At 38.6% G+C, this 243,793-nt stretch overlaps 1 protein-coding gene across 1 annotated transcript; it reads right to left on the bottom strand.

Moving 5' to 3' along the window:
• Positions 1 to 11,639: 11,639 nt before the first annotated feature.
• Positions 11,640 to 171,935, bottom strand: LOC136864027 (uncharacterized). The gene is made up of 4 exons (XM_067140542.2): positions 171,831 to 171,935; positions 123,387 to 123,589; positions 82,879 to 83,324; positions 11,640 to 11,804 (listed from the first exon to the last, which is right to left on the bottom strand). The coding sequence occupies exons 2-4, from the start codon at positions 123,574 to 123,576 to the stop codon at positions 11,640 to 11,642; spliced, it is 801 nt and encodes a 266-aa protein (XP_066996643.1). The 5' UTR covers positions 123,577 to 123,589; positions 171,831 to 171,935.
• Between the last annotated feature and the right edge of the window lie 71,858 nt (positions 171,936 to 243,793).

Raw genomic sequence — 243,793 nt, 5'->3', positions numbered from 1 at the left:
AAGTTCTTACAAGATCTGAAGCAAGAGAAAGAAATTGTGAAGATCGCAGAAGGAATAGGCATTACCTGGCACTTCATCCCTCCATCTGCACGTTACAAATGGACACAAGAGCATCCTAATCTACGTCCTGGTGATCTTGTTTTCATCAAGGATGACAACCTGCCTCCTCTTCAATGGAGAAGAGGATTGGTGGAAAAGGTCCATCTCGGAGATGACGGTCTCGCCAGAGTAGCTACTGTCAACACCACTTCTGGTGCCATGATGCGTCCTATCAACAAGTTGTGTGTATTGCCAGAAACGAACTGGGAATGATCATCAAACTACAGTTTGCTTGAACATTATCAACGTATTGTTATAAAAATTGTGTTTGCCCTATTTTTGACTAGTGCATTTCTGTGTGCATATGTTCCATTTTATTATTTTTCTGCAAAAGGCCAATACCTTTTGGTGGGCCAGTATGTTAGGTAAATTTATTCCCTATAGTAGTCTTTGTCTTGTAGGTTGGCAGCTGTATAAAATGTGTACAGTCTCCGAAAACCTTAAAAAGTAGTTAGTGGGACGTAAAACAAATAACATTATTATTTATTATTAAAATGTGTACATTATTAAAAATACAAGATGTCGGAAAGCTTAGTTCACATTCATTATAATCTCTTCGTATTGAATAGGTGGATATTAAAAAAAAAAACGTGTAAAATACTTTGTATTTACCCCCACCAAGCCGTTCAACTTATCACGCCCCTGTTCTCCCTCCAATACATACAACTCCTCTCCAAGCACCAATCACAGGCCCACAGCCCCGCCTTCTCAGGTCCACTCCCCTCCACCAAGACGTCACACGTACAACACGAGGAGTAAGACGTTAGTGACAGCCAGTGCTTCAAAAACCTCTTAGCAATAAGTTAACAGCCCATCAACATTAAAGGTAAGCTTTAACTCCACATCCTCCAACACATTCAGTCTTTCTCTTTCCATGTCGTTATTTCACTCAACTAATTAAGGACTTATCCTTCCTTTCAGGTTTTCACATACGTAAAACAGCTCAACATTAATCACATAGCACAACGTTTTGACTGTCACCCATTCAACTACTAATAAAACGACATCCCATACTCCAGCAACTGAAACACACCGTTTAAACTTCAAAATATTAGTCAAATGGAAGATATTAACGAAACTTCAACCGCCCTCATTCAAGCCATTAGTTCAACTGTTCTAACATAGGCTCATTTTAAGTCAAATATCAACTGTTGTTAACATGCACTAGGCACTCCGTCTCATAGAGAGTGTCCAACGGAGTTGAATAGCCCATGGATACTTCAGCGAACTAACTTATTTGGGTCTAAAATATAATCACTCAACTTACGACATCTAGGTTGAATAACGACGTAATGCAACACTTTCACATTGAGCTGTTTATAAATCACATACAAACTTTCACATCTTGATGCTAATTCCATTAGACTACATCATGAACGTAATATAAAGATCAAATTTAAGTGAAATTAGCATGAATTTGGAATGCTTTTCCACATCATTTCACATGTAAAATACGTGTATAGTGTTTGTAATTGTATGTATTCTGTATTCATTCCCAATATTTGTATATACATTTTAAACTGTCTTCGAACTGGAGCATCGCATAAGATTTTAAACTATCACTATTGTCATTTATTAAACATATGACAGCCTTGTTTAAGTGAAAATTCACAAGTATGTGCAACATATTTTTAATCAATTTGATATTTTGTTAATGATAAGATATTGTAAAGTTTTATAATGTATTCAATTATGCAACATGTTTTACAATTTTCTAACCAGACGTCTGGTAGAACTTTGAGGTATTGATGTGACTGATGATGCCCCACAATAGGGGCGAAACATGTCTCAACTACTTTAATGATGTTTAACTAACACGTTAGTTAACTCTTGTACTGTATTGAATAGGTTGAAGTTAAAATAAATTTCTTACATTTATTAGTGTGGTTCAAACCCACTATCTGCCGAATGCAAGCTAATAGCTACATGACTCAAACTGCGCAGCCACTTGCTTGGTTTCATACATTTTCATGTCTGTGAATGGCACATTGAAACATTTTTATAATCACTCACCAAATCATGAGGGATATGTGGAAAAAAGTATGATCAGTATTAAACCAAATTATGAGAAGTATCCATAATTGTCACCCACCTAAATAGTGGCCACTGCAGTACAGTCTCAGCTTTAAAAATGTAACATTCTCAATTCTGAAAAATACACAATATGCTATGAATGTGTCACCAAAGTGAACAGAGAGCACTTTTTAATACCACAGGAAAATAATCTAAACAGAGCATTTTGGAAAGAAGCACAAATCAGTATGTATTTTCATTTGCTTAAAGATAGTATCAACATTCAAATCATTTAATGAAACAAACAGATGAATCAAATTTGAAGATTTCAACATAAAAATTCATTTTTAACAATCCGAGTAAATGGGAAAAATACTGGAAATACATTTGCAGGTGTAAAATACAAATTAAGTAATTCACTTATAGTGATCCAGAAAGATGTTAACCTTCCCCTGCCCATATTTAAATGCATGTTATCCTTAGAAAGAAATGAATTCTTTTTAGCTATCATCCTGAAAGTACAGACATTTATTTAAAAAAAAATATGTTGTACAAAAATATACTAATGCATACCATGGAAGCTGAGTGCCTCCCGTCCATAGTGTAGAAAAGCATATTTGTACTTCATCGTAAACCAACTATCAGCAGATAGGTGAATATAGCTGACTATTTCTAGCATGTGCACTATGTAGAGACCATAGATATTAGTTTCCTTCTTTTAAAACGTACGCAGGCTCAATTAGAAACACACAAGGCAGTATGGGCAGAAAGCGCTCAGCTTCCATGGTAATATTACGCTATGGGTGGGAGAGGGTTAAGCAACACAAAGTGTACAAAGAGGTTCAGACAAAATAACATCTGCTAACAGGTTATAATACAGTAACTTTTGCCTAAAACAGAATTTCATAAACAAACTGATCATGAAAAATCTATGCAAACATTTTCCTTCAAGTTATTTTCAAGTATATACAAGATATTTAATTATATAGTAGCAGTCATATATTCTGGAAATTTAATGCTGCACAACATAAGGATATAATTAATTACCTCTTTGTTCTTGGCTTTTGTGCTTAAAAAACACACAATAAAGAGGTCTTTATGAATTTAGCATTATACATTGTCACAGGAGTCATCTTATCAAAAAGTCAAGGTGGCTTTAAAACAAAACACATTGTCACAGGAGTCATCTTATCAAAAAGTCAAGGTGGCTTTAAAACAAAACAGTTCCGCATCGGAAAGTCGTGATATTCAGAAACAAGACTTCCAATTCTGGAGAACCACATGGCTCTGGTGAGTAAAGGTGACCAAGTACAGAAATAACCACTCTGTTCCACTCAGTGGTGAGGTTACAAATAGTAGAAGATTTCTTACGCTCCTCCTAGGGCTTTCATGGCCTGTACAATGACGGCTTTGCTCTGTTCCCTTATGAAATAGATTTTTTATTTCAAGTAGTATGACACCTACTGCAGTTCAGTCTGACACCTTCATCTTGAGATACTGAGTTTCTAATAGTAGGCTGTGGGTCTAGTGCACAACATGAGAAGCACTAATTGTTGAAAAAGTTGAATGTAGTCATTTATACATCTTGCTTTGAACTGTGAGTTTCAAACTAATAGAACCCGATTCTAGATTAAAATAAATGCAGGAAGTTATAATCTACTTTCCAGCGAAAGTACAATAATGAACATATGTAAACTGCTCGTAAGATATCATACTATTATGCTCTACACTAGAGTGACCCAAAGTTAAATATAAGTGTAAAAGACCATCCATCAAATTCTCAGGTTAATTGTTTTTTGGAAGAATGGCAACCAAAAGGATACATGAGTGTAAATTTACTTTGGCAACAGATGACATAATAAATTGGTATCAACTGATAAATCACACCAACTGAATTCATCTTCCATGCCACATTTTAAGTTTGTGTAATGAATGGAATTATTGCAATTGTTGCTATAATATAAATACTATGAAGATTCATCTCACTCATCTCATCTCACTTCATACCTGACCCCGTAGAGAAACAAGACAAGGGTTGAATACACAATAATTTCTTTCATAATAACCATTTGGCTTATACTTAAGATACATGTCATGTGCAGTTTCAATCAAATAAAATGTAAGATATTCTCCTTTCAAAGCTTTTCTAGCAAGCAAATTACTCTGCAAGCCATATGAAGAAGGCATGGGGATAGATGCTTGTATCATCATTTGATAGTGACATCACTGTATCTTTGAAACTACAGGACTAAGGTACACAGACAACACTATTAATCTTAGCATCACTTATTCATCACAGACTACTTTCGTACTTTGTCAAAGAGTACTCCTTCAAGGGCTAATAATCACACTACTTTGCCTCTTAAAACAAAAACAACAATCACCTCCACCACCACTACTCCTTTTTGGAACAAAAATAGCAATCTCTAGTAATGAAATAAACATACATTATTACAACAAAATTCTACCCAATTGAGCCATATTTATTGAACTGATGAGTTATAATCTTAACAGCTTGATAATACTTAGAAAAGGCTGTAGGGAATAACTTCTTTTAATCTTTTCATTGATGTGAGCCTCGATTGAGGCTAAAACAATTTGTGCTGTCGGTGCTGTGCACTGCAGAAGCACAAGAAGAACGTGCCCTCCATGCTATAAAAGCCGCTATAGTGGCTTGCGGCCCCTTCCACTTTGCTTGCTGTAAACCACAAAAGAGGTGTTAAGTTGTCACATCTATCAGTGTAAATAATAATCTGCTACCTTGTTTGATATGTCATAGGACTCACATCTCCAGTATTCACCACTCTTTTCACCCTTGGTTATGCGAATGTTGACTGTCTGCATGTGTGAAAGAGAGAGAGAGAGTGTGCGTGTTCCACATATGAAATGAATGGACATGTTTGTACATATTAATATACTTGTATATTAATTAATTTGGAGAGTTATTGAGGGCTGAAGAAAATTCAGTTTGCTGTTGCCCAATTCTGGGCAAAGATTATGTCATTTTCTTCCCTTAGTGATGGAATTGCCGACCCCGGGGTGTAGAGGTAGCGTGCCTGCCTCTTACCCGGAGGCCCCGGGTTCGATTCCCAGCCAGGTCAGGGATTTGTACCTGGACCTGAGGGCTGGTTTGAGGTCAACTCAGCCTACGTGATTAGAATTGAGGAGCTATCTGATGGTGAGACAGTGGCCCCGGTCTAGAAAGCCAAGAATAATGGCCGAGAAGATTCGTTGTGCTGACCACACAACACCTTGTAATCTGCAGGCCTTCAGGCTGAGCAGCAGTCGCTTAGTAGGCCAAGGCCCTTCAAGGGCTGTAGTGCCATGGGGTTTGGGTTTTAATGATGGAATTAATTGTTCTTTTATAATACATATTCCATTATTTTATACAATTATGTCATGCTAAGATTTGTAGAGCTTCTGATTCAAGTAAATAAAATTATAATTAATTGTAAAAACATGCATAATTATCATACACAACATAAAATTAACATATCTTTTTCTGCATGTTTCTCTTCAAAATTTGCCACTTCTACAAAGAAACTATGTTCTAGTGAAAGAAACTATATTCTAGTGACATGAAAATTCATCGGACAGTGGTACATGATTAAGGATGCATGAAAAAGTTTTCTGCACAGCACCTCCTTCTCTTGCTCTACTTTTGTGCAAGCAGTAAGTTCCCGAATTCACAGCACCACTAATTACAACACCTGGCTTACTTGTCACCAGTGAAAAGGTTAAAGTACTGTATTCATTATCTAAGGTGAAAGAGATGAGTATGTTAATGCACTTGTCCAAAGAAAGGGGGATTCAGTTTGAAGTCCTGAGGAGAGTTTTGTTTTAGAACTTTAAAACTTGTTGGAGTAAAGCTCTGATGATTTTAAAAGAAATCAGCTACTAAATTAAAAATTTCTTCTCTCTCTCTCCTACTGATCACCAGAAATTATAGTAGAGTCAACCCCCTATTATCACCACCTGATATACTAACATCTCCAGTTATTGCTGCCAATGAGCATGTTGTATGGATTGATAAAAAATAAGACAAAAGAAAAATCTATACAAAACAAGTGAAAAAAAAGAGAGTGGAAATGTAATGGCAGGCCCAGAGGAGATAAAGAATAGGTGGGAAAATTACTTCAATAAACCCCTGAATATGAGAAATGATGCAGAGGTAGAAATGGCTGTTAAACAAATGAAAACAGAAAAAGCAGCAGGGATGGATGAAATGATACATACAGCAGGACCTATTAGTCTACATCACTTATTAAGGCTGCTACGGTGTATAGGGAGGAAAAATTATCTGATGATTGGTGTAAGTGTGTAATAATACCAGTATTTAAGAAAGGTGATAAGAAGGTATGTGACAGTTATAGAGGAATTACACTGTTGTCACAAGTAGCCAAAATATATGAAAGAATAACAGAAAGGAGGATGAGAGGAATGGTGGAAAGAAATTTAGAAGAAGAGCAGTATGGCTTTCGACAGGACAGGTCTACGATAGACCCTATATTTATCACAGGTAATAAATTTCATATTATTCTGTATTGAAGAGCAATATAATGTGAAACAAAAGCTAAAGGTTTCCACCTATTCAATACTATTTATTGTAACCTTAAAAAAGTTACATATATTTGATGAAACTGGTTTTGGTCTTACTAGAGACCATCATCAGTCAAAATCAATAAAGTTAAGGCAAGACATGAATTAGAGATAAAATTTATGAAGCAAGCATGTGTTACTGATATTTAGTGCAAGTCAAGTAAAGATTTGGATGTTAAACATTCATCGCGATCACACATCTTGTGTAAGTTCTCAGTTTTCTTCCGATTTAAAGAATGCACTTCACAGAAGACCAGGTGAAACATTTAAAATACTAGCACTTGAAGAACCTTCTTGAATTCAGTTCAACTGAACTGGTTGTTGAATGCTTCAAATATTTGGGAAGCAAAATAATGCAAGATGCAAGGTTGGATAAGGAGATCAGCAGAAGCATACAAGTGGGAAATACATTCTACCAGAATGTAAGGAACTTGGTGTGGAACAGAGAAGTTCCTATGAAATGTAAAGAGATAATGTACAAGATGTACTATACCCCTATATTAATATATGCATCAGACACTTGGACATTGACAGCAAGAGATGAGAGTAAAATTCAGGCTAGTGAGATGAAGTTCCTGAGGAGTATGGTAGGGAAGATAAGGAGAGGCAGAGTAAGAAATGTTGAGTTCAGAAAAGAAAGAGGGGTAGAAAAACTGCATGATAGAATGGAGAAGAATAAAGTGAGATGATATGGACATGTTATGAGGATGGAGGAGGGAGGGATACCAAAAAAAGTGTTGGAGGCTAACAAGGGGAGGTCATGATGTCCACTTCACAAATTTTGTTCAAATTTTGTAGGTTGGTAGTACTACATCACAAAAACACACTTGCAAAGTAGCAGTGCGGAACTCTAAAAAATTTTCAAAAAAAGCGATTTTGAAAATGTCAAAAAAAGCTAAGAGAGGTTTAGCATGCCAGGTACCATCAAGCGAGACAGTGTGGCACGGTGGTCGAGTGGTTAAGGTTCTCCACTTTAGTTATGAAGATGGCGAATTTGAGTCTCACTGCTACCAGCTCTTTACCCCACTCTTCCCTCTTTTTTTTTTTTTTTCATCTATTAAAATTTTATTTTGTTCTCTTACTGTTAAAATAGATTTAAACATTTTCTTTCCCAGTAATTCGGCTTCTTCTTTAATCTCTACAGAGTCACCAGGATCCAGTTATCAATTTATATAAAGAAGGTGCTCGACGTAAGCCATGGCCCTTTTCAATTGTTTATTTATTGCTTGCACTTTGCGTAGCTTCACATTCAAAAACACTTTCATTCAAACGTAATTCAACATGTGATATCTAAATGCCGATTGAACTTATGATAATCACGTCTGGTTACATGCACACAATGCAGTCAGACAGTGACTAACTGCTACTCTCATTCACAACACAAGGAAAAAGGAGATCAGGAAATGTCAGGAAAAAAGTTGAAACGAGCGTGACTCAAACTCGCCATCTTCGTAACTGAAGTGGAGAACCTTAACCAATCAACCTATGCACCACAGTCTCTCGCTTGATGGTATCTGGCATGCTAAAGCTCTCGTAGCTTTTCTCAACATTTCCAAAATCGCTTTTCTCGGAAATGTTTGAGAATTCCGCGCTACTACTTTGCCAGTGTGTTTTTGTGATGTAGTACTAACAACCTACAAAATTTGAACAAAATCGGTGATGCAGACATCGTGACCTCCCCTTGTAAGATAGAGGGATAGAGGTCAAGAGGGAGGAGGCCCAGAACAAGATGGGTAGACTCTGTCAAGAACAGTATAAGAAAAAGATTACTCAAATGGAAGACAATTACTGAAGAAGAGTGGAGGAAGGAGAGGCAATGGTGAAGTACCATCAATACACAGACCTGTCCTTGTTTAGTCAAAGCTACAGCAGCTTATATACCTAATATCGTTCAATACAGGTTAGAGTTTAGTTTTACACATTTTACAGTTACATGGAGATGATTATCATCATCATCATCATCATCATCATCATCATCATCATCATCATACCATACACCTTTATCATAGACTGATATGTTCACCAGCATTGTCTGCAAGCCTCTGTGAATTTACTAAACACCTCCACAATCCTCTATTTCTAACCAGCTCTGTGGTCTCATCTAGTTCCGTACCTCTTATCTCTAAATCATAAGCAAATGAGTCTAACCATCGTAATCGTGGTCTCCTTTTACTTCTCTTACCCTACATGACAAGTCCATTATTAGCAGCAGCAGTAGTAGTAGCAGTAGTAATAATAATAATAGTAGTAGTAGTAGTAGTAGTAGCAGCAGCAGCAGCAGCAACAGCAGCAGTAGTAGTAGAAGTAATTACAGTTAGTGTTTTTATGCCCCACTAATTACTTTTATGGTTTTTGGACATACTGATGTGCTGGAATTTTGAATTTTGTTCCTTTATGTGCTAATAAATCCATCAACATAAGGCTCGCACATTTGAGCACCTTTAAATACCACTGGACTGAACTGGGATTAAACCCACCAAAAACCCAGTGTTCTACTGCTTGAACCATTCAGTCTGTCTTCTTCATCAATAGCATGAATCATTTTTTAAAAGACATGAGATAGCATAGTGGAATTCAGTGTCACAATCTTGCACTCCAGCTCCTTGGAACTTAACATGAAGTCCAGCAAGTATAGTATGGAAATCAGTTTTTCCAAGACTAACGAGGTTAGCAAGAAACCTCATAAAGTTGCCCACGTACTAGGAAATATGAAATTCAAGCAGGTGGATCATTTCAAGTAGTTAGGATGTGATTCCTACAGGAGTACAGCAAAATGAACAATGGAACCAAAGTGTAGGAAGGTGAAAGCTGCATCTTCACATGTGAGATCAATGTCATTTGTTTTAAGAAGGAAGAATGTTTGCAGATCAAAGAGTACATCTATAACTAATACCTTTTACCTTCATTACCATACTCAGCACAAATTAGGTAAAATTTAATTCATGTTATTAAAATAAATGTTTAAATTTATTGATTAGTGAATTGGGTTGCAGTGAGAATCGAGGTCAAGTTTGCTGTGTGAGAGTAAAGCTAGAAAAGGAGGACTCTGGATACCTAGAAGTAAAACATCTTGTGTGCAACTGTGACCTCTGATTTGCAACTCGCTAGTATGTCGTGAAGTGTTGTGTGTTATTGGTGCTACTTTACAGTGTAAAAAACCAACCCAAATCCCATGGCGCAACAGCCCCGAAGGGTCTTGGCCTACTAAGTGACCGCTGCTCAGCCCAAAGGCCTGCAGACTATGAGGTGTCATGTGGGCAGCACGACAAATCCTCTCGGCCGCTATTCTTGGCTTGCTAGACCGAGGCCCCCATCTCACTATCAGATAGCTCCTCAATTGTAATATCGTAGGCTGAATGAACCTAGAACCAGCCCTCAGATCCAGGTAAAAATCCATGACCTGGCCAGGAATCAAACTCGGAGCCTCCAGGTAAGAGGCAGGCACACTACCCCTACACTGTGGGACAGGCGCAGTGTCATAAGATTAACAGTAAAGGCAATATCAATGAACCAACTACAGGTCTTAGAAAAGTGGAAGTATTGCAGAATGCTCAAATCCCTTGGGTAGACTGTATCGCCATTGAGGAGATATTACATAAAATAAATTTCATTGTAAAGTCCGTATTGTCGTACGCATTCTTCCCTTTCTTTCATTCTTATATCATAAGATACAAAAAACAATTACAATTACAATAATTCTTATTCTAGGGCCATCCACTGTATTTCTACATACGTCATACGATCAGATATTCCACCTAAGTTTTAATAAGAAATGTCAACTTTGAACCAATTAGACGATCTTTATATCATCTCTCTGGATTTCTTACACAGGCTCGTCGATCATCTTTTTTCTACTAGAAATAACATTGTGCACCTAATTATCAGCTTTTACCGACGGACCTGAATACTGCATGTCAACAGCACCCTCAAGAAGAATTTTAATACCAAGTAGTACTGTATCATCTCATGTGTGTAATTTTAAGTTTGTTCATCAACAACTTTTGAATGTTTGTGCTCGGAACAATCTAGAACAGCCTCACTATTTTAACTGACGTATTTGGCAACCCGATTTATTTCAATGTGTTATTCTGCCCTTGTCTTTTTTTTGGTGCTTTTTCTTGAATATTTTATGGCTGATGATATCTACAAGTTAGACGAAACATGTCCCGTCATATTTTAAATAATGTTGTTTAAATAATTAGACAATAAACTTTTGGTATTGTAAAGGTGGAATATTGACTTAACGTTAAAGTATTGAGGAGATACTCATTCAAAAAATCATGCAAAGTTTTAAACCTCACAAAATGCAGGAAGGGAGCCTATTTTGGTTGTATCTTATGGAATAAGAAATACAATCTGATACAAATGATCACAGAGAGCGAGACAGAAGGGAAATGTAGTCATGAGTGGTAAAGATTGTCCTGGGTGTGGGAACCTCCAACCACTGGTTTAACATCCACAAGAAAGTTAATGAAATGAAAGAAGCAAGAGTGATAGCTAGTCACCTTCGATGTGAAAAACAGCATTTGAAAGACAACAATTTTATAAAACTATTAAACAAAATCATAAGAGAAGGAGCACTGGAGATAAGCATACATATTGATAATCTATCATTCCACTTAAAAACTTCAAATGTTAAGATTATAATTTCAAATTAATATGGCATTTAAAAATAATCAATATTGGAGGAAAAATCTCCACTGTTAACACTCCATTATTATATACTCTTTGGCATTCATAATACATCAATAGTCTCACCCAACATATAATATTGTCAACTATGGAACTTTAAAAAAAAAGTTGAGTGGTTCATGCAAAATTTATGCTGATATAGCAGCCACTGCTATGCTGCATTGTATAAACTTTTCCAGGTTTATATTCACAATTATTACTGCACATACGAGAATAGATGGCTGAACATGTTACTACTAAAGTTGGGAACAGATAAGGAAACCAACTGCAATAAAAATCAGTATCAAAATCAATTCCTTAGCCAACTCCTTATCTACAACTCTCATTCTACTTCTCACCTCAAGAAGGGGTAGAACTACATGGAGCAGGTCAGGCACCATTAGACCCAAATCTCGCACCACCTGAAAGCATATTCAGTGTAAAAAATTATTCTTGTTTATATGTTTACAGTTGACAACAAATAAAATGAGTACAAAATCAATTTATGTTCCATTCATTGTTTCAAGCCACCAGAAAGAACATTTTCAATAACATCTTAAATACTACAGTATTATTCAAAATTAAGCAAATTCTTGTTTGTGTTTCACCTGCCTACTTGATGATACAGAAAGTATGTCAATGGATAACAGTACATGATAGAATACTTTACCACATCAGTACACAGACACCTCATCTTTCCTGACTTTATAGTTAGTGCACTGTGCTTGTAATCACAAGAACTAGCAGTCCAATGCTACCTTTCAGAACAAACTTTTGTTTGTGGTAAAAAAATTTAGCACAGAAAATGACTGCTATAGATCTTTGAGACAAGTATCCAGTCCAGAAACAATTCCTGTTCATATATGTTACATTGGACCACTCTTTCATTAGCTGGTTATTGACAAATGATGTAGGGTGGGCCACAAAAGAGTAGCCTGCACCCAGTAATAGTATGACAAGATGAACGAGCAAGTGGATTATTTTATTTACTTATGCACAAGTTATAACAGATGCTAAAAGTGGTCCCCAATCATGTCTATACTCCTTTGGGCATTCTGGAGCAAGTTGGCTGATACTGCTTGCAGCTCTTCAAGAGTGATGCTGCAGATAGTGTTTGTATTGTTTCTCTTGATCCTATTCAGCGTATCTGAAGTGTAGGCGTATGCATCCTACTTTAAATTTCCAGACAGATAAAACCTGTGTGAGAAAAAGTCGGGGGCACATGATATCCATAACCTCTTGCTCACAAATCGCTTCTCTGAAAACAGTTCATGAACCCATGCTAGTAATGTGTGGAATGTTGTCATATCTAGTTGGAAATAGCAGTACATTATTTTTTCTGGTGTTAGTTGGTCGTAAACATTTTCAAAGATGTCTGGGTAAACCATGGTATTTCACAGTCAATTCAAAGAAAATTAGGCCTATTATTCATGTTCCTGCCACCATCCACCAAACACCAATTTTCTGGTCATGAAGTGGTGTTTCATGAGTCAAGTGCCAAGTTTATAATCGTGCTACTTTACAGTATCAAACGACTGACACTAAAGGCAATGTCAATGAACCAGCTTCACGTCATTTGAAAAGTGGATGTTCAAGTATGGTACCTTCTTGTTGTTTGAGTCATCAGTTTATGGACTGGTTTGATGTAGCTTGCATGCCACCCTATCCTATGCTAACCTTTTCATTTCTACGTAACTGCTGCACCTACATCTGCTCTAATTTGCTTGTCATATTCATACCTTGGTCTTCCACTACCACTCTTACCAGCTACACATCCCCCCAAAACCAACTGTACAAGTCCTGGGTGTCTTAAGATGTGTCCTATCATTCTATCTCCTCTTCTCATCAAATTTAGCCAAACTGATCTCCTCTCACCAATTCGATTCAGTATCTCTTCATTCGTCATTTGATCTATCCATCCCACCTTCAGCATTCTTCTGTAACACCACACTTCAAAAGCTTATATTCTCTTTCTGAGCTAGTTATCATCCATATGTCACTTCCATACATTGCCACACTCCAGAGGAAAGTCTTCAAAAGCATCTAATTCCTATATCAATGTTCAAAGTGAACAAATTTCTTTTCTTAAGAAAGGCCTTCTTTGCTTGTGCTAGTCTGCATTTTATGTCCTCCTTACTTATACCATCGTCAGTTATTTCACTACCCAAGTAACAATATTCATCTACTTCCTTTAAGACTTCATTTCCTAATTTAATATTTCCTGCATTACCATACTTTCTTCAACTGCACAACATTAATTTTGTTTTGGACTTATTTATTTTCATCTTGTACTCCTTCCCCAAGACTGTCCATACCATTCAGCAATTTCTCCAGATCCTCTGCAGTTTCAGATAAAATAACATCATCAGCATTTTTCAGGGTTATGATTTTCTCTCCTTGGATTGTGATTCCCTTCCCGAATTCCTCTTTGATATCCTTTACTGCCTGTTCTATATAAACAATGAAATGGAAAGGGGACAAACTGCAACCTTCTCTCTCTCCTTTCTGGATTGCTGCTTTTTTTTCAAAGCCCTTAATTCTTATCACTGTGGACTAACTTTTATACAGATTGCAGATAATTCTTTGTTCTCGGTATCTGATCCCGATCACCTTCAAAATTTCAAATAGCTTGGTCCGATCAACATTATCAAATGCCTTTTGAAGATCTACGAATGCAATGTATGTGGACTTGTCCTTCTTAATTTGATCCTCTAAGATCAGATGTAAAGTCAGGATTGCTTCACATGTTCCTACATTTCTTCTGAAACAAATTGATCTTCTCCCAACTCAGTTTCAACTTGTCTTTCCATTCTTCCATAAATAATATGTGTTAAAATTCTGTAGGCATGAGATACTAAAATAATGGTGTGGTAGTTTTCACACTTGTCAACACTGGCCTTTTTGGGAATAGGTGTAATGACATTCTGCCAAAAATCGGATGGCACTTCTCCCGTCTCATATATATTACTAAATGGAAGACCCTCGATATGTTGATTTCTCTTAAGGCAATCAATAATTCAGAGGGAATGTCATTAATTCCAGATGCCTAGTTCCTATTTAGGTCTCTCAAAGCTCTGTCAAATTCTGACCTCAAAATTCGGTCTTTCATTTTATCAGGATCAACAACCTCTTCTGGTTCCATATCATCTCTGTCTTTACCTTGATACAACTGTTGGATATATTCCTGTCAACTTTCTGCCTTGTCTTCTTCCCCTAGAAGTGGTTTTCCATCTAATCTTTTAATATTCATACACCTAGTTTTCCTTTCTACAAAGATTTCCTTGATTTTCCTGTATGGAGCATCTACCTTTCCTAGGACTATACAACCTTCAACATCCTTGCATTTCTCCTTCAGCCATTCTTCCTTAGCAGTCCTGCACTTTCCATCCACTTTATTCCTTAATCACCCATATTCTTTTCTGCCCTCTTAATTTTTTTCATTCTTGTACTTTCATCGTTTATCAGTCAGGTCTAGTATCTCCTGAGTTATCCATTGATTCTTAGTTGATCTTTCCTTTGTTCCTAACATTTCTTCAGCAGCTCTTGATCTCATTCTTCACAACTTAACATTGTTTTATGTGCATGAAACACCAATTTCAGAAGATATAGTACTCTTCAGTAAACTGTAACTACAGATCCTGGTATTTGTTTCTCCGTATTCAGTGTGTGCTTGGCAAAATTTTACAGTTAACCTCAAAGGTTAACTTAAAACATTGCTGTTTAACCCAACATGGCCACCTCTAGTGACAGAGGTCAGCAAAATACAACAAACCCACAGAATAATGAGAACACTACCACCACTGATATAGATATTCAAGTTCCAAGTAACACAATGAACACACAGAATAATGTAAAAAAACTCCAATTCCGATCATATCAGACAAGAATCATCAAGTAACCCAACGAATACTGAAACTGTTTCTTCCTCAAAGTCAACCTATTCTGCAAAAATACAGACTTACTCTATGAAAGAACAAGCAATTATTATTGAATCCCATGATCGAATTAGTATCAGAGATTATGTAATAGCAATAGGAAAACCAATAAACCTTAATAACATTAGATTTGTATCACGTATATCAAATGGAAGAATATGTATTTTTCTCTCTAGTGAGACATGTTGAAGAACTAACTACTATGCACTCAAGGATATTTATAAATAACATTTCTTTAGAAATAAGGCCCCTTCTTACAAGAAACAAGAGGGTCACAATATCAAATGTTTGTCCTGTAATCCCAAATTATGTAATTGAAGAGGAAACAAGAAACAAGAGGATCGCAATATCAAATGTTTGTCCTGTAATCCTAAATTATGTAACTTAAGAGGAGCTACAAAAATCAGGCATTATGCTAATGTCAAAGATTTCTCCAATTAGAGCTGGATTATCAATTCCTGGATTCTCACACATACTCAGTTTTTGAAGATAAATGTACATTCAAGCTGAGGACTTGTGATAAGTTACCTGAGACTTTACAAGTTGAATAGGATGGAACAAATTATTATTGGATATACTTGTCTTCGGACTCACCCCACCTGTTTTCTATGCAAAACCGAGGGACATTTAACTAGACAATGTCCTAAAACTGATCCAGTAACTAGTAATAAATCTTCACTTGACCACGACAATCTTCCAGTTAGTAAGACTGATATCTCTGATACCCTCCAAACAGCAGTGAAACAAGAAAACCAGAAACTAGGCCTCAAAACAAAATTAACTCTGTTCCCCCACAAGCTGCAGCTGTTTCTTTTGATGATGATGATGATGATTATGATTATGATGATGTTGCTTATTGTTTAAAGGGGCCTAACATCTAAGGTCATCAGCCCCAGGTGTTTCTCAGCTACTCACTTTGGAAATAGCCTGTCAACCATTATTAAGCCAAACTCAAGTTCCATCCTCTCCAGTTGAAATTTCCAATGAGCTCACTCCATCTCCACCTTTAAACATTTCTCAGAATCTCGCAGAAATGCAACCCCACAGATCTAAAAGGCAAATATCACTAGCCAGAAGCGAAACAACCAATATAAATATCCTAGATACTGGCGAACCTAACCTGGCTACTGAATCTGCTACCCAGGAACAGGTGAACTATAGGTCCATTCGTCCTGTTAAGAAATCAAAGACAGAAATGAAAAACATAGCGGTAAGTGATATGTTCAAGTCAATTAAGCAAATTATGGATATTGAACTGAACTTCTTCCCCCTCAGTTACTTACAACTTCAAAGCTTCTTCAAAAACATTGTTGGGGTTACAGATATAACTATTGCATACAACTATATCCAAGACCTGGAGGGTCTAGCAAATGCACTTCAGAAGCTGAATCCTTACTATAATGACAAAGCCTTCAAAAACAGAAACACTTGAATAGTTAAAATGCTGCTAAAGGTCATTGGAAAAGATAGAGATGTGACAAATGACACTTCAATGACAGATTACACCAGTGATGCCTCCCTTCTAATGGCAACAGCAATAACACAGCTTTTCTTCATCTTAATGGTGTCTACAATACTTCAGTGGAACATTAACGGTTTTCGACTGCAGCTTGAGTATTCACAACTCCTAATTAGTAAATGCCAACGTGAAGTAATTTGTCTACAAGAAACAAACTTTCAAGATAACTTCATTTCCAATTTAAAACAGTTCAATGTACATCATAAAAATATAATTAATGCATGTCAGGCAAGTGGCAGAGTAGCAATTTACATGAAATCTAACCTCTATCAACAAGAAGTACCTTTAACCACCGATTTGGAAGATGTAGCAGTTGTAGTAAATTTACCATCAACCGTCTGTATTTGTAATGTCTATATTCCAAACAGGTATGATTTTCACAGTGATAGTTTGAGAAATCTAATATCCCAGTTACCTAAACCCTTCATATTGATGGGTGATTTGAACAGTAACAACAACTTGTGGGGCTCATATACGAATACAAGGGAAAGAGCAATAGAAATGTTACTGGATGAATTCGACGTGACGTTATTAAACTCGATGGGGCCTACTTACTACGACCTAGCTCATGGGACATACAGCAGTATAGACCTAACCATTTGCACACCTGACATATCTCATCTATTCAACTGGTTTGTTTATTCTACTCTGTATGGAAGTGACCATTTTCCTATTGTAATTAGTCATGGCAATTCTTCACCTAATTCTCAAACTTACCAAACAAAATGGAATATGGAAAAAGCTAATTGGCAAATGTTTTGAATGGTACAATATTACCAAGTGAATTCTCCAATAAGCATATTAATAACATAGTCCATGATTTCACAGAAGTAATAATCCAATCTGCAGATTCCGCTATCCCCAAAGAAACGATAGACTCTTCGAAAAAATGGCAACCTGGTGGAATATATCTTGCAAAGAGGCTATAAAAAATAAGAATCCTGCCTTTTATATTTACAACAGAAAGCCCACTCCTGAAAATAAATTATCAGAATATAGAGCAATAGCTTGCAAAGAAATTAAACAAAGTAAAACAAACTCTTGGCTGACATTTCTTTCCTCATTAACTGTCAAAACTCCACAAAAAAATCATGTGGGATAAAATTTAAAAAAACCATCCTAAAGTGGGCTAAGGACACAGGTTTCACGTTTTCAAAAACCAAAACCAAATGTATATTGTTCTCTAAAAGCAAACCTACAACTATGATAGTCCGCTCTCCAGTTCTTGGCTGCTAGGATTTTCAAATCAATCGATCACTTGAATGGTTGTGCATGCGAGACAGTGATTCATCTTTATGTCTGTTAGAAAAGATATAAGGGTTCATGTGTGACACTGATGACCGATCTTTGTAGGACTCCATTATCGATGGCAACTTCCTTTGATAAAATTTCATTTGCTCTGACTTGGATTCATTGATTCTGAAGAAAATTAAAAATGAAGAATTACTTGATTCAAGAACTGGAAAAAATCCAAAGAACTGACAATGTAAACATTGCTGGAATTACAATAGCAAAACGCCATTGGTCAGGAAATACCTTTGTGTTCCACATATGGTTGAATATTGCAAGCAGGTAATTTACTGCATTGAGTGGAAGCTGTTTAAAAACTCTCACCCTCACCAGGATTACTTGATTCAAGAACTGGAAAAAATCCAAAGAACTGACATTGGAAACAATGCTATTTATTGCTACCAGGAATAATGTGACACTGATGACTGATCCTTGAGGGACCCTATTATTGATGGCAACTTCCTTTGATAAAATGCCATTTGCTCTGACTTTGATTCGTCGATCCTGAAGAAAATTAAAAATGAAGTGCAACATGTGTCATAAGCTTTTCCAATATCTAAACAGACTGCAATGAGGAGCTGTTTGTTGAGGAACGCGTCCGAGATTTCGAAACAAATGATTCACCACCTGCAGTCAGAAAAAACAACTGAACCTATCATATGCTTTCATGATAGCAGCCATGAATGATTCACACATGAAACCTTATGTCTTTTCTAACAGAAATAAAGATAAATTCACTGTCTCACATGCACAACCATTGCCTTTCCATCTCAGGGTATCTAAATGCCTTAAAGATCAGACTAATAAATTTGTTTGTCAACAATTATTCAATGAGATTTGCAGCAGACACCCAAAGCACAGTCTAATTTATACCAATGGATCAAAGTGCAACAAAAGAAATGGTTGTGCCATAATATAACCTGATCACAGCATGCTCTTTAAACTGCCTGACTTCTACACTAACTTTTCTAATGAACTCTTTGCACTTAAACAAGTTATGTTAGATTCTACAAATAAACTATTCCAATTCATTTATAATTTGTTCTGACTCCAAAAGTGCATTAACTTCAATTAGAAACTCTTCATTGACCCACGTTCTCACAAAGGAAATTCAGTTCTTGTTTCAAAAAATCAAGAACGTAGAAAAACATGTTACCATAATGTGGATGCCTTCACACAGTGGAATCCAAGGTAATGAGTCTGCTGATCAGGCTGCGAAAGAAGCTACGAGATATCCACTGAGTGACCCAACAATACCTATAGTGCATAGCAACATGATCACACGTGTTAACATTTTTTATGCCAACAATGGAAGATGGACTGGCTGGCCACACCAAAAAGCAAACTCCGTGAAATAACATCCAGTTCCGTAATATGGTGCCAAGTTAAGAACAGCAGGCAAGATCAGGTTTAACGATTGAAGATAGCACACTCAAAGCTACTCCACAGTTATTTTCTAAGAAAAGAGCAACATCCCATCTGCAATGTATGTAACTCACCACTGACAATCAAGCATATAATTACTGAATGTCAACTGTACAATCAATGGCAAAAGGACCACAGTATTCCAAATCAGCTCCAAAAGGCATTGAACTCTCCTTCACTACGCTGCCAAATTATCAAATTTTTTAAAGATTCTTGTTTATATCACCAAATGTCTATATATAGATTATTTTTTCACAGGCTGTATGTTCAATGTTTGTTTATGTAAAATCTTATTTTTTTTTTACTTTTTACATTTAATGTAAGTGGAGATATGACCAACGAGTTAAATACAAAAAATAAAAAAACTTTTAACATATCTGGGGCAGAATCAATTGCCACAAACTTTACATCGTCATGGTCAGTTTCTAAGGTGTTCCACTGATGATTGCTTGCGAACACATTTTGCTGTTTGTGCCTTCTAGAAATGCACATTTTAACAAAAATACACTCATGTTCATAAAATCCAGAACACCTTGAAAGACTAGAGATAGGAAGTTCACATTCACAGAACAGGTGCATTTGTACGTTCTGAAAAATGATTAGCATTTGAACCATATCGGCCCTCAGGTTCAAGGCCCATATCGATATCTCGGCGCACCACCACCAACTGGTAAAATGTACCTGAAGCTCTTGTTGTTGCTATAAATGGAAGGTAATGGACCAGTGTGAATTTAGCAGAAGTGCAGGATGCCTCGCAGATGTATGCAAGAACTGTACCGTCAAAATGAGTCAGTTTGAAAGAGGGTGCATTATTGGCATAAGAGAATGTGATGCATCCATCCAGGAAATTGCTGCTTGTGTGGGACGAAGTGTGTCAGCAGTGCAACGGGTGTGTACACAATGGTTCACAGCAGGCCGTAGAACACTACAAGATGGGTATGGTCGCACCACCCAGACCACCCCTCGAGAAGATCGACACCTCATCCGAATGGCATTGCAGGACAGATCTGCATCCTCCTCGGCTCTGGCGCAACACTGAAACAGTGTAACACATCGTACACTATCAGGAGTGACAGTCCGTCACCGTTTATTATGGTCTGGGTTACTGATGCGTCGTCCATTTCTCCGCTTACCTTTGACTAATGTGCATAAACATGCTAGACTGCAATGGTGAATGGACACTGAGGTCAGGAATGGCAGAAGATAAGTGTTTTCAAACGAATCAAAGTTCTGTTTGTTTGAAAATGATGGCCGCATTTTGGTTCACCGCAGCGAGGGGGGAGAGGCATCACATTGACTGCATTAGTACAAAACATACAATGCCAACTCAAGGCCTTATGGTGTGGGGTGCTATTGGGTACAACCACAAATCACAGTTGGTGTGTGTCCAGGGGCACTGTGATCAGTTTGACCGACGTGAATGACATCCTGCGACCCGTAGCCATACCCTTTCTGCACGACACCCCAGAGGCCATATTTAAATGCGCAACCACATGTTGCTGCATGAACACATGTCTTCTTCTTGTCACAGGATGTCAGACTGTTGCCCTGACTGCCCGATCACCGGACTTGTCGCCAATCGAAAATGTGTGGGACATGGTGAAATCATGGGTGTGGTGCTGTGACCTAATGCCAGCCACCAAAGATGAACTGTGGAACCAGGTGAATTCAGCATGGATGGCTATATCCTAGGATACCATTCACGCCTTATACGCACCAATGCCATCACACATGGAACAAGTTATCAGTGCTCATGGAGGACCCAGTGCCTACCAGGCAACAGGACACATGCTGAACCTAGGTGACTGAAATGCTAATCGTTTTTGCAGAACATACTAATGAGCATGTCGTGTGAATATGAACTTGAACTTCCTATCTCTAGTCTTTCAAGATGTTCTGTTTTATATGAACATGAGTGTACTTCCTGTTCAGATACTTGTACTGTGCGAGTTTTAATTAGATTCCAAACACAGTCGTTAACTCTGTCACAGATTAATACTAAATCTATTTCTCCTTCCAAAGACTGTTTTATATTGGCTAGTATTTTGTTTTTTCAGAGTGGGATATGCTGTTTCCTTAGATGGTTGGATATAGAAAGTTCTACGGATAAAAAAAGGTCAGAAAAGAAAACAGAAAATCATAGGTCAGGCAGCCTCAACTCAATGCCCTATGATATCGTAACGGAGTTGATATTCTGGAGTGGGCAATGTGCTGACGACAAGGTAAGCAGTGCAGGCCCATTGTATTTAGGATAATTGCAATACCTGTCAATCAGGAACAATAACTTATAGAATAAAGAGTCTGAAAAGTTATTGCCTAAAATATATACTGAAATATCTCCTGAAATGAAGTATCTTTCAACTAGCAATAAATGTAAACTTAAAACTAAGGACATTCTTGTTTCAGTCCAACTTAATCTATAAAATTTTCTGTTAGTTACTAAATAAAAACACGTAATCATTTTTTTGGTCATGTTAGGCTATACGTAATTCAGTTTCTTTCAATTTTGTTCTAGTGTTTTATTTAGATTATTATGAGTATTATTGCAATAGTTTTTATTTTAAATTCCATTGTATCTTACTGATTTCTCGCACATCTTGAAAGTTTTACAATTTTATCACTTGCATATTATGCTTATGTCCAATGTGACCTTTCATTGGGGCCTTTCATGAATGAATGAATGAATATATATATAATAAGAGTATTGTCTGTACATTACTCAGAATTTTAAAAAATGGTATTTCTGTATCGGTCGTGTCCATTGTAAGAAGGAAATGCTATTTTTAATTTTCTGTCATCTCTGTCTGTCAGTCTGTACCTGTCTGTACGTACATGCATCACAAAATAAATGGCAGAACAGAATTTAATGAAAATCAGTATGTAAAGTCAGGGAATAAGGCACTATACTTTGGCCCCGTTTATTCAATCTCAGTTAAAAGAACAATAACATGCTGTTTGTTAACATAACATTAAAAATTTAGCAGCATGTTAAGATTCTTGCGTTCATCCAAACATTTCCTGGGAATTGTTAGCTAACACGGTGTTAACTCTCACAAGTCACGATTAGTGAGAATCTACAAGGCAGTGGCAGAACCAAACAGTTTGTGAACGCGCGTCGATGTGCTTTTTTTTGTTTTTGTTCCTTTATTTTAAAAATTTCGGCTTTTGGTCTTAACGACCATGTTCAAACAAGGAATGGTGAAATGTGCAGAAGATACATTTGGTAGAGTATCAGGGAAAAAGGAGGAAAAGGAGACACCCTGGTGGAATAACAAAGTAATGGATGCAGTGAAAAAGAATAAGCATGGAGGAGCTGGATATGAGGCAGAAATACAGAGAGTATGCAGAAGTATCATGAAGCAAAGAAAGCATGTCAGAAGACTGTACAGGAAGAAGAACAGAAGTGCCAGGTAAACTTCACAGAAACCTTGCAAGAGGATGTTAAAGGAAGTAGGAAAATGTTGTATGGATTGGTGAACAGCAAATTAAACAGGAGAGAAGATACAAAATTTGTAAGAACAGATACAGAACAAATTTTGACATAAAGGATATTCTCCAGTAATGGGAGGAGTATTTTGCTAAATAACTTAATATCAAATTCATAGAACTGGAGGAAGAGGGTGAACATAAAGAAGAAAAGGTGGAAGAAAACAAAAATGAAGATATAGCAATGTTGGAAATAGAAAGAGCTACTGTGAATAAAAAGTTTAAAAGAGGCAAAGCATGTGTGGAAGATGTGGCTACAGAGGTGATAAAGGCAGCAGGACCAGTAGGGTTACAATGGATATATAGATTATTTCAAATGATGTCGAAAAAAAAGAAAAAAAAGAAAGAAAAAAAAAAAGAAAAAAAAGAAATGTCAGAAGAATGGAGAAAGGGTCTGATAATCCCAGTACTCAAGAAGGGTGATAAGAAAGAATGTAGCAACTATAGGGGAATCATCCTCATTTTACATGTAGCAAAGATCTTTGAGAGAACATTAGAGTGAAGACTGAAGATGAATAAAGAAAGTACAAATGATCAAAGCCATGTATGTAAAGTAAGTAGTGTAAAGACTAAGATATGGCAGACAGACTGGTTCAATGTAGAAACACAACTTTGACAAGAAAATGTATTATCCTCTCTATGCTTCATCACAGTCATGGATGAAATCAAAAAGAGTGTACAACAAAAAATGGGAAGCGAAGAGACAAAGGCCTCACTCTTTGCAGATGACCTAGTAATATGGGGAGGAGATGAAATGGAAGTACAAGAACAAATTACTGTGTGGAAGCGGGAGATAGAGGAATATGAAGTGAAGTGTGAAGAAGAGCAAGACAGTAGTGATGATGGGAGGTAATACAGAAGGAAGAGGGAATATTGTAAATGGACGACAATCAGAAATTGTGAAAAGCTTCAAATATTTGTGGAATATACTTGCAGAGATAGGAAAATAAATGAAAAAATTGGAAAGAGATTCAACAAGCCAATGGGTTTTACCAATGTGCAAGAGGTATAGTGTGGAACTGGGATGTCCCAGAGAAATGCAAGAAAATTCTGTACTCAATGTATTTATTACACACCAATTTTGATATACATGGTGGGCACATGGACAACAACAAAACATGATGAAAGCAGAATCCAAGCAGCCTAGGTGAAATTCTTTAGAGGATTAATTGGGAAGGCACGAAGGTCGAGAAAGAAGTGGATGGATATGGTGAAGGGGAGTGAGTGGTGGAGAGAGAAAAAATAGTGGAGGTCCTTGATTTCCAACCCAGAAGACTAGAAACAGGAAATGTAAAAGTTGATTAAAAAAAAGGAAATATGTCCATTTAGGGGTGATACATAAAATTCAATCAGTAATGATTTTTAACTTACCCCTTGAAAACTAAACTGACATGTTTTTCCTCAATAAGAACTCCAAAACCCCAAAATAAGATCCATTATATTTACTCAAGGTGGGTAGGTTTGAAATTAACATACTGTATATTAGAGGCATATAAAATCAACATATTGCAAACAAAATAGGTATTTTCAGTATGAACCAAAATAATTATTTTTATTATTGCTATTATGCTATTATGGTTGTGGCATCATACACAATCATTAACCTGGCTCAAGGGAGATACGGTCATCTTCCCTATTCTTCACTTGAGTAATTCTTGTTTGGCGCATCCACATTGCGGGGGGTGGGTATCCTCCACACCAGTAGGCTGGTGTGAAGGAGAGCTAAGTTCAAGCAGGGACCCAGTCTCACAGGGTATAACATGGAACCCATGCCCAGGGTTGCGGGTGAAGAACTTAACAGCATCTTAGGGAAAGAAGAAGACTTTCGGAATGGTGAAGAGAAAATTAGAAAAGGGAAATTAGAAAATTAGAAGAGGAAACAACTGCCTTGTGGAGAAGAGGGATCTTGAAAGGCTAAGAGAGTAAACCCCACAAGAAAATCTTAATATGCAATAGGCTTAGCTGGTCAGCAGATGAGTAAATTTGTATTTGCTTTCAACTATAATACAAGCCTCGGATGGAAGTTTAAAAATGGAAATGGAATTGACAAGTCTCTGACTACAGTTGCACAGTATGATGGTAATGCTGATATTCGTGCAAGTGTTAGATCAGAGAACAAAACCCGATTTAGAACAGTAAATATTTTAACAATGACTGAGAAGGAAAATGAATTGATTCACCTAATGGAGAGATGAAAACTTAACATCCTGGAATTAAGTGAAGTAAAATGGAAAGGGAAAGGAATGAAGAAACTAAGAAAGGGGTACACCTTGTATTGGATGGGTAACAGTAAAGAGAAAAGAAATGGAGTAGGATTTGTAGTGAATCAGAATGTTGAACCAACAGCTGAAGTTGAGTATGTAAATGAAAGAATTATAATAATGCACATACATGTAAAAAAGGAACTACTGAAGATAATACAGGTGTATACTCCACAGACAGGATGTAGCATGGAAGAAAAAGAAGAGTTCCTCAATGATCAGGAAACACATATTGTTGGAGATGGGATCATGATAATGGGAGATCTGAATGCTCATATGGGAACTGATAGAATAGGATATGAGAACGTTCTGGGCCCATATGGGTATGGCCATAGAAATGAAGATGGATAGAAACTGTTGGACTTTTGTATCAGAAATAACCTGATAATAAGGAATACGTAGTTTATGAAGAGGAATAGCCATAAGATCAGCCGATATAGTTGGGATGGACAGTATAGAACACTCATCGATTTTATAATAACAGACCAAGAATGGGGAAGATACGTCATGAATATGAAGATAACCTCCAGTGAAAGTATGGAAGGTGCTCATAGATTAAAGTAATTGTGGAATTAAAACAAGTAAAAATCCCTAAAATTGTACTGAAGAAGAAACCAACGATCAGGATTTGGGAATTGGAGGAGGCGGATAAAAGAATGGCTTTCCAAGATTGTATAAAGATGACGTTGCCTAACACAGAAATACGAAGTGGAGAAGAAGAGTGGGACAATTTAAGACAGACATTTGTGGAAACAGCAATTGAGGTATGCGGGAAAACAAAAGCAAAGGTTTAAGGGAAAGGAGACACGGTGGTGGACAGACAAAATTTAAAAAAAATAAAAAAAAATAGAAAGGAACAAGGTGAAGAATGAAATGGATAAGGAAAAGCAAAAAATGTATCAGAGGGATGAGAATAAGATAGAAAGGTTACATGTGGAATACAAAAGATTGAAATTAAAAGTAAAGAGGAGTATCAACAAAGAAAAGTTGAAATGTTGGGGAGAGTTTACCAACAAAATTGAGCAAGATAGTCGAGGAAATCAGAAACGATTATACAGAGTAATAAAATCGAAAAGAATAAATCAAGAAAAAATCAGGCATTAGAGAGAGAAGATGGATCCATAGTACATGACGAAAAGGATCTTCAGAAGGTGATGTCGAAGTATTTCGAAAACTTTATAATGAGGATGACTGCTCGTTGGAAGAAGGATATAAGAAAATGGAAATAATAGATGGATAAAAAGAAGAGAACCCGATAATATAGTTGAAACTTGAAAGGGCAGTGAAAGCAATACCAAAGGTAAAGAAAGTGGAAAAGACAAATTCAATGCTGATACGATTAAGGCAGCAGGAAGCATTGGACTAAAATGGCTATACAGAGCCCTCAATGCCATATGGAAGGATGAAAGGATACCTGAAGATTGGCAAAAAGGAAGCATTGTACCACTGTTCAAAAAAAGAAAGAGGAAGAAATGTGAAAATTATAGAGGTACAACCCGATTATCACATGGGCTAAAAACAATGGAGAAAGTTATAGACAAAAGACTGAGGGATATAACAGAAACACAGTTAGAGGAAGAATAATATGGCTTTAGACCGAATAGATCAACAATAGATATGATATTTACAGTGTGAATGAAAACGGAAAAACATCTGGAAAGAAACAAGGAAATCATATTCGTATTTTTCGATTTGGAAAAAGCTTATGATACCGTTAAGAGAAAACTTGTATGAGAATGCCCACTGAAAAGAAATGTACCAAAATAATTAATTAACAAGATAAAAATGTTGTATCATGAGAGTAAAAGCAGTGTACAAGTGGGGAGCGGGTGACTCTGAAACATCTTATACAAAAAAAGGTCTCGAGCAAGGGAGTGCACTGTCGCCATTATTGTTTATCATATTGATGGATGAAATCATAAAACATGTAAAACAGAGTATCAGTAGTGATGAAGTGAATGCTTTTGTATTTGCAGATGATGTGGTGATTTGGGGAAAGGGAGGAAAGGAAGTACAAAGGAGACTGGTTATTTGGAATGAAAATCTGAAGGAGTTTGGAATGGTAATTAGTAAAAAGAAAACTGTAGTCATGCACTGTGGAAAAAAGAAAAAGAGAAGCCAAGTCAACATAGAGAATGGTTAGAGAATGTAGAACAGTTTACATATCTGGGTAGCATTATTAATGGAAGTAATGAAATCAACCCTGAAATTAATAACAGACTAAGTAAAGGTACAACATTTTATCATCAAGTCAGAGAGCTTTTATGGAATGACAAAGTACCCAAGAGAACGAAATTAACATTATATAAACAGTATTTCATACCGATTGTAACATACGGACTGGAAACGCTGGTAACTAATAAGAGACAAGATAGTAAGACCCAAGCAGTAGAAATGAAATTTTTAAGAACATCGGTTAAAAAAGACAAGAAGAGATAGATTTCAAAGTTTTAAAATCAGAGAAGAGCTAAATATAGAACCGTTGGTACAGAACATACAGAAAGCAAGACTGTGATGGTTTGGACATGTAAAAAGAATGGGAAAGGAACGGGTAGCAAGAAGGGAATTGGAAAGAGAAGCTAAAGGAAAGAGACCAGTTGGAAGACCGAGAAGAAGGTGGACAGATCAGATTTGGAAGGACATTAGAGAAGCTGGGTTGGATGTGGTGGAAGTAATGGAGCAGGAAAAGTGGAAGGACAGAAAGGAGTGGAGGAGGCTTGTTAACCACACCCGGGTGACTGGAGTGGGACAATGCTGCTGCTGCTGCTGATGATGATAACTATTATACAAATTATATTTAACTCATTGGCATACCTTACCGTCTGCCAGGTGGCCGCGCATACATACACAGACGCCTGGCAGGCTGTCTACTGAAAGGTAAGCTTTCTCACGGCTGATTTGATGCGTCGTTCTAGCTACCTCCTTACCGGCCTTGACAATCGAGTCCACGCACTGTAATCAGAGTAGTCTCATAGCTCGACACGTGGTGGTGGTGATCTAAGTTTTATAATACCAATATAAATGGTCTGGACATTATATATTTTCCAGCTAACTCATTCCTGGTTGCCAGCGTTTCGCCCCCCGTGTGCTAGGTTGGGCTCGTCAGTTGGTACCTAGCACACCTACCAAGATGCATGGCTAGGGCATACCTTGAAGGCCACGGCATAGGCTACTTGAAGCCACCGGCAGTGCCAATGCACTATGAGAGACTGTCTCACTACCAAAAATTGATGCCTGCTCGGCCATCAGATGATATAGATGTTGATTCCTATAGGGAATCTAAAATATTTGTTCCATACAGAAAAGATCTTGACTTTGATTGCCAATTTATAGTAATTTAGAGGTATGGAGAATGTTACATAGGTTAATACTGTTAAAATGATTAATCCTAAAGGTTACTTTCATTGATATTTTCCAAAATAATGTCATGAAATGAAGCTGCGGAGAGATGGAGTAGTCTAGCTGACGTTCTGATACTGACTATTGTACCATTCTATTTAATTGCGAGAATGGATATTTAACGCAGTAAAAATATTGCGCAGTAGGACGCCGCTTGTGAGGGCGTGATGCTATACAGAGCGCGGCAATCGAGAAGGTAATTCCCCAGGCAGAGTGTGGTTGTGTACGAGTGAGAAAGAGTATATGTGGAAGAGAGAAAGATAGATAAGATTTTGTTATGGGAAGTCCCAGCGCCAACCTAACAGAATTTTAAGCGAGAGCAGACAGGGTCACCACACTACGGGAATCAAGCCCTAATTTGTATAATTGAAGGTTTCTCAGGAAAATAAAAAGATGGAAATAATTGCCAGAATTTTACGAAGCCATAGATACCTCAAGGTTTATTAATATATAATGAGATCAATAAACGCGCAGCAAGCAGAACCACCGTGGAAAGATCTGTAGTGGCCGCATTCCAGACTCAAGTTGTTTCTTGGTGGATCCCCGGGCGTCCTTTGGTATGTTGCCTCCTATAAGAGCTGAGAGTTATGGAAAGGGGCATCCAGTCGATGATCATATTGCTGCCAGTACGCGTCGCGCGTCTGCCTAGATTGCGCCAGAAACCTTTTGTTCAGAACAATGACAGTCAGTAGTTATTGCAGTGCGGCAACTTTGATCCAGTGAATCGGTGATCTACAGAGTTACAGGTGGTAGATTCATAGATGTGACAATGTTCAGATACCTATCAGTGAGGTCGCATGTGGCTAATTGTATCGACAACAAAGGAACGCCGTACTTATAGACTCCGATAAATAGTGGTAGGGGCGAAGCTCCCGAGGTGCTGAGGAAGTGTGGACAATAGGCTAAGGAGGTCTGTATCCATCCTCTGATAGACTTGTGAATCCGAATTATGCGGGCATGAAAACACAATAACTGAGTAGATAGTTTCTAGGGCTGAAAATATTTTATGGCATAGTGCACAAGTTAGAGAGTATTCAGTTATACAAGAATTGAGGACAAGGAGTTGTGATATTGCGAAGTGTTAGAGCTGTATGCTAACTCAACATAAACGAAAGTCCAGAATGATGTGTTGTGTTTAAAGTGAACATTTCATTGTAGTAAGAGGTCGAGACATATTCCGAGGGAAGTGAGATGTAAGAACCTCTGAACGTGGCTTCGAAGACGCTACCTTGAATGAGGCATCCCTTAAGAAGACGACAGCACCATGAACCAGCGGGACGGGGAGACCGGACTCCAAGAATTGACCCTGGACGAGACCTCCACCATGATGGGCTAAATCACTATAGCCTACCCGGAGGGGGAGAAGAGAAGGTCACCGTAACGAGATAAGTGGACCATGATTTTCTAGACATGTAATAGAATTAGGCAGTCACGCAGAGATTGTAGAATTAAACTTGTAAATATTAATATAGGATTTGATTGTGGCCCATCAGGCTGCATATTACGATTGTTTTTGATATATCTAAAGGGTAAGGGTAGATAGATTTTTTTTTAATGTAAAGCAGACAATGATGTAATTTTGTTAACGCGGCAAGAGGTAGTGTGCCTAGTTGATACGTATTGTTTGAGTACGATAGACCGGATATTTTCCTTTGGGTCGGTCGTTAAATACATTTTCCTTGTAGGATTAGGATCACTATGTGTAATTCCCATTATATCCCAGGGGGAAGGGCAGACATACCTGCGTAATGTAAGACATGCATGCTGATGGTATTTATTTAGATACGTGGCTCTATTTACGTGCCTTAGACGGGAGTAAACTATAGCGGAGGCACAGGTTTTAACGCTATTCGACTCTGTGCTACTCTGCCAAACGTTGGGTTTGAACCTCTGACCCCCAAGGTTACTGTTGACGTGCCGCATATTGACGGTGATGGTTTGATGTGATAGTATGGTAGAACACTTTATGTGATTCAACTGCGACCCGTGAGGGTGGTTAATTGAAGTCAGGTGCGTAATGTGAGATGTGTCTTTCCTCACTTATTTTGTGGCCGTTTGCTGCTATGAGTAGAAGCTTGTCCCTTTGTGAAAGAATGTAGGGTAAGAGGTCTAATGGTAGTTTGTTTACAAGATTTTTTTGATGTAGGGGGAGGCTCCAGACCAGACTGCGGGTCAATGTTCGCCTGCTCTGTGTTGGTGTGAGCTCGGCCATTTTTAAATCGCTCTGGAAGTAGGTCATTCTCTTTTGGCAGAGAAGCATTTTGCAACACAGTGCGTCATTTATTTTAACCATTTTTCCTCCTTTTCCTTTCTTGTTTGATTCGCATTCTTAGGGTTGCGTATTTTACTAATGTAATCTTGGCACTATGCAACTGTTATGATTGCCCTGTTGACACAAAGTTCTGCTTGGTGGACGTGGGTTCACGTCCAGGTAAATATGTAATATAGGGCGGTAGAGTAGGTTATCTGAGGTTACTTTTATACTTATTGCGCTGCTATTTTTGTGTATATAAATACCCCGATATGGGAGGAAACTTTCATAATAGCGCTAATTTCTGCAGATATCCTGAATTCTACCATCATGTCATTTTTATGCCGTAGGCATAGTGATGCTGTTTCCATGTGGGGGACACGTCCATTCTTTCCTGGTTCACAGATCGACAAACCTCAGCATTCACAATTAAGTATTTATTTATTTTCCACCTAGTCGATACAATGATTGCTTAAGGCAATTTTTAATGGTCAAAAGTGGTACATGTTTCGTATATTATCAACATCTTCAGCCACATAACACTGTTTAGATGAAAAATATATAAAATTGACAAAGTAATGCTTTAGAGGAAGTGTCCTTAAAATTAACATAAGATTGACAAGATTAAAACAAACAAATAACTCAAGAGAAAATACATAAATTATTTCTACAATAGAAAGCAGTCGTCAAGGAAACACTTGTACAATATTCCATAGAGAAATTGTCCTAATAAATATTCTTTTCTTAATAATTCATGAAAAAAGATCAATTTATAAATTAAAAATTATACAATTTATAAGTAATTATCGAAATGAAGAAATCCTGATATCACAGTGCCGCACTGCAATGTTCGCCTGCTCTGTGTTGGTGTGAGCTCGGCCATTTTTAAATCGCTCTGGAAGTAGGTCATTCTCTTTTGGCAGAGAAGCACTGCCGCACTGTGATATCAGGATTTCTTCATTTTGATAATTACTTATAAATTGTATAATTTTTAATTTATAAATTGATCTTTTTTCATGAATTATTAAGAAAAGAATATTTATTAGGACAATTTCTCTATGGAATATTGTACAAGTGTTTCCTTGATGACTGCTTTCTATTGTAGAAATAATTTATGTATTTTCTCTTGAGTTATTTGTTTGTTTTAATCTTGTCAATCTTATGCTAATTTTAAGGACACTTCCTCTAAAGCATTACTTTGTCAATTTTATATATTTTTCATCTAAACAGTGTTATGTGGCTGAAGATGTTGATAATATACGAAACATGTACCACTTTTGACCATTAAAAATTGCCTTAAGCAATCATTGTATCGACTAGGTGGAAAATAAATAAATACTTAATTGTGAATCTATTGAAGTGCGATACGGACCATGAAGCTGATTTTATGTAAACCTCAGCATAACGTCATCATCCAGATTGTATTTTCTTTGTTTTCTTTTAAACTGTAGATGTGAGCCTTTGGGGCATTTATTTGGGCACTCGAGGTGCAATCATTGTAAATAATTTGAGTTGTGAATACAAACTTATGCTCAAAAATTCTGATCACAGCGAAAGTGTTCCTCATTTCGTAGTTTAATATTATTATATGAGTTCCCCATGATCCACTCGTCATAAGAACCCAGTTGTCGACCACTTCTGCCAACTGCAGCTGAGCTGGTGCCCGTATGTAAGAACAGGTGAGCAGGTAGGTATGATCCTGCAGTGTCGATGTGCCCTGTAGGGTACACTATTATTGCCGATTTATCTTAATTTAGGGAAAGAAGGAGTATGTTACATTGACTAATACTGTAAAAATTATTACTGTCAGATTTTTTATTATTTTTTTATTATGAACACTCGCTTTAATTACAAACGAACCAAGAGGCCTATTGCAATGCGAGTTATACCAGTATTTTCCTTGTTTATCTACATTAGTGTATATAAGACACATTGTTTTCAACATTCATTAAATATTTTTTATTTGTGGTTGTAATAAATATTGCCCAGGTTTTGGCTTCTTCTCTAGGAAGCGCTCACTTAGGAATATATACAAGGAAAACTACTTGTCTGATGGTAATGAAATGTTTATAACCACATGTATTTGTAGTGTAATACTCAAGTTACAATTTTTTCCAACCACCCTGGAAAAAGTTCTTATCATTTTTCTTAAGCAACTCTTTCTCAGCCCAGGATAAACATACAGCAGCAAACTTGGACTTGTTTTGAAGCACTCAGTCATGGTGATCAGAAACTACAACAACTGTAACCGTACAGTATGGTAATGAATTTATGAAGAGTAATATTGAAGGGAGGCTTTGTGTACGCCGGACCGTGCAATTAACAGCAGGCCAAGTGGTGAAATCAGGTGCAGTGTTGCTGCATTCAGTAGTAATCACGCGCACAACGAACACAGCTTTTCGTTTACTTCTTTCAAACTTTAATTTTATTTTGTCTTATAAATTCCACTTCCCATCACCTTTTCTCATAAGGACTTTGGACCTTCGATGGCAGGTTTAAAAATGGTTGACTTCCTAATTTAGAAATATCACACTGTACAATTTTTACATGACTTATTTTCGTTATTATTTACATATATTTACAATATTTAATTCTATCAATTTTCTTCGTCTGAAAAATCACTGTGTTCCGATGAATCGGTGCTGCTGTCATTCATGTTGATTTTCACTGGCTCAAAAAAAAAGGACATTTTCAGACAGTCCATCTTTTTCCCAGTAGTGGTCTTCAATTTTCTTAGCATGTTTAATACATTGTTTCCAGAGTTCAGGGGTCATGGTATGTAAAGCTTCTCGGCATAAAGCATTAATTGCTTCCATACCCCTGCCATTTTCTAATGTGTTAGCCATAGTTGTTTTTTGCTATTTTCCCTTTTACGTAAGCCCAAATGAGCTTGATTGAATTAAGCTCGCAATGGGCCCCTGGTAACCGAACAAGCTGTACATCTGGTGGAAGTCATTTAGTCAGTTGTTCCAGCTTCTTTACTGGTGTTTGAAAATGAGACCTGGCAAGGACAATAAGCTCTGATTTAGTTAATTTGTTATAATATAATCGTCAACTCCAGGTGGTAGTGAAATATTCTTTGATGTTATCCAAGATTTAATTTCAGGTTTCAGTCATGACATGTTCGGGTTTTTAGATGAAGGATCGATCATCACATGATATGGAGCTTGATCTATAATGACAGCCGACATTTGCGGCAATAAACTCAGGACTTTCGTGAATCATTCTTCATAATGAGTCCAGTTCATCTCATTGTGGTAATCACCACTTCCTTTCTTGCCAATAAAACAAAGTTCTGCACCGTCAAGAAATCCTTCTTCACTTCCGATGTGTAAAATTATGATGCGTTTCCCAACTCTAGACAGTGTTTTGAACCCTTCACGCCATCCATAAATTTGCTGAATGTACCCTCGGTACAGATTATAGTTGTCAAAGTTGTTTTCTAAAGCTTCAACCACGTTTTCTTGCCACCCGTATTACATAGTATGGTTCTGTTCGCACCAGGTCTCATCTGTAAAGAAGATCTTGTAGCCCTGTGCTTTTAAGTCTCTAACTCCTCTAAGGGTCGTATTCATGAATGAGACTTTGAGACTTAGAAAGGCGGTAAGTCGCCATTTCCATTTCATAATCGCTACTTGGAGGTAAGTAAACTTAGATGGCGACTTTACTTTCAAGTCGCCGATGTTCTGTACTTAAGTAGACTCTGAGATCAGAAAAATAATAAAATGGCAGATATTGATGGTGTACTTAATTTTGTAGATCAAATTAAAGAGATCCTGGAAATTATTCAGTACGTTATGCCTAATCCTTGGCGTATTATAAGAGATGCACGGAACCCAATTGAAATTTATACAGAAAATGAGTTCAGAAAACAACATATAGATTCGACAAACGTGCAGTATTAGATGTACTAACAATGTCTGAAGACGAATTACAGAAGTCTATATATATAAAATAACTTGGACTGACTGACTGACTGACTGACTGATTCATCATCGCCGAGCCAAAACTACTGGACATAAAGAAATTAAATTTTGGGGATACATTCCTATTAACATGTAGGTGCTCGCTAAGAGAGGATTTTTGGATATTCCGTTGCTAAAGGGGTGAAAATGGGGGGGAATTTTTCAAATTAGGATATCTATATCTCAAAAAATTTAAGGTTTACAGACGTATGAATTGGTATTTGGAATCTCCTTTAAAAATAAACACTTTTTTTCGTTTTTTTTTCCTTTTCGGGAAGTTCACTTAAGGCGGGAGAGGGGTGGAAAGAAGTGAAAAAGAAAAAGTTGAATTATTCTTATGAGTATACATTTGTCTCAAAAACTGAAGGTGTTACAGATGTACAGGCATGAAAACTGGTATTTGGAATCTCCTTTAAAAATAATGAAACACATATTATTTTCTTCGGGAAATCCAGTTAAGGGGCTGAAAAAATTGGAAAAGCAGGTGTTTTTAAAATGAGTTCCAGTATATCTACATTATATGTCAAAAACTTAACATGTTAGAAACAAGAAACTTGGTATTTGGAAAGTCCTTTAAAAATACAGGAACCAGTACCTTTTTGTTTTCGGAGAAGGCATTAATAGGGGGTGAAAAGAAGTGAAAAATAGTTTAATTATTTTTCATGAGGATACTTACTGTATATCTTAGAAACTGAAGATGTTACAGACGTGAAAATTGGTATTTGGAATCTCCTTTAAAAATAAGGAAACATGTATTTTTGTTTTCGGAAAATACACTTAGATGGGGTGAGGGTGGGGGAAGGACTGGTCAAGGGGTTGAATTCTTTTTTTATGGCTTACTTATGTATATCTCTAAAACTGAAGAAGTTACAGATGTGGGAATGGGTATTTGGAATCTCCTTTTGGCTATTTGTTTTACGTCGCTTCGACACAGATAGGTCTTATGGCGAAGATGGGATAGGAAATGCCTATGAATGGGAAGGATGCGGCCCTGGCCTTAATTAACGTACAGCCCCAGCATTTGTCTGGTGTCAAAATAGGAAACCATAGAAAATCATCTTCAGGGCTGCCGGCAGTGGGGTTCGAACCCACTGTCTCCCGGATGCAGGTTCACAGCTGCGCGTCCCTATCCGCACGGCCAACTCGCCCGGTAGGAATCTCCTTTAAAAATAAAGAAACATGTATTTATTTTTTCGACTTGAGAGAAGACTGTTTCTCACATGTACAGTTGGGTGAGTTTTTTGACTTTAGGAATTTTCAGACATTGTCTTAGTACAATGGCGAGGAACGATTACTGCGATTAAATTACGAAATCCACGCGAGCGAAGCCATGGGTAATTGCTAGTATATGAATAATCGAAGATCACCCATACCTCCAATAATACAGTTGCTAATTTCGGTAAGATTTTTTTTTCTTTTTTTGCTATTTGCTTTACGTCACATCGACACACATAAGTCTTATGGCGACGATGGGATAGGAAAGACCAAGGAATGGGAAAGAGGCGGCCGTGGCCTTAATTAAGGTACAGTCCCATCATTTGCCTGGTATGAAAATGGGAAACCACGGAAAACCATCTTCTGGACTGCCGACAGTGGAGTTCGAACCCACTATCTCCTGGATGCAAGTTCACAACCACGCGCCCCAACCGCACAGACAACTCGCCTGGTTGTTAGGATATTATGCTACAGGTAGGAGTAAAATTGTTACTATAGCACAACGTTTTTGCACTTTCTACTCATCATATTATCTAGTTAGGTTAAGGAATGATCAGTATAGATTAATGCATTCTTATGGTAAATACAATAGCCTTTCACACTTCCATAGTTTTCAGGTAACTTCCAAATTGATACCGCTGATTTACGAGGAGTAAGCCAGCCCTCAGTATGTAGAATAATGAGGAGAATATTGATCCTAACTGCCCGAAAGAGACCAGAGTTTGTTTCGTTCACAAACGAAGCTGAATGTCGAAATAATGCGCGACGTGTATATGAAAGATCCCGATTCCCTGGAGTGGTTGGAGCTATTGATTGCACCCATGTACCAATAATAAGTCCAGGTGGCAACCATGCTGAGGTTTTCCATAATAGGAAAGGAACTTTTAGTTTCAGTTGTCAGGGCACAGTCAACCACGAGATGAAGTTTATTGATTTCGTTTTCAACTATACCTTTCTTCTCTTTCACTAGTTCTAGTAACAGCTCGCTTTCATAGTTGTTGAAGGCTGGCAATTTTTTCTTTCCAACCATCGTCGAGAAATAAAAATTAACAGTATTAACTGGCTTGGATTGAGTTTAGGAGTCCAGTGCGATCTATAATGCAGGAAGCAGCTGAATTTCTTCTTCTTCTTCTACTCCTTTATTAAGAAAAAACTTCATATGTAATTCTTCACATCGTAACTTACGAAAGTCTACTTACGCCAGAGTCTACTTTGTAAAAGTTGTGTCTATGAAACAGACTTCCACGAAACTCAACTAAGCGAACTTACGTAAGTCGAAGTCAAAGTCTTGTTCATGAATACGACCCTAAGGTAGGTATGTTGAGATGCAGCAACTGTCACAGATTCCATTAGCGCTGGTTTCTTGTTTACTTTTTTTAATCGGAATCCCAAGCTTTGAACTACTTTCAAAAGAGTAGAAATTGACATATCAGGAAAATCCGGCATATTTTCTAACAGTTTCATGCGGAGGCTTTTAATTGTGGAAAATATCTTATTCATATAAAAATCATGTATATTTTATCAAATCAAATCAAAATCTCTTTATTTGCAAATGAGGTGTCTACCTCGGTGGCAAATGGTACACTAAAATACATTATTGTCAAGCACTAAATTTTAAATTAACAAGAGAAGAAGAAAATTTTCCTACAATACAATATTATACAAAATACACTAACAATTTTTTCTATTAAACACACAGCTCATCCTTAATAAATTTATATTCTTTACAAAATTCTACTTATAATATCTCCTGTACTTACAAACATAGTCAACTCATATACAGTATGTGGAATTACTTCAAATAATACTATACAACTGGTATAAGATTAAAATTTACATTGCATTTATTTACTTACTTATTTTTTACCCATTTTGGAACCTAAGTAGCATAACGACCTGCTGCGTCTTAACCAGAGCCCCTTTTGCCACCATTTTTCAGAGTTCCTGAAGGGCCTTCACAGCTACCGTAGCGGTCCCAGGGCCCTCAAAGTCCCCACAGTACTTCACCCCTACAGGCAGTCCCCTACTTTGGATGTCCAAACTCCTTAGACCAGGGAATGGAATTAATTTATTCACACACATTTTTTATTTACATTAACCTGCACTGGTCGAATGCCCTCTTAACATTTCATTTATTTTCTCTGTTGCTGTTTATTCTCTTCTTGAATATCTGTACAGATTTTGGAAAAGGATCAAACACTACCCCTGGTAAACTGTTCCACTCCTTCACACCCTTCCCAATGAATGAAAATTTACCCCAATCGCTTCTGCTAAAATTCCTTCTAATTTTGTACTTGTGGTCAGTTCTGCCGATATAATTATTTTCCAACTGAAGCCTCTCACGGATTTCTCCCCATGCTTCTTCTCCTGTATAGGCTCTATATAATCCTGTAAGTCTAGTTTTCTCCCTTCTCTTACTTAAATTTTCCCACCCAAGTTCCTCTAACATTCCTGATACACTACTTTTTCTCCTGAAATCCCCTGTTACAAATCTTGCTGCTTTCCTCTGCACACTATCTATTTCTTTTATAAGGTATTCTTGGTGAGGATCCCAAACACTGTTTGCATATTCCAATAATGGACAAACCATACTTAAGTAACTTTTTTCTTTTAATTCTTTGTTGCATCCTTTAAGTAGCCTCATTATGACATGTAACGATCTGTATGCTTTCCTAACAATGTCATCAACATGACCCTTCCCGTGCAAATTACTTTCAAATCTCACACCTAAGTATTTACACTTACCATCTTTTGGGATAACTACCTCATCCAAAGTATATTCAAATTCAGTTTTAAAGCTCCTGTTTGTAAATGTTGTAACAGTTGATTTGCTTCCATTAACCTACATATTATTTTCCTCAACCCATTGTTGGATACTCCCAAGGTCCCTTTGTAATTCTGAACAATCCTCAATGTTATTTATTTCCCTATAAACAATTATGTCATCTGCATACAATCTTATTTTTGATGTTAAATTGTTCCCTAAATCATATGCGTATATTAAGAAAAGTAACGGACCGATTATACTACCCTGTGCGATTCCCTTCCAAACTTTCTCTTCCCGTGGTATATTATTTCCTACTTTGACTTTCTGAACCCTTGAATTAAGAAATGTTTTTATCCTTACGTCCAATCCTATTCCCTCCAATTTCTTTAATAATATTCCATGTTCCACTCTATCAAAGGCTTTGGAAAGATCTATGGCTATGCAATCTAAATGGCCTCCTGAATCCAACTGATCTGATATGTCCTGCTGAAATCCCACTAGTTGTGCCTCACAAGAAAATTTCTTTCTAAATCCATATTGGCTCCTCATGAACCAATTTTTATCATCACATATCCCTCTAATGTACTTTGCTATTAAACTCTCCAGTATTTTACATACTATACTGGTCAGGCTGATTGGTCTGTAGTTCTCTGGTTTCCTTTTATCACCCTTTATTTGTAAATTGGTATTATTATAGATTCCTTCTATTCCTTTGGTATTACACTATTATTTATGACATAGTCAAAGAGAAATTTTAAGTAAGGCACTATGTACCATCCCACTGTCTATAATAACTCCCCAGTAATTTGATCACTTCCTGCTGCTTTTCCTTGCTGAAGCAGTTGGATTTCTCTGAAAATATCGTCATTTGTGAATGAGAAGCTTCTTGTTTCCCTATGTGTCTCTCCCTCTCTATCTTCTGTTACGGTTTCCAACTCCTGACAATCTTCCATTGAATGAATTCCCTACTAAATAGGTTTGCTTTCTCAGTACCTGTTAAATAGTGTTCACCCCCTTCTCCCACCATTGTAGGAATTTGGGTTCCTTTTCCTTTTTGATTCCTAATATATGAATACAGCTTTTTCCATTTCCCTTTGTGGTCATTACCGTCTTGAAGTATGCCATTCATATAATTCTCTTTTGCTTCCTTTTTCACTCTATTCAGTTTCCTCATTAGCTGATTTCTAGTTTCTCTATTCTCCCTACCCTCTTTGATTTTCCTGTTTACTATTCTACATTTTCGTTTTAAATTTTCTTATTTCCCTTGTATAATAAACAGGGTCTGAGGTAATTTTACCTTTCTTAACAGGTACAAATCTCTTCTCTCCTTACCAAATGATTCCTTTAAATTTAGCCCAAAGTGTATCCACATTACTCCCTTCACTTATCCAACAACCGAATTGTGATTTAAGGTAAGTCCCAAATTCATCAACTTTAGTTTTTCTGTACAATTTCTTGTCTTGTGTGACCCTCTTATTAAGCATTTTTGGTATGAGTCCTACGTCCATTATTTCAGCCTTATGGTCACATATTCTTTCAATTACCTCAGTTTTATCAACAATTTCCCATGGTTTAACCAAGAATACATCTAGCAAGTTATTGAGACAAGTCGGTTCTTGTACTACTTGTGTAAATCCTCCCTCCCAAATTAACTTATTTGCCAGTTTCTGTTCATGGGCTTCACTTGCAGCTCCATTCCATTCAACTTCAGGCAAGTGAAGATCTCCCCCGATTATTACCCCATATCATTATTATTGTTTTTATGAGTATAATCTATTATTTTCTCCAATATTTCCATGTCTCTTTCCTCTCTTCCAGGTCTATATGTTCCTATAATTCCCACCTCCTTCATATTATCACAAGCTAATTGTACCCATAATATTTCATCCCTTTCATCGGTAAACCATTCATGAGAACAATAAGTTTCCTTCACCAGAATAAACAGCCCCCCCCTCCCTTTTTATCTCCTCGGTCTCTACGATAGACTGTATACCCTTCTGGAAATACTTCTCTATTACCCACCCCTTCTCTCAACCACGATTCCACTCCTATCACCACATCAGTCTTATAAGATTCCATCAATGTACCGAATTTTAATTGTTTATTTACTACACTCTGACAGTTTACCAAGAGCAATCTCAGACCCCCTTCCTCCCTAAAACTTGACTGTTGTGATTGGGTAACATTTGACTCATGAGTTGAGAACTTTCCTGGAACCCAGATCCTTGTACATAGATCTTGATATAAGGATCTGGATTTTCTGGCAAGTTTCCCTGTAAGTGCCAGTTTAGTGGTATGGGTTTTCTGAAGTGCAGATTAGTTTCCAGATCTCTGTTGATAATTGTAGCAATTTGTCTACAGAGAGTTGCTTTTCCATTACCATTCAGATGTAACCCATGCCTAGTGAACATTTGCCTGCCAAGACCTAAAGTATCTACTACATAGACATTTCTAAAACCCTTACATAATATCTTGATTTTTATGTTTACATCATGTACAGCTTTGTTCACACATGAGTCCTCTAAAAGGTCATATCTGGGTGGCACATTAACTACAATTACTTTTGAATCAGGTAGTTTGGAAATCATACCTCCGAGGGTCGTAATTAGTTCCTCACCTTCATTTGCAGCAATGTCATTCGTACCACTCGTAATCACCACATAATTGTCCTACTCTAACACAGGATCACAACTTCAGAGGACATCTTCAGTTTTGGCACCTGATTTTATTAGTCCTAAAACCTCAGTTTCTGGATTCTGCAGCTCATCCTTGATACCTTCTGCCATACCCTGCCCTTGACTGTCTGCGTAGAGATGAATTTTTGGCGATCTTGACTTTCAGTTGGTTTTCTTCTTCTGTAGGTTACCTCTACTGGATTTAAAATTATTCGGAAAACTTGATGTGTCTTCTTCTGGAACTTGTTGCAGTGACTGAAATCTATTTTGGCACTGCGAATAGTTTTTTCCCGGTTTTAATTTGTACGTAGTTTCTCCCATATGTTTAACGTTAGGCCTAAAATGGCTATGCGTCACTTCCGTCCATGGCGATCTTTCTTCTCCAATGTCTTCTTTATCTTCCAGTTTCTTTATTCTGTCCTTTAAGCTTTCATTTTCAAGTTTCAGTGCACATAAGTCTTCTTGTAGCACTCCTAAAATCTTAAGTATGGTTTCGTTAGTCCCTCTTTCTTGTTGTTCTGCCTCACTATCAGTTTGTTTACACTCGGGGCACAGCCACACACTTTCTTCAATATCAGTCCTATTTACAACATTTGCACAACGAAAATGGTACCATTCATCACACTTATGACACAGAATCCCTTTTTAACTACTCTTCTGGATTTGCCACATTTTTCAATGCATCTTACACCATTATCCACTACGGATATCGAAGACTCACACACAGTAGTCGTCATCTTTGTCTTTCGTATTGTACCCAAAGCAAAATCATCGAGATGGATTTTCGGACACCTTGGTCTCACACACTGCTTCTTTCTTGACCTGGATGATGTATTTCTATCATTCTCCTTTGAAGCGGCTCCTACTCTCTTCACTGATGACAGCGATAATCCAAGACAATCTGCCACCTTCTGGTACACAAAGAACCTCTTGTTCCCTACTTTTTCCCCCTCACATTGAAAGAAACAAATAGCACTCAAAATCATTGCAAGCTCACCCTCTGATAACGGCGATCTCGGAGGCGTTTTGAAGTGACGTGGCCAATATGCAGAACATCTGACAACTGGAAATAGCTTGCGAACAAACCAAGGTCATGGGCATTCCATTTCACAACTGCCCAGGGCGAGTGTACACGATAACACTGTGCCCGATTTCACTACCCAGCCTGCCGTTAACCGAACGGTCCAGCGTACACAAAACTTTCCTTTATAAATTCAGTACCACACTGTATGGTTACAGTTGTTGTAGTTTCTGATAACCATGACTGAGTGCTTCAAAACAAGCCCAAGTTTGCTGTTGTACGTTTACCCTGGGCTGAGAAAGAGTTGCTTTAGAAAAATGATAAGAACTTTTTTCAGGGTGGTTGGAAAAAATTGTAACTTGAGCATTACACTACAAATACGTGTAGTTATAACATATAAAAATTTCATTACCATCAGACAAGTAATTTTCCTTGTATATATTCCTAAGTGAGCGCTTCCTAGAGAAGAAGCCAAAACGCGGGCAATATTTGTTACAACCACAAATAAAAAAATATTTAATGAACCTCGAAACAATGTGTCTTATATACGCTAATGTAGAATTAAACAAGGAAAATATTGCAACAGGCCTATTGGTTCGTTCGTAATCAAAGCCTAAACTCGAGTGTCCATAATAAAAAATCCAACAGTAACCCTAAGGGCTACTTTCATTAATATTTGCCAAAATAACACCATGAAATGAAACTACAGAGAGATGGAGTAGTCCAACTGACGTTCCTTAACTGTGTGGAATAACAGTAATCACTTTTATTATCCATAACATTTAGTTACATAGCAGAACTTACCACAATACTTTTGTCTTCTGATGTTAATCTTGAGATTAAGAGTCATTGTTCAATTAGAGTTTTAAAATTCTTCAAGTGCTGCTGTCAGGAAGGGGGCTGGACAAAACACAAAAGTCTTACTTTTTTCAATATTTGGTGTATGGATACCATAAATATTTTGACTCAAACATGTTTAAATTTAAATTTCAATATATATATAGTTTCAGATTACATTTCATTCATACATTGCACTAGAATATTAAATACCGAGCGAGTTGGCTGTGCAGTTAGGGGCACGCAGCTGTGAGCCTGCATACGGGGGATACTGGGTTCGAACCCTACTGTCGGCATCCCTGAAGAGGGTTTTCCATGATTTCCCATTTTCACACCAGGCTGTACCTTAATTACCTTAATTAAGGCCACGGCCAATTCCTTCCCACTCCTAGCCCTTTCCTATCCCACCGTCGCCATAAGACCTATCTGTGTCGATGAGACGTAATACAAATAGAAAAAAAGAAGAAGAATTTTAAATAAAAATTCAGTGAGAGAAAAGTATTTTGAGTAAATACATTGTAAACTGTTCACTTCACAGGTAACAGTTCAAGCGCTAGCCTTACTGTCATAACAGTAATGGTTCCTACTTGTCAGTGTTTAAATGTTAAAGTTAAGATTATCTTGGATAAAAATGTGTTGTGTTGCTGTCATGTGGCAAATATGACTCTGCCTGAAGGAATATTCAAAGAAAAAAAATTTAGTGGTAATAAATACCCGATTAGTGTGATTAGTTGCCACCCCCATAGGCCCGGGTTCGAGTCCCGGCTCTGCCACGAAATTTGAGAAGTAGTATGAGGGCTGGAACAGAGTCCCCTCAGCCTTGGAAGGTCAGCTGAGTAGAGGGGGGGTCGATTCCCACCTCAGCCATACTCAAAGTGGTTTTCCATAGTTTCCCACTTCTCCTCCAGGCAAATGCGAGGATGGTACCTAACTTAAGGACACGGCCACTTCCTTCCCTCTTCATTGTCTACCCTTCCAATCTTCCCATCCCCAACACAAGGCCCCTGTTCAGCATAGCAGTTGTGGCCACCTGGGTGAGGTACTGGTCATCCTTTCCAGTTTCATCCCCCGACCCGAAGTCTCACACTCCAGGACACTGCCCTTGAGGTGAAAGTGGTCCCTTGCTGAATCCAAGGGAAAAACCAACCCTGCAGGGGTAAAAAAAAAAGAAAGAATATAAATACCCTAAATAGAAACGGAAAACTAAAATGAAAGTGCTAACTGCTTTGAGCCACTCCATAGTTTTGTCCCAGTCTACAGAGAATTCATGAAATGATAGTGTCCCTTTGCTCTTTTTTCCTGTTTGAAGTACAAAAAAGCATACAGCAATACATATTCGAATATTTCCAAACACAGTTAAAGAAAAGCAAATCATTACACAATTAAAAAAACAAATTAACGCATAAATTAAAATTCTTGTTTAGGATGAAGTTACGGCAAGAAATCACTTTGAGCCACTCATTACATTTGTTCTTGTTTGCAGAAAATTTCTGTTCGAAGTACCAAAAGGTGCACAATAATATCACATATTCCAAGATTTGTAAACACAATTCAAAAATCAAATCACCACACTACACAATCAAAAATAAACTGATTAGCGCATAACTATCAGTTCTCAATATCAAATCAACAAACACCTCATTGCGAACACAGCTTCCTGTCAGTGACTTAGGAGCGTTCCAGCGGCATTATGGTGAAACTTTCCAATTACAGCTTTATAATGGGCTTCACAAGCAATTGTCAAGGCCGGTATAAGGAGTGCAGCGAGGTATCCAGTCAGCCGTGGCTTTCTGCAACTAGTTCAAGCTTTCTATCCATAGATGGCATGACATGCAGTATACCATCTGTAAGCTGAGAATCCGCTCTCTCTCTCTCTTGAAGTTGGAATGAATCTCAAAGATTGCATCACTCAGTAGGCAATCACTCTCCAAGTAGGGTGATTACCCGCTTGATAATCAGCAGAAATGGCCGGCCCTAGTAAACATTGTATTACAAGGAATAAAATCAAACGTATAGTATGGGATAGTCAGAGTGAATTAGGCAGCGATATAGTTTTAGAAAATTATACAATTTTATTTACTAGCAGTGAAAGTTATAGCAGCATAACAAAAAATTCACGTTGAGTGATGATGCATTTGAAGGTGATGATAATAATGAAGTCCATCCTGCCTACAAAAACACAAAGGAGGATGGCTGGGAATGGAGTAAAACAGGTGATAAACCTTCCAAATATGGTTTTATATGAAATTCTGGAATAAAATCAATCATAAACGGAACCCTCCCTCCAGATCCCTCCCCTCTAGACATTTCTCAGCACATGGTTCACAACTCTTTATGGGATGAGATAGCTACTGAAAAAAACGGTTTTGCTGATCACTTATTCACAGAAAAAATCCCAACTCACTCTGTATGAGTTCACTGGGCACATTTCACAAGGTTTATAACCCCAAAGCAGGCCGTGACTGTGTTGAAAGCAAGACCAGCAAGAAAAGTGCAGTGAGATACGACTGTGAAAAGTATTGGTGGTTTTGCATTTCCCGGAGTGTTTTAGGGTGTTTCACACCATTAAAATATTTCAAATTGTTCCTCTGGGTGCTGCACTTCATCACATCAAACAATGGTATGATTAAAATTCAGTATGTTGCGAATTACATCTATAAATCTTAGTGTGTAAAACTGTATCTTTCGCACGAAAAAATGGTATGTACATTAAATTTAGGATGTTAATGGGTTAAAGTATATTAAATAAATAAATAAATAAATAAATAAATAAATAAATAAATAAATAAATAAATAAATAAATAAATAAATAAATAAATAAATAAATAAATAAATAATAAATTAATTAACAAATAAATAAATAAACAAGTAAATAAATAAATAAATAAATAAATAAATAAATAAATAAATAAATAAATAAATAAATAAATAATTTTCATTATTAACAATTCACCATCCTGACCTCTTATTTAACTTTATAATTATCATACTTTTATTCTTACAATTATACCAATCTATATTTTGTTCTTAACATTAAGAGGAAAATGCAACTGAATACAGGCCCTAGTTGTATGAGTTTCTAAATGGGATATAAAATTATCTTTGGGGTTGCACGTTAAAAGGGGGTGGGGGGGGGAGATCTTTCTTCTGCAGTTTATGATTATTATTATTATTCTTATAAGGAAAACTGAATCTTGGTTCGGCACGTAAAATGGTGATGACGACTGTTTGAACACCCTATAGCAGGCCTGGCTACGGTATATCATTCTCAGGTCTCGTTGATGCCAGAAGGAACCCTTGTTTCTGGTGTTCAGGAGAACATCAAAGAGCATGGGAATGACACCAGAAAGAACCCTCGGTTCAGGTGTTCTTGCAAGTGCCAGTGTTATGGCAACTGGCAGATGACGTGAGAATATTCCACCCTCATCTAAAAAGACATGAATGCTGCCCTTGCAAAATTCCGCATGTCACTGGTCGATTGGTTCCCTGGTTTTGAAAGGATGCCACATGCAAAATGGGGGGGGGGTTTATATCCGAAGATGGGAGTTAGCATCTCACATTCAGATCTTGGTTCTCTGTCAAGGCGCACATGTCATTCCGAGCTTTCGCTCCACCCAGGGAGTTCCAGACAAGGTAACGAGATAATGTAAGTTGTATTTTCTTTAACATGTCTTAACTTAAACTTTTCACTTGCAGGAATTTTACAGGACAGTCTTGCATCTTCGATGATTTAATTTAATTTAATTTAATTTAATTTAATTTAATTGAAAAAAGTGCTTTTCAGTGCTATGAAGCATTTTTGTTTGGAGTAGGCAAACGTCCCATATAAATTGTAATATTAAAATAATTTTTTTGTAAATTTCAGTGCTTGCTTGTTTCTTGTGGAATGGGACTAGCCCAATACAATAAGGGAATCTTCAGTTCCAAAATAGATTTTGTAATTGGATATGCTGCCTTCTCACAGTATTATGTGGAAGTAATTGCATGGTCATATTTTTAGAATCCCCTTGATGTCTGTTAGCTTACTTGTTTTTTTCTAATTTGATAATGTAGGTAGGTATAGTAGTATCTAAACATGAGTTTAGTTAATGCTTACTTACATGTATGCATAATAGCTTTTTTTTTTAACCAGGTAAGTTGTTGATGAGATGCTGCGCAATGAAGGCCATATGTCCTACAACTTCATTCATATCGCTCATTTTTTCAATGCTATCAAATTATTATGGTCTGTGGCAAAGCTGTATTATAACAAACCAGTGGCTTCAAGACCAGGTCATGGATTGGATGGAGCTAGAGCTGTATGGAAAGAATCTCTTGATCAGGTGGTCCAAGTGGAAATGTTATTTTTTGGATACAAGCAAGTGGACTTTATCATAACTTGTCAGATTGTGATACTTAAGATATATCCTACAGGTTACAGCAGAGATATGGAGAAATGAAGTGAAACATGAAGATTGTGAAGTTCTCCAATAATGAGGTGAGAGGGGGTCCTGAAATGGAAGAACTTGCCATTAAACATGGAAGCAGTGAATCAGAAGAAGAAGAAGAAGAAGAAGAACAGAAGAAACAGAGGAGTTATCTGCACCCTTGCAAGAGCCATTCCGTGAAGTTAAGGGTATTCCAACATTGCTGGGAATTAATACATTTTTTACTGCCCTATCCTTTCTGATATAAAAATTTACACTTGAAAATTATAGGGAAATGAGCTACCTTTTTGCTGGTACTGCGGTCTAGGTGTAGCAAGCCTGGCTCTTACCAGGAGGATCTGGGCTCAATTCCCAAGCATGTTGGCGATTTTAACCTGGATGTGGGGGGAAGTTGTACGTCCAGGCAGCCTATGGGGGAACAACTGAGGAACCATCGAATGGTGAGATATTGGCCCTAGTCTAGAAGGTCAAAAATAAAGGCCGAGAGTCTGTGTGCTGACTACATGCCACCTCATAATCTGAAGGCCTTGAGGCTGAGCAGTGGTCACTTGGAAGACAAAAACCCTACAAAGTCTTACATGGTAAGGCACAAAGCCCTAACAAGAGTTCCAAAAACATTTTCCAAAAAACTGTGTTTGTTGGCTATTAGACTCTAAAACATGCATAGATGGATACTGCCATCACGAAAAATAAGAGTTCTTACTCAAAGTTTATGCTCAAGAGCATGAGCTTTTATTAGGTGTATGTTCTAGCCCAAGTAGTATGTACTTCCATTCGGTAAGAATTAACTTTCTTCATCAACTTTAGGTACAATTTTCAAATAAGATATTACTTTTATTATTTTTATGCAAGGTAATAACATTATTACCTGAAACGAAGACTTACATTGGTATCCAAATATTTATTGTACCTTATTAAAGTGGGCTCTTAAAAAGAAAATACTTTTCCCCTCAAGGAATTGGTTGTGGTTCTTGCCATGCAACTGATATTTTTTGGGAAAATTATACTTTTTTAGTAATTATTTATTGTAGCTATTGCTCTAGCTCTTATGGTCCCCAGACGAAACTTTACCTCAAAACTGAAAAATGTAATTTTTGGTAAAACACACCCTTCAGAGATTTAAAATTTCTAAGCTCCATATTCATCATAATTCTTACTTTTATAGCCTTCTTTTTCTTATTTTCACCCGTTTTCTTCACTCTAGCATCCTTACATGTCTCTTGGGCATGAATTTCAACTCTTAATACTTGCTGTCTGTCCATGGCTAATAAACTTGTCTTCATATATGAACCTCCGTTAAACCTAGCTGCTCACATTACTTTAATCATATTGGATGTTCCATCATTGAAACAGATGACAGTATCCATCTATGCATGTTGTAGAGTCTAATAGCAAATAAACACAGTTTTTTGGAAAATGTTTTTGGAACTCTTGTTAGGATTTTGTGCCTTACCATGTAAGCACTTAAGAAGCAACTTAATGTCAGGTAGTTCATAGTAAACTGGTTTAATATCCTGGAGAACCTCATAGAGGAGGTTTGTGCCTGTACTGCTTTGCAGTGGTCATAGCTTTTTGGTACAAGACAAGCTATTCAATTTGAAATGTTAAATGAAAGGTGAGAGGAAGTGGTGTCATACTCCTGGCAACTAGCCAGCCAGTTATCACTGATACAGTTGCTCATCAGTATATGACATACGTGTCAATTGGGGAAGATACACTCCTTTAGTCATCCCACTACAACTAATAATCTACTCTAAGACTGTTCAAAATGTTGGTTTACGCTAAGCCATCTCCATAACATATATGCTTAGTTGTAGGGTACATTCTCAGGAAATTGGTGGTCAAAGCCTTGAAATTCTTGACAATTTCAAATACCTAAGTAGTGAATTAATGCAGATTATGAGTCTGGACATGGGGATTAGCAAGAGGGTGCAACAAGGTAAAGCATTCTACCAGGGTATAAGAAACCTTGTTTTAATAAGTACCTTTTTTTTTTGCTAGTTGTTTTACGTCGCACCAACACAGATAGGTCTTACGGCGACGATGGGACAGGAAAGGGCTAGGAGTGGGAAGGAAGCAGCCGTGGCTTTAATTAAGGTACAGCTCCAGCATTTGCCTGGTGTGAAAATGGGAAACCACGGAAAACCATTTTCAGGACTGCCGACAGTGGAGTTCGAACCTACTATCTCCCGAAAACTGGATAGTGGCCGCACTTAAGCGACTGCAGCTATCGAGCTCGGTTTAATAAGTACCAAGGAAATGTAAAGGATAATGTACAAAATATAGTCTGTACACCCATTGTAGACCAACAGATCCACCAGCCTTCATCATTTCCAAACTAATTTCATCCATTCCTTGTACCTTCCCCATTTTCATTTTACGGACTGCTAATTCCACCTCTGACATAATTATATCATCTTCTACTGTTGATTCATTACACCATATTACTACTGTCTCCTCTGCACAATTTCTCACATTAAGCAGTTTATCAAAATACTCCTTCCACCTTCTTTTTCTTTTTCTAGATTTATCAACTTTCAACCTTCCTCTTTCACCACCTTTGTAATAAACTCTTTGTTTCCTATCACTGTCCGCCTCCATAGCGCAACGGTTAGCACTATTAGCTGCCATTCTCGGGGGCCCGGGTTCAATCCTTGGTACTGCCAGAAATTTAAGAATGGTGGGAGGGCCTATATATGGTTAAAATGGTACATGCAGCTCACCGCCATCAGGGGTGTGCCTGAAAAGAGCTGCACCACCTCGGGATGAGGACACGAGTTTTAATTTTTTTCCTATTACTTCGTATAATTCCATACAGCATTATTTTACTGCCAGCTACATCTGTTTCCATTTTTTCTGTAAATTCTTCCCAACTTTTCTTCTTTTTTCTCCTACCAATTTCTTGCATTTTCTTTTATTGTCAAGATACTTCCCTTTCCTTTCCTCTTTTTTTGTTCTATGACATTCTTGCCATGCTTTCTTCTTTTCTCTTACTGCTTCTCTCACCTCAATGCACTATGGTGTTTCCTTATCTTTCACTCTCGTTGATGTTCTACCACAGGCAGTCTCTGCCCCACTTACAAATGCCCTTTTGAAGCTGGACCATTCAGGGCTATATATCACTCATTGGGCCAGTCCTGGAATACGGAGCAACCGTATGGGATCCATACCAAACAGGATTCATTAATGAACTTGAGATGGTACAGCAAAATGCTGCAAGATTCGTGCTTAATGATTTCAACCCTAGAAGTAGTGTGTCAAGTATGATAGTAAAGCTTGGGTGGGAGACACTGGGGACTAGAAGGAAACGAACATGGTTATGTGCCATGTACAATGCTTCCACACGAATAAGCCAGTTTGGGGAGAGTTGAACAGTCGACTAGAAAAGCCCTGTTACATAAGTACAAGGTGTACAATTTTTCTTCCGCAGTTTTGTCCCCAACATTGGAGGTTTTAATGAAACAGATTATTTACACATGTATCATTCAAAGTAGTGTCCATCGCTGGCCACGACTTTCTCCCATCTTTCGGGCAGTATTTGAATCCTGTGTCGAAAAAATTGTTCATCATTTGAAAAGATCCACGAATCGATCCAATTTGTGACTTCTTCATGAGATCGGAAGTGTCGGTCAGCCAGGCCATGCGCCATTGATCGAAACAGGTGATAATCAGAGGGTCTGGAGAATACAGCAGGTGGGGTATGACGTCCCATTTTAACATTCCCAGGTATGTTTTGACCTCTTTTGCAACGTGGGGTCGAGTGTTGTCGTGTTGCAAAATCACTTTATCGTGCCTCTTGCTGTATTGCGGCCGTTTGCCTTTCAATGCTCTGCTTAAACGCATTAATTGCGTTCGATAACGAGCACCTGTGATTGTTTCACCGGGTTTTAACACCTCATAGTACACGACTCCGAGCTGGTCCCATCAAATGCAGAGCATGATCTTAGAGCTGTGAATATTTGGTTTTGCCGTCGACGTTGAAGCATGGCCGGGATATCCCCATGATTTTTTGCATTTAGGGTTATCGTAATGAACCCATTTTTCGTCCCCGTTCAACGTCTCTTGGTTTCAACTCAAGCAGGACCCAAGTTCCTTCTTTCTGAATCATACCCACGGTCTTGAGACATTTTGAAATGGCTTGCTGTGTCAGTCCCACTGATCGTGCCAATTCTTCTTGAGTTTGATGCGAGTCTTCACTCAGCAATGTCTCCAATTCTGCATCTTCGAAAACTTTCTCTCTTCCACCACTATGCCAGTCTTCGACGTTAAAATCACTGTTCTTGAAGCGTTGAAACCACTCATGACACGTTTTTCCACTAATAGCGTCCTCACCATACGTACATGTGAGCATTCGATGAGACTCAGCTGCTGTTTTCTTCATACTGAAACACCTCCCGCAAATGCAGAGAATTTGGATCGTACACTGCCGTACTCAATCGAGAACAACTTTATGATGCAGCTCGACTAAGTTTGAATGGAGTTATGTTGACCGAGGTCCAAGCTAACTGCCTGACGTCTGCGATCTGTTTTGTTCGACCGCTACGTACCGTTGTCGCCATCCATCGGCAAACGATGGAAGCAAAGTTGTACACCTTGTAGGACAGATCATTAGTATAGAGTAAAAGGTAGATCGCAGAAAACTAACTATGGTAAATATTCGTTCATAAATCGGGGAATTGATGACTGGAATGCATTACCTGCGGCTGTCTTAGAGCCTTTTCCCAAAAATGTAAGATGCTTCAGCATTCTGTAAATTGTGAGTAAATTTCTATGTGATGGTGTTATATTTTAATGCACAGTAAATTCTAGTAGGTATAGAAAGACTCTTCCAGGGGCAAAAAAAAAAAAAAAAAAAATTAAATTTAAACATTTTTTTGGGGCGTTTTAGTTGTTTACAATGTAGAAGGCACAAATTTGTTTAAGAAATCAAAAAAATATGAAAAATAATCATTGTATAAGATATAAATGACTATGCTGCACCATGAAAGACAATGCCCACTTTTACAGAAATTGATGTTTGTGTGTATAACTTCTGAACTATTATAGATAGATTTCTGGACTCACTTCTGGTCTGCTCTCTTGAGCGCAGACTTCGTGCTGGTAACCATGATAACTTCTAGCATTGCTTGTTTATGTCATGAGTGGTTACTGAACATCGTCGTAATATTATATATATATTTTTTTTTTTGCTAGTTGCTTTACATCGCACCGACACAGATAGGTCTTATGGCGACGATGAGACAGAAAAGGGCTATGAGTGGGAAGGAAGCGGCCGTGGCCTTGATTAAGGCACAGCCCCAGCATTTGCCTGGAGTGAAAATGGGAAACCATGGAAAACCATCTTCAGGGCTGCCGATAGTGGGGTTCAAACCTACTATCTCCCGAATAATGGATACTGGCCGCACTTAAGCGACTGCAGCTATCGAGCTCGGTCGTAATATTATAATCATTGTGATTTTGCACTGACCTATTGAAGAATGAGTCATTTGAAAGCTTTTGGGAAGAGGAAGTATATGGGAAATCGCCACATACGTAAGCTTCCCGGTGTAAATAATGTTAGTTTATGTGAAATTAGTGCCCAGTTCTAATGTAGTGGAGGTTAATATTCAAAATGACATCGCCGTATGCTTGCCATTTAATGTGCCTGCATCTGAAATAGATATTCAATCTCCCCCAAGTTCGTCTAAACAAAAACTGTTGCATTGTCGGTCACTGTTTGAAGACTTGTGGGAATATGAAAATGAAAATATAAGTAATAAACGTAAACTTCAATCTGGCAATGTGACTGTTGACATTAAACTTATTTCTGTAGTTCTTGGTTCATGTGCCTGTTGTAAATACTGTGGTGCTGTTGGCTCTTAGTCACTGTTGGAAGAAGTGGATAAACATAAAGGCCTTGCATGTTCCTTAGTTATTGTGAGTTTTGATTGTGAAAAGGAAAGTTCTTTTCATTCTTCAAAATCCAGTGACAATTGTTATGATGTGAATGTAAGGTTCATATATGCCACGAGATGTATAGGTAAAAGGAATGCTGCTGAGAAGTCTGTGTGTGCTGTTATGAACTTACCAAAACCCCATGTAAAATTCCAAAAAATTGTTGAATATGTTTTACAAAGTATGAAATGTGCAGCAGAGGATAGCATGAGAGAAGCTGCAAAAGAAGCAGTAGAATGTACTGATGGGGACAAAAAAATATAGCTAGTGAAGTAGATGGAACATGGCACAAGAGGGAACACGCCTCTCTTCATGGTGTTGTTGTGGCTACATCTGTAGACACTGGAAAGATACTGGATGTGGAAATTCTTTCTAAACACTGCCATGTGTGTAAGAATAAGGGTGAACATCAACATGAAAACTGCGCAATAAATTTTGAGGGGAGCAGTGGTGGAATGGAAGCCGAAGGTGTAGTGCGAATATTTGGAAGATCCATTCAAATAAGAAGAGTAGTATACAAACAATATTTAGGAGATGGGGATAGTAAGGGGTACATGAAGGTGGTACAGAGTAGGCCGTAAAGAGATGAAGTTTCAATCAAAAAGCTGGAGTGCATAGGCCATGTCCAGAAACTCTTGGGTGCTCGTCTTTGTAAAGTGAAAAAAAAAGAACTTGTTGGGTAAAAGTTATCAGATGGGAGAGGTATTGGTGGTCCAAATAGGCTTACAGATGGTGTGATTGACCATCTGCAGAATTACTATGGCCAAGCCATTAGGAGTAATGTATCGAAACTACAAGAAATGAAAGCAGCAGTATGGGCTACTTACTTTCATGTTACATCAACAGATGAGAATACTGTGCATGGACTATGCCCTAAAGGAGATGTACAACAGGAAAGACCAAAATTATAAGCACCAAGGGTTACCTCATGCTGTAACTGAAACTATAAAGCCAGTATATAGGGATTTGGCACACCAAGATCTTTTAGAAAAGTGCCTGCATGGAAAAACACAGAATGCTAATGAAGCATTCAATCATGTTCTGTGGTTCAGAGTTCCAAAAACAGTGTTTGTTGGTAATACTACACTCGAGTTTGGACTATGTGATGCTGTTATATCATTCAACGATGCAAATATTTGTAGGGCTAAGGTGCTGCAGAAGTTGAACATCCTCCCAGGATACAACGCACTGAACATCCTAAAGGAGTTGGACGACATCCGAATAAAGAAAGCAGACCTCATGGTGGAAGAAATGAGCAAAAGGGCTAGAAGACTGATGAAAAACCTTAAGAAGACTAAGAAGGACACAAATGATGCAAATTATGGGGCAGAAATGTTCTAAGAATTGTCAGAAGTAACAAATTGTAATGAGAAACTTTAACCTCATTTTTCTCAGTTTAAAATATTTCACTACTTTGGTACCATTTATAAGAAAACTAATAAGGATAGGTCCATTAAATTTTGTTGCTGCATCAACATCATCCTACTGAACAGTGATAAGAAGGGATATTCCTTTAAATAACATATAAAATGAAATATAAATAGTTTTCGACATTATTTTGAAAAAAAAAAAGTATACCTTAAAAAATTCATAATGACAAAAGTATTTTGTTTCTGCCAATAATCCTTCTTATTACTGCAGATAATGTTCCAACCAGTAATCCCTCAAAAATTTTGATTTGCTAACCCAAACAGATTTGGAGTAAAGTGCACAAAAAATTTGAAGATTTAACGTGGGTGAGATAGGCAGGTCTTTCTTACTTTAAGGCATCTGAATTATTTAAGGTATGTATGAATTTGTATATGAACGTGCTGTATTTACAATGCTTTTTAAAAAATTTTTACAATTGGCTTTACGTCGCACCGACACAGATAGGTCTTATGGCGATGATGGGATAGGAAAGGTCTAGGAGTGGGAAGGAAGCGGCCGTGCCCTTAATCAAGGTACAGCCCCAGCATTTGTATTTACTATACTAAGATAATAGTAATTGGGCGGCTCAATCTACTGTAAGTCATAGTGTCAAATTTTGAAGTACTGAAGGTACGTGTGAATTTGTATATGGCGGTGTTGTAATGTTAAGCTAGTAGTAAGCTCAACATATAGTATTGTAAGCTGTAGTGTTGAGCACTGGAAATACTTAAGATGTATGTGAATTTGTATATGATGATGCTGGATTTAGAATGTTATAAACTAGTAGTATTTCTTGTAATATTTTCTTTCCGTGGAATTGATTGTTGTACTTTTGTTGTAGTTGTTGTTTTTTGTTTTTGTTATTATTGTTGTTTTACACTATAAATTGAGGATAGTTATGTCCACCTTTTCAATACAAAAACAATGTGACGTCATTAACACATCACAAATTTATTACCTTTCAAACATTGGGACCGGTTTCGGCACTATTTGTATGCCATCATCAGCCATAGGAAACTTAGTGACAAGGCCTAAGTACAATATTAACATAACTTACAACAAAACATATATATATATATAAAAAATGAACATATTCTTACAATGACTATTAAAATTTTTGGTGTACACCATAAAACCTTAGATTAAAATTGGTAGCATATTTTATGCGACATATTATGACTTTGTACAATTGTTTGATTAAAGTTAAAGCTTTTGTCAGTTTTTATAAATATTACAAAATGTTAATAGAGCATCCAGATAACACTTTCAATCTTTAAAAAACTTTTATATCTACTAGGCGTTAAAGATAATAGTGCATTTGTTTAGTCGATAATACTAAATTGACATGCATTAAAATGAAATCGCCTACTGTCAGATTGGAAAACAGTGACCTATTTGTACTAGGTATGGGGATAAGTTACATTATAAGTCTATAGTAATTCTATAACTTGCGTTAATATAGTTTGGTTATTTAATAACAAGTCGAATAAAATGATAAATTTGGCTGATATTTTAAACATTTAAAACATTAATTGTCCATTGTAGAGGTCCCTTTTTTCAGTGGAGATATATAGTGAGCAAAACAGTTCCTCTTAGAATTGATTGCAGGTTCACTCTATTTTAGGTGGATTTCGGACTGATTAAATTTCTTATTTCGTAATGTAATGTCGTTGAGCAATGTTCGTAATGTAATAATCCGTCTTCTATGCTAATCGACTAAACAAATGCACTATTATCTTTAACGCCTAGTAGATATAAAAGTTTTTTAAAGATTGAAAGTGTTATCTGGATGCTCTATTAACATTTTGTAATATTTATAAAAACTGACAAAAGCTTTAACTTTAATCAAACAATTGTACAAAGTCATAATATGTCGCATAAAATATGCTACCAATTTTAATCTAAGGTTTTATGGTGTACACCAAAAATTTTAATAGTCATTGTAAGAATATGTTTATTTTTTATATATATATATATGTTTTGTTGTAAGTTATGTTAATATTGTACTTAGGTCTTGTCACTAAGTTTCCTATGGCTGATGATGGCATACAAATAGTGCCGAAACCGGTCCCAATGTTTGAAAGGTAATAAATTTGTGATGTGTTAATGACGTCACATTGTTTTTGTATTGAAAAGGTGGACATAACTATCCTCAATTTATAGTGTAAATCCAGATTCAATACGGACCAAAATGAAGTTCTTAACTTTAAATTATTGTTGTTGTCGGGTAATTATGTTTTAACTTTACTTTATTATCACACTACTGTAAGTGATCATTGCCACTGGGATATTTCCCAATTGCGATGTATTTGTTAATATAATAATCTTCCATATTTCCTACTTCAGTAACTGGAATTTGTTGTTTCAGTCTCTCCAGAAATTCTTCCTGTACATTGTTATCTTTTAATTTCCACACTTTTATTTTACTCTCTCTTATCTTGTTTAATTTTTCCATTTTCCCCAATCTCAGTTTTCCAGTCACAACTCTATTTATTCATTTATATCGTGTCAGAAGCATACATAAGTTTAAAATTAAATATAAGGAAAAAACATAAAACATAATATAAATACTTCAATGACGAAGAGCCACATTAAACTATGTGAGCCCAAAACCTCGCAACATCAAGTGCATTTGGCTTCGCTTTAACCAGGTCTTCTGTTGTGCAGCTGAATGGGCATGAACTACATTGCAGCAAATGGACTGTGGTCTGCTCTTCTCCACATACACACAAGGTACTGTCCACTTCAAAACCCCATTTCTTCTGGTTTACCCTGCACCACGTAACACCAGAGCGCAGTCTATTCAGTGGTCTCCAATTCACCCAATCTGTGACATGGCCAGGAGGGAGTTCCTCTTTTGGGGTCATCTATTGACTGATCCTCGTATGCTGACTCCTGACGCGCCATTCTTGAATTCTTGCTTGCTGCGCTGTTCCTGCAAGTGTTCCGGTTACTCTCAAGAAGGTTTTCCTAGACTTAAACCGCTGGCGTGGTGGCTCATATCCAAACAGAGGGTGGGCTTCTGAAGTCAACAACTTTATCTTTTCTTTCTTGGCTGCCATTTCACGGTGGATATCGGAAGGTGCTATCCCTGCAAGGCAATACACTTTTTGCAAAGGTGTAGGTCTCAAACATCCAGTAATAATGCGGCAGGTTTCGTTGAGTGCTACATCAACTGCTCTGGCATGGCAAGATTTGTACCACACCGGGCATGCGTATTCAGCTGCAGAATAGCAGAGCGAAAGGGCAGATGTCCTCACTGTGTCTGGTTGTGCTCCCCAAGATGTTCCAGTTAGCTTCCGCACAATATTGTTTCTAGCTGCCACTTTCTGCTTGATGTTCAAACAATGTTTTCTGTACGATCCAGAGTGACTCCGAGGTACTTCGGGGTAGGTATGTGTTGTAATGGTATGCCTTGCCAAGTGACCTTCAGAGTTCGGGAAGCTTCTCTGTTGTTTAGATGGAAAACACAGGTTTGTGTCTTAGTTGAGTTTGGTGTTAGTTGATTCTTCTTGTAATAGCATATTCCAGTGCAGCGTATGGCACCTTTTCTCGCAAGGACATTAGTCTGTGCAGCTGAGTGCCCCCCGCCATGGTGGGATACACACAATGGTACTAATCACAGGCAACACCCAGACCCATGATATTCCTCACATAAGGGTACTACTCCTAGGTAATGTACATCCATGGTGTTCCTCACATGGTGGTACTACAGTAATTGCAAGTAACGTCGACCCATGGTGTTCCTCACATAATGGTGCTAATCACAAGTAGTCTCATGGTTCTAATTTCATCATCCCTTGATTGCCCCTTTTAGTCACCTCTTATGACAGGCAGAGGATACTGTAGGTGTATTCTTTGTCCATATCCCCTACCCACATCAGGGACCATGTTCTACTTTTCAGTGAATTTATGTGTCATCCCCTACATAAAGACTTCACAAGCCCTCCAAAGGTAGGGCTCCTCTGCCCAAAGCCATTGGTCGCCACCTTTGGGTGTCAAGTGTGATAATGCCTGCTTAATCCTTCACCAAAGAGTTGCAGATAGTACTGTCTACTGTCACATACAGTAGAAGGATGACCCTGACCTGACATCCACTGCTGTTTATTATGTTTGTTTTTCATACCGCCCCACTTTGTAATTCTGTGACCATGGAAATAAATTATTCTTCTTTTTTTATGACCGCATAGGATCACTTCATTATTTACAAGTTTCATTTTCCGTATTGATTGGAATCAATGTATAGACAAGAAAAGTGTTCCACCGATCAATACTTATTTATTGTAAATGGATTTTACACTAGTACCGGTTTCGGCCTTTCATGGCCATCATCAGCTAGTACATAATTATAATACAGCCATTAGACAAAATCACAAAGATGTTATGTTAGATCATCCGGATGTCTAATGGGGAATGGAAATAAAATATATTGCAGTAGTGTGAGGTTAAAATATCTGTGATCAAAGGTGGTGGTGAAAGTTACGATAAATTAAAACCTACTGAGTGTACATTGGACATGAGTACATTAAACACATTAAAACATATAGGCCACAGTATAAAACACTTAAAAAATTTAAACACATTAAAATATGGTAGATATATATATATATGTTAAAACGCTTATAAAATTTGAGTTCGTATTGCATGGATTTCATTCTTCAATCTTCTTTGTAGTTCTTGTGCTTCTGTGTCATGTTGATTTAGTTGTATACGGTGATCTTCGAGTAGCTGATGATGGCCATGAAAGGCCGAAACCGGTACTAGTATAAAATCTATTTACAAATAAATAAGTATTGATCGGTGGAACACTTTTCTTGTCTATACATAGGATCACTTTAGTTGGTCCATCGTTCAGGTCTCTTTGAAGGGATTGTTCGGGTTCTGTGGTCCTCCCAGTACTTCTTCAGATGCTCCGATTTTCGAGCCCTTTACTCAGTTGAAAATATGCGTGTTGTTGGTTTGTTTCGTGTAAGGGTAAAGCGGAGGTTTGTATTCTTGAGTTTTGTATTTAATTTTATCTTATTTGTGGTGTCTTCTGTTGTAAGGCCTATTTCCTTCAGATCCTCTCTTACTTCTCTGATCCATTTACATCCTGTTGTGTATACAGAATTGTGTATATAGGAATTCCAGGTTAGGTAGTGTACACATTGTGAGTAAGTTTGTAATAAATTGCATAGTTCTTAACGTTACCTAGAAACACGACCGGGAAGTCACCAAACGTCTTTTTTTTTAATATGAAGACTGGGTTAGGGAATTTTCATTGTAATGGTAGACCCTCTTGCCTACCATAACTCACAATCAAGTTGGGTAATTTTCATTATAATGGTAGACTCTCGCTCTCCACCTGCCTTTTTACATCTTCAGAAAGACTGCATTAGTGGTTTTCCCAACTGAATTCAACATAGGTCATTACAATGACACCAGTAGGAATGTCATATTTGAAAGCAATGCTGTCATATGAAATACTCAATCAAATGAAAAACTACGCATTTTCTCATTTTTAACGAACAGTAGTACGCTGCCGATCTAACAGTCCAAAGTTCCATTGCTGGAATGACCAGGCCGCAGACAGACGTGAGCCGTGAACACACTTTTATTTTTGGGGAGGGGAGAGGGTGCAAAGAATGAAGAGTCCCAGTGCAAAAACTATGCCCTTTTACCCTCTGTTTCCTAGGCGTACCCGATGAGTTGAAAAATCTCAATTCACTACACTGGCAGGGAAAACTTATCTGACTTGAAGGCAAATTTTTCCTCGAAGCCAAAGGAGAAACCCCCTCTTGGCTGCTAATTTGGAATAAAATGAATGTAGAATTTAACGAAAGTGAAGAAGAAGCAGTTTTTCTTAAGAAACAGCTCATTTCAGTGTTGAATTTTGAGTTATTTAGTGAATTTGTGGTGCTATAATTTGGATAGGCTGAAATTGTAATTCTAGACCAGGTCATAAGCGAACCTCTGCCATTATTCCATTAAATGTGCACACTGATCGATTCAATCAGCGCATCAGAGTAGGGATCGAATAGCTGGAATACTATGATGAACCAGGGTGTTACGAACCAGCAGTATCAGGAAACGTATGAACCAGAGGAAAGATATGCTAGAGAAGAAAGTTATCTAACTCCCCTGCTATTTCCCGCCAATATTCAAGCAGGCTGTTATACTCGGTACGTGGCAGTAATCCCATCTATTGGAGATGACTGGCACCATAAGAGACAAAGAACATCACAACCAACAAACAATGGTCAACATAATGTTATTGTTGATCACTTTTATGAGCTTTTGATATTAAAGGCCATCACATTTAGTTTTCTTCTGACTCTCAAATATCACTCTTATCATAGTCAGTACGGGAAAACTGTATAAAGCATAAATGATCGGAAATTGTATTCTCTATAAATTCTATTATATAGTACTTTCCGATAGGACCAATAATGTAGGTATTTAAGAATTAAATTATAGGCGCCTTTCCCTAAACTACCATTTCATCCAGGGTGAATAACATTGTTTATAGCTTAGACTGTATTTTCTTATTACCTGACTCTACATATCGATTTTCCCTAAATTCTGTTTACCCATTTTCTCGTGGCTCAGCGTTAATGTGGACTTAGCAACAAAAATACAAATTCATGAATATCTCTGTTATCATAGCCAGTACAGTAAAAATGTATAGGACATAAATGACCAGAAATTGAATTCTATATAGCTTTAGTTATGTTGTATTTATTGACAGGACCACTAATAACATAAATATTTGAGAAATACATTTTAGGCTTTCCCCTAAACTACCATTTTGCTCGGCATGAATAAAATGTTTTATAGCCTAAATTGTAGTGGCTCATTTCCTGACTTTATATACCAATTTTCATTAAATTCTCTTCCTCCGTTTTCTTGTGATGCATGTACATACATACATACATACATACATACATACATACATACATACATACATACATACATACTGGGTACATATGGATACAGATAAACAGATAGACAGACAGACAGACAGAAATTACGGAAAAGTAAAATGTGCATTTCCTTGTTACTGTGGACACGACCGATACAGAAATGCCATTCTTTTTAAATTCTGAGCAATGTACAGACAAAACTCTTATTTTATATATATAGATTATTATTATTATTATTATTATTTTATTATTATTATTATTATTACACATATTCCTTAAAATGTAAATAAACTAATATTTAATGTAATAAATTATGCTTATCTCTTTGTATTTATTTATTTAATCGTATATTGTTACTGCTCTGACAACATGCCTTCTTTATGATGTAAATATACAAGTATTCCTTCAAATAGATGTTTTTATACCTGCACCAATCCGACAAGGGAAGTATCTTTCATTACGGTAAATAACGTTCTTATGCATAATTGAAGAACTGCAGATCCATATACCGGTAAATGGGTTGACCTCTGGTTGAAGTCCAAACTGTGTCTAATTTGGAACAGTAAGTCCATGCGGTATTACGAATCACAAGAAACTAAGTAAATTGGCTATGCAGTTCGGTCACATCATTGTGAGCTTGCTTTCGGGGCATGGTGGAATCGAACCCCACAGTTGGCAGATCTGATTTTTTTTTTTTGGTGTGGTTTCTTCATTTTTACTCCAGGCTAATGCCGTAGCTGTATACTTATTAAGGCAACAATTGCTTCCTTCCAATCCATTCCAGTCCTAGCCCTCTCTCCTATCCCACTGTTGCCCTATGACCTGTCTTCAGTTGGTGCGATTTAAGCCAATAGCAAAAAAATATAAAATTCTGTTCATGATGTTTGATTTATTAGTGTCCTTGTACATTTCCCGGGATTCCCTAATGTGGTAAGCTTGAGATACAACCATCCTGCAAGCTGAGAATATGTTAAAAAATGCCCATCCCATACTGCCTATTGAAAGAAGAAGAAAACAATATCAAGCAAAAGGAAGGACAGATAGGTAAGTTGTTGAACCTTCGGAAATTGCAATAACTCATACAATTTAGATTTCTCTCTCATTTTGAGAATACAATTATAGTAAGGTGTCCATCAGAAAACAATATCAAGCAAAAGGAAGGACAGATAGGTAAGTTGTTGAACCTTCGGAAATTGCAATAACTCATACAATTTAGATTTCTCTCTCATTTTGAGAATACAATTATAGTAAGGTGTCCATCAAAATAAAGGCAGAAAATGTTTGAAATTACTTTAAGCGAGTGAAGGAGAGAGTTTATGACTAGCTCAAATGGTAGACTGCTGGCCACCTAAGCTCAGGTTGGCGGATTCGATCCTGGCACAGTCTGGCGGTATTTGAAGGTGCTAAAATATGCCAGCCTCATGTCTGTAGATTTACTGGTACATCAAAGAACTCTTGCAGGATGAAATTCCAGCACCTCAGTGTTTATGAAAACTGTATTTGTAGTTAGGCCTAGTGGGACGTTAAACCAATAACATCATTCTCAATTCGTCAGTGAGCTTGAAAGCTGAATTAATTTCTGTTCACGTAGCTTGGCTAAGCCTGAAGATATAACCAGCCTGCAAGCTGCAAATATGCACAAAAATCTTTCTCCTTTACTTCTTATTGGAGAGAGAAAAACATTCACAAAAAATAAAAGAAAGACATTAAGAAATGTCCAGAACTTTCAAAAATCACACTACAAATATTTATTAAATAAATTGTGTCGTTCAGGACATATCCCTCTTTTCAAGAACTATTATAGTAATGCATATATCAAAATAAAGTCAGAAATATGCAACATTAAATGAAGTGAGGGTGAGAGAGTGTGTTTATTCCCTTAATACCTCATTGAGCTTGAAAACTGAGTTAATTATGAATATCTTGATTTATTTCATCTCAACTTTTATCATTTACTTGGGTAAGGGAACCTCCAGTACTGATGTTTACAATGAGATTCATTTTTGTGGTTATGTCTGGTAATTTTAATATGTAACTAGTCGAGTCAGCAGCAGTGATGAGCCAAAAATAAAAGGGAATAAGGAAGCCATATCTGCTTTCTGGTGTACTCGCTTACATGGAGGGGAGCAAAGATGAAAGAAACGAATTGAAACAAATAGTGTTGAATCCAAGAAGTCGTGGGAAGATTTTGGTAATACCGGTAACCTAGAAAGGCTAGGACAAGCAGCAGGGAGACCTTTCTGGATAGTAGTAAAGAATATTAGAAAGGGAGGGAAAAAGGAAGTGAATAGTGTTTGAGTAAATCAGGTGAAATCATAACAGAACCCAAAGAATCCCTGGACAGGTAGAAGGAATATTTTGAAGATCTTCTCGACGTAAAAGGAAATCTTCCTGGTGACATCGCAAACAAGCAGGCTCATGGGGAGGAGGACAATGATGTTGGTGAAATTATGCCTGAGGAAATGGAAATTATGGTAAATAAACTCCATTGTCATAAAACAGCAAGAATAGATGAAATTGGAATGGTGAAATACAGTGGGGAAGGCAGGGATGAAATGGCTTTGTACAGTAATAAGATAAACATGGAGTGTTAGTAAAGTACTTTCTGATTGGATAAAAGCACTAATTGCGCCTATCTATAAGCAAGAGAGCAGAAGGGATTGCAACAACTATCGAGGTATCTCACTAATCAGTATACCAGGCAAGGTGTTCACTGGTATTTTGGAAGGAAGGGTGCGATCTGCAGCTGAAAGGAAGTTGGATGAAAATCAGTGTGGTTTCAGACCACAGAGGGGCTGTTAGGATCAGATTTTCAGTATGTGACAGGTAACTGAAAAATACTACGAGAGGAATAGACAGTTATATTTATGTTTCATAGATCCAGAGAAGGAATATGACAGAGTAGGGTAATGTCGGGAGATATCGGACAGTTTAACTGTGTAATGCATTTTATAAGTATCTATATTCTTATATAAACGTACTCACTAGAATATATTAAATCACAATTAAAAACATGGACAATATTAACAAATTATGATGTCATTACACTACCGTATGTGGTATCGGTCGGTCAATCCTTTTAACAAAAAGAGATTTTTCACACTCAAAATCTAAACAAATTAATGTTTAGCTATTCTGAAAATATCACACTTGTACAATAATGCTTCTTCTTCGAGATTTGCACAGTTTTCATGAGTCCAGACTCTACAAACACTACACTGAATCCAATCTTCATTGAAGCTCTCTCAGCAAATGATGCAATCAGTTTTTCCGTAATTTCCTGCATTGTCTTCAGTGAATGCAAGGATTCTTTTTGCATTTTTTGTGGACTTTTTGGTGACTTTGCCATTTCTCTTCTCTTGTGCAGACAAACGAGCTCGTTTCTCCTCCAGTTGGTGTTTATATGGGGTAGAAGTTAAGACTTTGCTCTGCTCATGACGTCGTTTCCTTGTATCTAATTTCTCTTTTGCAGTGCTGGGAAGGGGTCAGATTTTCTCCAGTAGCACCTTGGATGTAGAAGGCCTTATGTTGATCTCTTCAACTTTAAGTGGTGGGGATGGCTATACAACTGGTGATGCTACTTGTCTTGAAGCTGATGGAAAATCTTGATTTGAGGGTACAAGTGAAGTTTGAAGCAGTGGAGAAGAAGGTTCTACAATAGAAGCCAGTGGAGGTTCAGAAAATGATGATAAAAAATCCAGGTCTGTGACAATATTATTGAAATGGTCAGCCTGTACAAAATAACAAGGCGTGCTAATAATGGATGAGAAAGTATCCCAAAATGAAAATAGGTCTTAGGGATATTGCTGGACTTGTAAACTTTGCGTTGACGAGAGTGTGCCGAATGTAGCTTATCAAAACATTTGTCCGCTTGCTTCTTGTTGAAGCCTACTGCTCGCTACAAGCTGGTAGACTCAGCCATCCTCAAACTGAGGTCCTGATGCCTCTTCATAAAATCATAATAAAAGTCCTTTTCTGCCATCATTTTAGTTTTATTAAACCTATGTTCAACTCTCAATTCCTCAGCAAACTGATACACACGTTTTAAAAATTATGTTTTGTTGAGTGACATGAGCTGGCTGTCTAGGGTCTTGATATGCATGTACAGGTCATTTTCTTCTTCATCCACGTTCTCTGATAAGTCCCACTGTTTGCCGTGCACAATTTTATTGAAATCTCTTTACCAGAACCAAGAGCTTTAATTCTATCACCTAACATGCTTTTTGGAACAGAGAAATGTTGACTGGCCTCCCTAATACTCATTTTATTGCCCCTGACACTATTCACAGCTGATATCATATTGTCTTCTTCCCACTATCCTCATATCCTCCCCATGATTACCTATAACGAAGGATAGTACCATCAGTAACCTGGGCGGAACTGCAAACTATGATGTCCGATACCGCACGCCAGTTTCATGTCCGATATCACCCAAATGACTCCCTTAAGAAACAACAGGAAATGAACAAGAATGTTTGAAAAAGATATTGATTCTAAACCCACGATGTTACAGAGTAAGGAATTCTCTTCCTGCTAATGTAAAATCTGCACTGGCCAAAAATCACACAAAGAACAAAAATACACCACCACTCATAAACAACCTTGCCTCTTGACTGAATAGGATGTCCCCACCCTTCAAACATACAGGTGGACCTGTGAGTAACTAAACAGGTTCTGCCACATGCTGCTAACAAAGACATCTGTAATTGTCTGATACCAACTGCCGTCCGATACCTCCCAATCTTTCCATATCAAGGGAAAAGGTGTTCATCACCATACTGGGGGACTATTGGGATTAAGGGTATATTAAGGTTTTACATGGATCATCTACTGAAAGGTATTAAGTGGCAGGGAAGGATTCAGTTAGGTGAAAATGTGGTAAACAGTTTGGCCTATGCTGATGACTTGGTTTTAATGGCAGATTGTGCTGAAAGCCTACAGTCTAATAGCTTGGGAGTTGAAAATAGGTGCAATGAGTATGGCATGAAAATTAGCCTTTCCAAGACTAAACTGAAGTCGGTATGTAAGAAATCCAAGAGAATTCAATGTCAAATTGGGGATACAAAGAAGGAACAGGTAGATAATTTCAGGTATTTAGGATGTGTGTTCTCTCAGGATGGCGGTGTGCGATGGTAGATTGAATCAAGGTGCAGCAAAGCTAATGCAGTGAGTTTGCAGTTGCGATCAACAGTATTTTGTAAGAAGGAAGTCAGTTCCCGGACAAAACTATCTTTACATCGGTTTGTTTTCAGATCAACTTTGCTTTACGGGAGTGAAAGATGGGTGGACTCAGGATATCTTATTCATAAGTCAGAAGCAAGCCCAGCAAGAATGACTGCTGGCACAAACAGGTGGGAACAATGGCAGGACAGTACTCAGAATGAGAAGATAAATGATTAGTTTGGAATGAACTTGATGGATGAAGCTGTATGTATAAACCGGCTTTGGTGTGGGGTCATGTGAGGCAACTGGAGGAGGATATGTTACCTAGGAGAATTATGGACTCTGTTATGGAGGGAAAGAGAACTAGATGGAGACCAAGACAACAATGATTAGACTCAGTTTCTAATGATTTAAAGATAAATGGCATAAAACTAAACGACATCAAAGAATTAGTTACAAATAGAGGATCGTGGCAGTGGTTAGTAAATTCACAGAGGCTTGCAGACTGAATGCTGAAGGCCATAACAGTCTGTAATGAAGATGTATGCATATGTACTTGTTTAAAGTTGCACAAACACATTGACAGTTTTCAGCGGTGGCGGAAAGATGGGAAAGGGCTGGGGTAGGGAAGGTAGCGGCCGTGGCCTTAATTAAGGTACAGCCACAGCATTTACCTGGTGTGAAAGTAGTAATATATTTTAAATTCCATCACATTCTTTCTTACTATAATACACAAGCCGACACTGCACTCTAGTTACACATGTCTGTTACTGCAACACTCTAATAAACAACTGTGTCTCAATGCCTGCTCACTAATACAGAATGTACTGACCTCGCCCTCTGTCTATTTTTCTCGAGTTAAGGCTGCACGCCGTAGATCTTAAAAATCCAGATTTGAACATCACTGAATACTGACTACTGAGGATCATTGTCTACCTTTTCCAAAATGGTGTTTGCTTTGGGTAGCATCATGGTCTTGTCTTGAATGCTGTCTTTTCACCCTTAGCTTTCTTTTACTTACCTTATGAGAGTTCTATTATTGCCTGCTAATTTACTGTTGAGATTGTTTAATTAATGTTGTAAATCTTCCTAATTTTTAATACAGTATTTTTTCCTCCCTATGGATGCAGACCTTACTGAATGTGCAAATTACTGTAGAAGGTTACTTTTGCAAACATATAAACCAACACTTGTAAATTCTTTATGTTTACAGTGTACTTTGACAGCCATCGTTTGACCAGTCTTCACAACTGATTGTATAGTCAAGTAATTTATTTTACCTGAACCAGAATGCCATTATAAACACATCAATCATTTGTATTCATGATCAAAAGAAAAACAGAACTTTTAAAATAACATGAAGTGAATCCAAGACATCCCCAAGACAATAGTCTAAATAGTTCACTTGGCAAGAGGCCAAGGGCTAGAGTGTGGATGATATTTGTGGTAGATTACTTAGAAAAGATTCCTTTGTATCCCTCTAAGTACTGGAAAGGAACAAACAGGTGTCTCACTGGGCGAGTTGGCCATGCGGTTAGGGGCGTGCAACTGTGAACTTGCATCCGGGAGGAGTGGGTTTGAACCCCATTGTCAGCAGCTCTGAAGATGGTTTTCCATGGTTTCCCATCTTCAAACCAGGCAAATACTGGGGCTGTGCCCTAATTAAGGCCATGGCAGCTTCTTTCCCATTCCTAGGCCTTTCCTATCCCATTATTGCCATAATACCTATCTGTGTCGGTGTGACGTAAAGCAAATAGTAAATATTTTTTAAAAATTAAAAAAAAAACAGATCTAAACAAGTCATATGCAAAGAGATGGTTGTAAAAGACCAGGCATTGATGAGGAGAGAGCCTATCTATCTGAAGATGTGCAGATTGTCCCTATCCTTTTGTTTATCATGTTTGTTCTTGTTTCCTCTTGCTATTTTCCCTAAAGATGTAAGTATCCACACTACGAGGTTTCATTTCTCAAAAACCTGTGATCAAAAGCCTGAGAAACTTGTCATATCAAATATACAATTTTAATTTGATATATTATCTGTCTGTTCACATCCTCCTTCCTATTCAATGACTTAGCTGTTGAAAGAAGGGATCCCATAAGATTTTCTTTTGATATTTAAGCCTGCTGACAAGAAGTATACAAGTAAACTCCAGTTCCAGAGGACTATTCAGTGTTTTTTTGCTTAGCTAAAGGAATGGGGATTCTAAAAACGGTGACACTATCACAATTAACAGCATTGTATTATAAAATTACATTTTCCTTTACAATTATCACTATTTTTTGTACAGATATGGAATAGAAATTATAAAGTAACAACACTCTCCTGCCCACGTCAAAAAAGAAACCAAATAAAAAAAACTGGCATTAATATTAAGGCAAATCATTAAATAACAGGAATTGAATAATAACTAGCAACCCGTCGGAAGGACATCTGATTGCTTTCAAGTCTTGCAAAAGTGAAAAATGCAAGACCGTAATGGGACACATGGCCCAATACTTGGAAGATGATGATAATGATGATGGATAATAACTTTTTTAAAGGGAACCGGAAAAAGTTAAAGCCTTGATTTTAGACATAGGCACCCTTCTTTGCAATGCATTTGATCCAACTGTCTACAAGCTTGTGAATGCCCTAAAATAAAAAGCTATTTAGTGTGGCTTATGATCAATTTTTCATTGCCACCATTACCTTGTCATCATTTATAAACTTCTGACCCTGCAAATATTCTTTTGAAGATCCAAACAAGTGAAAGTTTGATGGTGCCAAGTCCAGACTCTATAGCAGATGTTTCAACATTTCAAATTTCAAATCACATAATTATTGTATCTCTTGTATGCGGAGCCCTATGGGGGCAAAACTCCTTTTCAGAGAAGTCTCAATCCTATTGATCACAGGGCAGGCTTCAACTTGCCCACCAACATGTCACTGTATTGAACACTAATCATGGTTTGAACCTTTTCCTGGAAGTGCAGCAATATAGGGCCATTGTTATACTAAAAGATAGCCAGCTTTACTTTACAACTGGGTGTATATGTTTTATTGATGCAGAAAAACATAATGATCCAAGGGTTCCTGATGTAATGTCTGCCACACAAGCTTGTGATCACCAGACATCTGCCAAGATACCCATCGATTGCACATTTTCCCACGGCCAAAGCCATCATGGATGATAATGAATGTAGACATGTGACTCGTGTTGAATTTTGCAGCAATTTCATCAACAATGACTCAATGTCATGAATTTGGTGGTCACTCTGCTATTTCACTGTCTCAGTTGTCACATAAACTGGTCTGCCACTCTAGTGTTCATCAGTGACATTTTGCCTTCCATTTCTATATCTTTTCACCCAATCATACATTCTGCCCTGACTTCAACAACTGTCTCCATACTGAACCTTTATTATGCTGTAGATTTTCAGAAGGTTTCACTCCCTCTGACCACAAAATTAATGCTTCATTACTCTTCTATTGTATAAGTTGACAGTGGAATGGCCATGTTGTACGAGTTACTATGGAGGCACACACTGCTCAATCGTCACAACATCTTTACGGTACACTGCTAAGGAAGCACTCTGTGTTCAGAAATACCATATTTTTTGTTCATATTTCACAATCTCCACAAAATTCAGAATAAAAATCCTATTATTTAATGACTTCCCCCCCTATAATGTAATAATTTTCATCTTAAAAGTTTTCTGAATATATGAAACTAGAAAGAAGCATTTAAGAATTTTACTGTAGAGTTTATGCTGCTCAAAATTGTATTCATGACAGAGGATTTCTCTAAAGATATGAAACAAAGTTGGTATGTTCAGTATTAGTGAGAATGTATGTGGACAAATAATGCAATGAAAAAGGTACTATAGTATGAAATGTGTAAATGATTTGAATGTCAACAATATAGCTGAGCCATGAGAGACCATTAGTTTTGCTATGGAATTTGTAAGGATAAGGGCATTCATTCACACACATTCAACATGCCTTAGAGAGAATATGCATGGCAAGGAAGATTGCTAATATTAACAGGTTTAGAAAACCCATTCATCATCACTACTGACAATACATGGGGTTTGAAATGAATCACACCTAAGGCTTGTATTAAAATAGCTGGCCATCGCCTGGCATACAGGATATAGAGTCATGACAATGGCATATTACTGGAAACAATATATACATCAGAATATACTAGCACATATATAAGGTATAATGGACTCACCTTCCTCACCTGCTTTCCGCAACCTACTGCAAAAACTAAACGACGGTGTTTGCCTCAGTATGTACTTCATTATGAACTGTATTCTTGCTATTCCCGCCCACAACTATGCCTTAAAACTTCTCTAACCTCGCATTTCACCTATGGAAAATTCCAGATCTATCTTGTGCTTGTGCTCAGCACTAGTCACCCAGCACATTTCTATCGATGTTTCCAATAACGCGATAACTCCCGATTCGCTTTCCATATGTCCTGCCTTCGGCTGATGCAGCCTTTTCAATCCTATATAAGCTGAGGCTCGAATATGGCTCATTGTTCATTCTCTGAGTGTGCCATAGAGCTTAATGTCACATCATCTGCCTGCTGCTAGGGTAGGACACTGTTCGATTCCTTTATTTCTACTTTCTTTGGGACTAGTCGCTACCAGGCCATTATGAATTCCTAAACTTTTCTACTTCTGTCAGCTTAGCATTTTCACACTCCCTTGTTTTTAAGGCATATTTTTCATCAAATGTTGACGGGATAGCACAATATTGCAGGATGTTCTCCAGCCAGTAAATTCTTTATTCATCAGTCATACCTTTGGAAGTTACAACATGTTTGTTTTGAACTGCATGCAGTTTTGGAGGAAAATCTGTTAATTAAAATAAACAAAATAAATATTTTTTTAAAAAATGGCAAAAGTATCAAATAATCCAGATTTACATTACTTAGGTTTTTTTTTTTTTTTTCTCAGCTTGATAAAGTCCATCTTGAGAATCAGAATATATTACAAATTTTCAGTGTATGCCGACACACATACATAACATGTCCAATCAAATCTTGAAGTTTCATTAATTTTAACACGTGCTCGCACCACGCTCCTGGCTTTACTTTTTGTTAACACTTTTAACTGTAGATGAGTATGTTCCCCATTTTTACACACTTGACATTGCAGTGGGGTCTCTAACCTTAAGAAAAACATGATCTAATGTGCAAAGGGGGGGGGACAACTGTACAATATATAACACACTGAGTGGTGAAACATCCTACAAAATATACATCTCAAGTCATGAGCAATCTCATGAGCACTACAAACAATGTGGATCGGAACCACACAAATCAAAAACATGTAAATGGTAATATATACATTCAAAGAAACAAAAACATGATATCATATTTTTCAGGGTTCACCAAGGAAAGCATGCGGCATTCACGCAACTTGCATCCACTCAAAGCCTCAACGAAAATAAAAGGAAACATAATTACACGTTAAGCAACACTTCCTATTCAACACAGGTTCCTGAAAAATAATTACATGACACCAAATCAATCAACTGGTGGACTTTACAATATCACGCACAAATCAACGTGGATTCCTGAAATGAAATTACATGACCCAAATTCATAAAAAATGACAGAGTAGACTTTACCTTTCAATACCTAATTCGACGTTGTATCCTGGAAGAGATTACATGACACAAATATTCCTCAGTGCTGTTATATCATAAAAGAAAATCCGAACAAAACATCGTGATATAAAACTCTCATCAACTACAACAACCGTAGAGACATGGACAGAAACAATAAAATCACGAAGTATAGGCCGCTCAAATAAAACTCTCCTCGGCAGACAAACATATCACCCTCGTCAGCACACGGCGGAATGACTCAAAGTGGAGATCCACGTCTACCAAAATAAAGCAGCAATACTAAAACCACAGCGTCCAACCCTGCTGCTCAACAGTCTACCCAAGACAAGTCACATAAACAAGAAAATGCAGGCCTTTCAAATGAGGAACGCGTCCTCTTCCTCAAAATCACACAAAATAATATCTCATGTCCTAAAGTTACATAAAACTGAAGAAAATGGAGGACGTCGTCTAACATTCGCTCGCATGAAAAGAAACAAGACCGTGCTGGTCACAAATCAAAGCACTCAGACTCAAAGTACACATGAATAACAAAGTGGCCAACTCTGTAATAAATATGATAAACTGAAACTAAGAAATTGCCACGTTGACAATCGATCATGTCTGAACATCGGAAAGTTACTGAAATATCTCAATCCTACATTGCGAGAAACTTGCATTGCTAATAACAATAATAAATTAATAATAATAAATTTTACAGAAATGTTATTCTAATATTCGGAACTCGAAATACGGAACAACGTTCCTGGAACTCATGAATCAATTACTAATTTACAACCTAGATATATAAAATAGTCGTGAAGATGACGCTAACAACTTCGTGGATCCACACTCCACCGTCTTACACACACTCATTCACACATCATGCAATAAATCCCAGAAAACGTGACGGCATGTTTCCGTACACTTTGAGCTCCCATTAATAATACTTTAATCTAGTCCTCCCTGACTTTAATTTGAATCCTTATTTACACTTACAGCTAAGCCCCGAGACGTACACTGCGTCTCAAACATCAAAGCAAACAAATCAAAATATTATATAAGGCTAAAATAAGAAGCTGACTCGTAAAGAAATGACGCTAACCACTCAGCTAAATAAATCAGAATAAAACGTAAGAAAGCAAGCTGCGACCTCATGCAAACGGTCCACATTTGTTACAATTATATTTACATTAACAAGCTTCCTATCATTTACTTTAAACAGGACGTAGTCCTTCCAAACAAAGCTACATCTACTGAAATTAAATAGCAAGTTAACCTATCCCCTTTTGCAACATTAAACACGTTCACACTCACATAATTACATTAAAACCCTGTACTCATCTGTTTTGTTGATTTATGGGCGCTCGTCCTCAGCAGACAGCCGACCCCATCTTGTTTTTAGCCAGTCATATCGATGATGATGCTGCCTTCAGGAAGGACTTGGATCAGTCCTTTTGTCTCCATCGAGGGGTAGAAAGGTGATGTCATATTTTCCGTTGATGCTTCTGCTCCCGGATGTCGTCTGAAACATCCCCTCGTTCACGGTGTAGAAAGTAGGTCAATATCAACCTGCCACTTATTAGAATACTACAGCCGGAAGGGGGGGTAAATTCCACTGACTGTGAAACCAGTTCCCAATCAGTCACGGAACCGTTCCTCTTATCTACTCCCGTAACTAGGTCAAATATCTCCCCTTTTATAAATGGCTGGACTGGAAATTGTAAAGTTTATGCCCTTGGAAAACTATTTACACAGGCAGGCTACTATGCATTTTGAAATGATTAAATGGAACTGTTCTCTCCCTTTGGTAATCGTAAGTTAAATGCCATTCTCCCAGTATTAGAAACTTGAGTATATCAAATGCAGACTGAGCGTCTTCAACAAAATCTTAGCAGTCCCCACACGATCACTGGCGTAAATAAAAACTTCTTCTTACGATGTTACCTGCACAGAATCTCGCCGAATAATAGGGGTAACTAACTGACGTGGTCATTGTTTTTATTAACTCGTCCTCGAAGACACCGTTGAACCCTCGATTGAGGCCACCTGCTCCCTAGACCAATGCCTAGCCATATTGACGGTAGTTCTATCGTTTCGTTGGCTCAACACATCGCGTACCTGACGCTTACTTCAAACATCTCTTATAGGTGACCCTAGCCTCTCGCCCGAGCATCCGAAATGTTGTCCGTTGGAATTCTATTGTTCCCTTGTTCGGCTTTGTGTACGTCATGTCGAAATTCCACCTTCCAAACTTAGCTGGTGAGCAAACAAACCAGAGTTCCACACTCCCTGCAGAAATTGCGACATGTGCTGTTGAATGTAGATGTTTCCTGCCAGTTACTAGTACTTAATAAAATGAAATATTCTCTGTAAATTTGAATAAATGACTGATTAATTAAATGAGCACTTCAATAAGGGCTCAATATCTTTGCATTATCTCCACTGGATGTGAACATGAGTTGGACGTCCCATTAGAACTTCAAGACATGATCGGCCAGTTCACTCCAAATATGACCATGATGTTCTTGTACATAAGTGCAAATTGTTATAAAAAAATTAATTTTTGAGAATAGTTTTAGGATAGCATCCACTCAGAGCTCTGACTTGGGTTTTAGAATTTATGGCTGATGATGCCTGCAATGACAGGTGAATGTACCATATGCTTAAACTTTAATATAATGATTGTATTATAGTCTCAAAGACTTTAAAAGTATTGAATAGGTGGTTTTCAATAAATTAGTTGTTAAACATTTTTTTATATATTGAATTTCAATACGGTCAAAATGAAAATAGTCACTTGTAAACATGGTAGTTTCCAAGCTATACGTGAGGATGGGTGTATAATATGATTTATATAATGTCATCTTTGCTTTTAATGGTACTTGTTTATCCCACAGCAGTTGTCTTACTTGCTGCCTTGCTAATTCGACTGTCCACCTTTTCATTTCTATGTAACTACTACATCCTACATCTATTCTAACCTGTTTGTCATATTCATATTTTGGTCTACTTCTGTTGTTTTTACTGCCTACACTTCCCTTAAAACCAACTGAACAAGTCCTGGGTGTCTTTAAGATGTGTCCTATTGTTCTCTCTTGTCTTCTGGTCAAATTTTGCCAAATTGTTCTCCTTTCACCAATTCAATTCAGTATATCTTCATTCGTGATTTGATCTACCCATCTCACCTTCAGAATTCTTCTGTAAAACCACATTTCAAAAGTTTGATTCCCTTTCTTTCATCCATGTTTTACTTCCATACAATGAAACGCCCAATGTTCAAAGTGAGCAAATTTCTTTTCTTAAGAAAGGCCTTCCTTGCTTGTACTAGTCTGCATTTTATGTCCTTACTTCCATAATCATTAGTTATTCTACTACCCAAGTAACAATATTCATCCACTTCCTTTAAGACTTCATTTCCTAATCTAATATTTCCTGTATCACTTGACTTCGTTCGACTGCACTCCATTACTTTTGTTCTGGATTTATATATTTTAATCTTGTACTCCTTCTTCAAGACTCTGTCCATACCATTCAGTGACAATCCTTTTTTTTTTTTTTTTTTTGCTAGTTGTTTTACGTCGCACCGACACAGATACGTCTTATGGCGACGATGGGACAGGAAAGGGCTAGGAGTGGGAAGAAAGCGGCCGTGGCCTTAATTAAGGTACAGCTCCAGCATTTGATTGGTGGGAAAATGGGAAACTACGGAAAACCATTTTCAGGGCTGCCGACAATGGGGTTCGAACCTACTATTGCCCGAATACTGTATACTGGCCACACTTACGCGACTGCAGCTATCGAGCTCGGTGACAATCCAATTTAAAATATACAATTTATGTACAGAGTTCAGAAAGTTTATATTTCTTTTGACAGACACATGCATATTCTGAATGATATGGAAAAAAATTGGATGGTTGGCAACATCTTGGTATGACACTAATACTGATGCCACGAGGCCATCATGCCCTCAAGTCATGTAAGGTAAAGGTGTGACATCTATATACTGTATATAGAATAAGAGTTTTGTCTGCACATTGCTCAGAATTTGAAACGAATGATAATTCTGTATCGGCCATGTCCACAGTAACAAGGAAATGCACTTATTACTTTTCCGTCATTTCTGTCTCTGTCTGTCTGTATGCATGTACGTACACGCATCACTAGTAAACGGCTGAAGATAATTTAATGAAAGTCGGTATGTAAAGTCGGGGGATAAGCCACTTCAATCTAGGCTATAAATCATTTTATTCACGCTGAGTTAAATGGTAGTTTAGGGGAAGGTCTGAAATTTAATTCTCAAATATTTGTATTATTAGTGGTCCTATTGATAAATACTACATAACGAAAGTTATATAGAATTAAATTTCTGATCATTTGTGTCTTATACATTTTTACCATACTGGCTATGATATTTGTATTTTTGTTGCTAAGTCCATATCAACTCTGAGTCACGAGAAAATGAGTTAACAGAATTTAATGAAAATCGTTATATAGAGTTGGGGAGTAAGAAACTACAGTCTAAGCTATAAACAATTTTATTCACCCTGGATGAAATTGTAGTTTAGGGGAAGGCACCTAAAATTTAATTTTTAAATACCTATGTTATTGGTCCTATCAAAAAGTACTACATAACCAAAGTTAGAGAGAATACAATTTCTGATCATTTATGTTTTATTCAATTTTACTGTACCGACTATAAGAGTTGTATATCAGTGTCGGAAGAAAACTAAAATATGCGAAGGCCTACAATATTGAAAGTGCATAACAATGATCAACAATAACATTACATTGACTACTGTTTGTTGTGATGTTCTTTGTCTCTTATGCTGCCACTCCACTCCAATAGATGGGATTACTGCTGCGTACCGAATATAACAGCCTGACTAAATATTGGTGGGAAATAGCTGATTTCCTGATACTGCTGGTACATAACATACTGGTTCATCATAGTATTCCAGCTATTCGATCCCTAGTCTGACACGCTATTTTGAATGAGCAGTGTGCACATTTAAGGTAGAGGCTCATTTAGTAGTAGTAGTAGAAGTAGTAGTAGTAGTATGACCTGGTCTAGAATTACAATTTAGGCCTATTCCAAATTATACCACCACAATTCACTAAATAACTCAAAATTCAACCCTGAAAAGCATTGTTTCTTAAGAAAAGCTTCTTCCTCTTCACTTTTATTAAATTCTACATTCATTTTATTCCAAATTAGCAGTGAAGAGGGGGTTTCTCCTCTGGCTTGGAGGAAAAATTTTCCTCCAAGTAAGATAGTTGTTTCCACCGCCAGTGTAGTGAATTGAGATTTTCTGATTCATCGGGTACTCCTAGGAAACAGATTAGTAAAAGGGCATAGATTTGCTCTGGGACTCTCCACTATTCGCGCCCACCGCCGAAAAAAGACAAGGAGTGTTCACGGATCACGGCTGTCTGCGGCCTGGTCATTCCAGCTCTGGAACTTTGGACTGTTAGCTAGGCAGCATAGTACTGTTCATTAAAAGTGAGAAAATGTGTGGTTTTTCATTTGATCGGGTATTTCATATGAAAGCAATGCTTTTAACTGCGCCATTACTATTGACGTCATTGTAATGACCTACGTTAATTTCAGTTGGGAAAACTACAAAGCGTCCTTCTGAGGATGTAAAAAGGCAGGTGGAGAGTGAGTGTCTGCCATTATGATGAAAACTCCCCAACCTGATTGTGACTGATGGCAGGCAAGCGGACCTACCGTTACAATGAAAATTCCCTAACCCAGTCTTCATATGAGGAAAAAACATTTGGTGATTTCCCCGTCATGTTTCTAGGGTAATTTTAAGATGCAATTTAATACAATCTTGCTCACAACGTGTACACTACCTAACCTAGAAATCCGTATACAATGTAGAATGTCGTAGCGAAGCATGAGTACATCAGCTAGCCTGTTATAAAGACACATGAGCTTGCAATATTAAATTTCTTTTGAAAAATATTAAAGGGATTAATCAACTAAATTTCTCTTGCAGTTAAAAACTTGCACAGAAGATGGACATTGAATCTGTAGAATTCATTGAAATTTTTGTCGAGAAGAGTTTAAGAGTTCAATTGGAATTTTGAAGATTTTTGAACTAACATTGCTTTATTCAATAATCCTTTAAATTTTGGTTTGAAATCACAGTCAGATTATTTGCAATTAGAACTTTGTAAACTTTACAGTAAACTATCACCAAATACTAAGTCACTGGAAATGACTTTTTGAAGACTACTACTGCTGGGATATCACACACCACTGCAAGCCTAGTCTGTCAAAATCTCTCCAGTTTTTGAAAATACTTTCATATTTAACAGATTTCACCCACACTTCATACACCTGTGTGTCACTGTTAATAACAGTACTACTGCAAACTTTCAAATTTAGCTGCACAGATGTTAGTCATGTTATCAATCCTGTTGCTGCTTTAGAGTGCTGTCAGTTTCTTTGTCAACCAATAGATTTCATTATTTTTCCTTAGTAATTGTTGGTGCTTCCGTGGGAAAAAGTTTTGTAAGCACATGTGCTTGTGTATCTCTTAAGTGATTCTTGATGGCTTTCATCTGATAGACTGTTTATTTTGACCCTATGTGATTTTTCCAGTGAAAACTTCCAACCCAGGATGAACCAAGAATTGAACCTCCTCTCTCCAGGCAGAAAACAAATAGCTCAGGCACTATGCTAATTATAACTGTTTTTTCTTTAGCATGCCTGCCTCCTACCAGCAAGCCCAAGGTTTGATATCTGGCCAGTCCATGTATTTTACTTCTGGAACGAAGGCTGGAACAGGGTCCAATCAGCATCATAAGACCAACTAAGGAGCTATCTGACACAAGAGGCAGTAAACTCGGTCAAGAAAGCCAAGCAATATGGCTGGGGATGATGTCACACTGTCACATGGCACACCAGTAAGTCCATCTCGCTGGGCAGCATTCATCCTGACAGGCCAGTGCCTTAATTGGATTGTTGCATCATGGAGGATTTTCAGTACTGGTGTGTTTGTTCTTGCTCTCAGAAGAATTCTACAATGATTTTTTTCTTTTTTTTTTGCTAGTTGCTTTACATCGCACCGACACAGATAGGTCTTATGGCGACCATGGGGCAGGGAAGGGTTAGGACTGGGGGAAGGAATCGGCCATGGCCTTAATTAAGGTACAGCCCCAGCATTTGCCTGGTGTGAAAATGGGAAACCACGGAAAACCATTTTCAGGGCTGCTGACAGTGGGGTTCGAACCTACTATCTCCCGAATACTGGATACTGACCGCACTTAAGCGATTGCAGCTATCAAGCTTGGTTACAATGATTTCATGGTGAATAAAAGAAAATGCCCTTATAAATACCTTTGTTTTGTTTCTTCGTTTTTCTTTTTGCAATTTGCTTTATATCGCATGGACACGGATAGGTCTTACGGTTACGATGCGATAGGAAAGGATGGGAATGGGAAGGAAGCAGCCGTGGCCTTAATAATAATAATAATAATAATAATAATAATAATAATAATAATAATAATAATAATAATAATAATAATAATAATAATAATAATAATCGTATGGCCTCAGCTACCGTTTGCAGACATTTCGATTTGACGCCATCTGGCTGTCTGCTCGTCAATTTCGACGTTCCGGTTTACTCTGTCTGCCATCTAGCGGACCTAGAGTAAACCGGATCTCTCTTGGGCGTCTATGGCTGAGATTTAATTAATTTTCTCGGGTAAATACCAAATGTATCACCAGAGATCTTTTACATGCCGACATCGTACGACATGGAGTGTCGAATGGACTTTCTTCCGCCCTTCAAAAATCCGACTACCTCTGCCGGGTTTAATATACAGCCTGGTGTGAAAATGGGAAACCATGGGAAACCATCTTTAGGGCTGTCAACAGTGGCTTCAGACCCACTATCTCCCAAATGCAAGCTCACAGCTGCGCGACCCTAACCGCACAGCCAACTCACTCAGTACTACCTTTGCTCCCAGGTGTTAACCTGGTACTCACTTTTGCTGCAGGCTGACTGAATCTCAGGGCCATGTGCCTCTCCAGAAGTGGAAATCTAGTTTCTACATTTTTCAGCCACCTGACTCGCAATCACTGAACCAAGCACTGTCTTGGATGAGCAGCCCCTACCTTTTGTTTATAGCTTATGTGTAATTTTATAATTCAATATACAGTATTTTTTATATACAGGGTTATTACAAATGATTGAAGCAATTTCATAAATTCACTGTTGCTCCATGAATTGACATATGATTACAAAACTCAACAGTCTTGGAGAAAAACTCAAGAAGTTTTGGTCTGTTGAAGTCACACTTCAGATTTCTGCCATGATAGCACAGCAACAGTGAGCAGTGCACAATGAGACAAGATGGTGACAGGAGCCAAAAAAGCATTTGTTGTGCTTGAAATGCACTCACATCAGTCTGTCATAACACCGCAACGACACTTCAGGATGAAGTACCACAAAGATCCACCAACTGCTAACTCCATTCGGCAATGGTATGTGCAGTTTAAAGCTTCAGGATGCCTCTGTAAGGGGAAATCAATGGGTCAGCCTGTAGTGACTGAAGAAACAGTTGATCACTTGCGGGCGTGTTTCACGCATAGCCCACAGAAGTCGACGGAGAGAGCTGTACATACCACAGCCGACCATTTGGAAAATCTTACGGACACGATTAAAGCAGAAGCCTTATCACTTACAATTGTTACAAGCCCTGACTCCTGATGACACAGTCAAACACCTTGAATTTTTGGCGTGGTTGCAACAGTGTATGGAAGAGGATGAGTTTAGTACGAAACTTGTCTTCAGTGATGAAGCAACATTTTTTGTTAATGGTGCAGTGAACAGACAAAATGTGCGAATCTGGGGGATAGAGAATCCTCATGCTATCGTGCAGCACATTTGAAAATTCACCGAAAGTTAATGTGTTTTGTGCAGTCTCACGGTTTAAAGTATACGGCCCCTTTTTCTTCTGCGAAAAATCCGTTACAGGACATGTGTATCTGGACATGCTGGAAAATTGGCTCATGCCGCAACTGGAGGACAGCGCGGACTTCATCTTCCAACAGGATGGTGCTCCACCCCACTTCCATGGTGATGTTCGTCAATTCCTAAACAGGAGATTGCCAAACCGATGGATCGGTCCTGGTGGAGCTGCTGATGAGCAATACATGTCACGGCCTCCACACTCTCCTGACCTAACCCCATACGATTTCTTTATGTGGGGTTACGTGAAAGACTCACTGTTTACACCTCCTCTCCCAACAAACCTGCCAAAACTGCGAGCTCACACCAAACATGCTTTTGAATCCATGCTGCGCCGAGTGTGAGCCGAACTTTATTATAGGCTTGATGTCTGCAGAATCACTAAAGGGATACATATCGAACATTTGTAAATGTCAAAAAAATAATACTTTTTGAGTTTTTCTATGCGTGTGCAAAGCCTTGTGACAATATGTCAAATAATAAAGTTATTGTAGACCTTGGGAATCGCTCAAATCATTTGTTATAACACTGTATAATAATAGAAAAAAATAAAGCTACCATCCTATAATATGAACTGAAACAAGTTAAGATTGTCAGATTGCACTCCTCAATTCTTCGACATTAACAACAGCTGATTTCTACTGATACTTTCTCTGTAAGAAAGTGCATATTTTAACAGGTATTAGGCAATTTATTAGAATACATCCAAAATACTTACCTACCTAGTATTCCAAATCACATAAATATCAATGCAAAAATTCCTTAAATATATAGGTAAATGTATTTTCTAAGTCCAAAATATAAGTTAGATCCTTGATGTGGTGTCACTTGAACGAAACAGGGTCTACCTAAACTTATTCCATTTCTTTCAATTATTGTGACCTCTTTGCAAAATTTGAGCAGCAATGTGGGAATAAATCAACAAACTCACAAACAATGAGATGAATTATTCACCTTCAGATTATTATTAAAATAAATACAGTAGAATTTTAAAAAGTATAATACTGAATATAACTAACCTGATGTACATGTCCAGCACCGCGAAAAACATTCATTACAAACTGATCCCAGCCTCCAGCTAGCACATGCAACAGTGCAATTCCTGAAATCCCTAAGGCCTTACGAGTTGAGATAAACTTCCGGGAATCAGCCAGTTGTAATACCAGTACTGTTGAGGCTAATTCAGTAATAGTGAAGAACATTTGGTGATTCCATTGGGAGTAGAAATCATCATTCCAGTAATTGATGTATGCCCACCAAGAATAATAATGAGCATAAATGGAAGACAAGAAAAGAGTGAGCATGGATAATCTCATGTGACGCTCGAGGAGCAGGTTTACCAAGTAGCGCACACATTCATATAATGAAATAATGCATATAACTGTTGTGACCCAGATCTTCATAGAATTCTTAGTGGCATTGAAGTACATATGCTTGTAGGAGGCAACTCCAGACTCATAAGTACCTGAAACACCAGATTGCAAAGGAAGTGGTTAGTTTTTGAACTCTAATAGGAAAGAAAAGGAAAGCTTGTAGGTTTATGTGACTGCTGATATTGGGATCATAGCCACAGGATCTTGTGTGTAATGTGAAATCCAAAACATAGAACATGACTTTTCATTTCAAAAATTCGAACCATGGCCACCTCTGTGAGAAGCCACTGATAATGACACTCGCCTATCACAGTTTCCAAATCTAACATGGATAATGCGAGAAAATGAAAAGAGAATAATTTCTTATCCTCGATCAATGAAACAACCACATGTCAACTTAGCTAGAATATACTCCAAAACAATACACAGGCATTATGCACAAGGGGTAATAATGCTGCCTTCTACTCAAGCACAGCTATATCAATAAAGCAGTATAATGGAAAGGGAAGTATGTATACACGCACGCACAGGGTCTCCCATACAAATTAGGACCTTCCAAGCAGCGCTTTTACTCTCCGATACATAAGCTGCAGTTTTGAAGGCGTGCTCATAGTTCTTGACCTTGCAAGCAGCGTGCGCGTGTTTGACCTCGCAAACATCAGTCGCCAGTCTGAATCTCAGCTATTAACATGCTGAGACAGTTATCATTGCAACACCATATTTTCATATGTAAAAGTTATTTTAACCTCATGGGTGGTTTCAACAAGATTCAGCCCCTGCTCTTACAGCAGAAGATTCCCTTCTTACAATCTCGGAAGTGTTTGCAGACGGAGTGCTCAGTGCTGGTCTATTTCCCCCTCGTTCTCCAGATCTAACAGTGTGTGATATTTAATTGTGGGGTAAATTGAAAGAAAAACTGTATCAAACAAATCCTCACACATTGGAGGAACTGAAAGAAAGCATTACGAATGAAATCAGAAACATTACAGTGGCAGAACTCACTCGTGTCAGCCAGAACTGTGGTTACAAGATACAATGCTTGTATAACCCAGGACGGACGACACTTTTAGCATCTTATAAGGTAAGATTTCATATAAGATTGTATACAAGCTTAAAGCAGGGTGGCCGTGTGCGACATAAGTTCGGCTGAGGCAACTGCCGTAGTGCAGAGTACAAACAATGTGCGTTCAGTCTTATGCCTGTTGCTCATGGTAAAATTTTCTGTCAATTTTATTGTACAATAATTTAATTTTATAAAATTTCTGTTGCTCACGGTCAAATTCAAGTTTTATAAAACCTTTGATAAAACTTTTCATAGAATAGGACATGTTCTATTCCGTAAAATTAATTTTACGAAACGAACCAATCAGCGAAGCTGACATCACAGTGATGCTGGCGCTACGTCGTGAGAAGATTGCGAAGCTCGATTGTAAACAAACACTTCTTTCTAAAACGGCAGGATCCGGGTGGACTAAGGAAGCTGTTAGTGTTTTACTGACGAATACCAGAAATATCCTTGTTTGTACGAAGTTAAAACGCCACTTTACCACAGCAGAAATGCAAGAAGAGAGGCAAAAAACACAATCGGCGAATTCCTATATGAATACTGATCTTCTAACCACAACTAATTTTCGACCAAGGACCTTCTTCTCTTCTTTTGATCCAATCCCGGGTCCAGCATTTCCTGGCATTTCTTTTCTTCCTTTTTACCACTGTACAACACATAATTGCAGCTAAAGCAGCAAGTTTTGCTTTGTTTGTTGGAGCCATACTCTCAAAAATATTGTAAGTTGAACAGCTGATTCTTGGTTTCAAAGTTTATCGATAGATGGCAGCACATACATATCTTAGTTCAGAAGTAAGATCATAGATGGCCATCCTGATGTTTCCACGGATTTTATAAAATTAATTGTACAACAAATTTTACGAAACATTTTACCGTGAGCAATAGGCATTAGCTTATATGGGAGACCCTCTACATAGTATACATACATACATACATACATACATACATACATACATACATACATACATACATACATACATACCGGCAAGAGGATGCGAGGGATAGACAAAAATGGATGATTGGAGCACCACTGTACCATGATACCAATGAGGAAACTCATTGTTGCAGCTGACTCCTGAAATGGGATAATATAAGAAGAAGAAGAAGATGATGATGATGAAGAAATGGGATAACATAAGATAAGAAAAAGATGAAGAAGAAGATGATGACGACGACGATGACGATGATGATGATGTAATGATATGGAAATAAAAGGAAATTGCACCTGATGTGACTGTATTGCAATGATTACAGTGTCAGATCAAATGGAACACTACTGGTCCTACATCAGCAAGATTTAGCACCCTCTCAGGCCTTGGTACCTTGAGCCAATTTGGTTCAGCAGGGAGTTATAGAGTAGCTGTAGCCTTTTCTGAAGCAAGGTGGCCCACAGCTCTTGTTACTAGCTCTCTAAATCCTGTAGATTGACTTTGAGTCTGAGCCAAGTACTAAGCTGATCGCATATGTTCTATTGGATACAGACTGGGAGACCTTGATGGTCAGAAGAGTACCTCAATGTGACACAGTTCATAGACATTTGAGCCATGTGTGAACGATATTTGTCATGTCGAAAGACTATACTAGCATGCTGTACATGAGGAGTAAACACATAGCGACAAAGGATAATAATACTTTATTAACAGAAATACCATTTTACATAACAGTAGAGACGTATAGACAAAGCACAGTAAAAAGAAAGTTCAATGGAGTATAAGTAGAAAAAATATGTACAGATATATACACAAGATATATTACAAGTAAGCACAGGAAAGTAATACAAAAGTAATACAAAACACAGTAAAAAGAAAGTTCAATGGAGTATAAGTAGAAAAATATGTACAGATATATACACAGGTTATATTACAAGTAAGCACAGGAAAGTAATAGTCAATTCTGGAGATTATGTAAGTGAGTTCTAAATTTTGACAATGAGCAGTTAAATATATCAATATCCACTTTGTTTAGAGATCTTGACATTCGTTCAATTGGCCCATTGAATGCATAGTTAGTTCTATGCCAATTTTTAGACAATGTATTCTTGAACCTTGTGTGTCTGTCTGGTACATGTACGTTAATTTTTGCAAGGAGTTGTGGACAATTCACCAAGGAATGAAGCAATTTAAAAATGAAGAGTGTATCCAATAATTCACGGCTTGTGACAGGCTATGAAGATTTAAGGACTGTTGTAGGGATGTATAATCAACATTATCATATGAGAATCCTGCTCTAAAAGAATACAGACGAAGAAATTTATGTTGTACTGAATCTAATCTATGGATAGAGGTCAGATGAGAAGGGTTCCAAACTGGTGAACAGTATTCTAGTATAGGGCGTACCATAGATACATACAGCAATCGATAGGTAGCTACGTTTGAAAATTCCCTAGAATATCTAGTAATGCAACCCAATCTTTGAAATGCTTTCTTACAAATATTTTCAATATGTTCATTAAATGATAGGTTATAATAGAATAAAACACCAAGGTCATTAACTTGTGAAACAGGAGTTAGAATGTTGTTATTACTAAATTTGAACGGAAATGATATTTTCTTCTTGTTTTTAAAAAACGATATTATTTTACATTTCTCATGATTAAGTTTCAACCCATTTTGATTACAGTACTTTTCCAGATGATGTAAGTCTTCCTGAAGTTTTAAACAATCAAGTGGACAATTAATTTGCATAAAATTTTTTGCATCGTCGGCAAACAAAAGCAATTTAGAATTCTTAAGTATATTTTTAATGTCATTTATGTAGAGAGTAAAAAGTAAGGGCGCAAGGTGAGACCCTTGAGGAACTCCACTGGTAACAATAATAGGCGCAGAAAAATGATTCCTTATTTTAACAATCTGCAGGCGATTTTTAAGATATGATTCAAACCATGAGAGGAGAGGCCCATTAATTCCATAGCCCGTTAGTTTTTGCAGCAAGATATCGTGATTGACAGTGTCAAAAGCTTTTGAGAAGTCTGTATAAATGCAGTCCACTTGGGAGTGGTTCTCTATTGCATCCAAGAGGAACTGACAGAATAAAAGAAGATTGCTACAGGTTGACCATCCTGAAAAGAATCCATGCTGCTCATCAATGATGATGTTTCTAAAGAGAGGTGTGATTTTGTCAAGAATTATTGAGTCAAATATTTTGGAAATATGAGAAGAAATTATAACTGGTCTATATTGTTTTATGTCAGTTTTATCACCATTTTTGAAAACTGGACTAACAAATCCTTTCTTCCATTCCACTGGAAAAACACCTTGGTTTAATGATAAGTTGAACAGATAAAAGAGTGCTTCACATAAAATAAATAAGCAGTACTTGAGCAGGTAAGTTGAAACACCATCAGGTCCTACAGTTTTCTTTAATTCCAGAGATATCAGTTTGTTGTAAATTTCTGCCTTACTAATGTTTATAACTGATAGATTGACAGAGAAAGGATAATCATATGACATACTACTACTATTCTGATAAGAAGAATAAACAGATGAAAAGTGGTTAGCAAAAAGATTGACAATATTTTCTCCAGTATCTGCTGTAACTTCATTAAGATGCATTGTTGAAGGAATATTATTACATGACCTTTTAGAACTTAGATATTGCCAGAATTTCTGTGGATTGGAAGTAATACTTCGTTCACAGTTGGAAACATACATTGTATAGCAAGATTTAGATTCACGCTTGCATTCATTTCTTAATTTCGAGAAATGCTGATAATCACTATTGAGACCTGATATTTTGTATCGCTTATGTGCTTTCTTCTTTTCAATAATCAGTGACTTCAATTTATGATTAAACCACTTTGGGAATTTGGGAGTCTTAAAATTCCGTATAGGGATGTAAAGTTCCATGCCATAATGTAGTACTGAATAGAAGGTTTCTACTGCTTTATCAATTGATACATTTTGAAACATTACCTTCCAGCTGAACTGTGACAGATAATAATTTAGTCCATTATAATCACCATTTAAAAAGTCAAAATAAAAACTATCAGCAGGCAAGGAATTGTATAGCTCATTTATAGGTAAAGAAATCTCTAAAGCTGGGTGGTGTCTATCGAGGGGGACAATGCTTTAATTACTAGACTTTACTTCAATGGAGCTGGAGTTACTGAAAATCAAATCAAGAAAGTGATTCAGAAAATTTGGGATAGCATTAAACTGATTTAAACAGAGATAAGAAAAAGTGTCTATAACTAAACTGGACTGCATAGTGTGATTACCTACTGACATAACGCCAGGAGATGTTTCTTCATTTACTATCCAATTGAGATGTGGTAGATTGTAGTCACCAACAATGAGCAATAAATGGTTGTCGAGATTTGACATAATTTTTTCAACAGCATTGCAATGATCGAAATATTTTTGGACAGGAGACTTTGGCGGAATGTATACAGCACCAATGATTAATTTTGTGGTGTTAAAAATTAGGGACACAAACAACTGTTCAACTGTGTTACTACACGGTATCAGAGTAGGTTTAAACCTCATGCTAATGCAGATCATTACCCCCCCATGGGATGCCTTCATACTCGTTAAAGAAGACCTATCACATCTGAAAATTGAATACGTTTCGAGTCCGAGTTCCACATCACTAATTTCATCATTTAAGTTTGTTTCGGTTAATACCATGAAGTCATAGTCAGCTAAACATGAAGAAATTTTAAGTTCAGTTAGTTTACTTCGAAGTCCATTTACATTCTGATAGTATCCTGTAAAGTGTTCAACTAACCTTTTTATTGAAGTCTTTGGTGCTTTCTTAGTATTGTGTATCTGACTTCTGTGAAATGATTCCCTATCTATATTTTGCATTATATTCCTGTTATAAGTTAAACTTTCTAAATCATTTTCTGTATCACTTAAGTTTTTGCCACTAGGATTAGCATCCCCCCTCATTTTTTTAATTAGTTTCCCGAGAGCATTCTACTAGATATTCTATTGAGAAGTTTACCAAACTTAGAGGTTCCTTTTCTGTTAAGGTATAGCCCATCTTTTCTAAAATCACTACCTCTAAGCCAGCTATTTGCATCGACAAAAAGGACATCTCCATTACGGCATAACCAGTCAAGAGTGGAGTTTACAGCATCTATATAGCGATAATCAACATCATGCCGATATAAAACGCCACTGAGACAAAGCTTTGCCGCTGGAAACCTCCTTTTTATCGCAGTAATAAAGGATGCCACTGACATACCACTGTGCTCTCCAGGTTCCCTGAATCACTACCAGAGGTGACCTAAAGTCATCCTCTATGGTTCTCCATACAATTATGACACGAGTAATACTGGTGTCTCTCTCCAGCACAATATCAATCACCTCAATTCAGTATCATCCAGCAATGTTAACCGACCATGTACCATAATACTCCTATTATGAAATGCAAAAATACCATAATTTGACTAACAGTATACAAATATCATCATATCTCTTCCATCTAAATAGAATATCCTCACCTAACCATGAAATGAGTTGTCAGTGGAGAGATGGCTTGGAATGACATTAGTAGACAAATAAGCTTGAATGGAGTTTTTAAAAGTATGAAAGATCATAATATGAAGAATAAGTTAGAATTCAAGAGGACAAATTGAGGCAATTAGGGACTGAAATAATTTACCAAGGGAGATGTTTGATAAATTGCCAACTTCCTTGAAATCATTTTAGAAAAGACTAGGTAAACAAGTGATAGGGAATCTGTAACCTGGGTGGCAGCCCTAAATGCAGATCAGTGGTGATTGACTGATTGATTGATTGATTGATTGATTGATTGATTGATTGACTGATTGATTGATAATAATCCATGCCTCCCGGTTAGAGCACTACTCCAAAGGTACCTGTCTCTGCTCTAGAATTAACAGCAGCCTGCACGAGACGGTGAACAGGCTGATGCCAGTCACTGAGACATGGTATGGGATGACACAGAATGTTTAGAGAGTTCAGTAACAGATTTTGGTTAGCAGATGCATAAATCATAGTGCTGTGTAAAGCTAAACTCACAATATGGTGATTCTCCCTTGGTGTGGTCTGTCTAGGTTGACCAGAACTTTTATGACATGAGAGTGTGCCTTCCAGCAACGGACCACTGTGACATCTGAATACCCACATGTCTGGCATTACATGATATGGACAACTTCGCCACATGAAGGCTCACAATACAGCCCCTATCAAACTCCATCAAGATCTAATATCTAATGCGTCTACTAGGCATACTCAGTACTTAGTGACCCTCCCTCACTGTGTTGACTGACTGACACTCCGCACATGCTTGTTAACATTATACCGCTATAACTGTGGTAGCACTGCTAATGCACACTGATGGTTGTTCTAGACATTTCCATTATTTCAACTCCAGTCATCTGCACGTTTGTCAAAGGCATGCATGGGTACCAAATTATGATAAAATTGGACCGCTTCACTTGGGAGGTTAACTTTTCTTTTTTGTCAGCGAGTAAATTTTCACTGTAGATTATTTTATGCATTCTCATTCCATCGAGAGAGTGAGAGAGAGAGAGAGAGAGAGAGAGAGAGAGAGAGAGAGAGAGAGAGTGTGTGCGCATGCGTGCATGCGTTTGTGTGTGTCCAACCACTGTCCCATTTCTCTACAGGGTCGGGTATGAAGTGAGATGAATCTTCTTAGTCAGTTCTTATGACTGGATGCCCTTCCTGGTGTCAACCTCATCAGAGGAGTTAACAAGATGAAATGAATGACGTGATAGATGATAATAGGAAGGGAGAGGGTGAAACATGGTGCCGGCACAAAGCCTACTCCTGTCGAGTAGCACCAAGGGGTCTGATCAAGGCTTAACATCTCCATCACCAGTGCCATGTGCCCTCACTCCATATGAACACTGCAGAGAGGTTTGGAATTGAATCCAGGCTTTTGGCAAGCAATCTAGTGATTAGAAATTGTGTACCACTACCTTTCCTACCCTGCTGGCCAACAGTGTGATGGAGAATTTTTTTTGACCAATGGGACCATACAGACTCGACACCTTAATGATCATGGCCACCAGCTGGGCTTCATTACATTCACAGTATTAATATAATATTTACTGGAGTCTTATAAAAGTCTACTGTAAACCACAGTGATTGATGTAAGAACTGAAAATGAAAATCCACAGCCTGTTTCCAGTCATTCCACAGGGTCAGGATTGGAATGAATGAAGCTCCCATCTAGCGGCGAGGATAGGAATCATGCCGGCTGCCGAAGCCTGTCTCACTCCTCTGGGGCAATGATAAATGACTGACAGACGAAATGTTAATGGAGAGTGTTGCTGGAATGAAAGATGACAGGGAAAATTGGAGTACCCGGAGAAAAACCTGTCCTGCCTCTGCTTTGTCCAGCTCAAATCTCACATGGAGTGACCAGGATTTGAACCACTGTGTCCAGCAGTGAGAGGCCAGTGCGCTGCCGCCCGAGCCACGGAGGCTCTAAGAATTAAGAAATATATTTCATGTAAATGATAAGACACCTACTTATCTTTATGAAAGCAACCATGTTTAAGAAGGGGATAAATTAAATTTAGATTACTTACATAGGGAAATGGATAACGATGATTAAGGGGTACTTCTACGATTTGCTTCAATTATAGCTAAATTGGGATGACAAGAAGAGGACAAGGACAAGAACACGGACACATTTGTATTAATTGTGTTACAAATAATATTAAATATCACAATGAAAATGAGATATGATCTATTCGAAACAAAGAATTCAGTGTAACACAAAAGAACAATGACATATTGAGTCTCGGGGTCTTCAAAAATATATTTAGGACATCCTGGTCGAATGTGGTTCCAACAATACATGCAAGGGAATATCTTACCAGTGTGTTCAGAGATAGATGCATTGGAAGAGGATCGCAAACGTTACCGGCACCTCTCAAATGGCCATCCTGAATATTGGGCTGTAGTGAAAGGTAACCAAGCAGTAATGATTTATATAAAACAACTGGGAGAAAATGACACTAGACAACAATTTTATCGGCTTACGCTGCCTGAACCGTTAAAGATATCTGCAAATTATGAGCATACAAATTGTAGAGTATGAAAAGAAAGACACATACTTATCTTTTTCTATCACAATAACAGTTTTTATGTTTTATAACATGTGTTAGGTACAGGAATAGCATTCCATAATTTGGAAACCAATGAACAGATTTTTAGGCGCATTCACTGTTGCTTAGAGGATATCCTGAAGAAGGTTTTCATGCATTATTTATTTAAACTTTCCTCATTTGAGGCCTGCCGCATGATAAAGTATAATATATAAACAATTATCTACTATAAAAAAATTAATAACATTCATAATACTAACCATAATTATTACAGGCTACAGAGATGATTCCTCAGAATAAAAATGGATCCTCTTAAGGATATGAGAGCAATTGAATTTAACAATTCCTTGTCCAAACCTTGGTTCATCCAAAACCACTGTAACAGTGTTAGCACCATTCCCCGTGCACCACTCATGTTAGTTTGTAAATGGCTTTCTTTTCAGCATCTACTTCCTCAGGCTGACCATTGTGTGATTCAAAACAAATGGTTCGGTCAATGATCACTCTGCTCTTGTATGATGGTTTGAAAGCAATCATGTCAGGTCCACGAATCTCTTCATAAAATAAGGAAGCGCTTTTTCCCTTATACCTTCCACCACCATACTCCAAACTTGATGGTGTCGACTATTAAGCAGAACTTCTTCATACGGACAGGCACCCAGAATTTGTGCACAAGTTTCGTGCTCTCTACTACAGCAGTGGCAGAGGGTATTGTTCTGGAATCTCCCTGGCAGGGAGCATACAGCAGAAACAAAGATGGCGGAAATTGGCAGGTAGTTGACCGAAAGAAGGGCAAGCAATTGTCCTAATTTTGTAACACTAGCAATCCACACAATGGCACTATTGCAGTGGAACTGCAATAGTTATCACTGTTGTCTAGCTGAGTTCTGTCAATTGATAACCATTTCTGCAGCCTCCATAGTCTGTCTACAGGAATCTCATTTGAGACCTAGACATGCTACGACTATGAGAGGACATTGTCTGTGTTCCAAAGACAGAGAAGCTGTGGATGGCATGGCAACTGGGGGGAGTTTGTACCCGACATCTTCAGCAACAAAGTTCCGCTCCGTACTCAGCTAGATGCAGTTCGCGCTCCATTGCCAGTAATAACAATGGTGTGCAACGTGTACATTCCACCGGAATACGATCTTCAAATGCAAGCAATACAAGATTTGATTACTCAGTTACCTCCTCCTTTTCTCTTGCTGGCAGACGTGAACACCCGTAACACACTCTGAGGATCTCTGTCACTGTGCTAGGGGGAGGATGCCCGAGCGATTGATCAACCAGTTCGATCTTTGTGTGCTTAACACAGGGGAACCAACACTATCTCTCTTGAATCAAACACAGTCTGAAGTACCCAAGCGCTGGTTACTTCGGTGGACAAATTGGCCAGAATTTTCCAGACATGCAGTGATGGCCGATGACATGCCGAGTCTGTTGACGATCATGTTTCTTCCATTACTACTGGAATTCTAGCTGCTGCAGAGGAAACAATTCCTTCCTTGTCCAGTATTCCTCACCAGAAACAGGTCCCATGGTGGACTGACGAATTTGCAGCCACCATACGTGATTGCCGATGGGCTTTTAAGCATTATCGTCAAAATCCTACGATGGCCTATTGTATCACATTTAAGCATCTCATCAAGGCCCGTTTTTTATTCGAGAAAGTAAGAAAGTGATGTGGGAAAAGTTTGTGTCTTCCATTAAGGTGATGGTGGTGATTATTGTGTTGGTTTTTTTTGCTTTACGTCGCACCGACACAGATATGTCTTATGGTGACGATGGGACAGGAAAGGCCTAGGAAGTGGGAGGAAGAGGCCGTGGCCTTAATTAAGGTACAGCCCCGGCATTTGCCTGGTTTGAAAATGGGAAACCACGGAAAACCATCTTCAGGGCTGCCGACAGTGGGATCCAAACCCACTATCTCCCGATTACTGGATACTGGCCGCACTTAAGCGACTGCAGCTATCGAGCTTAGTGATTATTGTTTAAGAGGAAGTACAACTATGCAACCATCCTCTATATAACACTAATCAGAGAAAAAAATGGAAGGGGTCCGACACTTCAAAAATGAAGGTATCGGCCAAAGGAAGAAAAGGGCCGTGAAGGGCATGAAAATGAAAGACTCCTTAGGCCTCCATACGTAATACCGCCAGGGTTGAAAAAGAACAAGAGTTGACCAAGGGAAGTCGGATAGGATAGATGAAAGTGAGGAGCCTGGCACAAGTAAGTGGAAGCGATGCCACGACTCAGCTAAGGGCTCCATGATTGCCAACCCACGCTCCAAAGTTCAGAGCCCCTGGGCCCCTTTTAGTCGCCTCTTACGACAGGCAGGGAATACCGTGGGTGATATTCTATCCCCCCCACCCTCAGGGGGTCTTCCATGACGACACATACTCCGTCATCACAAGTGTGGACAAACCTCCGCCATATTGTCGGAGTACAGAATGTGTGTCCCCTCAGTCCCTGGAATCTCCATTAATGGAGATATTGTTACAATTCCTTCAGTCATTGCAGACCACATCATGTCACATTTCTTTTTTCTTTCTTTCGCAAGTTGCTTTACGTTGCATCAACACAGATAGGTCTTACGGCGACGATGGACAGGAAAGAGCTAAGAGTGGGAAGGAAGCGGCCGTGGCCTTAATTAAGGTACAGCCCCCAGCATTTCCCTGGTGTGAAAATGGGAAACCACGGAAAACCATCTTCAGGGTTGCCGACAGTGGGATTCGAATCCAGTATCCAGTAAAAGGGAGATAGTGGGTTCGAACCGCACTGTCGGCAGCCCTGAAGATGGTTTTCCGTGGTTTCCCATTTCCACACCAGGCAAATGGGCTGTACCTTAATTAAGGCCACGGCCGCTTCCTTCCCATTCCTAGGCCTTTCCTATCCCATCATCGCCATAAGACATATCTGTGTCGGTGCGATGTAAAGCAAATAACAAAACAAAAAAAATAGCATTTCTACCAATTAAGCGCGAAGCAGAGGCACACCATCTTTCTTTCGCCTCCAGTGCTTTGCATCCCTACAACGTGCCTTTCGCAGAGTGGGAGTTGTAGAGTTCACTTGAGCTATGCAGAGACACGGCTCCTGGACCAGACAAAATCCACAATCAAATGCTCGCATTTGAGTGAAAGATGTCTCAAGGATATCCTCACCCTATTCAACAGAATATGGAGTGATGGAGTGTTTCCATCTCAATGGTGTGAGGGAATCGTGATACCAATTCCCAAGACAGGTAAAGATCCAAAACTTCTGGTTAGTTATAGGCTAATATGCCTTACAAATAGCCTTTGTAAACTATTTGAAAGGATGGTTAACCAGTGTCTTGTCCGGGCCGTGGAAAAGGAAGGTCTTTTGTCCAACTACCAGTGTGGTTTCCGCTCCCATCGGTCTGTCACTGATCATCTGGTCAGACTGGACAGCACCATTCAGGAGGCCTTTCTCCGGAAGGAACACCTAGTCGCTGTGTATTTTGACCTGGAGAATTATTATTATTATTATTATTATTATTATTATTATTATTATTATTATTATTTGCTTTACAACGCACTGACACAGATAGGTCTTATGGCAACGATGGGATAGGGGAGGCCTAGGAGTGGGAAGGAAGCGGACATGGCCTTAATTAAGGTACAGCCCCAGTATTTGCCTGGTGTGAAAATGGGAAAACACGGAAAACCATCTTCAGAGCTGCCGACAGTGGGGTTCAAACCCACTGTCTCCCGGATGCAAGCTCACAGCTGTGCGCCCCTATCCGCACGGCCAGCTCGCCCGGTGGAAAAAGCTTACGATACTACCTGGTGATATGGAATTCTCTCCACTCTACACCAGTGGGGATTCCGGTGAAATTTGCCAACGTTTATTGAGAACTTAATGTCCCTCCAGCTCTTTTGAGTCCAAGTAGGGAATGCATTTTCTCAGTATTACGTTCAGAAAAATGGAGTACCACAGGGATCTGTACTAAGTGTCATGCTATTCGCGATCACCATCAACGGCATAGTCGCCACTGCTGGGTCCGTAAGTCATTCCATCACTGTATGTAGATGATTTAGCTCTACATAACAGTTCCGGAAGGGGGCATTTGTTGAGAGACAGCTACAGCAAGCTATTAACCGAGTCGACAGGTGGACACTGCAACGTGGTTTTCGACTAGGTAATCATCCTATCTAACAAATGAAATGGGAACAAAAATTTAAAATAAAATAAATTATTCAACAAAGACATTTGAAAGTGAATTTTTAAAATTCAATTTAAAATATAAAAATTAAACAAAAGTTATGTTATTCAGCCAAAAAGGTCACTAACACATCAAGAAGAAATGTAGGTTCCCTGAGTACCAGAAAACTTGAAATTTATATGCCCTTGTTTAATCCACTCTCAAACATAAAGCGAATGACAAGATCAGCAGCATTCACATCATTGGTTAGAGTGAGTTTAAGGGTCTTCTGCAGGCCGAGGTTCCGTCAGAGGCCAGAGAGATTGGTACACTCTGTGAGGATGTGGGCCATGGTGAAGTTGGCACCACAAGAGCACACCGGAAGGGGGTCCCGCTTCTTTAAGACATAAGAGTGCATAGATCTTCCATGACCTATCCTTAGTCTACACAAAACTAGGGCCTCTTTTCGTGCAGGCCAGAAAGAGGATCACCATACGGTAGTTGTCTTCTGAATCACACTCAGCTTGTTGGGAGTTCGAATAGCTAGCCACTCTGATTCCCAGGACACCAAGACGGTTCGATGTACCTGAGAACAAATATCCCTCTCTGGTACATTCACAGGTCTAGAAGGTAAAATTGCCGCTTCTTTTGAAGCTTCATTCGCAAGTCAATTTCCCACAATCCCCATGTGGCTTGGAAGCCATTCAAAAGCGACTCTAGTCCCAGCATCACACAACCTGGCTAGAAGATTATGAATCTGCTGTACCAGTGGGTATTGCAGGAAATAGGTGTGAATAGATTGCAGAGATATCAACGAGTCGGTATACATGAGAAAGTGGTTTCTTTCATCACTTAACGCAAACTGCACAGCTTCTAGGATAACAAAAATCTTTGCAGTATACATGCTACAGACACTTTGAAGCAAGATCTTCGTGGTGGTATTATAGAGACGAAAGAGTTTAAAATTTGTATATTACCATAAGACCTAATGAAACAGGGAGGCTCCCACTAAGAAAGGTAAAACTGTGACATCTACAATCATCATCATCATCATCATTTCCCATTATCCAGCTGTAGCCGGGAAGGGGCAAATATGGTTCCTCTCCACTTTCTTTGGTCTTTCCACCACTCCTCCTTCAGCACTGTGCCCCAGTTCAGGTTTATTTCTCTAATACTGTGTTGGATTGTGTCCTTCCATCTCAATCATGGTTGTCCGCATTGTCTCAATCCTTGCATTTGCATTTCCATCACATTTTTGGCATTCTTTCATCACTCATTCTCTTTAAGTGCCCAAACCATCTTAGTCGGCTCTTCTCTATTCTATCATTCACTTTCCACTCACTTTTCCACTCCAATTTCTTCCCACATTTTCTCATTACTTATTTTGTCTCTTTTACTCATCTGTATCATACTCCTCAAAAACTTCATTTCGGCTGTCTGTATTCGACTCACATCCTTCTTTGTCATTGTCCAAGTTTCTGCTCCGTAAGTTGTTATGGGTATGTAGTACATCTTGTAAATAGTTTCCTTTGCTTCCATTGGCACATCTTTGCCCCATAACATGTTTGTTACACTATGACAGAAACAGCTTCCAGCTTGAATCCTCTAACTAATTTCAGCATCCAGTCGAGCATTCTCCATTAATTCACTCCCCAGGTATTTGAACGTCTCCACTACTTCCAGGGGCTTGTTCACAAGTCTAATCTGACCTTTCCCTTCTTTCTCCCCTCTAGTCATAACAACAGTATTACTCTTTTCTACATTTTTAAAAATCCACATTCTTCGATCTTTCCATTCACCACATCCAACTGTTCTTGAACATCCATGTCCTCTTCTCCCCAAATCACAATATCATCTGCAAATAACAACATGTTAATTTCTCTTCCTCTATATGCTGTTTTGCTGTTTTCATGATGTCATCCATTACCAATGTAAACAGGATTGGCAATAGAACACTTCCCTGTCTAAGCCCACAAGTGATTTTGAACCAACTTGTCCTGCCAACTTGTGTCTGCATGCAACTACAACATTCTTTGTACATTGCCATGATCATTTTTATTAATCCCTGTCCAATTCCTTTTTTTTTTTGCAGCAGACTGTTCCAAACTTTAGTCCTGGGGACACTGTCATATGCCTTTTCAATGTCAAACAAATACAATATGACATATTCAAAATTGATGAATAGTGGCATAGAAGTTAATTCCATCTTGTCATCTCCATATAAACACATTAGGGGGGTGTCTATGTCTATGTTGAGCACTGAGCACTGTTGCGATGTGACATCAATGTGTCAACTTTATATCCCTCTGACAGTCGCATGTCAGCCTTGCACATCCACTTGTTTTATAACATTGACTATGTAAGGTTCATGTCAACCTGGCAGCATAAACATCTATTACCCGAGGGGATCAGCTTGACAATTTGGTTTTACACCACTTTATATTATTTTTAATATGATCCGATTTGATTTTGATACGGAGTATTGGATTAACTATGTTGTATTATTGTAATATATGAATTTTAGCCTATTTAGCTGAAGAAGAGAAGGAACATATTCTCGAAACATGTACTATATATATGGTAAAGGTGAAATGTAAATGAATTTTTAATACATAGTATTGACTAGGCAGATTATCTATCACTCTCTTTACTGTGATTAAGTCAATACGGACCCAATAATGGCCATTATGGTCAAGATTATTAATAATAAGTGATATGTTCCGAGCTGTCAGTGGAGAGATGGTGTGGAATGACATTAGTAGACAAATAAGTTTGAGTGGTGTCTTTAAATGTAGGAAAAATCACAATATGAAGATAAAGTTGGAATTCAAGAGGACAAATTGGGGCAAATATCTGTTTATACGATGGGGAGTTAGGGATTGGAATAACTTACCAAGGGAGATTTCAATAAATTTCCAATTTCTTTGAAATTATTTAAGAAAAGGTTAGGAAAACAATAGATATGGAATCTGCCTCCTGGGTGGCTGCCCTACATGCAGATCAGTAGTGATTGAAAAAAAATAATGTACTTGTGTTGAAGTGACTGTATTTAGAGGTTATGAAAAGGGAATGTAGAGACGTAATGGAGAATAATGTGTCTGTGAGTGGAAGTAGTGGCAGTAATAGCTTAAGCACAAGTGTACAGAGCAGAGATAGTAATAAGAGTGAATCATTTGAGAAAATTGTTTCTTATCTGCATTAAAGGAGGGAGAAGGAGGAAAGAGTAGTGGGGGAAACTCAAAGTAGCATGGGGAGTAATAATGATTGAATTAAACTGTTATTAGAACAGATGAAGGAATACAGGGATGAGGTAAAATGTTAAGTGAATTAGAGGAGGTAATTTAATAATGTTATGGGCTTTATGTCCCACTAACAACTTTTTCAGTTTTTGGAGACGCCAAGGTGCCAGAATTTGGTCCCGCATGAGTTCTTTTACGTGCCAGAAAATCTACCGACACAAGGCTGTTGTATTTAAGCATCTTCAAATACCACTGGACTGAGCCAGGATCGAACCTGCCAAAGGAGGTAATTTATAAGTATGGTATGGCAATTAATGATTGGGTAGTAGCATGGTGGAAGCAATTGATATTGTAGGAAGGGAAATCGATGATCAGAGAGATTTTGGGGGATAAGAGGATGTGAAGAAATTAAGAAGTTGCAGAAATTGAGAAGGAAGTTTTTCATGAAGGTGGTGAAGGTAAATAAGGTAAGTCTTTGAGGAAGATACATGATGTGGATGTGGATGTTAGTGTAAGTGAGAAGATTTATATTATGTCAGTGAGGTGACAAAGTGATGATTCTGATATTAATGAAACTTTCATTAAGAGGGTCGAGAGCAACAGTGTTAATGACATGAATGATGTGCGAGTGGGAGCTGAGATGAAAGGTATGGAATATGGTGTAATTGTGGCAGAATTTAGTAGTGATGTCGGGGGATCTTGAGATGAATTATGGTAGTGATTTCAGAAATAGGGTGAGTGTGAGTGAGGTAATTTGTGAGAAAAGTTGTGTGAAGGAGGTTGAGGTGACTGAAGGTGATGAGGTGGATAACGATGAGAGGACTAAAACTGTCACTGTTGTGTGTGAAAGCCTGCTTGAAGGGGATTATAGGTCATGTTGTGTGTATAATGAGATTTATAAGAGGGGTGGTAAATATTATGGGGATTTAGGTTTTGAAGATTTTATGAAGAGTAATTGTGTTGGAGATTATTTGGGTGTGTGTGGACAAACGTATGTGTAATGGAATATCTGATGCAGAAAGTAGTATGAATGATTTGAATGATGTGTGGAATAGTATTGATATATGATGTGGGATTTGTGCATGGTTTCAGGGGAGGGATATTTTGAATGTGAAACTTATATGCATTCCAAATGACAGTTTGAACAAGTTGTGTGTGAAAGAATTGTGAACAGAGTTTTTGTGTGAGGTTGATAACCATGGTAGCTCTGACCTCTCCAGAGGGGGTACCTCTGAAAGTGATCATTCATGGTATGCACTAGCCATGCGTCTTGGTGGGTATGCTATTTACCAACTGATGAGCCCAACTTGACGCACTGGGGCAAAACGCTGGCAACCGGGAATGAGTTAGCTGGAAAATTTATAATGTCCAATAAAGGACCAACTATATTGGGACGGTATTATAAATTTACTCATTCGGGACAAATATTTCAAGTTCCCTATGGGAATCAACATCTGTATCATAATTTACTTGACAAACACCAATTCACGTAAGTGGGGTGCTGAGAGGGTAAAGCAGCAGCAGGAAGGGGGGTTGTTGTAAGATAGGGAAGAAGGTTCTATTGCGAGTACCTCATCTATCCTTCGTAAATCAGGGGCAGATCAACAAATGTTTCAAGCTCTATGAGGATCCATATGTTGTCGTAAGCAAGATGGGTAAGTGTGCGTACCACCTGGTTATGATCAGATGGAGGCAATTGGCACCTACAACATACGAAAAGATGACAGGTAATGTGTTGCAGGGAATAGAAGGAATGTGTTGTATATATTTTTCACTTGTCTGACAAGCCTGAGCTATTAGATATGCCTGTTATAATTGTGAATTGCTCAATTGTCAGCATGTCAATTACTACAAATCAAGGGGAGGTATTGTAACCGTACAAAACCATGATCTACAATTTTAGGTTAGAAAATGTTTGTAAAATAACTTGTAATATAAAGTAGTGAAAATCATGTTATTATGTTAAGTTAAGATGCAATATTATAAGTAGAATTTGTAGTTATTGAATATTGAACATGTATATCATTACATTTGTATAACTTTTAATTTGGGTAAAAATCTATACATATGGCAGGACAGTGAAGATTGCTCAAGGTTGTGCAACGTGGGAAACAGTGACTGTATCGGTAAAGACGGTTGAAGTTTGTTGAAAGTGTTGCAACAAGTGGCTTGAAAACCAGGGGTACAGTCGGGAAGTATAAGCTGAAGATTGTAATTCGTCAATGTGGATAAACATGAAAGTTCGCTAATTTTCATATTGGCTGCTCTATAGCCAATCCGTAAGCTACGATTTTGAACGAGGTTATCTTGAATGAGAGACGCCTGGAGATGAGTCAGGGAGTGTGTTGCTACCAGAGAACGTTTGGAGACACTGCAACTACGTGGAGCAAGACTATATATACATGTGCGCACGTACGAGATCATTCATTACGAGGTTTTTACAAGGTCATTTTCTGTGTTCATTCTGTGGAAGATGCTACAAGGTGTTCATTTGTTCGTTCAATCTTTGGGAGAATATACACTGTGTGATGGTTTATAAGTGTAATCTGGAGCTAATGTATTATTTCGCACAGACCTGATTATTGCTAGATAAAACAGTAGGCTAAGTGTTCATCGCTTGATCATTATTTTATTGATTCAAAAGGGCATTCATCATTCATTGATTCTACATTGTGAAGTTGTTTGGATAGATTTACGGAGTATAATGAGGATGTTAAGAAAGGGACATCAATTTCATCCATACAAAATCATCACTTTAAAGCCTGGCCTTCAAAAATATGTACATACATATGTGAACCAAGGAGGCAATTCACGTATATTCATATCTTGGAGCAACACTAGGGCCAGACCAACCTGTGTAAATAAATATTGGAAGCTGGCAGAACTCAAGATATCAGTTTGAAGAGGAAGTGTTTGTGTAATTAAGGTTGAGGATGACCTTATTAAGTAGAGGCATTCAAGTGTAAGGAAGATAGTCGGATCTCTCCTTACTACATAAAGCTGAATTCTAGTAGCATCAGGCAGTACCTATCGGACTACTGTATTACCTTGAGGTATGCAATAAGTGTAAATATATATATCAAAATTGAGTGTAGCTAAATTGTGGATATATTGTACCAGCTGTTACCTGCGGCTTCGCTCACGTGGATTTCATAATTTGATAAAAGTACTTGTTCCCTGATACTGCACTAAAAGATTATCTGAAGATTCTTAAAGTATAAAAATTCACCAAAAAATTGAGTTTCATTTACCCTAGAACCTCTTTGTAAACAATTGGAATGAACAATGTGCATATTTAACGGAATAATGGCAGAGGATTGTTCACGGCTGTCTGTGGTCTGGTCATTCCCGCTCTGAAACTTTGGACTCTTAGATTGGCACTGTAGTACTGTTCATTAAAAGTGAGAAAATGTGCAGTTTTTCACTTGATCGAGTATTTTTTATGATAACATTGCTTTTAATCACTACTTTCCTACTTACGTTTTTGTAATGGCCTAAGCTGACTTCAGTTAGGAAAACCACAAATTTAGTCTTTCTGAGAATCCCGTAGCGAAGCAAGGGTACATCAGCTAGTCATAAATAATTTCAAGTTAGCCTAAAACATAACATATTTAATATAACTTTTCAAAGTTTAGGCCTAGGCTTTGTAATACAAATGACAATGAGGGACTAAAATTAATCACAGCAAAAAAAACAGTATGATAGCTTGTGAATTAGTTATCAGTAGCATAAATTAGTTAATATGTATCTTGTATCACTTTCATAATCTGTAATTAACATTAATAGAGCAACAAATAGGTTGAATTATTTTTTTAAAGTTTACACAGTAAAAAAGAACTTAACAATACTTGTGCACTATTAATAATATTTGACTGCAGTAAGTGGGGCATAAAATGTAGACCACTGCACCTTTCACATGGTATATCACAAGTTAAAATCCATTGAGTATGTACAGAGGAGAATTTTTTTTTAAAATTATTAAAATTGACTAGTCACTGGGAACAAATACAAAAAATATAGGCTAAGTCCTCAGAGTGCTAATTGTACAAATCTGTGGTCTAGGAGGTAGCACAGTAACTTCATGCTCAACTGGCTCGTGTTTAATTCCTGGTTCAGCCACAAATATTAGAAAGGTTTGAGGGACTGGAACGGGTGTATTAAGGCTAATGTGGAATAAAATTCAACAATAATGATGCCAACAAGAAGAAGATTGTAAATACACCAAACCTACATATCTCGGTTAAAAGGACAAGAAGAGATAGAATTCAAAATATTAAAATCAGAGAAGAGCTAAATATAGAACCGATAGTACACAACATACAGAAAGCAAGACTGAGATGGTTTGGACATGTAAAAAGAATGGGAAAGGAATGGGTAGCAAGAAGGGAATTAGAAAGAGAAGTTAAGGGAAAGAGACCAGTTGGAAGACCGAAAATAAGGTGGATGGATCAGATTTGGATGGACATTAGAGAAGCTGGATTGGATGGGGTGGAAGTAATAGAGCAGGAAAAGTGGAAGGACAGAAAGGAGAGTAGGCTTGTTAACCACACCCGGGTGATTGGAGTGAGACATTGATGATGATGATGATGATGATGATGATGATGATGATGATGATGATGATGACGACTATTACCTAATATAATTACTTTAAGAATAAGAATAAATCACACTATTATTAAATAGTTTGCAAGAAGTGAACAAATTGGTGTCTCAATCAACTTAACTATGAGCTGGGCAAAACATTGTTCAGAGAGCCTATGAGCAACAAGCTACACCACCAGTAAGTCCATGCTAGAGACTGATTAATGAAAGAAATAAGGAAGTTTGGTGTTTTAGTAATAAATTACAATTGTATCCTGAATTATTTGGTCAAAACTACAAAAACACATTAGTCACATACAACAGAAATAATTACCTGTCTCTTCCATGACTTGAGAGAAGGTACATAGTTTCTTTCACCCTTTTCACATAGCAGAATCATTTCAAACTTGTTATTGTGCCAAAACGTGCAAGCCAAAGCATCATGCTGCAGGTGTGAGCAAAGCATCAAATCATTCAGACCTATGTTGGGTTAGAATCAAAGCATAAAAAACATTTACTTATCCATTTATACATATAACTGAAGTACAAATAAAAGAATCCACAATACAAGATTGAGTAAAATAGATTCATCAGCCATTTTTAAAAGGCTCTCATAAAAGGAGTAAATATTTGCAGTCGGCAGTATAATATATCACAGTAATTACTCTTCAAGTCTATAAAATGCATTAATACTTGATAACTGTTTATATAATTTGCCCCAAGGATCAGTTCTGTCATCATTTATGTTCAACTTACACAAAATTGACCTTCCCAACACTATATCAAGAAAATTCTGTTATGCCAACCACCTAGCACTGGCAGTACAGCAGTGACAGCTCGTGAAGCTTCATATACGAGGGTCACATTATGGTTTAAATTCTGATACAGATGAGACCACATACACCATGGGTACTAGGGACTGTGACTGGGAGCTGATATATGAGGAGCTTGCATTAAAAAACATGTTTATCCATGAAAGATGAACTGGAGAAATATTGAAAAACTCTTTAACTCATGCGCAACCTATGTCGAGGATTTTTTTATCTTCCCAGTAACTTTAATAAGCACTCAGTAAACAATGGTCATAAATGCAAAAATGTCCTTCCAGTACTTAATGTGTCACAAACGAAAAGGGTTTGCACTTACAAAGTTTTGAAAATTAACTGTGGACAAACAAAGTTTTAAAGAAAAGAATTGACAAAGTTTAAATAAAACAATACAATAAATATGATACTAACAATAATTAAAACAAATTAAATCCTGTACATTTGCAACTTAAATATACCTTTCTCTTATAAAATTAGAAAATTAAGCACTAATTACAGACCGAGTCCAATATCATCATCCTCACTATTGTAAATGCTTTGACCACCTTTCTCTACAACATTATCATCTCCAGTAACAAGCAGTAGTGGTTTGTACCATCCAAACTTAATGCTTCATTTTCTTGCCCATTTTCTCCTGAAAAACTTTGCAGAAGCTTCAAAACATCCTTTTCCTGTGAAATAGATGCTGGATACTGTTGTAGTCCACTTCAGAGTCCTGCAGTGAGCCCCACCGCACAGCACTTGTAAACCTACGGACTCCGGCAGTCCAGCCCGTGCAGTATCGTCCTCTTCCGACACGGCCGCCTACTGGCCCACAGCACTGGTCCAACTCAGCCCATCGCAGTCCAGCGCACTGGGTGTGCTCAGTAGTCTACCTTGACTATTGTACTTCCTCGCAATAATGTGTATGCCGTGTAGAACGAAATCAATCAATCACTACTGATCTGCATTTAGGGCAGTCGCCCAGGTGGCAGATTCCCTATCTGTTGATTTCCTAGTCTTTTCTTAAATGATCAATGATCAATGATTCATATTCTATTCAGATCGTTCATTATATGAATTCCCATACGCTAATGACAAATTTTAAAGTACGCTAATCACAGTTTGAAATAAAATGATAAAGATCTCTCCTACAATAATAATAATAATAATAATAATAATAATAATAATAATAATAATAATGGAACACAAACAGATACTTCAATCATCCTCTATTAATGCTAATCCGAGAGAAAAAGAATGGAAGCGATCCTACACTTCAAAAAATGAAGATATGGGCCAAAGAAAGGCAAGGACCACGAAGGACGTGAAAATCAAAGACTCCCTAGGCCTTGAATGCCCTAATACCATCAGGGTCGGAAAGAACAAGTGTTGACCAAGGGAGATCAGATAGGATAGATGAAAGTTAAGAGTCACTGGGGCCCCTGTTAATAGCCTCTTACGATATGAAGGGGATACCGTGGGTGTTATTCTACCGCCCCCACCCACAGGGGGTGCTTATCCAAGGCCCCCCCCCCCCGCATTTAACTCAAAATGAAGTAAAATACACACTAAAATGACATGAAAATACCTGAACACGGCTTTTACTTAGTTGATGTGCATAGTTTATTGGCCATTCATTAATGGTGGCAGAATTACTGTGAATAAAAAGAAGAGCATCAACATTTCCTGGGTGCAAAAGAGACCGCCATGCGTTGAGAATGAAGACCACTGAACTAAAATTTCTCTCTGAAGCTGAACTTGATGCTTGCATACATAACACATGTGGTTGGCAATTACTCAATTGCGTATTACCGACTGGGCCTCCTTCATAGTCAACCAACATCCATCAACAAATTGCCTCTCAGTGACACATCAGATAACTTCCACTTCATACAATCCAACTTTCAACAACACGCTAGAATTCCAGCGCACATCGGCACGAATATGGCGTGCCACTATGGCTCGTCTTTGCAGACAAAATGAGAAGATGCCTTGTCCCAGCTACAACGCTCTGACCCTGTAGTTACCGTATACATTCTAATCTCTTCACTGCAGTTCATAGCATAAGCAACTCCATTCTACACTGACTGACAGAGCAAATGCAACACCAAGAAGGAGTGGTCAGAACTTTATGCCAATTGCAGGGTAGACTGACGTCACTGAGGTATGCTCATGATGTGAAATGCGCCGCTGTGCTGCGCACGTAGCGAACGATAAATGGGACACGGCATTGGCGAATGGCCCACTTCGTACCGTGATTTCTCAGCCGACAGTCATTGTAGAACGTGTTGTCGTGTGCCACAGGACACGTGTATAGCTAAGAATGCCAGGCCGCCGTCAACGGAGGCATTTCCAGCAGACAGACGACTTTACGAGGGGTATGGTGATCGGGCTGAGAAGGGCAGGTTGATCGCTTCGTCAAATCGCAGCCGATACCCATAGGGATGTGTCCACGGTGCAGCGCCTGTGGCGAAGATGGTTGGCGCAGGGACATGTGGCACGTGCGAGGGGTCCAGGCGCAGCCCGAGTGACGTCAGCACGCGAGGATCGGCGCATCCACCGCCAAGCGGTGGCAGCCCCGCACGCCACGTCAACCGCCATTCTTCAGCATGTGCAAGACACCCTGGCTGTTCCAATATCGACCAGAACAATTTCCCGTCGATTGGTTGAAGGAGGCCTGCACTCCCGGCGTCCGCTCAGAAGACTACCATTGACTCCACAGCATAGACGTGCACGCCTGGCATGGTGCCGGGCTAGAGCGACTTGGATGAGGGAATGGCGGAACGTCGTGTTCTCCGATGAGTCACGCTTCTGTTCTGTCAGTGATAGTCACCGCAGACGAGTGTGGCGTCGGCGTGGAGAAAGGTCAAATCCGGCAGTAACTGTGGAGCGCCCTACCGCTAGACAACGCGGCATCATGGTTTGGGGCGCTATTGCGTATGATTCCACGTCACCTCTAGTGCGTATTCAAGGCACGTTAAATGCCCACCGCTACGTGCAGCATGTGCTGTGGCCGGTGGCACTCCCGTACCTTCAGGGGCTGCCCAATGCTCTGTTTCAGCAGGATAATGCCCGCCCACACACTGCTCGCATCTCCCAACAGGCTCTACGAGGTGTACAGATGCTTCCGTGGCCAGCGTACTTTCCGGATCTCTCACCAATCGAACACGTGTGGGATCGCATTGGACGCCGTTTGCAAACTCTGCCCCAGCCTCGTACGGACGACCAACTGTGGCAAATGGTTGACAGAGAATGGAGAACCATCCCTCAGGACACCATCCGCACTCTTAATGACTCTGTACCTCGACGTGTTTCTGCGTGCATCGCCGCTCGCGGTGGTCCTACATCCTACTGAGTCGATGCTGTGCGCATTGTGTAACCTGCATATCGGTTTGAAATAAACATCAATTATTCGTCCTGCCGTCTCTGTTTTTTCCCCAACTTTCATCCCTTTCGAACCACTCCTTCTTGGTGTTGCATTTGCTCTGTCAGTCAGTGTATTTCACCAGACCAGCAACAAAAAACAGTAACTTTGTCCCGAGGTCCTTCATACTTTAATTCACGAAATAATATCAATTTAAGTCTCACTGGCATCTCACACCGATGTTTTCACACATCATTCCAAGCTACAAGAAGTTAACTAAGAAAAAGCGAAGGATTCAACCTGCAACATATTCCCAATAATACAATTACCTACATATAACTGCCATCATTGTTGCCATTCAAATGCACCGTATACTCAATGACACCCATTGAGTCTCCGTCCACGCTGACCAGTTCACCCGTACCGAACCCGGTGCTTCAACCAGACAACTTTCTGTTTGATGCCTATAGAACCTCATTTGGCTATGGAATATTTTCCCTGCCCCCTGCGATTATAAACTAAGATTAAACCACTCTGCATGTTTCTGATATGTCAATGCTAACTTACAATCATTTTCCAACGATTAAAACAACGGGACGCACTTGGTACTAGACTTTTTTATATCCTTGCTCACCAAGCTGCTCTCTTGTAAATATGTATATAAACTGTAAATTCTCAACTGTTCAATTGGATAATGTAAATTTACTGTATAGTTACCAACCATTGACAGTAATTTTTGTTACAAACATTGACGTCGAACACTATACCTTTCCCCCATGACTGTTAATCTGTAAATATTTTTATAAACTTTATAATTTCCTATGAGTGCACCAATTATTCTTCAGAGCACCACTGCTGAACTCTGCTATAATTACCCAGTAATTTTAAGCATTGGTGCCGACTTCTTATTCTATAAACTTATATTGTTTAACCATCACCATTGTATAAGTGTTTCTCGTACTTAATTTTCTCATAGTAATGTGTATTAATATGTGCATGTTAAATACTAATCAGGTACCTGATTTTTGTCTTGAGGAGGTGATTTGACTGATGATGCCCTCAATGAAGGGCAAAACATGTCTCAAGTGGAATTAATAATAAATTTCTAAATGTAAAATTTATATGTATTGAATAGGTGGCAAAATAAACCATTTAGCATCCTATATTCAGCCAGAGCCGCTGTTATGTTGGATCTATAATTTATTTCTATTTATTTATAATTTATTATTATTATTATTATTTATAATTTATTTCTTCATTGTATGAATACCAGTAACCACTAGCAATCATGCCAAAAAGAAAAGCAGCTACAAGAATTCTACTTCAGCAGTGGATATTAATTTCATTTCTTTCATTAAAATATTTATTTCTGCACCTAATACAAGTGTTGAGATCAGAACTCATGGTTAGATCACACATTATGACAAAATCAGAGAATCCCTAACCTATTTCCTACCTCGACTCCTTTTGCATATTTCCTTCTTACCTTTATTTCTTTGTCTTTTCCTGTGTCCAGCACTTCTCTCTTCCAGTACTTCCATCTTATTTAATTAAATTTACACAATTCACTATTAAAATATTCTTGTGGTACTTCCAAGTGATTTACTACATAAAACAAGAGTTCTGTTTGTTGACACTGGTTAGAAAACAGAATTCAAAACAACTCACAGAAGAGTAAATCACAGCAGCCAACTTCCTTGAATTGCATAAAGCCAGTGTGTTTTGACAGTAACTGGACTAACAAAGTTTTGAAAACAACAAAGTGCATGACATTCAGATTTTATGAAAGAAATGCCAAATTTCTCTGCTTTATCATTGTCAGACTAACAGAGTTATGGTCACGAAAGCTATTTCTGACATTGAGAATCGCATTTAACCTCACATTCTTATACCTAAGTTATTTTTGTGTCCGAGTGGACAAACGTGTTTGAACAGAAGCCCTTCATATATGATTTTACACTCTATCCTGAAGCCAGATTTTGCAGTTGGGAAGTACTAGTCACCTTTCTTATGAGCTTAAAACCTGTGTCCTGTGTATAATGTATTGAGAAGCAAAAATTAGAATATGAATGTTTGTTTGTTGGGAGAGCACATGACCCTGTCAATGCAGTACAGCATAAGGAACGAACTTGAAATGACAGAAAACATGCTTAAGAAAGATCCCTTATTCCTTATGGAGACTTATTTCAAGAACTGGAGACCCGATTCAAATGCAAACAAAACAGAAGTGCCTTGCTTTCATTTGAATAATCATTTGGGAGGTGTGAAATTGAATGTACTCGAAGTTTCTCAGCCATCAAAAATTGACTTGCCAGTGATGAGTTATTTTTTACCAAAAAAAGAAAAAGAATCACCAATTAATATGTAACAAGTTGAGCACAAGCATAGTTCACTACCTGAAGTGTCACCTTGATACAGTCAAGAATGAAGTATGCACCAAGTGATAGGGTCTGGATTTCTTGTTCCTGAACCAAGATAATACCCTAAAAGGATTTTAATGGCAATGAGAAAATTCTTCAGTTAGTGCATTTTTTATTGACGATGATATCAATGAGTATTTTTTTTGCTATCAGAATGGCTTCAACTAAAGAATATGGTTAAAGACGGGCAAATATCTTCAAAGGAATTAGGTAAGCTATTAAAAACTCTACACAAGTTTCCTGAGTGCTTAGGTGGGCTGAAAAAGTGTTTTATGGAGTTGCATGCATTGCAGTAACAACAGTCTTTTGTGAATGAGGATTCAGCTTCGTTAACAAGATAAAAAGGAAGCAGGGACTTTCCATGGACATCACTACACTGGATGTCATGCAGCTGGCAGTAAATGGACCACCCTTATAAGATTTCAACCCTGGTGTAGCTATGGACAAGTGATATTTCTTGTCACGACAGCACCAATTTTAGTGGCCACAAGACCAAACACTCCAAATCCCACTAGGTAAAGTGCAAGGTATAAGCTTGCAAAGTAATTTTTCAATTTTAAAATCAGCATTATTCATTCCACAACTTGATAATGCAACTAAAATAATGCAGATAGGCCTAATAAATAATGCAACAATACAATACATTTTGGTTTATGCTTAACATTAACAATAGTACATTATGCAACAAGCCTATTATGGCAATAATCAAGACATAATAATTTTCATACAAGTGTCTAAATTACCATTATAGGCACGTTGCATATGACTGTTTATGCTCGACGATAATTATAACTCTATTTTTTAAATATTCATAAATTTCTTTCGAGACGTCGCTTGACAGTTGAGTTTACTTAACAGAGCGCAGAGCACATGCGCTGGGTTATTGATTTTCCGTGAGTGGATCAGAGACCTTGACAATGTCATATGTTTTCAAAGCTTTGATAGAAGGTTAACATAACCTAGCTTTATTTCAAATACAAATTGTTTATTGTGCAGTTGGTGAAGTAAATTTGCAGGAATGTGCCATATGGTTGTGGAATATTGGAAATAGAAGGTGCACTGATGTTAATATGTGTGTCCGACATGTTTGATTTTGGAAACAAGCGCAAAGCTAGTGCGTTGAGCGCAGGTGTGATGCTATCCTTACCTAATTGGTCAAACAGTTGTACCATAATGAAAATCTGAACTCGGATTGGTGGAGAATCTGTATCATAATGAAAATCTGAACTCTGATTGGTAGAGAACCTGTATCATAATGAAACTTGAACTATAATGAGCCTCATTAAGATTCAGTTTTCTGCCATATATTATTTATATTTCGGCATCGTCGAGCATAAAAGATTTTTCTAAATAATATTTTTCTACGTCTTTTTCCCCCACACCTGTGGGGTAGCGGGTGCGAAATACGTCGCACATGTGGATTTGGCTCTGTTTTACGGCCAGATGCCCTTCCTGATGCAAACAATATATGAAGGGATTTAATCACTACTGCGTGTTTCTGTGGTGGTTGGTAGTGTGGTATTTTGTCTGAATATGAAGAGGAGAGTGTTGGGACGAACACAAACACCCAGCCCCTGAGCCAGAAGAATTAATCAGAAGCTATTAAAATTCCCAACCTGGCCGGGAATCGAACCTGATACCTTTAAAAATAAAGAAACACGTCTCTTTTTTTGTTTTCGGAAGATCCACTTAGGTAGGGGAGGAGGAAGTGCTGATAAAGGGGTTGAATCCTTTTTATGGGGATACTTATATCTCAAAATCTGAAGATGTTACAGATGAGGAAATAAGTATTTGGAATCTCTTTTAAAAATAAAGGAATTTTTTACTTGAGAGAACACTGCAAGGACAACAGCATTATACCAGAGAGTGTGAGACTGAATTATCACACCAAGAACCGATGGACAGACCGTATTCTTCATTAAACCAGCATTAAAATTCTCAGGGAACGGATCAGTGACACCAGACAGACTCTGGACCACCTCAACAACAAATTATTTCACCTCCACTTGGAACTTAAGAGTACTTTGTCTCTCAATGACTGGACCATATTAGACAGCATTAGCAACACAATTCCAGCATACACTGGAACAAGCCACTGCCAAACAAAACAAGAAATTCGACCACCTCCTACTAAAACAGAAACCGAAACCATCTGATTCACTACAGAAGAATGTAATAGTTAATTTCACAGATAAGCCACTCAGCGAACCTACTACTTCGGCCTTGAAAAAAAGGACTCAACTTTGTAGTAGCTCCTAATAGGATACCGGTGGAAGAAATAATTAGCAAAGTTGAAATTGCAATCCGACGCCTCCCTACCGAATTTGCAGAAGAGAACAGACATATCATGTCTACTGAGAACCAAAAAGCCGCCATTCAATCAGACCAAAGAAAAAATTCATTGCCTCAAAACACTGCATCAACGTGTGAAACTTTTACAAAGGAAAAAATTAAATGTATCCTCCTAATTCAATAAAAAAACATAATTTCATCATTAGATGGAGCAATAAAATTCAAATATGTTTTGACTCGTTTCAGCCATCTTCAGTGAAATAAGGAGGGAAGGGTTAATCTACATAATACAATAATACAATACAATACAATACTTTAGCACCCCACCCCCCTTATTTCACTGAAGATGGCTCAAATGAGTTGAAACATGTTTGAATTTTATTGCTCCATCTAATGATGGAATTATGTTTTGTATTGAATTAGGAGGATATATTTAATTGTTTCCTTTGTAAAGTGAAAACCATCAATACGGAATGATTCTAATGTCTTGTAATAATACGAAAACAATAATCCTACCCACAGATAAAGGCAACGCTACTGTGATAATGACATGCACCGACTACACACTGAAAATAGAGGAATTACTCACCGATTCTACATACAGGAAAATAAGAAACCCTACCAACCGCATTAAAGGACAAACTCCACAGACTAGTAAAAAATTCCAGTATTCCAGCCAAAATACAGAAGAAACCGATTTCCTCGGACCTGATACCTCATAAATTGTATGGCCTCCCAAAAATCCATAAAGAAGGCATACATCTGCGACCTATCGTGAGAGCTATAGGATCTCCAACACATGATATCGCCCGTTACCTAGCCGGACTACTTCAGCCACATCCAGGACACACTGAAACCTACATGAAGGAATCCCGAAGTTTCATCCAGCTCCTTAAGGACCAATCAATCGAAAGTACGGACTTATTAGTAAGTTTTGACGTCACATCACTTTTCGCCAAAGTGCCGCTAATAGAAGTATTTCCACTATTAGACCAGAAACTTCCAGAAGACCTGTCAACACTAGCTAAAGAATGCCTTAACGTCACTTATTTCTACTTTAACGGGAATTCTACAAACAGACATAAGGGGCCACGATGGGATCGCCGCTCTCTCCAATAATGGCAAAGATGTACAGGCAGACCTCTTTATACATGATAGTTATGTTCCGCAGAATTTCCGTGCATACCGAATTCGCGTAAATCGAGAGTCATTTTATATGTAAAACATATGGTTAGGTTTCCGTTTACTTACATATTAAGTCTAAAATAGCAGAGGATCTTAGTATTGTTACAAAAAGCAACCATTATCATGTTTCTGAAATGCATTTTAATGTAAACTTTATACACTTAGAAGTGTAACACTGAAACACACAATGATAAACTAAACTCTGCATACAAGCTTTTGGCTTTAGCTTGAATAGCAGCTCCAGCAAGGGGCATGTGTTGTTGGTTGTGATGCTCAATCCAATCCATTCTTTCCATCGCTTCCAAACGAGATTTGGTCACTCTAGTCTAGTTAGTAGAAGATTGAACAGTTTTTTAAATTAATTCCATATTGTCATGAATAGTTCTCACAGTGGATTCATTGAGTCCAAAAGCACGCTGTATGTCAACAATACGCTCACCTTTCTCATAGCAATCCAACACTTCTAATTTTGTTTCTAACGAATACGACTTTGGTACACGCTTCTTTCCTTCGACAGGCACACTTTATTTCCTTTTAACCGGCATTTTAAATACGAAACCTGTCCAGTGCATCTCCACAGCTCTACTGACCGGAACTGACTATTCACGTCTCAACAAACACGACAGAAGACGCGCTTAGAGAAGTGCTTGCCTTGTTTAATCTTGGCGCGCAACATTACAGAGTTCGGAACGCATGTCTGTAAGCCCCCTTAAGGCATTACAGCTTCTATGTTCTCTTAACAGATGGCAACACTAGACTTAAAACCAAAATCATGTATATGCAATCGCGGATAACGAATCCGCGTATAACGGGGTTTACCTGTATATGGAACACTTCAAACAGAAAGCCTTAGTCACATTTATCCTGAAATGAAATGTTTTCTCTGTTATGTGGATGACACATCCGTGATCTGGCCTCACAGGAGCAATAACCTGCAGCTATTTCTCGACCATCAACTCTATTCACGTAAATATTCAGTTCACCATGGAAATTGAGGTAAAAGGAAAACTACCGTTCCTGGATGTCCTAGTAAAACGCAACATCAATGGGACACTGAGTAATGCAGTATAAAGGAAACCCAAACACACATACAGGTACCTGCATGCCTCTTCTCATCACCACTCATCACAAAAGCAGGCTGTTCTAGCATACTGGTTAATAGGGCCATAGCGATATCAGACACAGAACACCTCGAAGAAGAGAAAGAATATCTCACGAGAACCCTCAAGAGGAATGGCTACTTGCTCAACAACATCTGACGGGTCTTTAGAAAATCAGAAGGAAACAAAGAAAAGGCCGCCGTAGAAGAAAACAACGGGAAAGAAAAACTGAACCGCCTGAAAACAGAGATACATCCATATATTAGAAACACTACTGACAGCATCGGCAAGATACTAGATAAATACGACATAAAACCATCTAAAAATCACACCATAAGCTAGCCCGTTATCTACCACCAGTAAAAGACACAATAGAACAACAGGCTCCTGGACTACACCACTTTGAATGTAGCTGCAGAACGTGCTATGTTGGTGAAACAAAACGTCTGACGTCGACCTGCCTAAAAGAACACATCCGTCACACCAAGAACCAAAACACAGCCATTTCAGCTGTAGCCAAGCATTCCTACGAAACAAGACATGGAATATCATTTGACAAGACCAAGATCCTAGCAGCTATCCATTGGAATCTGAAAAGGAAAATTTGTGAGGCTATCGAAATCAAGAAACACCCGAACAATATGAATTTAGAAGAAGGATGTAAAATCGGCAATTCTTGGATGCCTATGACACAGATTTAGACATACAGACTACAACATAAACACGCAGAACGAACCTGTAATTACATAACAGCGCAGTAAGTCCCACTACCTGGCTGTGACACATACTTTCCAGAATTCTCACGAGACAGCCAGGGGGCTTATGTCAGCCAGAAAGGGTAGGATATATAACACCAAGGTCAGGAACCACTCTCGTAGTGTGATTGCTGCCTGGGAGATGGATTACCTCGGATCAAGTAGGGGTATTTCAGTCGCCTTGACAAAGAATACTGCAATGTATTTGAAACGTCAATAAACTGTACGTAATGTACAGAAAACAAGAACATGGTTCAACCCAGAAAAAGAACTAAATAATTCTACACACCGTGGAACCTTCACTTCTAAGAAACTTGTAATGAGTTCTTGAATTCTATGAGGTGTTCCTCCCATTTACTACGGAAAATAGCATCATCTGGAAAGAATAATAAAATGTAACATAATTTTATCCTCTTTTAAGAGTCTGAATAAATTATGTAATAAAATAATAAAATAAAACAAAAATGTTCTTCTTTAGTGTTTGTCCCACCTGGTGGCAGGGTCTGCTGTGTGGATTCGTTGTCTCCATTTAATTCGGACTCGGGCCATGTCTGGATGTAGTCTTACAGCTTTCAGGTTGTTGTGCACTGTATTGGTCCATCGCTGTCTTGGTCGTCCCTTGGGCCTCTTTCCAACGACTTCCAATGTATACGCTGACTTTGCTGATATATTGTCTTCTGCACGCAACACATGCCCAAACCAGCGCAGACAGTTTTCCTGCATTTTCTTCTGGATCGGTGCAACGCCAAAACATTTCCTAATATCATCGTTTGAAATATGATCCAGTCTAGTGATGCCAGCTGTCTCCATGATGCTTAGTCGACGTTCTACCTCCTTTGTAGCTGGCCAACACTCGGTGCCGTAGAGAGCGGCAGGACAGATGACAGCCCGGTAGACCTTAGATTTCAGATGGTCCTTCATCCGACGGTCGCAGCTGACGCCCGTTGTCATTTGCCACTTCAGCCAGGCTGTGTGCTGACCTCGTCAACAATTTGGCTATCGTCAGAGATTGTGGAGCCATGATATTTAAATATCTCTACTCGTGGTAGATCTTCACTGTCAACGTGGATGGCTCCAACTTCTCAAGGATCTAATGTCATGTATTCTGTCTTCTTTTAGTTGAGGCGCAGGACGTACTGCGTTAGTCAGTTGTTCCACTCTTGCTGTTTAACGCTGGAGACCAAGCTTATTCTCAGCAGCCAACATGACATCATCAACATAGAGAAGTGTCCATGGTATTGGCTTGTGCAGGGCTGATGTAACAGTGTCCATCACAAGAATGAACAGCAGTGGTGATAAGGCAGAGCCTTGATGGACTCTAACAGTGATGCAAAAATCATTGGACGCTCCTGGGGCAGCTTGAACATAACTCCTTGGTTCTAACGTAGAGCATCTGTACCCACTTGACAAGGAGCTCTGGAATGCTATGTTCTCATAGCGCTAACTAGATTAGGTCATGTGGCACCCGATCAAAGGCCTTCTCAAGATTCAAAAAAGTGAGATGAAGTGGCTTATTCTTTTCACGGTGCTTCTCAACTAACATCAATAATTATTGTAATTTAATAACCATTCTGTACTGTGAAACATATTTCAGGTATATGGGCAAGTGTCCTATCTTGGCCAAAAAAAATTCTGATCAGCCTACTGTAATGCCTTTCAGCATTCAGTCTGAAAGCCTCTGTGAATGAAATAAGAACCTCCATAATCCTCTATTTACAATTAGCTCTGTGACCTCCTTTAGTTTCACACCTATAACCTTCAAATTGTTAAATAAAAAACATGTTTAACAATTGTCACCTTTACCTTCCCCCCCTGTTTCCTGTACTCTCCATAGCTCTGTGTCTGTGGTGGTATTAAAACACAACATTTCATATTTAAGTCATTATCGAATGGACTCCTAATACTTTGAACATTCATAATTATTAACTAAGATGCAAAGGACAAGTATTATTTCATTGATATTAATATTCTACTTGGACTCAAAACATCAGTTTATTCGTATTCATTAATTCTGTATGGACCACTATCTTTTGGAATGCAACTTGCAACATTTGTTTCCCTGCAGGGAGGCATGCCCACCCTCTAGACATTCGCCAGTGAGATGCAAACAAGACAACACGGGCGCTATAACGCATTGTCTACTGCAATTGTTGGGGTCCATAATACAGTGAAAGAAATGTGTTTTAGCACAGGTATCGTGTAAATGTAACTTCAAGGTATCCAAGAATATTACCATCTTTATGTACTGAAAAACTGTGTTTTATGTCTGGAGTGTACCACCCTTGTGTAAGTTTAAAGTTTTAAGCCTAGTTGTTGGATACTGATATGTAAGTACCTTACTATTGTCTAATTCTATGCACACAAGAAGACAGTGTCATCTGGAAACATTTGTTTGGCATGAATAAAGGCCAGGGTGGGTTATTTATTATTTATTCACGAAGCACAAGATACAGCTACACTGAGCAAATTTCACTTGTACTGTCAACTGCAATGAGTGATCTACTTATAACCTGAATGAATGTTTCTAAAGATTTGAAGAGACTATTATTTTCAGTTTTTAGAGTTCTTGTTCCAAAATTTAACATTTGAAATGCAACATGTATTCTACCTTAATTTAATATGTAATGTAATAACTCATCGTGTTAAACAGATATTTGGTAGAAACAAGATTATTATGACTGTGTCTTATTTCATATAAATGTACACAAGATGGTTAAATATTCTTTTAGATTTTCTTCACATATTTTCAGTATTATTTTATTATTTAAAAAAGGGTAAATTGTGTGAGGCACTATTTAACACAGCTTGTTAAATGGGCCTACAACGCCATAGAACCATTCTATAACAACAATAATTCAACAGCTTCATCAAATTTCCATAATACTCTTCAATAGTATAAATTATTTACAATCAACGTTTTATAAATATATTGTCATCGAAGAAGAACACAACAGCTCTCCAACCTTCACGTCAGAAAACCATACCAACGTTGAGAATTTCCACCCATCATCATCTCTGCAACTTTCTTTTTACAAATTAGGCCAACTATAAACATCTGGTGAACTTCTTGTCAACGCAATCTTGCCGAATAAATCTAAAATAACCTACGAAATGTTGACCAATAAATATCACGGACAAACGCATGCCAACGTCAAGTAACTTTTGTCAAGCAATTGGAATGTTTTTCCTTCATATTTTTTATACTAAGCTGTATATTTTGACTTATATCTTTTTACCATATATTTAGCAGTTATTTGACCTACATTTCAAACTTTGACTACGGCTTTAAGCCATCAACTGTCTTTTATAGTCACATGACGCCTTCATTTTTAAATGTACCTCTTATGAATCTACCAGTTTTTATGTACCAATTGTTTGTATTATATATTCTCATTGAACTGATTTCATATGCCTTCCACTATGTATTAGACATCTATTAATGACTACGGCTTTAAGCCGTACAATCTTACGACGTCCTAATTAACAAAGAACTACATATGTGTTTATCATTTTATTAGATCTATAGTTATTTCATTGAACATTTTATATGTACTACCTTTGAATCCACTAGTTTTTAGTATCATTTGAATGTAATATATATTCTCATAGAACTGATATTTTATGCCTTCCACTATGTATTAGACATCTATTAATGACTACGGCTTCAAACCACCTTCTTTTACTATATAGTACAATCAAACAAGTCCTATTCAACAAAGAACTACTTATGTTTTTATCAATATATTAGATTTTTAGTTACTTCATGAACATGTTTATAACCAACGTAAATCTTACCTCTCTTATAATCATCAAACACATTTTTGAATATCTTTAACCAGATGCCTGGTAAAATAATAAGGTTTTTGATAATGACTGAAGATGCCTCACAGTAAGAGGCGAAACATGTCTCATCTGAATAATGTTTTAAAGTAAATGCCAACTTCTTGTAATGTATTGAATAGGTGGAAATAAACAAAAGATAGTATCCTATATACAGTTTACAAAAAAGTTTGTCGAGGTTTATTAATTAATAATTTATTCCACACCAGATTTTAAAGGTAATTTTATATGACGAGTTGACTCAATATATTTTATGTAGTCGTGGGAGATTGAAATTATTTGTATCCCTAGGTTGTTGTTTTGAGTTCATTTTCTTCATATTTATTAATTAAATTACTTTTAATTTGTAAGTAAGTGTGTTCTTATTTTGGTTAGTTGCAGCCTATAACCTCAGTGTCGTTTATGTGTTATTTCCTATTCCCTTGCCTCTTAGTTGCTTATCCCAGCTCAAGCAGTGCTTACAGAATGTTCCACAGATGTCACTGAGGGTAGAGTGTATGCTAATAATAGCAAATAATGAATTAATAATATTAATAAATTATCTCCCTATCGGCAGCCCTGAAAATGGTTTTCCGTGGTTTCCCATTTTCATACCAGGCAAATGCTGGGGCTGTAACTTAATTAAGGCCACAGCCGCTTCCTTCCAACTCCTAGGCCTTTCCTATCCCATCGTCGCCATAAGACCTATCTGTGTCGGCGCGACGTAAAGCCCCTAGCAAAAAAAAAAAAAATTATCTCCCTCCCCTGGTGCAAGCTGTTTACTCTCCCAATGCTACCTATCCTTCTCCAACTGCCTCACATGACCTGGATAGCTAAGCCCATTCATATGCATATTGAGTTCATTCCTAAGATTTTATCTCCTCATTGCAAGTGCCCTTATCTCATTATTCCCACCTGTTTCTACAAGACCGTTCTTGCTACTATCATGGCTGCTACTTACAGCTTATGAGTAAGATTCCCTGAGACTACCCAGCTTTCATTAATGTACAGCAATGTCAGTCTGAAAACAGTGTAATGAAAGGATTATTGAAATATTGTTAACAAATTCTATTATTTAGGTACAGTACTTGTTTCAAAGGAGAGGTCAACTTTTCTTTGTTCTGCTTTCCTTCATCAGTATTACTTGAATATGTTAACAGTATTCCTGAACTACTTGGAAATTCTGAATGGCTCTTCTAGACACTAAAAATCATGTTTGTTGTTTTTGCTATAAAGTACTGTATTGTTGACTGAGCTGGGGATTAGACATTTCTACACATTAGCCATAGGGTTTACAGTACATGATCATTAGATACTTTTATCTTGCTCACTTAAACTCATTTTTCCAACAACAACAAAAAAGTAAATGTAATAACATGCCACCTAATCTATATATCTATATATATAAAATAAGAGTTTTGTCTGTACATTGCTCAGAATTTAAAAAGGATGGTATTTCTGTATCAGTCGTATTCATAGTAACAAGGAAATGCACTTTTTAATTTTCTGTAATTTCTGTCTGTCTGTCTGTCTGTCTGTCTGTCTCTATGTATGTACATGTACACGCATCACGAGAAAACGGCTGAAGATAATTTCATGAAAATCGGTATGTAGTGCCCGGGAATAAGTCGCTACAATCTACGCCATAAATAATCTTAGTCACGCTGATAGAGATGGTAGTTTAGGGGAAGGCCTAAAATTTAATTCTCAAAAATTTATGTTATTAGTGGTCCTATCTTAATGAAAATCGGGATGCAAAGTCAGGAAATAAGTCGCTACAATCTAGGCCATAAATAATCTTATTCACACTGAAAGAAATGGAAGTTTAGGGGAAGGACTAAATTAAATTCTCAAATTTTTGTATTATTAGTGGTCCTACTTTAATGAAAATTGGTATGCAAAGTCGGGGAAAAAGTTGCTACAATCTAGGCTATAAATAATTTTATTCACGTTGAGTGGAATGGTAGTTTAGGGGAGGCCTAAAATGTAATTCTCAGATATTTGTGTTATTAGTGGTCCTATCGACAAAAACTACATTAAGTTATATAGTATTAAATTTCCGATCATTTATGTCATACTTTTTTTACCATACCGGCTATGATAACAGAGATTTTCATGAATTTGGATTTTTGTTGCTAAGTCCATATCAGCACCAAGTTACGAGAAAATGGGTAAACAGAACTTAATGAAAATCGTTATGTTAAGTCTGGGAATAAGGAACTACAGTCTACGCTATAAATAATTTTGTAAGACACCCTAATATCACAGAGTCGAAAGAAAACTATATGTGAATGCCTACAATACAGAAAGCTCATAACAACAATAACATTGCAATGACCATTGTTTGTTGTCTTTTCTGTTGCCAGTCATGTCCAATAGATGGAATTACTGCTGTATACCGAGTATTTTTTAAAAATTTGCTTTATGTCGCACCAACACAGATAGGTATTATGGCGATGATGGGATAGGAAAGGGCTAGGAGTAGAAAGGAAGTGCTCCTGGTGTTACGGTACAGCCCCAGCATTTCCCTGGTGTGAAAATGGGAGACCAAGGAAAACCATCTTCAGGGCTGTTGATAGTGGTTTTCGAACCCACTACCTCGCGGATACAAGCTCACAGCTGCGTGCCCCTAACCGCACGACCAACTCGCACGATCGTACCGAGTATAACAGTGCCTGAATATTGGCGGGAAGTAGATGGGGAGTTAGATAACTTTCTTCTTAAGCATGCCATTCCTCTGGTTCAGAAATTTTCTGATACTACTGGTACGTAACAAACTGGCTCATCATAGCACTCGAGCTATTCAGTCCCTACCCTGAGGCACTGATTGGAATGAGCAGTGTGTATATTTAACGGAACAATAGCAGAGGAGTGTTCACGGCTGTCTGCGGCCTGGTCATTCCAGCACTGGAACTTTGGACTGTTAGATTGGCATCGTAGTGCTGTTCGTTAAAAGTGAGAAAATGTGCTGTTTTTCATTTGAGCGAGTATTTTATATGATAACATTGCTTTTAATCCCTACATTCCTACTGACTTTTTGTAATGGCCTAAGTTAACTGTAGTTAGGAAAATCACAAAGACAGTCTTTCTGAGAATCCCGTAGTGAAGCACGGGTACATCAGCTAGTATCCAAGCAAGTGCAGTGATGTGTTGCCTACCTAATATTCTAAGCATGTGTTCCAGATCACCTAAGGTAAGACCGAAAACAAAGGTCTTTAAATTTTTCTGCCCAGCCATTTATGAAGATAAATTGATGAAGGTGATAGGAAGTCAAGCAAGCAATTCAATGTTTACAGAGGAGAATGGAAACCATACCTTTAAATACTGTATCCCAGCATGAGCAAGTACAGTAATGTTTATCAACTGACCGAGCAAATTGCCTCCAAGCATAATACAACACAGCTACATGCAGGGGTGGGACCAGCGCAGGCACAAGACATCCACACAGCCTGGCCACACATTCCCTAGGACTCCTGCTCAACAAGCTCTGCCTTTCAACAGCCATCTCTGACTACAATCTGAAAATACAAATAGAACACATACTTCAAATAAACAACCAAATTATAAAATCTACAGGTTAACAGGGATGGAAAAACTAACTTTTTTTAAAAAATCTCAGAATATGCCACTTTCCACATCTTATCCTGTGCAATGTTTTCCTTCTTGCAGCAACTAATTTAATCTATCTGTCACATTCAAATTTGCTACCCCGCATTCATTTGTATTCCACATAATCCCTTTCAAACTTGGATGTTTCAAAATTAGTCTGATTGGTTTTCCTCTTACATCTAGTCTATTCTACCAAAATGTTATCTCTTTCTGGATTAGTTATCATCCATGTTTTATTTCAATACAGTATGAGTGTCCTTAGTGCAAGACTGAGCTATTCTAATAATAATAATAATAATAATAATGATGATGATGATGATGATGATGATGATGATGATGATGATAATAATAATAATAATAATGATGAAAATCCACAGCCTGTTTCCAGTCATTCGACCGGGTCAGGAATGGAATGAATGAAGCCCCATCTAGTGGCGAGGATAGGAATTGTGCCAGCTTGATATTGGAGTGTTGCTGGAATGAAATATGACAGGGAAAACTGGAGAACCCAGAGAGAAACCTGTCCCATCTCTGCTTTGTCCAGCACAAATCTCACATGGAGTGACCAGGATTTGAACCATGGAACCCAACCGTGAGAGTAATGATTATCTACAATACAATCATTCGACCAGTACTTCTGTAAGGTTCCAAGACAAGGAGTATAACCAAGAAAGAGAAGCAGCAGTTGCAAGTCTTTGAAAATAAAGTTTATAGAAATATATTTGGCCCATGGTTCGATCCTAACTCTCAAAGCTGGCAGAAAATATCTAATTATGAGATTTACACCCTCTTTCAACAACACACTATAATGAGTGTGATAGAATCCAACAGACTGCGCTGGGCTGGGCATGTACTAAGGATGCAGGATAACAGAGCACCAGTAGATCTATACAAGGGATCTCTTATGGGAAAAGACCTTCAGGAAGACCCCGAAGCACCTGGCAGAAGGAGATCAACAAGGGATATCGGACCCTCCAAATTGATAACTGGTAAGAGCAGGCTCAAGATCAAAGAGGATGGAAGAGGATTGTGAGATCGGCACGGGAACGTCACGTCCCTCAGAAGCCCACAGAGTGAGTGAGTGAATAATAATATTAATAATAATAATGTGTGTATGTTCAGTTGTCAGCCCTAAGGCTGGTTGGATCCTCAACAGCTCCGCCATCAGCTGTCATAGATGGCCTAGGCATCACTGAAGAGGAGTGCTCGGGAAATGAGGAGTGAGGTAGTTTCCCGTTGCTTTCCTCACCAAGCCAGAAGTTGCTGTTACATATCAGTCTGCCAAGCCCACTGAAATGCATGCACTATCCAACCCTATGAACAACATTTTCACACCATTCATAGCAGGGACTGGCTGCATAAGGAACGGCATTACTAGCATCACTCATACCTCAGTCACTTTCATATTGCCAAAGCCAAGGATAAGACTGAGACAGGTCAATGAAAGCAACAAAATTGCTCTAGCCCTTACCAGAAAACATAGTGCAGTGTAAGCACTAGGTCCCACCAGTAAAGGAATAATAATAATAATAATAATAATAATAATAATAATAATAATAATAATAATAATAATAATAATAATAATAATAATAATAATAATAATAATAATAATAATAATAATAATAATAATAATAATAATAATAATAATAATAATAATAATAATAATAATAATAATAATAATAATAATAATAATAATAATAATAATAATAATAATAATAATAATAATAATAATAATAATAATAATAATAATAATAATAATAATAATAATAATAATAATGCACACGCTCCGGTGAACAGTGAAACTGACAAAAACAAAATTGAGAAGTTCTGGTTGCAACTCGAACGAGCACTCGCCAAGATACCTCAGCATCACGTTAAAATTCTCCTTGGGGACTTCAATGCACAAATCGGCAGGGAATGAGAATACAGAAGCATTATTGGGTGCTTTTCAGCACACAAGAAGACTAATGCCAATGGACATCGCCTAATCAACATATGTAGAATGGCTAACCTTCAAATAATGTCCACACACTTTAAGAAACCTCCGTGGAAAATGACCACTAGGAAATCACCAATCAACTACATAGGTGAATACCAGATTGATCACGTAGCCAACACAAGAAAATACTCTCCTGAAATCATGAATGTGCGAGTTCGCAAGGGTTACGTAGAGTCCGACCACCATCTTTCACAAATCAAAGTCCGCTTCAGACCTAACCGGAAAAGTTATCAGAAACCTAAAATACCACGCATTGATCCAGAATACTTAAAAGGTCATGCATAGGGATTCATGGAATCAATGCAGACTAACACAGAAACATGGGACACCCTTCTTGCAACCATTCAAGACTCAGCGAAGAAACTTGGCCAACCTCCACGAAAACGTAAACACAGGTGGTGGACTGCCGATTGCGATAGAGCTCTGGAATCCCGCATGCAAGCCTGGAAGATTTGGCATAGTCACCAAACACCAGAAAATTGGAGTAACTTCATAGAAATACAGAAGCGAACAGCCAAAACTATTAGACGAGTTAAACGTACCTACCACCTCAATAGATTGTCGGAAATCGATTACGATTTCAAAAGGAACAACACTCGAAATTTCTATAAAACTTTTAGAGAAGAACTGACTAACTACAAACCCCCTAGTATTTGTTTTTGTCGCATCGATGGAACACTTGAGCCAAATACAAAAGCCAACTGTGACATCTTAAAGCATTACTTTGAGGCGTTACATAACTGTGAACCTCCTGCCGAAAAACTGCAATTCAGCATATCCACCCCAAACCATGACTCACTTCCACCAACACATGACGAGATACAGAATATTGTATTAAATATGAAAAACAACAAAGCACCAGGGGAAGATGGTGTAACTGCCGAGATGCTCAGGATCGGAGGTGAGGTCATTATTGACCGATTACAAGCCATCATTGCGGATATATGGGAGAGCGAAATCATACATGTAGAGTGGACAGCTACTGACAAGACAGATCCGAACAATTACCGAGGTATCTCTCTCCTCTCAATTGCTTACAAAGTATTCTCTCGTGCTCTCCGTACCAGATTAGAACAACAGATAGAATGGAAGATTGGAGAATACCAGGCGGGCTTCAGACCTCACCGATCGTGTGCAGAACAGATCTGGAACCTCAAGATGATTCTCCAACATCGCCAATCAATTCGAACAGTGGTCACTTTTGTTGACTTTAAAAAAGCTTACGACTCGATTGACCATGCCACCCTATTAGATGTTGACAACAAAACAACGAAGTTAATCCAACAGACTTTAACTAACACAACTTCTAAAGTGAAATTCATGGGCGAAATCTCCGAATCATTTGAGAAAAGAACAGGCGTGAGGCAGGGTGATGGATTATCTCCACTGCTGTTCAATCTTGTACTAGATAAGATCGTTAGAACATGGGAGAAAGAAGTACACGGGATAAATATGGGAACGAGAGATAAGCGAATCAATATTAAGTGTCTTGCCTTTGCTGAAGACCTAGCAATAATCACCCGCACTCCCGAGGAAGCCAGAACCGCTCTTGAGAATCTGCATGAGATTGCTATTAAGACTGGCCTCCAAATATCATATGAGAAAACACAATACATGGACTCCAAGAACACCAGTGTGGAATCACTTGGGACCAAATATGGCAATATCACACGAGTTAAACATTTCAAGTACTTAGGTGAAATTATCGGAAGCAATGGTAACGACAGGATAGCCAACAATAAGAAATCCCTTTCCATCCAAGCCAAGCTGCGTCACTACCATACAGTAGTTCTTCCTGAAGCACTCTACGCGACTGAAACATCAACACTGACCATCAACATCAATGGCATCGAGAAAATGGAACGGCAAATACTTAGGAAAATATTTGGACCAAAGTTCCAAGATGGAATATGGATGCGAAAAAGCTCGGAAGAACTCTACTCGCTGACCGAAAGATTCACTTCAATCGCCTGGAAAAGACGTATGCAATTCTACGGACATCTAGCACGAATGGACGACTCGCGACTGACCAAGAAAATCTTCCTCATTATCAGCGGAACCCGACAAAATAAAGTACGGTGGCTTGCTGACACCCAAAAAGATCTCGCAGAAGTCGGCGTTGACCCACTGACAACTACACGGGCTACATTTAGACACAAAATTAACTTGCACAGCTTTAAAGCCAGACAATGTACAAGAAACTTGAAACTCCAGGAACTCAAGAAAGACGACAGACTCACAGTGCGAGGATGAAGAAATTTTGGGAGGATAAGAGAAACAAGAAGAAGAATGCTAACTAATGGTTCTACGTGCTCCTTAGAGGGCCTAACGCATATATATAAATATATAATAATAATAATAATAATAATAATAATAATAATAATAATAATAATAATAATAATAATAATGGCTTTACATCTCACTAACTACTTTTCGGGCTTTAGGAGACACCAAAAAGCCAGAATTTTTTTTTGCTATTGGCTTTACGTCGCACCGACACAGATAGGTCTTATGGCGACGATGGGACAGGAAAGGGCTAGGACTGGCACGGAAGCGGCTGTGGCCTTAATTAAGGTACAGCCCCAGCATTTGCCTGGTGTGAAAATGGGAAACCACGGAAAACCATTTTCAGGGTTGCCGACAGTGGGGTTCGAACTCCCTATCTCCCGAATACTGGATACTGGCCGTACTTAAGCAACTGCAGCTATCGAGCTCAGTAAGCCAGAATTTAGTCCTGCAGAAGTTCTTTTACGTGCCAGTAAATCTACTGACCCGAGGCTGACGTATTTGAGCACCTTCAAATACCATCGGACAGAGCCAGGATTGAACCTACCAAGTTGGGGTCAGAAGGCCAACACCTCAACCATACGAGCTACTGAGCCTGACTCAAATATTATAAAGAACATCCCTAAGATAGCAGAGACAGCAAAATTTGCACAGTACAAAACCACCTTTCTGGCAAGTATATTTCAGATGAGTAAATATCAGTTTTTCATATAGGATTTCCTTTTACATTTTGTTGTTTTTTTGTCACAGTTTACTTTACTACTCATTGCTATGTCAAATTTTGAGATGTTAACATATCAAAAACTCATGAAACAAATGTTCTCAATTTGTGAAATATCTAGCCCTTCCAACCTTTAGTACGAGAGTCATTTTCTTGAAGCCCCAGTCTTTAACTCATCAAATCATAAGATATATTAATAGATACTGAAATTAAAATGCTTAATTAATTAAGAAACTTCTGTCAATAAAGAAATGTCTCAGTCCATTTCACTTCAAAGTAAATGATAGGATCAGCTAGTGTAAGATTCCATTCAAGCATTATGAAGGACATCTGCAGATTACACACAATGGACAAAATATGGACTAAAGTGAACAAAACTTACACATAAAAAAAGGACGTTTTTTTGTTGAGTCAGAGTAGGGGAACCTTCCATGATAAATAAATAAATAAATAATTTTAAGCCTCATGGCGTGACGAACAAAACTTGGCAAGTCCATGTGGGACATCATGTCGACACATAGCCTATTCCTTTCAAATAACACCAACGGGTCTGCTCAAGGCTTAACGTCCCCACCCAACAGACAAGTCATAATAAATAGCACCATGGGACATCAGAAACCATGTTTTAAGGTCCTAAAAGCCAACCATTTTCGAGATATTTACATCACATTCCCTCACTGTAGGAAACTGATGAAGAAATTACCAGCCGTAACCATGGCAATGTCAGCTCGAGGGTTCTAGAATACAGGCCTGGTGTTTAAAGTAGGCACGTGCATGAGTATAGGGAAGGCCAAAGAGAGATTCTGTTTAAACATTTTAAACTCATAGCTTGTATTAATCTACAAGATACTGATTGTTTCGGGATCCATATTTCCATACTCATAATAGCATAATGATTGTGGATAGTTTCAAAGTGCTTTCACTATTTACAAGGCCGATTTCTAACTAGCATTAATCTGCTGAGATATTTATGGTTATTGGATCCACATTTCTATACTCCTATCAGCATGATGATTTTGAATAGTACCAAAGTATTGCTTCGCTATTTGCAAGAGATTCTGTTTAGGCCTAAATATTTCAAACTCATAGACAGCGTTAATCTGCTGACATACTTACTGTTTCTGAATCCAGATTTCCATATTCTTATTAGCATAACGATTGTGAATAGCACCAAAGTATTGCTTTTGCTATATACTAGGCTGAGAAATAGAAGGAATATCCTCAACAAAACCTAGTCTTAGCCTAGGCCATAGCCCTCTTCGTGTGATATCAAACAGCATGCTATACAAAACATCACCACAGTCAAAGAAACTTCAGTAAAATTCTGTAAAGTAATGCATATTAATGTATATACAGGATCTTTATTGTGTGTTGTTGCAGTTCACAGCCTTTCTAGAATACGTGCTTCTAAGCGCAGATGTCTCTTTTGTAGCAATACGATCAGACATGTTTCTGTGTTCTATCACAGCTTCATACTTTCATTCGTCATACACATTAATGTATGAATAGGAGCTTTATTCTGTGTTATATCAATTCATTTAATCAGCCTGTTTTGATCTTCTCTCTGTTAGATCATTCCTACTTTAACTATTTTCACATGGCCCTGTGACAAATCATTTTGAAGTCTGCAGAATATAATTTGACAAGATAAATAATAATAATAATAATAATAATAATAATAATAATAATAATAATAATAATAATAATAATAATAATAATAATAATAATAATAATAATAATAATAATATATTTTTACATCCCAATAACTACTTCTGATGGTTTTCGGAGATGCCAAGATGCTGGAATTTTGTCCCTCGGGAATTCATTTACGTGCCAGTAAATTTACCAACACGCGGCTGGTGAATTTGAGCACCTTCAAATACCATTGAACTGAGCCAGGATCGAATCTGCCAACTTGGGGTCAGAAGGCCAGTGCCTCAACCGTCTGAGCCAGTTAGCCCGACAAGATACGTGCTATTTTATAAGGCAAGGGCATTTAAGAAAATTTGGAGCCTTTGTAATCATTAGACCGAGTGAAGCCGGGGCGGGCAGCTAGTAGTCTATACAAACTTATTAAGCACTGCATTCAGTTCAATGAATCTCTCAAAGAGAAGTCTGGCATGCATGTTTTAGAGGCCCAAATAACGATAAAAAAGGGCAGTTTTTTCCAAACCATTAACTGACAACATGAAGATGACTTCCATTAATCAAAAACAACTTTTGTCTAGTGAGCAAACAACCTGAAGAAGCGACTATTTATAAATATTTATAAATACAAATATTTATAAACATGAGTCTATGTCAGCATAACCTGATTTAAAAGATGCTGAATTTGATTATGAAGTTATTTTGAATCAAATCAAAGTACTTGAATGTCATCACTGGCCCTAAGAATTACCCCTGGTGGTGGTGGTGATTATTGTTTTACGAGGAAGTACAAATAGGTAACTATCCCATATTAACACTAATCAGAGGAAAAAAGTGAAAGGGTCCAACATTTCAAAAAATAAAGGTATCAGCCAAAGAAAGATACAGGCCACGAAGGACAGGAAAGACTTCCTAGGCCTCGATACCTAATACCGCTGGGGTCGGAAAAGAACAAGTATTGACAGAGGGAGGTTGAATAGGATAGATGAAAGTGAGGGGCCTGGCACAAGTAAGTGGAAGCAATGCCAAGACTCAGCTAAGGGTTATATATTTCATATTTAATGTCAACCTTTTCAATACAAATTATAAATGATATACATTTATATTACCATTCAGGGGCTAGTTTTGACCTAAAGCATAGGCTTTTTTTTTTTTTTGCTAGTTGCTTTACATCGCAACGACACAGATAGGTCTTATGGCGACAATGGGACAGGAAAGTAGGATTGGGAAGGAAGCAGTCGTGGCCTTAATTAAGGTACAGCCCCAGCATTTGCCTGGTGTGAAAATGGGAAACCACGGAAAACCATCTTCAGGGCTGCCGACAGTGGGGTTCGAACCCACTATCTCCCGGATGCGAACTCACAGCTGCGCACTCCTAACCGCACGCCCAACTCGCCCCGTTCGTACGTCATGAGCCATGAAACAAATTACACAAATGTATCAAATAAAATAAACAATGTAATGACACAATGGTCTTAAAAAACTGTACGTACAATCAGTAGAATTTTAAGTTAAGGCTGGCTGAATAAAATAATTTCTGTAAAAAGTTTAAGCAATGGAAGACACGGTGTAGTGTCAATAATATTAAAAATGATACGTACATACCATATGAGAAATAAGGTAATGTTCAAGATTTTCGTTGCACTATGTTAAATACATCCTTTTACTCTTGCTAGCAGTGCCACTATGACCGTGCAAAGCAAGTTTGTTTTAAATACACACTGTATATTTTGTAAGTGTTAGTCATCGTCCTATGTAGACGTTGTGAGGTAGGTATGAGTCAAACATGCCTTTAAGACAAAGAAGGCAGTATCTGCAGCTTACGGAGTTTAACAAGTCCAGCTAATAGAGCTACAAGAAGGTGGAGTTTCTTCCAAGATACTTCTGAAATTCTTGGCAGGGATGTATCCACAGTGCATTGGTATTAGCAACAATAGGCACTGTCTGAAGAACGACCGGAGTCTGGCTGCACACGGACCATTACGGAGAGGGAAGACCGTCGTATTCGTTGCATGGCTGTGGTGGATCGTTCTGCATCTGTAGCAGCCATCAGAGCTTTAGCTGGCACCAGAATGACACAGCAAACTGTAACAAATTGATTACTTGAAGGACATATCTGAGCCAGACGTCCTGTAGCGTCCATGCCGCTAACTCCAAATTACTGCCATCTGCAACTTCAGTGGTGTAAGCTAGAACTCATTGGAGGGAAGAGTGGAGATCTGTTTTGTTCTTAGATGAGAGCTGTTTCTGTCTTGGCGCCAGTGATGATCACAGGTTGATAAGAAGACCACGTGAGCCCTTCAAACCAAGCTGTCTGTTGCGTCGACACACTGGACTGGTATAAGGAGTTATAGTCTGGGTAGTAATTTCCTTTGACAACAGGAACACTCACGTTGTTATTCCAAGAACCTTGAAAGCAGATTTGTACATCACACTGGTGATCGAACCGGTTGTGCTGCCATTCATTCACAGTATTCAAGGAGGTGTTTTCCAACAGGATAATGCTCATTCTCATACCGCTGCTGTCACACAATGTGATCTATAGTGTGTCGACTAGTTGCCTTGACCTGAAAGATCACCAGACTTTCCACCCATTGAGCACATATGGGAAATTATGGGACGACAAATCCAGTGTCATCCAATACCAGTATTAACCGTTGCTGATTTGACTGACCAACAAGCGTGAAACTGCATCCCACAAAATGACATATGACACCTGTATGACACAATGCATGATTGAATTTAAAATCATGTTGACTACAGTGGTTATTAATGTACCTACGACCATGTCATATGTCCTCGCGCATACTTGAACCTGTGACCTGGAAACATTAATCAAATAAATATGTTACACAGACAATTGCTTAGAGCCTCCGTGGCTCAGACGGCAGCGCGTTGGCCTCTCACCGCTGGATACTATGGTTCAAATCCCGGTGACTCCATGTGAGATTTGTGCTGGACAAAGCGGAGGCAGGACAGGTTTTTCTCCGGGTATTCCGGTTTTCCCTGTCATTGTTCATTCCAGCAACAACCTCCATTATCATTTCACAGCATTTATCACTCATTAATAAATCACCTTGGGAGTGGCGACCCCATTGTAATAACAGCCTACATATGTTTCATTCATTACATCCCTGACCCGGTCAATGACTGGAAAAGAGGTTGTGGGTTTTCATTTTTAGACAATTGCTTAGCCTAAATTGCATTTCCCAGAACTAATGTCTTCTTGGTGTGGGGATTTCATTTTCCACCTGTGTATCTTATATTTATCTGACCCTGTAATAATTAAGAGGGGAAGTCCTCAAGGCAGTATTATTGGACCTTTATGTTTTCTTATATATCTAAATGATTTGAGTAAAGGAGTGGAATCAGAGGTAAGGCTTTTTGCAGATGATGTTATTCTCTATAGAGTAATAAATAAGTTACAAGATTGTGAGCAATTGTGAGCAACTGCAAAATGACTCGATAATGTTGTGAGATGGACAGCAGGCAATGGCATGACGATAAACGGGTTTAAAAGTCAGGTTGTGAGTTTCACAAATAGGAAAAGTCCTCTGAGTTTTAATTACTGTGTTGATGGGGCAAAAGTTCCTTTTGGGGATCATTGTAAGTATCTGGGTGTTAATATAAGGAAAGATCTTCATTGGGGTAATCACATAAATGGGATTGTAAATAAAGGATACAGATCTCTGCACATGGTTACGAGAGTGTTTGGGGGTTGTAGTAAGGATGTAAAGGAGAGGGCTTATAAGTCTCTGGTAAGACCCCAACTAGAGTATGGCTCCAGTCTATGGGACCCTCACCAGGATTACTTGATTCAAGAACTGGAGAAAATCCAAAGAAAAGCAGCTTGATTTGTTCTGGGTGATTTCCGACAAGAGAGTAGCATTACAAAAATGTTGCAAAGTTTGGGCTGGGAAGAACTGGGAGAAAGGAGATGAGCTGCTTGACTGAGTGGTATGTTGCATTGCAGGTTATAAATTTCATTTTTTGTCCGTATTGAAGATCTACTTGTGATACAAATTCTTATAATTTTGTTAAATACCACCTATTCAATATATTATTGTATTCAATATACATTGTATTAAATAGGTGGTATTTAACAAAATTATAAGAATTTGTATCACACAATGAGTGGTATGTTCCAAGCTGTCAGCGGAGAAATGGCATGGAATGACATTAGTAGACGAATAAGTTTGAGTGGCGTTTTTAAAAGTAGGAAAGATCACAATATGAAGATAAAGTTGGAATTCAAGAGGACAAATTGGGGCAAATATTCATTTATAGGAAGGGGAGTTAGGAATTGGAATAACTTACCAAGGGAGATGTTCAATAAATTTCCAATGTCATTGAAATCATTTGAGAAAAGGCTAGGAAAACAACATATAGGGAATCTGCCACCTGGGTGACTACCCTAAATGCAGATCAGTATTGATTGATTGATGCCGATGTAATGTCATGTCATGTAGTACCTTTATACTTCTGTACTGTTATTAGGGCCCAGAACTTCATATATTTGCCATTTTTATAAGGTTTCTACATTATGCTTATGCATTTCGTATAAGAATTATGGAATTTTTAGTTACACGAATGTGATTTTATGGTGCATATATGATTGCGATTTTTATAAATTTTAATATTTTACTCCCGGTATGATATTACAAAGAGTTGTACGTTTTTATTTCTTATTTTCCATCTGGACCATATAACTGGCAGTAACATTATGCATGATGAAGCAACTTCGCATGTGAAGAGAAGTGGTGCCGGTATCACACAGTGAATCTTCTGTTGTGTCATCCTGGTATGCTTAGTGCAATGTCGGGAAGCCCATAGTTTGCAGTATTGCTGTGATGGTGATGTGAACTGTCTGTGAGCAAGACAAATCAAGTTATGCATATAACATGTGGTTTAAAAGTGAAAATAGTCCTTTATCAAAACTCTGTTAGTCATACTGAAATACGCTGAAAGTCAAATCAACTTCAGGTGGTAGATTAAGTTACAGGAGGAGCTTTCAGGTGACTTAATATTTATAAATAGTAAGATTTATGTAGGGCACTGTTACAATAATTTAATATAATATTCACAAATTTTACAAGTTTCAGTATTTTACATGCAATAGATTATTTTATAATTGTACTTTTATTCACAATATTTTGGCCCTCTTTCTACTCAGTAGAGTCTCCATGTCTCAGGCGGCAGCACGCCAGCCTCTCACCTCTGGGTTCCGTGGTTCAAATATTGGTCACTCCATGTTAGATTTGTGCTGGACAAAATGGAGATAGAAAAGTTTTTCTCCACGTACTCCAGTTTTCCCTCACATCTTTCATTCCAGCGACACTCTCCAATAAAATTTCATCATCTACCAGTCATTAATCATTGCCCCAGAGGAGTGCAACAGGTTTTGGCAGCTGGCACAATCCTCGCCGCTAGATGGAGCTTCATTCATTCTATTCCTGACCCGGTTGAATGATTAGAAACAGGCTGAAGATTTTCATTTTTCAATATTTACAAAATCAACTAGCAGATCAGTTTGTTGTCTGTTGATGAAAGCACTGAGTAGTGATCGGTCGAGCCAGCTCTTTTGAGGGAGCTAGCTCATTTGCTCCCACTCCTAACTGTGAGCCATTCAAAAGAGCCAGTTCATTCATTCACAAGCTGAGAGTGGCAAGCTGGAGCAAGCCGGGAAAGTGCAGCCCTCTCTATGTCTCCAGGTTTGTTTGTTCATCAGCTGTCCAAGGTGCAGGGGAGAAGACTCTTCACTCCTGTTCATATTTGAACAAACAAGATAGCGCACGTTTGTTTTAAGTTTCCCACAACAGATGGTAACAGAATGTCCAGTTCGGTTGTGGTTCTCTAATCTTGGAATAGAACGAATGAATGACTAATACATTCCAGCGAAACTCTCCAATATAATTTAACTTCATCTGTCAGTCATTAATCATTGTCCCAGAGGAGTGTGACATGCTTCGGCAGCTAGCACAATTTATGTACAGTAATGAGGAAATGTATGCACAAATATACAATAGTAATCGATGGCATCTAATATTACTTCGCCTAAGTTCCATACTCTTCTCTCTTAAAATGACGTCTTTCAAGACTGAAAGCATCATACGAGATGTACAATCAATATACTGGCACTCCTTATATGATAGTAAATATTAATTTTAAAATATCCTGCGATATACTATGGTATATACTGTACTATGGCATGAATTATCTTTTACAATTTTCTTTATGTTGCATCGACAGAGATAGGTCTTATGGTGACGATGGGATAGGAAAAAGCTAGAAGTGGGAAGGAAGTGGCCATGACCTTAATTAAGGTACAGGAAATAGGAAATCACATAAAAACATCTTCAGGGCTGCCAGCAGTGGAGTTCTTTTTTTTTGCTAGTTGCTTTATGTCGCACCGACACAGATAGGTCTTATGGCGACGATGGGACAGGGAAGGGCTAGAAGTTGGAAGGAAGCAGCCGTGGCCTTAATTAAGGTACAGCCTGGTGTGAAAATGGGAAACCATGGAAAACCATTTTCAGGGCTGCCGACAGTGGAGTTCAAATCCATTATCTTCTGAATGCAAGCTGAAAGCTATGTGACTCAAACCGCGCAGCCACTGTCTCAGTACACAAGTTATTTATTTTTTAAAGCCCAAAATAGTATTTTTTTACATTCTCCTAAATTTTGATCTAAAACCATATAATTTCATACACTGAATCATAATAATGTTATTTGTTTTACGTCCCACTAACTACTTTTTAAGGTCTTTGGAGATGCCGAGGTGCCAGAATTTAGTCCCGCAGGAGTTCTTTTACGTGCCAGTAAATCTACCGACACGAGGCTGTCGTATTTAAGCACCTTCAAATACCACCGGACTGAGCCAGGATCGAACCTGCCAAGTTGTGGTTAGAAGGCGAGCGCCTTAACCGTCTGAGCCACTCAGCCTGGCGGCACTCACTGAATCATAAAACCAAATGATTTTGGCAATTGGCATTATAACATGTTGGTTCATAACTATGACCACATTTAAGAAATAGGTGACGAATTGTCAGAATATTTCTTCATTATTTCAGACAGAATGAAACTACGCTGTTTTCTAGTTATTGGTGTATTCAGTGCTCGGGATAGTGACTGTTGTTCATGGATAGTTTTGGAAAGTTAACCTCAACTTGGTGTCATTTATTTGTCCCTAACCTACTGGATCTACAGTACATCCTTCATAGATTAAAAGTTCATACAGGAAGTGAACCGGCAATTAATGCTGAATAACATGTTGCTTTATTTCATTTCATTGTTTCATCAGGTAGCACACCACCATGGCAATGGCACCAAATATGTACATGACATGCTAGACCATGACTACTGCACTTAAGAGTGTGAGTGAAGGGAGGCTGGAGTGGGTAGCCAATAAGAAGTGACATCTCTATGCCACATGATTATTTGAAGCATGCAATTGGCTAAAAATTAACAAGTGTCAATGATAATTATGAGCTAGCTCTTTTTGGAGTTGCAGTTCATTCATAAAAGAGTCGATTCGAATCTGAATCACCAGCTCTCAAGGAGACTAGCTCTTTGGACTGGTACCTCTTTGGACCAAGTCATTCAAAAGAGTCAGTTTGTTCATGAACAACCTATCACTAATTATGAGGGCTGTTTTATTGCTAATGTAATTGTTGGTACCTTAAATAAGGAACAAAAGACCATACCTTATATTCTCAATGTAAGTGAATTACCAGTGACCAATAATAAATGTAACTGTTACTCACTCTGTGATGGACTCCTAGAAATTATTATGGCCTTGTGGTATTAAATACGACCGGCTATTTTTATCTTACAGATGCAGATAGTTATATGGTAAAATCAGTAAGGAGATAAGAATTTCATAGTGTTCCGTACTGAATTGTTTTTTCTATGTCACATGTTTCAATAACTTCAAAAATCTAACATACAAATTTCTTTAACTTGGATATATTCTTTTTGACAAATAATATACAACTATATTGTACTATTTCACTCATACCAGCATTTAAAGGCTTGATACTTGAACTTTTTACATTTTTTCATCGGATTTCCACAAACTTTTAGAAGCACAGTGCCAATCGGCACATGTCTTGCTACTCTCAACTTGCTCTGTACTACATTTATGTATTTGATCTACAACTTCTTCATGTTTTTCAGAACTATCAACACGCAGTCAGATCCCTAAAATTATACTTTGCCTAATGAACTGCAATTGAAAAATACGTATTTGATTTTAGACTTCGTCATAACATTGAAATTTTAACACACAGTGCTCCCTAAAGTGTTTTAATGCTTCAACAAACAGCAACTGACGGAAATTTTTAAACTTCACATTTTATTTACCTGTACATTGTCTTTTATACTTATTTGTGATCGGCTGATGATGACCAAGAATACTGGTCGAAACTGGTACCAATAAAATTATTAATTAATTAATTAATTAATGGCGTGTGGCCTCCAGAGAGGCCTGGTGCAGGTTTTTCAATATGACACCGTTTAGGCGACCTGTGCACCTGTGAGAATGGGGCCCTACCTATGATGAATTCTAATGCTAAAGACAGCACACACACCCAGCCCCCGAGCCATAGGAATTAACCAATTAAGGTGAAAATCCCCGACCAGGCCGGGAATCAAACCCGGAACCCTCTGGACCAAAGGCCAGCACACTAACCATTTAGCCATGGAGCCGGACGAATAAAATTATAATTAAGTAGGAATGTAAAACTTACATTTCTTATTTTAATAGTATTGAAAGGTTGAACCATCATCTTCTTTCAACTTAATAGTGGTAAAATCAGGACAAACAATGAAAAGTATTTTTCCTAACTTAATTCAGAGAACATGTTTAGCTCATGGTCTTTGTTGCATTGCTGAAACAATACACAATTCTTTCCTGTTGGTAGATAGATTTGTGGCATCTACAAAGAAAATTTTTGGTAAATCCCCTTCGAGAGTCCAGCTGTTCAGATCAACAGCACCACTTCCTCCTGCACCTGTGTTAACTCAATGGCGAAAACAGCACATACAATCAGACGTCGTTACTTCATTGGACTCAAATTGATGCTGCATCAATAGAAACAGTCCAAAATATTCTCTCAGGCAATGAGTAAGAAGATAATCTTGTTTCCATATCTGCCCATTCTACTTACTAAGCAAAAGCAATCATGTTACTCGAAACTGTAGGAACTCCCTTAAATGATCATTAACTATTTTTGAAGAAACAATATGTAATCTAAGTTGTGTTCCTTGTAGTACAGGACAAAAAGGGGAAGGGAAACTGAATAATATAATTTCAAAATATCCTGATTAAAAACATATCTGCAATATTCGAGACATTCTTGAAGTAAACAGTCTGTCACACCAAGAGACTCACCTATCGCTGTGGATCAGCTAACATCATTTAAATATGCCTCAGTAATATCTTCTGATGTAGAAAAGGTTTTGTGGGACAACAGACAAAGTTTGTCAATTGAAAATTTGTGCAAAACGATGGTTGTGAACTGCAATTCATCAGTGAACATTGGCAATGGCTCTACTTCTGCTTCAATCTCTAAGAATAATGTAAGTTTATTAATTTATTACTTATCTTTTCTACCATCAAGGGACATTATTTCAATTCAATAACCCCCCATGGTGCTACAGCGCTGATGGGCTTAATCCACAAAGCAACCGCTGCTCAGCCCACAGGCCTGAAGATTATGAGGTGATGTTTGGTCAACGTGACAAATCCTCTTGGTTGTATTCTTGAAATTTTGGCACTAACTCACTGTCAAAAAACTCAACTGTAATCAAGTGGGCTGAGTGGACCTCAAACCAACACCCAGATTCAGGTAAAAATCCCTAATCTGGCTCTGAATTGAATCTGGGGCTTCTGGCTGAGAGGCAGGAATGGTACCCCTACACTGTTAAGGCCCGCATTCCATTAATTGTGGATATTTACTGGCATATCTGCATGTATATTACGTAGTGTTTTAAGGTATGAACTTCTAGGCCCTAAATATTATGTAGCTTACTGTATGGTATTTCTATCTTGTTTTTATTCCAAAATTCAACTCTAGTGACATTACATTTTCCAGTCTTAGTCTAGTTTTCCTCCCCTGTGAACCATGTGACCTTGCCGCAGTGGGGAAGCTTGCGTGTCGCAATGAAGCAGATAGCCAAGCCACAGGTGCAACCATATCGGATGGATATCTGTCAAGAGACCAGGCTAATGAATGGTTCAACGTAAGAAGGGTAGCAGCCTTTTGGAAGTTGCAAGCGCGGCAGTCTAGATGATTGACTGATAAGGCCTTGTAATAATACTCGACAAGGCTTAGCTGTGTTGATACTGCTACACGACTGAAAGCAACGGCAAACTACAGCCGTAATTAACTCCCGAGGACATGCAGCTCTCTCTGTATGAATGATGTACTGATGATGGCTTCCTCTTGGGTAAAATATTCCGAAGCTAAAATAGTCCCCGATTTGGATTTCTGGGTGGGGACTGCACAAGAGGGAGTCATCAGGAAGATGGATACTGACATTCTACGAGTTGGAGCATGGAATGTTAGAAGTTTGAATCGTTGTGGTAGGTTAGAGAACCTAAAAAGGGATAAGGATAGACTAAAGTTAGATGTAGTTGGTTTAAGTAAAGTACGTTGGCAGGAAGAACAGGATTTTTGGTCAGGCGACTACAGAATTATCAACACAAAAATCAAACAGGGGATATGCACGAGTTGGTTTAATAATGAGTAAGAGAATAGGGCAGCAGGTAAGCTACTATGACCATCATAGTGAAAGGATTATTGTTGTCAAGATAGACACCAAACCAATGCCCATTACAATAGTGCAGATCTATATGCCTCCTAATTCAGTGGATGATGAAATTGAAAGAATATATGAAGACATAGAAGATGTAATACAATATGTGGAAGGTGACGAGATTCTAATTGTGATGGTAGACTAGAATGCACTGGTAGACCAAGGAAGAGAAGGTAATACACTAGGAGAATTTGGATTGGGACTAAGGAATGAAAGATGAAGTTGGCTGGTTGAATTCTGCACCAATCGTAATTTAATCCTTGCTAATATCTGATTCAAACACCACAAACGACGGCTGTATAAGTGGACAAGACCTGGAGACATCATTATGATTAGGCAGAGATTCAGAAACCAGGTGATGAACTGCAAAACTTTCCCCAGGAGCAGACATGGACTCTGACCACAACTTGTTGGTCATGAAATGCCATCTGAAGTTGAAGAAAGTAAAGAAAGGAATGAACATAAGGAGATGGGATCTAGATAAGTTGTAAGAAAAGAATGTGAGGGATTGTTTCAAGGAACATGTTGCACAAGGACTAAATGAAAAGGCTGAAGGAAACATAATACAGGAAGAATGGACAGTTGTGAAGAATGAGGTCAATAGGGCTGCTGAAGAAATGTTAGGAAGAAAAGAAAGATCACCTAAGAATCAATGGATAACTCAGGAGATACTAGACCTGACTGAGGAACACCGAAAAGACAAGAATACAAAAAATGCAGAGGGTAGAAAAAAATACACGTGATTAAAAAATGAAGTGAACAGAAAGTGCAGGACAGCTAAGGAAGAATGCCAGAACGAGAAGTGCAAGGATGTTGAAGGTTGTACAGTCCTAGGAAAGGTAGATACTGCATACAAGAAAATCAAGGAAACCTTTAGAGAAAGGAAATCTAGGTGTATGAATATTAAGAGCTCAGATGGAAAACCACATCTAGGGAAAGAACACAAGGTAGAAAGATGGCAGGAACATATCAAACAGCTGTATCAAGTTAAAGACGTAGATGATATGGTTCTGGAACAAGAAGAGACTATTGATGTTGATGACATGGAATACTGTGTAGGAGGGATACTGACTGGAAGATGATTGGGGATTTAAATGAGACTATGGAGTGGGTATGTGGGAAACTGGGAGTGAGATTTCTAGATCCTAATGGGATCTGCGCTCAGATGGCCTTCAATTAAACCGCAGTGGTACATATAAGTTAGGAAATTTGTTTAGAAGTGTCATACGGAGGTACATTCAGGGAAACGGGGTGGCCTAGGGAGTGGTAAGAAGGGAACAGGGAACTGGAAATCAAGTAGGGACAACATAAAAATGTTAGTGCTCAACTGTAGAAGTATTGTAAAGAAAGTAGAATTAAGTAATTTAATAGATATATACTTACCAGATATTGTAATATGAGTTGTATCATTGCTGAGAAATGATATAATGGATGAAGCAATTTTCGCAAGGAACTGGAGGGTGTATCGTAGAAATAGGATAGGAATGGTATGAGGGGGAGTATTCATTCTGGTGAAAGAAGAATTTGTAAGCTATGAAAAAGTTAAAGATGATAAACATGAAATTCTAGGTATGAGGCTATTATTATTTATTCGTGCCAGAGGTACCAATATATAAAAAATTCAATTCAAATTCAATTCAAAAATTAAATAATAAAAATATGAAGTATTTTAATCACTCAAAATGAAAGACATATGAACAAATTAATAGTAAAAATAAAAAAATAAAAAAAAGGAGAAAGGAAGTATTACATGGAAATACAGTATCTACACTCATCTCTAAAGATAATAAGGACCTTGATGTCTTTGGAGTGTACAGACTGGGAAAGAGTAGCGCAGACGCTGATTCAGAATTATTTGATAAGATAATCAGCTATGTGGGAAACGATAAAGAAAGGAACGTGATTGTAGCGGTGATCTCAATTTACCTAATGTCAATTGGGAAGGAAATCAAACGACAGGAAGCATGACCAACAAATGGCAAATAAGTTGGTATGGGAAGGGCATCTGATTCAGAAAGTGATGGAACCAACTAAGTTACAGGGAAGAATATTCTGGATGTGGTGCTGGTAAAACCAGATGAGCTCTATAGAGAAACTGAAGTAATAGATGGTATTAGTAATCATGAAGTTGTTTTTGTCGTAGTTAAAATAAATGTGATAGAAAGGAAGGTCTTAAAAGTAGAACTATCAGGAAATACCATATGGCTGATAAAACAGGCATGAGGGATATTTTAAAAAGTAACTGTGATCGGTGGAAAACGGTAAATACATATGTAAACAGACTCTGGGATGGGTTTAAAGCAGTTGTTGAGGAATGTGAAAATAGGTTTGTACCTTTAAAGGTGGTACAGAATGGTAAAGATCCACTATATTATAACAGAGAAGTAAAGAGACTAAGAAGGAGGTGCAGGTTGGAAAGAAATAGAGTTAGAAATGGCTGTGGAAGTAAGGAGAAATTGAAGGAACTTACTAGGAAATTGAATCTAGCAAAGAAGGCAGCTAAAGATAGAATGATGGCAAGCATAATTGGTGGTCATACAAATTTTAGTGAAAAATGGAAGAGTATATATAGGAACTTTAAGGCAGAACCAGGTTCCAAGAAGGATATTCCAGGAATCATTAATGAACAAGGGGAGTGTGTATGCGAGGTTCTTCAAAAGGCAGAAGTATTCTGTCAGCAGTATGTAAAGAGTGTTGGTTACAAGGATAATGTCCAGATAGAAAGGGTAACTAATACTAAAGAAGTATTAAAATTTACCTATGACAACAATAACATTTACAGCAAGATACAAAATTTGAAAACTAGAAAAGCAGCTACAATTGATAAGGTTTCGGAGGATATACTAAAGACAATGGGTTGGTATATAGTACCATATCTGAAGTACTTATTTCATTATTGTTTGCATGAAGGAGCTATACCAAATGAATGGAGAGTTGCTATAGTAGCTCCTGTGTATAAAGGAAAGGGTGATAGACAGACCAGTCAGTTTGACATGCATTGCATGTAAGCTTTGGGAAAGCATTCTTTCTGATTATATTAGACATGTTTGCAAAATTAATGACTTGTTTTATAGAAGGTAGTTTGCGTTTAGGAAAGGTTATTCCACTGAAGCTCAACTTGTAGGATTCCAGCACGATATAGCAGATATCCTGGATTGAGGAGGTCAACTGGACTGTATCGCGATTGACCTGTCTAAGGCATTTGATAGGGTAGATCATGGGAGAGTACTGGGAAAATTGAGTGCAATTGGACTTGACAAAAGAGTGACTGAATGGGTGGCTATGTTTCTAGAAAACAGAACTCTGAGAATTAGAGCAGGGGAATTCCTCAAGGCAGTGTTATTGGACCTCTATGTTTTCTTATATATATATATATCAATATGTGTAAAGAAGTGGAATCAGAGATAAGGCTTTCTTCAGATGATGTTATTCTGTACAGAGTAATAAATTATAAGATTGTGAGCAACTGCAAAATTATCTCAATAATGTTGTGAGATGGACAGTAGGCAATGGTACGATGATAAATGGGGTTAAATGTCAGGTTGTGAGTTTCACAAATAGGAGAAGTTCTCTCTTTTTTAATTACTGCGTTGATGGGGTGAAAGTTCCCTTTGGGGATCATTGCAAGTACCTAGGTCTTAATATAAGGAAAGATCTTCATTGGGGCAATCACATAAATATGATTGTAAATAAAGGGTACAGATCTCTGCACATGGTTATAAGGGTATTTAGGGGTTGTAGTAAGGATGTAAAGCAGAGGGCATATAAGTCTCTGGTAAGACCCCAACTAGAGTATGGATCCATGGTTCCAGTGTATGGGACCCTCACCAGGATTACTTGATTCAAGAACTGGAAAAAATCCAAAGAAGAGCAGCTCGATTTGTTCTGGGTGATTTCCAACAAAAGAGTAGCGTTACAAAAATGTCGTAAAGTTTGGACTGGAAAGACTTGGGAGAAAGGAAACGAGCTGCTCGACTAAGTGGTATTATAAATTTACTCTTTCGGGAAAAATATTTCAGGTTCCTTATGGGAATCAACATCTATATTATCATAAGTGGTATGTTCCTAGCTGTTAGTGAAGAGATGTCATGGGAGGACATCAGTAGACGAATAAGTTTGAGTGGTGTCTTTAAAGGCAGGAAAGATCACAATATGAAGATAAAGTTGGAATTCAAGAGGACAAATTGGGGCAAATATTCATTGATAGGAAGGGGAGTTAGGGATTGGAATAACTTACTAAGGGATATGTTCAATAAATTTCCAATTTCTTTGCAATCATTTAAGAAAAGGCTAGGAAAACAACAGATAGGGATTCTGCCACCTGGGCAACTGCGTTAAATGCAGATCAGTAGTGATTGACTGATTGAAATGGGAGACCAAATTTTGAGGTCGGAATTTGACAGAGCCTTGAGAGACCTAAATAGGAACAAGGCACTTGGAATTGATGACATTCCATCAGAATTATCGACTTCGTTACAAGGAAACTGTCCATACTGTCATTGAAATTGACAAAGAAATTTGGTAGAGATGATGAGGGGTCCATAAGAAAGCAATGTACAAAAATTCAGCTGCCATTTCAATCTGTAAGATCCTGAAATCGATACGGAAATGTCTAATAGAATTGCACGCGTTAGCATATAGCTCAAAGTGGACAGCGCTGGTGACCAGCTGAAGCAACTAGGTTACCTTGAGCTTTCTGCGCTGTATCGCCGCTTAACAGACATTGGGCCGACTTGTGAAGACTTTCAGTTTGATGTTTATCAGAGTAACAGCATACTGAAAATGCACTCCTTCATTCATTTCCAATTTTCTTCCCTAAGGTTCAAGGACATGATTAAATATTCGTGGTTCGCAACCATTTATACAATTACATAAAATAAATTTCATCGTAAAGTCTGTATTGTCGTACGTATACTTTTAGGTTAAGTCAATATTCCACCTTTACAATACCATAAGTTTATTGTCTATTTATTTAAACAACATTATTAACTATGGCGGGACATGTTTCGTCTAACTTGTAGACATCATCAGCCGTAAGATATTTAAGAAAAAGCATAAAAAAGACAAGGAAAGAACAACACAATAAAATAAATCGGGCTGCCGAACACGTCAACCAAAATAGCGAGTATGTTCCAGATTGTTCCAAGTACAAACATTCAAAAGCTGTTGATGAACAAAATTAAAATCATACACATGAGACGATACAGTAAAGCTTGTTGTTAAAGTTCTTCTTGAGGGTGCCTTGACATGCAGCATTCAGGTGCGTCGGCAAAAGCTGATAATGAAGTGCATAATGTTATTTGTAGCAGAAAAAAGACGATCAACGAGCATGGGTAGGGAATCCAGTGAGAAGATGTAAAAAAAGTCATATTGGTGCAAGGTTGACATTTCTTATTAAAACTAGGTGGAATATCAGATCGTATGACGTACGTAAAAATACAGTGGATGGCCCTAGAATGAGAATAAAGATTATTATAAAAATTGAAAAAAATTGAAATTAAGCAAGCTTTTACGATATAAAAATGAAAAAAGGAAGATTTGGCACATCTGATTACTTGCGTTCTTGCTTCTCAAAGAGTAATTAGCTAGGCATGTTTTTTTTTTTTTGGCTGACTGAGGATGAACTATGGAGGACGTGTGTGATGGGAGCCGGTGTGAGTTCGAAGTGCCTACAAAATATTGCCTTCACACAAGTAAAGAAAACTGTGAGGAACAATGTGGCCTCAAAGTGCATATTCGTTGTGCATGGTGCCATGGTGCACCTCATTTATGTTTCACATTCTTTCCGTAACAATAAAGTGACCTTGGCGCGTGGCGTTATTGTTCTCTCTCTCTCCAACACAACTGCAACTCCACTCTGCAAAAATTGTCCAGTAAGCTGCGTTGTCACACAGAATTTGTATCAATTTTTTGAAACCTTCTAGTTCAAAATGGCAGCTAAATTTTTGTACATTGCTACTTTATGGGTCTCCTCATGGTCTCTGTGAAATTTCATTGTCGATTTCGATATGACAGGAAGGACAGTTCCCTTGTTAGGAGAAAACAGCATGACAAGGTTATTCCATTCAGTGTGTAAGATGTATGAGACATGAGAAGTGCCATCCGATTTTCGTCAGAATGTTGTTATACCTATTCCCAAGAAAGCCGGTGCTGACAAGTGTGAAAACTACTGCACCATTAGTTTAGTATCTCACGCCCAAAAAATTTTAAAACGTATTATTCACAGAAGAATGGAAAGACAAGTTGAAACTGAGTTGGGAGAAGAGCAATTCGGCTTCAGAGGAAATGTAGGAACATGTGAAGGAATCCTGACTTTAAGTTTGATCTTAGAGGACAGAGTTAAGGAAAAGCCCATGTACATGGCATTTGCAGATCTAGAAAAGGCATTCGATAATGCTGATTGGACCAAGCTATTTGAGACTCTGAAGGTGATTGGAATCAGATCACAATTATCTACAATCTGTATAAAAATCAGTCCACAATGATAAGAATCGAGGGCTTTGAAAAAGAAGCAGCAATCCAGAAAAGAGTGAGGCAAGGTTGCAGTTTGTCCCCCCTCATTTTCAATGTTTATACAGAACAGGTGAAAAAGGAAATAAAAGGGGAATTTTGAAAGGGAATCACAATCGAAGGAGAGGAAATCAAAACCCTGAGATTTGCCAATTATATTGTTATTTTTATCTGAGGCTGCAGAAGATCTAGAGAAATTGTTGAATGGTATGGAGAGAGTCTTGTGTAAGAAGTACAGGATGAAAATGAGAAGTACAAAACAAAAGTAATGGAGTGCAGTGAAACAAAATCAGGTGACACGGGTAATATTAGATTAGGAAAGAAGTCTTAAGGGAAATAGATGAATACTGTTATTTGGCTAGTAAAATAACTAACCATGGCAGAAGTAAGGACGACATACAATACAGACTAGCACAAGCAAGGAAGGCCTTTCTTAGGAAAAGAAATTTGCTCACTTCAAACATTTATATAGGAATTAGAAATATGTTTTTGAAGACTTTTATCTGAAGCGTGCCATTGTGTGGATGTGAAACATGGATGGTAACTAGCTGAGAAAGAAAGAGAATAGAAGCTCTTGAAATGTGGTGTTACAGAAGAATGATGAAGGTGAGATGGATAGATTGAATTGGCTTAATTTGACAAGAAGAAGAGATAGAATGATACGACACATCTTAAGACACCTAGGACTTGTTCAGCTGGTTTTTGAGGGAAGTGTAGGCGGTAAGAACAGTAGAGACAGACCAAGGTATGAATATGACAAGCAGATTAGAGCTGATGTAAGATGTAGCAGTTATGTAGAAATGAAAATGTTAGCAAAGGATAGGGTGGCATGGAGGTCTGCATCAAACCAGTCTATGGACTAACAACTCGAACAACAATAACAGTCTAGCTTTAGTCTCAAACCACTTTCACACTTCTGCTTCACTTATACAATCATAACACTTAAAGTGCACTGCTTCCACCAACTTTAAAGCTCATTTTCCAATTCTTTCCTGTACCAAAGTTCATGGAAGTTTTACTGGGGAAGTATTAACCCATTAAGAATCGTACAAAGGGCACTAGGAAAGTACTGCAATGTGAGTGAACGCTTTAGACTTTTTCAAAATAATTTCCACCACACTCAATACACTCAATACAGGCACTGAACCAGCTCTGCCACTTTTCTTTGGTTACATTTTCACACTCTTGATCCCATGCTGACAGAAGCTCCTCATCGGATGCAAAACACCGCCCTTTCAGCTTCATCTTCACTTCTGGGAAGAGTGCGAAGTCACATAGGGCAAGATCAGAGCTGTATGGAGGGAGATCAAGCACAGTCAACCCTGATCTGGCAAGAAAATCCATTGTTACATTAGCACAGTTTGCTGGAGCATTGTCGTGATGCAAGAGCCATGTGTTGAGCCGTGCCCTTGGACGGAGCTGCTTGAGAGCCTGGATGACCTGAGGCAGACAAGTCTCACTGTACCACTTTGCAGTAACTGTCCTTTGTGTTTCTAGCACAACCCGAGTCAGGATGCCCTGATTAGTGAAGAATACTGCAATCATCCTTTTCTTCACTGACCTTGACTTTCGCACAGTCACAGGAGTACCTTCATCTTCAAATAGCCACACCTTGTTCTGGGATTTTCTTGGGACATCGTAATAATAAAGCCAAGTTTTGTCACCTGTAACAATGCTATTCCCGTTACACGAAGTCCCTTTGTTCCTCTGAAAGTGAATGGGGCACCCAAAGGGAACAAACCTTTCTAACATGGAGATGGTCATGTAGAATTGAATGAATAGCTGGTGCAGGGATGTGGAGGGTCTCTTCTACCTGCCAATATGTCAACCGCCTCTCTTGCTGCAACATTTTCCTCACAGCTTCAATTTTTTCCTCAGTCACTGATTCAGATGGTCGCCCAGAACGAGGATCGTCTTCAACCCCAAAATTTCCCCTCTGGAACTCTTTGTACCAGCATAAAATTGTTGTCCGATGTGGACAGTCTTTCCCCAGCACAGGAGTCATTTCCTCCAGGCATTGGTCAACAGTTAATCCACGAGCAAAACTGTAGCGGATAATTGCGCGATATTCACCTTTAGACTACACCGACATCTTAACTTGCTTTCAGTCCCACTGCTTAGTAACAACTGGTGTGAAAGTCACGCCTTGCTGTCTTCTAGACTGGTTTTCACCCCTATTTTCATCCCTCGCCATAACAGGGGTGTCCAGCCAACCGTTTTTGCATATTGCAAAACTTTCTTAGTGCCCTTTGTAGTACTGTACAGTACCATAGAGTAATGGAATCTATTGTGATAGCTGAACAGAAAATGGTGCCGTAAGTTTGGGAACATTGCACCTCATATGAAAGTTAACATCATTAAAAAATTAGTCAATGTCATTGCATTGTTTGTGCTGTTCACTGCACTTCACCAACAGAGCACTCACATTCGACATTCCTTGTGAGAAGTGATAATGGCTGCTCATCTGAGGTAAGTTGCATTGTTGACTGAATATACTGCTGTGTGTATGCTCTCTCTCTCTCTCTCACTCTGATGATGATGATGCTTGTTGTTTTAAGGGGCCTAACATCGAAGGTCATCGGCCCCTAATGGTACGAAATGAAAGAACAAAAAATTCAAAGGCATCCACTGACCAAAATAAAAATAAAATGTCATGAAGAATGAATGAATGGATGGACAGGAACCCAACAAAACACAAAATAAACAAACAAAAACCAGTGGAGCGGACTCAATGCAAATAGAAAATAACATTAATTCCGACCAAGGAACCACTTACAAAGCACAATGATGCTTGGTGTCTAAAGGGGGTGCAAAATCCACGTCTAAGGCCCCACAGAATGGTACATGTCGCGAGTAAAATAGAACCATGGTATGTGTCATGTTGGGGTAGTAATCAGAAGTAGCAAAGACTCACGATGTTCCACAAAAGATGGTACTACTCACAAGTATTGCAATACGTACAAGTAACGCAGACCTATGGTGTTTCGCACACAATGGCGCCACTTACAGCCAACGCAAACCGATGAGTTTCCTCACCTAGGGTACCGTACTAGTCACGGGTGCCGGTCCCAAGGGCCCCGTGGTGTTCCGCACATAGTGAGTACTAATCACAGGCAACGCAGACCCACGGTGTCGCTCATATAGTGGTACAACTCACAGGCTACGCCCAGACCCGCGGTGTTGCCCACATGGGTACAACGCACGGGTACTGGAATCCACCAGGCCAGGCTTTTTACTGCAACGAATCACAAACATATTTCGTACCATGTTAGTGATACTACTCGCAAGTACATGCAACCCATGGTGTTCCCCGCATGATGGTATGAATCAAGAGTAGTTTCATGGTTCTAATTCATTCATCCCTTGGTCGCCCCTTTTAGTCGCCTCGCACGACAGGCAGGGGATACCGTGGGTGTATTATTCGTCAGCCTCCCCCACCCACAGGGGGTGTGTGTTTGGTCCGCGAGAGGTATTTTATTTCCCTCAAGTCCGCCGGCAAGCCGGTTAGGACCCCCCTATCCGCCACCTGGGACGCGCCACGTGGGAGTATCACCTCTCCCCCTACTACGCCACCGTAGTAGGTTCGTGGTCTCTCTCACTCTGATGGAATATGTTTATAAGGCATGAATGAAAACATTGTAATAATTTTATTGTCTGTGTATTATCTTTCCATGTGTCCAGCTCCATGGCTAAATGATTAGCATGCTGGCCTTTGGTTCAGAGGCTCCCAGGTTCAATTCCCGGCCGGGTCGGGGACTTTAACCTTAATTGGTTAATTCCAATGGCTTGGGGGCTGGGTGTGCGTGGCTTATTCAGCATTAGAAATCATCCTGGGTGGGGCCTTCATCTTCACAGACATGCAGGTCGCTTAATAGGCTGTCTATAAGAAAACGACCCGCACCAGGCCTCTCCGGAGGCCATGCGCCATTATTATTATCTTTCCGTGTGATTCATGCATTACAAAAATAATTTTACCGGTAGCGTACATCATTTACATTGTCAATCCACCTTCCTTCATTTTTGTTAAATGGTGAGAAAATATGAACTTTAACTGTATAATGTGAGTCTGTGGCATAGATATTTCAAGATTTTAGTTCTGCAGTGTATTTTAAAACTTTAAAAATTGGGCAATTATTTTTCCATCAGTAGTCTACCATACATGTGCTGTTCTTAACTTACATACGAATTGGCAAGGATTTTTCAGTGGTGATTTACAGTGAATGTTTGGACTGGTATCAATGGTGACTGCCAAATTGGGCCCTACATATTGCCCACGTGTCTGACAAATGCAAATTACCTAACATTCATCAGAGATGAACTACCAGCGTATCCCGAGAATGTACTGTTGCAAATGCGTGTGAACAGAATAGAGGGTGTAAGTGATCACGAAGCTGTTTTTGTCATAGTTTACCGAGCTCGAAAGCTGCAGTCGCTTAAGTGCGGCCAGTGTCCAGTATTCGGGAGATAGTAGGTTCGAACCCCACTGTCGGCAGCCCTGAAAATGGTTTTATGTGGTTTCCCATTTTCACACCAGGCAAATGCTGAGGCTGTACCTTAATTAAGGCCACGGCCGCTTCCTTCCCACTCCTAGTCCTTCCCTGTCCCATCGTCACCATAAGACCTATCTGTGTCGGTGCGACGTAAAGCAACTAGCAAAATAAATAAATTGTCATAGTTAAAAATAAATATGATAGAAAGGAAGGTTATAAAAGTAGGACTATTTGGCAGTACCATATGGTTGATAAGAGGAGTTTAAAAAAGTAATTATAATCGGTAGGGAATGGTAAAAAAAAAAAAAAAAAAAAAGAAATGCAAACAGCAGATTAAAAAGAAATAGAGTTAAGAAAGGTTGTGGAAGTACGGAGAAATTGAAGAAACTTACTAGGAAAATAATTAGTCAGGTAAGAATAGCATGATGGCAAGCACAGTTGGCATCTCCCATAAGTCCAACCCCTTATCCACGTTGTGAGAGATGGGAAATGTTAGAAGTAGGGGAATGCCTGTAAGGGTGAAATACAGTAGTGACCTCGTGTGCCCTGGGACCGTACGGTTGCTGTGAAGGCCTTACAGAATCCCTGAAAATAGCGGCTAACGGGGCTCTGGTGAAGCTACTGCCTTGTAGTATAGGGAGTTGGTTCTCCAAAGGCTAAGGGAAGAAACCCTGACAGAAAATCAGCACACCTAGATGATATAGGAGGCAGCCCCTCCACTGGGCTTTGGGTGCTGTGGGCTAATAACTTGCACACCCGAGAATCAAGTACAGTAGAGTCTCGATTATCCGACGTAAACGGGACCTGGAGTACGTCGGATCACCGAAAATGTCGGATAATACAGAATAACTTTGAAAATGAACTGAAGCAAACAGGAAGGCTAAAATAATGGCATGTTTTACGGTGCTCTACTTATTGAATTACCAATTCAATTGTACAGTACATGCAGTATTAAACGAAAACATTCCAGATGTCTTACGAAAAGAAACTTTTCTCCACAGATATTAATCTACCTAATACCATACCGTTCTTGCCACCGATCACGCCACCAAGCACTGGCAGCAAAATTAGGGTCCCCTTCATTAAACTCCTTCTCGAAATACACAGCCTTTTCCTGCAGAATGGTGCCAGATATTGGCAGGCCTTTTTCCCGGTGTTGAGATACCAAAGAAATATTGTTTCACTTACTTTTTCGTACTGACATTTTTTCATTGTTTTTCTCTGCTCTGGTGGAGCACAACTTTTTAATTTCTTCCCTCTGTATTTTCCAGTCTCCCACTGTAACACGTCTAACACCATAACCTGAAGCCACTGTTTGAAGAATTTCCCCTTTGTCCAGTCTCTTTAATGCACTCAATATGTGTTCCATAGAAACAGTCACTTTCTTCCATTTACTCGCCATACTCACAGAGGATATCAAAACTATAACATGCGCACCCAACCAATACTACAATGACTGAAGACTCACTGCACCTGTCCTTGAGAAAAACCCAGTCTCTACCGCCAGCGTTCAGGCCAGTGCTTGTCCCATGGTCGCACCCTCCACAGCTGGTGTGCCTGAATTTAGTCTCCATCAAAAGTTGCAATTAAGTCTAACAGTGTCGGATAACACGGAATGTCGGATAAGCGAAGGTCGGATGAGCGAGACTCTACTGTATTACAGAAACACATACAAAAGTAAACCAGACGGATATCTCAATGAGAACTTTTAGAATGAAAACTCGGACTCGAATTGGTTTCTGGAATGTGCAAACAATGTACGAAGCAGGAAAGTTGGAGCAGATTTCAAGGGAAATGGATTGCTATAAGATGATGGTGCTTGGACTGAATGAAACACGATGGAATGGATTTGGAGAGCATCAGTTGAGAGAGGCAAAACATTGTCATATTTTCCTGACACGAGAAGTATGAAAATGCCTCCTTGACTGGAACCCCATTCCAGACCGCATCATTACAGCATGGTTCAAGACAAGAGTTAGAAATATTCATCTGATACAGTGCTATGCACCAACAGAAACAGCAGAGCCAGAAGAGAAGGACCATTTTTATGGAGAGCTTGAAAGAGTCCTGACAAAGATTAAGAAGAAAGAGATCATAATGCTAATGGGTGATTTGAATGCCAAGATTGGGAATAAAAATGACAGGGTGGAAAGAGTTCTAAGGAAACACGGAGTGGGAGTCCAGAAAAACAATGTAGAGCACTTTGTTGAATTCTGCCTAAATAGCTATTTGGTACCGCCTGTTGCCATTTCTTGATGGATACAGTATTTTTGTATCCATCTCTTGGCACAGGCCAGAGCAAAGTGTAGTGTCCACCGAAGTCCCAGTCTCATCCATGGCTGTGACAATATGGAAGCTGCTGGGGTATAGGTGGTGCTGAGTAATGACATTTGGAGCAAGGCTAATGACTGAGTGTTATAAAAGGTGTTGCTCATAGGATCAGTTGTGCTGCAGTAGCACCTTCTGGTCCAGTGAGGAAAGCAATGGCAAACTACCTCACTCCTCATCTTGCCTAGTACGCCTCATTTGGGCTCTGCCATTGGTTTTTGTAGTTTTTCTATAACTGCATAGCCTTTGGTGGTGCTATTTGAGGATCCAACCAGCCTCTGGGCTGATGACCTAACAGACACAACAGACAACCATTTGGTGATTGTTGGACAATTTTTCCTCATAGGACATGCCACAAAGTAACATGGGTTTCGCAAGATGGGAAAACACAAAATCAAATTGATCACTTTGCAATCTGCCAGACGTGGAGACAATCCCTCCGAGACACTCGGAACAAAAGAGGCGCAGATTGTGGAAGCGACCATCACCTAGTAATAGCTGAAGTTATTCTTCTTCTTCTTTTATTCATGGGGCCTCTAAATATTAGTTCCTAATTAGCGTCAACCTCTAAGATCTTTTGCTACCATGTTTTTCCTTCATTCCCACCTAGATACACCTGCTCTCTTCACAAAGCTGCAGGTTGTTCTTATTGGGTCTTCTTGGATTTTTTCTCTCTCTTCACCTGGTAGTCCTAGAGTGGAGAATCTGATTCTACCCAGCGCCTCACATTCGAAAAGTATGTGTTCAGCTGATTCCTCTCATTGCATTTCCTACATATGTTGTCTCTTATTACTCCAATTCTATGTAGATGTTTTTTCAGATGGCAGTGTCCTATCAACAGTCCTACTACCCATCTTTCTCTGCTGAGTTTCAACAGTTCTTTAGTATGCTTCTTGTTTGGTCCTTTTATCAGTTCCTTTGCAAGCCTCCAACCTGGAGTATTTTTCCAGCTTTCCATTTGTTTCTTTTGTACCCATTTTCCTATGTAGTATCAGGCTCGTCCATAGGAAATCCCGCATACAGGTTCTGGGCCTACAAAATGTGTTTCTGCCCCTTTCCTGGCCAGTTCTTCTGCCTTTTCATTTCCTTCTATACCTGCATGCCCTGGTATGCATATTATTTTGATAATGTTGTACTTTGAGAGCTTCAGGAGAAGTGAGTGGCAATACCAGACAATTCTGGATATTATCCGGGCTGCCTCTAGTGCCTTAATGGCCGCTTGGCTGTCCGTAAATATGAAAATCTTATTCCTATAGTTCATTTTCAGATTTTCTTCAAGACATGTTGTGATAATTATCATTTCAGCTTGAAAGACTGTAGTGTGTCTGCCCAGGCTAATCTGGATTCATCTCTCAGGTCTTCCCCCGTTGATCCTTCCTCCTACCATCCACAGTCTTTGAGCCATCAGTCCACCACACTATATTTTCTTTTCCAGTATTCCATTTGTTGATATCCCAGTCTTTTTATTTTATTATCTGGGTCTCAAATGCCTTTGCTGGCAGGACCTAGTGTTTACAGTGCACTATGTCTTCTGGTATAGGCTAGAGCAATTTTGTTACTTTCATAGATCTGTCTCTGTCTTATCCTTGGCTTTGACAATATGAAAGTGACTGAGGTATGATCGATGCTAGTAATGCCAATCCTTATGCAGCCAGTCCCTGCTATGAATGGTGTGAAAATGTTGCTCATAGGGTCAGTTGGTGCATGCATTTCAGTGGGCTTGGCAGACTGAAAGGTAATAGCAACTCTGGCTCGGTGAGGAAAGCAACGGGAAACTACCTCACTCCTCATTTCCCTAGTACGCCTCTTCAGTGATGCCTAGGTCATCTATGACAACTGATGGCAGAGCTCTTCAGGATCCCACCAGCGGAATCGCTGACGGACTGAACATACATCTGGGTCTCAAACGGTTTTTCAAAGTTGTACTTTGGTATCATATGATCAAAAGGAATGTGTAGAACTTCCTCCGTTATTACTCTGTAATTTTACAGTGTCCTAGATTGGGTCTTTGTGCATTCTAGCACTCTGATTGTGCCAATCTATATGAACTCTTTCTAGCCTGTCCTTTTATGAAATTGCATAGTGATGGAAGGTCTAGCAAAGTATTCAAGGCTTCTTTCGGTGTAGTTCTCATAGCCCCAGTTATGACTATGCATTCCATTCTCTGTAGGCTATCCAATCTACTGCCGACTTTTCCTTGACTTACTTTCTGCCATCAGATGATTGCAGCATAGGCTATCAACGGTCTAATGATCATTGTGTATATCCACATTACCACTGCTGGTCTTAGGCCCCATGTCTTCCCAATGCATACAGCAAGTTCTTGACCCATGTTATGTTCCTTTCTATATGTGGATTCCAGGTTAGATTATTATCTAGCACTACACCTAGGTGCAGTGCCTGTTCTTCCATCTATATATATTGCCCAAAGAGCTTCAATGATCTTCTTGTAAAAGGGACCAGAGTTATCTTGTTCGGGTTGACTAATAGTTGTTCTTCCCAATACCAGTTCTCCACGAGGTTGAGTGATCTTTGCATGACGTCCTGGATAACACTCATAACCTTATTTCATACCACAACCACAAGGTCATCTGCATATCCTTGTGTATAAAAACCCTGTTCATTGAGCATAGCTATGATTTTATTCACCACGAGGTTCCACAGCAGAGGCGAAGGAACTCCTCCCTGAGTACAGCCTTGGGTGGCCCTAACCGTCAGTGTTTCTTCAAAAAGGGTTGCTATTATCTTCCACCCGTCTAGCATGGATTTAACCCATTTGACAACGGTTTTACTCACTTTGCTCTTTCCCAATACTTTGATCACAGACTAATAGGTTGTATTGCTGAAGGCTCCTTCTATATCTAGAAATGCCCCCAGTGCAATTTCTTTATATTCTAGGCTTTCCTCTAGTTTACAAACCAACTGGTGGAGTGCTACTTCAGTGGATCTGCCAGGTCTATATGCAAACTGATTTTCATGTAACGTTGAGTTCAGTTGCACCGTTCTTCTGATATATTTATCCAGAATTTTCTCCACTGCTTTCAGCATGAAGGAGGTTAAACATAATGGTCTGTATGCTTTGGCTTGGGCATAGTTTTCCCTTCCAGGTTTAGGTAAATATACTACAGACGAGTATATAAATATACTATAAACAATGAATTCAGCATGTACCCTAAAGCTAGACTAGCTCTGAAGAGGTCCGTCAGGGCATTGAAAAATATCTCCCGTCCTTCCTGTAGGAGTATCGGAAGTATCTCATCTGGCCCCGGAATCTTTACAGGGTGAAACGCGTCGATTGCCAATTTTACATGGTTTGTGTTTTATTATTCTGTTGGCACAGTTCCAGTCTGCTCTTCGAGCTCCGGTCTCTGTTCCAACCGTTTCTTCTTCTGTCATCTCCTCAGACTCAGGGAAGTGACACGCCATTAGCATCTCCAGTGTGCCCTTCCCTGCCTGAGTAAACGACCCATCTGGTTTCTCCAGTAACCCCGCCTGATTTATATGGGACCGACCGACCAACCGACTTGCTCCCGGATCTGCTCTACTGGAGCTTGGCTTCCCTTGATGTCGAAGTTTTTGAAATTAGTTCTTTATAAGCATCCATATTTCAATCAATCATAGGGTTTTTGCGCCTTCTAGGGTCCTGAGCATCGTTCTCACCATCCGTGGTGAGGCATACAGCCAGACATTGTCTCCTGCAACTCACGCTCTCCAAAGCAGTAACCTCCCCCCTCAGTCGTCGATCCAGCGGTCCGCCCCTGGCCCGAACCTAGCCATGTTTTTTGCCCCTTCAGTAGGCCTACTCACATGGTCTCCACTTGGCATTATCACGACTGAGTTCACAGCCATGACTTTTCCCCTAGGTTTGGATCACTCCTTTCCCAACCTGCGGCTCGTCCAGGCTACGTAGAGCAAAGTGATGTGTTAGTTCCAGCACCCCGCAGTGAGCCTTCACCTCAATCACCAGCCCCACTTCACCTGAACCACCGTATCACCCATGTCGAGGAACCATGGATGCCTCTCTAGCATATGTAGGTGAGGCCTCCACTTCCAAGCCTTGACTTGAGCTAGTAACAATCACAACGCCTCAAAGCTTTTTCTGGCAATACCTGTTTTTGGTCCGCGAGGGGGTATTTTATTTCCCTCAGACCCTCCAGACAACCCCTATCCACCACCTGGGATGCGCCCGATAGGGGAACAGGTAAGAAACACCCACAGGAATAGGTGAAGTTAAACTGAAGTTTGCTGCAGTAAACCAAAGAAATAAACGAAGTGGAAAGAGAAAATTCTACGTCAAAAAATTGAAAGATGCTGACATTAAAAATGATTTTGTAATCAAGCTGAAGAATAGGTACAGTTCACTTGATCTAGATCAGGGATGGCGAACCTTTTCCAACTAGTGTGCCATTTTAAGTCTGGTTTATTATTCTCATCTGTTGACTGTGCCACTTGTTGTTTTCCACTAAGGGATGTCTACAACCTACAAACCCCCCCGGCGACTTCCTTTATAAATTCCCGATTATGTTTCATAATATGTTATTTATTTATTTATTTATTCATTCATTCACTGATTCATTTATTTATTTATTATACATATATCTTGTAAATACATTTGATTGCATGTTCCGTGGGGTTGTACCTCGATTATGGCCACGGCGGTTTCCTTCCCACTCGTAAGCCTGTCCCATCGTCGCCACAAGATGTATTTGTGTTGGTGTGACATAAAACAAATTGTTAAAAAAATATTATTAGATATAAAAATCAAAATTACTAATATTGCGAATGGACTTCACTTTCTCCATTCCAGGTTGTAGTTTGTACGCTCACAATTAAACTAATTTCTCCCTCATCACATTTCCATGAGGATATCTAAAAAAATGGCTATCCTTGTTTGTAAGGTCACATTCATGATTTCATCAAAATATACTGCATACATGTGGGAGTTAACCAAATTAGCTTTCAACTGCTCCGAAACTTCTTCACTCATGTTTATTATTCTATCCTTGACAGCAGTTCAACTGGCTGGCATTCCTTCATTTCTGTTAATTATTAGTTGTTTGTTAGGGAAGTTTTCAAATAATGTGTCGGACGTCAATAAGAAACTTCCTTTCAACAACTCACCATCAGAAATCGGTTTCCCATGCATGCTGTACTATGCAGTGAGACAGATAGAAACAGCCGCACTGATATTATTCCTTGGCCGTAAAGATGATACAAAAGAACTAGTTTGTTTTGTGTAATGTTCGATATTTTGTGAAACGAACTCTCTTCTTTATTCATTTGAAATGCAACAAACATTTGAATGACCAGTCTCGAAATTGCGCTTTACATTAAATGTGGGGGATACAATTATTATTTTCGAACACAGGCAACAAATCTCTTTAACAGGCTGAATTCTCTTGGCCAGAGTTCTTGAAATATACGGTCACCACTTTGTTAAGTTTCTGTTCTTTTCAGCACCAAAAATGTGTTTGCGATATCCGTATACAAAACCACCAGAAAACGACACTATCTCACTTGACTTTCAGACCTATCAGTGTAGCCGTGTTGCCATATTGCACGTCCGAATGGAACTAGGATTTAGATTTTCGATATTTATTTCTTACACGTGAAACACTGTAAGATATGCATTGTCTGTAGTACAAGACGTATATATAAAATATTATTATGTTCATGTGGCGTGCCACCGAAATCGTGTTCGCGTGTCACCTAGTGACACGCGTGGCATAGCTTCGCCATCCCTGATCTAGATAATGCAGGTGGAGCCCCAAATGAAACAAGAGTAAATGGAAAATAGGAAAGGATAAAACCAGCTTTCCTGAATACAAGTGAGGAGATATTTGGATTCAAGCAAAACAGGGGAAAGATATGGATATCAGAAAATACCTGGAAGAAGATAGAAGAGAGAAGAGATATCAAAACAAAGCTAAATCATTGCAAAGATGAAACAAACAAAAGAAGCTTGATAGATCAGTTCAGTGAACTGAACCGATAAGTAAAGAAAGCAGCAAGAAATGATAGAAGGAATCAGGTAAGTTAAATAGCCTAGCAGAGTCGGTGCATGAGGCAGCTCTACAACATTACAAAACAGCTGTCTCAAAAGAAATTCAATCAGCGCAGGCCAATAAAATCCAAAATCCAAGGAAGGTAAGAAGCTTACGAATAGTGAAGAACAATTGAGAAGATAGAAAAAGCATTTCAGAGAAGTGCTAAACAAAGTCATGGTACATGAGGATCAAGGAGAGGAAGACTATCAAGAGGTTCCAGAATTGAGAGTGAATATCAACCTGCCGACGAAGAGCGAGATCATAAAGTCACTGAAAAGCTGCAAGGCAGGCAAAGCACATGGCGTGGATAATATTGTGACAGAGGTGTTGAATGTAGACGACGAGTTGACAGCTGAGATGCTTTTGCCATTGTTTGAAGACATATGGAAGATAGAAAGGTTACATGTGGAATACAAAAGATTGAAACTACAAGTAAAGAGGAGTATCAAAGAAGAAAAGGTGAAATGTTGGGGAGAGTTTATGAAAAAAATTGAGCAAGATAGTCAAGGAAATCAGAAACTATTATACAGAGTAATAAAATCGAAAAGAATAAATCAAGCATTAGAGAGGGAAGATGGATCTACAGTACATGACGAAAAGGGTCCTCAGAAGGTGATGGCAAAGTATTTTGAAAAACTTTATAATGAGGATGACTGCTCGTAGGAAGAAGGATATAAGAAAATGGAAATAATAGATGGATAAAAAAAAGAGAACCCGATAATATAGTTGGAACTTGAAAGGGCAGTGAAAGCAATGACCAAAGGTAAAGAAAGTGGAAAAGACGAACTCAATGCTGATATGATTAAGGCAGCAGGAAACATTGGACTACAATGGCTATACAGAGCCCTCAATGCCATTTGGAAGGATAAAAGGATACCTGACGATTGGGCAACAAGGAAGCATTGTACCACTGTGCAAAAAAAAAAAAAAAAATAGGAAGAAGTGTGAAAATTATAGAGGTATAACCCTATTATCACACGGGCTAAAAATAATGGAGAAAGTCATAGATAAAAGACTGAGGGATATAATAGAAACACAGTTAGAGGAAGAACAATACGGCTTTAGACCAAATAGATCAACAATAGACTTGATATTTACAGTGCGAACGATAATGGAAAAACATCTGGAAAGGAACAAGGAAATCTTATTCATATTTTTTTATTGGAAAAAGCTTACGATACAGTTAAGAGAAAACATGTATGGGAATGCCTACTGAAAAGGAATGTACCAAAATCATTAATTAATAAGATAAAAATGTTGTATCATGAGAGTAAAATCAGTGTACAAGTGGGGAGTGGTGACTCTGAAACATTTTATACAAAAAAAAAAAAGGTCTCAAGCAAGGAAATGCACTGTCACCATTATTGTTTATTATATTGATGGATGAAATCATAAAACGTGTAAAACAGAGTATCAGTAGTGATGAAGTGAATGCTTTGTATTTGCAGATGATGTGGTGATTTGGGGAAAGGGAGATAAGGAAGTACAAAGGAGACTGGACATTTGGAATGAAAATCTGAAGGAGTTTGGAATGGTAATTAGTAAAAAGAAAACTGTAGTCATGCACTGTGGAAAAGAGAAAAAGAGAAGCCAAGTGAACATTGACGGAGAACGGTTAGAGAATGTAGAACAGTTTACATATCTGGGTAGCATTATTAATGGAAGTAATGAAATCAACCCTGAAATTAATAACAGATTAAGTAAAGGTACAACATTTTATCATCAAGTCAGAGAGCTTTTATGGGATGACAAAGTACCCAAGAGAACGAAATTAACATTATATAAACAGTATTTCATACCAATTGTAACATACAAACTAGAAACGCTGGTAACTAATAAGAGACAAGATAGTAAGATCCAAGCAGTAGAAACGAAATTTTTAAGAACATCGGTTAAAAAGTCAAGAAGAGATAGAATTCAAAATATTAAAATCAGAGAAAAGCTAAATATAGAACTGTTAGTACAGAACGTACAGAAAGCAAGACTGAGATGGTTCGGACACGTAAAAAGAAAAGAATAGGAAAGAACGGGTAGCAAGAAGGGAATTAAAAAGAGAAGTTAAGGGAAAGAGAACCAGTTGGAAGACCGAGAAGAAGGTAGATGGATCAGATTTGGAAGGACATTAGAGAAGCTGGATTGGATGTGGCAAAAGTAATGGAGCAGGAAAAGTGGAAGAACAGAAAGGAGTGGAGGAGCTTGTTAACCACACTCGGTTGACGGAAGTGGGACATTGATGATGATAATGATGACTACAGGAACATTTCATTTCATTTACGTTGGTTGATGTGGAAAAATGATCTAGCAGTTCTGCGTTAGCTGGTGGTCATTTACAGGGGCGTCTAGTGGCTTGCATACTGTGCACACCACTCAAGTAGATCTGGTGATTGATGATTGGACTACAAAATCAATATTTACCAGTTCCTGCTTTGCAATTGAAACTGTAATGATTAGCAGTGATGGAACTAACAATTCTATGAATATTAATGCAAGAAAGAGTCTGGATGATGAGCATATTCCAGATGCTAAGAATCTAGAGCCTAATTTATTTATTTTTCAAATTTTACACATAGTTCATCCCAGATTTTAATATTTGTACATTTGTTTTTATGTCAATTGTGTGTTTGTACATTTGTTTAGTTATTAGATGTATTACATTAAGGCTAAAGATGGCCAGCCAAAAATTAATTAATAATTAATAAATTAATTTATAATGTCCAATAACGGACCATTTATATTGGTATTATAAATTTACTCATTCAGGACAAATATTTCAGATTCCCTATGGGAATCAACATCTATATCATCTGATGACCAAGCAGGCATCAATTTTTGATAATGAGACAAAGTCTCTTAGTGCACTGGCAGTGCCGGTGGCTCCAGTTAGCCTACGCAGTGGTCTCCATGGTATGCACTAGCCAGCGTATTGGTAGGTGTGCTAGGTACCAACTGATGAGCCCACCCTAGCACACGAGGGCGAAACGCTGGCAACCAAGAATGAGTTAGCTGGAAAATTTATAATGTCCAATAACGGACCATTTATATTGGTATTTTACTTTTATACCACAACCGTACTTGCTTAACATGAATTGTAACTTTTTTATACCACAACTTTGATGTTAGGCCCCTTAAAACAACAAGCATCAGCATCATTTATACCACAACTGAGAAACTGGAATTAGAGAATGATTATGATGATGACTTTGATGATGATGATGATGATGATGATGATGATGATGATGATGATGATGGAGGTTAAGAGAACCAGAGATGAATCTGGGAAATGATGGTCAAACTTGGTGTTTAATTGCAATTAGAAGATTATGGAGCTAAGAAATTAATTCATAGATGCTGGCAAATTAAAGACTGGAAAGGTAGACACCTAATATTAAATACAAGGGGCGTACTATATTGTTTTACACATTATTTTTTGTATGTCCGGGTATGGTTCACATTTCACTTTTAAAGGTGGTGACATGTAACTAGTGTCTTGTTCCACCGTTTGGTAGCAGCACAAACACAGGGGCCAACGAATGCAATCGTCATAGCCATTTCATAACAACGTCAGCGTAGGAGCAGACAACATATAAAGCAACCATCAGAGACAGCGCTATATAACTTGGTTCCCATGGAAGGCGTGACCACTGCAGAAATTCATCGGCGCTTGGTGGCAGTCTGTAGAGAACATGTGCCGTCACGGAAAACAGTTTACAACAGGGTGGAAGGTTGGAAAATAGGGCACACATCGGTGGACAAGGGAACCAGTTCTAGAAGGAATGTGACAGTGTCAATACCAGCCAACATTGCCCGGGTCGAACAGGCCATCCAAGGAAACAAATGCATCACATTTACGGAAATGGAGGCAGCTACGGGAATTAGCCGAAACACCCTGCAACGGATCGTGCACGGCCACTTACAGTTGGGGAAGGTGTCATCTACGTGGGTGCCTAAACTCTTGTCTGCAGACAAAAAGCAGAGGCGTGTGGACGTGTGCAGAGAACTTTTGCAACGCCATGATCAAGATCCAGCCGACTTCATAGTTAGGCTTGTGACTGGTGATGAGACATGGCTCCATGAGCTACAAACGAAACAACAATCGATGCAATGGAAGCACAGGGGCAATCCACCGCCAAAGAAATGTCGAACAGTGTCATCAGTTGGCGAGCAAATGGCGACAATGTTCTGGGCCACAAAGAGCATCATCCTCATTGACTGACTGGAATTTGGGGCCACGATTAACAGTGCAGCATATGTGGCAACCCTTAAGTGCTTACGTCATGCTATTCAAACTAAGCGGCCAGGAAAATGGGCTGAAGGTGTGCTTCTGCAATATGACAATGCCCGGCCCCACACTAGCCGAGAGACCACTGCTGCCATTGATCAAATGGGATTCACGGTGCTCCCACACCCACCACACTCTCCCAACTTGGCACCAAGTGATTACCGGTTCGGGAACATGAAGAAACCTCTGCGTGGTCGCCGTTTTGCGGATTTTGCAGAACTGGCCACGGCTGTCAAGGAACGGGTATGCAGCACTCCGAAAGAATGGTTTCAGGAAGGTCTGGAGAGACTGACTCATTGATGGTAAAAGTGCATATAGTTACAAGGAGATTATGTTGAGAAGGTGAACGTAACAACCGATGTGTAATGTACTTCACTTGGTTAGAAAAAAATAAAATGTAAAATAATACAGTACGCCCTTCGTATATAGCTGAAGCAAAGCTAATGCAGTTACCATATAACCAAAAGTAAACAAAAGTAAACTTATGTCCTTGCCCTGAGGTAGTGCAGCTCTTTTGGGGGACATGGAGGCGAGCTGTATGTACCATATTAACCACATACCACCACTCAGGAGTATTTTTACCAACATTATGGTGCCTGGTAGTGGATGAACTACTTACCAGGTTAAATGTTGGAGGTTTTTTTTTTTTTTTTTTTTTTGGTGCTTTACGTCGCACCGACACAGATATGTCTTACAGCGACGATGAGATAGGAAAGGCCTAGGAATTGGAAGGAAGCGGCCATGGCCTTAATTAAAGTACAGCCCCGGCATTTGCCTTGTGTGAAAATGGGAAACCACGGAAAGCCATCTTCAGGGCTGCCGACAGTGGGGCTCGAACCCACTATCTCCCGATTACTGGATACTGGCCGCACTTAAGCGACTGCAGCTATCGAGCTCGGTTTGGGGGAATTTATGCCCAAGGCTATGCAGATGACATTAGCCTGATGGTGGTAGGAAATTTCCCCAGTACGGTTTCGGAGCTCGTACAGAGCTCCCTACACAGGGTGGAAAGATGGTGCCATGATATGGACTTGTCGGTCAATCCCGACAAGATGGAGCTCGTAGTGTTTACCAGGAGAAGGAGGCTAGACAGACTGTCAGAGCCACTCCTATTTAGGAAAAAATTAGTTAAGACAATCTCAGTTAAGTACCTAGGGGTAATCCTCGAGGCAAGACTGAGTTGGAAAAAACATATAGACCATAAGATGGATAAGGCTCGCAAGATTATGTTTGCCTGTTGCAGGGCCATCGGTAAGACTTGGGGCCTAGGACCTAGGGTGGTCCAATGGCTTTATATTTCTATTGTACGGCCCATGATCACCTACGCATCTTTAGTCTGGTGGCCAGGTTCTGAGAGTAAAACTGTGACCACCAAGCAAAACAGTGTCCAAAGGCTTGCGTGTCTAGAAATAACAGGGGCACTAGATACTACACAATTATGTGCAATGGAGGTCATCCTATTCCTTCCCCCCTTACATTTATATATGAAGGAGATGGAGAGAATGAGTGCTTACCGCCTCTGGTAACTCGGAGGATGGTCTTTCAAGAATCCGAATAGAGGTCATGCTTCTATTCTTATAAGGCTTCACCAGACCTGGCCTACGACAATGATGATCGGGGACCTGATGAAGCCCAGTTTTAATCTGAACTATAAGTTCACAGTGGTGACACCCACAAGAGAGGACTGGGCCACGGATGCTGGGGCCCGTCTTAGGCCTGTGAGCTGTACATGGTACAAAAATGGCTCATGGACAGAGACGGGCATGGGTGCCAGGGTCTGGGGGCCTAAGACAAGGCTCTCCCTTCCCATGGGTAAATATGCTACTGTTTTCCAGGCCGAAGTATATGCAATACTGGCCGGTGCTGTACATGTATGGAACATGCCTAGGCGCAGAAGATGCATCACCATTTGCAGCAACAGCCAGGCAGTGTTAAAAGCACTATGTGCAGTTAGCATAACATCCAAACTGGTATGGGAGTGCCAAAGGATGTAAGATAAGCTGTGTGAACTTAGCTCAGTTACCCTGTAATGGGTTCCTGGGCACACAGGAATCAGTGGAAACAAAGAAGCTGACAAACTAGCGAAACAAGGCTCAAAAGGTCCTATCATAGGACCAGGGCTCTTCCTGGGAGTATCACTCCGAAGTGTGAAACTGGTAATATCCTAGTGGACAAACCAGTCTCGCTTAGACATTTGGAAGAGGTTAATCACAGCAAGGCAGGCATGTAAACTTATCGCAGGACCCAGCCAAAGGTATAAAAAGGTCCTAATAAATTTGAATAGGACCAGTATACGAATGGTAGTTGGACTAGTGACAGGCCACAATACCTTACAGAGACACCTACACATCATGAAAATCAGTCAAGATCTGATGTGTAGAAGATGCGGTAGCGAGGAAGAGACCTCCGTGCATGTGTTGTGTCAGTGCGAGGCTCTTGCAAGCACTAGACATTGATATCTTGGCTCACACTTTGTGAACCTGGAAGACATCAGGAATGCCAACATCCGGACACTGGTATCCTTTATAGAAGCACTAGGGCTGGACTAGGCAAACCCATTTAAGCAACATAAAGGGTCTTCATAGACTTACGTGTAGGCTCACCCATTCCTTATCTATCTATCTATCTATACCACCACTCCTATTCTTAAATCTCTAGCAGTATGGGAATCGAACCCAGCCTCTGAGGATGGCAGCTAACAGAGCTAACGTTACCCTATGGAGACAAATGCTATAGTAATCTACTTACAGTTCTGAATTACTGAACTTAACAGGAATTTCACTATAGATTTTGTGACCTTAAACATAGATTAACTCGCAACTTCTTCATAACATAATAAATAACAGATATAAAAATTCTGAACCCAATGAACAAGCACAGTTCACTTCACTCCATACTTTTCTTTATTTTTTTACAATTGGCTTCACATTGCACCGACACATATAAGTCTTATGGCAACGCTGGGATAGGAAACGGCTAGGAGTTGGAAGGAAGAGGCCGTGGCCTTAATTAAGGTACAGACCCAGCATTTGCCTGGTGTGACAATGGGAAACCACGGAAAACCATCTTCAGGGCTGCCAACAACAGGGTTCAAACCCACTATCTCCCAAATGCAAGCTCACAGCTGTGCGCCTCTAACTGTTTGGTCAACTCGCTTGGTTCCATACAATTAAAACTGTCTTACTTGTTATTAAATATTCTTAATTGGGTGCACTATAGACTACCTATAAATTACAATTACACAGGAGAGGCCTCTAAAAATATTAGTATAACTAGAGTTACCATGTAAAAATTAGAACTTATCCACTTATGATCTATATCTTTCATAGCATTTCATAGTGAATGCAACTGTATTACAGTATGTAAATAAAATAGGTCCCTACATCTGTCAGGTAAATTACTGCCAATTAACACATCTAGCGCCGCCATGAAAATCAAAGGTTACTGCGTGGAACCAACTCTGTAAAATCGAGGCCAATGACCTAGATGCTAGGCTCCTTTAAACAACAAGCATCAGCGGTAGAGTGTCGGCCTCCGGATCCCAAGATAGCGGGTTCAAACCCGGCAGAGGTAGTCGGATTTTTGAAGGGCGGAAAAAAGTCCATTCGACACTCCATGTCGTACGATGTCGGCATGTAAAAGATCTCTGGTGACACATTTGGTGTTTACCCGACAAAATTCATTAAATCTCAGCCATAGACGCCCAAGAGAGTTTCGGTGTACTCGGTCTGCCATCTAGTGGGGGCCTAGAGTAAAACGGAACGTCGAAATTGACGAGCAGACAGCCAGATGGCGTCAAATTGAAATGTCTGCACACGGTAGCTGAGGCTATACGATTATTATTATTTTTATTATTATTATCATCATCTGTAAAATCTTGTTCTAGTACTCTGCTTCCTTTTTTGCTTTTCGGGATTGTGATAAATTTTTAAAGTTTTATTTGTATTGTCATAATTTTAGAAACGACCACGGGTGATCACGCCATGTATTGGTTTTAACTGCCTTTGTGAGGTGTCAGTACACCACAAAAGTTGGCATTACTGTCTCATATTTTCATCGTTTACGACTTTGGCACCTTTCCGGCATGGAAAGTAACTACAAATTGTGAACCATTATTTCACTAGTGGCCATTGCTTTTTTGGTGAAGTGGTACAGCCTACAATTACCAAAACTTGCACATTGTTGTACTGTTACTGCTGTGTGCATATTGTTAGCAGATTTATGTACCTTTACAAGTTACGGATGTCCTGAAAGAAAAATGAAATTTATTTTATTTGGAGATGTCAGATGACAACTCAAATTATGACTTTTCTGATGGTTCTGATGGAGATGAAGATTATGTTGAAGAAGTCGCCTCACAACTTTCGTCGGAGACATCTCTGGAAACATGCAACTCTGATTCCGAGGAAGAGAACATTGTCAATAATGCTCCATTTCAGACAGCTTTTTCGACGAACTGGAAATCTGTCACAGGTAATAGAATTTCTTTTCCATTTGATGCACACTATATTGGTGTACATCCTGAAGTCACATGTGGAACTTTGTGGTAAAACACCAGTGGACTTCTACCTGCATTTTATTGATGAGGGCAGCACATCTCTACTTGTTAGTGAAACAAACAGGTATGCAGATAAGCCAAGGTCAAGAATTATCATCTGGACACCTACCGATGTAAACAAAATGAAAATGTTCATGGGGATTATTTTATGGATGGGCTAGTACAAATGCCAAACATACGTGATTATTGGTCTAGAAGTATTTTGTACAATAACTAAATGTCCAAAAGTATGAGCTGCAATAGATCTGAGATTATTTGCACCATTCTCCATATTGCAAACAATTTTGAGGAAAGAAATGCAGAAGATAACTAGACTATACAAAATACCACAATTCATCAAAGTATTGGAAACTAAATTCAAGGAGTCATACATTCCTGAAGAGGAGGCCTGTATTGATGAGAGCAACATTCCTTTCCATGGGTGAATATATTTTCAACAGTCTATCCCCAACAAGACACATAAACATGGGATCAAACTTTTCAAACTATGTGTAAATGGAGGTTACACGTGGGCTATAAAGGTGTATACCGCAGGGAAAGATCTAACAGAGTGTTAGTTTCAGAGAAAGTTGTGATGGAATTAATGAATGGACTCTAGGATTCTGGAAGGACTTTGTATACAGATAATTGGTACACCAGTGTATCACTTGCAAGTGCCCTAGTAGGTCGTGGGACACATTTAGATGGCACATTGAAAGCAATAGAAAAGTTAATCCAGAAGTTGTGAAACTCATGTTTCGAAGAGGAGAAATAAAAGCACAAGAAAATTAAAATAAGACCACGATTCTCAAAGGGAAAGACAAGCGGGACGTTCTGATGCCAAGTTCGAAACACAATGATTCGATGGTTAAAATCATGGCCAGAGGACGAGAAACAAGAAAACCTGAAATGACTAAAGACTACAACAAGGGTAAAACTTTCATTGACTATTTTGAACAGATGGGTGCATATTCTGCATATTTATGCAGAACAGTAACGTGATACAAGAGATATTTTTTTCCGTCTGCTAACATGAACAACAATTATAAATGCTCTTCACCTCTACAATATGGTAAATACCAAGGAAATGAATATAACTGTCTTCAAGGATGACATTATGAAGGGCAAGATACAGATAGAGCAACTAGTAACAAGCCCCCTTCTCCCAGCACTAAAACGAGGTCATGTTCTGAAGGAAATGGAGGGATAGAAAAGAGTTTCAAGAAAGCAGTGTTCCCTTTGCTACAAAAACTTGACTAGGGAAAAAGAGAGCAGTTATGCTCAAACCCACACCAAGAAAGTGAATAGACCTACATACTGTGAAGCTTGCAATTTGCCCATGTGACTGAAGTGTTTCCATAGCAAACATACAGCTTGCAAAAAACAAACTTGCTACTTGTAATTCCTAGTACCGTAACTGAGAGTAATTGCATTAATCAAATTTCTGAAACTGCTTGCCAAAAATTCTATATTATGCTTACTACACAAAATATATGTGGCATTAGAATGAGTGGTATTAGAGTGATAAGATCTGTAATTCTAAGTATCAGTTTTAATGTACTGTAATCAGTATCATGTATTATTAACCTTCCTTTAGTCGCTCATGGAGATTTCCTCCGGGCCGATTACATTTTGCACGGTACTGAACTTCTCAGTTGAACTGTTGGTCTCCCCACCCCTATACCTTTCTCCTTGTTCATTTGGACTCGTCCTGTCAGCATTTCAGCGCGATCGTGCATCCTGTGAGCGAGTGTGGGATTATTGTTGTGACAAGTGACATCACCTGGACGTTTCCTCCGTGTGCAAATAAGCAAAAACCTTATATTTTAGTGCATATTTTTTATTTTCTAGGTCGATGGCTTTGTTGTTCTGTTCTGCTAAACGTATTTTAGGAAAATATTTCATATGATGTGATTGTCGTAGGTAATATCATAAGACCACTCGTCACAGTTAAGGTCTACAGTATTCTGATTTTACATCAAACAAACTGTGCAAGAATAACCTACTAATACTTAAAAGGGTTTCTTTTAATTATACCTAAGAATACTGCAAACGAACATGCCAAAATATCTCAAAGGACGAAAATTACGCACATTTTTAGCCCCGGAGGTTACATCCGTGCGCGACAAGTAACGTAATAATTTTTGCGCGACTAAAGAAGGGTTAATGTGTTTTCTTTGAATGGTAATAAGGAAATTGCATAAAGATGTTGGAATATACGGTTAATTTTGACATCATAAATAAGAGGATTCTTTATTTTTTTTACATAACCCTCCTGATGGCCCAACCCAATCCCAGTACTTCTGAACACAGAGACAGCAGAGCCCACTGGTAAAAACAGAATACATGCGAACCGTGAACAGTGATGGCCAGCCTGGCGCTAAAGTAGATTAACATGCCGGTGAGTCACACGGTAACAAAGCAGTGTGGCCATCTGTGGGTCACGTGGTGCTAAAAGTGTTAAGGAAACTATCAGTATCTGTCTTACCTGATGAAGTAACTACGGAAGCTAAAATGATCACGCCTCCACAAGACGTTCTAATAGAAAGTTTATAAATTCTATCCAAACACTCAAATGCATTCGAATAATAACTTGTAGTAACATTTCTAAGTAAAAACAGAGCAAGTTTTATTTACAAATTTCCCATTCTGTGCTGCCCAACCCACCTAATCACGTCTCAAGCTCAGGAACATGTACTTTTCTTTGTCGCCTAGCAACGCTGAACATAAGACGACGCAACAAGTGAAGGTAACTACGGAACACCAAATAGACCTTTGGACTTGGACTACCCACAAACCTAGAGGGCGATACATAAACAAATAGATTTAGACTGGCAATGAGCAGCACCAAAAACAAGAAAGCCGCAGGTCCGGACGGGATCTATAATGAATACGTAAAAGACACTGCACACCTGCTAGCCCCTATATGGACAAAATTATATAACAAATGTATAGAAACTGCTTCCATTCCCGACCAGTGGAGAAAGTCAATTGTAAAAGTTCTATATAAAGGCAAAGGAGACCCAAGAGATCCCAATAAGTACAGAGGCATAGCACTGGAAAACTGCCCCTTCAAAATATTCACCAAAATTATAACAGGAAAAATAAATGAGGAAATAAATGAGCATCTGCCAGAGAACCAATTTGGTTTTAGGAAGGGACGATCTACCCTAAACGCTATTGAACTCCTGTTAAACCAAATCTGGGATGCCTTAGAAGACAACGGAAAATATTACACCATCTTCATAGATTTTACTAAAGCTTTTGACCTGATAAACAGGAAGCTAGTGATAGACAAGCTTAAGGAGATGCTAGGCACGAACAACATATGGACCTATCTCATCACATCAATACTACAATGGAACGAAGTACGAGTTTCGGATAACCTCACTCTATCAGATCCAATAGCTCAATCAAACGGGGTCCTACAGGGTGACCCACTGAGTCCTTTGCTGTTTATAGTTGCAACCGCAGATATCCTAAGAATTACCCAAAAGGAGGGAGTATTTTCTTGTGCGTATGCCGATGATATTGTAATTGGCTCAAGAGACATAACAAAATTACAGGAAACTGTAAATGACGTCCAAAACTGGTGCTCCGAAAACAAGCTGTTCATAAACATCTCAAAAACAGACACCATGGTGTTCAGGAAAGGAGGGAGAGTACCCGCCTCAGCAGAGACCTTCATTCGGGATAAAAAATTAAAGATAGTATCAGACTTCAAATATTTAGGCATCACCCTGCAATCGAGCGCATATTGTTTCACAAAACATGTCACAGAAAAGGCAACTCAAGCAATGATGGCAATGCATGAAATAAAAGACATTAGATCACTTAGTCTGGAGACAGCAATGTTGCTATTCAGAGTAAAAATTCTTCCAATAATGACTTATGGCATTGAAATTATCTGGACACATTTAACAACGAGGAACTTATCAACCTTGGAAAAGGTGAAAGCGAACTATATAAAGAAGGTGATAGGTGTATCAAAAACAACACGATCTAGACTTGTATATCTCCTCGCAAGGGAATCATTTCTCATAGAAGATCTCAGGACAAGTATGCCACTACCGAACACCGGTGCATCAAAGAAACTGCTAGCAAATCTGACTGAGAAGAGAGAAGAAGTCCAACCAGACTTCTATGGCACAGGGGCAATGATAGATCGCTCGTGGACAAAAGCTAATTTTGAATTAAGACATGTCATTACAAGATTAGCAGTTCATGGTTTCCATCACCTACTCTGCAAATCAAAACACTTCCATGACCCAAGTATAGACTGTGAGTGCAAACTATGTGGAAAAACGTGTGAACAGTACCACATTGAATTCTGTACAAGAAGAACAATGTCTATACGTGATTATGCAAATATGTAACCCATCAATGTAACCTATATTCTCTGTTATGGCTATTTGGCTGCATTAAATATATTAATTAATGAGCAGGAGGATTCCGAAGTGGAAAGTGTGCGGCCACCGCCATCTTACGTCACTACACTATCCCGATGCGTTAATGCAAAATAGTAGACGAAACGGGAATATTGGAAAGGAGGTAATTAAAATAATTAAAATCACATCGAAATAATAATAATGCTGATTAATTAGACCTATTATCTCCTTTATTTTCCTGAGCGAAAAGAAACATTGGTACATCAATTTACTAATGCTATGGTCATATTTGTTTTCATTCAACTCTCTTACAGCATAATGCACACATATATTCAAGAGCAACGATGGAATTATGTTAATAAGTTGTGAAACATGCGTGTCCATTGACATTAGACCTAAAGCATGTGAGCATAACTTTGAAAACAAATTCCTTTCATACAAATTCATTAGATATGTTCCATTTCATGACTGAGCTTAAACCATTAAATGTATTTTCTCTAAAAGACATCTCAGTAAGTTTTTACACATAAACAGCATCTTTCGTAGGAACATAGAGATTACACCAAGTCTTCAAGGAAATTCATGGAGAAGGATATTCTTTTTGTACTGCTGCATCCTTACAAGTATCACATTGCAAAGATAGGACTAACACATTTACCACAAATCCTGAGATATATTCAATAATATTCTGTGATAATAAACCTAACACCTATCGATTTATATAAGCTTACTAATACTTCCACTCTAATTTTAACAGTAATTTTGACATCCATACAACATATCCTTAAAGAACAGAAGAGACCAAGACCACTATCATTTAATTACGTCAATAATAATAATAATAATAATAATAATAATAATAATAATAATAATAATAATAATAATAATAATAATAATAATAATAATGTTATTTGTCCTACGTCTCACTAACTACTCTTACGGTTTTCGGAGACGGTGAGGTGCTGGAATTTAGTCCCGCAGGAGTTCTTTTACATGCCAGTAAATCTACCAACACGAGGCTGGCGTATTTGAGCACTTTCAAATACCACCGGACTGAGCCAGGATCGAACCTGCCAAGTTGGGGTCAGAAGTCCAGTGCCTCAACCGTCTCAGTCACTCAGCCCGACAACTTAATTACTAATGTAACCAAAACAAAAACTCAACCTACAACCAAGTGTTTCTTTACAAGTTGCTTTACGCCACACCAATACAGATAGGTCTGATGGTGACCAGAGGACAGGAAATGGCCAGGAATGGGAAGGAAGAGACCGTGGCCTTAAATAAGGTACAGCCCCAGAATTTGCCTGGTGTGAAAATGAGAAACCACGGAAAAACATCTTCATGGCTGCCGACAGTGAGGTGCGCCCACTATCTCCCGAATACTGGACACTTGCCGCACTTAAGCGACTGCAGCTATCCAGCTCGATTATAATAACCAAGTGTTGCAGTAACATTATTATTATTATTATTATTATTATTATTATTATTATTATTATTATTATTATTATTATTATTATTATTATTATTATTATTATTATTATTATTATTATTATTATTATTACATCCATTTAGGAAGGCTCGGCTTGTGCCGGTGTGATAATGAGCTGACTCGACATAAGCAAGGAGTCCCCCCTCTTGATTATGATACTGTACAGATATGTAAAAATATTTACAACATATTACTATTATTATTATTATTATTATTATTATTATTATTATTATTATTATTATTATTATTATTATTATTATTATTATTATTATTATTATTATTATTATTATTATTCTTTCTTCGTTATGCCCGTTTACAGAGTGCGTTGGAACTTGTTAGCTTGATGATGGTTTTCCTTTCTTCTTCTCCTCCCAAAATCTCTTCATGTACTCGCTATGCTGTTTCTTGCGTTCTTCCGTCCATTGTTTCCCTGTGGTTCTTTTAGTCTTTTCCGTGAGCGAGTGCTTTGCAACCAGATTCCCAAAAGCCTTGCGATCCCTGATGATATCTTCTGTGATGTCCTGCTTTATTTCCTCTAACCAGCTTATTTTGACGTTCCTTGAATTAATTATACCGAGCATTTTTTTTTTTTGCATATCTAGTGTTGTCCATTCTACAGATGTGGCCATAGAATTTCAATCGTCTCCTGCGTACGGTATTGGAGAACGTGTCGATTGCTTTGTACAAATCTACAGTTTTCCTTTTGATCCATATACCATTTACATGAACGGGGCCATACATTTTCCTAAAAAAAAATCGTTCTTGTTTTTCAATTTCATCAAATTTAGAGTGGCCTCCTAGAGATCTGGTTTCTGAGGCATACAACGCTTCCGGAAGAACAGCAGTTTTGTAATGCCGAAGTTTTGCATTTCGTGAAATTACACTTTTTATTGTAGTCGTTCCAAGTTATTCGGTAATGCTTTCAGGAGTTTGGTGGCTCTTTCTGCATTAGCTTTCCTGTCCAATCCGGATGGTACAATGATTTCTCCTAGGTATTTGAAGGAAGGGACCTGTGTGATTATTCCATAATTTGTCTTTAGTGGGGATCTTTGGATGTTCTGGTGTCCATTAACCATGATATGAGTCTTCTTATACGATATTTGGAGGCCTGCCTTTGATGCTATCTCATGTTAACTTCTCTATGGCATACCTGGTTTCTTCTCTAGTCTTGGTAAAGATACCTAGATAGTCAGCAACAGCTAGGCACTCCACGTTAATACTTTGTCCCCGAATACCAATGTTTATACCTTCGATTTCTTTTCCCCATTCCCTGATGACTTTGTCTAACACTTAAAAAGGAATGGGGAGAAGCCATCTCCTTGTCGAACTCCTGTATGAACTTCAAAAGACTCTGATAATTCACCTAGAAACTAAACTTGAGATGTTGTGTCTATGAGAGTCTGGCGGATTAATTCTGTGGTCTTCTTGTCCATACTGAGCTCTCCTAGGATGTCCACAACAGTTTGTCTGCCGATAGAGTCATACGCCTTCTTAAATTCCACAAAGGTGACAAATGTGGTGGTACTGCGGCGTGTCCTTAATATCGTCTTCAGACTCCAAATTTGCTCAGAACACAATCTACCTTTTCTGAAGCCTGCTTGGTTTTCGCCAATCAATGATCTGTTTGTAATTCTGCTCTGGTTTAATAGCGCTTTAGATAGGACATTGTTCGGGGCTGTGAGTCTGGGTTTGGTGGAGGTTTTTCAAACTGTAGTCTTTCAATTGGTGCATCGCAGTTCAGAAGATTTTGGAAATAGAACCCAGTATCTTGCTGTTCTCTTTACTGTTTGTCTCTAGTGATCCGTTAGGTCAACGAAAACTTAATGTTGGGGGTTTGTACCCTTATAAGTTCTCACGAAATGTCTTGAAGAAACTCCGAGGGTTGTTTTTCTGGAAATCCTGTTCTATCTCTGCGAGTCTGCTTTCTCGTATGTACGTTTTTGGAAGCGGATTGTTTTTAGGTCAGTTTTTGAGTATTATTATTATTATTATTATTATTATTATTATTATTATTATTACTATTATTATTATTATTATTATTATTAAATGCAATAGCATTAATAACTAGACAACAAGTCTACATGAACACATGTGAGCAACTTACCAGTGTATTGACCCTCCGGGTCCTTCGTTCTTCTTTCTTCGTGAATAGAAAAAATCACATCCAAACACTACGTAGGTATTCACCATTCTACCACGAAGTTGTTTGCCGAAAATAAAAATGAAATATGCATTGTTCCTGGGATTCTGTGGAACGCAGAGGTGAAAGAAGATACGGACATGAATAGATGGATATAAAACAGCCAGAAGATTAATTTAAAACTTTAAAATTAGAGCTATATTTATTTCTCATTTTTGGTTTCTTTTCAGGTGTTAAATTTTAACAAAACAATACACTAAGCGAAAGGCAAGATTTCAGGTACAACTATGAGATATAGTAATATAATAAATAAAAAGAGCACCTTTGCTCCACGTAATTATCTAGGAGACTACTCTCCAAATATCATACCATTCTAGACTTCCAAAGACACCATACATCCTTTACATAAACACCTTTACATTAATAGGAAGAGTATTATTGCTCTGTCTATTTACACTTAGGAATCTATTTTCAAATATTTCCAGGCCAGTCAAAGGTGCTACCTAGGTTTTACTCAATCAAACAGTATTCACTGTCTAAAACGCTCAACAGTCTAGTATTTTTAACATAAAAAAGAATGGTAAAAAAGAAGAATGGTAGGAAAAAACATAAGAGCACACATGCAATGAAAATTCAGACTCTGTTTCAAGTCATCCAACCGGGTCAGGTGAATGAATGAATGAAGCACCTACCTAGTGGCCAGGTTAGGAAATGTGCCGGCTGTCGAATCTTGTCACACTCCTCTGGGGGAATGATTCATGAATGACAGAGGAAATGAAATATTATTGGAGAGTGTTGCTGGAATAGAATGTGACAGGGATGACCGGAGTACACGGAGAAATACCTGTCCCGCCTCCGCTTTGTCCTGCACAACTCTCACATAGATTGACCGGTATTTGAACCCCAGAACACAGCGGTGAGAGGCCGGCGCGCTGCCGCCTGTGTCCCAGAGGCAGAGCACGCACGTATATTCTTTAATAAATAGAATGATTGTGTATTTATCATTTCAAAATCAAACATGCATCAAGTCTGCCCTAAAATATCTGCAGGCATAGTAGGAGAGCAGTGACAGCTCTGGACCAGCTCGTCAGCATATTTTCTGGTGAGTCAGAAACCGAGGTCATCGACACCTAGTAGCGTAACTATGCCGGTTGTGGGCCAAGGTCATTGACCCCTAGTATGGTAGTTGTACAATGTTGATTCTCGGCATTTTGCATGAGAGAGCGATCCTAACCTCACAGATGACATCTTGGAGGGGCCAAACTCACTTTAACAGCCAGTTGCCCTTCCCGACGAGAATTTTGCTTAAGTAAGCAAACCTAACCTCACAGTCGCCATCTTGGCGGGACCTAACCTCAGTTTTACGGTAAGATGCCTTTCCGGACACCATCTTGCCAGATGCCCTTCCTGACGTGGGTTCTGCATAAGAGAGCATGCATAACCTCACAGCCGCCATTTTGGAGGGGCATAACGTCACTTTTACGGGCAGATGCCCTTCACGACGCCATCTCGCGTGATGCCCCACCAGACGCGGATTCTGCATCAGAGAGGTATCCTAACTTTACAGTAGCAAACATGGAGGGATAAACACAGTTTTACTGGCAGATGCCCTTTTCGACGTGGACAGTCATCCTGTTGGAGGACCTAACCTCACAAGACCTAGTTTTACGGCTAGATGTCCTTCCCGACGTGGACAGTCGCCATCTTTGAGGGGCCTAGCGTCAGTTTTAGAGGCAGATGCCCTTCCCGACGTGGACAGTCGCTATTTGGAGGGGATTAACCTCCCCCTCCTCCTCCTCCTCAGAAGGCTGCCCTTCCTGACGTCAATTTCACACGATGGCGGCTATACACGGGCTCTTCTAGAGAAAGGTGGCCTAGAAGCTACTGCGCAAGATAGCGGCTATACATAGGCTATTGTGGAAAAAGCCGGCTCAGGAGAGACATAGGACTTAAGGAACCGGCCTTGTGTCGATTGCGCAAGATGGCGGCTATACACAGGTTCTTATGAAGAAAGCTAGCTCAGAGGCTACTCCGCACTATGGCGGCTATACATAGGCTCTTATGGAGAAAGCTAGCTCAGGGGAGACATGGGATTTAAGGTGACGGGCTAGGGGCGATTGCTCAAGATGGCGGCTATACACGTTTTATGGAGAAAGCCGTCCAGACGCTACTGCGCAAGATAGCGTCTATAGATAGGCTGTTATGGGGAGCCTTGGGGGAGACATAAGATTTAAGGAGGCGAACTAGGGGCGATTGCGTAAGATGGCCGCTATCTGCCAAATTAACAACTTGGAGCACGGATTTAAAAACCACGCGCTTTTGACAGCTGCCATCTTGACAGGTCGTAGGCACGTGGGCGCGGATTTTAAACAAGTTAACTTGGCTAGTCTCAGTGCTACCATCTTAACAGGGCCCAACCGCACTGCTGCCATCTTAACCGCGTGGGGAGCGTGGAATTTAAAGTCCACATGCATTTGCCAGCTGTTAAAAGTCCTAACCACGTGCACTTGTTTTGCCGCTGAATTATAAATTAACCTCAGTGGATTATAGTTTGAATGCAAGCTGCCCTTCCTGACATGACATTTCCCGACACCATTTTGGAGAGAGGGTTATAGATTTAAAGCAAGCTGCCCTTATCTACATCGTCCCTTCCCGACACAATTTTTGGAGAGAGGATATAGTTTTAAAGCAAGCTGCCCTTCTCGAGATTAGAAATTTTAATTTTGTTAATAATACAATTGAATCGAGTTTTTTAAAAGGGCGTAAGTCACCAATGTTGCCATTTTCATTTTTATATTTTCTGATTCAGAAAACATAGACTGATCTATTGGTTTTAAAAGGGCGTTCCTCTTACCTGTACTTCAGTATACAATTGATTGTCAATATTGCGGTTTGTTTTAAACAAGCGTATCTCACTGGCATACGCCCTTTTAAAAAGTGGGTTGGCTGCCATGTGGCAGCACTGTGATCAGCTGTTACATTTCCCCGATATTTTCATTCTGTGATACGGTACTAACTGCTAGTTGTCTTTCTATCATTGTTTGGTGTATTAGTTTAGTTTGAAAGTAGAAAGGGTTATATCAAAGCTTCATCTACAGTAAATGGTTTTATAGACTACACGTTTTTATGGCTTTGAGACCAGGATCACCCCAACTTCCAACATCACCAACATATCAAACTGGAAATGTTCCAATAAAACACGCCAAATTGCAAGATCTGATTAAGATGCAGATCTATATTCTTCATGAGTTCAAGCAATTCTACTCACAAATACTGTCTTGGCCAACAGACAGTGAAAAGCGAATGAATGAATTATTCAAAAGAGATTATTGGTTAGTCCATTAGTAGAGAATTAAATACTTGATACGTTTCTGTTCCCTTGTAAATAATGTATCATTTTTGTTATGAGATTTTCAAAATATGATATAGGAATACTTTGGTAAGATTCAAACGGTGCAGATCTGAAGAATCATGTGAAGGCCCTACTATTGCATTATTAAACTGCACGTTTTCTTGAATGCAGTGTTGGATATGTTTCCGTTATCTAGATGTTCTTTTGTGAGATTCAAAATACTTCATGTAAACACTTTTCTAGGATGCAAACTGTAAATAACTGAATAGTTTTTTATATTATTGTATTACCACAGAGCAAGTTTTCTTGATTATGTAGTCTTAGAGAGGTTTCAGTTACTTTGTAAAAAATATTATTATTGATTTTTATGTTTCTTTTCCTGATTTTTTAAAAGTGTTATGTAAAAACATTATGAAGATTCAAATGGTAACGAACTGAAGAATTATTTTGTTTTTTTTTGGAGCAAGTTGTCTTAAAAATTTAGTGCTTGATATGTGTCACCTTGTAGAAAATTTATGTCTATATGTTTACTGATTTTCAAAATGTTTTCTTAAAAGCTTTGCTAAGATTCAAATGGGAAATAACTAAAGTATTGTGTGTAATATTGCAGAGCCAGTTTTCTTAAAATACAAGTAAATGGTTAATTGCAATTGTTTGCATTGTTTTTTAAAAAAGCAATTGGTCTATTTTTTTAAAGGGCGTAACTCATGAAAATATATTATTGAATAAATAGGTTAATATTGACTCAAAACTGAACGTACTTTGAGCATAATATCATCTTTTACGAGGACAATAAATATGACCAATAAAAGAGATTCATTTCTATACAGGGTTATTCACCTAACATGTTACACGAAAATAACTTCTAAACCATTAACGATATCAGCATTCTGTTTCCATGTTCGTAAATGGTACGCAGGGTCTGGTAAAATAACGTGCTACTTAGTTTCATGGAGTGATTAACAACCGAGATATTGATACTAACTCCATATTTTTAAATGGAACAGGACAAATTCACATAGCTGATTTAATAGTTCATCTGTGTACAAGTTCAAATATGTAAGTATTTTCAAAATCGGACAATTACTTTTTGAGATATAAGTAAGAACAGCATGCGCTGTTTTGCATGCCGCATCAGACGGCGTGAAGTCGGGCAAGGAAATATTGAGGCGCAAGCAGTTTCCTGGGAGTGAGTTCAGCCACAGAATAGATACCAGGCATGTAAGCACCTCGTACACATGTGATAGGTTTGCAAAGTGTGTATGACAGGCGAACACATGACAGGACAGAAAAGGTTGATGTGTTTAAAAGGAATAAAATAAGTACTTTGCCTTGAAAGGAACATAACGAAAGCTATAATTGGCACTGGCTTTAGTGTACAGTTCATACTACTCTATGAGTTGAGAAATAAACATAACACAAAACACCGGAAGGGCTCTAGAAAAGCAAATATTCAGAGCTGATCGTGGTGAGATGACAGCAGCGCTATTATTTATGTTTTATTTTGCGCGCATTAATCTTCGCAGAGCTCCAGCGCGACTGTAGTAGCGTGCATTCGGGAGAGCGTAGGTTCGAGTCGTGCCTCGCCCAACCTGTAAGTCATTTTCATGGTGTCCCATGTTCAACACCAGGCAAATACCGGATAGGTACCTTTGTGATAGGTCACGGCCGACTTCCTTTCCAAATCGTTCCCATTCCCATCCGTGCGGAAAAACGCTAAACTGAGCGCAACCTATTATATGTCAGAAGAAAACAATACAACTTTAATCTCCCTTCCCCGTTGTGTGTTCGTCAGTCATACAGTAACGTTGCACACCCAGGGTATGTCATGGTACATCACATTATGTTTACAGTACATGCCTGGTATCCATTGTGTGGATGAAATCAAGGCCAGGAAGCAGCTTGCGTATCAGTATGTCCTTGCCCGACTTCATGCCGTCAGATGCGTCATGCAAAACCGCGCATGCTGTTCTTATTTAGGTATCTCAAAAAGTAATTGTCTGATTTTGAAAATACTTACATATTTGAACTTGTGTGCAGTTGATCTGTTATGCCATCTGTATGAATTTGTGCCGTTCCATTTAAAATATGGAGTTAGTATCAATATCTCGGTTATTAATCACCCCATGAAACTAAGTAGTAGGTTATTTTACAAGACGCTGAGTACCATTTACGAATATGAAAACAGAATGTCGATATCTTCAATGGTTTAGAAGTTATTTCTGTGTAACATGTTAGGTGAATAACCCTGTATATTAAAAGAAAATCATTTTTGTCTCTCCTGAAACATTTGCTCAACATGACATATTCAATTTAAACAAGCGATTCAATTAAAGAGCTAACTCGTGGCGGTCTCCCAGTCTAGTTTGCAAAGAATAACGGATAAGAGGATTAGTCAAATATTTATAGTTAATATTACCTTTTACCAGATATACTTACGTTATGGCATTAAACTGGAAAGAATGGTGTAGCGTTGTCCTCTTGTTCTTTTTTACCTCCTAATATGATGTGATGCATAAGTTTTTACTTACCCTTGTTTATACTTTTCGATTGATAGAGGGAGCGGTAGGAGGAGAATGCGGTAAGGAAAAGGTAATACGTTTTTACCCTCTTCAATTTTATATATATATATATATATTCTTTCTTTTCGATTGTAATCAGCACACACTCAAAAAATTTAGAATTGAATGTAGGATAAGAAAATGCTGTAAGTCTCCTACAAGAAAAAACATGTTGACAGGTTCAATTACAGAGGACATAGAACATACCGTTGTTATCTTACAGTAAATAATAGGATTCGAACTCTGTTCCCTTTCTATTAGAAAAGTCTCTAATACATGCATATAGGATTAGAACATTAATCTCTCTGCTCAAGGCAGGGTATATATAACAACGAACGCAGTTTTTAAGTCATGTATCCAATCAGCGCGCACACACACAAAATATGGAATTAATTGTAGGACAAGCAAATGTCTCCATCCGACGTACAGTTGTACTTTCTCTTAAATCAAGAATAACTACCACTATGCAGATAAAATGATTATACGAGTTTAGTTACTACTTAGCAGGGGATACCATGACAAATCCTTGTCCTACCTATAATTCTACATCGTATTGTGTTAAGGAGATGGATTTTCGGGATTCGAACACTGGCACATGCAACAGAAAAAATCTGTATTACAGATATAGATTTCGAATTGTGATTTAGTTACCGTAACAAAATAAAAAATCATGGATTCAAACGCTGTTCCCTTAACGCAAACATAATTCTCACCGTAACAGAATAAAAATCATGGATATCGAACTGTGTTCCTTTTCTAATAGAACTACTGACGCATGCAACATAAAAATCGGTATTTACAGATACAGATTGCGAACTCTGATGTAGTTACCGTAACAGAATAAAAATCATGGATTCAAGCCCTGTTCTCTTATCGCAAATACAATAGTTACTGTAATAGAATAAAAAATCACGGTATTTGAACTTTGATCCATTTCTCTCCACTATTAGAACAATATCTAATACATGCATTATGAGATTCGAACACTAATCTCTCTGTTGAAAACAGGTTATACATGATAACAGACGCACTTATTTAAGCTACATATGCAGCTGTAAATCGAACATAGTCGCACAAAAAATTAATCCGTTATGCTGAGTAGCTCGGACGGCATAGGCATTAACACATAATGCTACAAGAACTTTACAGTATAAAAGTATGAGTACTACTAGCAATTGTACCCGTGCTTCGCTACGGTATTCCAGATTGTATACGGATATCGAAGTAAATTACTGTACATGAAGTTAATAATAATAATAATATTACCTGGTGAAAAATAGGAAACCACATAAATTTATGATCATGGGTGACGAACCACATAAAACCATTATCATGGCTGAGACGCCATAGGTGATTACAAGGTACAAACCTAGTATTTTGCATGGTAGTCTTAATTCGTATTACCTCTTCTGCGATCCCTACACAATAAAACATAATTAAAATATGATTTAACTATATTGTAAAAGAGCAACGGAATGATATCTTAAAATCGATCTACGAAATACAGTATTAAACGTCACATTCCTCTTAAATCAATAATCACTACCACTACTACCAATAATAGTTTTCTTTACTAGGTGATGTTAACATTACAGTTTGAACCCACTATCTTGGGATCCGGAGGCCAACACACTACAACCGGAATTTTATAGTATAAAAAATATGATTATTATTACTCTACAGCTACGCATCCCTAATCGCGTAGCCAATTCGCTGCGTATATGTGTGTTGCATTGCCAATATCTCATAATGCTACTAGAACCATACAGTATATATGATTATTATTACTCTGGAGCTACGCAGCCCTAACCGCGTAGCCAATTCGCTGGGTATAATTGTGTTGCATAGGCATTAACACATAATGCTACAAGAACTTTACAGTATAAAAGTATGAGTATTACTAGCAATTGTACCCGTGCTTCGCTACGGTATTCCAGATTGTATACGGATATCGAAGTAAATTACTGTACATGAAGTTAATAATAATTTTTAAATTGCATGTAAATTGGCGTTATCCGAGAAAAAGCATAGACAGGTCCGCAGACGATGTTTCTAATGTAAAGTGCTAGTTGTGGAGTTGTGATGATAACGACAGGTGCACTTGTCTACCACAATTCATTATGTTTTAGAAACGTTGAATAGGGTGAAATTTGTGTAAGATTTACACACAGTGCATTACTTTTCAGATACTTATGCTACAGCTTGAAACATAGAATTTGGCTCATATATGGCTACTGGGTGGGCCAATATTCGTGTAGAATTTGATGATCCCATCTTTCCTATAAGTGAATCAAACCATCAATTGTACGTGTACAAAGTGCAAAATTTAGGTAAATCCAGAAATAGAGAAACATTTAATGCATACGGGATAGAGATACGACAAAATGTCATAGGACCGAAGTTGTAGATCACTCCAAATTGAACGGAGATTGTGCCATGCGTTTTGTGATACGACTTACCGTTTAGCCACGAAATACATCAAAAGGAAGGACAGCACCGTCATTAAAATTGCCTCCATATTTCGATATTTTTCGAGGGTTAAAAAATAAAATTTTTAAACATCTCGTAAATTTTCCGTCGGTTACATGCTAAAAGCTATAATTTTGCAAAATTTCAATTTTCTAACTTGTCTGGGAGATTGTCCTGCGATCTTGATAGGGGGAGTGGGTTAAAAATCAGGACTTTAAGGAAACTTTTAAGCCCATAAAACCTGTAGGTTCTGGATAAATATCACCGACTGTGTTCTTATGCAGGTTTGAAACTCCCGGCATGTACCCCTCAGAGAATTATGAGAATTTGAGATTTTTCTAGGGATCCTGAAGTCATCAGGTTGTCTGGTACAAAGTTTTACATTTCTAAGATTCCTAGAATGGTCTGACTAATTTACGTCAGGAACATACACACGTCCATTATCTCGGTCATTTCTGCCAATTTATTTTTTCACCCTTTCTCACCCCCCATGCCAAAGAGGGCTGAAGTTAGACTTTAAACATCCGGAATGTTACTATTCATCTCAGCGACCCGGAAAACTATGGATTAGGCAGTATATTCGATTATTATATCTCACTCCCCATTCCCCTACTCTAAAGGGGGCTAAACTTTGAGTTTTAAAAAATCGGAATGTTACTGTTCATCTCAGCGACCCCGAAAAATATGGATTCGACACTACTTTCGATGATTTGTATATCTCAGTCCCCTTGACCACCCCCTAAGGGTTCCTGGAGTGTTTTACCCCCATGTGGTTTGTCTCCTGGTACTAAAAATTCGGAGTGTCATTATTCACCTCAGCGACTATGTATTCGACACTATTATTTCTATATTTCACTCTCCCATCGTTCCCCACCACGAAGGGGGCTGAACTTGGACATTAAAAAATTTCGGAGTGTCACTGTTCATCTCAGCGACCCCGAAAAATATGGATTCGACACTATTTTCGGTGATTTTTATATCTCAGCCCCATCGCCCCCCCTGCCCCTAAGGGTTCCTGGGCTGTCTTACCCCCACGTGGTTTGTCTCGTGATACTAAAAATACGGAGTGTACAATTCACCTCGGCGACCCCGAAAACTATGTATTCGGCACTATTTTCGTTTAATTTTACATATCACTCCCCCGCGCCCCCACCCCAAAGGGGGTTGAACTTGAACTTAAAAAAAATATCCGGAGTGTCACTATTCATCTCAGCGACCCCCAAAAGTATGGATTCGACAGTATTTTCGTTAATTTTTTTATCTGATTCACCTCGCCCCCCCTCGCCCCTAAGGGTTCCTGGGCTTTCTTACCCCCACGTTGTTTGTCTCCTAATACTAAAAATCCAGAGTACGGTATACAATTCATTTCGGCGACCCCCGAAAACTATGTATTCGACATTATTTTCGTTTTATTTTATATATCACTCCCCCCTCGCCCCCCATGCGAAAGGGAGCTGAACTTTGACATTTTAAAAATGGGGAGTGTCACTGTTCATCTCAACGACCCCGTAAATTGTGGATACGGCACTTTTTTCGATTATTTTTATATCATGCCCCCCCACCTGAACCCCACCCCTGAGGGAGCTACGGATGGCTTACCCCCACAGTCCTCGTCTCCAGATAGTAAGTGATAAGTGTACCAAGTTTGGATGAAATTGCTCCAGTGGTTTAGGAGATGTGTCATTTACACACACACACACACACACACACACACACACACACACACATGCATACACCCATTTTTATATATAGTAAGAAGAAGGAGATTATGCTTTGCTTACTTTATTATTACATAGATAAATTTTATTTTGAACACTGCAGTGATCTAAACTTAAACTGTATATCCGGAGAAATTATTGGAATCCGAGGAATGAATATAACTTCGCTCGCGGCATGCCCAATCATGAGAATGGCTTCAATAATATTAGTCATCAGGATAAGAAGGATAATTGGTGCCACAATCGTCCGCTCTAAGATGTTCGAGGGTACTCCAGGTGACTCCAAGTCTTTCGAAGCTCTGCCGTGTAGTCGATAGACTTGTAACTGTGTAGAACATCGGGTAATTCTTGTAAAAGTTGAATGACATGATATATGATAGCAAGAATGAAGAGGATGAAACCCGGCGCCGACACATATGCCACTCCTCTCGAATAGCTCAAGACTTAACGTCCCGATCCGACAGACGAATCATCATCAACACCGTCATATGCCCTCACACTATATAAGACCAAAAACAGCTTCCTACATCCTGGACGTAAAATGGCTCCTTGAATATTGTGTTCTCTACCTATCTTATGTACGTTGCCTAGCCACAGCGCTCTATGCATTTGGTCTTGGTGACAGCACGTTGGATTGTCATATCCCAATGCACGTTTTTCGATGGTTTTTCGTTCATAACTCACCAACGAAAGCGAAAATGAAAATTCCGGCTTCGAGGTGCATTCGGACCCCTTTCCAGCTACCTATGTTCAAATTTTCAGATCTCTACGTGCTGTAGATTTTGCTGGGCATCGCGCACAGACACACAGACAGACAGACAAACACTTCCTTTTATAATATTATAGATTATTCTACAGCTACGCTAAGGTACAGACCCCAGCATTTGCCTGGTGAGAAAATGAGAAACCACGGAAACACATCTTCACGGCTACCGACAGTGGGGATCAACCCTGCTATCTCTGAATGAAAGCTGATAGCTACGTGACCCAAACCGCGCAGTAGAAACGATCGTGGTCTTAATTAAGGTACAGCCCCAGCATTTGCCTGGTGTGAACATAGGAAACCACGGAAACCCATCTTCAGTGCTGCCAACAGTGGAGTTCGACCCTGCTATCCCCGAATCTATGCTGATAGTTACGTGACCCAAGCCCCGCAGAGGAAGCGACCGTGGTCTTACTTAAGGTACAGCCCCAGCATTTGCCTGGTGTAAAAATGAGAAACCACGGAAACCCATTTTCAGTGCTGCCGACAGTGTGTTCGACCCCACTATTTTCGAATGTATGCTGATAGCTACGTGATCTAAACCACGCAGCCAGCGACCGCTGCATCTTTTTTACCGATGCCGAGGTGACAAAAATACAAAGCAAATGCTAGGAGTATATAAAACATCACGCAACAATATTGATCCCGTCTTCTCGGTAAATGAGTTGTTGGAATTTTTCACACGGATCACATTCTTAAACAACATTAATCGCCGCTATTACTCTGCATAGTAACACTTAGATACACATACACGCATATACATTACCCGAGATTAATAATACTTACATATAAAGGGAAGTAATCTTGTTTAAAATTGAAATACATTCAGCGGATAAGTCTATAGAGTGTTCTGCTCATTGCATGATACATATCGGAAGTGAGCAACGAGGCTCCCTGCGAGCGAGCACACGTGTGTCTCGCCACAGGAAAACGGGTGTCAAATTTCTGCTTACACACGTGTCCCACTGCACTCTTCACCACAGAGCACATATGAAGAGAACATAAGTACATTCTAAACAGGAATTATAAAATAAGGTTCTACCGGTGTTATGATTATTATTATTACCTAGTGGGCCTGCAGGACAAAATTCCGTTACTTCAACGTTGTATGTTTACAACTTAGCATATTCGATCCTGGCTTATTCAAAATGTATTTTCTACTTTGCTGGCCTAGGGAGTAATGCATAATATTACGGCTTTTAGCAGCCTATTCCTAGTCAGGCCAAGGAATTCCTTCCTATCCCTAGACCTTTCCTTCCCTATCATCGCTATAAGACCAATCTGTGTCGGTGCGAACGCTGTTCTTGTTCTGTTAAGAACAGTGAGTTAAACCGAGGAGAGGGGACCGATTACCTTGGTAAATCAACAACGTTGCAGTTTTTAGCTCAGCGGGTCTCCGGGTTTAAATCCATAGCAGGATGATGGTTACAAATCGAACTCGGAACAGGCAAATGCTGGGGGTGTACCCTAATCAAGGGCACGGTCGCATCCACTGCGTGGCTTGGGTCACGTAGCTATCAGCATGCATTCGGGGATAGCGGGGTCGAACTCCACTGTCGGTAGCCCTAAAGATGGGTTTCTGTGGTTTCTTCAAAATTCTGCCTGCATGTCGCTAACATAACCGGATGTAACACACGTTTCGATCAAAGTTTAATATCTGTCAGCATTTTTGCCACACTGAAAGATCCTGCGTGCACGTCGCTAGCATAACCGGATGTGACATAGCATACAAAGCACTTCAAAGTTTAATATCTGTCAGCATTTTTGCCACGCTGAAAGATCCTGCGTGCACGTTGCTAGCATAACCGGATGTGACATAGCATACAAAGCACTTTTACACTTACCATACAGTTCTATGCAGTGTAGCAAAAATATTCCATTCTTTTACTGAATGCAGAATCTCAGTTCAATACGGGAAAATGAAGTTCTTAACTTATAATGAATGCAGTCCATCACTCACGTATTAGAGATTACATTTAAAACAGGGATATGTAAGTATACGGTATGTATAAAAATACGATTCAAGTGTATAATTAATATTGTCGGGGTGCTGTAACATATCTAAGACCCCGGTCGGGCTGAGCAGCGGTCGCTGGCTGCGTGGTTTGGGTCACGTGGCTATTAGCATGCATTCGGGGATAGCGGGGTCAACCCCACTGTCGGCCGCACTGAAGATGGGATTCCATGGTTTCTCATTTTACACCATGCAAATGCTGGGGCTGTACCTTCATTAAGACCACGATAGCTTCCAATGCGCGGTTTGGGTCACGTAGGTATCAGCATGCATTCGGTGATAGCGGGGTCGAACCCTACGGTCGGAAGCCCTGAAGATGGGTTTCCGTTGTTTCTCATTATCACACCAGACAAATGCTGAGGGCTGTACCTTAGCGTAGCTATATAGTAATAATAATAATAATAATAATAATAATAATAATAATAATAATAATAATAATAATAATAATAATAATAATAATAATAATAATAATAATTGTACCGGTTTGTACACCTATACGCCGCACATTTGAATTTTCCGCCCGAAATTACTTTCTACCGGAGAAACACTGAACTTTAACAACTGAATTAATCCAACAGTTCCTCAGAAGATGCCACTGTGTGTATTTCGATTTGTTTTTGTTTGTTTGGTTGATCAAGAAGTGTGGACTTCTCTGACAGATGTCTCTACTAAAAAACTATGATTATGCATCCTGGTACGAAGTGAAGGAACTTTTGTTGAAGAAATTTTGTGTTTATAAGTTTTGGTCTTTACTAAATTTTGTTCTTTCATTTGTGGGTTGGCAATATGAAGCTTTCTTTCCGCCTGTTTTGAACTTAGCCAATCAGTCATTTCTGTAATTAATTTTCCACCTATCAGAGGTTTCTTCTTCGAATTTCGATGTGTAACTCTTAGCTACCCAAAAAAGTTGAGCGGGTGTGTCTTTATTATTCATGAAAGGTCTCGAATCTTCCACGAGGGTTTAAAAACTGCTGATTTTCTCGGCTCTTCGCTACTTCAACAACATCTAGCTTAGTGTATGGAAGTATAGCAGGGGGCGGGTTGCGCCTCTTCCTTCGAGCAGCAGCTCTTCAGCAAAGGTAATGGTCTTTTAACATCTTTATTTCTTTCTTGGTCAGCAGTTTAACCCCCGGGGAAGGTTCGAAACTTTTCAAGTATCCTACATGTTTAAAATATAACTTAGTGCCGGCTTATATAAACATTTTCTTATTACTTTAAATGTAAATCGGGGATAGAGAGTGCTTTACCCTCTCGAGCTCTCCTGCATTTCGACTTGAGGTGACTATGTTTTCGTAACTGATTTTCTAATCTTTCCTAATGTGTTAACATTTTCTTATACAAGTCACCTATATAGTGTGGAAATAGCCCCTGTGTATCGGCCTAGCGCCACTTAGGTTTTAACATGTGTATTTAGGAGTGCTAATTCACGCCTCCATTCCTTTTGCGTTTTGGGCCGTTTTTATTAACCTAGTATTTGTCCACTAAGGCCCGGTAGAATGGGTACAAGATACCCCTGTTTCTTTGTAAGTGTGCATTGAGGGCAGTTTATAGTAAAGTCCATTTATGGCCTTTTGATAGGCATGAAAGATTGAGAGCGGTCAGCTCTTTCTGGTATTTTTAAAGGTGCCTCTAGGAGGCTTGATATTACGAGGTGGGAGCAAATGCTCCATGTAATTAGGGGTTTTCTGCCCTTTGGTAATTTGTGGTTGTGAGCTGAGAGCTCAGAAATTGTTAAACTTGGGGGCTCGTAGCCCAGAATTGTAAAAACCCCTTAACTTGTGCTTTCGTTTGTAAAGTTGCATTGTACCTGATTTTTCTTTGTTATTTCACCTAGTTAAAATTGTTAAATCTTGTAATCACTTGAAAATATAACCTGTTCTTTAAGGATATGTTGTATGGATGTCAAAATTACTGTTAAAATTAGAGTGGAAGTATTACTAAGCTTATATAAATCGATATGTGTTAGGTTTATTATCACAGAATATTATTGATTATATCTCAGGATTTGTGGTAAATGTGTTAGTCATATCTTTGCAATGTGATACTTGTAAGGATGCAGCAGTACAAAAAGAATATCCTTGTCCATGAATTTCCTTGAAGACTTGGTGTAATCTCTATGTTCCTACGAAAGATGCTGTTCATGTGTAAAAACTTACTGAGATGTCTTTTAGAGAAAATACATGTAATGGTTTAAGCTCAGTCATGAAATGGAACATATCTAATGAATTTGTATGAAAGGAATTTGTTTTCAAGGGTATGCTCACATGCTTTAGGTCTAATGCCAATGGACACGCATGTTTCACACCTTATTAACATAATTCCATCGTTGCTCTTGAATATATGTGGGTATCATGCTGTAAGAGAGTTGAATGGAAACAGATATGACCATAGACCGGTCTTAAGGGGATGGCGACTTTTAAGCATTAGTAAATTGATCTACCAATGTTTCTTTTCGCTCAGGAAAATAAAGGAGACCATAGGTCTAATTAATCGGCATTATTCTTATTATTTCGATGTGATTTTAATTATTTTAAATACCTCCTCTCCAATATTCCCGTTTCGTCTACTATTTTGCATTAACGCATCGGGATAGTGTAGTGACGTAAGATGGCGGTGGCCGCACACTTTCCACTTCGGAATCCTCCTGCTCATTGCCAGTCTAAATCTATTTGTTTGTGCACCGCCCTCTAGGTTTGTGGGTAGTCCAAGTCCAAAGGTCTATTTGGTGTTCCGTAGTTACCTTCACTTGTTGCGTCGTCTTATGTTCAGCGTTGCTAGGCGACAAAGAAAAGTACATGTTCCTGAGCTTGAGACGTGATTAGGTGGGTTGGGCAGCACGGAATGGGGAATTTGTAAATAAAACTTGCTCTGTTTTTACTTAGAAATGTTACTACAAGTTATTATTCGAATGCATTTGAGTGTTTGGATAGAATTTATAAACTTTCTATTAGAACGTCTTGCGGAGGCGTGATCATTTTAGCTTCCGTAGTTACTTCAACAGCAAAACTACACGAACAGTAGGAAAAGCCACACCAATGTTAGGCATGGCCTTTTTCGTACACAAAAATATCGTGAACTCAGTAGGAGAGATCATACCCATAAACAACAGACTAATGACCTTAGGACTTCGCTGTACAAATCACCACTACACCTTTGCAAATGCCCACGCACCCACCAACGACTGCAAAGATCAGAAACAAACAGAAAACTTCTGGAACGAACTTGAAACCACACTCACCAAAATACCTGAAAAAGACACCATCATTCTCCTCGGCGATTTCAACGGTAAAATTGGTAAAGAAAAGTGCTACAGAAAAACCGCAGGAAGATTCTCAGCACACGAAAAGACCAACAAAAATGGCAAATGCCTCGTCGAGCTCTGTCAAAAACACTACCTGAAAATCATCTCATCATCCCTACGGAAAAAACCCAATAAGCTCTTCACATGGGAATCACCCAACACCTGCTGCGGCAAACACCAGATCGATCATGTCGTCATCTCTTTCCCAGCACAAAAAGAAGTACACAACGTTCAAGTCCGCAGAGGAGCCAACATTGACTCGGACCATCATCTAACATGAATCAAAGTGAAATTTACCCCAAAACGCTTCTACCAGAAATCCAAGGCAAACAAAAAATTGGACACAGCACAAATAAAAACATCAAATCTCAGGGAAACATGGGAAAAAATCCCAGCCAAAACTTGGAACGAATTCCACGGAGAAATCATGAAGAGTGCATCAGAGCAAATCCCACTACAGAAAAAGAGCAGACATCCGCTTTGGAACACCAAATGTGACCAAGCCATATTGAATAGAAAAAACGCATACAAGAAGTTCATCAGCAACCGTGCACCTGAAAACGAAAAAAAATTCCGCGAAGTCCACAGACAGACCTCTAAACTCATCAGACAAACCAAGAGGAAATACCTGGAGGACCAACTGAAGTCGGCCGAACAGGACTTCCGCAACTACAACACCAGAGATTTTTACAGCGTCTTCCGCAACAGATTAAATGGGTACACGCCCAAGAACCTCTGCTTCAGAAAACAAAACGGAAAATTGGCACTCACAGATGACGAAAACACCAAGGAACTCGCGAGATATTTCGAGTCACTACTCAACTGTCCAGAACCAACGGAGAGGTTTCCACTTAAACCCCACCCGAACCCAAACCCTGACTCATCCCCACCTACACAAGAGGAAATACACCGACACACACAACGACTGAAAAACAACAAGGCATCCGGAGACGACGGCATCATAGCAGAGCTTCTTAAACATCTAGGAAAGAATTCTATCCAAGAACTCACACAAATCATACAAGAAATTTGGACAACGGAAAACTACCAGAAAATTGGACAAACGCCCTCCTCGTTCCACTTCACAAAAATGTGACCGAACAGATGTGAACAATTACAGGGGTATTTCCCTGGTGCAAGTCACATACAAAACCTGTCTGCAGTCCTCCTCCAAAGAACACAGGAACAACTAGAACCACTCATAGGCGAATACCAAGCGGGCTTCAGGCCCCACAGATCCTGTGCAGAACAGATACTCAACCTGAAAACCATCTTGAAACTACGACACACAAGAAAACAACCCACAATCTGCACCTTCGTGGACTTCCAGAAAGCATACGACTCCATTGATCGGCAATCTCTCTTCCAAACACTGTGTGAGTACGGACTGGACAACAAGACTCAAAAAATCATCAGACTAACTCTCACCAACACAACCTCCCAAGTAAAATTCATGGGAAATATATCTGAAAAATTTCATATAAAAACCGGTGTTCGACAAGGAGATGGACTTTCCCCACTACTCTTTAACATAGCCCTGGACAAAATCATGAGAGAATGGGAAATTGGCAACCATTAAGTATGACAAGAAGACATGTAAAAATCTCCTGTCTCGCTTTCGCAGATGATCTCGCGATCCTTGCAACAAACGAACAACAGGCAATCAGCCAAATCGAAACTCTCAAGAAATGCTCAGAAAAATTCGGTCTACAAATCTCCTTCTCAAAAACCAAGGTCATGTGCAACCACTGCAGCCTCCAGAATTTGAACACGAAATTTGGCACAATCGAAAAAGTAACTGAGTTCCGATATCTCGGAGAAATTATAGTACCAACAGGAAAAGAACAGAAGGCCCTCGAGGTCCGCATCCAGAAAACGAAGAGAGCCCTCGGCCGAACGCAAAACATTTACAACAAAAAATGCCTTTCAATCTTCACCAAAATTCGACATTACAACACTGTGATCAAACCTGAAATACTATACGCGAGTGAAACACTGGATCTCCACAGGAAAACAGTACTCGAAGACATCCTGAAAGAGGAACGTAAAATCATCAGAAAAATTCTCGGCCCAAAACTGACTGACGAAGGATATAGACTGCAATCTCGTACAAATACCGAGGAGCTCTCAAACCTTGCGGCCGACGTCAGAAAAAGACGCATGAAATTTTACGGACACATCAAACGCCTTCCAGAAAACAGACTGACAAGAATCTTACTTGAGCCGACAGAAAACATCAAAACAAATAGGTGGACAACGGAAATCCGCCAAGACCTGGAAAATCAGGAATCAAAGTGGCCGACATCGCTAACCGAACCTGCTACAGAACGAAAATCAACAAGTGGGAAGTAGAGTCAGAGAGAAACCACAAGAAGAAGACAAGAGTTATGTGGACAGAAGAACGAAGAACCACGATGAGAGAAAAACTGATGGCTGCCTGGCAAAGAAGGAAATGCACAACTTCTAAGTGAGCTTTGCGTGATCAGTTTTCTGGTCTTTTTCGCATCTAATAATAATAACAATAATAATAATAATAATAATAATAATAATAATAATAATAATAATAATAATAATAATAATAATAATAATAATACTATTTTTATACTATTAAGTTTGTAATAACTGTTACGGACTTTTCCGTGGTAGGTAGAGGTGAAAGAAGGTGCGGGTGTGAATGGGTTTCAAGCTACGAAATTATAGTGCAATATAAAATTAATTTAAAATATAACAAGGTTATATTTTCTTTTCGAAAACAAAGAAATAACAAGCATGGCAGGTACAAAGTAGCAATTCAAAAGAGGTTAGTTACAATATTTACAGAATTTGGGCTTCGCGCCCTGACTTCACAATGCTTGGGCAATCAGCTCAGTTTTACCCCAAACACAAGTTTTAACAGAGGGGGAGAAAACCCCATTCATACCTAGGAGCCCTTGCTCCAAATTACACTGAAAAACCTCCATGAGGCATACAACCCAGAAATTTCAAAAGAGCCACTCGCTCTCAAAATTTAAGCCTCTCCTAGGCCACACCAAACTCCACCTTCAAGTTGTCCTCAACGGACATAAACACAGGGGTAAAATACCCAATCTACTGAGGTCTATTAAAAGAAAAGCAGGTTAATTAAATGACCTCTAAAATAACAATTTGAGAGGAGGCGAACTTGCACTCCTAATACACTTTGATTAAGACCTACTTGGCACTAGGCCGTTAATACAAGGGCTAATCCCATGCTAAAGAGGTGACTTAAGAAAAGAACAATTTGTTTTACATTAACGAAAAATAGGTTGGGAAAATAAGTTCACCTCAAGACAATGTGAGTGGGAGCTCGAAAGGGTTAGCACTCTCTATCCCAATATGTCGTTTTAAAAGAGAATATATGAAAGGAGTAGTTACATTTTAGGAAAAGGTTACATGGCTGAACGCTTAGAACCCGCCCCGAAAGTTAAACTGCTGAGCTAGCAAAGAAAGAAGTTATTAATCGGCCATTACCTTGTGTTGAACGGCTGGAGAAGAAAGAGGCGCTTCCCGCCCCCTGCTATGTACTTAACACACTGAAAGATGGAACAGAAGTGGCCGAGAGACCCAAAAATCAGCAGTTTAAATACTCTCGCGGAAGTTTCTAGGCGTTAGGGGAAAGAAAACACCCTCCCACAAACTCTTTATTGGATAGGACCCCGCAACAGATTCAAGTTGGGGGAAGATACATCTGATTGGATAGAAATTAATTGAAGAAATTCGGGATTGGATACATTCATAACAAGGGGAAGAAAGGGGTAAATATTGCCAACTTAAACAATGATAGAAAAAAATTTAACAAAGAACAAACTCTTGAAATTAAATTTTCTCCAAAAAAATAGTTCTTTGACTCCGCACTAGGTTGCACTATTGTAGATCTTCAGTAGTGTCCTCTAGAAGAGAAAGTTCACACTTCTTACTTCAAGCGAAACAAAAACACATCAAAAATGACACAGTTCAAAAACTCAAAATTTTCCACGTGGTGACATCTTCTGAGACGGTAGAAAATTAATACTGTCAATAAAGTTCAGACTTCCTCCAGCAGAGGAGTTTCAACAGGCGCACATTTTAAATTAGCGGAGTGGAGGTGTACCGCCCGGTACAATAACATTATGTGTTAATGCCAATGCAACACACCCTTTCTTATTCTTTTCTAGCCTATTTCAATCCACTGCTGGATATAGGCGTCTTCCATGTGCGTCCATCCTCTTCGGTCTTGAGCCACTTGGAACCAGCGTGTTCCAGCCAACAGCTTTATGTCATCGAGCCATCTCTTCTGGGATCTTCCAATGCCTCTCTTGCTTTCCCATAGTCTCCAGTGAACAATCCTAGAGGTCCACCTGTTGTAGTCTTGTTGAGCTACGTGTCCTACCCATTGCCATTTTAGTCTTGCTACTCTCTCTAGGATGTCTGTTACATTCGTTCTTCTCCTGATGTTCTCCTGAACGGATCTTATCGCTAAGGCTGATCCCTAGCATCTGTCGCTCCATGGCTCGTTGTGTTCGCTGAAGATTGCGAGCAGATTCCTTCGTCAGAGAGTCATCGTTTCCAGACCGTAAGTAGTAACTGGCAGCACGCACGTATTATAAACCTTCGTCTTCAGGTTAATTGGAACATCCTTGTTGGTCAGTATGAATCTTAGTTTTCGGAATGCTATCCAACTCATACCTATTCTGCGACGAATTTCTGCACGTTGGTTGTCTTTTCCAAGTTTTATCTTGTGTCCAAGATAGATGAACTCATCGACAGCTTCTAGTACTGGAGTGTTAGTCTCCGGATCCCAAAATAGTGGGTTCAAACTGTAATGTTACCGTTACTCAGTAAATAAAACTAGTATTCGTAGTAGTGGTAGTGATTATTCATTTAAGAGGAATGTGACGTTTAATTCTGTATTTCGTAAATCAATTATAAGATATCAACCCGTTTCTTTTTACAATACAGTAAAATCATATTTCAATTATGTTTTATTGTGTAGGCATCGCAGAACAGGTAATACGAATTAAGACTACTATGCAAAATACCAGGTTTGTACCTTTTAATCACCTATGTCGTCAGCAGCGATAATAGATTTATGCGGTTTTCTAATTTTCACCAGGTAATGTCAGCATAAGGGTAGACAATTAAATGTCTCCGGTGTTCAATTCTATAAGCTTAAAATGTTAAAATAAAAATTCAGTGTTCAAACCACTAAAAACCTGTTGTAAGTGTCGACTAAAAAGTTTCGCCTGAGTAGCCGCCCGAGATGTTGCTTTCCTAGCCTTTTCTTAAATGATCGCAGAGAAATTGGAAAATAATTGATTATTTCCCTTGGTAAGTGCTTCCAATCCCTAACTCCACCTTCCTATAAACGAATATTTGCCCCAATTTGTCCTCTTGAATTCCAACTTTATCTTCATATTGTGATATTTCCTACTTTTAAAGACACCACTCAAACTTATTCGTCTACAGATGTCCTCCCACCCCATCTCTCCACTGACAGCTCGGAACATACCACTTAATCGAGCAGCTCTTCTCCTTTCTCCCAAGTCTTTCCAGCCCAAACTTTGCAACATTCTTGTAACGCTACTCCTTTTTCGGAAATCACCCATAACAAATCGAGCTGCTTTTCTTTGGATTTTTCCCAATTCTTGAATCAAGTCATCCTGATGAGTGTCCCATACACTGGAACCATACTCTAGTTGGGGCCTTACCAGAGACGTATATGCCCTCTCCTTTACATCCTTACAATAACCCCTAAATACCCTCATAACCATGTGCAGAGATCTGTACCCTTTATTAACAACCATATTTATGTGATAACTCCACTGAAGGTCTTTTCTTACATTAACACCTAAGTACTTACAATGATCCCCTAAAGGAACTTCCATTTTTCACTAAAATTTGTGTGACCACCAATTATGCTTGCAATCATGTTATCCTTAGCTGACTTCTTTGCTAGATTCAATTTCCTAGTAAGTTCCTTCAATTTCTCCTTACTTTCATAACCATTTCTAACTCTATTTCGTTCCAACCTGCACCTCCTTCTTAGTCTCTTTACTTCTCTGTTATAATACAGTGGATCTTTACTATTCCTTACCACCTGAAAAGGTACAAACCTATTTTCACATTCCTCAACAATTGCTTTAAGCCCAACCCAGAGCCTGTTTACATTTTTATTTACCATTTTCCATATTTAAAACTCCCTCATGCCTGTTTTATCAGCCATATGGTACTGCCTAATAGTCCTAATTTTAATACCTTCATGTCTTTCACATTTATTTTTAAATACGACAAAAACAGCTTCGTGGTCACTGATACCATCTATTACTTCGGATTCTCTATAGGGGTCATCTGGTTTTATCTGCACCACATCAAAAATATTCTTCCCTCTAGTTGATTCCATCACTTTCTGAATCAGCTGCCCTTCTCATATTAACTCATTTGCCATGTGTTGTTCATGCTTCCTGTCGTTCGCATTACCTTCGCAATTGACATTTGGTAAATTGAGATCACCCGCTACAATCACGTTCCTTTCCTTATCGTTTCCCTCATAGCTGATTATCTTATAAAATAATTCTGAATCAGCGTCAGTGGTGCCCTTTCCCGGTCTATACACTCCAAAGACATGAAGTTGCCTATTATCTTTAGAGATGAGCCTTACACCAAGAATTTCATGTTTTTCATCCTTAACTTTTTCGTAGCTTACAAAATCTTCTTTCACCGGAATGAATACTCCCCCTCGTACCATTCCTATCCTATCTCTACGATACACACTCCAGTTCCATGGGAATATTTCTGCATCCACTATATCATTTCTCAGCCATGATTCAACTCCTATTACAATATCTGTACTGTATATATCTATTAAATATAATATAATATAATATAATATAATATAATATAATATAATATAATATAATATAATATAATATAATATAATATATCTAATTAAATACTTAATTCTATTCCTTTGTTTACGATGCTTCTACAGTTCAACACTGACATTTTTATGTCATCCCTACTTGATTTCCAGTTCCCTGTTCGCTTAACACCGCTTCCTAGGCCATTCCGATTCCCTGAATGTACCTGCCTATAACCCTTCAAACAAGTTTCCTAACTTATATGTACCACTGCGGTTTAAGTGAAGGCCATCTGAGCGCAGATCCCTGTCTCCTACCCACCCATTAGGATCTAGAAATCTCACTCCCAGTTTCCCACATACCCACCCCATTGTCTCATTTAAATCCCCAATCACCCTCCAGTCAGTACCCTCCTACAGAGTATTCCACTGATAACAATCTCCGCTTCCTTAAACTTTATCCGTGCTGCATTTACCAGATACCACACATCCCCAAATCTGTTGGTACTTATACCTGCTTGCCTTACGTTGTTGGTACAAACGTGAAACACTACCACCTTCTCCTTTCCCTCTTCCTTCTCTTCTACTTTCCTCAACATCTGCCTCAACCTGATTCCTGGATAACACTCTACTTTGGTTCCCTTTTCTCCACGCACTTTCCTCACATGTCTAACGATGGAATACCCCATGACCAGAGCCTCAACCCTACCCACCTCATTTGAACTCCTCCCCTCCTGGTCAGCCCTATCTTCTCTCACTGCTGCAGAAGCTACTTCCTCCTCCCTTTTCTCCCTCCCATAACCCAGTTCCGCCTGTCTTTTCCTTTCTACTACACTACATTTCCCTTTCCTATCTTTTCCCTTCCTCCTACTTCCACACATATCAGCAACAGTTCCCTGTTCCTCATCTCTCCTCGGTTGTTGTACCTGCAGTGACTCGTACCGATTTCTCGCAGACACTTGTCCTGAATTCTGATCCTGCACTCTCCTTCCCCTTAAAACATTAGACCACCTGTCTTCTACATTTCCTAATTTCCTTCCCAACCCCCCTTTACACCTACTGTATCCTGTACATTATTTGAGGGAGGCCTACTTCCCTTCCTGTCCTCTCAGAGTCCTAATTATCTCCCTCAAACTCTACATCTCCTCCCTCATACTCCCTAAAGCCTGGCCACACCCACAGTTCCTACACTTGCACTGCGTAGCCATTCTTTACGGAATAATGGGAAGAAAAGAAAAAATAAAATAACTTATTCTGTGCAAATAAAAATGAAAGGAAAGAGATATTGCCTATAAAAATGAAAGGAAAGAAATATTGTCTAGGATAGTTCACAAAGATCATCGTTACTTTATACAACAAAATTAGTCTGCTTTATGAACCTTAATCTTATTTGATAAAAATCTTGTTCCGCACACTTGATTGTACAAAATGTATTGTATATACCTTCTTTTTTATTAGTTCACATTATTTGTGGCATGATAGGAGATAAGGATAAATGTGATATAATTAATAATTCTTTCTTTGTACCAATAGATTATTTATTAACCTTCATTGAAATCGGCGTACTGTGCCATTCCACTGTTCTCTATTCAGTGGATTTAAGATGGTCGCAATCGCCGATAACGAATTTGAAAAGAACGCACAAACTCGATAATATATCACGGAGATACGGTATAGCGCGAAGTCGAAATTGTCAAAATCAGCATGGCAGTAGCTAAGACAAAACAATACTTAGAATTGGTAAAGACAGTTCTATTGTAAATTGATAAATGAATAAATCATCGTAGAGAGCGAACGCATTACAGTCAAGAGGCTAGAGATGCGCCTTTAAATTGATGGGTTAGAAGAATGTCGTCGGAAGAAGGAAGATTTATAGCGTTAAATTAACAGATAACGCGTAAATTGAATAGCAGTAGTATAATCTACGCGATATAAGGGGTATATTATAAAAATAATTGATATAAAGGAGTTGATCACGGCAAAGACAAGGTCTTGATTCTATCAAAAGAAAGAATTCATTGAAACGCAGCGATGATATATTGTGTCTTTAAACAATATTTTACGATGTAAAACCTGAAACAGCAGCAGAAATATTACTGCAAGATTAAAGCGATAACAATTCAATCTGAAAGGATTATTATTGAAATTATGTTAGAAGGCCTTGAATACAACATAATTTTGCACCTAACTTCATACATCTATATATGTGTTATCTTCCTATTTCGCAAGACGAGACCACCATGCAGTTCTCAGAAGAACTTGGGGCAGATTGTCTGGATGAGGCCAAGCTGAGATAACGGCAAAGAGTGACCACATCTCCGAGGACACCTCAGTGGCCAGCGGTGGAGTGCGAACGACAAACCAAACCGATCCCGAAGCCGAAGGAAAACGATGTTATTTATTGAAATGTCGTATGGCTTTTAGTGCTGTTATATCCCAGGACGGTTTCGGCTCTCCAGGTGCAGGTCTTTCTATTTGACGTCCGTAGGCGACCTGTGCATCATGATGAGGATGTAATGATGATGAAGACAACATATACACCCAGCCCCCGTGCCATTGGAATTAACCAATTAAGGTTAAAATCCCCGACTCCGCCGGGAATCGAACCCGGAGCTCTATGAACCGAAGGCCAGTACGCTGACCATTCAGCCTACGAGTCGGACAGTTATTCATTAAATTAATGTAAATGATTGCGAAACAAATTCAAATGTAGACATTTTAGTTGTTTATAAAGAGATGTTAGATCGTTAATATCTTCGTAATTATTTTAGATTCTTGCGCAATAGTTATACATTTATGTCGACATACATGGAGATACTGTAGGTATTCTTCATAAAAGACAAAACCAATTCTAACCAAAACCAAAGAATATTGGCATGTTATGCCATGTGAAATGTGAAGTGCAGTGCGGTAGAACACTTTAAGGTTATATGTGAAGTGATGATTGATATATTGAAATATGAAGGTTAGATATTGCTATAGGAAAGCAGAGTAGGGTTAAATATGTAAGGCTATGAGAATAAAACGAAGGCATGTTGAGAATGGCTATGAAGTGAATAATTGGGAATGAAATGATTTTAAGCGTCAAGATAATTTGTTTATGAGGGTTATTGGAAAGAATGGACGAGATATGATATGATATGACATGACATGATATGATATGATGTGATATGATATGATATGATATGATATGATATGATATGATATGATATGATATGATATGATATGATATGATATGATATGATATGATATGATATGATATGATATGATATGATATGATATGATATGATATGATATGATATGATATGATATGATATGATATGATATGATATGATATGATATGATATGATATGATATGATATGATATGGGAAATGAAGGTAATGATGTGATGTTATATGAGTATAGCGAAGAATGGAGAGATAGAATATATATTGCTACGACGATAAAAGAAGAAAATTATTTTTTGAAGTGAAATATGATGTTATTTGACGCAAGCTAGAATCATTTATGTTCGTGATACCATGATTATATATCATTTATAGAGAATCCATATCCTACGACAATGACAACGTGTTGCGGTTGTTATACTATGTTATGGCGGGATTAGATCATCACAATGAATCCTCACAGGCCCCGTGCGTATAGAAATGGGCTTCTGCTGGTGGAAATTACCAGAACTAATTAGGGGCACCTTCATCAGCCGCTGATCATAAGAAGCTGGAATGTGTGTGGTGTTTACGTACATATATTCATTCATTTTATAGTGATCCTCTGTCGTTGATTCCCTTTCTATATTTTTGGCTAAAGCCATTATTAGAATCTAAAAGACCATATTCCCTATGTGTTGATCCGGTAATATTTGTTATGTAGATAGCCGCCGTGATGGATCACACTGACGTGAAGCGAAGAACCTTGTGTCCCTTGTACCACTTAGCGCAATTAATTACAAAATTACCCCAAGTGACAGCTCAAATTCTCTGACCATACATAAAAGGTACAGATCAGAGTTGTGGAAACGTGCGAGTCCAAACAAATATCAAATAAGAAAAATGAACAAGTAATCACCATTAAATAAACCGGTGACACCAGAGGGGTGGATAAAATGGAGATCTGGTCATCATTCTAAAATGTTAACCCATTTACCAAAAAAGAAACAACCTCTTATTTGGGAACAAAGAGAGATTTAATAATAGACCATAAGAAGCTTACAATTTAATTAAATAATCCTTGCTGGAAATAAACCCAAAAAACTTAGTGCTCAAGGATTTTTTTAAAACCTACGGTCGACCGTTTCATTAGAAATTAACAATTAATTTATTAATAGATAAATTATGACTATACGCCATACTGAAACACTTCTTCCACCCTTAGATATCCTATAAATACTGATAGATTTCACGCCAAGTTTTATATCACCATCATATACCGTGTTTAAATTCAGAAACAATGTTCACTTAATTGCCTTTTCTTTAAAAAACAGAAATGGTTTCTGGACTACATCCCAAGGAGTTCCTACAAGCAAGGGTGGAATATCACGATCAAGTCTCGAAAAAAGTTTACCGCAAAATTCTCACCGTTCACCACCCTCTAGGTCCCCGGTACGACCTAGGGATGATGAAGGTCAATAACCTTACCCACCAGGGTGAGAGTAGAAGAGAGAGGAAAAGGACAGGGAGAGAGAGGAAGAGAGAGAGAGAGAGAGAGATAGATAGAGACCCTTGGTGAGAAGGTTGCTAGCGTGTCCGCCCCAAAATGGGAGTTATAGCGAACACGAGGGAGAATGATGGGCACAAGAAGGACGACAACAAAGGTTCAAGCACAATAAAAAACAAGAAACCATAGAAATAACCAAAGAATGAAGTTACCACACTTACCGGAAGCAGCGGAGGAAGACGACTTAAGGCCGTGGAAGTTAATACACAAGAAAATCGGTGGCAGTGCTCCACCGAATGTGGCGAATGAAAACCAGCACTTAAAAGAAGTTAAAGAATTTTAATTGAAGGGCAAATTGTAGGTAACAAACCAAATCATAATTTGATAAAACCTATGTTTATTTTAAGAAGTAAAGCCAAAATGTAAATAAATTCAACGTAAAGTTGAAAGGTGGAAAAGTAATTAACAATAAATAAAATAAATCAGAATATACCCAGGTATGGTTTAAAAGAAAAATTAATTCATTATTAATTAACAATTAATGGTAAATAAATACTCTTTAACAGATAATAAATTGAAATTTTTATGAAAACAACAAAGAAAAGAAAAGGATGACCTCCGTACCTAATAAAATGTGATCAGAAAACAACGGAAAACCAATTGACTTCCTTACATAAATACTACCTTGAAATAAAATGTGATCGATCACGGATAGTTAATTAATTAAAAAAACATACTCAGATAACAAGTTTTCAATTAAATGGATCTTCAACGCGGCCGCTTCTCATAATTACCAAAATTAAAAACCTTCAGTTTCCACCAAGGACAGTTTCCAAGACATATAGAATTTTACGTAAAAATACACGCCACCCGGGGCAAGAAAATGGTAACACAACTTTAAAGGGTGGTCAAAATTAATAAATTAACATTTAAAACAGTAAACGATACACTCAACTCAGAAATATATAATTCAAGATCCGCACAGGCTCCATGCGCCAGACAACATTCAAACCCGACAACAATACCCACACAAAACCGTTGCCAAGGTAACCACCAAACAAAAGCGACGCCTCCAAAAACAAGGAGGAAAACAGGCAAGAGAAAATTTTAATTCACCAAAAACCCCAGAAGGGGAAGGGGAGAAGAAAACATACCAAACGAATTGGAAAACAAAACACAGGAAGGCAAACAGAAAGCCGAAGAAAGTAAAGCCCGGTACCTTGGAGACTGTACCTTGGTTCACAAGGAAGGTTACAATTTAAAGTGCCAAAAAGAACTCATTTAAATTTTAAATTAATAATCCCAATTCAGTTCACTGTGAACCTTCCACATTACTGTGATTAGTTGCCGAAACTGGTTTTCAGATTTTCACAACTGCACACGCCAAATAGGTACCGATATAACGACGAAGTTCAAATCTTTATTATTATTATTATTATTATTATTATTATTATTATTATTATTATTATTATTATTATTATTATTATTATTTTTCCTGAAATCTTCGAAAATATCAAAATCCTCTTCTGGACGACGTTTAAAATGTTTCAAACACTGGTACATACCTTTGGTGGTGAAGAAATTGTGAGAATTTCAAACCTGGCCATTGTTGACGAAGAATGCAGACACACGACCGACATCTGACCTTGTTAGCGAGTATCCAGACGAAATATAGATGCAAAAATATGATCAGAAGAAATGGCAGGAGGTCTCCAACTGGTTCCACCGGGGAAAATCCCCGTTAATGAAGTAATTAAGGAGGTTTTCTGGTAATCCACCTCTCCATGGCGCAACACACAATTACACAAGCGCTCGCCATGATTGCCTCAAGCGAACTGGCTCTCGCGTCAGACGCGAGGAAGCAGCAAGTCTCTCTGGTAGTAGGCCGGCGCATGCGCAGTTATGCGCAACCAGACACAAGGCCAGACAATGGCGCGCAGTCTACAGTAATTTAAAAAAGTTATGCTGGCGAAAAGCCGATTGACACAAATACTCCAGGCCGCAAGGCCAGTCCAAAAGGTTATAAGGGGGAGGCTCACACTATTTAATATTGTCTCAAAATAATAATAGGAAGGGGAGTTAGGGATTGGAATGATTTACCAAGGGAGATGTTCAATAAATATCCAATTTCTTTGAAAAAAATTAAGAAAAGGCTAAGGGAAACAACAGATATGGAATCTGCCACCTGTACGACTGCCCTAAATGCAGATCAGAATTGATTGATCGATTGATTGATAATAATAACAACAACAATCAGGTCCGCGACACAGGGTACGAAAACATGCCAACAGGGAGAGAAAAAGCCAAATATAATAAAGAAAAACAGGTCAAACCACCCACAATTCTAATTTCATAAGAGGATATCAATTCATTTCCATCACATCCACCAACAATCAACATCACCAAAAACAACCAGCATTCCCATGGCAACGAAAACACGCTAGGTCTGTTAAGGGAAGGGCCAATCAACAATAGGGGAATACATATTAAGAGATAAAAGGAAAACAGGACGCCGGAATACCACGAAAATACAAAGCAAATTGATAAATAAAATTTAATTAAGAAGTCGGAAATTAAGTTAGAATGGAAATGGAATACGAACGTAAACCTCACACCCTTGTAGCAACTCGCTTGGTTCGTAACCTTGCCAAAACATTGCGTTAACCACTACCTATTAGGCCTAGAATGCCACAGCCAAACATTAAGTATTGAATTTACAATTTCCAAGAATTAAAATCAATTTACAGTACATGCAAGTCCCTAGTGAACAAACCTAGTTGACCCAATTTGTTTTTTAAACCAAAAATAGTTGGAAAACCACAAGGTTAAAGTACTGAGTTTAGATGACGCAAAGCTTCATTATGTCCCGGTACGCACTTCACGTTTCGAAATATTCGGTTCATCACACGGAATCAGTAAAAGGAGAGTCGGAAAAACACTTACAGTGCACCAGCTTGCTGTAGTTGAGAATTAGCTTACGCCTCATATGCTTACTTACGTATGGCAGAGGAAATCCCTAAAGGCACTCAAAATTTCCAGTCGAGGAAGATGAAATAGTAATAGAATTTAAAAAACCTTCAAAGTACACAAGGGCGTAAGCCCTATCAAAGTAACTTCACCCTGGGTCCATGTTAAATACACAATCCATCCCGCCAATCAGAGAAGCAGGCCGTCCTACTATCTCGCTTCACTCTCAGAACGATAATGGCGACTACCCAGAAGCCTCCAATCAGTCCACAGCCACATAGATGACGTGCGCATACACGCCCAGTAGAGAGGGTTAGGGAGGCGAGTGGCGAGGTAGTTCATACCGACGACACTAGAATGCAGAGGAATACAGCAAAAGGCACCGTCTGGGCATACACCACGGATCGGCATCTTAATATCCATTTAAGCCGGTGGAAGTTCCTGTTTATAAGTATTGAAAACCATGATATCTGTGACCATGAATTACTTGATGAATAACGTAGCGGCAAAACACTGTACAGACACGAATTTCAATAGCCATGTCACCAGTACTAAAATATTTACGGGGAGGGTGTAAATTATTACGCCAGTAATACCCTGTACATTCACTCTCCCAAGGTTTGTTTTGTTTTGATTTGGACACAGTACATGATACCTACGTAAATTTTTTCACCTAATTTATTACCTTCCCCCCTTTTACAATGAATATATCATCCTTCATAGTTTTGGCTTTACTCGATAAAACGACTAGTGGCGGGAATAACTCGAAAGCGGATCCCAATAAATAAACTGGGAAGACAATAAGTAGATGAAGAAGGATCATTTTACAATGCGGTATTCAGATGATTATTTTAATGGCATAAAGTTCGGGCAGAACTACATTGACTGAGCAAATGTTATGGGATAGCGAAGCGCTGATGTCCAGGTGTGTTGTCTGCGCACCACACGCCCTCTGTGCCAGCTGCAGTTGTATAGGAGACCATGTGAACAGTGGCTGTGCATGTCACATGTGCAACATGGAACGTCTTCCTGAGCTGACACCGTTCAAATGGGGTATGGTGGTTGGTGCCCGACGCATGGGAAGTGCGATTTCGGAAGTGGTGCCGGAATTGGGCTTCACACGGTCAGCCGTGTCCAGGGTGTATCGTGAATGGTTGAACGTGGGTGTCACCATCCACAACAGACGAACGACCAGCCGTCCAGCCACCCTCCATGACCGTGACCGGCGACATTTGAGACGGATTGTCAATAATGACAGACGGGCAACCGTGAAACAAATCACGGCTCAATTCAACACAGGCCGTGCTAGACACGTCTCCCAGTGGAAAATCCGTAAGAACATGTGTTCTACGGGGTATGGGAGCCGGCGCCGCACACGGGTGCCACTGTTAACCCAACGTCGTCGGGCACAACGACGCGCATTTGTCGCCAGTCGCTAGGGATGGACACTGGATCAATGGCGAAACGTGGTATGGTCGGACGAATCACGATTTCAACTGGACCATGCCGATGGGAGGCACCGTGTATGGCGCAGACTACATGAAGCGATGGTTTCCGCCTGCCTCGAGGGGATGGTCCAAGGCGCTGGTGTCTCTGTTATGGTCTGGGGTGCATTTTCCTGGTATGGAATGTGCCCCCTAGTTGTTCTGGAAGAGACTTTGAATGTGACGTGGCATGTTGAGCTGCTCGGAGACCATTTCCACCCATTCTTGGCCTTCCAGCTCCCAGACGATTCTGCGGTGCTTCAAGATGATAACGCGCCGCCACATCGCTCCCACGTCGCCCTGAAATGGTTCCAGGAACATGCAGCGAGGTCCAACGACTGCCATGGCCACACAGGAGCCCCGATATGAACCCTATCGAGCATATATGGGATGTCCTGGAACACAGGCTCCGTGCCATGGATCCTGCACCCACGAACAGACCATCATTGGCGGCCGCTCTGCAAACAATTTGGTGTCAGCTGCGTCCAGAGGACTACCAGGGACTTGTCGACTCACTTCCACGGCGTCTCACTGCAGTTCGCAGGGCCAGAGGAGCCCTACACGCTATTAGGTGACTATCCAATAACATTTGATAATCAGTGTATATGCTTTTTGTTGGCTGCATAAATAGATACTGTGATACAAAGGTTTCATTTATGACCTCAGGAAATGCATTTGTAAAGACGGCGAATCATAGCAGTAAATCGTAAGAAGTAATTCGAGATTTATACATTTTAATTCATGCACAATAAATCTTTACAGCAAGTAGTTTAACCATTTTACAAATTGGTTAACAGAAACAAATTATTATAGCAATGTAATATTTGCAAATTTAACTGCAGTAGCACACACATCATAATAAATACACACTGTATCGTATTGCCATAGTCTTAATTATAGCAATAATAATAATAATAATAATAATAATAATAATAATAATAATAATAATAATAATAATAATAATAATAATAATAATAATAATAATAATTGTTACGGGGTTACCCGCGGAGCCGAAAAAGATTAAAGAAAGTGCTGGGGTGAATGGGTCTTTTTACAATACAAAAATTGAGTTTTAAAAATTTAACAAAGGTTATATTTCTCTTTAAATCGCAAACTTAACAATCTTTTCACTGAGTGAACAACACGAGGTTACAGGTGCAATGACAATATCAAAAAATGGAAAATTCCAAATTCAGAATCTTAACAATTCTGGGCCTCAAGCCCCTAGGTTACACATTTACAATTTGAAGTGGTATTATTTAGGCAAGGGCAGAAAACTTATAATTCCAGTGCTCTTGCTCCCCAAAATTACAATATCTAGCCTTCCAGAGGCACTCTTCACTACTATAAAATTTTATAAATAGCTTACATGCCCTCGCTTTCTTACAGCCCACTCAGGGCAACATCACATCTCAATCTAGCCTCACAAGGCACGAATTACAAATGGAAATAATCTTTCATAGGGCTATCTAGTACCAAACCTACTGGGCCTTTGCGAAAAAGAACAAGTTAAATAAACGGCCCGAACACAAACTGAATGGAAGCGTACAATGCGCTCCCAGATAATGAAAACTTAAAAACCTACAGGGCTCTCGGGGCTATTCTCAAATTACTGAGGTGGCTCGTATGGAAATTACTTTAATATATTACAGAAAAGGTTACTAAATCGTAGTCACCTCAAACGAAGATGAAGGGGAGCGCGAGAGGATAACTCACACTCTATCCCCGATTTACAGTTAAAGATTTTATGAAATTTTACATTAACCAAAAGAAGATTTATATTTTAGAAAAGTTTTGTTACATAATTAAAGATTTGGACCTTCCCCTCGGATAAAGCTGCGGAGGTAGCTACAGAAAAGAGAATTTATGTCGGCATTACCTTGTAGATGTTCTGCTGGCCGAAGATGTTCTGCCTTAACACACACGGTTAGAAAGACGGCGATCAATTGGCAAAGAAACATGAAAAGCCGCAGTTTATATACCCTCAGGGAAGGTTGGATGGGATTCTGGGCTAATCCGTACACACCCTCTCAATTTTATTGGTTAAGCTCAAAATTTACCCTCAAATCGAACAAGAAGCCTGTGATAGGTTGAAAATTAATTACAGAAATGCTTCATTGACCACATTCAAAACTGTCGGAAAGAAAGAGAAGTGTTGCCAACCTACAAATAAATGAACATAGATTCAGTTATGGAAAACCTAGGAATACGAAACTTCTTTGAGTTTAAAATTCTTCCACTTTGCACCAGAGGGCATGATCGTAGTTTTTTGGTAGTGTCATCTGTGGAAAAATGTCCGAACTTCTTGATGTATAGCAAAACAAAACAAGGAGAAATTCAATCAGTTTAGGAAACTGCACCATAACACAATTAATATTTCAGTAGTGACATCTCCTGATTAAAATTCTAAGTTCATGTACTTTCAGTTCACCGTTTGATCGATAGAGGCGTTCATTAAAGCGCTAATTTTGAATGCGCGGCGTTGAGGTGTACCTCCCTGTACAATAATAATAATAATAATAATAATAATAATAATAATAATAATAATAATAATAATAATAATAATAATAATAATTGTTGGTGACACGATCTGAGACTGATAAATTGAAATCTTTCTATTAAATAAACAATAACTGATAATGAATAGAGGAATTTGGGAGTCATCGAAATATATAAATAAATAATTCTTAAAACCTGCCGGCTGTTGAAACTCATCTTCAGAGTCGTTGCCTTGTGACAAGGAGATCTGAATCACTTGATACCTGGAAAATAATATTGGAAAAGGAGTCCATCTGGTAATTTCCCCCACCCGTAGAAATTAAACAGAATATATCGTAATCTCATACAATTTACTTGGTCTATTGAACGTCATAGATTAAACCAGTATTTGCCTTGAAATCTGAGCATAGCTCGTCGTGATATACCCTTGAACATATATAACAAAATAAACCGAATATTGTTATAAATAATTAATGCCTCTTAATTATGAAGTAACTCTCTCTCAATATCTGTCAAAAATTGGCACACAGTTTATTCCAAAATGCAAAATTTTCGCACACAGTCATGGCTATTTTTACGAGAATGGACTCCACTTTGCTGATAGCGTTAATATAGTTAGGAAAATGGCCAACACGTTACCTTATATAGGCATTCATAACCATAGAATGTTGTTACACTCCAGCATCTCTCTCCCTGGTTCCGTCAATAGCAGATCTCGGACATCCAACCTGGCATGGGACAACTTTCCACAACTCGTACAAAACATCTCTTATTACACTCCGAACGAAAGCAAGTATTACATCTGCTCACTGCAAGCTCCAACTTGAGAATAATCTGATCAGACGCGTGCCTGCTCCACGCTAGTCCAAGTCCACACAACAGCATCTAAAATAGCATAGTTCCGTAAAATTTTCCACCTCAGCTCCGTCAACACGTAAACACCCGCTCGGAGAATCGTCACGTACACAACCTGGGGGTGCTATTCCGTACATGCCAACCGACGACGTTCGGATCGGCAAGTCACCGAGTATTATAGGTTGTAGGGCCGATAGTTCTGACGCCGAGCTATTCTGTACTCTGTCGAATCGGTGCAAGCGAGAGCTGTGTGACGTCACTCAACTCGGTCGGTAAAAATAGTTTCTTTGGAACACCCCGGTCGGAGGCTAGAATTTTTGACCAATAAGAAGTGATAATCTCTTACAGAAGAGTGAGTAGAGCTGTTAATGAAACGCATTAAGCGCGGTGGTCTTCAAAACCTCTTTGTTCAAAATCCATTCAGCCCACTTGAACGTCTAGAGCCGAAGGCTTATACATTGTTCTTTAAAGGTTTTTGCTATTGAAATGGATACGTTTTCAAGAAACTATTCGAGGTAAGTGTTAATACAGTTTTATGAACACCATAATATTGTAGGAATTACTAGAATGTTAGGATTAACAAGAATATCGAATTCCCATTTTAGGCCTATAGGACCACGTGGCGTACAATATTCTTTTTTTTAATTGTAGTTTTGGATGTGGTATTCTAGTGCTTGATTTTAGTATTTATTTGTGTTATATGAGGCAGAATAGAAGAATATCCGTTTGGTTTAAAACAGCGAAACCGATATGCACATTCAAATGAAACAGTCTCTCAAACACACAGCCGTGAATAATTCTATCTTTACTATCACAGAACAAAACGTCGCTCTTAGTTTATACAGACCAATAAGGTTAAGCACTCAAAATCATGTATTAAATTAATGCATGTACGATGCTCTCGACTGGTACCGAATTTATTGTTGTGTCATAAGTCCATAGACTGGTTCGATGCTGCTCTCCATGAACCCTACCAGATTCATTTCCTTTCTATATAACTACTAGGGATGGTAACAGTACCGGTATGTAGTTATTATAAATTGTAATTGTAATAGGTTTCGGATACCGGTATCTATAGCTGATATGATAGGATTTTGAAAGTCCGTTTTGATGTAGATTTGTCTTTTATTGCTGTTAAATTTATTAAAATTTCTGGTACCAGTAATATATTTATGCTCCTTCTGAGATCTTGTAATGGTTAGGTTCAGTTTTTTATAGGAACGAAACGACGCTACAGAGATATTTACAAACTAACAAGTATGGAGGTGCTTAGTTAATTCATAGAGGTTTGCAAATTAAACACGTAGTCATGACAGTCGACAGTATAATGAAAATATGTGTAATTTTCAGGCCACAATGGTATGCTTACTGGAAAGAAGTGTAGAATTTATCTACAGTATCTCTTTGTTGACAAGAATGAGATATTAATAAATATTGCAGTATAAACTATGATGAATAAACAATGTAGGATATTACTTTCAGCTTTAAAACTCCAAGAGCTGGAAGAGCTACGGAAAGCCAGATAGATGAACTGGTGACTTACATGGAGAACCACAATCTTTTCGCTAGTGGAAAATTTCTAGGGAAAGATGGGAAACGAGGCCTAAGTGAAAGGTGGAAGGCTTTAACGGACATACTGAACAGTGTTCCCAGAGGAACTGTCAAGGACAGTAAACAGTGGCAAGTTGTACGTTGAATTATATTTATAAGTAATATTAGTGTATTTGTGTGTAATCATTATCTAATACTGTTTTCATGTACAGGTTTGGAGGGATCTTAAGTTCTCTGCTTCTAAGAAAGCAGCCAATATCAGGCGCCAGAGAAATACAACAGGAAATAAGCCCATTACTGCCACATCTCTTACAGCTATTGAGCTAAGGGTGTTGGAAGTGATTGGCTTTGTGTATGTAGAGGGATCTGCATGCCCTGATAGCTTGCCAGAAGAAAAGGTAACTATTTACAGTAGATATAATAACCATTTTTGTATAGTCTTCTTAAAAGATTTTAAATATAGATTGTATTTCAGAGCCTACAGATTCAACTCGAGGCAGGGGATATGTCAGTCTTACAGGCTCTTCCTCAAACACATATCTTGAAAGATGTAATGACTCCTGCAGTGCTATCACTGGAAGTAGTAGATACTGAGATTGGCAAGTATTTCACAAACTGCAATATTGTTCTTATTCTGGGCATTATTTGAAACTTGCAATAATAATAATAATAATAATAATAATAATAATAATAATAATAATAATAATAATAATAATAATAATAATAATAATAATAATAATAATAATAATAATAAGTGATTTATTTATAGGTAACCATGAAAAGATGTTAGAGGTGCCTCCTGAATTGGAAAATTCAATTGAAGGAAGGGTATGTTTAGAAATACCTTCACCACAAACTCCTACTCAAAGCTCAGGGTCACGGCAATATTGTAAGTACCAGTATGCTTTAGTTTGATAATAATGAGCACTCAAATGACAATGAAGTTTTATTGAAAATTCACTCTGCTATATTCAGTCAGTGACTTCTGTCTGCTTTTACACTTTCGGAGGTGATAGCGATTGCACATGTTATTACACAGGTAGGCCTACAAACACAGTCATCGGTTGCTTCTGTTCAGAATACTTGTTAGAAACATTAACTTTTGTTTACTTGGATTTAATTAGTCTTATGTTTCAGCTGTGAAGAAATACAAGACTCCTAGTAGGGAGAGAATTGGAGTTCAGTTGTTGGAGGCACGTGAGAAATTTACAGTCTTACAGGAAGACAGTAATAGAACTCAGATGGTAAGTTCCATTTACAAGAGTTTTTTAAAGAATGAAACCATGACTCAGTTAATGTAAGTTTTCACTTTGTTATACACAAATTACAACACCTAATATACATGTAAATCCATTGGGTGTTTCTTTTTCAGGTATGTTATAGTGTTGTAGGTGTTCAACAGCCTGGAAAAGCCTTTAAGTTATATTTACAAGAGTGCCAAAATAAAGAGAACTTTCCTGTTTGGGAATCGGTGACATGTTGGGTTGTGGTCCATCTAAAATGACCATCAGTAAGAGGGGGAAAATATGCTTTCACTATGTCCTTACCAAATTTGCTGCTCGTTTACACTTTGATTTCAAGTAATTGCTTATGCTACGTACATATTAATGATGTAATATGGTAGAGTTAGCTCGTGCTCTATTACATATGCCATTCATTCTTGGCAAGTGAACACAAGGATAGCACGACAGTTCATTATAAATATAATTTTTTTATAAAGAGAAGTTTGACTAAAGAATTCAAGTAATGTTTCTTTTGGTTACAAATATACCTGCAAAGCATACATACTGTAATACTTATTGTCTGCACATCTAATGCGATTGGCTATAAGAAAGTCTAATATAGGCTACCCTTCAAAAGGAAATAACTAGCTATAAATGCAAAACAAGTTGAATTTATAAATAACCATGAATGTCTACAGCAGATTTCTTCTATTTAAATATTGTGACCAATGCCTATTACTCCAGCTGTCCACAAACCTGCAGTATGCATGAATTGTATGACACACTTCATCCTTTTCTTCACAAAATGGATTTCCTTGGCAAATGCTTAATATATTTCATCTTTTAAGTTTTCTGACAAGTAAGCAATGGTATGTGGGTATTTTTTTATTTGTTTCACTTTATACTGACACAGGCAGGTCTTACGGTAACAATGGGATAGCGTACAGACCTCTGCACATGGTAAGAGGGTGTTAAGAGGTTGTAGTAAGGATGTAACGGAGAGGGCATGTAAGTCTCTGGTTAGATCCTAACTAGAGTATTGTTCCAGTGTATGGGACCTTCACCAGGATTACTTGATTCAAGAACTGGAAAAAATCCAAAGAAAAGCAGCTCGATTTGTTCTGGGTGATTTCCGACAAAAGAGTAGCGTTACAAAAATGTTGCAAAGTTTGGGCTGGGAAGAACTGGCAGAAAGAAGATGAGCTGCTCGACTAAGTGGTATGTTATGCTTTCAATATTGTGATTTTTTATTCCACCAATTGTATTGAAAAGGTGGAATAAAGAATCACAGTAATGTAAGCATATTATAGCAAATTCAGTACGAGTCTAATCATGAGATTAGTTACATGTAAGTAGTATGTTCCGAGTTCTCAGCGGAGATATGGCGTAGAATGACATTAGTAGACGAATAAGTTTGAGTGGCGTCTTTAAAAGTTGAAAAGATCACAATATGAAAATTAAGTTGGATTTCAAGAGGACAAAACGGGGCAAATATTCATTTATAGGAAGGGGAGGTAGGGACTGGAATAACTTATCAAGGGGGATGTTCAATAAATTTCCAATTTCTTTGCAATCATTTAAGAAAAGGCTAGGACAACAACAGATAGGGAATCTGCCACCTGGGCGACTGCCCTAAATGCAGATCAGTATTGATTGACCGAGTCTGTTCGACATAAAACCAGTAGCGAGAAAGATTTTTAACATTAAAATATTATTCTTACACTGTTCTCTTTCTATGCAGATGATTGGTGAAGCAGCAGGCTGAGGAAGCAATGCTTATGGCCAAGGCTGCGCTACAGCAGGCTGAAATTGGACGTCTGCAAAACGAAACAACAGAGAGGCTTATTGGAGTGATTGGAAATCAGTCTATAGTTAAGGAGCGATTCCTGACTGTAATTGAAATAATTAATAAATATCTTGACTAAAGTGATTATTACTCTTTCTCCATTATTTTTGTACCCTCATTCATTAGGACGTGGCAACTCGTAGTCTCTAATCATTACTTTCTATGGATTGCGATATGTGGTATGTCTGTCAGACTACCTAAGTTTTCGCACTGTTTAATTTCAGACACTCTCTGAACTTGCATTCGGGAGATAACAAGTTCAAAACCTACTATCGGCAACCCTAAAGATTTTTCTCTCATAATCCACACAAGGCAGCCGTAGCTGTATCTTAATTAAGGCCCCGGTTGTTTCCTTCCCAGACCTAGTCCTGTCCTATCCCATCATCATTGCCATCTGTTTCGATGCAATGTAAAAAGCGTAGCATTTCAGACTCTTGTGCCTTTGAGAACTGAGTTGGTAAAAGCATGCAAAACTTCTTGTCATCAGAGGTTACCAAATGACGAAGCATGTAAAAATGTGGTGATAGGTATCTATTAATTTTTTTAAAATGATTTACATCTGTCTGAGTAGGTCAGGTGGTAGAGCACTGGCCTTTTGAACTCAAGTTGGCAGGATTGATCCTGAATCAGTCCAGTGGTATTTGAAGGTTTTTGAATATGCCAGTGTCACATTGTTACGTATTGGCACATAAAAGAACATCTATCGGACAAAATTCCAGCAACTCCGAAAGCCTCGAAAGTATTTGGTGGGACAACAAAAGGCATTATTAAAAAATGTGTATAATATACCTTATTATAGTTGGACAAAAGAAGTTTATTATAGTTTATCTCTAACCCTAATTACAGAAGAAATATATAAACTGAAGGTAGTGAGTAATTACCTATCCATTTGCAATATCTCTACTGAAAGTAGTTCCAAGGACAGTTTCATCCTGTGTATTTATCCTAACCTAGCCTGTGTCCTTTCATGGATACCCTACTGTGTAAGAAATTGAGTAAAAGTTATGAAGATTCGCTTATTGAATTATGCTTTATTTGATCGTATGGTAATCACAAAGAATGGATAAAAATACAAAACTACACTAGGTCAACATCTGATAGCATCAGAAGTGAGATTGAACAGGTTGTTAGGGCTTCCAAAGTAAGAACACCGATGACAGCACTGAACGAGATGTCCGGTACTCGGCTTCTCTACACCAATCTCACACTGCTGAGCTGATCTTGTGCTGGAAGTAGTTGCAGCAGCCGTGTCTAGCCCAAATTATGTTGAGGGAGCACCAAAGATTTGTTTTTAAAATTACAATTTGCTTTACGTCGCGCGCACACACACGTCTTAAGGCAACGATGGGATAGGAGTGGGAATGAAGCAACCATGGCATTAAGACCCAGCATTTGCCTGGTGTGAAAATGGGAAAACACGGAAAACAATCTTCAAGGCTGTCAACAACAGGGTTTAAACTCACTATCTCCGAAATGCAAGCTGGCAGCTATGTGGCCCAAATTGTGCAACCACGCGCTCGGTACCAATTCTTTCTTTGGAGATCAAAACCCTGTGGTTTCTTTGCTCGATCCAATGTACCGGGCGAGTTGGCCGTGCAACTGTGAGCTTACATGCGGGAGATAGTGAGTTGGAATCCCACTGTCGGCAGCCTTGAGGATGGTTTTCCGTGGTTTCCCATTTCACACCAGGCAAATGCTGGGGCTGCACCTTAATTAAGGCCACGGCCATTTCCTTCCCACTCCTAGGCGCTTTCCTATCCCACTGTTGACGCAAGACCTATCTATGTCAGTGCGACGTAAATCAAATTTAAAAAAATATACATATATCTTATGTTTTCGTAGATGACTCATCCTTCCAGCTTTGATATAATCAAACCCATCCCCATATCTGATGAATAGGACAATCCCATCTCTTAGTTTAATCTTTTGATCCAATCTTTAGCTAGAAGCTGTCAGAGGTGCATCATTCATGAACTTCCCAAAGATATATCTTCTAGATTATGTACAGCCTTGTTCGTTATTACTTAAATATCTCAATATCAGTTTGGCCACCCCTATGTCGCTACTGAGGAAACGTCAAACTAGTCTAAAATGTTTGGAATTTTGCAGTTACCACATAAGAAGTAGGATATATTTCCCAAGTAATTTAATTTTTTAAACTGCGGTTTTTACTATTTGAAAAAAATAATTTTAAACCGATTACTTCATTAATACATAGAGAACGCAAGTTCTGTACTAAAGATACACTACGCTTGCAATATTACCACACAATATGGAAATTACAGCAAAATGGGAGCAAGATGTCCAAGACTCCATCTTAAACTTCAATGCCCTAAGCCTATCTGTAATTCTTGGAAAATGAGATTACAACACATTCATTGAAAAGATATTAGGTTATAGCATAGTTGTCAAGAAAGGGATAATGTCAAGGAAGTAAGTGAAAATAAAATACCTTATTATCATTTGTGTTATAGTATTTTTTATTTAATTTGAAAACCAGGTAATATGAGGGTTGGGTCATATATCATGGCAACTGTGTTTCCTCACATTTTCACAGGGCTACCATACAAAGATCATGTCTGGGAAAGTAAGACGCTCATAATACAGGGTCTCTCATATAAACTCAGACCAAACACATGGTGGTTGTGCTCTGCGCTACAGCAGCTGCTTCAGCTGAACTTGTGTCACGCGTGGCCGCCATGCTTTAAGTGTGTATACAATCTTATACGAAATCTTACCTTACAAAAGATGCTGGAAGTGTTGTCCTTCCTGGGTTATACAGGCACTGTATCTGATAACCACATTCTGCCTTACACAAGTGAGTTATGGCACTGTAATGTTTGTGATTTCATTTCCTCCAATGTATGAGGATTTGTTCAATACACTTTTTCTTTCAGTTTACCCCACAACTAAACATCACACACAGATCTGGAGAACGAGGAGGAAATAGACCAGCACTGATCTCTATGTCTGCAAACACTTTCAAGATTGTATGAGCAGGGGCTGAATCTTGTGTAAACCACCCATGCAAATTTTCTTCTTCCATTAAGTGATGGAAGAATGGCTTCTAAAAGTCATCTTGGTACCTCTCTGCATTTACCATTGTTTCAAACAAACCTAAGGTAAATTATTCATCTTGCACTAACAGTACACCAAACACCAACCTTCCTATCACAATAAGGGACTTCATAAACACCATTAGGATTTTCTGCACACCAATAGCAAGAGAGTTATGACTGTTCACACGACCCTTAAGATGAAACTGGAACTTTTACATACGAAAATGCGGTGTTGGAATGATAACTGCCTCACCGTATTAACAGCCGAGATTCAGACTGGCAACTTATGCTTGACAGGTCGAACACGTGCAGGCTGCTTGCTAGGTCAAGGACTATGCACGCTCCTCCCATACTGCAGCTGCCGTGGCGCGGAGTACAAACGCCGTGAATTTATATGGGAGACCCTGTACATGGACAAAGCACGAGGTTGCAGTGCAATGGACATTACCACGCACAGGGTGATAGGGCTACAATAGAGTCAGGCTCTGTGTAGAATGGATGTAACGAGGCAAGAACAATGTGCAAACACCAAGCTAGCTATTCATCAGGGCCACAATGCCAAAGAATGCAAGAGCGCTTGTGTAAGCTGTGGGGAATTTTGCCCTTCCATAACAAACCATTGCAAGATGGGCAGCGACATTTCAACATGGACATGAAACAAGTAGCAACGTACAATTTTCCAGAAGACCTGTTAGTGTCTGGATTGGTGTTTTACATGGAGTAATTACCCAGTGCATGGATGTGGAAAGAAAATGGATACTACTTCAATTACAAGCCAAACCAGGCAATGAAAGATGAACCATCTATAAGAATTTAATGGGAGATATTCATCAACATAAAACTGCAACACAGTGGGTGCTACGTGCACTCACCGACATGCAAAAGTGAACATGGTATGCCATATACTGTGAACACTTGGTAAGCTACCAGCAGTAAGGTGAGCAAATGTTGGAGGGAATGGTGATCGTGGATGCATCTGAGTTTAAATGCCAGTCTGCAGAATGGCGACATGTAGGATCACCACGAAAACAGATGTTCTGGCAAAATCTTTCCCCTGTGAAGCAGGTGGTTAATTGTGGCTCACAATGTCAGAAGCGTGATTGTGTGTCACTTTTTTCCACCTGCCATATCGGTGACAGCAACGTACTACTGAACCCTCCTTCAGAGATGGTTAAGTCGTGCCATTAGGAACAAATGCCTGGATCTTCTCAACATTGCATACTCGGCATTAATCACACATTCCATTTGTGTGGATGATCCTGCATTAATGCAGAAAAAAGTAGTTGTCATGACTTATGAGCCAACATTGTATAATGAACACAGTTGACATCTTCAGAAAACACTCTACACTTTACAACATCGCAGATACTGTTTATATTTTTGTTCACAGTCTACTTTATTCCTACAGATACCTGTTTCCTATTTAATAGATAAAATGTTAATCATTACAAAAAGATGTCTCGATCAAATACATTTCAATAAGAAAAGCATTTCACAAACAAATTAAATAGCAGCTACTACTGTACACTATTGGAATATTGGTAAATTACATTGTCACTGATATTCCAACATTCTTTTAAAACAGAAATATCTATATTTACATCATAAGTTTATCATTACAACAAATTGTAATTTTCATGACTAGTTGTATGAGCAAGAATTATAGATTGTTATAAATTGTTCACTTTGCATTGATTAAGGCTTCGATAACAGGACAATGCTAATTCAAAATCATCATCATTCTGGGTGAAGTCTACAACACCAAAAATGACTGATTTGAGACACTGCTATACACTTGATAGGGCATTTAATTTGGCATATAAAACTATTTTGGTGAAGAAAATCATTCATGTGCCATAAATTGAATTTATTACTTGGGCAGAACTTGTTATTAGTGATTTTTGCCTAGTTACAAAGTATAGATTGTTGTCACAAACATTGTCAGAAAATTAAAACCAAAGTATATAAAATCTAAGATTTGGGATTAGCAACATCTGCCAAAATGATAATATACTGCTCTCTCTTACACATGTTTCCACAATTTGAATATCGCTCTTTTTGTTTATCAGGATATGAAACACATGATATGAATCTAAGAAGAAAGTATGGGCTAGGTTATTACTTTGATTTCTGAAGGCCAATGCAGACAGGCTATTGTGTCAAGCGTTCAGGGCATGAAAAGACAACTGAAGTAAAATTTTACTTCACTGAAGAAAGCTTGTGAACAAACCCAACTCGTTCAACTAGGACTAGGAAATGGACAGAACGTTAAAACATAGGCCTACATGCCGTTTGTCAACAGCATAATTTGCCTCGTCATTTTATCATTTACATACATCATTTCAAGGATACATAGCAATTAAATATTACATAATCAGCAGGGCTCTTTACATATAGTAGCACTTCAGAAACTAAAATGTGTCAGATATGACAGCTGAGTGGCAAAGTCATTCATTTCATTCCAAAGTAGCAGCCGCAGTTCGACTTGCGGCCAATGCAAATGGAATTTTTGAAATGAAAAGTCACGATTACGAGAAAGATAGTTTTAAAATACTTCATTCATTTCATCACAACTTGCAATAATTTATACCTCTCAACTACAAGAGTATACCAGGGTGGTATCTGTCATACTACTTCTGGCCTCTTCCCAATCCTAGCCCCAGTTACACAAAAACACATGAACATGGGTACAAACTTACAAAAAATATGGGCTGCTGATGATGTCTCAATACACTAAATACAACAATAAAATACAGTTTAATTTCTCAGTGATAGTTAGGCAAGCAATTGTGTACTTTACTTAATGTCTTCCATAGTGTCTAGTAATAAGGCTTTGCTGGATCCTCTGAGCTACAGCACGCCTTTGAATTGCGTTGTTTTCTTCTTCACCAAGCAGAGGCTCTTCGTTTACTCTATGAATACGACCCTGTTCTTCCACAGCATCAATTTCAGCATTGTCCAAACGATGATCAATTCTCATGTTATGGAGTACAGCACAGGCATTAGCTATCATCCCAGACATGACAGGGTCATACATTAGCTGTCGTTGCTGAGAAAGGCACCGGAACTCTCCCTTCAATACCCCAAAGAGCCGTTCAACAACAGATATTGCAGCACACAATTCTTCGTTGTACTGGAATCGTGGTGTTCCACGTATTTCATTTTTTAAAGGGGTCATAAGCCATGGCTCCAAGGCATAACCATCATCACCTGCAATATAATAATGCATTTTATTACTTGTGATTTGTAAGAGTCAAAATGGAAAGATTATCAGCCTCATACATTATCATTTGCATTACATGTTGTCCTTTAAGCTCTACTGTTTCTATTGAACATAGAAGTGCACAGTTACCTATAAGCCACGTGTTGCGTTCACCATAGGTGAAGTTCCTTTCCATCGCTCTTCTTGCAGCCGAATTAGACCAAACGTAAGCATCATGCCGAGCCCCATCAGCATATCTGGCATTAATATTCAAAATTTTCAAATCTGGATCACATATCTAGAAGCAAACCAACAATTACATTACCTACTATATATGAATAACAGATTGATAATGATAATAGTATGAAATGGAATTACAATCGTACTTACGACTTGCACATTCAGTGTATGGTCACCCCAATGATTTACATAAGCTTCCTCATGCTCTTTAGGTGCTATGATTTTCAAATACTGTATGTGCAGTCTGTAGCACCAAGAGTGCCTGGAAAGGGCTGCTGAGCATCTCGGAACTTCTGAACCGCAGAATAGCGTTCTTCTGCAGTCATTGGAAAATATACCCATTGTCTCAGAAGCAATTCATTTATGCTTCTTGTAACAGCACGGACACATCGGCTCACAGATGGCTGACTAACTCCAACTCCCATTCTTCACCAACAGCACCCTGATATGAGCCTGTGGCATAAAACCTCAAGGCAGTAAGGACCTATAAAGATAATCAATCATTCATCATTGAGCTCCAAAAGTCTCTGAATGAAAGGGCAGTACTGGTAAGCTAAGGAAAATTATTTTCATTCATTCAGAGAGGTAACAAAAAATTTAAATAAGAAGACCGGAAAAGATATAGTAGACCCACCTGGGTTTCAGCAGACAGACCATATGGTCGTTGGCGTTCCAGAGATAATGTAAGTGAATCTACAATATCTCTGGCAGCATCTGGACTTAATCTAAAAAGATCAATGAATTCATCGTCGTGCAATGAAAATGGGTCACGGCTATTTCGCCACTCTCTTCTTTCTACTTGCCGTTGAAGTCTTTGTACTCGATGCTCGAGTTGCACGAGATCCAAAGCAAGGTAAGCATTGGCCATATGCTTGAGTTAGAGGACAATATTTTTTACAAGGCCCTCAGTAATTAAACCTAACTTCAGAATATACGGTACCTACATTTACAAGTTCTAACCCAAAGTATAATTTCCTAACCTACAAGTTCTAACGTTCGTACAATTACCTAACCTAATTCGTTTAACCCAACTACAAAATGTAAAATACCACTACACAATCCTTAATCTTAGCATAAAACACAACTCGTTATTAAACGAAGAAATATCTTTGTAAACAATAATTTCGTTCATCTACCACTCACAAACGCTAATACGGCAAATTGAATGACAAGACAAACCACATAGTAAGGTCGTTTGTTTAAAATTCGTTATGTGTAAAATAATAAAATACCGTGATCACATTCTTCCAATGCATCTTTTACAAGATCTTGCTGAAATGCAAAGCACAGCGACTTTGTGTGATGTGACTTTAGGCGTAATTATGTATACACAGCCGTCGTTAACACACAAACGATGGGTCAACAAGCCGACGGTCACCAATCGAAGATATTCGGTCCAAGCAACAGCTTTTACCTACTATTATCGGTAAAGAAATAGTACAGAATAGCGCTCGCCGAACATAGTCGGAAGGTCGAGTAACCGATATCGAACAATGTCGGTTGGCAAGTCACCGAGTATTATAGGTTGCAGGGCCGATAGTTATGACGCCGAGCTATTCTGTACTCTGTCGAATCGGTGCAAGCGAGAGCTGTGTGACGTCACTCAACTCGGTCGGTAAAAATGGTTTCTTTGGAACACCCCGGTCGAAGGCTAGAATTTTTGACCAATAAGAAGTGATAATCTCTTACAGAAGAGTGAGTAGAGCTGTTAATGAAACGCATTAAGCGCGGTGGTCTTCAAAACCCATTCAGCGCCCACTTGAACGTCTAGAGCCGTAGTGTTTGTTTTCCTTGGCAACCGTGAGAGGTGTTGTTTGAACTTCAGCAAATAGTTTGAAGTTTATTTACTGGTATATTTTGAAGAACTTTGTGCCTCCAGTCGCTACCTAATACTTACACATTACGATACGCTTAGTCGTGTGCTACGTGTTTTCAGTATTTGGTTGTGAGGATTCTTTTTTCTTGTTTAAGTGCTAGTGCCGTGTGTTATTATGGCTGCCTCCAGTGGAGGTGAAAGCCTTGTGTTAGGAGATAAGTTAGTTGTTGCGCAGGAGGAAGAAGTTCGGATGCAAGACGAATCTTCTGGAAACCTGGCAACTCAATCAATTTTGACAGACTCACAATTATCACAAAATTCTAATTCTAATGGTGTCAATGTACTGCCGCCTATGGAACGTGAACAGTATTCCCATTCACACCTTGGACCTTATATTGTATACGTTGAATCTCTGGAAAACAAAAAATTAGGGCAACTCCATCCTATGGCCCTTGGGAGACATTTTTATGAACGTAATATTCCCGTCCAGTCTATCTCCCGTAAAGGTCGTAATCGCCTACAAATAATTTTTAATAATGCGGGCCAAGCCAACGATTTTCTGTGCCACCCTCTGCTCACATCTCTACATCTTAAGGCATACATCCCGTCATCTAATATTTTTCGTGTGGGGATTATTCGAGATGTGGATAAGAACCTTTCTGAAGACGACATTCGACTTTATCTTACTTCAACCGTACCGGTTAAAGCAGTACAACGTCTCAATCGTCGCATTGTTTCCAATGATGGTGTTGGTTATGTCCCCACTGGGTCAATTAAAATTACTTTTCGAGCCCAAAAGTTGCCTACACAAGTGTCTCTTTTCCAAGTCTACTTGCATGTTGAGCCTTTCATTTTTTCCCCTGTTCTTTGCAGAAAATGTATCCGATATGGTCATACACAGGCCCAATGTCGTACACAGGTAGCACGCTGCGGAAAGTGCTCAATGGAGCACGCCACCGATCATTGTACATCTCAAATTGCAAAATGTGTGTATTGCAAAGGCCCACATCCAACGGGAGCAATAACTTGTCCGGAACACAAATACCAACAAGAGATAAAGAAGGTCATGAGCACGGAACATATCTCATTTCAAGATGCTAAGAACAAGACTTCCCTCCCTCATTATCATCCGTCTCAACACCCCCAGGATTTTCCCCCCCTGGTACCAGAACAAGTCTCTTCTTCCCCTGTTCAAGATTTTTCTAGAAAACGTAAATTTACACAAGTAATCCAGAAATCTGCCCCTCCGCCTTTGACTCCGGGTTATGATAGAACTGGTTATCTTGCCTTGGTACGCCCTGACCCTGGTTCTACGGGCCGGGTTCCATTTTCTTCTCCTCCGCCTGCTACAACACCATCTTCTCTTCCCACAGCATCACCTCCCTCTACTTCGGGTCCTAGTTACCCGCCCCGATCCCACGACTCTCAACTGTTAATACAAAGAAACCAAGTACATCAAGAAATCCAACAAATCTTATTCTTGCTTCTTCAGAATGTGGGAGGAGAGTCTCCCATTTCACCGGTAATTTATCAACTACGAGATCGCATCGCTCATATCCTTACCCTATATGATACGCGTTTTGCAGTGGAACGCTAGAAGTCTTTTTCATAAAAAACATGAACTTCAACTGTTAATTCAGGAAACATGTGCTAACATCATTATAATACAAGAAACGTGGTTTTATGCAAACACCCTTTTTCATCTTCCTGATTTTCGAGTCGAACGCCTTGATACTAATGGAAGTGAAGGCCTTGCCATTTTTATTCATAAGTCTATTCCATATGTCCCCTTTCCTCTGACGCATTGCATTCCAAATACTCTTGCTTTAGGTATTATCGTGCGAAATATATATTTCATCAATGTGTATTGTCCTCCTGATGTTTATATCTCTACCTCTCACTGGTCCCACTTCCTTACCCAATTTGATTCCATAGACAATGTTTTTCTCTTTGGTGATTTTAATTGTTCCCATACTGCCTGGGGTAGTTCTAAAGATACATCTAAAGGGACAAATTTTCTTACGGCAACTCAATCCCATCACTTTACCCTTTTAAATGACGGGTCCCCAACTCGACTCACCCCTCCTGGTTCACCCCCTAGTTCTGTTGATCTTTCGCTCTGCCATGACCACATGACTCCTAATACCGTGTGGCATATACTCAGTGACACTCATCTGAGTGATCATTTCCCTATTATTATTTCTTTTGGTGTTTGTAAACCACCCTTTTCCTCAGCCCCACCCTCTCAGCTCAGTAATATTCGGTCTTTCCGAAATTTTGATAAACAATCGTATTGTAGTTTCCTTCACACCCATTTCCTTCAATACACGCCCAATACCTTAGACTATCCTACCCTTCTACGCATTCTCTCCTCATATGTTGAGACTTTCCATCCATTCAAATTGATCCCCTCCCTCTGCCCCCGTCCTTATCAGAAAATACATTGGTGGGACGACGAATGTCACAAGTTAATACTGCGGCGAACAGCTTTATTTAAATTGTATCGTAAGAATATGACACTAGCTAATTATTTAACATTGAAACGTCATAATGCATGTATCAAACACATATTTAATGCAAAGAGACGCGAGTCTTGGAAGGCCTTCATCTCCTCTCTTAATCATCGCGTATCTGCAACATCCCTTTGGAACGCCATTCGCGCACTTACCCGTGTTACTTCTGTACACCCTGCGCATTCGATTATTCTGCCTAATGTCCTTCTTTCTTTTCTATATACTATAACACCTGACTTCACAATTCCGCCTCCCTTTTCTTCTTTCCGTCCCATATCCCCCCAATTTTCTGTTTTACTTCAACCCATCCAACTGTCCGAATTACAGTCCGTTTTACAAGTAGTTCGTAGTTCATCTCCTGGTCCTGATAGTATCACTTACACTATGCTCCGACTTTTACCCCATACCGGTCTTCTTGTCTTACTTTCTCTTTTTAATAATATCCTTCTCACCTTACAGGTACCGGCACAGTGGAACAACTTTCATTTAGTCCCAATTCTTAAACCTGGAAAAGATCCCTCTTCTCCTTTAAGTTATCGTGGCATTGTTTTAAGTTCCTGTGTTAGGAAACTCTTTCAAAAAGTTCTACTACGGCGTCTTCTCTGGGTTATGGAGAAACATCAGATCCTTCCTAAATATCAGTATGCCTTTTTTAAAGGACGTAGCACACAAGATCCACTCAATATTTTGTTGACTGATCTCCTACTAGCTAGACATCGTAAACATAGCACTATTACTGTTTTTCTTGATATTCAAGGAGCTTATGATTCCGTTCCTTTACATCTATTATGGTCGTGCCTTGATTCGCTTGGCTTTCCCTCTGCTTTTATTTCTCTATTAGAACGCCTATATACTTCTCGCACTCTCATTCTCAAATCCCCCTTCCCCCCGTTTCCAGGAAGACACGTTTCGCATGGAGTCCCACAGGGTGATATACTAAGCGGTATCCTCTTTGCGCTTTATATGCGAGATTTAGAACGTATAATTACAAAGAACGCACGAGTTTTAGCTTACGCAGACGACTATGTTTTATACGTATCACATGATAGTGTTGATGTGTGTAGGAGAAAAATTAAATGTGTCCTTCATGAGGTTGCTATCTGGTTACATGAACATGGTTTCTCACTCTCGCCTTCCAAATGTGCTGCAATCCTATTTACCCATACTCGAGCACCTAACCGTTCTCCTCTCCTTCTTGATCGTCTTACTATCCCCTTTGTTAATCAGCATCCCTACCTTGGAGTCATATTGGACAACAAATTATCATGGACTCCTTATGTGGTCTCTCTTCAACGTAAAACTGATCGTTTTATTTCTATTTTACGTACGATCACCCGTCGAAGTTGGGGCGCTGACCCCGTTACAGCTATTCTCCTTTACAGAGCAACTATTCGATCCTTACTAGATTATTGTGCTCTTTTTATCGACACCGCTTCTGCTACTACCCTTGCACGTTTAAATACAATACAATACCGCGCACTACGTGTCTGTTTAGGAGCACTTAAAACTACACCAACCAATGCCTTATTAATAGAAGCCGGTGAACAGCCTTTAAAGATTCGGCGACAGACTATAGCCGCTAAGTATGTCCTCAAACATTTTACTGTCACCCGGTCTCAGATTATCCCCAAGCTACGACTTCTACATTCTTATTATTCTTCCAAATCTCCCCGTGGAAACCGTGTCCCTGCTTTATATACCGCATTTCGTTCTCTTATACCAAGAGAAGATGAGCTCCTCCGTTTACCCACATTGCCTTTATACTCTATCCCTTATGACAGTCAGTCCTTTTGTCCTCAAGTAATTATATCTTCTTCTGAATCATTTTCTTGTCTAACACATTCTACTCCTCTTTCCCCTCTTGCAACTAAACGTATTCGACTTTCCCTCTACATAAGGGAAGTAAGCATTTTTACTGACGGATCAAAATCAGCACACGGCGTTGGAGCAGGCTTTTATATCCCCCAACCATATACTCTCTCTGAGTTTTCCCTCCCTTCTGCCTTTTCTGTTTTTACCGCCGAATTGTTTGCTATTCGACAAGCCCTCATTACCATCAGGTCACGTGCTTATGATAAGGTTACGATTTTCACGGATGCACAAAATGTTCTGTATGCCTTATGCTCGCCTCTCTCTTCCCCTAATTGGTACTTATATAGCGTTAAGTATCTCTTATATATCCTTACTCGTTCTGGTGTTTATATAACTCTAGTTTGGGTTCCCAGTCACTCTGGTATCATGGGGAATGAGACTGCTGATCAGGCAGCCAAACGAGCATCACAACAATCCCCCTCTCTTTTTCTTGCGATCCCCCCTTCTGATCTCATTCATGAAGTGCGGGATATAGCATATCAACATTGGCAGTCCGATTGGAATGAAACGTCACGAGAAAAGGGATGTTTTTATCATCAATTACAACCTGTTATTCCTCTTAAACCGTGGTTTTATTATGGTACGTACTCTCGACGCCATATCACATCTATTATACGTCTACGTTTTAATCATGCCCTTACTCCCCAATATAAAAATCGTTTTCATCTTCCTCCCCCAACTTCCTGTGCTTGTGGCTTGTCTGATACTGACAGTAATCATCTTCTGTTACAATGTCCTGCTTTTGATGTTCCCCGCCAGCGCTTCCTATCCTCTTTGCTTAACATGGGCATCCCCTTCCCCACAAGTATTTCGTGTTTATTATCCTCTCTAACTCCTACTCTTGTGAACAGCATAAATCAGTTTCTTGATGAAGCACATATTATATTGTAATCCTCTGACAGTCTCTTTATGCTCTCTCTTCCATTGCAAAATGTTTATCATAATTTTGGTAGGATATAAATCTCTTTACCCTCTGTCTATATGTTATCATCGTTTCTTGTGTGACTCCTATGGAATGTTTTTTTTCTTTTTTTTTCTATCAATTACTTTTTAAAGTACAATACGACTGATACATGTGTCAGTGTTAAGTAATTAATGTTTTCGTGACTGGACGATAACACATGAGTCCAACCACACCTTTCAAGAAGAAGAAGAAGAAGAAGAAGAAGAACGTCTAGAGCCGTAGGCTTATACATTGTTCTTTAAAGGTTTTTGCTATTGAAATGGATACGTCTTCAAGAAACTATTCGAGGTAAGTGTTAATACAGTTTTATGAACAGCATAATATTATAGGAATTACTAGAATGTTAGGATTAACAAGAGTATCGAATTCCCATTTTAGGTCTATAGGACCACGTGGCATACAATATTCTTTTTTTTTAAATTGTAGTTTTGGATGTGGTATTCTAGTGCTTGATTTTAGTATTTATTTGTGTTATATGAGGCAGAATAGAAGAATATCCGTTTGGTTTAAAACAGCGAAACCGATATGCACATTCAAATGAAACAGTCGCTCAAACACACTGCCGTGAATAATTCTATCTTTACTATCACACAACAAAACGTCGCTCTTAGTTTATACAGACGAATAAGGTTAAGCACTCAAATCATGTATTAAATTAATGCATGTACGATGCTCTCGACCGGTACCGAATTTATTGTTGTGTCATAAGTCCATAGACTGGTTCGATGCTGCTCTCCATGCAACCCTACCAGTTTCATTTCCTTTCTATATAACTACTACATCCTGGTGAATGAATTAGTGTTATTTGTGAGTGGTACCTTAAATATTCTTCCATTCATTTTTATGTGATTATACCAATACACTATTTCTTACTCCACTGTGGGATGGTAACAGTACCGGTATGTAGATATTATAAATTGTAATTGTAATAGGTTTTGGGTACCGGTATCTATAGCTGATAAGATAGGATTTTGAAAGTCCGTTTTGATGTAGATTTGTCTTTTATTGCTGTTAAATTTATTAAAATTTCTGGTACCAGTAATATATTTATGCTCCTTCTGAGATCATGTAATTATTTTATTCTTCATGTAAACGAACAAGGTTAGCTTGGTTAGAAAAATAATAGACTCGGTTGTTTAAGAGTAGAGGGAGACTGAAGCGATGATGGTTAGGTTCAGCTTTTTATAGGAACGAAACGACGCTGCAGAGCTAGTTGCAAACTAACAAGTATGGAGGTGCTTAGTTAATTCATAGAGGTTTGCAAATTAAATACTAGTCATGACAGTGGACAGTATAATGAAAATATGTGTGATTTTCAGGCCACAATAGTATGCTTACTGGAAAGAAGTGTAGAATTTCTCTACAATATCTCTTTGTTGACAAGAATGAGATATTAATAAATATTGCAGTATAAACTATGATGAATAAACAATGTAGGATATTACTTTCAGCTTTAAAACTCCAAGAGCTGAAAGAGCTACGGAAAGCCAGATAGATGAACTGGTGACTTACATGAAGAACCACAATCTTTTTGCTCGTGGAAAATTTCTAGGGAAAGATGGGAAACGAGGCCTAAGTGAAAGGTGGAAGGCTTTAACGGACATACTGAACAGTGTTCCCAGAGGAACTGTCAAGGACAGTAAACAGTGGCAAGTTGTACGTTGAATTATATTTATAAGTAATATTAGTGTATTTGTGTGTAATCATTATCTAATACTGTTTTCATGTACAGGTTTGGAGGGATCTTCAGTTCTCTGCTTCTAAGAAAGCAGCCAATATCAGGCGCCAGAGAAATACAACAGGAAATAAGCCCATTACTGCCACATCTCTTACAGCTATTGAGCTAAGGGTGTTGGAAGTGATTGGCTTTGTGTATGTAGAGGGATCTGCATGCCCTGATAGCTTGCCAGAAGAAGAGGTAACTATTTACAGTAGATGTAATAACCATTTTTGTATAGTCTTTTTAAAAGATTTTAAATATAGATTGTATTTCAGAGCCTACAGATTCAACTCGAGGCAGGGGATGTGTCAGTCCTACAGGCTCTTCCTCAAACACATATCTTGAAAGATGTGATGACTCCTACAGTGCTATCACTGGAAGTAGTAGATACTGAGATTGGCAAGTATTTCACAAACTGCAATATTGTTCTTATTCTGGGCATTATTTGAAACTTGCAATAATAATAATAATAATAATAAGTGATTTATTTATAGGTAATCATGAAAAGAAGTTAGAGGTGCCTCCTGAATTGGAAAATTCAATTGAAGGAAGGGTATGTTTAGAAATACCTTCACCACGAACTCCTACTCAAAGCTCAGGGTCACGGCAATATTGTAAGTACCAGTGTGCTTCAGTTTGGTAATAATGAGCACTCAAATGACAATGAAGTTTTATTGAAAATTCACTCTGCTATATTCAGTCAGTGACTTCTGTCTGCTTTTACACTTTCGGAGGTGATAGCGATTGCACAGGTGGGCCTACAAACACAGTCATCGGTTGCTTCTGTTCAGAATACTTGTTAGAAACATTAACTTTTGTTTACTTGGATTTAATTAGTCTTATGTTTCAGCTGTGAAGAAATGCAAGACTCCTAGTAGGGAGAGAATTGGAGTTCAGTTGTTGGAGGCACGTGAGAAATTTACAGTCTTACAGGAAGACAGTAATAGAACTCAGATGGTAAGTGCCATTTACAAGAGTTTTTTAAAGAATGAAAGCATGACTCAGTTAATGTAACTTGAAAGTTTTCACTTCGTTATCCACAAATTACAACACGTAATAGACATGTAAAACCATTGGGTGTTTTCTTTTTCAGGTATGTTATAGTGTTGTAGGTGTTCAACAGCCTGGAAAAGCCTTTAAGTTATATTTACAAGAGTGCCAAAATAAAGAGAACTTTCCTGTTTGGGAATCGGTGACATGTTGGGTTGTGGTCCATCTAAAATGACCATCAGTAAGAGGGGAAAAATATGCTTTCACTATGTCCTTACCAAATTTGCTGCTCGTCTACACTTTGATTTCAAGTAATTGCCTATGCTACGTACATATTAATGATGTAATATGATAGTTGTCTTGTGCTCTATGGCATATGCCATTCACTCTTAGCAAGTGAACACAAGGATAGCATGAGAGTTCATTATAAATATAAATTTTTTACAAAGAGAAGTTTGACTAAAGAATTCAAGTAATGTTTCTTTTTGCTTTGGTTACAAATATACCTGCAAAGCATACATACTGAAATACTTATTGTCTGCACATCTGATGCGATTGGCTATAAGAAAGTCTAATATAGGCTACCCTTCAAAAGGAAGTAACTGGCTATATCTGCAAAACAAGTTGAATTTATAAATAACCATTAATGTCTACAGCAGATTTCTCCTATTTAAATACTGTGACCAATGCCTATTACTCCAGCTGTCCACAAACCCGCAGTATGCATGAATTGTATGACACACTTCATCCTTTTCTTCACCAATTGGATTTCCTTGGCAAATGCTTAATGCATTTCATCTTTTAAGTTTACTGACAAGTAAGCAATGGTATGTGGGTATTTTTTGTTATTTGTTTCACTTTATACTGACACAGGCAGGTCTTACGGTAACAATGGGATAGGGTACAGACCTCTGCACATGGTAAGAGGGTGCTTAGGGGTTGTAGTAAGGATGTAAAGGAGAGGGCATATAAGTCTCTGGTTAGATCCTAACTAGAGTATTGTTCCAGTGTATGGGACCCTCACCAGGATTACTTGATTCAAGGACTGGAAAAAATCCAAAGAAAAGCAGCTCGATTTGTTCTGGGTGATTTCCGACAAAAGAGTAGCGTTACAAAAATGTTGCAAAGTTTGGGCTGGGAAGAACTGGCAGAAAGAAGATGAGCTGCTCGACTAAGTGGTATGTTATGCTTACAATATTGTGATTTTTTATTCCACCAATTGTATTGAAAAGGTGGAATAAAAAAATCACAGTATTATAAGCATATTATAGCAAATTCAGTACGAGTCTAATCATGAGATTAGTTACATGTAAGTAGTATGTTCCGAGCTGTCAGAGGAGATATGGCGTTGAATTACATTAGTAGACGAATAAGTTTGAGTGGCGTCTTTAAAAGTAGTAAAGATCATAATATGAAGATTAAGTTGGATTTCAAGAGGACAAAACGGGGCAAATATTCATTTATAGGAAGGGGAGATAGGGATTGGAATAACTTACCAAGGGGGATGTTCAATAAATTTCCAATTTCTGTGCAATCATTTAAGAAAAGGCTAGGAAAACAACAGATAGGGAATCTGCCACCTGGGCGACTGCCCTAAATGCAGATCAGTATTGATTGACCGAGTCTGTGCGACATAAAACCAGTAGCGAGAAAGATTTTTAACATTAAAATATTAATCTTACACTGTTCTCTTTCTATGCAGGTGATTGGTGAAGCAGCAGGCTGAAGCAGCAATGCTTATGGCCAAGGCTGCGCTACAGCAGGCTGAAAATGGACGTCTGCAAAACGAAACAACAGAGAGGTTTATTGGAGTGATTGGAAATCAGTCTATAGATATGGAGCGATTCCTGACTGTAATTGAAAAAAATTAATAAATATCTTGACTAAAGTGATTATTACTCTTTCTCCATTATTTTTGTACCCTCATTCAGTAGGACGTGGCAACTCGTAGTCTCTAATCAGAACTTTCTAAGGACTGTGATATGTGGTATGTCTGTCAGACTACCTAAGATTTCGCACTGCTTAATTTCAGACTCTCTGTGAACTTGCATTCGGGAGATAACAAGTTCAAAACCTACTATCGGTAACCCTAAAGATTGTTCTTTCATAATCCACACAAAGCAGCCGTAGCTGTATCTTAATTAAGGCCACGGTTGCTTCCTTCCCAGACCTAGTCCTGTCCTATTCCATCATCATTGCCATCTGTGTCGATGCAATGTAAAAAGCGTAGCATTTCAGATTCTTGTGCCTTTGAATACTGAGTTGGTAAAAGCATGCAAAACTTCTTGTCATCAGAGGTTACCAAATGACGAAGCATGTAAAAATGTGGTGATAGGTATTTAGTAATTTTTTAAAAAAATGATTTACATCTGTCTGAGTAGGTCAGGTGGTAGAGCACTGGCCTCTTGAACTCAAGTTGGCAGGATTGATCCTGAATCAGTCCAGTTGTATTTGAAGGTTTTTTAATATGTCAGTGTCACATTGTTACATATTGGCACATAAAAGAACATCTATCGGACAAAATTCCAGCAACTCCGAAAGCCTCGAAAGTAGTTGGTGGGACAACAAAAGGCATTATTATAAAATTGTGTATAATATACCTTATTATAGTTGGACAAAAGAAGTTTATTATAGTTTATCTCTAACCCTAATTGCAGAAGAAATATATAAACTGAAGGTAGTGAGTAATTACCTATCCCTTTGCAATATCTCTACTGAAAGTAGTTCCAAGTACAGTTTCATCCTGTGTATTTATCCTAACCTAGCCTGTGTCCTTTCATGAATACCCTACTGTGTAAGAAACTGAGTAAAAGTTATGAAGATTCGTTTATTGAATTATGCTTTATTTGATTGTACGGTAATCACAAAGAATGAATAAAAATACAAAACTACACTAGGTCAACATCTGATAGCATCAGAAGTGAGATTGAACAGGTTGTTAGGGCTTCCAAAGTAAGAACACCGATGACAGCACTGAACGAGATGTCCGGTACTCTGCTTCTCTACACCAATCTCACACTGCTGAGCTGATCTTGTGCTGGAAGTAGTTGCAGCAGCCGTGTCTAGCTCAAATTATGTTGAGGGAGCACCAAAGATTTGTTTTTAAAATTACAATTTGCTTTACGTCACACGCACACACACGTCTTATGGCAACGATGGGATAGGAGTGGGAATGAAGCAACCATGGCCTTAAGCCCCAGCATTTGCCTGGTGTGAAAATGGGAAACTACGGAAAACAATCTTCAGGGCTGTCAACAACAGGGTTTAAACTCACTATCTCCAAAATGCAAGCTGACAGCTATGTGGCCCAAATTGTGCAGCCACGCGCTCGGTACCAATTCTTTCTTTGGAGATCAAAACCCTTTGGTTTCTTTGCACGATCCAATGTACCGGGCGATTTGGCTGTGCAACTGTGAGCTTGCATGCGGGAGATAGTGGGTTCGAATCCCACTGTCGGCAGCCTTGAGGATGGTTTTCCGTGGTTTCCCATTTTCACACCAGGCAAATGCTGGGGCTGCACCTTAATTAAGGCCACGGCCATTTCCTTCCCACTCCTAGGCGCTTTCCTATCCCACTGTTGCCGCAAGACCTATCTGTGTCAGTGCGACGTAAATCAAATTATAAAAAATATACGTATGTTATCATAGATGACTCATCCTTCCAGCTTTGATTTAATCAAACCCATCCCCATATCTGTTGAATAGGACAATCCCATCTCTTAGTTTAATCTTTTGATCCAATCTTTAGCTAGAAGCTGTCAGAGGTGCATCATTCATGAACTTCCCAAAGATATATCTTCTAGATTATGCACAGCCTTGTTCGTTATTACTTAAATATCTCAATATCAGTTTGGCCCCGCCTATGTCGCTACTGAGGAAACGTCAAACTAGTCTCCCAAAGATATATCTTCTAGATTATGCACAGCCTTGTTTGTTATTACTTAAATATCTCAATATCAGTTTGGCCCCCCCTATGTCGCTACTGAGGAAACGTCAAACTAGTCTAAAATGTTTGGAGTTTTGCAGTTACCATATAAGAAGTGGGATATATTTCCTAAGTAATTTATTTTTTAAACTGTGTTTTTTACTATTTGAAAAATAATTTGAAGTTGATTACTTCATTAATACATAGAGAACGCAAGTTCTGTACTAAAGATACACTAGGCTTGCAATATTATCACACAATATGGAAATTACCGAAAAATGGGAGCAAGATGTCCAAGACTCCATCTTAAACTTCAATGCCCTAAGCCTATCAGTAATTCTTGGAAAATGAAATTACAACACATTCATTGAAAAGATATTAGGTTATAGCATAGTTGTCAAGAGAGGGATAATGCCGAGGAAGTAAGTGAAAATAAAATACCTTATTATTATTTGTGTTATAGTATTTTTTATTTAATTTGAAAACCAGGTAATATGAGGGTTGGGTCATAAATCATGGCAACTGTGTTTCCTCACATTTCCACAGGGCTACCATACCATACAAAATGAGATTACAACACATTCATTGAAAAGATATTAGGTTATAGCATAGTTGTCAAGAGAGGGCTAATGCCAAGGAAGTAAGTGAAAATAAAATACCTTATTATTATTTGTGTTATAGTATTTTTTATTTAATTTGAAAACCAGGTAATATGAGGGTTGGGTCATAAATCATGGCAACTGTGTTTCCTCACATTTCCACAGGGCTACCATACAAAGATCATGTCTGGGAAAGTAAGACACTCATAATACAGGGTCTCTCATATAAACTCAGACCAAACACATGGTGGTCGTGCTCTGCGCTACAGTAGCTGCTTCAGCTGAACTTGTGTCACGCGTGGCCGCCCTGCTTTAAGTGTGCATACAATCTTATATGAAATCTTACGTTACAAAAGATGCTGGAAGTGTTGTCCTTCCTGGGTTATACAGGCACTGTATCTGATAACCACATTCTGCCTTACACAAGTGAGTTCTGGCACTGTAATGTTTGTGATTTCATTTTCTCCAATGTATGAGGATTTGTTCAATACACTTTTTCTTTCAGTTTACCCCACAAATAAACATCACAACAGATCTGGAGAACGAGGAGGAAATAGACCACCACTGATCTCTATGTCTGCAAACACTTCCAAGATTGTATGAGCAGGGGCTGAATCTTGTGTAAACCACCCATGCAAATTTTCTTCTTCCATGGCTTCTAAAAGTCATCTTGGTACCTCTCTGCATTTACCATTGTCTCAAAAAAACCTAAGGTAAATTATTCATCTTGCACTAACAGCACACCAAACACCAATCTTCCTATCACAATAAGGGACTTCATAAACACCATTAGGATTTTCTGCACACCAATAGCGAGAGAGTTATGACTGTTAAGATGAAACGGGAACTTTTACATACGAAAATTCGGAGTTGCAATGATAACTGCCTCACCGTGTTAACAGCCGAGATTCAGACTGGCGACTTATGCTTGACAGGTCGAACACGTGCAGGCTGCTTGCTAGGTCAAGGACTATGCACGCTCCTCCCATACTGCAGAGTACAAACGCCGAGAATTTATATGAGAGACCCTGTACATGGACAAAGCACGAGGTTGCAGTGCATTGGACATTACCATGCACAGGGTGATAGGGCTACAATAGAGTCAGGCTCTGTGCAGAATGAATGTAACGAGGCAAGAACAATGTGCAAACACCAAGCTAGCCATTCATCAGGGCCACAATGCCAAAGAATGCAAGAGCGCTTGTGTAAGCTGTGCGGAATTTTTCCTTCCATAATAAACCTGTGCAAGATGGGCAGCGACATTTCAGCATGGACATGAAACAAGTAGCTACGTACAATTGTCCAGAAGACCTGTTAGTGTCTGGATTGATGTGTTACATGCAGTAATTACCCAGTGCATGGATGTGGAAAGAAAATGGATACTACTTCAATTACAAGCCAAACCAGGCATTGAAAGATGAACCATCTATAAGAATTTAATGGGAGATATTCATCAACATAAAACTGCAACACAGTGGGTGCCACGTGCACTCACCGACATGCAAAAGTGAACATGGTATGCCATATACTGTGAACACTTTGTAAGCTACCAGCAGGAAGGTGGAGCAAATGTTGGAGGGAATGGTGATCGTGGATGCATCTGAGCTTAAATGCCAGTCTGCAGAATGGCAACATGTAGGATCACCACGAAAACAGATGTTCTGGCAAAATCTTTCCCCTGTGAAGCAGGTGGTTAATTGTGGCACACAATGTCAGAAGCGTGATTGTGTGTCACTTTGTTCCACCTGCCACATCGGTGACAGCAACGTACTACTGAACCCTCCTTCAGAGATGGTCAAGTCGTGCCATTAGGAACAAATGCCTGGATCTTCTCAACATTGCATACTCGGCATTAATCACACATTCCATTTGTGTGGAAGATCCTGCATTAATGCAGAAAAAAATAGTTGTCATGACTTATGAGCCAACATTGAATAATGAACACAGTTGACATCTTCAGAAAACACTCTACACTTTACAACATATCAGATACTGTTTATATTTTTGTTCACAGTCTACTTTATTCCTAAAGATACCTGTTTCCTATTTAATAGATGAAATGTTAATCATTAAAAAAAGATGTCTCGATCAAATACATTTCAATAAGAAAAGCATTTCACAAACAAATTAAATAGCAGCTACTACTGTACACTATTGGAATATTGGTAAATTACATTGTCACTGATATTCCAACATTCTTTTAAAACAGAAATGTCTATATTTATATCATAAGTTTATCATTACAACAAACTGTAATTTTCATGACTAGTTGTATGAGCAAGAATTATAGATTGTTATAAATTGTTCACTTTGCATTGATTAAGGCTTCGATGACAGGACAATGCTAATTCAAAATCATCATCATTCTGGGTGAAGTCTACAACACCAAAAATGACTGATTTGAGACACTGCTATACACTTGATAGGGCATTTAATTTGGCATATAAAACTATTTTGGTGAAGAAATTCATTCATGTGCCATAAATTGAATTTATTACTAGGGCAGAACTTGTTAATAGTGATTTTTGCCTAGTTACAAAGTATAGATTGTTGTCACAAACATTGTCAGAAAATTATAAGCAAAGTAAATAAAATCTAAGATTTGGGATTAGCAACATGATTAGCCAAAATGATAATACAGAGCTCTCTCTTACACTTTCTTCCACAATTTGAATATCGCTCTTTTTGTTTATCAGGATATGAAACACATAATATAAATCTAAGAAGAAAGTATGGGCTAGGTCATTACTTTGATTTCTGACAGCCAATACAGGCAGGCTATTGTGTCAAGCGTTCAGGGCATGAAAAGACAACTGAAGTAAAATTTTACTTCACTGAAGAAAGCTTATGATCAAACCCAACTCGTTCAACTAGGACTAGGAAATGGACAGAACGTTAAAACATAGGCCTACATGCCGTTTGTCAACAGCATAATTTGCCTCGTCATTTTATCATTTACATACATTATTTCAAGGATACATTGCAATTAAATATTACATAATCAGCAGGGCTCTTTACATATAGTAGTACTTCAGAAACTAAAATGTGTCAGATATGACAGCTGAGTGGCAAAGTCATTCGTTTCATTCCAAAGTAGCAGCCGCAGTTCGACTTGCGGCCAATGCAAATGGAATTTTTGAAATGAAAAGTCACGATTAGGAGAAAGATAGTTTTAAAATACTTCATTCATTTCATCACAACTTGGTACCTCTCAACTACAAGAGTATGCCAGGGTGGTATCTGTCATACTACTTCTGGCCTCTTCCCAATCCTAGCCCCAGTTACACAAAAACACATGAACATGGGTACAAACTTACAAAAAATATGGGCTGCTGATGATGTCTCAATACACTAAAAACAAAAATAAAATACAGTTTAACTTCTCACTGATAGTAAGGCAAGCAATTGTGTACTTTACTTAATGTCTTCCATAGTGTCTAGTAATAAGGCTTTGCTGGATCCTTTGAGCTACAGCACGCCTTTGATTTGCGTTTTCTTCTTCACCAACCAGAGGCTCTTCATTTACTCTATGAATACGACCCTGTTCTTCCACAGCATCAACAGCATTGTCCAAACGATGAGCAATTCTCATGTTATGGAGTACAGCACAGGCATTAGCTATCATCCCAGACATGACAGGGTCATACATTAGCTGTCGTTGCTGAGAAAGGCACCGGAACTCTCCCTTCAATACCCCAAAGAGCCGTTCAACAACAGATCTTGCAGCACACAATTCTTCGTTGTACTGGAATCGTGGTGTTCCACGTATTTCATTTTTTAAAGGGGTCATAAGCCATGACTCCAGGGCATAACCATCATCACCTGCAATATAATAATACATTTTATTACTTGTGATTTGTAAGAGTCAAAATGGAAAGATTATCAGCCCCATACATTATTATTTGCATTACATGTTGTCCTTTAAGCTCTCCTGTACCTATTGAACACAGAAGTGCACAGTTACCTATAAGCCGCGTGTTGCGTTCACCATAGGTGAAGTTCCTTTCCATCGCTCTTCTTGCAGCCGAATTAGACCAAACGTAAGCATCATGCCGAGCCCCAGGATATCTGGCATTAATATTCAAAATTTTCAAATCTGGATCACATATCTAGAAGCAAACCAACAATTACATTACCTACTATATATGAATAACAGATTGATAATGATAATAGTATGAAATGGAATTACAATCGTACTTACGGCTTGCACATTCAGTGTATGGTCACCCCAATGATTTACATAAGCTTCCTCATGCTCTTTAGGTGCTATGATTTTCAAATACTGTATGTGCAGTCTGTAGCACCAAGAGTGCCTGGAAAGGGCTGCTGAGCATCTCGGAACTTCTGAACCGCAGAATAGCGTTCTTCTGCAGTCATTGGAAAATATACCCATTGTCTCAGAAGCAATTCATTTATGCTTCTTGTAACAGCACGGACACATCGGCTCACAGATGGCTGACTAACTCCAACTCCCATTCTTCACCAACAGCACCCTGATATGAGCCTGTGGCATAAAACCTCAAGGCAGTAAGGACCTATAAAGATAATCAATCATTCATCATTGAGCTCCAAAAGTCTCTGAATGAAAGGGCAGTACTGGTAAGCTAAGGAAAATTATTTTCATTCATTCAGAGAGGTAACAAAAAATTTAAATAAGAAGACCGGAAAAGATATAGTAGACCCACCTGGGTTTCAGCAGACAGTCCATATGGTCGTTGGCGTTCCAGAGATAATGTAAGTGAATCTACAAGATCTCTGGCAGCATCTGGACTTAATCTAAAAAGATCAATGAATTCATCGTCGTGCAATGAAAATGGGTCACGGCTATTTCGCCACTCTCTTCTTTCTACTTGCCGTTGAAGTCTTTGTACTCGATGCTCAAGATGCATGAGATCCAAAGCAGGGTAAGCATTGGCCATATGCTTGACTTAGAGGACAATATTTATTTACAAGGCCCTCAGTAATTAACCTAACCTCAGAATATACCTACATTTACAAGTTCTAACCCAAAGTATAATTTCCTAACCTACAAGTTCTAACGTTCGTACAATTACCTAACCTAATTCGTTTAACCCAACTACAAAATGTAAAATACCACTACACAATCCTTAATCTTAGCATAAAACACAACTCGTTATTAAACGAAGAAATATCTTTGTAAACAATAATTTTTTCATCTACCACTCACAAACGCTAATACGGCAAATTGAATGACAAGACAAACCACATAGTAAGGTCATTTGTTTAAAATTCATTATGTGTAAAATAATAAAATACAGTGATCACATTCTTCCAATGCATCTTTTACAAGATCTTGCTGAAATGCAGAGCACAGCGACTTTGTGTGATGTGACTTTAGGCTTAATTATGTATACACAGCCGTCGTTAACACACAAACGATGGGTCAACAAGCCGACGGTCACCA

This window comes from Anabrus simplex, chromosome 1 (genome assembly GCF_040414725.1).
Source record: "Anabrus simplex isolate iqAnaSimp1 chromosome 1, ASM4041472v1, whole genome shotgun sequence".
NCBI lineage: Eukaryota > Metazoa > Arthropoda > Insecta > Orthoptera > Tettigoniidae > Anabrus > Anabrus simplex.
Note: the sequence above shows the minus strand (reverse complement) of the source record. Positions and strands in the feature narration are given on the sequence as shown.

Coding starts and splice junctions, on each gene's coding strand:
- LOC136864027 (XM_067140542.2), bottom strand. CDS start 123,576: ATGGCTGTTGAAAGGCAGAGCTTGTTGAGCAGGAGTCCTAGGGAATGT. Junction 83,325..123,386: donor CTGGGATACAGTATTTAAAG/GTATGGTTTCCA, acceptor CTGGTGTTTCAG/GTACTTATGAGTCTGGAGTT. Junction 11,805..82,878: donor GTGCTGGACATGTACATCAG/GTTAGTTATATT, acceptor ATATGCTTTCAG/GTGGTGCGAGATTTGGGTCT.